We start from the raw sequence: 217595 nt of genomic DNA on the forward strand, positions 1-217595 counted from the left end.
AGCTCTGTGATTAAAGCTGCAGATGAACAGATTCAGGAGAAAACAGATTAAAATAAAGAGGAGTAGAGCTCACTGATTTCAACACTTCTTTGGAGGAACTCACATTTAACGCAGTCACTTCTTTATTTCCATGACTGTCGTCTGTCTGGGCTGTCAATGCAGCCTTCTTTATTTGACTCCCGTCAGCATTAATTAAGAGAGGACGACTTGCTGCTCTGCTGGGGTTTGACAACGCTCCGCACACGGCTGGACACGGATCAATGTTTAAGAAACTCAGCCGATCAAGTTGTGGTTCTTGCTTGATATAAAGTCTGTTCATGAAGGCGCTTGCTAAATGAAATACATTAAAAACTATTCTGCTCCTGCTTGTCTGCGATGGATTGTTGACACTTTCAATCGTAGAGTTATTGCTTTGAACCTTTGCCTTGTAAATCAGCATAAGGCCCAGATTTCAACATTGAGAATTCATGGTTCATTGATCTGCGTGTCCTGATGCTTATTGAGCAGTGTACAGTGAATTAGAGAATATATGTGTTGTGGTCTTTGAGACTATAAAGCTGCAGAGATCTTTGTGTGCTTGTCACTCCCACAAGGTGTTACTTTTTAAAGTTTGTATTGTGGGACTGACTTTACACAGGAGACTGAAGTGATTAGACCCCATCCTGATATTAATTAACATGTTTTGAAGACAGCAGATGACTATTTCCCCCTGGTGGTACAGTAGATGCTGATCGTGCTGTGAGGACCTCAGAGATTTCCTGAAAGTTACCAGAGATCTATCTATCTCAACCTTTTTAAAGCTGTGAATACATAACAAATGAATGTTGGGTTGTATTAAAGAGAAGACATGCACACATATGCAGAAATATGTTTGCATTTAATTGCCCATACCAGCTCTCATACACTGTGGGATTCACACACGCGAATCCAAGCTTCTCCTTATTTCATCTATCCATCCATCCATTAGCACCCCCCACAAAAAACCCAGAGGGACCCGGTCGAAAGCCTTCTCCAGGTCTACAAAGCACATGTAAACTGGTTGGTCAAACTCCCAGGACCCCTCCAGTAATCTTGCGAGGGTAAAGAGCTGGTCCACTGTTCCACGACCGGGACGGAATCCGCACTGTTCGTCCTGAATCTGAGGTTCGACAAGCGGTCGGAGCCTCCTCTCCAGCACCCTGGCATAAGCTTTTCCCGGGAGGCTGAGCAGTGTGATACCACGATAGTTCGAGCACACTCTCCGGTCCCCCTTCTTGAAGATGGGAACCACCACCCATGTCTGCCAGTCCATGGGCACTGTTCCCGACCCCCATGCGACACTGAAAAGGCGTGTCAACCAAGACAGCCCAACAATGTCCAGCGCTTTCAGCATCTCAGGGCGGATCTCATCCACCCCTGGCGCCTTGCCACCAAGGAGCTTTTTGACTACCTTAGCCACCTCTGCCAGGGATATGGGTGAATCCACCCCAAAGTCTTCCGGCGCTGCCCCCTCTCCGGGGGACATGTTGGCCGGGTTTAGGAGTTCCTCAAAGTGCTCTTTCCACCGCCCGACGATGTCCCCAGTCCGGGTCAGCAGTTCCCCCCCCCTGCTGAGAACAGCCTGGGGTAGACCCTGCTTTCCCTTCCTGAGCCGTCGGATGGTTTGCCAGAACTTCCTTGAGGCCAACCGAAAGTCCTTCTCCATGGCCTCCCTGAACTCCTCCCATGCCCGAGTTTTAGCCTCCGCGACCATCGCCGCTGCAGCCCTTCTGGCCCGCCGGTACCCGTCAGCTGCTTCAGGAGACCCCTGGGCCAGCCAGGCCCGAAAGGCCTCCTTCTTCAGTTTGACGGCTTCTCTCACCCCCGGTTTCCACCACCGGGTTCTCGGGTTGCCGCCACGACAGGCACCGATGACCTTCCAGCCACAGCCCCGAGCAGCCGCGTCCACAATAGAGGCTTTGAACAAGGTCCACTCGGATTCCATGTCCCCAGCCTCCCTCGGGATTTGTGAGAAGTTCTTCCGGAGGTGGGAGTTATTTCATCTGACAGATAAATGAAGCGCGGCTTCCACAAGACACTCAATTTCACTTTAAATGGAGTGTGTGAAGTCTGTGTGTGCGTGCGTGTGTGTGTGTGTGTGCGTGTGTGTGTGTGTGTGCGTGCGTGTGTGTGCTTTGGGGAGTTTAAAAAACGCCTCGACTTTCATTCATCTCCTCTTCCCAGTTCATTTATGTAGGACTCTGAGAAGAGCGGGAGATTATAGAGAGATTGACTAGATTAGGAGTAGCAGGGAAGATCAGGAGGAGAAGGAGTCTATGGGATGGGAGGAGATAATGGGGGAGGAGGGGAGAGATGAAAACGGGATGAAACGAGGAGGAGGAGGACAAGAGCCGGCCATTAAGCAACCATAGATGGGGAGTGCTATGGTGTCCTTGGGCCTCAGGTCAATAAAGCCATTACATTATAGTGAAACACATACACACACACACACACACTGTCTCTGGACAGTCTTGACAGTGTGTGTGTGTGTGTGTGTGTGTGTGTGTGTGTGTGTGTGTCTGTGTGAGAGAGAAGTGCATGGGAGACAAATGACTGACATTGCGTGAACAGTCTGCTAGAGAGAAATTTGTCATCATGTGAACGCAAGCTCTACCTCTGAAACGCAACTACACCCACACACACACACACACACACACACACACACACACACACACACTAACCCTCAGGGCTTCAGTTCCCAATACGCTCACATCAAAGCATGTATGCTTTCTTTCTACATTCTGTCATTTCTCTTCTTCTGCTCTGTATGTCTTTGATAAGGATAACATTCGATTAGCTGTCGCTGCGTTTTCATATCGTCCAAGACACCACACCCGAGCTGTGTCTAAAAAACATGTTCTGGACAATGACATGATGGAACAGATGAACTACAGTCTTCTGATGTTAGAAGTTGGACTAGAGTGGAACGCAAATATTTTATAGCATTTTAAGTCAAATATCTGAGCATATCTGGCATAAGCAGCCAGCAGACTAATGGCTGGGATACGCATGTCGAGTCATACAATGGGAAACCGAGATGAGATCTTGTGATGCACACGCCGTGGGTCTGCTTGTATGCAATAGGACTGCACAGTAAAAGGATTTATCTGCCTCAATGATGTCTCAGCCTGTCACCTGAAGCTCTTAATCAAACCAGCTCACTCGCTGTTTTCTTTGAATCCTACTTTAAAACTGCTTTTCTGACCAAAACAACAACAACCACGTCCGTATTAGCTGCATCGACCAGTTTTGATTGATTTCTATTGCTCTGTTTTTTTATAGCATTTACCTATTTTGTGCATTGGCTCCATGGGTTAAGGAAGTAACTTGAGTTATTGAGTGAGGGAAAAAAATATGCGAACCCTCATAGATGAATCCATGTAAAGTCTGAAAAAGAAGATCACCAAAGACAGAAAAAAGGATTGTTTAACAGGGATGTTGGAAAAGATCAGGTCTTCGTGGAAAGTTTATCAAACCCGCAGCTGTGGTAGGAAATGCCCAGATTTCGTTGGCAGTGACTTAAAACGGCAAATACAGCTCTGATAAAGTAGCAATAAAATATATTTGCATATTGTTTTGAAAGTATTTTCTCTTAATTATGCGCAATACATTTAATAGTATTCAGAATTTCATTATTTGCAAAATACATTTGGATAACAGTACATTTCTCTTTGGTGTAGCATTCAGCATTCATATTGTTAGTGTGCAAAACTATTTTTTCAATTGGTTGAATAATAATTACGCATGACAAAATAGGGTTAGAAGTATAGATAAAGTTTAAACAGCAAAAGCAATTTGGCAAAGATCAAATAAAATCTGGAATTTGAGTGCTCTTGTTTGTATTAAATTGCTTATTCTGCTTGAAAGAATAAACTGATTTTAAAACCCTGATCATGCAGCTGTGAGCTGGAACTGAACAGAGCTTCGTGAGTGATGTCACCTCAGGACCATTGCACAAATAGATGGTAAAGACGTTAAGGACGTTTCACGGCACACACACAAACACCTTCCTCTACCTAAAATAATCATACCAGAAAACTTATTTTACTTTGGTTTTGCTGCAGGTTTCCTGTCCTGTACGTGTGTGTATTTGCATAAATCTGTAAAGCCTCAGTGCTGTCTCACTTCTTAGACCTATTTATTTTTCTCTTTTGTCAGTCACTGTGTGTCCTAGTGTGTGAGTGTGTGTGTGTGTGTGTATGTGTGTGTGTGTGTGTATGTGTGTGTGTGTGTGTGTATGTGTGTGTGTGTGTGTGTATGTGTGTGTGTGTGCGCTTGAACGGGGAAGTGGCAGAGGTATGTGTATCGGGTTTTCATGCATTTGATGTGTTTGTATGTGCCTGTCAGTATTCTTGTGCTTTCTTTAATGATCAGTGATCTGCATGAGGGTCTACGCAGTGTGTATCTGTAAGTGTGTGTGTGAGTGAGCCCCCATCGTGCAATAATGAGACTTGGCTAGACACAGCTTTGGGAAGGTTACGCCAAATTTAGGCATTGAGGAAGAAGGGAAGGTGTGACTTGTGTGAACGTGGGCCTCTCTCTAATGAAACCTGCTTTCGATTATTAGGCAAATATCCTCCTGTAGAGGAGGAGAAAAGAGACAATGGTGGAGAGGGCACATAGAAGGAGAGGTGAGGGGGAGAGGCGCTGTTACGTGAATCTGAAGACTCAAAACCTGACACAGATGTCAGACTCATTTGAATGCGTTAATCAAAGGTGCACTGGCAGTTTTCCAGCCCTTCTGGCCTTCCCTGTCTCCTAAAATTATGCTCACAAATATTCAGCTTTAGTTAAATTGACGTTTTGTAAGAAATGTGATGCCACCTGATATTGAACATATATCATGGCGTCTTAAACATGACTAATGTTATACAGGACATGTGTGACTGTCATGTTAGGGAGAGATTGTGGTCTCTTCTTCAACATACAAGGTGGTCCCGTAGAATTCAACACCTGGTTAACGTTACATTTGACGTAAGTTATGTAATTTAGGTTTGGTTAAAACAAATCAACGTTGAGTTTAAGTTTCACACGGGAAAGTGGTGCTGCCTCTGTACGGTCCGAGACTCACGGGGTAACGGAGGAAATATTGACGATATATTGACGTTGACAATATTTCACCACAATCTTTCCCTACCTTCAACCAAATGACACTTGGCAAAAGGTCAATCATTAAGACTATCTTTATAGTGTATTTTTGTGTATTCTTTTCGTATATATGTTTTTGTTAGCCAGCATTTACATGTCTACCCAAAGCAGATTTGTTGTGTGCAAATGTATTTGTAGATAGGGTTATTGCATTTTGGACCGTCACAAACCTGTTTCGAGGCCTTTTATCTCTTCACCCATTGAATGATTTATGAACTAATTCTATGACTCATACACCTCCTCATCCTTGACCTTAGCGCAAACAGGCCGGTCAGGCCGGCCACCATCCCATCTTTTTGTATTTGCCCGATTTAATTCCTCTTGTGGAGGGGGAGCCTTAAAGTACTGTGGTGTTGAACCTCCAGCTCTTACTGACCACAACTAAAAAAAACTGCATGAATCAGGAAGGGGATGTAAATCAGCTGTTGAGTGCAGTTGATCTTCTGTTTAGCTTCCGTTTTTACTTACAGTTAACTCTTTTAGTTATATAGTCATCTTAAAGTCTTCTCAATGTCTCTGCTTAACACGGTTCACCTTCAAAGTTTCTTTGCAGTACAACTGGAATTTGTAAATGATGTAATTATTTGCAACTCAAGGATACATTTAATGATGTTGAGTATTACCACAAAGATTAAGCAACATATTGCCAATGCATGGGCTTAAAAAACACAGAAGCTTTCCTCACAAGACAAAGAGGTATGCTTACCCCTGTGGAAACCTTTTTGATTTACAGGAGAAAAGCCACATTCCTCAGACTGTAAAATATGGACAAACATCTCTGTGATCTCACTCAGAGGTTTCTGAAGAGCTGTTTTGAAGCTCAAATTGTGCAGCTCCGGCCAATAGAAACCAAAACCATTTTTGTACCAGGCTGTAAGCATGTTTATTTCTGTAAAGTTAGGCATTTTGACATGAGGTGCTGTAGTGGCTCTCTTTTACAGCCAGCCTCAAGTGGCCAGTTTTTGGCACTCATCGGCGGAGTTTGGCACTTTCATGGTGTCCATGTTTTACATTATAGCTTATTATTTAGTTGAACTATGTAAAGTAAAAAGTAATGGTAAAAGTAACTACGTAAAAAGTAAATATGTGCCATCATTTGCAATGGCCAGCTGAGTTTTTTTTAAAACTTTTAGTTAAAAAGACCACGGACAATGTTTTATTTTGAAGTTAACAGAATGTTACCCTATTAGTCGCTACATTCACAAATGAATTGTCTCATTTGATTGTTTCAAGATTTGTCTTGGACCAAGTATATTCTATGCTCATTTTGAAATAATGAAACAGATTTTTGACAAATCCTGAGATGCAACAAAGTGTATTGAAATCAAGAGGAAATGATGCAGCACGCTGGACATAAACGTTCTCTAGCTTTAAGGGAAAATAAGCCCGTCAGACTGAATACAAGTCTTGTTATGATTGATATTTTTTACAGTGTGCCCCCTCCTTCCTCTCCTCTAGTTATTATTCAATCCAAGTCCGCCAGGCTCTTACTCTGTGCAGTGGAGTGCCAATTATTATGGTAATGACTGAAACAGATATCAGATGGGTTTCCCTGGAATAAGCTTTTCAGATTTCAGTGTGTGTGTGTGTGTGTGTGTGTGTGTGTGTCTGTGTGTGTGTGTTCATTTCCACAAGTGTATGTCTGTGGGAAAAAAGAGAGCTGGAATCAAAAGGGAGAGTTTCTCCATGTGCAGAATTGAGTTTTCTAACCTTCAGTAGCTGAATTAAACCTTTATGGGGCGAAATCCAGTGCAAACGGCTAGGCTTTGCTCAACAAAAACACTTTCCTCTGAACACTTTTGACATAAATCAGGATCCTAAAAGAAGCTGGTGTCGGTGACAGGAATTGGACACAAGAGAGACATGTGATGACAGTCCTGTTTCCAAGGTCATTGCTCCATCTTCGTCCTATGTGTCATCCCCTCAGCCTCTCGGATGGATTCATGTGTTACCTGTGATCCTCACGGCATCCTATAATGTGTTTCATCAAATGTGTTGGAAATGCTGAGGGATGACATTGAAGTGCAGGTCCACTGAGGGGGCTGACAGAGAGGTTGTGGCGTGGACATCCTGTCCTATATTTAGTCGGGAGGCAGGAAAAAAGATTCAATGAAGGTAGCAACGAGAGTAGCACAATGGCTTAAAGCTTTGAAAACCCAATTGGTGTGAACACACTACACAATACACTACAGCTGTTGCCATCTTTGTTGCGTTTCCATGGTTGCAGGTGTGATTTTGTGTTGATCGTGAAGCTATTGGAAAAGGTACCATTAATGTAATCGTAGTATTCATGTCACTCTGCCCTGCAGGAACACAACAGACTGACTCCTCAGTGAATCTAATTGTCTTTCCAAAACTCTGCGTGTTTCTCCTGCCGCTATCATCCACAACCTGGATTTACTCACTTGTTTACTGTCTGGCCGACCACTGACACATGTTATTATACAGCTAGTGATTTGTAAGATAAATAACAGAACATTAAATGTATGTTGTTATAATTTATTTAAATGTTTTACTTTTTCAGAGAGTATGAAGTAAAAAATCCATTTATATTTAACATGAACAAGAGTAAGGTTAAGGTCTAAAATGTGGACAATTTAATACCTCCTTCATTGTAAAAACCAAAAGCCTGGGGCTGGAATAATTCCTCTATTCCTCCAACATTATACTGACGGAGACACAACATTATTACAGGCAAGATGACTAATTAGGAGCTACAAATGTGTGGTTGCACAGATGCAGGCAAATAAGACTTTGCCTTTGTCCGTCTTTCACAAAATTAGTCTTGTTTTTATAATTTTTTTATATTTTTTGTCACAGTTTTTGTGCCAAATGAACACTGGCCCTTCGTCTCATGTCCACAACAGTTTTGGGAGCTTTAATGTACTGTACGTGTATTGCTTGTTCTGTTTGACTTCATTCTCACGTCATAAATATATGACAGTACACACATCAACTCCTTCCTCCAAGAAAGATGGATGTGATTGTAACAGTGTGACTGACAGTGACAGACACACTGTGGGTGTTGAAAGATGTAGTTTACTCAGAAGATAATGATGACAGGTAGGCGCTGCGCAAACACAGTTCCCACACTCACACAGCCGCAGACATTTTGTTTAATTTTCCTCCAAAATGTCTTGTTATGTCCAAAAAGATAACATTCTTTAATCATCTTGTCCAGTTGAAATCAGACAAATATTATTTGAATCAGATGAAGGGAGATGCTGAGGTTTACTGATTTCAAGGCCCTTTGTTTATTTTCAACTAATCTTAAGGCTTTACCTTAGTTTACCCTCAAATTCACAAACACATTGCACTTCAAGGATGAGAACTCTGCAGGGAGAATGCTGCCAAAATATATTTTTAGTAGAAGAATATAATGCCTGAGTGATGCCATCCAATAATATTCTACTGAGTGAATTCAATAATGTAAGCCGAATATGATTAAGGCTGACAGCTGTTGCAACTCTTACACCGAAAGAAGCAATGCAGTATTTCCATGATGAGTTCATTATGCTTCCTTTCTACACTCAATAGGCCACTTTACATTCATAAGTCATGTGTAATTGTCAGTTGTAATAAGCCAAAGCATTTGTTGTCCTTCTATTAATATCCAACACAGTCGGAGACATGGTTAAAAAGCAGCTTCCCTCAGATAATCACAGCTGTGATGTTCAAAGAATTACTTGACTTATTTTGTGTTTTACTTTAACATGCATCATTTATTTACACAGATGAAGAAGATCCAGTACATTAATATAACACAGGGAACATGAAAGACAATGAATCCTCTATGGACTTCATTCTCCAGAGTTAGTACAGAGACAAAAAAGAGATGTTTTATTGTCAGTATTTACGATGACAACACATTATGGAGGACAATAAAGTCAATATGTTTTATATAGCCCAATATCACAAATACAGAGTACAGAGTATAGATATTGAAAAACAGCTCCCTGAACAAAGCATAAAACCTTTTTAATATGATAAAAAATACTTAATACAAAAGAGAATAAAGCAGCCACACAGAACATAAAAAACATACAATGTGATATTAGCCATTAAAAATGAACATTACTCCCTCATATCCCAAAAAGATCACTCGCAATATGATGAACGCAACAGTAAAAATTAGAACCATAAAAAGAGACAGATTGATCCTTTACTCGACAGAGCTGAAGCTTACCAGCAGGCTTTGTGCAATCATGCAGATTGATAACAAATTCTATTCTTTTTTTTACTTTTCATAAAATACCATGTCATCTAATGTATTTTCGTGTACATTATGTTCACCTGAAAAGAAAGAACAATATAGTTGTACCTGCCGCCCCGCTGCTCCTTCTATCATCCAAACATATTGGGAGCTTTGCTCTTATACAGAACGTATATTTTTAATTGAACTCAACATCTCAAGGCGTCCAAACATCCAAAACACGTCATAGTAATTCACAAGGAGACAAACATAAAAGAGACATTATCTCTTCAAGCATTCAAAAGTCTATTCAGTGTAAACAATTAGCTCGTCCCCTGAGAGATACTGCAGGTTTAAGATATAAGTTCAAAGGTGATTTCTTCTTTTTCATCGTTTGAGATAAAACCTCAAGGCAAACGTTATAACTGCAGATGTAAGTGTACATAAGGAGGAGGACGAGGAGGAGGAGGGTATGCTGCTCCATTGGGTTACCTTGTAGTTTTGTACAAAGAAACATAATTGTGGTGTTGTGAAAGAGGACATAGCCCATACAAAGAGGACTGTGTTCTGTTTAAATCTGTTGAAGGATTTAATCAATAAAAGGTGTGATGGAAAATGTCCACTGGGCTAGTACCACTGTGACTTATGCTTGTGTGCCTTACTCACGAACAAGACCATATATCAGCTTAGATAAGAGGAAGGGGCAAATACTATGTGTTAGTTAGTGGGCTTTATGGGTGCGCAAACATTCACCTACATCACATCGCAAGTCTATTAAAAAGAAAACATCAAGAAAATAATTTCTGTCCTGATAAGGGATCTGACTGCAACATCGTGCATTTTAAATACATTTCTGTCAGTTAGCCAGGCATCACTATTATGATTTTCAACACTAAATATAAAGTAGAAAATTGTCTTGTCTCAGGAAAAAGCCATCGCCAATCCAGCTCCTTGGGCAAGAACATGAGCTTCAATCTTACTCCGGTTTGATTTAAAGTGCCAAATGAAGTATAGAGCGCCATGCTATGATCATCTATGATCATCGTTTGGAGTGCTTTCTGCTTCCCTTTAGTAGATAATGATGTTGTAAGGATCTTGTGTTCGCATGCGGTTTACACACTTATGGACTATTTTGCAGGCGCAGATGGAGGATGGCAGTCTTAAAAATGCATTTGCAACTGCACCTTCTGAAATGTTCTGTTTCGGTGGCTCTCACTAATTAAACGACACATTTGTCACAGTTTATTTGGCCTCTCTGATGATGTACTGAAGCAGCTGATGAGCACAGGAACAAAGGCTTGGAGTGAAGCATTGGCTTCCTGGGACATGCTTGACACATGGGAGAACGTAATCCTGCACTAGATTAAAGCCTTTTTTTCTGTTTTGCTGCTCTTTTTGACCCTTTGGTTATCCCTCTTTCATGAGACACATTTACAAACTTCAAAATAGAGTCAAATGTTGTTGTCCATTCTGTCAGAGTAAAGGTATCTTTTCCGATGTAATTTATAAGGATATTCTGCAAATACAAACCTCTGCGTATGAAAATGTAGCTTTGCTTTGACATTTCGGTCCCATCATTTTACCACAAACATGGTATTAATGCAAGTTGTAATTATCAAACACTTAGTCAACATGTTTTTTATTAGCTGACACCTGTGCTCAGAATAATAGTACAGCAGTAATGTTGCTTCACAGAGGTAATTACCGCAACATTGAGAGGAACCTCTGCACACAAAAATGGGACACCGATGTCACATTTTAATGTCAACAGAACAGCTTCCTGCACTCAATCTCCACATAAACTGCACTGGAATTGCATTAACGTCACCTCAAATCCTCTAACTGTGATTGATTAGGAGGAATACACCGGCAGACAAATAAAAAGACACGGAAAATGCAAAGAAGCAGCGTCCAAAATACCAATTTTTACCTCCTAAAGTGTGTCAAATTGTGTCTCACATTACTCTAACCTAATTCATTATCTTTCCTGACAAACTAAAGCGTGTTCGACAAGTACATGTCGTTTTCACAAAGGCCACTCCATTGCTCTGCATTATGGCAACAGAAAGCTGTTCCTCTCCTCCTCTCACGGTCAACAGCATCAACAGATGCCTTCTCCAGGTTTTCTTGATGCTGCAGTGATGAACCGAAAAGACGGATGTGAATGAAAAATACATTTTTCATAGAAATAAACTCTCTTTCACCTTCACCCTCTCTTGTGTATTCAATCTCTCATTGTCATTGAGTATGGATGTGTGTACGACCTGCTCTCTACAATGTTGGTTTTGCTATGATTGAGACAAGTGTTAAGTGGTGTGTTTTCAAGTGGCTGCATACTGGGAATTTAATCCCCTAAATGTCGGCAGTTAATCAGATCATTAATGCAAGTATTTGTAGAGCAGTTTAAACCTCAATGCACCATGTTGCTGTTTCTGTGTGTGTGTGTGTGTGTGTGTGTGTGTGTGTGTGTGTGTGTGTGTGTGTGTATGTGTATGTGGGTATGCAATATCGAATCTATCCTGTAAAGCTAGGGAGTCTTTTCAGATTTTATATTTGTTAGTTAAATTAATTGGGAGAATAAAAAACACACTTCTTCCACTCTGCACCACAAAATATTGATAAATATATGTAAAATATGTTCAAACCCTTCTGGTTTTGTGTTATGATGTTGATTAACAATCAGAGAAGTGTCACAGTGGAGTGGACCTTTGACTTTTTGGATGTTAAATCATTTTCAGTCCTGTTTTACGAAAGATTACGTTCCCCTACAACGGAATTGTATTGTTAAATTTCAAAGTAAATGTATTTTGTTGTGGTTTACTTTTTCTCTTAATGTTTCACAACTAAGTTTCAAATGAGTCCACAGAACTGTTTATCGGGGGCAAGAGAGATTACGGTTTGTTTCCCGTGAACCAAGTACTTTTGTTGCCTAATCCTAACAGAGTAGTTTTATTTTTGTTTTTTAATCTATAAATGTACAACCAGTTTAATTTACAGTTGCATTTACCTTGAAACATCATAGGGAATGCAGTTTAGTGGTATAGGCAATTGTGTATAAGACAGGGTTGGGAGTTTTGTCATAATGAGAGTATGAATTCTTGAGTAAAAAACTTGTTTTGTGAGGTCACAGTGGCCTTTGACCTTTCTCCGCCAAATTCTAGGTTGGCCTGAAAAAGAACGTTTAGGATGTCTTAAAGAAAAGATCGATGTGAAGAATGGTGCTGGTTAATATGAACACAGGAAATTGTACGTGTTACGTGTGAAAGTTATTTCATGCAGTTATGCAAACCGGACCAGAAATTGTTATAATTTTTAAAAAATCAATTCAAGTGCATGTTTTGGGATTTTCTATATTTAAAATCAAACCTTATAAAAAACTCCTCATCATGAATATATGATATATAATATATAACACACTTGTTTCTTTCCACCTCAACTACTCTTATTCTACATACTCATCTTGATTCCTCTCTGTTGCTTCTTGACATGTTGTCGTCTCCCCCATATTTTTTATTCCTATCAATGTTTGTATTTTGTGTTGAATCAGCTGCAATGACCCAATTTCTCCACAGAGTTCAGTACATTTATATCTAATCTTTGGTATCCTTGATTACATCCTACTACATTCAGTCCTCTGCACGAGTTTGGAGGAATGCAAAATATCTTCCGACAACCCTGAACTGGGTCTTGCACGGGGAGGCAGATTTGCCCCGGTTTCATAACCAAGTAATGACAAGCTCACCAGAGCGCCTGCGATGCATGACTCATAAAGATATAATTTTTGAAATGCTAATGACGATTATACACAGAGCGGAAGAGAAAGATGGAGAAAGAGTGAGATGGAGACAGTAATACAGAAGGAAGAGATTCTCCATATCTCGTTAGGTCTTTTGCCGGAGTTGACAGTCACAGCTTCCCTCTGAACGTAAAAGATAGTTTTTAAATAATCTCTCTTTAACGGCTTTAGTATTTCATGACTTTGGGATGAGTCAGAGATAGAAAGAGAGAAAGAGAAAGTCAGAGTTTAGCCTGCAGCACTGTGGGATCGCTCTTCTTACTTTTTTCTCCATCAGTCTCTCTCCCCTTCGTGCAGTGAAACAAGGCTAAACAAGGTTAAAGAGAAGGTCAAACACACATGGACACAGTTAATCTTCCCTCTGTCATTCCAGTGACATGAGACAGTGCTCTTCCAAGAGAGCCTCAAATATCTTTGTTAGTAGAGTATATTGTATCTTCTGCATCACTGGCTAATATCCACTGGATGTGGACAGATGTTTTACCTGAACATTCTTTATGGGGATGATGCAAAGGCAGATAGCAGATGTGCAGAACCGGGATTTATTTGTGTAAGTGTGCTATCATTCCACTTATCTTTTTTTCTGCCATTTACCCTGCATCTCCTCCTCCCCATACACCTCCATCATCTTTGCCTATTTTTGACCCCCATCATAATTTACCACATCCCCTCCCTCCCCTTATTCTCCTTCTTCTCTCTGTGCCACTCTGCTTCTGTCTTTCCCATCCTCTGCCGTGTTGAGCTAGTGAAGGTCATTTTAGTATTAGAGACGGGGGGGAGGGGATGATGCAGCTATATGCAACTGCTGCTCTGGATAACTGCAGGAAGACAGATAGATGGATGATAAGAGCGGCAGCGTGAAAGCAGAGAAAAGACACAGGGTGAGACAGCATTTCCTGCGACCTTTGTCTGCATCCTGATGAGGACACAACGTGCGCGCACGCCTGCCGCCCACTTAAAACTCTGCCTTTATTTGCACCACAGCCTGCTGCCTTCATCGATTTTCATTAGTGGTCCATCATGATGGTCACCCCTTCGAATTACCTCAGCGCCAATGACTGCGTCGTTATTTGCATTTTGAAGTAAGTATAAAAAACTGTGCCCTTGTAACCCCAAGCTGATTGTTCGCCTCCGCCCAACAGAGATCATGGTTTCAAGTGAAAATTTGTTTTTGAATACAAAATAATAAAGCATAAATCTAACCTATGATGCATGTCCAAGTAGACTATGTTTTCTTGAGTAAGTATCCAAACAGGGATTAAGGTAAAAAAGAAATGACCTACTGTGTTGTATTGGTGGTTTACTAGCTCTAAGAAGTGTATACTACATGGATCACAACTTGTGGGGATGTTCATATATCTAAACACACAATTACAATTCAATTCAGATTATTTTCTATAGCCCAATATCACAAATTTGCCTCAGAGGGCTTTACAATCTGTACACATACGACATCCCTGTCCCTGTGTTATCACTATAAACTGCACATGTGCGATGCTAGAATGGAAAGCCTAATAGAATAACTAAGGATGGCAGTCTTTAGTAAAGGTTTTTTTTCTTCTTCTTGGTGGTGTTGGATTGATTATTGCCTCAATAACAGGTGAGGACTGTGACCATAATGCATTTTTTGATTGATCTTTTTCCATTCATGATCAACTCAGGCATACTGAAAAATCCATACAACCCTAGATTTCTTCTATCTGACCCATGTTATTTGTAAAATATGATGCTGCTGTAGGGGTAAAATATGTGGAAAAGAAATACACATCCAAATGGAAGAAATCTGCTAGCTATCGTGTCGAGGGAGACCAATAGGCTGCTGCAGGAAGCAACATTCAGAGCTTTATTTAGGCTTACATCAGAGCCAGCTCTATGAATACATTTTCAGTATAGCATGTTTGACAGGCGCTTGTGGGATTGCATGCAAAAAAGGTTTTTACCCTCTCAGATGAACAGTAAAAAGCCCACAATGTCAGTCCCCCTGCTGTGTCATTGTCAGACGTACAGTTTGTTGCTATCTCTCCCTAGTCCCTACGCCCACAGACGGTGAAAACTCAGTTGTTACTGGGTTTAAACTGGCTCGGTATTTTGCAACCACCTGAACCGCTCCTTGCCTTCGTGGAAAGTCTATGAAAAGAGATGAAGTTGAAAGAGTTCTGCAGCAAAGCCGAGCCTAACCCCGATCCCTGCTGCTCAAACCGACGCACTGAATCAACATGAGTGGAGGCGGCTAATAATCCATGGCATTAAATGAATGGGAGTCATTTCCCCTTGTGGCTGTTCTAACTTGACAGTATAATACAGATTAGTGACACTAGTGAGATATCGTGTGGAAGAGTATAGGTGCATGTTTTTGCATGCAGGGTTAGGCTTAAGATGTATCTATGCCTTATGAATATTACTTGGTTCCTCCCAAGGCCCCCAGCTAAAAAACAGGCAGTATGCTTTGCCTGTTCTAGGGCGACTCTGGCATTTACTCACTAATGAAAACAATTATGGGAAATATGTTAATCTGCCCGGCTGTGGTTGACTGAAACAAACTGTGCTCTTTCAAAAAGGCCAGATGCTCCTGTGAGTAATCACCTATGGCAACTGAATCCATTTAACCATTATAGCTCAGCATTTGACCCGTGCATGTGATGTACTTCCTACACTGTGCAGCAGCACAGAGAATAATAATTGGATTTTTTTTGCCATTGGGTCACAGAGTTGAGATTATTCATTCGAGTCTCCAAAACAGCGTTACTAATCACACATTTGCAGGTAACAACCAAAGGGGGAAATGTATCATTAGTCCCAAAGCTTGTGAGGACATCATTACCAAGTAGGAATGACTTACCGGTTACAAATGCTGAAAATCATAAGTTATACATGTGAACTCATCCACGGATCCTGTATGGCGGCTGGATCTCGGCTGAAAATGGCTGCGAGGGAAATGGCTGGTATATACAGACCTAGTATGACTAATCATGGAAGGATACATAGCCATTACATGTACTATTTGGCAGGAATGCATGCAACACGGATGTCATGCTCATCTATATGAGAACAATATGTTTTTGCACTTCACAGCATGTAGAAAACGCTGATAACTAATCTCCTCATGAAAGAAGAAGTAAATTAGGTAAAACACACACACAACGCGACCCACTCTCGGTGCTGTCAGTGATTAAAAAGCAGCTCATGAAGAAAGCAATTAATAAAAGGAAAAGCTTCTTCCTTTTTTTGCATGTTAACACAAATTAATTAAACATTTTCAAATAATCTAAATAAAATACAAGAAAATTAAAATACACTAAGAGAAGAAACCAATTGTCAACAAACTTCACATTCCTTCTCCATGCATGGAGGGATGATGATCTTTAGACTGCAATGGAACATTTCCGCGGGGATCTTCCTGGCGTCCACTGACTCCAGTCGGCTAAATTTGCTTTCATTACATCTTTCTATTATATTTGAGGGAGATGTCGCCCTAATAATTTGATGGAGTGGCTTCAGTAAAAAACAGACCAGGTCTTTGTTGTGAAAAGTAGAATTTTGTTTACTTGTTGATTTGCTGTGGAATATGTGTCTGTGCTGTGTAGGTTAACTTGAACTGTCTGTGTTTGTTTGTCATTGTTTTCCTTACTTTGATGGAAATCACCTGCTTCCACTTCAAAGACTCCTTCGAACCATTGCAACCACATACAGCATAGTGGACACAGTTTGAAAATAGACATAAATTACAGCGTATGATTTTTCAACGGCCACCTTCTAAAGAAGGTCCTTATCAACTTTCTTCACTTTCTCCCAGTTTAATCTATGAGTGCAGTATAATTTGAGTATGTTTTCCTGTTGAGAAATCTTTTCAGGGCTCTTTGTAAACAAATTGAAATGCCACCTTCAGTGTCACTGGTTCAAATGCGCCGATGACACGTCTCTGACAAGATAAGCGTCAGTGCGGTGAAAGATCCCTTGATTGGGACGAGCATTGGACTCTGCGTGTGTGTTCTTCAGTTTGGCTCAGAGGATAAAATGAGGTCAAAACCGGGACGCGGATGTATTTCTGTCCCTGGTCCTTCTTCTTGGGAGGGGGCATGTGGGTGGGTGACATGTTGCCAGGAGCAGAAGTGACAACCTTGTGGCTGAAATATGTCTGTGTGTGTGTAGGTGTGTGTCTGTGTGTGTGTGTGTGTGTGTGTGTGTGTATGTGTGTGTGCGTGTGTGTGTGTGTGTGTTTGATAGAGATAGACTGTATTTAGTCATGCTAAGGGGCAGGACAACGATACAAAAAGCAGAAGCAACAGTAAGTGACAGAGGAGGATGGGCAAACATGGAGGGAGAGATTAGTCATAATACAAGTGGAGAAGTAAACACTCACTTATGCAAAGGTCTCCACTAACATGCATTCTCTGTTCCTCTGTCATAGTAGACAGAGGAAAAATCTACGACCATCTCTGCGTTTGTGTGTGCGTTTGTGTGTGCGTGTGTGTGTGTGTGTGTGTGTGTGTGTTGGAATGAAAAAGACAGATCACAACCTCTCCTGTTTCTACTTTAGCACATAGCGACAAAACCAACAGCGGTTTGATTGAGGTCTCCTCGCTGACAGCGAGCGGCATGCCGCTGTTGTTCCTGTGACATTGTCTCCATCCCAAACACATCACAGCCCAGTTTATTCTCCTCTAAACTGCAGCAAACTGCTTTTGTACTTTGTGTATTGTTCTCCTGTTTTCAAACATTTTTGTTCAGTGCATATCTGGGTGTTCAAGATCTTGCTTGTTCAAGACCATACAAGATAAATAGGTCATATCATAAAAGGTAAACTGTCAGTTTTTAAGGGGATGTTTCTTTTTTACAGCTCATCTGAGCCTTATCGGGTTACTATAGCAACACATGTGGATGAAAATCAGAGAACAAAAACCTGATGAAGAAACACATTATGTAAAGATTATATTTCTCCATCATTAATTAATGTATTGACAAAAGTGCTGTGGCAGCAGGGTGTGGTTAGGCTCAGCTGCAGAGTGGGTGGAGCGGGGGTGTGGTTCAGGGAACAGTGCCGTGATATGTAATGAGCCTCAGCTGGGGTCAATTGGGTGTGTTTGTGTCTTCCATAAAAGAGCAGGAGTAGCTGGAGCACGAGGAAGGAGAGCGGGTAGCAGATGCCTGGAGCGTTCGGAAACGGAAACTGAAATTTTAGCGCCCTAAAAGATTGTGTGTGTTGCCCTCTTTTATGCCTGCCCGAGACTCAAATGTGTTACAAGTGCCAAATACAAATTGACATGTTCATCTGAAGGTCAATTGAAAGGTTTTAGCCAATGTTACCTTTAGTCGGGAACATGATAGGTGAAGTTCTTATGCATTGTTTCACAAAGTAAAACATTTATTATTTGGGAAAGTAATTAACTTAACATCAGACCCCTTCATATATGTAATTCATGTTTCCAAAGCCAAACCAATCAACTTTAATAGATCTGTAAGTAAGTATTATTTTGTCACAAAATTACAGCAATCTTCACAACAGCACATTTTATTATAGTTTTATTATAGTTATTTTAATCAATTTCTGGATAATGTAAGAAAAGTTCAATTTAAAAGAACACTTTAAATATGATTTTAAATATACAATGATAAGGAGTTTTCCTTATCATTGCATATTTAAAATCATATTTAAGATAAGATAAGTTAAGATATAGATTTAAAAAGCACAGAAAAAAAGGGAAGATGGCTCTTTTGATTATGTTGAGATTTTCCTGTTTGAAGACGCTGTGAATCTCCACTGCGGCTCCAAACATGAAAACAAGTCTTAACTTTTTCAGTTTCTTGTGAAAACTTTGTAAGGAAAACAGAACTACATCACAATACACACACATCCTCTCTCTTTCTAACACACACAAACACACACACACACACTAACACAGTCTCTGGGCATAAACTGAGTGTGTTGCCTGAAATGCCCTGAAGTTGTTATCTTAAAGTGGCATCCTGGAGCTTGAGGGTGGAAGGCTGTGTGACTTGTGGAACAGATTTAGAGAGTCCCCAAAGTGTGTAGTACTGAGCACACTCACAGCAGTCACAGAGTTGTACACACATGATTTCCTATACGACAATTCACGCACACGTTGGTACAGACATTAGCATCAACAGTCACACATCTTAAAACACACACACTGACACACACACACAGATGGCCGTAAGTCATAATTTTTTGCTTACTGTGACATAATTAAGAGATACTCAGGAGAGTTCTTTTTTAAATGTTTTATCATTGCTAACTTGTCATCTAATTCCTGGAGGGGAATATGCTTCCATAAGAGATAATAAATGTGTGAGGAATCACATCCCACACACAAACACACACACACACACACACACGCACACGCATTATGTGTAATCAATGCGGATTTTGCATTATTATAATGACCTATTTTGCCTTTATTTGATAAGAAGCATGGTTGCTGGCTGGAATCAAACCAGTGGAATTGTGAACACATGACATGAACCTTAAACCACTGGTCAACAGGTTGCCTGGATGTCATCAGCACACCTACCTATCCTTACCTCCATCTCAGTCCCCTATTTCTTATATTTATAGCTCTAACTTTCTGGAACCACCCATAAAACCCAGCGCAGTTGAACCTGAGGCTGCCACAATAATAGCCTCATGAGATGGAGCAGTAAGTGGAAGTGAAAAGCAGAGAGGAGAAATGTATGCACCTTTCTCTGCTGAAGTGGAAAACATTGACCCGACTCTAAATCATTGAAGAAAAGCACTTGGAGAAATACTCTCACAGAATTACAGCAGATTCTCTACAGAAACAATTCTTTTTACTTTAATATTCTGAGCTGATTTCCAGTGGTTCCTTTTACTTAAAAATGCAAAGAAGTCGGACACTTTCATCCAGAGGAAGTTAACTTTTTCATCAAAGACATAGAACAACTTAAAAAAACTAATTCTTATCTAATCTGGTTTTAGTTTGAGGAGAAGATTAGTAACTAGAGGAAAGTTGAATCAGGTTATACAGATTATTGCAGAACTGGATTAATTTAAATTCAACCTACCTTTGCTGAAATTGTGATTTATTCTCAAGAAAAGCCTCATTGCCCAGCACCAAGTGGTACACAGCACTAGTTCACCACCCTGACATTGGTAATACTGCACCTTGTCTCTGGGCACTATCACTCCACACAGGTCAAGCTGTCTTCAGCCTCAGCACTTACTTTCCCTTCATTAGGCCGGCTCTCTGTAAAGCTGTCCACAAGGATTTTACATAAATTCTAATTTGTTGCACTTTGAAGTCTGATTAATTCACAATTACTTGGGATAAAAAGGAGAGACGGGGGTGGAGAGGGCAGTGAGAATGAGTGTGTGTATGGAAAAGAGACGGCGAAATAAACAGTGTTGATTCAGTCCTCTGAATGTAGAGTAGGACATATTGGGGTTTGAAGGCTGATTGTGATGTCAGCTGGGGAGTCAGACAACTGATATTTTATCCAATTATATTTTAGCATTATATTGTACCTATTTTATGCCTAATAAATGACTGAGTTAGTAATACTGCAACTGAATAGTTATTATATCCAGTGTTGGTGGAGCACAATGAATTTAATAAAAGGCTGATATCTGCAGAAGAGGAGACGGGTAAAATAAAAGATGGGCTGGGTCATTGTGAAGAAGATTTACTGATTCACACAGACAGCTTTACTAGGCTGAACAGCAAGAGGCGAGCAGCTCAGACACAGGCCTTAGGATTGAGTGATGAGAACAGATATTTAAAGAGGTTCATCTTTGTAGCGATGAGACTGGAAGCTCACGCTGCACCCCATCAGATAGAGGTCGACCTTTGCAGTATGCGGCCAATCATATACAGGAGAATCGGGATTACTAGATTTGGAAGACACTTGGGTCCAAATTGATGGCGAAAATATGCATGTGTTGGTGTTTTACTGTGAGCAACATGTCAGTGTGCTCATACAGGGTGTTCATTTAAAGAGCAACTGAACACTGCGTCCCACTGGCCAGATCTCCTGTATGGTGCATGTTCTCACGATGTTTGCGTAGGTTTTCTCCTGGGTTATCCGGCTTCTTCCCTCAGTCCAAAGTTATGCATCTTAAGTTAAATCATGTCTCTTAATTGCCCGTTGGTGTAAATGTGAGCGTGCATGGTTTTCTGTCTCTATGTGTCAGCCCTGTGATCGCCTGGCGACCTTTCCAAGGTGTAGCCGCCATTTGCCCAATGTCAAACACGTGGATTTAATGGAAAGTTCAAGTTCAATTTTTTTATTGTTATTTAATATAATGTAGTACACTGCTCCAGTGCTACAGGAATAGTGTTAACTGAATGAATTCCCCTTGGTGCTCATGAGTCATGGAACTAACTCTCCTGCTGCAGTAAATCTTCTCACACTGTGGCCAGGAACACCATTTGTCCGTAAGTACTTTTCTTTAACTACTATTTGGCGCTGTAGCAGAAACATATATATTTTGTATTTTGCTGCAAATTGAGTATTTTGTTAGCAAGCATTCCCCTACATTTGAATCTGAATTTCTCTGTCCGCAGTTATCTTTTCATTGCAGATTTAGAGTGGTACAACTTTACTTAGTTAGCTTTGTTTTTACGGGATGCTAATTTACAGGAAATGTATTTAAAATGATGCACAATAGTCCAGAATACACAGTACCCAGAATTTAGCAGCCGTAAAAATGGGCCTTGTTTTGAATATTTCAGAGATCTAACAGGTTCAGTGAAAAAGCTGGTATTGTCATACAGCGTGAGAAACACACTTTTTTTTTTATTTGAAGAAACTTAAGGTGACATTAAAAAAGAATGCCCAACATAGTACAGTTGTAGTTTTCAGTCCTGGCACACGAGCGGCCTCATCTGACGGCCTCATGTCTCTTTGCGTCCCAGCACAGCATCGTAGATCTTCCCAGTAAGGCGGTGCTGGGTGCCGGTGAAGCCGGCGGCATCCAGCAGGGCAGCGTACTGAGCAGCCGTCCTCTCTCTGCCCTCCGTCTGTACCAGCATGTTCAGGGAGTAGAGCTGCACTGTCACCGGGCCACAGCCGTCCTCGTGGAGCAACGCCTCCACTAGCAACACAGCGCCTCCTGCAGGACGGACCAAAGGAACAGCGTTGTGTGTATGTCTGATCTTTCCTCTTCGTGTTTCTCTTCTCACTGACGGATCTGACAAAGCTAAGCTACGGCATTACTGTTCGGCAGAATTGACAAAGCTGACATCTTGACTTGTTGAGCACAGTTCTAATTAATACCAGTTAATTGCTGCATTGCATTGCAATAATGACTGGAACAGAGACATCATCGATGTTATTAGTAGCACCCACACGATCCTCAAAACTTAACTCTGCAATTGAAAATGTCTACTATCTGACAAACTACCTCATACGGCAGGTTGTACTCTCTTTCCAGTGGTCCCTACTTAATTTATTTCTTTGTTTTTCTTCCCTCCTCTTGTGTACGCACACACAGATGCACATTATTATGAGAACACATGAAAGGGTTTTCTGCCTCCTGATAACGCCCACTGCTTTTGTGTGTGCGTGTGTGTGTGTGTGTGTGTGTGTGTGTGTGCGTCTGTCTTTGATCAAAGTCACAAGGACAGATTTTTCCGGGATCAGCTGCATTGTTGGATACAATCTGCCATCTCATTTCAAGAGGGAAAAAAGTGCTCATCCCTCTCACTCTCAAAGACACACACAGAAAAACACACACACATACAAACAAACACACACACACACACACACACACAGACCTGGTTTGCAGGCTTTGTAGACGCTACTGAGTAGCTCTATGCAGCGCTCGTCTGTCCAGTCGTGGAGGATTCTGGCGAGGATGTAGAGGTCAGCCTCTGGCAGGGGGTCTTTAAAGAAGTCCCCTAAACAGACATACACCCACCCACCCACCCACCCACACACACACACACACACACACACACACACACACACACACACACACACACACACACACACACACACACACACACACACACACACACACACACACACACGTGCGCAATTTAAATGCACTGAATTCCTGAAACCCTGCTAATTGTTTCACATAATTATTCATTCGGTTGACAAGTCTTCCCGTAACATGACAATGATTCAGTTAATGGTTACATACTTAAATATAATGAATACAAATGGGAAATGTCTGTTGTAATCACATTATTTAAAAGTATATAACCATACAACGGACAAACAATAATAACATGAATGTGTATGCTTGTCCCTCATTCAATTACATGTCCTCGCTGCCCATTATAACTGTGTAAATGCAATATTTTAAGCTAATATGAAGGGCAGAAGTATGCGCTCCTAAAATACAACATTGTGACACAAAATCAGTACATTTCAGTTTTGGTGTCGTCCATGTTGCAGCTGTTCGATACCATTGTGGCTGTTCTCACAGTGGATTTTGGCTCTGGGTTTTCAAGATCGCAGGCTTCTGTGAACTTTTTATTTGAAATCAGCTGCTTCGTGAGCCAACACAACAAAACGTGAGGTATAAATTGACACAATACTTTCAGTCCAATAGCAAGAGTTCAGCGGGCGCATGGAAGCACACAGGTGACGGTATCAACATCGTCTTTAACGTCTTTATCTGCTTTTATTTTCCGAACACTTGATTGTATATATTAACTGAATGCTGCACACACATGGAACTGAAATGCTGAAAGTATTTTTCTCACACTGTCGCAGTGTGAAATTTGAAGAAACACCAACTTGACTTCACTTGAAGGAAAATATATCTTCAAAAGATGTCTTCCGTCTTTTCTCTATGCTTTTAGAAGTAAACAAGACTGATGGTGGCAGGCAGACTGTCACCATGCCCAAACCTCAAATCTCAAAGTATACACTGGATTCAGCTGGGATTCAAACGTCACTCCTTAGATCTGCACTTCTTCTTCTCTTCAGCTCTTATTCCTTCTTGATATATCCAATAGCACTTTTATAGAGGCCCTTTACCCATCGCTGAATTATTGCTATTGTGTTGGAATTGCTATTGTCATTTAACATATTAGTAAACTTTGTGTAAATAAGAAATCTGCAATTTCTTAAGTGACGTCATGTGTGTTTGTGTGTGTGTGTGTTTAAAGCATCGCACTTGAACTGTCTGTGTATGACTATGAATGTCAAGGGAGTCCGACCACTTGCATCGGCGTTACCTTCGTGGAAGCTTATCCTCTCGTCGGCCCCAGTGACAAAATGTTCCCTCGACGTATGCACCACCTTGGGGAGGTCAAAGATCGTCACAGTGCATTCTGGGTAGGCTGACGTGCACTGCTTGGCTAATGCTCCACTACAGCCTGGAGAGAGAAAGAGAGAGTTCAATTTAGTTGAATGAATACACACAACCTTCATTAACAAGGTAGTGCATCAATCACTCACACACACCGTGCACACAAGTACACACACGACACACGGAGTCACTCGAGTGGAACAAATGCTTTCAGGTATGTATGAATATCTATTTGCATGATTTGTATTCAGATGTATGTGGCGGCTGAGGGAATATGGTTCATCTTACATTCATGCCAATGAAGCAGAATGAATTGAATTGTGTAGAGTGAATGAGAGCCAGATGCTTTATACAGAAACAGGGAATCTAATCTGGGGAAAAGCAGTCACAGACACATGCCATTTTTTTTGTTCTGCTCTGGCTTAACCTGATTTGGCATGCTTTTGTTTATAAACATTTACATTTTAATGCATTTGAAATTCCTTGATGCTATGCCTCCACATGGCCGTGTCTATTATGTTATCGTCTGTCCATCCCATTCTCGGGAACGCGGTATCTCAGGAACGCCTTGAGGGACTTTCTTTGAATTTGGCACAAACGGCCACTGAAGGATGAACTGATCCACATTTGGTTCTCAAAGGTCAAGGTCGCTGTGACCTCACAAAACATGCCACCATAAGACTTTTCTTTTCTTTTTTTAATGTCTTTAACAAGTCATTGGATGGGGAGACTTAGTGATGGAGCAGGGTCGTTCTTCAATCAGAGGATCGGCGGTTCAATCCCCGGCTCCGCTAGTCCATGTCAATATGCAAGACAGCTTGTGTAAGACACTTAACCCCAAATTGCTATGAACTGGTATGAATGAGTAGATAGTCTTGATGGGTGTATGAATGGCTATGAGTAGGTGAATAATGACATTTGATTGCAGAGGAATTTAGTAAAACATTTATGGTCCAGAGAGGATGAATTGGATTAGTTTGGGGATCTTCCAACCTTTCATTGAGCACCATCATCAGATAACATTTGTATTTTGCATATGATTAATATGTTTATAACCAAATAAATACAAAAACATCCCATCAGCTGTACTTGAAACAGCATTGAAATGAGCATACAAACACACAATTGCAGAGATAAGGATTTAGTATGAAACTACGAATATTTTAACTTTGATGCCTTGGCCGCATTATTATTAACGTCTGTGATTCACATGCAAACTCAATCATCAACAGATGGTGAGGGAGTGTATGAGACAGATAAAGGAAGAGATCGATATATGAAGAATGTATGAATGGGATAGTGATGCAAAGTCTGTGGTGGAATACAGGATCAAAGGATCTCACTTTGCCAAACCTACAAAGCCAACCAAAGTGTCTGTGTGTGTGTGTGTGTGTGTGTGTGTGTGTGTGAGTGTTTGTGTGTTTTTGTGTGTGTGTGTGTGTGTGTGTGTGTGTGTGTGTGATTGTTTGTTCAGGCAGCAAACTGTATATGACCTGCTGCTACTGTAGCAGTCTGTATTTTTACAATACTTTGTCTATTTATTACACACATACACACAGAGAGAGAGAGAGAGAGAGAGAGAGAGAGATAGATGCTCTCACATCAAACAGGGGTTAGCAGAGGAGTGAAATCAAAGAGCACTGAGGAGGAGAAAAAACAAACACAACACGCCGTACAAGACCTTGAGGAAACCTGGCTGCGGTAATATTTGTTGTATGTTATTGTTGGGTTTTTCTTTCTCTACTATTTTATCTGTGCATATGTGTGACCATTTCATTCAAACAAATGTAATCTAGTGCATTGCAATCTGGTGAGTGTAGTTGTACTTACATATCCATATGTTTGGTGTTGGATAGATTTCTTATAATACTGCTTATGTAGACTATCCATCTACAATGTTTCAGAAATTAGACTTCTGTTTATAGAATGCTTCGAAACCATGAATATATAATTTCCTTGGAGTTGCAGTAACCTTTAAGTTGATTATTCATTTTTCGGCTAAACATACTGTTGAAGTGTAGGACAAACCACCTTCATCATATAAATGAGAAAGACGCTAATGGGGACTCTGATTTAGATTAAAGTCAGCAAGTTCGCAGAAACTAGGACATACGGACAGAGAGACAGACAGGCAGAGTACCTGAGCAGCAGGTGAGACTCAAAGTCTTAATGGGACACCTCAGTCACTCCCTTTACACTCCCGCTGTCCACATGCACACACTTCTTTTGGTGCTGCACCTTAATGCATAAACATGAACACACACACCTCATGCTGAGAAAGTCCCAAAGGAGAGGAAAGACAGGAGGACTACCCTGGATATGTGTGTGTGTGTGTGTGTGTGTGTGTGTGTGTGTGTGTGTGTGTGTGTGTGAGTGTGTGAGTGTGTGAGTGTGTGTGTGTGTGTGTGTGTGTGTGTGTGTGTGTGTGTGAGTGTCTGCTCATTTAGCAGCTTCACAGCTCCCCTGTGTGGTCAGCTGAGGTGTCACACACATGAAGGGGGCCAATCGTGGGTGTCAAATGGTGTTTGTAGCGAATCACTTGCCATTTCTTTGTCCAAATGTTGCAGTTTTGTTTTAATTCAAACTGAGAAAATGGAGACTCACTTGTGCATGTAAAAAAATGCTTATACATCTTGGCTTTTTTACATTTTTAAAATGTTTTTGGCCTTTCTTCCAATTTTGTTAAACTAAAATACATTCTGTCTGGTTGTCGGCTTGCATGTCAACCAACCTCTAATCTGATTTAACACCGGGGGGATTCTGGGCTTTCATGGGTAATGTGCTGGATCATTTAAATGTGATGATCACTGAGTAGGCTGTAGACTCGTGGACAGAGCCACAGACTGAACATTTGGTCTTAGAAACCTCATTATTACTATCTGAACCATTGTTATCCATCATACTGTTTTTGACCGATGGAGGAGTGTAAGAGTGGAGACATCGTTTAGCTCTCCGTTTAAAATGTAATATCTCTCAGACAAAAGCTGTTCCCCTATTATTCATATCATGACGTTTTCGGCAGGAGATGAAAAGTCCTGTGACAGAACAGAAGATTCATTTTTACTTTTTTTCTTTTCTTTTTGATCCTTCCCCGTCCTTGTCTAGTTTTCTGGCATTTCTTTGAACTCACATGGAGCTCATGTTCTGTTTGTTCTTCTCATTTTTTATCCTTGTGCACTTTACTCTCCGTGTAAACCATTTCGTCAGAAATCGTCTGTTCAAAGACACTTTATAAATAAATCTTATTTGACAAAAAAGAACACACAGAGGAGATTAGTCAAGGAAGCTACCGCTTTACTATTATAGATGACTGAAGGCTACAACATCTTACGTCACATTCATATATTTTACATTCAGAGCCGTTCAGTCTTATTCTGTTGAACAATGGATGAAATCTACAAAGGTCTGCAGCAAATTGGACTGACATGTTTTCCCTTATTTATTGGCATGTGCATATTTCTTGTACGCTTGAGAAAAATCCTGTGATGGGCATTAACATCAGAATCAGGCTATGCAAAATCACATAAAACCAATTATTTATGCATACTAGGGCCATGTCCACAAAAAATATGTTTTATGATAATCACATTAAATTCAAAATCGAACAGAAATGCTACAAATTATTAATTTGTTATTCTCTTGATTGTTGAACTACAAATATGTTACAGCCATTAATTACCTGGTAAGAAGAAGGGTAAAATAAATAGACTGTTGTGACAAACAAGGCTGAATACTTTACTTGGTCTCGGCCGGTTAAACTGCCTTGTTGCCTCCAACTCTCTGTGAACACTGATTTGTGTTTGCACCGTGGTCTTGTTAAGTTAATCCACTCAGTATGCCTTTTTGAACATTTTATATGAAAAAGAAAACCATAGAAAACCCCACGTTTTTACACTGTATTTGTTGTTCTTGCTTTACAAAAATAAAAAGAGGATTTTAACACACTAATTGTTAAAACAATGCCTCTCTGACAGGATAAGGAAAACTCCAGGTGGAGGTGACTTTGAGTTGTGTGTATGTGGGGAAAGTTGACTGGCTTACAAAGAGTCATTAACTCAAAGAGGCTCGAGGGGGGATTAATAAAGGTCACAGTTGATTGTGTGCGCACACACGTACTGTATTAATATGTGTGCGGCTTAGCCAGCTGTCTTTTAGTTAACACATGACGGCAACTATTTTAAATGTTAATGACTATGAACCCTCAACCTTATGGAAATTAGATATGGGGACTGGATAAATACACACACACACACGCACACACACACACACACACACACACACACACACACACACACACACACACACAGATTTACCTCCAAGGTCGCAGATGATGTTGAAAGGCGAAAGGTCAAAGGCCGTAACTACGTCTTTACCACAGATGTTCCAAATAGAGTTCATCAACTGCATAAACTTCACCATCTCCTCATCAGACCTACACACACACACACACACACAAAGAGCAAGAGAAAGGGACAAAACAGTCTGTCATGTCAGTACAACCTCTTTTTCATTTAAGTCTCTGTGTTTCGAGGCCAAACTTCCTTTATCATTTTCTGTAAGCTGTCACCTAAGGTTCTACTTGCTCTGAGTCCACAATAAACAGTTAAGCACACACACAGTGCCTCTCCTCATCTATAATGTTTCTCCCCATGGCGACAGTGTGTGTGTGTGTGTGCATGTGTGTGTGTGTGTGTGTGTGAGTGAGAGACGGGTTGCAGCAGAATAGAAGAGCCTGTGGTGACTGCTGCTGCTTTGAGGAATCTCCACCTCATCACCCAGTACACACGCACACGCACACACACACGCACACGCACACACACACACACACACACACACACACACACACACACACACGCACACACACACACACACACACACACACACAGACAGACTGATCATCATCTGTTCTGTAACACTAGAATCGTATTCACCCAAACTTCAATGCAGCAAAATTATCATCCATCTAATACATGATGCAACTTCAGATGACACAGTGACCTCCAGAGGAACTTTGAAAGTGACTCATTGTTGCAGCCCCAGACTTTGATTACATCGGATGTGTAAAGATGAAATGACTGTGAGGCCAAACAGCAGACTGTCAGCTTTAATTTGAGAACATTGTGGATGCAAGTTATCGAATGCCCCCCAACGATAACATCTGCAGCTCTTTTTGTCCCTGATTGAGGGCATTTACAATCACGCGATCTCATGCTGTCTCCAATAATATTGAGGAAGATATGCTCAGCCTGGTTATCTCTGTCCTTATCGTCGTTATAACATCGATGTAGTTTATGATCTGTCTGCTCTCTGCACAGACATGCAGTCCTCCTGAACATCCCTGCAGGTCTCTGTCAAATCTGCACCGACTGAGTTATGGCTCATGGCTGCCTGATCTCTGTTGTGTGTTCTCCAGCTGTCTCGATGCTTTAGCCTCCCCATTATCATTAACAATAATAGAAGAAAAGACTGACGGGTATTATTCAAAGACTATTCAAATTGACTTTGCTTTCACCTCTACCAAAAATGTAGATCATTTCAAGATTAATAATTAGTTTAATTATTTAAAGCTGCCGTTGCAGGACAATATTGTCCCATTGTGCTGTGAGACACATCCAGAAAAATATGTATATTGTTATTTATTTGCAGAAAAGAAATGTGACAATGTCTTTGAAAACTGGTGCTGTCCATGTGTCCTTTCTGTCCAGTTAGAGAAACATGTTACAAATGACATGAAAAGCATAAGGATTATGTTCATCTGTGAAGGTTGAAACCATTAGACCCCTTCAGTAGTCTGCCTGGTTTGGATAAAATAACAAATACCCATCTGTAAAACTTCTTCCAATGCAATCGCTTGTATATTTTGAAAATCTCTCAAAATCTACGTTCTCTTCACTCCAAATCCTTTCTGCACTCTCGGAATTGGGAATTCAAGCTGTGGACGGGTTGTAAATGATTCAGGCGCAGTCCACGGCTGGTTAAATGGCGATGAGTAAACAGGAGTCTGAGTCATCCAGCCAGCTTTGAATCTTCTTGCTTCTGCTGCATCGCTCCAAGAACGCAGTGAATGACTTCAGTGGCTGTTTCCCCTCGCTGATGTATCCACAGTATCCACAGGGGAAATCAGTGGGGACAAACAACTGCTACTCCCCATTAAATCAATTGTGCGCAGGTGTTGACATTTTTCTCGCGGGATATTTTCGTTTTCAATCAATTAAACCTGAATTCCAAATTCATCTGCACGAGGTTGTATTGCATTATGTGTGCGTGGTTCATTAGTTGAATATTCTCATTTTGCATGCATCTTTTTTAAATTCTTTTTATGAGGCAGTTTTTATGAGATCATCTGCATTTTTTCTGCTTTTTTAGAAGGGTACGACAAAAAAATGGCAAATTCAGAAGTAATTCAATTTATGCAACCAACAACATACAGAATGTCAATTGAGTGTAAAAATCCAAAGAAAACAATATGCATTCAGTTTTTACTTTCTACTTCTGTTGTAGTGGTGTGTGTGGCTTATTCGTTTATAGATCTGCACATTGGTGTGTTGTTACATTTCATTTTATGGTTCAGATGTAAAATATTAATGGCAATCGGCATTTTAAGATCTGTATTATCTTTCATTTGTGCACAGCAGATCAACCTTCCATCAAAGCTCCATGGTTATGCAAATCATGCCGTGATGATGACGGGAGGATGTCTTAGCGTGTTGTTCTCTGCTTTGTGACCGGCAGTGTTCTGAAGCACTGAGCCTCAGGCAGGCCGATCGAAATCTCTTAGAGAACAAAGTGTGAAACTTTGAGCATGTGACCCCTGAAAACTGCTGACCAGCAGATCAGTGAAGCGTTAAAACTGCACTACATACCATAAACAAGCAAGACCTTTAGGACAATGGCAGATATATTCTCTCTGCTCCAGGCTTCCTCACATCACTGCCACCCCCCTCACCCCCACACACACGCACACACGCTTTCTCCCTCCCCCCCCCCCCCCCCCGTCCTCCCCCCCCCCCGTCCTCTCCCCCCCCCCCCCCCCCCCCCGTCCTCCCCCCGTCCTCTCCCTCACACATCTTGTGCCTCCTAATAAATCCAGAGACTTATTTTTTCAGGGTCGAAGAGAGAAGAGAGTGACAGACAGGCTTACGATAGAGAGACAGAGGCGGAATGTAAATGAGCAAGAATTACCTGTAGAGAGCTTGGAACAGGTCGTTCGAGCTGACTCCAAAAGCCTTTTCATACTGGTTTCTTCCCTCTCTAGTACAAGGCAAAGACAGAAATATTCATATTTGATCATGATCATTTGAGGATTTCTGACACACATATTACGACGTGAGTGTAAGCAATGTGGGATCTAGGTATTGATCGTCTCACTGCTTAAAATCTGCTTCAGCATCATCACAGTTGACGTAGATGAAATGTGTTGAATTCACCGTCATGTTCGGTCTATTTTAGTTAAATTCTCACGTTTCTGTTGCACAGTCCAACGCAAAAGGATACATTTTAATGAAGGTGTCTTTATCCTTTCTATGTAATCTTCACTTGAGTTTCTGACAGATGGACTTGACTCGTCAGCCACAGTAAATCCAGTCACGCTATTAGAGAGCTGCTGGCTTTCCTCCCTCGGACATAACAATGAGACTAAAATCCATCTTGAGAACCTGTTCAAACAAAAAAGTAAGACTGGAATCCAAATCCTTCGGCTACGAATCCAACCTGCCGTTCTCACAGCTCCTCACTGCCCTCCTGTGTGTGATTCTACTGTTCTCTGCTTGCTCATTTAGATATATACCATCCTTTGTGCACTATTTAAAAATAGCATTGTCTTTGGTAATTGCAGGTGGCTCCCATTATGTTTATTGTTGCTTGCTCTTTTGGTTTGGCTCCCCCTGTAGGATTTTGTGTCAATATGCAAGTTATATTTTGGCCATTAACGGATATCCTTCTAGAAAGTAATCATATATTAAAGTATAGGTAATTATAGTACCTTGTACACAACACAGAATCATCTGGCCACTCAATAAGAGGACACAAAGACCATTTGACCCACGAGGGACTAACACAATGTAATGTAATGTAAATGTCACATCAATGTAATCAGTTAGAGTTTAACAAAGGATACACGGAAAAAAACACATCCTTAAAATAAAAAAATATTAATAATTATTTAAAATAAAATAAGAATTTCAAGAAAATAGCTGGTTTCAGCCTCTCACATTTAAGGATTTGCTGTTTTTCAGTGTGATATTACCATTATAACATTAACACTGATCACTTTTGTTCGCTCATCGCTGAGTTCTTATAGGGAAAATGCGATATACATTTTTTAAAATTATTTTCTGACATTTTATAGCCTATTTCTAATGGCAAAAAAACCCAGCTCGAGGCCATGCTCAGTGTACTGACCTGACAGCGTCGGTCAGGTAGTGCCAGCAGAGGTAGATGGTTCTGGAGCTGTACTGGATGGACTGGTAAAGGGACAGAGGACTGGAGCGGGTCAGGTAGACACTGGCCTGCTCTGTGTTACTGTAACACACTGAAACAAGTTGTGGGAGAGGTGGAGGACGAGAGACAGAGGGAGAGAGGAGGAGGTGACTGTGAGTAAATCACTGCAGGTGTTGAGACTAAGTTTGAACTTTAATGTAAACCAGGGAGACAGAGACTGAGAGGGAGGTGTGTGTGCAGGTGGTGCAGCAATTGAGAATGTAATGAATGTCTGATGACAAATGGATAAGTATGAAAAGGACATATAGTTACTAAAAAGACTGATTTTATTGGTTATTTGTCTTAAATTATATTTAGTTCTATCTAGTTTCACGCATTCATGTGCTTTTCAACCCTTAATTATTATGCAACACTCTTCTAAACAAATACGTATTACCATTATCACCACAAGTACCACTACTCAATCTATTGAGAGAGAGAGTAGTTTGTTACTACATTATTTGCAAGTGTGTTTGTGTGTGTGTGTGTGTGTGTGTGTGTGTGTGTGCTGACCTCGTCCATTGTCCTGGTGTGTGTTGAGGAGCTGCAGGCCGGTGCAGGCAGCCAGCAGTCTCTGTGTGCCATCCAGACTGGCTCCGACCGCCTGACTGACCTCCTCTGCAGACAGGGGACGCTCTGAAGCCAGCAACACATCAAACACACCCAGCTCACAGGCGGAGAAAACCGTCTGGGTCCGAGCGAGAGAGGAGGCAGAGGAGAATAGAGTGCAGTTCATTCATGTACCGAAGTAGAATAGACTCCGGTGCTCAATCAACAGAATTAAATAATCTCTTCCAATAAAATTAGAGTCACATTTAGCACTAATCAGGACAGCGCTATTATGATTCTCCCAATAGAAAGACCTGCACACAATCAAACTGTTAAGATGGCTGGACCAATAGAATGTATTTCATTGATGTATTTATGGACATCAGTTATGTCTTCACTAACATTCTGCACAACAATTATCTACACTGTAGATAACAGTTAATCAAAAGTGTAGCAAAGTGACCTGTGGTTGGTGACATGGCCACCAAAAGAATGGAAAAGAAAATTAGCACCTTGTGTATTTTTCAATTGAGATTTAGGGCAGCAATTAATGACTAATTTAATTAGTATACAATCTGTTATTTCTCAATGGTTTGGTTGATCCTATAAGATGCCAATGGCAGTGTTCTAGCCCAAGGTAGCATCTTCCATCTAACAGTCTAAATCTCAAGGATATTACACAGCAAATCCCACAATCGAAAAGGTGGAGCTTGGTATTTCTGCATGAAAAACTTAAGAATGAATAAAGTATCAAACACTTTAACAATTAATTTTCTCTTGATTGACTAATTGTTTCATCATCTTATCAATTTAGCTTTTAAGAAACTATATTCTTAAAGCATAAATATGTTGGACTGCTATCAACCCCCAAGTTAAGGAAGGGAAACTCTACACTATAACTTTAAACTGAGTAAAGGATGTACAGTGTGTCTGCACTTCATGTGTACGTTACCTTGGAGATGAGGAATCCTTCCATATACTCCAGTATCTTTCTGGGGTAAGTGTCAGCAGCAGGTGTCCCTTCCAATGGACCCATCTCTTGACGCTCAGCCATGGCCACAGTTTGGACAGAATTCAATTAAATTCAATTCAGTTTATTTTGTATAGCCCAATATCACAAATTACAAATTACAGAACTCGGCGAAAAGACGGTGAACGTTGAGCTCCTCCAAATGCAAAGTGAGCTTCCCCGATAGTTTGTTCTGCTCATGAAGGCACTTCATGTGTGCGTATGAATGCCAGTGCAGGCATAGCCGGACTACAGCTACAGAAAGTGCGCACCCAGCAGCAGCGGTTAGGGCAGTGGGCTAAGCTGATTACGGCCAGATAACCTAGATTAGAGCAGGGGCTCAGTCTGCATTGGACAAAGAAACAACTCTCTGGTAATACACTGCTGCCTTGTTCATAATCACTCATACACACTTGGATGGAGACTTTCATTCAGTGCATTCTCATATCAGGACTGTTTTCATGAACCCAAAACATGTGATTGATGCTTCTGGATTACACCATTTGAGGGGAAACTGTGTGTTTTGAAAGATGTGCTCTGCTTCTCGTCTCCATGTGGCCTGATTGCACTTATGTTGAGAAACTAATGGGAGCATCAGACCTCATGACACGGACGACCATGTCGCATGCCTTTAGGAGATTACAGACACTAATCAGACTATTAATTATTCGTCTACAGTTTATTAAACCAGCGGTGTATGGCCAGCACACAGATACAACAGCTGGAGCTGGGCAAACTGTAATTACGTAAGGTTTTCAGTTTGTAAAGTTATTTTTTTTAATGATTGCGCAATTAAGACAGAATCAAACTGTGCATCACAAAAAATAGTTTTCAGTATGACTTTTTATTTGAATGTGTATGCAAGACATGTTCTCAGAGATCATGAGCATACGATACAGAGAACAAGTGGGCTTTGCCATGACAAGTAACAATATCAATTTAGTAGTGTCAACAAAACCATTGGGCAGACAAAAGTGTCTGTACAGCTATTAGTAAGGTTATGGTAATATCCTTAATTTTCACTTGGTACTGTGCTGGTTTGACTTGAATCCCAGAAGCTTTTTTCTAAAACAATAATGAAACTTTGACCCAGACTTGGAAAAAAAAGTCTTTAATAAATTGGACAGGTCTCAAAGCCATCACTAACTCAAAACAGAAGAAGGAGAACACTGCTTGATGTCAGGTCCAATATGTTGTTTGTTACTTACAAGTCTTCATGCAAATCACTCAACAAATCACATTTCCTTTTTGAAAAAACTTCTTGTCATTTGTAAATTAAAATAAAATAAAATCAGTCTCCAAAGTTGAAACTTTATCTTTAAAAATGGTGCTGCAATACTAAAGCAGTATTCCAAGAAATATTTGAGACAGTTAACACAGAACTGCTAAATCAGGTTGCAGGTCAGCCGAAATATAGAGGAATGTTTCTTAAGGTCTGTGGAAATTTCACATTTGAAGTGGAACAGCAGCTGTTGTTCCACTTCAAAGTTCAGGTCTGATAGTGTGTGGAACTTCATGCTAATTACATGTCAGTACAGAACACTGTCTGATTTTCTGTCGCCAGGCTTATATTCAGGCACAAAAAACAACTTGCTTGCAGAAAATGTACATCAAAAGGCTGTTGCGCTCACATTCGGGTCAATCTACAAATATAATGAGCTTATGATATTAGTCTTTAATTCAAACAATTATCAGCCAGGTAATGTTCTCAACATCCAATGTAATTTATCAAATTTGAATATTCATGTTAGTTTTCAGTGCAAATGTTGATGCAATGTTTTTCACACATCACAAAGTATAATATATAAAAAAACAAATGGCACATTTTGTGTGTTATGTCATTAAGTTGTTAAATATAAACACATTTAAAATGTGAAAAATGTGTCAGCAGCTTCAATACAAGAGTATGAAATGTGTAAAAAAAAAAAAAAAAGGGAGGTAAAAGCAAGGCCCTATAATCATCTGCAATGATATACACAACATACAGGCTACACTTACACATATTGTTTCAGTAGAGTTGATTCTATTTTTATATGAGATTTAATATTAATATCCAAGATTTCTTGTTTTGTGCTGCCCTATTCTGAGGAAAGCTGAGTTACATTACTTACTTAAAAGGGCCAAAATGTCTATTCTCCATCATTCTCCAACTTTATGTGAAAGCCCAACAAAAAGGGGAATACATAAATCAATACACTGATAATTAGCATCGTCTGAAGTTGCTCCTGTCTCTACTGTTGCTGTGTCTCTTGTACCTGTAATGGCTGTGACTCCTCTCTCTGCTTTTGTTGCTGGCCCTAGAGCTGCCTCTGACATTTCTACGGTGACTTTGCCTGCTGCTCCTCTCACCGCTGTAGCTTCTCCCACTGCTGCTCCGGCTCCTGTCCTGGCTGGAGCTTGTACTCCTGCTGTAATTGCTGTGACTGCACCTCCCACTGCCACGGTGACTGAGGCTCCTCCTATGATGACTGGAGCTCCTCCTCCGTTGGCTGGAGCTCCTTCTCCTCCGGCTGTTGCTGTGAGAGCGCCTCCTTCTCCCTTGGCTGTGGGAGCTCCTCTTTCTGTGGGAGCGGTTACGGTCCTTTGCTTTCTCCCTACTGTGGCCACTCCTCACCCCCTCTTCCCTCCTTCCCTCCCGGTCTTTCTTGGTGTCCTCCCCTACTCTCCTCTCCTCTGGTGTTCGTTTTTTCCCCAGAACTTGTGAATGCACACTGGATTTGGACACAGGCTTCTCTTTGCTCTCAATTGCCTTCACTCCGTACATCCGGCCCAGGACCCCCAACATTACATCATTGCCACCCGGATCAGACGCCTCCTCACTCGTTACAGGGACAGCCTGGTCCTGTGTGCCTGGAGGTCTTGTGGCTTTACCGCTGCTCTTCTTTATTAGGTTGCAAAGCAGTTTTTCTCTAAGCTCCTTCTCACGTCGCTGGAGGTCCAGTGCTCGCTCCTTCTCCACCTCCACCCTCCGGAGCTCATCCTCCTGCTTGCGTCGGCAGGCCTCAAGCTGCTGAAGATGAGCTAGTTCCTCCTTTTGTCGAGCCTGCTCCTGCTCCTCCTGCTCTTCCTGTTCAGCCCTCTGTTTCTCTTGCTGCTGCTGCTTCAGGTCCTGGAGAGAAGGAGGAAAAAAATATAGGTAATGTAAATTAAGGTTGGACGAGACACTGCACTATCTTCTGCTAGACCAATATGAAACTACATTACAGTGTCATTCAAGTAACTTTACAGATGAAAAGGTTCTACGAAACAGCTCGCCTGTATCGGTAAAGCCCACCAAATCCTACGTTTGAACTGTACAAAAACAGAAGTGTATTCTTGGCTGAGAGCAGTAACATCTTGGAGAGCCGTGTTCACATTTAACGGACAAATATATCAAAGTAGTATTTGTTCTTAAACGTTTGTACGTTGCATAATGCGACCACACTCAATCGTAGACAATACAAAATTAAAGCATGACAAAGTTTTTGAGGCCACTACAATGTGCCTCAAGTCAGTCTGTTGTGCCTTCCCTTTTGCAACTTGCTTATTTCTAAAACAGGTCAGAGCCTTATTACTGCTTAGTATCATATTCTTCCACATTAACCTCAGCATTAGTATCAAAATCAAAAGTATAATTACATCCCAGATGGATGGACCTGTACTTTTATAGAGCTTTTCTAGTCATCCGACCACTCAAAGCGCTTTAACACTACATGACATCATTCACCCGTTCACACCCATTCATACACTGATGGGAGGAACTAAGGTTCCACCTGCACATCAGCAGTAACTAACATTCACACACATTCATACACCGTAGACACAGCTACAGGAGCAATTTTGGAGTTAAGTGTCTTGCCCAAGGACACATCGACATGGTCTAGCGGAGCCGGGGATTGAACCGCCGATCCTCTGATTAAAGCACGACCCTGCTCAACACTGAGCCAGTGGCCCCTGTGGATGTGCGTGTCTATCCATTCTGAGATGTATTGTGTATCATTGTGTACATGCCGTACCTTGGCCCTGGCCAGGAGCTCAGCAATGAGACGAATCGACTCCAGATTGCGCTGAGCCAACAGCAGCCTCCTCTCCTCCATGGCAATCTTCATTTGCAGCTTCTTCTGCTCCTCTTCCTGCTGTCGCCGCACCTTCTTCAGGTTCCTCCTCTCCTCTCTCTCCCGCAGCTTCTGCTCTCGCTTTCGTATCCTCTCTTCCTTCCTCCTCTCCTTCTCCTCCTCTTCCTGCTCCTTCTGTTTCCTGAACAAAAGGTACATTTTCCTACATGATCATCCGTTATTGCTGGTAACTTTTTGCTTGGACCTCTAGTCAAATGGTTCTGCGTAGCTTTTCTCAGTAAAGTAAGAGCTAAATTTAATTTTGTTGTCATTCACTCAATATTATACTAAAAATGAACTCTTTACCATAACATATGAATGCAGTAGTACAGCACCATGCATTTGGGGTGACTGTTCTACTTAAAATACCAGCTTTCCATTTCCCTTTCGTTTCCCATCATACCTCTCATCTTCCTTACGTCGCTCCTCCTCTTCCTTCTCCCGTCGTTTCTGCTCCTCTCTCTGCCTCTCCAGCTCCTGTAACTTCAGCCTCTCCAGGCCCCTCCTCTTGAGAGCCAACTCACTCAAGTGCTTGCTGGTGTCAAAGGCCACCTGGGGAAAAAACACATATGTACCGGTATACAGTTTACAAAAAGATACTAATTATCATGGAAGAATATTTTTTTCAAAAATTCTTAGTGTTTGAGCATTCATGATGTTCTATTGGAGTTTTAATGTATCTGTACTATCTTGTCTGCCGTGGTGGTAATTTCAGCCTGTCCAGTAAAACCAGACTCAACAATCTTGTCAAAATAGAGAGTAAAATAATTAGAGTCAGACGGATTCAGCGCTCCACTAATTTCAAACAAATGGGTTTGGGCTTTTCTCGCATGGCAGGTCATTCCTTCCAGTGAGGAACAGATGGTAGAAATCTTGGTTAAAACTGACTCAGTACAATACTGATCATCAGGTGGGGTTATGAAGGTCATTGTGTTTAAAATACTTTATGTCATATGCAAGATAGATGAAGCCCTTCATGTTCAGGCAATAGCTGGTGATATTGTGAAATGCTTTCTCTTTGTTTACTTATGTAATCTAAGGAGATAATCAACTTTAAGTATCATCTTCTTCTTCTTCTTTCCCTTTATATAGACCTTCCTTTGCTTCCTCTAACCTAATTTAGATTTCTGTGAATTACGAGACCTCTGACTCTCCCCTACCCTGATCACCTTGAAAAGAATGATGAAGCAGCTTTAATTCTCATTCCACTAAAAGGTCTTAAAGCTGCGTCTCTGAACAACATAATCTAATTATAAAAATCTGCAATATCACTACAGCAGTTGCACTTTACTTGTTGCCTCAAATGTAAAATAAAAAAAAATGTATGCAAATCTCTTACATGCCCATAGTCACAAGTTTTCCAGAAACTTTTCCTGTTAGTTTGGACTGATCGATTTCTCTAGGGTTGAATTTATTTAGGAATTAAAATAAACTTAAAATCAAGCATAACACCAGGTGGTGAAGCTCAGAAAAGGAATATCAACTCATATTCTGGAAAGACATTTTTAAATGTTTCAGTCCAATAAGTGAGAACATTAATAATCATTCCTTACTGTGTTCTTGCTATAACCATTAACAAGACCAGTGCACGACCATGAGAAGCTGCAGTACCTTGATGTTGCAGGCCACTGCCTTTCCATCGTCTCCTTTCAGCATCAGCTTCATGCTGCGCAGAGTGTCCATTGCCTTGGTGAAGCCACCGTACTCCTGGAACTGGACATAAGCCTCAAAGTTCAGATGACCCCCGAAACTGAATGTGTTGAAGTTCTTGTCTAGCATCTCCTCCCGGTATGGGTCCAGCATGGGGATGTCAACATTTCGCACCTACAATCAAAAAGGTGGCATATTGACAAAATCAAATACAATGGTGTTTATGGCTCAGTCTTTTAATATCTAATATCAATGATGTGGCAATATGATATACATGACTTTTGGTGTCTTCTTTTAATTATATTGTTTAAGTGAAAGAAAGTTAAATATAAAAAAATCCAATACATGCAGGATCAACCAGTTTCATGAGGGACTGCAGATCCACACATCAGTTCCTTTCCAGCCCCACTCATGTCACTATAAGTAAGCATTGGTGCTCTAAAAAAACTAATTACAAAGATTGTATATGGTAATACAAGCTATAATAAATTAACATAAATGTCCTGCATAGTATGTTATATGTGCAGCAAAAGCCACATTGCTTGTGTTGTATGTGTACAGATTGTAAAGCCCTCTGAGGCCAATTTGTAATTTTGGGCTATACAAAATCAATTTAATTGCAATAGTTATGTCTTACAGCCCAGCGAGGCATTACCTTTTTCAAACTAACATGTAATGTAATGTGAATGTCTTAATTTCCTGTTAAAAATAGAAACAGAAACGTGGCTCACCTTGCCAAATGTCTGAAAGACGGCAATTAGGACATCTTCAGAGGGCCGGTCTGGGAACGGGCTGTCCTTCTGGCTGAACCAGCGGCAAGGAAGTCCCTCGAGGTGGATGGTGTCAGGCCTCTCTCCTGGCAGAGTCTCATTCATATCCTTGGCGTCGCGGAAGAAGGAATCCCAGTCGTGACGTGTCGGGAAGTCCACTTTGTTCTCTATCGCACGAACCTAAAAAAAGAGGGGGAGAGAAGGGTTGATATACATATTCAGTTGCCAGTATGTTATGTACACGTTTATAAAACTGCAGTATTCCAATACAACAGCTCTGGAATATATACGGTTTTAAATAAAGTTTCTGACGACACAGTTTCAGAGGTGTTGATTCAAAAATAATGGTTATTTTGAAGGTTGTAGTTTGTGGTACGGTGTAATTGCATAGCACTATACAGAGAGGCGTTTCCCGTATTTACTGTATTGACTGTCATTGGTATAAACGAGCTGAGCAAAATATTAGAAACAACTGTCAGCAAAGTTTCACCATGGGGTTTGTCATCCAATAATGTCAGCCCCACCTTCAGGACATCTGTAAATCCACTAAGCTTGATGCTCTTCCCATCCAGACGAGACAGCAGGGTCTTGACCACCGTCTTGTTTTCCACCTCGCCCTCAAAACGGATGAAGTCCATCGTGCTCTTTGAGATTCGCAGGGCTGAAAACTGCTCTGGAGCGACCATGGCCTTTATCCTCTCCATCACTTCCCAGTTTGAGATGCTCTTGCCGGGCAGCTTGAGCTGCGGCAGAGCCACACTGATGGTCACTTTGGCAATGGGCTTGAGGTACAGGTTGTGCTCGGAGGAGAAGCACACTGCCTCTGTAGTATCATGGACAATGGTGGTCATTGTGGCAGACATGAGGGGAAGCTGCAGGAAGGTCGAAGAGACAATGAAGACGGTTAGCACATGTTAGCCGCTCTTGAAATAACACGGGATGAATTAACTAGCTAACTAATTGGTTCTTTCGCTCTTTCAATGTAGCGTTAATGACAACAACCACAAATGATGGTGTGTTAATAATATATCTGTAGCGCTGTCGCATCAAACTGCTAATCTTCAAACAACTAACGTTAGTTAACTTAACTAAAGATGATTAGCGTTAACGTTGCTACGTTACGTGAGGTAACGTTAGCTTTTACTAACAACGAGATATTCTCTATTTAACGATTCAAGCGAATGAAAACGGGACGCTAACAAACTCCTGTTGGTTACATGCTCACGTGTAAAATATGTTAGCTAACGTTAACTAGTTAGTTAAGCTAACTCACAGTACTCGTGTAACAAATGACTGACGTTAACGTTAGCTGACGATAACAGTCCAAAGAATACGTTGAACATCACTTCAGCTGTTAAGCTAGGCAGCTAACGTTACGAGAAAACTGTTCTGGTTCATACAAAACAACCGACATTTGTGTCGTTATCATTAACATTGATTACTAACGTTAGATGGTGTTAGCTGTAGGCTAGTTAATGTTAGCTTCAAGTGGTTTGTAAGCGGCTCTCTCTCGCTCTCTCTCGCTCTCTCTCTCGCTCTTACACAACGTCCGAGTGCGTTTCACGTTAACCTATATAAACATCCATTGGATATCATATAAGATTTCACCGCCACCTACCTGGCATCGGTTAACCTCCAAGAAAATCAACAAACGTATTCCAACGTAACTGATTTATAGAGAGCTAAACCAAACCATAGAGAAAGACCCAGAGAGCGTCTTCCGCATGCAGTCAACTTTGACCTCAGAAAGAAACCACGGCGGCGTGGTTTCCGAACAGCTACACCGTGTGGAAGATGTGTGAAGCAAGAGAACAGAATCATATGTCTTTCTGCTGCTTCCACTTGGTTTTAGAGTCATACGACGCGAATACGTTATATGGAGATCATCTGTGTGTAGTCAATAGGTAACAATTGGTTGAAATAATACGACACCCTGCCCTGTGTCTCAAGACTGTTATGCAAGTTGTAAAGCCCCTTGAGGCAAATACGTTTTGGGTGTTTATTGGACTAATATTTAAGTAAAAATTTCTTGACTGGAAATTCACATAATATTCGTAAAGTAATTTCTTATATTATAGTTATAATTCATTTAGATCACTTTATCAAGATCTGTTTTCCCTTTGACATTCAAGTTTTTTTCTGAAATTTAGCGTTAAAAATCCTAAATAAATCTGTTGTACAGATATACAGTAAATAGGATGAGTACTTTTTATTGGCACTGTAGGCTATCTCACAAGACAACAAAACATCCGGCAGACAGTGCACATTTTGTTACTAAACTGATGGCCATTTTGCACTGCTAGTCACAAGTTAGGCTTATGAATGTCATCATCACTGTGGTAACTGTTTGTGGAGAGAGTGAGAGATGGGGATATATTGGACATGGATTAGTCCGACAGCAGAGGCCCCAGGCAAAAAAAGTCAACACGGTTTCCCTGAAAATACGGCAGAGGAATTTACATAATAGGCATTCTCCCTTCACTTTGTATGTAGGTCAGTAGCTGCAGTCAGATAGCCTCTCTGCTCTGTCCCGATCGGCAGTCATCTAACAGAGAGGCTGTCTATAGCAGGGATCTACCTTTGACCTTTATTTAACCAGGTAAAACCAATTGAGAACCAATTCTCATTTTCAATGATGACCTGGCCAAGAGACAGTAGCACAGTCCAGACAACACAGATACAATACAGCACAGATACAATACAGCATAAAAAACCAGCCCGGGAAAAAGCTTATCCCTTCCGTGACTTCAGTAAACCTTGTTTAAACCTTCATTTCTAATATGCGTAGAATACTGATGAAACTTAGTAAAACAAAAAACAACAAAATTAGTAGTTTAAATTGTTGTTTGTTTAAATGTGAATTTGCATTTGATAAAAATAAAAAAAACTACACCAGTTTAGACTTAGAGGTCAGATCAGATAACTAAACATGTCATTAATCTTGCGGGGATGTTTGCTTTGTAACAATAGAAGTACACGCACACACACACACACACACACACACCAGGTGCAGAATGAGGACTGTCTGTGAATATATTGGGAGCAACATTACATGGGCAGCTTGTGGACAGGAAGCCGTAGCTGTACTGTATATGATCAGATCATCAATTATTCAGCACCAACAGACAGGGACAATCACTTGGTGTCAGCATGACTGGCACACAAAATAGCCTGCTTAATTAGGAGCTTTTGTCCATTGTAGTTGAATCTGACTCGAGCATTCATGATTGTATACATTATAACAACTCTGACCATCACGTTTAATCCTTGTTACTGATTCTCCGTACCTACTGTACATATTCTGCAGATGTGTTTGCTTTGAACAGCATACTTTAACAGACCACTGACTTTACTTTTATGCAAACCATTTTTGCTTTATTTCATATTCAATGATAAGACATGAAGACAAAGATGGCAGTGGCTTAGTAACAGTGTATTCACATCACATCATAACGTCACATAATTTCAGAAAGAAGACAGAAACAATTACTTTTCGACATAGAAATGAACAGTGGAAAGAATTTACATTTCCCCTATTCGTGCATCTGAAAAAGTGACATGAAAGTAGGTTTGTACAATACATTTCTAGTCAATATGAAGCCCTAAAGGATTTGAGTACAAAGGATACAAAATACTAAGGGAACATTCATGAAATCTAGGATAGTCGTTGATCCGATATTCAGGTTCACACATTTTGGAAAACAGTCAAAAAGTCAATGTGCTCATCAGCTAAACATACAGCACATTCTGCTCTAAACTCTTTACTATCCACAGATGGCACACGTGATTAATGAACAAATGAATGTGTTCATGCAAGGTTAGAGCAATACAGGAGGCTGAAACAGCAATTTATTAAAGATCAAATCTGGTCCAGAGTGATAAGGTTCATATTAATTGATTGCATATTAATTGTAGAAATGTAAGCAGTGCTATGCTGTTTGTCAATAGAAAGACCTTGACCTGAATACCTTTTCACTAGATTAGATCTTGACATGAGCCAATCCAGCGTGAAATACGGAATCTGTGTGATTATTTCAATTGATTCTTTCAGATAAATGTGGTAAAAATAGTCATAGAGATTTGCACAAAAACACTGCAATCTACTATTAGAGGCCCATACTGCTTAAACTCCAACATAAAGAAGGAATATAACAATGAGCATACCAGAGCCAGAGGATTTAAGGTAAATTATGATCCACACCAGTTCCCCATATGCTCACATCCTGTAAAACAGTCCGATTGTGTAACTGATGAGAGTCGTTAAAATACTTGGACATAACTAAAGCCACGGTTTTGGTATAAACTATAAAAAGGGATAATCACATTGTACTTTTAGATATACAGTACAGTGCATTATACATCTCAGTGTGTAACAATCTGATCGCCCCATACAAGTATGACATGGGATCATCAACCACTGGCATGGTTTTAGTTTCGCAGGTTCCTCCCATAATCACAAACTCTTCAAAGTGACAAGTGCACATGGTTGTTTGGACATACAAGAATTCTGTGTTCACGACAGTTTTAATACTGAAATCTGGTAATTAAAATTCACATTACAGAATTGCATTAAAAAAACAGCACCACCCAATCAAAGGAGGTTGAAATATATAAAATTAGTTCTATGAATATATTACTTTACTCTGCAAACAAAAACAAGATTTTTAGATTACTATGTCAGACACCAAAGTGTTATTTTCAAATCCTCCAAAGTGAAAACCTGATACAGTCTTAGTTCTAGTGTAAAGTATTAAATAAATAAAAATAGTGTATTGATTGCTACCAACTCTAAGTGAGCATAACAAAATGATATGCAAATAAAATGCTACATAAACTGTGACCTGCCCTCAGCGATCAACAACAGGATATTAATTGCAATAGGAACAAAAATAAGTTTGATTTTTCAGAAAGAATATACACTTGTGGTCCAATAATAATAAACCTTAAAATCAATTAGGATGTGTTTGGTTACTCTGATCAAAAAACCACCTCACATGTCAGCTTATAAAAAGGTGTCACAGAGTTGTATAACTTCATCCAAACAAGTTGGATAGTGGTCGCGTTCGGAGAGGGCTGCTGGGGAGCTCCTCTCCTCTTCCCACCTCCCCCGTGTCCCTGAAGGAGACGCTGTGGATGATCTGGGCACGGTGTCGTCCTCGCTGCAGCCGGGCGTTCAGTCGACTCAGAGAAGACTTCCTCTGCATCCCCCCTTTGGTCCTCTCAGTCACGACTCTTTCCTCTGCTGCCCTGGGGGGTGGGTTCAGGAGCCGCAGTGGGTTCAGATTGCCCTGGAGAACTCTGGGAAATCGCCACCCGCGCACTCTGCTGCTGTTGGTGTTTTCGTTGTCCGACTCGGCCCCCGGTGATGTGACCACTCCCTCCTTCTGCAGGTCAGCAGCCAGCGGCGGGGACAGGTACTGGATGGCTCTCCTCCCACTGTAGTCTCGAGCCTCAGGGTCTGCCTCCCAGTCGGACAGCAACACACGCACCACCTGTCAAGCACAGCTCATTAAATACACACAGTAGAGACACAGTTCAGACACTGAATCGTGTTGTTACCTCCGCAGAATTTACTGGCACCTTGTTTTCATCAATAATCAAGCATGTCAATAGTAGGACACCAGTTAATGAGTTGATCAGTCCATTATTATATTTATGTCCTTGCATGTTTGTTTTTCCTTATTTGGTATGGATGGTAGCCATCTACAACGTGTGATACTGTAGCATTATTGGTTGGATGATATTAAGCACATTGTCTATATTAATTGTATAACATACTTAGGGAGCCTTTTAATTATCGGGCCAATAGCAACAGATACAGATTAGCTGTTTAGGCTAATTCTGAATCATTTCCAATTTTGTATCGGTTGATCAATGAGCCCTGTCCAATCAAGAAGAAGAAAAAAATGTACATAAGGAAGGCTTCATTGGGTTCTTAGGTCTTTACCCAAATAATCATTTGAAAATTATAGAAAATGGGTTCTTGGATTCAATTATTAGCGAGAGAAAGTCCATTTGACAAGAAAAGGATTTCTATAATGATAAATAAAAAAACACCAACATTTTCCTAAACTAATTTTGTGTAAAAAGAATAGATAAAACAGTTAATACAAAATAGATGCGTTTGTAGTTTTGAAGAGGAATTCAAATTATTCTAGCTGGGGCAAACAGAGCGGATACAACCATCTGCTGCTTCACTGAGCAGACAACACATGACACCACCATCCACGCAACTCACCTGTGTGTGTCCGTGCATAGCTGCCAGGTGTAGCGGTGTGTATCCAGCACTTGATCTCACATTCACGTTCACAGGTATAGCGTTCTCCTTGGAGAAGACCAGCAGCTGGGTGAGCAGCTCTGCTTTGCCCTGCTTGGCCGCCCAGTGGAGGCATGTGAAGCCAGTGACAAAGTCTCTCTTGGCCACGAGGCTGGGTTCCACAGCGAGCAGGGGCTGCAGGCTTTCCCACAGTCCATCTGAGGCGCACAGCATCCATTCATGTTCCAGTGGGTCCAGGGTCACTGACCCACAGTCCTCATCAGTGGCTGAGGAGAGGAGCGATGCCGAATCTCCATCACTCCTCACTGAGTCTCGGAGGCGTGAACCACGGTTAATCAGAGACCTCCGAACCTGTAGAGGGACAAACATTGGAATGAATGAGGTGCATTCTTTACAGGCACTGTACATAATTCCACATTTAAACTACCAAATATTTGTGAGAGGCAAAACAAATATACAAAAGCACCACTGTTTATCACAGTACACTATCAAACTGATTTTAATTGTATAAAGAAACCTTCCACAGTAAACAAATCTGTTTGGAAATAAAAAAAAACGTGTTGGTGATAGTCTTATGATGATAAATAAATGGAGGTAATAGGTCAAACTGCCTTAGATTTCCGGCAATATTACATCACCGTGTCTCCCAGTTATATAAGACAGAACGCTACAGCTGTGGAGTCACACCTCATGAATATTGCATTTCTGGTTACATCCCAAATGGTGTTTTTCATCACGCTGCGCTCTTGGCCATGCTGCAAGTTATACAGCAGCAAAGGCAGGGGGATGTTTTTGTGCACGAACAAACACAAAACACCTGATGTGACATGGCTGCTTTAGCTGTGGCCAAAATGTATAACATGGTCCAAGGTTTAACATTAAGGAAGCAGTGCAGCAGCTTTTTTTTTCATGACAGAGAAACGCAGTGTACTTACCTGAGGGGAACTACTCATCATCAGCTCAATGAAGTTCCTGCGACTTCCCTTGGGTGTGTGGATATCTCCAACAAAGTCCAGCCCTTCCCAGGCGCTGTCTTCGGATAGGCAGCTGGTCAGCAAGGCCCGTTGGGAACCCTTGGACACCCTGCGCGCCCCTCTCACCTGCTGGCTGTGAGACCCTGCAGGGTGAGCCTGGTCCAGATCCGCAATCCCAATCACAGGGGCGGACTCCCGTCTTCTCCTCTCCCTTAGCTTTACCTCCCCACCTCCACCAGATGTAGGAGTAGCTGTGTGGGTCTCATTATTCTGGGAGGGGGCTGCAGGTTGCCCATTGCCATTTGACTGTTTGTCATTGTCCAGGCTGGCAGCCAAGGAGCTGGTTGCTCCTGTGGAACAATTGGGCATGTGTTTTGTCATGGTCGTTTAGCTTTGACACTGTATGAAGTAGTTGTCAATGGCACAATCTTAACTTGAATGGTCTCCAATCCAACCTTCCAATTGACATTCTCACGTGATTTGCACACGGCTAGACTTTTTATGTCTTTGTGTTATCATTATTCTGAGTTATTGTGATTTGTTGGCAAAAGACAAGTCGAAATCAAAAGGTCCAGATCATTTGATTTGGACAACTTCAGTCTAAGTCAGTATAGTAGTAGCTAGTAGTAGTAGTAGTAGTAGTAGTAGTAGTAGTAGTAGTAGTAGTAGTAGTAGTAGTAGTCTTGGCCTTCAAAAACAGTGAAACTTTATAATGTGGCTAATCATAAACAAACCAATGCGGGACAATGCAATCTCAGCAAATATTTAAATATGTGGACATTGCGTTATCATTTTTCATTATTATAGCGAAATTACTAACATATATGATTTGGAATAAACGGAGGATATTTTAAACAAATGAATCATGGACAAAAATATTGACAAACGATAACAAAATGTGCGCGTGACTCACCTGTTTGTTCTCCGGTGTCAGGGTTGCCGTTGACATAGTTGTTGTCCAGTGTCTCCTGGATATTGCCATTGCACTCCGCGTGATCGTGGCCGCCTGTGTCTGTCCGCATCACCGACTCCGCGCTGCCTTCAGTGTTTAAACAAACAAATGTCACGCCGTTTTCCACCTTCACAAAGCCCACGTTGTCCACGATGCATTTCAGCGCCTCACGGTCCACCCCTTCCTTCGAGTGGTCAATTTCCCCCGAAACTGATAGGAAATGATCGGTCAGCTCCATCTGTTGGACCCTCCCTCCCCTCTCCATCAAGAACTCCTGCACGGTTTGTTCCGTGCACGGAGACGCCATCGTCCGACTGGACGGCCCAAACAGGGTGCAAAGATTGCTGAATAAGTTACACAAGAGCGTTTCAAAATGACTCCATGTTTAAGCTACTGTCATTCATTTAGGTCGGTGACGACGCGGAGACAGCATCTTCCTCTTCTTTTCCTCTCCTCCACGGGGAGTGTCGAGCTTTGGCAGATAGGGGTCGCACCTCGGTAACTGAAGCAACCATGCAAACCGCTCACCACTGCAAATAGCATGCTGCGTTCACGTGATCCTCGTAAACGCAGGCTTCAAACGACTAGGGAAGGAAAAACAGTCATTCGTTTCGTTTTCCGTGTCAAATAAGCAGTGATGACTTGAGAGTTAAGTGGAAAAATAAATAAAACCTGTAGTGGATGACTAAGTGTTTTTTTAAATTGACATGACGTGGTAATCATGCAGATCAACAATATTGACTGTAGTTCTAACGTTACATGGTCAACACATACGGGACAAGACAAATGCACCTAAGTCAATGACAACAAAAATGTAGGCTCTACAAATTGAACATGTAAACTTTGGTTACAAATTATTTACCGAACACCAAATGCAAAATACGCAAGCAGTCTCACGATATAGGCTACATCACTTTTACTCTGAAACCCAAGTGAATGACAGCGTGGTCTTTAATACTAACTAATCAAGCTAACTAATGTACTTGACTTTTTTTTGTAAGAGTGTCTGGTAAAAACTCAAATCTGAAACCAGGCATCAACATCAGAATAGAGTAGATGTTGCGTTGGTATTGGCTTTACGATTTTATTTGATAGTCCACAATGAGCCATGGAAGCGACTGGGAAAATTAAGTTGCGCTGTACCATTACAGAACGAAGGGGTGGTTGGTGTATTACTGCAGGACATTAACATCGTTTGGCTACATTCTCACACAGTTGTCGTCTATTTTAATCTTTATTAAACTTAACTTATTGAATTTCCGTCACAGCTTGGCGAGATTTACAGAATATTAGCTTTAAAGATAATTTACGAACTATAGACACCCTTCCTATTTTATTTTTGAGTGGTCTCGCCTGCCCAGTTGTCGACGGTAGACGCATTGAGACAGTGAGGAGTTTCTAAAGAAAGAAGTGGTCTTTAGTTAGTTTTGTGTATTACTTTGTTGTATTATTTCTGAAACTATTTGTGTTGTTAACTTCTGCCCAAAACTATGGCTTCCTCTGATGATGCTCCGCAGCCGGTATGTATTCTTTCTTCTTTTCTGGTTGATAAGTGGCACTGTTTTTGACAGTTGCGTAGGGAGTGTCCATGGTTATCATTAAGTTAGCTACCGCGAGCCCGATTCCTACTTTCTGTTTAAAGTAACACAAACACAGAAAACAAAACACATCTGCCATTCACAGCGACATGTATCGGGAACATCAACAGGGCTTTTTAACTGATACTTTTGCTTTCAAATAGGATTCAGTGTTGCACCAAAATCCACTGCGCAGTGGGCTATCTGGCTAACACGAAGCTAGCGACAACAGTCAACAGTTTATGAAAATAGTTGTGGTGCTGCTTGGTTAAACATTCGTACGGTAGAACCACTAGCACATCAACCTAGGGTCTGTTTTACTGGTAGGTCACGTATGTACCGCTGGCTGTAGAGCTGGATAAGCGCCACCAAATCCGGAATGTAAGCGACATTTTTGGATGAAGCCAGTTGGTCCAACCGAGACATCTCGCTCGACTAGTGTTTCCCACATAGACAACATGGTTAACAAAAAGAAAATGATGAAGCTCAATCATGCGACATTTAAAAATCGTACCACATCCAAACTAGGTCAATGTCAGCTCTCTGCAGGTCAGAGGAGGACGACAGGAGAGCGATTATCCATTTACTGTATTTTAAGTGAGATTTATTTTTGTGTAGCTTTCACATTGAAAGAAATGTACTAATATATGATATATAATTATTTTCATGTGTCAGTCTCAGTGGCTGAGATGCAGATTTATAACGTTTAGAGCAGGGTTTTAGGTATTTTTAAATTGGTGGCCAAGAGTCACTTATACATGTAATATCCACAAGTTGCACAACTGTTTTAATTCCAAACCATTAAGGTGTGTTTGCAAAACAAGAGTAATGTATCTATGCATTTGTAAAAAGATAGGTGCCTGTACCGTTGATATGTAAAATATTCCTGCTAGGACATTTCTCTATTAGCATTACCTATGATATAGAATGGGTTGCCAGCACTGTCATTACTGTGCATTGATACAACCAGGCCCGTAGAGATCACCCCCGCAGCCCCCGCACTGCGGGGGGGCCTCGCAGTGACAGGGGGCCTCGCATGGCAATTTTCTTTTTTAATCCAACACTAGCCAGCGCACTCGGCCGTATTGCGGCTAAGTGTCGGCTGACTCGGCTGTGTTCCGGCTCGATGCGACCAAATGTGAGCCAGCTTTGGCACATTTCACTGTTGCCATGTCTGGCCCAGGTGTAGCTGTTACGGACATGGCCAGATTCTGTCTGAGACATGGCAACCGGTTTATCGGCTGCCGAATCTGGGCCGAATAATGTAATAAATAAATAATATTACATTACGTAATAACATTAAGATATCCCTCAAAGTTGTCTCTCTCATATAAAGCTACACAATAAAAAAAAAAGTATTTTAAACTGGCTTTATAAGTTTTAAATAATAGTTGTAAAGGCAATCGTAACAGGCAACCACTAGGGCCTCCTGCTACGCGGACTGGTGTTATTGTTGGGCCGCGGTGTATTCTGGGAGAACTACGAGGAAATTTCTCTTGAGGAAAAATGAAACGCACATTTAAAAGTGGTGCCCTAAAGCGGCAATCAAAACAGAACATTTCTGAATTAAATGCCAAACTTCCCAAAATTACAAGTCTTTTTCGACCTGCTGGTGAAGGATGCACTCATCTGCCAGAAGATAAAGGTATTGTACTGTTTGCTATAGCTAACATTACCACATAGCTAACGTTATACTTTGACAGCTGTACTGCTCTGTCTATGTGTTGTGCTTGAAAATACATTAACCTTATTAAACTTATGCTCTCACTATACCCCCTGCGCCCATTATCGGACACGTTCCTTAATTATCTCCACAACCACATCGTTGTTTAACTTCATTTCACGTTGTACAACACTGCAACCCTTTTGAGAAGACAACGGCTCTGTACAAAATAATAAAAGTAACCGTTAAGTAAGAAAGGTCATTTTCCAAGCTAAAACTGATCAAAACATATCTCAGAAGCTCCATGTCACAAGAGAGGCTGTCAGGTCTGGCCATCCTTAGCATAGAGAATAAACTTTGCACACAGATTTGCTAAAAGACGCGCACATGTGTATTCAAATGCAAACCTGTAGAAAGTAGCCTACCGGTGTATCGACTATATGTAGGCATATTTGTTATGTTGTTGTAACATATGTTCTGTTTAAGCTGTTTGATAGGCCCTAGCATATGTTTTGTTTCTGTTGGAATACATTTGTTTGAGCTGTGTTTTCTGATTGAATAAATTTCCCTCAAAAGAAAAGCTTGGGTCCTGTTCGTTTATCTTTGGATAATGACCGCCGGACAATACATTATCCCTTACATATGGGGGGGAGGGGGGGGCCCTCTCAGGGTTATTCTGCAGGGGGGCCTCATGTGTTTCCGTTACGGCACTGGATACAACACAATGTAAATGTACAAGGTAGGAAAGTTGAGGCTTCGAAATGCATTAAAGTTCACTTTTACATTTCCATCATATTTCTTATTTCAGGAGAAAATGTCTAGTGCATCATGAGAATGATCTGTCTCTCTGTTCAATTTCTTGCACAGTATAAAGGAGTCCGACCCCTGTCCCTGGCCGGCCATGTGGGCTTTGACAGCCTCCCTGATCAGCTTGTCAACAAGTCCATCTGTCAGGGCTTCTGCTTCAATATTCTCTGCATCGGTATGTTGTCACACACACACAAACAATACACACACCTTTATCAAACCATAGATACACGCTAAATTTGTTTTACGTGACCAACTAAATTTACTGCCATTGTATAAGTCTGTCTATTATAGATTATTTTCTGCTACTCCTTAGCTTGAGCCCCCTTTGATACCAATGGCTGTGCTTGATACTCCCTTTAACTTAGTATTACTCTAAGTATTAGGTTATGTGTTGAACAGTAGGTCAAGGAAGCAATTGTGACGTGAAGGATCCTGCTGGTTCATATTTCTACACAAGCTGGTAAATATTTGGTCGGGTGACTGAGTAATATTTCCTTTTCCTTAACAACTGCCATCGTTGAGTCCTTGAGCAAGGCACTTATTCAACAAATGCTTCAATGCAGCTGGAGCATGGACTTGGAGCTTGATTTTGATCCATGCTTCCCCAAACAAATCATATTTTAGGAATACTTAATCATGTAAGGCATGTTCTTTTGCGTCTGAGTGCCTGTCTCTGATGCTCGCACTACTAAATTGGATCTCAACCATAAAGTTTGTTAACTAATAACTAAGCTTGTTTCCCATTTTTTTCTGCCTTTTAGGTGAAACTGGTATCGGGAAGTCTACTCTGATGGACACTCTTTTCAATACCAACTTTGAGAACTTCGAGTCATCACACTTTGAGCCTCAAGTGAAGCTGCGGGCTCAAACATATGACTTACATGAGAGTAATGTCCGACTACGCCTTACTGTGGTCAACACTGTGGGCTTTGGGGACCAGATGAATAAGCAAGAGAGGTGAGAGGAGAGTGTGTGTGCGAGTGTGACTGACAGTGAAGACGAGTTACAGAAAAGTGTTCAAGACTGTTTGAATTTTGACGAGAGTGAATGTGATTTAAGACTGTAAGAAATGTTCCGCCATTATGAACAAGTCATGAAACCCACATTTCTGATCTCCCCTACATGTCTTCTGTAGTTATCAGCCAGTGGTGGACTACATCGACAGGCAGTTCGAGAGTTTTTTACAAGAAGAGCTCAAAATCAAACGCTCTCTTCACAACTACCATGACTCACGAGTCCACGCCTGCCTTTATTTCATCTCCCCCTCGGGTCATTCACTCAAATCCCTGGACCTCGTCACCATGAAAAAGCTAGACAGCAAGGTAGGAAAAGGATCACAGTGTGCGTGTGTGCTTTGAAGGGTCGGACTGGTGATTTGTCAATATCCCGGAAGGGGATAGACAGGTTATTTTTCTGATATTTTCTGGAGAGATGATGGTGAATTGATCTAAAATGTGCCTGCATTTCTTGGTCTGAATTCTATTGACATCAATATTTTAGAGTGGACCTGTCAATTATTTTGGTTGTCATTAGGAACACAGTGGACACTGAGGAGTGAGATACAAACTGATGTGCATTAGTGACTGTGCTGTGGTTGTTTCTAGACTTTCCTCTAATGTCTGACTGTTGGGAAAGGGTCGCTATCCATCTGACTAAACCCCTCCCTTCCCTCTTGAAGTTGTCAGAAACTTTCCCATGCTCTCTGTGTGTAGTGACTTCGTGTTTTTTGTGCTCTTGTGTGATTTCACTGCTCTGGAGTGTCAGTAACCCTGGATTTGCATGTGAATGGAGCAGAAAAGGCCCTGGAATGTTGTAATCACCTTACGCATACACACTCGAGTTGTCCTTTTGTGTCACTGTACAGATACATGCAGAAAGAGCCATTTGTTGAATCTGCAGCACTGACAGAAAGACAGTCAGTCACTAAGACAGCTGTTGGAACAGCTCTCCTAGCGTTATTTTGTTTTCTCTGTATGTGTGTATGGGTGTGTGGTCTGGCCCAGAAGCTTGTCAACAACTCATTCCGAGTTTCTCTTTAGTACGACGCAGACAGGCAGGCAGACAGGCAGACAGGCAGACAGGCAGACAGGCAGACAGGCAGGCAGGCAGGCAGGCAGGAGTGGAATGTGGAATGACTTGGACAGCAGAGAGGGCTGCTGGGCCAGAAATAACATAAACCTAGTTTGTATAACACTTAACTAAAAGCAATTTTGAAAGTATTTTAGATAAAGTAACACAAACAAATACTAGTGAAATAATGTTGGTTGTACTTTCAGTCAGACTAATGGAGGCCATTTGAATGTATCTACATGTTTTTTCATTTGTTGTTGATCAGTAAGTTAAGCTTGTTTTAGCTCTGCTACTAGACGTGATTGGCATTGGGAGCAGCTCTGCTCAAAGCTCAGGGAAGTCAACGTTACTAATTTTTTTTAAATTTCAAATCTACACTGTTGCTACAGACAAAGTGAATTAGACTTATACCTTTATCTTCTTGGTATAGGTGAAATTAGTGACTGAGTTTTTGTTAATTATTCTGTAAACTATGATCAGGCCTAACCTGTAATACACTGAAATGGTCCTTGTCTTACTTACCTCTTGCTGCTCTGGAACCATCATTAAACAGATAGTAGAATCTGAATATCTTGGTGCCCTATGAGACAACATTAACCATCCTGTCCTGTTTTTATCTCATGCTGCTCATTTTAGTTTCCAAAGTTAGCCTTTTTCTTTTCCTTCCTATTAATTAAAAATATATGTATATATTTTTACAGATCACATTAAAGGTCACATTTTCTCTGAAGTCCTCAGATAACAGTATGCGTATTTGATAATGAAGAATAATCAGTTTTTTTATACATGAACATGTTTCCCATCATGCTGTAGGTGAACATCATCCCAGTGATCGCCAAGGCTGACACCATCAGCAAGAGCGAGCTGCATAAGTTTAAGATCAAAATCATGAGCGAGCTGGTCAGCAACGGTGTCCAAATTTATCAGTTCCCCCTGGATGATGAGACTGTGGCCAAGGTCAACACTGCGATGAATGTAAGGAAACGCACAACCTTTTACTTGCTCTTTTATTAAACTTGATATGTTGTTCAGTTTTAGTAGCGGGATAGTGGATGCAGCCATTCTACATGTTCGCTCGCAGTTTATGTGTAAAAGTATGATCAAATAAACTGTTTTTGTAGGGTCATTTGCCATTTGCTGTGGTAGGCAGCACAGAGGAAGTCTCTGTTGGCAATAAGATGGTGAAGGCTCGTCAATATCCCTGGGGTGTAGTTCAAGGTAAGACAATCCTTGTTTGTTGTGATTGTATTGCCAAAGATCTTGGTGTGTTTTTTGCCAAATCACAATAATTTAATGGACATCTGTTAAAATTTTCAGACCTACATTTCTGTCCCTGAGAATAATTGTCACACATGTAGTGCTTGGGCTGAAAAAGTTTAGTAAACTGTAACTTAATTTTTAAATCACCACATTCCTGCTCAGTGGAATTAGCTGCCAGCGAAACCACAGTAAAGAAGTATCATTACTGTCGCTGTGATTATATATATATATGTATGTGTGTGTATATATATATATATGTGTATGTGTGTGTGTGTATATATATATATATATATATATATATATATATATATATGTGTACTGTATGTGTGTGTTTCAGTGGAGAACGAAAGTCACTGTGACTTTGTAAAGCTCAGGGAAATGCTGATCTGCATTAACATGGAGGACCTCAGAGAGCAGACGCACACTCACCACTACGAGCTGTACAGGCGTTGCAAACTGGAAGAAATGGGATTCCAGGACACAGACCCCGAGTGCAAACCCGTCAGGTGAGCTCATGAACACCTCCGTGGACACAATGACTGGTGCATAAATTGACATGACTGACAACTGGTGTGTGTGTGTGTGTGTAGCTTGCAGCAGACGTATGAGGCCAAGCGTCAGGAGTTCCTGGTGGAGCTGCAGAAGAGAGAGGACGAGATGAGGCAGATGTTTGTGCAGAGGGTCAAGTTGAAGGAGTCGGAGCTGAAGGAGGATGAGAGAGAGGTGTTGGTTCCTGAAGTTACAATTCTTTTGAATAAAACAAATCAACATCTTTTCCCCTTCTGTGTTTCGCTTCTATGACTCACGAGCAAACAAATATCATTAATGTTTCATGATGTTTCTTCTTTTACTAAGTCCTACAGAAAAAGTCAATCTTTTTACAATTTCACATCTTTGGTTTTAGTGCGATAAAGCAAAACCTCAACTTGAGGAAAGTAATTTGATGTCTAATGTTTTTACTTGTTTGACTTGTTACTATCAATAATGTCCCTGTTACTCAACTCTGTTGATTTCTCCTGTTGTTTTCTCTGTGTCATAGCTGCAAAGTCGTTTTGAGCAGCTGAAGCGCCTCCATGCAGATGAGAAATCAGCTCTGGAGGAAAAGAAGAGGCTCCTGGACGAGGACCAGAGTTCCTTCGGCAAGAGGAGAGCTGCCGCCCAGCTGCTGCAGGCCCAGAGCCTCACCGCCAACGGCAAGAAGGACAAAGACCGCAAGAAGTAAGAGCTGCTGTTTCATGGAAATGTTCAAGATCCATCGATTTACACATCTGAAGACATTGAAAGTTTAAATTCAAACTTTTTCACTGATTGGTGACTCGCTGCTGACAATATGTTCAGTATAATACAAGACAAATTGTCATGAAGTGAATTTGGGGCAACAAATCAGATTTCTACTGAGTGCATTTAAGATTTGTCTACATGAGGGCACTGATATGTGGTGCATATTGGATTAGTCTTTTTGCTATACTTTATTCTTAATAAGATATTTAAGTTGAGACCAAATCTAATGTCGACATAAAGACAGAAGAGCAAATTGACTGAAAACTTTCCACTTCTAGTGTAAGTGGGCATTTAGGTTGCTCACAGACACATTATGTCAGAGAGCCAGTATTATGGTGTGAGATATGATGTTCTGTGGAATTGTCTGTAAAATTGATTCTCAACTCCCACTTGTGGTCTCTTCCAGTTCTGGCTTCATGTGAAGATGCTTGGATCTGAAGAACACTCCAGTATGACCAGTATAACCAGTGACATTATGGCCACATCCTTTCCATTCCTTTGTGGCCAGTCTCAAACACTAACCATCCAAAAAAAATCACACAAACCAGCAGTGTGTGAGTGTGTGCCAAAGTTTAATGTCTGTACCCTTTGTGTGTGTCTGTGTGTACACACTTTTCTCCATGATATTTTTAATTGTCTTTGTGGGTTTTATTCCTAGTGTAATATTTTATATTTATCCTTTCATTTTTATACCAAACCTGTATTTTTCCATATACTTCCCTGTTTTTTTTGTTCTCAATTTTCCCAGACTGAGGGACACAGATCAAAGAATTTCAATATGTACAACACTATATTGAAAGGGACATCGTCACTTACATTTAGTCTGCCATATGTCTATAGTGTATAATAACAACACACTTAATGTGCTGTAATGCATCCTCAAGACTTTGCTAATGAGAAAAAGGACATCTGTGATATGCTTGTAATTTATTATAAAGCCCCTTTCAGACATGCACTTCATTAGGAGATTCACATTTTGGTCTCATTAATAAAGCCTCAGAGATAAACAATCGCTTTATTATTTTTTCAACTCTGCTGTTTCCCAGTAGTGAGGAGGAATATAGTGTGACCACTGCCGCTCTTAGTCCTGTCGTGTTTAAATAAGTCATTCCAGAATAGTTATGCCACGGAGACCTTATTTAACAGATGTGTAGAATAATCCAGCAAAGTAGCATAACTCATGTCTGAAAGGGCTTAACTGATTGTTTTTGGAGGCCAATTTAGTGCATCAACAGTTGTCATAGGCATTGTCACAGGGCATTATGATTCCTTATCATTTTCTGTATTATGTCTGATTTCTTTTTGAATACCAACTTGATGCTAAAAACTTTAACTATGCGCACGCCAGCATTACAAAAACCTGCAGGGGGAACACTAATTCTCCTGTTGCTGTTCCAAAGGGACTTCTCTTGTCCAGTTTTCCAGGAGGTTGGGGCTGACGCTTGGTTTTGGATTAGGTACATGTAACAGCATATGTTTATATTTATATATATATATATATATATATATATATATATATATATATATAGTTTATTTGTTCTTTTTTTCCCTGTATCCCTTATGTTAACAATACAGAGTAAACCACAACAGTAAAGTGTGGTTTATAGATTAGCATTTACTTCCACTTTATATTTTACACGAGTGCTTAATGTGTGTTAGTGCCTTATCTGTGTGACGCTTACTTAGATATAAACTATCCACCTAACTAGAAAACCAATGCTTAATGGAGTAAAGCTTGTCAAAGTCACATTTGTAATACACTTGTATTTAAGGAATTAACAGTGTTATTTGGGAGCTTTTTTTCTCTCCTCCTTTCTAAATAAATCTTTGTATTTTTGTCATGATACACTCTGCCTGTCTGTTTTTTTATCTCCAAAGTATGGCGTCTTTTAGAAAAAGAAAAAAGGATTGTTATATTTAAAAATATATATTATTTATGACAAGCATCTGTACTAGGAAATTACTTTTAAGTACAGTTTTTCTCCATAGTCCAGATGCACTTCTTCCTGTTATCAGTGGTGGAAATGGTATTAGCAGCTGGGGACAGCGGGAGCTTCCATCAAACTGCAGTGCATAGATTCAGGATTTGTTTGAAATATCTATGACCTCTTTTAGTATAAATTTAATCTGGCCGTTTTACAAGAGGTAAATATGTGTCCACAATGTTGTACACAAATGTTCATATCCTCTAGAGTAACTTTATGAAATGTACATGTGTAATAAAACACAGGCTCACAGCCTGGATTATTTTGCAAGATGCAAGACACAAGAAAGTTAGATCATTTTTAGATGAGGCAATAGTGAAATACAGGTTAGAGAAGCGTGTGACTGGGAAGGTGGCTATTCAAACCTGAGGTGGATGAATTGAAAGATCAGTACCCACCTTGAGCAAGGCACTGAATCTCCAGTGGCCAGCAGATCTGACTGGTCGTACTAATCAGCATTGCTACAAGTGAAAATGGACAAGTAGAATTTAAAACCGTGCTATCTCCCTACACATTCAGACCTCTGATATTTCATGAAAATAAAGTCACAATTTATACTCCGTAACAAGCAGTCCATTCAGAGAACGTATCATGAAGTCATTGTATTTTTTAAGGTTACAATAGGTTGGAAATATTCTACAATTTCGAGCCATTTTTTGTTATATGTGATATTTCAACAGCTGTAATCTTTTTACACAGATGATAAGTGCTGTCAACCCTTAAAGGGCTGTCGTCCTCGAGGCATCCCACTTGAGGAAGATGATGGGCCTCATTTGGAAGTATATGGTAAGTCAGTGTAATTGCATTTGCCAGCCACATGTACTGTCTTGTATTACAGAAAATGTTTTAATATTCTAATGTCACTAATAGTTACTACAAGTCATTATGACAGCACCAAGAACTCTGTTCACACCTGTTGAATAGGTAAAGAACATGTCTGTGATTTTGAGTGATAAAAACAATGCTGATTTAACCGCATACTCAACATTTCTTCTTTTATTTCTCATATTTTCTTTCAGTATACAGGACATCATGTGACTCACAGCCGGCACACAGACAGGTAGACAGATAGGTAGACAGACAGACAGACAGACAGACAGACAGATAGGTAGGTAGACAGACAGGTCTGGCGTGAAGCAGAGCAATGCTGATCGATTCCCTGCAGCACCTGGCAGGTTGGGAAGAGGGAGCCCCGAGGAGATTTCACCAAGGCAAACTGTGGAAAAGTGTGTGTTAGCTACTCTCTGGGTGAGAAGTGGTTATCTCCCAGTTTTTCTGCCAGAGGGGAAAAAACAATCTCTGTTCTGCAGAAATCTGAAAAATCTAAATGTGCTGCCTGCCGACTGCTCGCCTTAAATATAGCAGTTAGAGTTTCTGCGTTAGTGTCAAGTTTTCCTGTGTGCACTTACACTCCGAGATAGCTGTCATGTCCCTGCACTTGCACACACATACACTCCAGTACACGTACCCTTGTCACCTTTTGCTAGTCACTCTAAATGCAAATGTAGGTGATCATTGAAGACAGGCCCGGCTGCTGGAGAGATGAGGTTGTCATTTAAGGGGAGTGCCGGCGACGCTCTGAAATTACCAATTACACACCTCGTCCATGCCAGTGTTGGTTTGAGAACACAAGAGGGACAGAGGGAGAGAAAGAGGAGAGAAGATGGAGGGAATGATGACAGAAAGCTTGTCAGCTTTATTTCTAAAGATCCCTTACTAGCATGTAATGATAATGACAGAAATACACTCAGCTGTACCTGTGCTGGTCATACGGCTTCATAAGCTCATAATGAGTACATAGTGAGCGCAGATCATTATAATTAGAGCAGGATTTGATTCTCAGGATGAATCCTCCAAAGTGCAATTGTAAAGTACTGATGGGTTGCACAGGTAATGTTTGTTATGCACCAGAGTACACAAATGTATATTACTACCTCTCACTGCCTGTGTTATCTCTATTATAAGGCTGCAGGCAGAGGCAAAAAAGGACATTTAAAAAAACAATCTGTTTTAAAACAAAGGCATTTATTGCGAAAAATGCACTTGACATGAAAAAACAATCAAATCAACCACGGGTCATCGGTACAAGACGATGTAAAATGATCACATGGTAGAGAGCGCTGCATGGCCAGCGCAGAGCATGACTTTGATGGCACAAAAGGCCTATAAATATTCTGCACAATATAGAATAATATATATAATTTTTTTCTGTTTTCCTCGCTGTACCGTTGTTTTGAACCCCACTCAGTGAGGCATGAGGTTCCACGCTGCACCAAACCTTAAAGTTCCTTTTTTATGTAAAGAGCTACATACAGAGGCCCCCTCCCCTCGTACATGCACACACGCACACACACACACACACACACACACCCACGCACACACACTAACAAACACACACACAAGTATCCATAGGAACAAATATGGCCGCCATCTAATTCAAAATGGCAGGGTGAGTGCTCAGGCTTCCTGGAAGGACACAAAAGGAAGTGGACAGTAATTTGCCAATAAAGGAAATTGCATGTGCAATGTTTTGTGTTGAGTTCATGTCCAATGGGAATTACCACTGTTGTTGATGGCATTTTTCAAGCAGTCACCACGAGTTCTCAAGAGGTATTTACAACCAGGAAGCTTGAGGCGAAAAAGACAAGTGTACATCACGCAAATAAAACACAAACGACATGTGTGGAACCAGCGGCTCAAGATATTCAATGTAAAGTGACCACTGTGGTTTGTATTCCTGATGGTTGGACGGTTGTAAACTCTTCTCCTCCTCGCAGCATCGACCTTGTGAAAACAAAATAAGACAATCGAGATGCTCTGATCTCCGACACAAACGAGGACGACTTGTGCTTAAGTTTGACTCGGTAGAAATTAGAGTCCTCTTTTCAGCGGGCGTACAAACAGATGAGGGAAAACCTTGCGAGGGCTTTGTGCAGAGCTGTTATGGGATCTGCTGGCTTTTTTGACAAAACGAAGCACAGCTGCGAGAAGAACAAGCAGCAGGCGATAAGAAGAGGGAAAGTAAGGACAAGACGGATCGGTCTGCCTAATGTTAATACTGTGTGTGTTGGCATTTGGAGGCACTAGGATTTGACTGACAGGTTCTGAATGCACACATTTTTGGATTGAAGCTTCCAATAACAAATACTCCTAATAGTTCTGACCCTTTTCATTGCAAATAAACTGGATTTTTTAAATTTAGCTGAACATTTAGCTGAACTAAAAGCCCTGCGAATATCATAGTCTAGTACACTTGTGTGAAATAGTATTGAATAAACAAAATTGACCAATCAAACAATTTGTTGAGAGGCTGCTTCATTTAGGTGATTCTAACTGAAAAAGCTATATTTATCCTAGTTTGTTGCTGCATGTGTGTGTTTGAGCATGTGACTATGAAACATCTTAATCTAAATTGCAGTAAATCAGCTTTTTTGGTTTCATCTGTTGCTCGTCCTGCACGCCAGCAGCCAGAGGATGATGGCACCCCATGCGGTAACTTTGTTCAGTTCATTTCCATGTTTTTTGTTCACTTTCCTTCACAGTTTAGGCGATCAGGGTCGAGTTATTTTTCCCACAAAGAAAAACAAATGTAAATGACTCCATTTCAAGTTCAAGGTGAACATGAAGATGTTTTACAATGATACAAAAAACGGTTTGCTACTCCTCTTTCTCAGTAAGAAGAATTACACAGAAAATAATTACATGGACGAAAAGAAAAGAAAAGAAAGTAGCTATCAAGTAACTACATTTTGAGAACATAAATCTGGTGAGAGAAAACGGTTCTGCATTGTGTTTGTTTTGACTGCTGAGAGCTTGTAGTAAAGTCTCATGTCTGCAGTCACATCATATGGGAATAGGAGATAACTCAAGTTTCCAAACTGCTTTGGTGCTGCAACATGTTGACTCTGGGAAGCTTTTCATTGATGACATTCAAGAAAAGTTTGTATTTTCTCCCTAGAATTTTGTATTTATTGTCTTTTTTGTGACATGAACAGAGTGTGCTTGGCCAACCAATGACAGACTCTCACCAAGTTATGACCCAATTAGACATGTCTGTGCTCAGCCAATGAGTGAGCCGTGAGGCTGTGTGCACATGGCCAGTAGTTGTTTGTGCTTCATTCTGGCTAAAAACAGCAGGTGAGGTATTTTAATCATCTCGGTTCTGTCACTGATTAATACATGTCCAGTGTTACTTTCTGACACACGCACACGCACACGCACACGCACACGCACACGCACACAGTTAAGATGAGTTTTGCTGTGCTTCTATCTCCAGAAACAGGGAAACAAGGTAGATGGTTGTGGCAGGATGTAAACTAGACAAGCCGTGATCCACAATCAGGACGCGGAAATTCACAAAGCAGACTGACTGTACACTCACTGAGGCCGTACAAAAATACTTGTCAGAGGTTGACAAGATCAGAGGAAAAGTTGTTGTCAAAGGTTGGCAGTTGTGTAATGAGAATTTTGTGTCCCTGCCTTCTGACCTTAGGGGTTTTCCCCTCGAACGTACATTCTTCTGTGAGCATCGAATCCACGAACATTTGGTTTCACAATATTGCTGCAGTCAAACAAAAACTCTTTAACGGTAAGAAAAGGCTGAGGAAGAGGACTCACTGTCTGATCTCTGGATTGGTTAATTTTCAATTTTTTGAGGAACTTTACATCTCAAACTAAAAAACGGTTGGATTGAGATTTCTATCCTAACCAAATGGTTTGTGCATGTTTAAAAAAAAGAAAAAAGGATGTGACATGTAGCGCCGGAAATACCGTTTGTCAAATAAATAATTACTGTAAAATACTGTGTTGTTATATTGGCAAGTTGTATTACATATTTCCAAATGCATTCATTGTCTCTCTAATCCTACATAAAAGATCAAAAGACAATTATATCAGTACAAAATATTTTTTAAAAGAGATTGGCGCAACTTGTGTGTTTCTTCCTCCATTCAGCAAACCAGTTTATTCAGTTTAACCCAAATGCAGAGCTCTATAAAGGTCAAATTTGAAGTTAAAAATGGCTTTATAAATGTATGCAAGTTATATGAATAGAAGAATGATTCACCTCATTCATATTTCACCTTTTGTTTTGTGACAGATCTTCACAGCATGACTAGTTTGGGACAACATCTCTTTCAACATATATATATATATAAACAAAAAACATAATAATGCCACATGCATTGTTATTAACATATATTAAGTTGGTAAGAAACAAATGTGCTTGTTGTCACAAACTGGACATGGCGATGTGCTGACAATGATCCTGGACTGTCGGCTCACACACTTCCCTCATCACCTGGCGGTAAATCTGCTCTTTTCAAACAAAGACAGCACCCAAAATTCAAGTTCTGAGGTCTCAGTGGAAAGCAGAGCTAATGCTTTTTGTGCTAGTGTTTGCTGGTGGATGACGACGAGGAGGAGAACTGGGAGGCGGGGTTTGTCTTTCTGTGCTCTTCAGTCTGTGTGCCTTCAGTAGTCAACATCACGGGTCCAACGAGTCTGCTGGAGCCCCTCTGATACAAAGCTGGGAAAAGCTGCCCTGCTTCCTGTGTGGCTGGTCGAAGCCGGGGCGAGCTTTCCAGTGTGTGTGTGTGTGTGTGTGTGTGTGTTGGATTTGGTTGGACCGATATGGGTTTCCGACGACTTATGACATTCGTGCCAGTATATAATAGCTTTTAAATTGATTAAAGATTCTTGACAGATTGTTCCGGGCAAAACTTCTCAAAAATGCATTCTGACTATCAAAGCAAGTTTCCTGTTGGTCCATCCTTTGTGCGTGCTTGTGTGTGTGTTTGTGTGTGTGGGTGTTTTGGTAACAGGAACAGCTTTTTGTTCTCTTGTCCACTTTTTCCAGTTCAGAAGCTCTCGACGAAGCTGCTGGGAAACAGGCCAGTCTGTCCTGTCCTCTGCAGGGTGCCTTTGTACCAGCCGTCGTCCCTCTTCTTGTGGACAAACACAACGTCCCCTTCCCGCAGCTCGATCTCCGCCTCGCTCTGGGGAGGGTAGGGCACCACCACACGATACCTGCCACACACAGACACAGCTATAACACACACTGGCATGGACAACATCACAGGCTGAATGCTTTTAACCACTGCAGGTATGAGTGGAGACTCTCAGTATGTTCCCAAATATAGACAGCAGTGGGAATTATGGGTAAAAGGAAATATCGACCCCGGGATTCTCTGGAACCTGTCAATATGTTTACACACACACACACACAGGAGGAAAAGTGTGACTGGTTTGGTGCAATAACCAGTGCTCCCAATACGCCAGTAAGGTGCATGCTACCATTAAATTCTTAATTCTTCTTTCATGTCCTGTGACATGAAGGGTCTATAAGTGTGTTTCCACTGAGGTGTGTGTATATGTGTGTGTGTGCGTATGTGTGTGTGTGTGTGTGTGTATGTGAGCAGAGCTTGGGTCTTCAAGGCTACTGGTTTGTGTATTGTTGAACCACCCTGGGTTAAAAAGATGAGAAGTATTGTGAGTAGATATTAAATCCCAGATGAAGCAGAAAGGTGAAGGTTATTTGCATTATTAAGAGAAAGATGATCATCTTTTCTTTCTGTGTGGTTGTGTGTTCGCACCTCTCTCGTGACAGGGGTTTGGGTTCAGGCCGGAGGACCATCAGAGCGTTGACGGCGCGTGTTGCCGGGGGTGACATGGGGAAGTTGGTGTCCAGGGAACCGGACTTCCTGTGCAGGGGCTCCAGCCCAATGGCCCCCGCCATCTCACTCTCGATTGGACAGGAGCCGGCTCGCCCCTGAGACGCCATCGGACAGGAACCTGAGCGGGCGTGGTGGTGATGGCGGTGAGGATGGTGGGCGGGGTCGGTCAATGAGGGGTCGTGGGTGGGCGGGGAGGAGGGAGGTGAGCGAGGTTTCTTCTTGGCTGCCGCCCCCGACAGAAGCTTTAATAAACCACTTGCTTTCCTCTCCTTCTGATGATGGATGAAGTGAATGAAGAGGATGAGTGAGATATAGGAGGAGATGGAGAGAGAGGGAGGAGCAAATGAACATAGATATACAGGAATGTAGGTTTCCTAAAGCCTGTCTTGAAAAGAGACAAGATTGTTATGAACATGGTGGTAGTGTAAACAATACCTCTTTGCCTTTATTGCCTTTATATATATTTGCCTTTTCTTTTCTCTATATATAAAAAAACCCACAGAGCACAAATGCACTCCCGACACATTAATCACAAAAATACATTTATGAAACAAATTGAAAAATATTTTCCTGTTGACTCCATCTGACACATGGAATACCACAGATAATAAAAGCACATTTGTTTCATCAGAGGGAAGGCAGTAAAGCAAAATGAGCTGAGTCCCTTCAATATTCATATCGACTGCCTTTGGAATTCGGAACGAGACATTTAATGTCTTTTTTATGCTGCTGCTTTGGTGCCTTATATTTTGGAGACAGTGAGTTCATTCCGCTTTACAAATGATCAGTTTGGCCTCCTTTTAAAGGAATAGTTCAACAATTTGAGATGCACACATATTTGCTTTTTTTTCAGGAGGTTAGATGATCAATACCACTCTAATGTCTGTACGGTAAATGTTGATAATTAGCTAGCAGATAATTAGCTTAGCATAACGACTTTAGAGGAAGTTACATGCTGTATCTACAGTTTATTCCTGGGGACTTATCACACAATACCCAGGCTGTTTTCTAAGAGCAGAACAAGTAGATCCAGGTCAACTATCACATAAAAATAAAAGAGGCAGCTTGATTCCTCTCTGCTTCTACCTTCTGACCTTCTCAGAGAGAAGAACACAATGGTAATAGAAGTAGTTATTACTCGGATATGCAGAAAAGTTATTGACATAATGTTCACAGCGTGAATGCCGGCTGAGCTGCCGTGCGTATTTTGAACAGACAGGTGGGCAAAGTGGTCGGTTAACAATCCTTCAAGCTGATTGCATATGCGTCTACGGTCTACCGCGGCGGTCTTAAGAGTAATCTCTATTGATTATAGAGGAAGTCAAGGCAGAGTCACATTTTTCCATTCATGCTTCATTCATGCTTGATAATGGAAAGGCGGTACAACACTGCCCAATCAGCCCGACTCTTTGTGATACCAGGAGCACAAAGCAGTTATGTCTCTTGTGCCACTCGGCCTGATTTTACAGTCTCAGTCATGACAACGTGCATCAATACCGAGCATGCCTGAGCATAATTACATTTTCTTTTTTTTTGTAGCCTCCCTGCGCCATCTGTTTCTTTTATACATGGGAGGCTGGATCAAGCATCTTTTTTAAAATTTGTTTTTTCCATCAAGCGCTGTCTTTCTGATGCCGTGATGGACAGTTGTCACGGTAACGGCATAGATTTGCCAAAAAATGTAAATGAAAAGCTCACACTGAATGTGCAGCTGGTATTTGTCTGGAACGACTCACAGCAGGGGTCAGCAAACGTTTTGATACCAAGTGCCATTTTTTTATTTCCTAGTTTCCTGGTGAGCCATATCAACATTAACGCTGACATTAAGTTTAATTATGACACGTTAATCTCCAATGGAGCTGTAATTTTATTCCATCCATAACATCAACATACATAGCAACATTTAAAAGGTTAAAACATGTTTTGCTCCAATAATCAGGACATTGTTCGCTCGGCTGTCTTCACATCTCTTTTCATGTCCATTGCTCCACTTTCTAAACCATCTTTTATTGTAATCTTTAATCGTAATTTTTAATTTAAAAGGTAATTAATACCTTTTTGATCTTTTAATTAATTGATTGAGTAAAATAGTTTGCTTTGTGTTTGAGGTTTAAAGCAACACATATTTGGTATATTTTATTTTATTTTACAAAGTGTTGATGATCATTTTTCCGTCGATCAACTAATCAGTTATTCACATACACACGCAGTGGTTCTCCTATAACATATTTTGGACAATTTAATAAAGTAATATTATAAAAAAAAGAAATGTTGAGTTGATAACATGGGACTTTCTGCAAATTGGAAGAAACATTACTACCCAAAGAATATCATAAATATATTTAATTACTGAACCTCCAACAACTAAACTCACACTAATAAAGTACATTGTTTCCAAATGATTGGAAGAAATACCAAAAAACATTTGAAATATCTTATCAAAATCAAATAATTCAAAAGGCTCTAAATGACCAGTCAACATATAAACATATGTTATATGTTATATAACTGTCAGGACTCAGCCAGCCGGACTCCCTCCTCAGCCCGTTCACACAGTGACACCCGGTACCTCAGAGCACGCTGCCAGGGAGCTACGGGCTTGGAGGCGGGGACAAGCCAGGGGCGCTCCAACTCACACCTGAAGCCACTCAGCTCGTCCCACGGCTGCAGCTCGTCAGCTCGTTGTATTCGGGGGGATAAAGATCAGGACTGTCTGTGTTGACGTTGCGAGTTCGTGCCATGATGTCCGTGGACTTTCCTCCTTGTGTCGTCACTGAACTTTCCCTCGTGTCTTTGCTGACTTTTTTTGTGTGGAGTATTTTCTTGGATTTTTTGGGGTTTGATGTTCGATCACCCGTGGACTAAGGGGACACTGAGTTTTTTGTGTTTCTTTTCTAAGCGACTTGTTGTGCTCAATAAACTACGCCGTGGGTTCGGCTAGAACTAAACCTTGCTGTTGTCGTGCGCTTGGGGTCAGAGACAAACCATAACAGTACGAACTCGCCATGACGACCCCAGCCGACACAGAGAGTGGATTGTCCAGCTCTGTTCAGGTTGCCCTTAGTAGGCAGCTGCATCTGACCAACACCCACTCTCACCAGCTGGAGGCGGCCTCCATTGCCGTGCAGAACCTCCAAGCCCAGGTCCAGCCGCTCCACGCTTCTGTGGAGATCCTGACTCGTCAGCAGGCGGCATCGGCAGACCAACAAGCCGAGATCCTGCTACAGCTGCGGGCGTTGACGATGGCCCTCACCACCCAGCCGCTGAACCAGCCTGTGAACCCGCCCCCTGTGTATCCCTCTCCGGTTAACCCTGCGGTTTCCAACCCAGTACCACGGGAGCCTAGCCTCTCCAGCCCCCGACCGTTCGAGGGTGATTTTGAGACTTGTGCCACCTTCATCATGCAGTGTGAGTTGGTTTTCACTCACCAGCCTAGCAGGTTCACCTCTGACACCGCTCGAGTCGCGTATGTGATTAACCTGCTCGCCGGCCGGGCAGCCCAGTGGGCTACCGCTTCCTGGGCCATGGGTGCCAGCTTCTGTCTCTCCTATAGGGAGTTTGTGGCAGAGCTACGTAAGGTGTTCCATCATCCAGCCAGTGGTCAGGACCCTGGTGCCCGGTTGAGCAGTATCCAACAGGGTGGTGGCAGAGTGGCGGACTACTCGGTGGAGTTCAGGTTGGCCGCTGCGGAGAGTGGGTGGAACGATCCTGCGCTTCGGGTCACCTTCCGGAGGGGGCTCAGTGAGGCGGTGAGAGACCAGCTAGCCACACGGGAGGAGTCCTCTTCCCTTGATGACCTCATCAACCTCGCCATCCGCATCGATGGACGCCTCTGTGAGAGGAGGCGGGAGCGAGTCCTCCGGGGATCCCTTCCCACCCCCCACAGACCCAGCACACAGGAGAGGACCCTCGCCGTAGCTCAACCTACTCCCCCTACTCCCGTCCTGCCCTCATCACAGACGACGACTGGCGAGGAACCCATGCAGCTGGGACGCATGCGCCTTAGCCCAACCGAACGGGAGGCCCGATTCAGGGCAGGCCTGTGTCTCTACTGTGGCCAGAAGGGACATCGCATCAGCGGCTGCCCCACCCGGCCAAAAGATTAGGCTCACCAGGACCTCGGGAGATCCTAGTGAGTCACCTTTCCTGTTCCCGTAGTCCTGCACCACCGAGCCGGCGGATTAGCGTCACCCTGGCCTGGGCGGATCAGCGGATTACAGTGGGGGCCCTCCTCGATTCTGGGGCGGATGAGTGTTTCCTGGACTCGGAGTTCGCTGCCCAGGCTAACATCCCGCTAGAAGCACTGGAGGAGCCCGTAGAGGCCTTTGCACTGGACAACCGCCATCTGGCCCGCATCACCCAGAGCACCCGTCCCATCTCCCTCACTGTGGCGGGAAACCATGTGGAGAACCGCAAGTTCTACCTGATCCAGTCCCCACTGGCCCCTGTGATCCTAGGGCACCCCTGGTTTGTACAGCATGAGCCACACATTGCCTGGTCCTCTGGGATGATACTGGAATGGAGTTCCTCCTGCCACGCCCAGTGTCTACAGGCAGCCCCCAGCCCGTTACCCCGACCAATCCCCAGTGTCCCTCCCCCGGACGTTTCCTCTATTCCTCCGGAGTACCACGATCTGGGAGAGGTTTTCAGCAAGACCCGGGCTCAGTCGCTCCCTCCACATAGGCCGTACGACTGTGCAATTGACCTCCGCCCTGGGGCTTCCCTTCCCAGCAGTCGGCTGTACAGCCTGTCTATTCCGGAGAAGGCTTCGATGGACGAGTACATATCGGAGTCAGTGGCAGCAGGGCTCATTCGGCCGTCGTCCTCCCCGGTGGCAGCGGGCTTCTTCTTCGTGAAGAAGAAGGATGGGGGCCTCCGACCCTGTATTGACTATCGCCAACTGAACGACATAACGGTCAAGAACAAGTACCCCCTCCCCCTCATGAGTTCCACCCTTGAGCCCCTCACCCAGGCTACCATCTTCACCAAGCTGGATCTCCGGAGTGCCTACCACCTGGTTCGAATCAGGAAGGGGGACGAGTGGAAGACCGCCTTCAAGACACCCCGAGGTCACTACGAGTACCGGGTAATGCCGTTCGGCCTTACCAACGCCCCGGCGGTATTCCAGGCGCTCATGAACGACGTGCTCCGCGACATGCTGGACGAGTTTGTGGTCGTTTACCTTGACGACATCCTGGTCTTCTCCAGGACCCTCGAGGATCATGTCCAGCACGTCCGCCGGGTGCTCAAGCGTCTCCTCCTTAACCGGCTCTTCGTCAAGGCTGAGAAGTGCCGATTCCACTCAACCTCTGTCGACTACTTGGGCTTCGTTGTGGAGAAGGGTCAGACTCGGGCCGACCCCCGCAAGATCCAGGCTGTGGTGGACTGGCCGAACCCCACGTCGCGAAAGGAGTTGCAGAGCTTCCTCGGGTTTGCCAACTTCTACCGGAGGTTCATCCGGAACTACAGTGTCGTGGCGGAACCTCTCACCAGGCTGACCTCTCCCTCCCAGCCGTTCATCTGGTCCCCAGCTACCGATGCCGCGTTTCTGGCTCTCAAGAGGAGGTTCACCAGCGCCCCAGTTCTACTCCATCCCGACCCTAAGAGGCAGTTCATTGTGGAGGTGGATGCCTCGGACACCGGCTTGGGGGCGGTTCTTTCCCAACGAGCCGTGGCGGATCAGAAGGTTCATCCCTGTGCGTTCTTCTCTCGCCGGTTCCTTCCTGCTGAGGAGAACTACGACATCGGGAACCGGGAGTTGCTGGCAGTGGTAGCTGCTCTGGGGGAGTGGCGCCATTGGCTGGAGGGGGCTGAGCAGCCGTTCACCATCTGGACGGATCATAAGAACTTGACTTTCATCCGGGCGACCAAGCGTCTCAATGGTCGACAGGCTCGGTGGGCCGGCTTCCTCAGTCGGTTCGATTTTTCTCTGACCTATCGTCCCGGTTCCCGCAACATTAAGGCAGATGCCCTGTCCCGACTACACCAAGGGAGGAGCCTGACTGCTGAGGAGTCAGTTCCCATCATCCCCAAGGGCAAGGTGGTTGGCATGGTGGCCTGGGGCATCGAGACAGTCGTGAGACAGGCGTTGCGCTCCCATCCTGCTCCGAGTGGCGTGCCCCCACGCCGTCTGTTTGTTCCGGAGTCGGTCAGGTCCCGAGTGCTTCAGTGGGGACATGCTAGCCAGTTTGCCTGCCATCCTGGCGTCCACCGCACCTTCACCTTTCTGGCTCGCCGTTTCTGGTGGCCTACTATGAGGAACGAGGTAAAGGACTTTGTACTGGCCTGCCCCGTTTGTGCCCGCAGCAAGGCCTCTCACCGGGCTCCCGCAGGGCTACTGCAGCCCCTTCCAGTTCCTAGCTGTCCCTGGTCCCACGTGGCATTGGACTTTGTGTCTGGACTTCCGCCCTCCCAGGGGAAGACGGTGATACTAACGGTAGTGGACCGTTTCAGTAAAGGGGTGCACCTGGTGGCCCTCCCTAAACTCCCTTCGGCGTTGGAGACGGCGGACCTCCTGACGAGCCACGTGTTCCGGCTTCATGGTCTCCCCCAGGACGTCGTCTCAGACAGAGGACCCCAGTTCATCTCCCAGGTATGGCGAGCATTTTACAAGGGGTTGGGCGCCTCTGTCAGTCTTTCCTCTGGTTATCACCCACAGACAAACGGACAGACTGAGAGGATGAACCAGAGCGTGGAGTCTGCGCTCCGTTGTGTGGCAGCCAGGAGACCATCCTCCTGGAGTCGGTTCCTCCCCTGGGTCGAGTACGCCATCAACTCCCTGGTCAGCTCCGCCACCGGCCTCTCCCCCTTCGAGGCGTCTCTGGGTTACCAGCCGCCGCTCTTTCCTGCTCAGCAGTCGGAAGTGGCAGTTCCCTCCGTGCAGACCCATCTGAACAGGTGTCGTCGTATCTGGGAGGTCACCAGAGCCGCCTTACTCCGAGCAGCTGAACGTGGCAGCCGAGGAGCCAACCGTCGCCGGAACCCAGCGCCCGCATACCAACTGGGGCAGAAGGTTTGGCTGTCCTCCAAGGATCTTCCCCTGCAGTCAACCGCTAAGAAGCTGGATCCCCGGTTCGTTGGACCCTTTGAGATCACAAGGGTGCTCAGTCCTGCAGCGGTGAGGCTGAGACTTCCAACCTCCATGAGGATCCATCCAGTGTTCCATGTGTCGCGAATTAAACCTGTCTCCCACAGTCCCCTGATGCCTCCTGCCCCAGTTCCACCTCCCCCTAAGATCGTAGATGGGCACCCTCAGTGGAAGGTTCGCCGACTGATGGATGTTCGCCGACGAGGACGTGGGTACCAGTTTCTGGTGGACTGGGTGGGCTATGGTCCGGAGGAACGAAGCTGGGTGTCCCGCCAGCTCATCATGGACCCAGGACTGTTGACTGACTTTTATCAGGCCCATCCCGAGAAGCCTGGCAAGTCGCCAGGTGGCTCCCGTGGAGGGGGGGGTATTGTCAGGACTCAGCCAGCCGGACTCCCTCCTCAGCCCGTTCACACAGTGACACCCGGTACCTCAGAGCACGCTGCCAGGGAGCTACGGGCTTGGAGGCGGGGACAAGCCAGGGGCGCTCCAACTCACACCTGAAGCCACTCAGCTCGTCCCACGGCTGCAGCTCGTCAGCTCGTTGTATTCGGGGGGATAAAGATCAGGACTGTCTGTGTTGACGTTGCGAGTTCGTGCCATGATGTCCGTGGACTTTCCTCCTTGTGTCGTCACTGAACTTTCCCTCGTGTCTTTGCTGACTTTTTTTGTGTGGAGTATTTTCTTGGATTTTTTGGGGTTTGATGTTCGATCACCCGTGGACTAAGGGGACACTGAGTTTTTTGTGTTTCTTTTCTAAGCGACTTGTTGTGCTCAATAAACTACGCCGTGGGTTCGGCTAGAACTAAACCTTGCTGTTGTCGTGCGCTTGGGGTCAGAGACAAACCATAACAATAACATGGGACAGCAAAACAACAACAAAGGACAGCACCAGAGAGGCTGGAAAAACACTTTGACTCAGCAGATCAAAAACAAACAGCACTCCGACTACCAGAGCTTCAGCGATATGTATTTCCCTGAATACAAAGACTTAATCATATCTCTCAGGATTCGAAACGTGTAAATCTAACAATGCTCACTGTCTGGAGTGTACACATAAAATGTCCCACCGCTTTGGAAACATATTCCCTTCCTGTCGTGCAAATAAAGCTTGTTTGAATTTTAATTTGGGAGAGGGAGGAGAAGAGTGGAAAATAAAGCCTGTGTGTTTGTGTGTGTACACACAAGTCAAACTGCTGCTCGACCACCAGATGGCAGCATGCGCTCACAATTTAATCCGTGACACAATTTAATTCTATTTTAGCACTGGAGGAGTGCCTTGCTCTGCAGCACACGGGCAGGATACTTGAACTGAACTGAACCTGCAGCGCTGTCCTCCCTCCTCTTCTTTCGTCATACATACTGGCATGTAAATAAACAGTATTTAGCTTAACCTTTCAGAGTAGGAGCATTAAAGCTATGGGTTGAGAGGACTACAGTGTCCGTCCACCCCCTCAAGCTAATTACTCTCTCATTTACTCCAGCGCTTCCAACAATCATTAGGTTCTTTCAGGTAAATACTTTGAAAGAAAAAAATGTATCATGGTAACTCCACATTTTTCTTTATCTTATTGTTATCATCTAAACTCAAAGCTGTTGATACTTTACAGTTAAACATAGTTTCTCAAGACATTCTGAGACCCTTTTCTGGACCTGCTGAAAGTCTACAGGCTCTCCTGACAGCATTTACGTCGGCAGCTGCCCTGCATGGGCAGACTTCTTGGAAGCGCTCGACAAACACATCTGAATGTCCAACATGATTTGTGTCTGTGATGCTGGCTGCATGTGCTCCAGACAGTGTGACAGTGTGTCGAACAGAGATTACCCTCACTGTGTCTGCCAGACAGTTATCATAGCTGCTTCATCGTTTTCCTCTGTAACAAAGACTGACTCTGTGCAGCCTCATCGCCACCCTGACTTCAAACCTGGTGTTTCTGCTCTGCCAAGCCCGAAGCCACAAAGGTAAGTGCTGTGAACGAGGGACAGGCTGAATTTGTACAGGGGATACTACGATCTAATATTTTGGGACAGAGACTGACAACACTTGATCATTTGTGCCGATACTCAGAATCTTGAAATGTGATCTCCTGAGTTAACCTGAGTAAACATTTTTTTTCCTCCAGAATCGTTATCTTGTCAGTCCGTGAAAGCTTCCGAAACATCATTTTTAGATCATAATTGGAAGCATAATTGGTTCTTTTGGGGAGAGTAGCAGCTCATTTAGTCTGAGTGAGGCAGGTCGTCACTTCCAAGCATTCCAAAACAAGCTAGAATGAATTTGGGATAACAAAAAAAGAACAACACATTTTTTCTACTTCTGATAAGACTAGAATATTCTTTAATATCAGAATGACAGTTGGAGTACTTTAACTACCTTGTTCCAACTTGTATGAGATATATTCAGGATATGAGTGATACACGTGAACCCGGTTCAAGCCATCCTTGAGTGTGACGATGTAAACAAGGCCGCCGCCTGCTGTTCCATAGTCAATGAGCTGTTTGTCAGCTAGCAATAGATTAGCTGTCCCAGACAGTGGAGTCAACAGTGAAACAAATGGAGAGACAGATGCAAGCTTTCGGTGCCATCCTTCACTGTCAGTGCAGCCCGGTTTAACATCCACAGCTTTACCACGGCAGGGCTCACAACAGAAGATGGCATTCAGCTTTTGTGCCAGATGCCTGGCTGAATGACACTTGCTGAGGTAGGAGCGGACTACTGGCACATTCAAGTTTGGAAGACAAAGCATTTTTTTTTAAAGCTGATGTGGTGTTAAAGTTAATCAAGTTAATTAAAACAAGTGTGGTGAGTTGTATTTAATGGATGACTAAAACGTCTGGAACCAAAGGAAGTAGTGGCACCGTGTCATTTTTCCTCTCACACTTATTATGTGTGCACGATAGTGAGTAGTCTGAAACATGAGGGATTGTGTTATTTTAACGGAGGTGTTGACTTGCTCGGAAAACAACAGTTGCCTGGCTGGATATTGTCAGGTTTAGAGCTAAACAATTACTTGAATAATCAATTAGTCGACTGCCAGAAAATGTACCTGCACTTTTGTCATTTTTAAGCAGAAATATCAATTGTTCAATAGTTCTAACTTCTCAGTTTGTGAGGAGTAATCAATATTGTTGTCGATATACTATACATAATAAACTAATCGAAGAAACAAAATTGTGATTTTAAATGACAAATCAATTAATCCTAAAAAGAATAGTAGGATTAAACAACAATGAAAATAATCGTTAGTTGCACCCCTCCACAGAAGGCTGTGATCTTATTTAATTGAAATAAAATATTAAATAAAATATAAACCAATCAGTGTTGAAATTCTTATTCTATGATCAAGAGTTTTAAGACACCGTTTAGCCACAATCTGTCTTCTCTTTATTTACTTGCGTGAGTGATATTTTTAACTTGTATTTAATGCATTCAGCTCTTGATTACTCATGTGGTGAAAACAATAGAAGTTGCATTGTAGAAGCAAGACATCTAATTATTATCTATTATCTATTAGTGCTCGTTGCTCTAATTTTTCAAAACACAAAAAATGTTGTATGCAAATCGGGTTAATTGAGTCAACTGCTGGTGGAGATATCAGTATCTATTTGACCCTCTTGCTCATGTATCCGCAGAGGATTGTGGGTCAGAACAGCCAGTAAAGCATGCTGACTTGCATTCTGCAAAAGAAGACTGGATGCAGTGGGACATCCTGGCACTTTTGGCACAATACATTTACATACTATGCATTGGGACATACTACATCTTTTTTTCTGGCCTACTAAATAGTCTGGTAGTATGAGTTTTGGAATGCGCAGTAAGGATATGGCAGAAGCTTCAAACAAGACGTTTCAGGAGTCAATGCTCCAGGCTAGGATAAACGAAGAGAAGCATTAGGAGAACGGACGAAGGGCAGGATGTCACACTGCTCATCTTGGGCATGTTGGGATTTGTAAATATACTGGAGCATTGCCTTTTCCAAACGCCCCCTAACTTGCAGGGGAAGACTTGAAGAGAGCGCTCCTGGGGGTGGGCAATATGTTCACCTGCTGGCATAGGTCACACGCACACATCAACAGTGTTTGTGTAATTACTCTCAGTGACTGAGGCGGGGAGACAAAAGATACGCATTCCAGCTTTAAAACAAGCCTATAATAGTTAACGCTGAGCTAAAATGTGCTTTCTTAGTTGTTTGTGAGGATGAGGCTCACCTTCTCTGGTTTAGGAGCAAGGACGCCCTGGGTTGAGGCGTGGGAGGGGCCCGGCGATGGCGGCTGCAGTGGACTGGCTGGGTCCCCGTTGAGGAGCGCCGCTGACACGTTTGGAGGTGTGAGGCAAGAGAGAGGGGATGAGAGGGGGAGGAGGGGCCTTGAGGCGGGAGAGGAGAGGGGTGAGGGTCCTGGAGACACCATGGAGAGAGGGCGACCCGATTGGCCGGGGCAGCGGGAGGGGGAGGAGCTCTGAGGACGCAGCGGGAAGAGGGCCACTGAGGGGCGCTCGGGGCTTCCAGCAGGAGGACTGTGAACTAAAACAGACAAAAACACATGTTTGCTATTATAATTAAAAGAACACTTATAATAAGTGCAGTCATCAGGGAACATGCCAATGTCTTTGGAGCACTCAATATCTAAGGAGCGATATGGTATTAAAATAATCTATGTCTTTGCTACAGTATGTGGGTCTAGCTATATCATAAAAACAAATGCACTTAAAGACACAGTACATTTGTGGTCTGACTAAAAACCACAAACTATAGAAATAACTGGCTGAAATGTCCTGACATTTAGACCACTTTTCTCAGCCTTTAATTTGTATGAGATCATTTGATTCTCATGAGAATAAAAGTACACAGAAATACACACCCAATAGAAATAAACATAGATGCATGTACGTGCACTCACAATAACACACTCACACACACAGACAAACACACACAGGGTTGCTAGCCACCTGCTCTTCTACACTGCAGTCCTCAGGCAGAAATCCGTAGAGAGGCGCACTGGTCATGTGATAAAACCACTAAACGCCAGAACTATGCACATACTTTATTTTGTAATGGAGACCAGATGTGTGTGTGTGTGTTTGTGTGTATGTGAGAATGAAAGAGGGAGAGAAAAACAGAGGGAGTAAAGAAGTGGACGGAGATGAAGCTCTGTCATTACGCCTCCATAAAACAAAAAGCACAGTGATGTCATTCAGCTGTGTTTGGTAGTCTGTGTGTGTATGCGTGTGGGAGTGCACATGTCTCTGTGTGCATGTGTGCATTATTCTTGGTTGTGTTCTCACAGTGTGTACACTTGAGCCTTCCAAAAGAAAGGGTCACCATTATAATCTCAGAGGGAGAAAGAAAGCATGCAATGAGAAAGAAAAAGGGGTTCTGGAGAAATGAATAGACTCTGAGTGGAGAACAAGGTAGATATGATCTAACTAGACCTTGTACAGACACCGGTGTGCGCGCGTGTGTTTGTGTGCTGGCGAGTGTGTGCATAGCAGGCACAAACAGCACCACTGAGGGATCAGAGCTCTTAGTAATGTCTATGTGTGCAGACTGTACATGCACACTTTGTGCGTTGGAGTGCATGTCGTAATGCAGCAATTGCGCTAAATTGTTAGTCGCAGTATGCTCTTGTCACTATTCTGAAATAATAGCTCATAGTGGTGAGTCAGTGGGCTCATAGAGAGCAGGGAAAGAGAGTGTGAGGATAGGTGCATTATATTTGCTCCCAAAAACTGTACCACATACATGTTTTCATTGCAAAATTGTTCTCAGCATGATGGGTCCGGGTTCCAACTGTCACCTCACGGCGAGCATACACTTGCCTCCGGGTTCTCTGCGTGCTTTTCTTCCAACAGTCAAAAGACATGCGGGTTATGGTCGTCCTTGGGGCCTTTAGAGGTTTAAGACGCTGACAATATAATTGCAATGCCCCCGGTTCAGGTTGCATGTCACCCCTCATCTCTCTTCCCTCGCTTCCTATGACCTCTGTCCTGTCTCTCCTATCTTTGAAAGGCCAAAGTGCCTGACAAAAATGCATCACAAGGTGAGGTCCATTGTAGACTCAAAATGTCCTGTAGATGTGAGTGTGTTTGCCTCTCTTTTTAAGCCATTTAAAGCCCTTTTTAAGTCTTTAAATGTGGAAAATTGATGAATGGAAAAAAGATATATTTTAATTGTAATTCAAAAGAGCCATGATGCATGTCTTGGTCTAATTTTGGTTTTGGAATGAGATGCTCAAAAGTCTTATGATAATATGATTTTTATATTCAAATGTTGACAAACTTTTGTCCATGTGCTGCATTTGAATGCCACTAACTGGATCTCATCCTGCTCATTTAATTGTATATTTACTAATTAATATTATATTATTCAGTAATAAGAGACTATGGTGATAAAATGCTGCACGATGCACAATGCACAATCTGCACTCCTTTAAGCCTGTTGGCTGGTGAGGAGTCTTATCGCACAGCGCGATATTGCAGAACAGGGCATGAAAAATACCAGACACAGACACATTTGTCAGTAAATACTGTCTTTTCACTCGCTTGACATTTCTCTGGAGGGATGCAACAAAATTCACTTCTCCTTTCACATGGTCCCTCACTGGGAGGCTTTAATGTGGCTGCTTCTGTTGCAGAATAGCAGGATGTTTGTTTGTATAGCTCAACTTGTGAGTCACTAAGTTCTCAGTCATTTCTATCTTGAGTGCCACTTTGGGAAGAACATTATGAATTGTTTCTTTACTATGATATGTAGAGGTTGTGCCATTGTGTAAATCAGTGAACATGTGATCCGGATTGATCAATAGACTGGTAAAACAGGAACAAAACTGTTTAAACCCATGATATGTCCTGTTCTGCTTACCCAGCTGCATTGAGGTGCGTGCCTGGTTAGCCGTATGCTGACTGGAGCGCAGGCAGTTCTTCAGCTGGGCGGCGGCAGTTTGCGGCGAGGAGGCGGGACTTGTGGTGTTCACAGAGTTTATTAGTGGGGTGGAGGGACGAGACGAAGAGGGCCCTGGGGGCCCCGGGGACGAAGGGTCGGAGATTTTACCACACACGCTTCCTCCTCCTCCACCTACTGGACTGGACAAAGACGATCCCCGAGAAGCACCAACTCCAAACGGAGCCCTGCAGAGGAGAGAAGAGTGAGGGATATTGTCTTGTCATTGGATGTTTAAACTTGACACTATAAACTCTGTCAAAGTATGTGATTTCACTGTTATTATCTGACTGGTTGATCGGCACGACTTAATGTCCGACTGTAACAATACGGCGCTGCAGGCTGCTCAAGTTTCTGTCTGCAGAGTGCTGAATGGCAGAACAGTGAGCTGAACATTATTGACTCAGCGGTATTCACACTCTTATGGCCGTTCATTGACTTCCCATCACACACATACAGAGTTACGGCTTTCTCTGTGTGTATTGCATGCATGTGTGTCCCACTAGAAACAGCAAAGGCATTGACAGATTCTTTGATTTTTGAGGTTTTCTATGGATTGCTTATTGGGTGTGGTGGGCTTTTAAAGGCCTATAGAGATATTTACCAGCCACTGGTATTGTTTTGGCTAGTGAGTCTCTGTGTTTGGCCCCATCTGGAGTTGCGGCTGGTGTCATCATCCTGTTACTAGATGTCTCTATAGTTTTAGTTGATATCAGTAACTTTTAAGGCTTCAAACTATTACAAGACAATCATCCTTAACACCAACCATCCTCATGAAGCAGCATGTATACCGCTACATGTAAATACAAATAAAAAATGAATCCAGGATAACTATCTATTGAACTATTTAACTAACGGTTTAATACAGAATCTGATTAAATACAATAATGTTTGTATCAATCATTATAATAAATTCCACAACAAATATGTAAATATTAAAATTGCATTTCAAAAAGGCGGCCTGTATTGGTATAACTCAACAATGGATGCATGTGCATGTGTTCGCGTGTGTGTGGGCATCTTTGGCAGCCTCTCATTATCATATTGAAACATTTCTGAGCTGCACTGCAGACAAAGGAGGGGGAGAGGTAAGGAACGGGGAGGGAGGGAGGACGAAGGAGAGAGTGTGCATGCTTAAAAATAACAAATTGCCTCTCATTTGATTACTGGCCTGTCCTGCCTCTCTTTCTCTCTCTCTCAGATTGCATAACTGCAGAATATGAAGCAGCCATTCATATCCAGTGAAGAGGGACACCTGCTGTTTTTGCTGCCGTTTCATCTCTTTGTACCATTTCCTCTTTATATGACTCACTCTGTTGCTTTCTCTTACTATCTTCAATTTCAATTTCTTTCCAACGTTCTCCAACTCGTTCCACCTTTCTCTCATTTTCTTTTTCCGCCCCTCTCAAGTCTTTTACGCTTTTCCTCCACCTTAACCTTCTTGTCTATCCTACAGAACCAGATCTTTCTTTTGATCCTCTCATTATCTCTCTCTCACTTATTTAATGTGTTCTTCCCATTTCTGTTATTCTAATTCTCCTTTGCTTTAAATTTCTTCCTTTCTCCCTTTTTCTTTGACTGCATCACGGAGCAGAATATAGATTAGATGAACAGCCACTGTAAATATTTGTACGCATACAGGAATAACGAGGGCAGTTAAATTGCTCAATATGATTTCAGTACACTAGTTTTATTTGGTTTTGACAGTGATGAGTAACAGTGTTTTGGATGCCAAAAGTAACGATGATGATGACGATGATGATGATCATGATGATGACGATAATGATCAACAGAGCCATAATCAACTATCTGCTGTTATGTGGGTTACATTGTATTTCAATCAAATTGTAAATACCTCAGAATCACAATTATTTGCCTAATTCTAATTAAAAGTTAAATCAATAATTTCATATTCTAATTAATACTGTTCCTACTGAAAAAGTGCAGAGTTCACAGTCGTTTACAGTCCCTTCCAGATAAATACTTCTCAGAATATGCTGTCTCTGGTGTGACAAAATCCTGACAGTGCAGTGTGGAACCGAGGCTGAAGCCTAAGGTGTTTAGGAAGAAAACAGTATTCTGCGATTGTGCCTTTGGCAACTCAAGCCCCAAAACATACATTTTTGGGCGTGCCTTTGTGACGAGTGGCAGCGTAAGTACACAGAAACATGAGTGCAATTACATGCCATGACAGGTAAATGACACTGCTCAGTCTGATTTGTATGTTCAGTTGCAGAAGCCAGGAAATTATCACAAAACCTTACATGCGCTACCACTGCCTGTGTGTGACAAAATGAGGGGCCTTAGTCCGATTGTACTGCACTTCTGTGTTCACATGACACAAACGACACAAACGACACAAACGACAAGTGGAGCAAAGGTTTGAAATACCACCGCCAGATGGAAACGACTGCAGAAGGAAAAGAAGCTCCCTGACCCACCCATCAGCCCTCTCACCTGAATGACTTAGCTAAACTTACACTAACAGTACATTACAATTGCAGCAGGTAGAGGGATTGGACAGGAACACCTGTCAGGAACATGTGGTGCCTGTCCCTTTTCCATCTTGGGTAAAGGAAGTGATATACTGTACTATAACTGCACACCACCAACATGACCTGCTTTTATCTGGATGCTGGGATGTTCCTAGGAATATCTACCCCCACAATACCTCCAATAGCTCCCAAAGGCCAATCCTGAGCTCACTGACCTGGACACAGGGGTGACGTAATTTCCCGGGAAGACACCACAGGCAGCAGTTCTCAGTGAGGTGCCTTTGAACCACCCGTCTTGACACTTCTCTGTCACCCGATACATCTCTCCTTTCCTAAGCTCAAGCTCGTCAGCCTTCTGGGGCTTGTAGGCGTATAAAGCCAGATATCTGTGGAACAAAGGCAACAGTTAAATTACAAAATCATTATAAGTCAGCAGGAAATCTTGAGAAACTGTTCACTAAATACCAATTATCTCCCATGTGGATTATCCCTAATATGTATTATGCAAAGTAAAAGCAAAGCCATTACAAAGGAAAATAACTGAAGAAAGAAACAAATGAATTAGCAAATGAATGAAATTTCTGTCAGTGTGTCGGAGGAGAGAACACCACATTTTAATGCTTTTTAACTTGAATCAGAGAGCAAATAACTCCTCTGGTATCAAGAAAATGACTCAAGAATATTCATGATACTTTCCTCTGTTGTTATCAAAACAAGTTTAAATTCTGTTGTGGTGTGTGCAATAACTTTTCTCAATTTATCTATTTACAAAATAAGACGAAAGAAGTGTAGATTTGACAGATCTTATTTATAGTTCCGCCAACTACTTTATGAAACCACCAAACCATATTTTGATTTACAATAGGATTTGTCAGCCCAAAGACAGGAACTGTGGAGGTTGATCCTCCTACCATAAACCATACATTTCCCCAAGAGTGGGAAAGTAACTGTACATATGAGAGCCTGTTTTAGGATATCAGTGATTGAAAACTGCAACAACTAGATGTTTATTTCAAAGTATTCGTTAGTGAGATATGACTACCAGTTAAGGAAGTTCTGTTGTTTTTACCTTCACAACTAAATTCACTTACACAGTTTGACTGATGATAACAGTAAATAGGGCATTTTGAGACATAGTTGAGATAAAGTTTCTCAGGCAAAAATCCTGAACATATAATTTTCTTTGCCATAATTTAAGTTATCTGAGATTACATTCTCTTTCACAGTAAGGACCTGGTTTTCATTCAATATTATAGTATGGAAATCATTAAATATATTCTATAACTACAATCTTTATTCAAATATCAACAGACCAATTTCCAAAATATTAGCATATTAACCAGACTCAAATGTTGCAATAAACTGTGAACTATATCAAATGAGCTTTGACAAAACAAAGTTTCAGAATCAGAATAGACTGACTCACATGCTTTAATAGTGTCTGGTCGTGTCGCTGGGAGACATTCGTAGTACGTAATGCCAGACTCCGATAGAAGACGATAAGGCCACAGAGTAAACAAGCCCTATATGCGCTGCCTCCCCCTGTTACCATGGTAACAGATGTGGGGACCATCTCCCATCTCCCCATGGCAACAGGAATAGTTGCCAGGTCAAGATGGAAAAGTCCGACCTCATCAGTAGAACAAACCCTACACCGGATGTGTGTGTGTGTGTGTGTGTCTACTTGGCGCTACTTGGAAGGTGATATTACTGAAGCCTGACAATGTTGCATATTTGACTCGCATCCTGCAGGAAGGACACCAGTTAATAGTAAACAGCCTGGCTCTTGCCAAAACCGCAAACCTAATACTAACCTTGGAAGAGGTAATTACTGACCAAATGTCCTTACTTTCCACAAATATCCCAAAATGCCCTCTCAAGGTCTAAAACTCAAATTTGTCTGCACAAAGATGGATGTACAAGAGCACAAACACACACTCACCTTAAAGATACCTGTATCTTTCTGGTAGTTACCTGCTAGATTAATTGCGAGGTAAATTATAGAGCAGTCTTGCTCAGCATTGGTGCCTCACCAACCATCTGGATGTGACTAGTGAGGTTACATTTCCACAATCATTTAATTGTGCTTGTGAGTGTGTGTGAGGTGTTTGTTTCTGCTCTTGATTCATTGAAGAAATGATCAAAGTGTGACGTAATTTAAGTCAATAGCAAAGCTTCCAACAGCAGCTTATGAACACCCACTTTGTTTGTCTTGAGTACTTACACTGGGTCATATTACCCATCTATTGTAATATTTGTCTGTATTGTCTGAATGTTGTGGCAAATTTAGAGAGCAAAGTTCAGTTGATGAAGTCCAGGGGGTTTAGAATGGCAATTATGTAATCACAACATCCGCTTCTCAGTTTTTTGCCTCTGATCCCCATCTCTCTCCCTCTCCCCTCATTTCCTGTCTGTCCACTAACATATAAAGTAAAAATTCCCAAAGTTCCCTAAAAAGCTGAGACAACCAGCATTGTTAGCTGCATGTATTGTGATATATCCAGTACTGCATTTGTTAGTAAGGACTAAGCACCATATTGTTTGTTGTTCATCTGAAAATGTTTTTTTTTAATAACAATACATACATAACAGGCTGTACTATGAAATGCATAATGTAGTGATGGCTGTGCTGTTGGAAGCCTTGTTATGAAACACTGATGTACTGATCACACAGCTGAAGGAATGGTGTGTGACTGTATTTTTTCTTTCTGAGGGGGATTTGATCCTTGACCAGTGGAGGAGTAAATGTGGTTGCAGAGGTGGTGGAACAAGGATAATAACTCTGGGCACAAAAGAGGACATATTTGTAACTATTGCCAGGAGGCGGGCTCTGAAATCATGTTTGGATCTCAGGCAAATATCCACTCTGCTGGAAAACAGAACAGGTGTTTGGAAGTAAGGAGGCACTAGCTGACAGCACCCTGGGGTGTACTCACATGTTGAGTGGCAGCTGAACCTTGGCATGGGCCAGCAGCTCAGAGGTTATGGATGCCACTTTGGGCGGCACCAAGGAGGGAGAGGGCCCCGGGTGAGATGCGTCCTACAGACACACAGAAAAGATACACACATACAGATCGAGTGGTTTCCATTTAACATAAAACATTTTTTGCAATATGTGCCAGCAGCCATTGCAGCTTTTCAGTATGCGTCCTAGGTATTATTCAAAAACACATTTAACCCAGGTGTGAATGCAACCAGAGGCAATACATGTAAAAGAAATGTGTCTCCAGCTTCCAGCTGTCAGAAACAGGAATGCTGTTAGTCACATAGAACTGTTAGAGTAGGTGATTGGGGAATAAGTTAATCCAATCTCGAGTGCAGAGAAGTAGCCAAGGTGAACTCTGGCTTGCAAAACGTACGTACATGTGTACTGCATATACTGTTTATGTATTTAGAGCCCGGACAAATAATATATTGGCTGATAATAGTTTATGGCAGATACAGTTTATCTGTAGCAATGTAGATATGTTGGCATGTAAGAAATGGCATTGACATGTTTGAGGCTGCTTTGAAACCATTCAGATCGTTACCGATCGGATAATAACTATTTTAAGGTCTTTTTGTAAAATAAAAAGAATACAAAGAGAATAACTCGCAAGGTCCATATATATTTCCAGTAATACTTCTGCACTTTGACTTAAATGTGCAATATGTAGGAATTGGTAGTATGACAGCTACGGTGGCCGATACAAAAACGGGAATGGCCCAATCTAGAGCTCTCAATTAGAACAATTAGTTCTCTCATACCATCCATCTAAATGTTATGCTCCTCAGATTGCTTTGGTCCCCTTTAAATGTATCGCCTGGATTTTTCTTACTTTGAACAATCTCCTTCGCTGTTTGTGTTGTCTGCACTTGTTTCGTAATCACTTTATCACGCAGTAAAAATAAATAAATACATAAAGCCAGTGTTTGGTTTGTCAATACTGTAGAAGCATAGCAGCCGGCTCCACGACAAGGTCCCACTACAAATGTAGATATAAACACAATCAAACAATTCTAATTTGTAGATGATTATGCACTAAAGAAAACATTCCATTATCCAAACCGCTTATCCTATTTAGAGTTGCTAGAGACGATCCAAGCTGACATCGGGCATATATATAGAGACAGACAACCATTCACGCAATTTAGAGTCTCCAATTACATTCCTGCCAATAGAGCTGACTACACACGGTTATTTTATGTAAAAGCTTAAAGGCAGAACCTTTTCTTGTAATAAGTGTTTTACATGCATCTCTACATCCTTATTCTAGGATCAAATTACCACCACTGCTACATATTAATCTAATAATAGTGTGTATGTATGTATTTGTGTGTGTACCTGGATGCGTGCTGCAGCTCTGGGGTCAGATGAGCTGATGAGGACCGGGTGGGAGATCTCCATACTGTGCCTGTTGTTAAGCTGGGCGGCCCTCTGGCTGACAGACAGCGCAGAGAACGAATGCCTCTTCTTGGCGTTTTTCTTCCCCTCGCTTCTCCGATGGGCAGATCCATTTCCATTGGACGGGGAAGCGCTGGGGGAGGGGCCAGGAGAGCAGGGGCCCATCGGGGCTGGTTCAGAGCTCGGACCTGGAGCATTAGTTGGCGCGGGCTTGTCCATCTCCATCAACTGCTTGGCAGTTTCATTTAACTGAGAGGGAAGGAAGAGGAGAAGCAGGTGTGTGACAGAACAAAAGAAGGAAGGAAGAGAGGAACGGTTCAGGCGTTAGATTTAAGTCCTTTGTGGTTCACATCCATAACAAGATCTTCCACTTGTTCTTGTTGGCAGCTTTTCAAAAGCCAGCAGCATAACAATCATCGCTTACAACAGCTGGTCCAGGGAGCCTCCCTGTACACAAATACTCCCACACATAACATAACCAAACATGAGTCAGGATTGTTCTTTCTTTCATCATTGTGGTTTCATCTCTTTTTATTCTTGATTAAATCCAAGTTTTTTCAAATTAAATATGATATAATTCCAACTTGATGGTTCTCCAACGTAGGTTTCTCTTCAAGAAATTAAGAACAAAAGTAATTTAAACTCTCAAATACGGTGCAATCTGCCAAATTGAATGACCAAAACTCTAATTTAACAATGAAATTGATCGTAAAAATCCTTGACACACACACACACACACACACACACACACACACACACACACACACACACACACACACACACACACACACACACACACACACTCTACGCTCTGCTACTGCCAATCGGCTCCACAACGGTGGACAAAACTCCCCGTTGACATCAGAAAGTCCATACATCTTAAATTAATTTGGATGAACGCTTCAGCTAAACAAATATTACGTAATGTAATATAGCAAACTAAATGTCTTGCATTTTGTATTCAAGCAACACAGTGAGGATTTGTGCAGGATTTGTTGTTCTGAGTTTGGACTCATGGTTTAATGCACTTATTGTAAGTCGCTTTGGATAAAAGCGTCAGCTAAATGACATGTAATGTAATGTAATGTAATACATCCCACAATAGTAATGTGCTTGTAACCTGTCATCTCACCCTTTTCTAATGAGGACCACAATGAGCTTTTAGCTTTATTGTGTCTTTATCCTCAACACTTCTAATTGCATGTCAGGACTGGGTGATTACAGTCTCATATTTACTTTTAGTATCAGCAAATACATTTAAGAAGTAAACATTCCTTTTAGCACAGAGTAAACAAATAGATATTTGTATCTAATGGTCTGCACACAGCTCTGGATTCTTTATAATGTGGTGGGTGTTTTTTTCTTTATTTTTTCTAATCAGACATTTCTGAGGAATATACACCAGGTTTAAGAGCACTGTGCTTGTTACTGCATATTTCTGGTGTTTTTTCAGGCCCTAAAACAAAGCGTTGCTGATTGGTGTAAGTGTAGCTTATGCCATTTAGAGTTTCAATGTGCAATTTGTTGAAGATTTTAAAAGCGGTGACGGAGCAGACAATCAGTTTGTTGAGATTTTGAGTTATGAAGAAAGACAGTTTCCTTTTGTGTTCCCCAGCATCAGATGAAAATGCAGTATTCTCGCAGTTTCATATCAATGCGTCTTCTAATTTCATGAGCACCATAATCTAAAATGTGTCTAGCGTTTGTCATGTTGCATTTAGGGGACCACTGCTTTCTAAATTTGTGCTGATCAGCTCCTTTCTCACTACCTGCAACAAGAACTGTATTACTAGTGTGGTGTCCGTTCTATCACCACTACTAGCTGCCATTACAGTCTGTAATAAACCATAAACCATATCAGTCAGCTGTTGAGCTGATACTTGTTTGTGTCATGAAAGGATGGATGTTCCATATATGAGCTATCACAACGTTGTGCCAAAGTATGTTCTGCCCTGTGGCTGTAAGCACATCTTGGTTGTAAATGGGAAAACAGTCGGTGTGTTTGAAAATTAAAGAGCTTCGCAGTAGTTTGGGTGAGCACAAAAGCCGGCTGGCGCTCATTAATTCCGCTCACTCCAACACTCACACTGCTTCTCAATGTTCCCGAACTACCTGCTGCTTGCTATTTAACTCTCTCCACCTCCCTTCCCTCATTCAGCAGTGCCATTTGGTGTGGTTTCAAGATGTTTTTTTCCCTTTCTTTTATGCGCTCATGTTCATCCATGTTGTCTCAGGCTCTGCTGAGGGGGTTTGTGAGCTCAGGAATAGTCTGTGTTTAAAGCTTGTTGAGATTTGTTTCACAGCATCAATTGGGCAGAGTGACGCTGCCAAATTGAAACTAATTGTGAAAAGAAATAGTTAAAAGCTCGACGTGACTGTTTAAAGTGAATGGATATCACGGTTGAGGCACACTTTTATGAAAGACGTTATATGTAAATATAAAACATGAAGGGGTAAAATCCTGCAACGTTCTCCATGACGCCATATGCACACTACATGAACACCAGAGGGAAAGATATTTCTCAGAAATGCCTCAGTGAAAGTCTTTATGCAGAGGATGCTATCGATCATTACTTCTGCACACTGTGTGCCGTGTTGTCTCTACAGAGTAAAAGCAAATACTACACGGACAGTACGTGTTAAATGACTGTACCATTCTTGGTGCAATCTCAGTGAGCTCTTATAGGGCAGCTGAGATATTGTGGGTCATTGAACTTGGTCTTCGGACCACAGCCTAACAATGTAAAAACCGGGACACATTAACTAACACAATAACACAACAAAAAAAACATCTTCAGCCCTATAACTCATTTACATCGTAATCATGTCGGCTTAGTGTAGCCTCAAACTCCTAAACAATCCCTGGAGACGTCTTAAGCACGTCTTACTGTGTGTGTGTGTGTGTGTGTGTGTGTGTGTATTGGGTGGGTATCTATGTTTGTGTAGGAGAGTGTGTACAGCACCCACCCGTCTGGGCTCAGTGATGGTGATGGTGCATTTCCATATTAATAGATATGCTAATCAAAGCCAAATCATATGCTAATAAGCATGATGGATTGATGCTGCAGAAACAACTCAGTTTGCTCTCATGGGACAGACAAGAGGACACAGGCACGCACAACATGCACATATACACACACGCACACATGCAGATATACACACACACACACGCACACAGACACGCACACACACACAACGAAGGTCAGCGAGGCAACACACTTGTGTACTCCTTAGCATAATATATTAAAACCAATCAAGTAACTCTTAACCATGAATACCAGTGTGTGTCTCTACATACATACAGCAGTCACATACACAGTCACACCAATGACAGGTCCTCTTTAACTACCACTGATAGTGCCCGGTCATGCCGCAGTAAAGAAGACAAGGTTGTGTGTGTGTGAGAGAGAGAGAGAGAGAGAGAGAGAGAGAGAGAGAGAGAGAGAGAGAGAGAGAGAGAGAGAGCGAGAAAGAGAGATGTTGTTGAAAGAGACAATTCTGCTCTTGGTGCTTTTGGCTGAATGAAATCTCCAAGTTCATCTATTACGTGTTGAGCTATCTCTCTCTGCTCTGTGTCTTTTGGAGGGTGGCTGCTCTCCCCAGGTAATACTAAGACTTGAGCTGATCATCTGCACTGCGAAAAGGGTAAGGCAGCAAGATACATGCACACACACACACACACACATACACACACACACACACACACACACACACACACACACACACACACGCAGTGGCAGGTGAGGGCCAACTCCCACCTGCTGCAGAGACCGCAAGATGCATAAAATGAAACAGGGAGAGAGAAAGAAAACGAAGGAGACACATTCATGCTAAACCCATTCACCTGTTGCATGAATCAACCTTGGATCTGCTCAAACCCATCCACACTCAATTCAAACTCTTCTAAGCTAATATCACATCCACCTGAACCAACAAGTGACAGAATCTAACTAAACTCACAAACAATACCTTATTTTTGCTGTTAGCAAATATAATTAATCAATGGCAGTTTAATGATATGTTTGTATACAGTATGTACAGTAAAGACAGCCACCAGACAACAGAGACATGCTGATGCAAGAGCAACTGCTCCTGCCATCCATTCGGTCTGTACGCGCAGGGGGGAGATCAGGGTAAATGGAATGGTCCAACGATCCACTTTCACTCAAATGAGACCACCTTGGTGGCACAGCAGGGGTCCCGATGCAACTAAATAGAAACGCAGGGTTGTCCGGCAAAAAAGTTGGACTTGGTGCACATTCTATTTACTTTTATTTTACTTTCTGATTAGGGTAAAGTTATGACATTGTATTTAGTTGTCTCCACATAGTATGCTATACAGCTGTGCAGTTTTAGCCTCTGAAAAGACTTATTATTCCAACCAGACTGGGTTTGTTCCTGTGCTACCTTTAACAACATGCACCCAGCATCCCCTTGCATTGTTTAACCCAGCACTATTTTTGTGAAAAACAGCAGCATCCGCTTTAAATCTTGTGATCGAAAATAATTTCACACACTTCTCCAATTTGGACTATTTTGGTGTCATCCCTATCATCTGCAAACCCGTCATCACCAATCTATGTATCCAGATAGTAACCAGAGCAGTCTGCATCCACTAGACAACTAGATAGAAGAGGTACTTTATATCCAGCGAGACAAGCACAGATCAGCAGAAGCCCAGCTGGGACCTCCTCATTAAGCTCCCACTGCATACACTCACCACGCACACACATATACACACATCCGCACACACACACTCAACATGCCCCCGTACTCCCGCTGTGCCAGAGTGATGGAGAGTTCTAAATTATTGATGTATCTCTATCTAATAGCAACCCCTGTGTGTCTGTGTGTGTTTGTCACGGGCCTCTCTCAGTCTACGGCTTAATCATCATCACCTAAGAGAGCCGTTTGGTCAAACAGCTAATTTCAGGGATATGATTGGGTAGCCAAGAGTCCAATCCCGTGCAGGCAGCAAACCCAAAGCGAGAAAGTGCCTCGAGAAGTATGATTATAGGATGGCAAAACACAAAATAAAAGCTCTATAGATGAGCAGAACAGCGATTTATTTGTACAGATGCGGATCTCAAAAGCAATAAAATGTATGCAGCATGAAGGAGGAGTCATGCCATTAGTCACACACTCTCTCTCTCTAATCTCTACGTTAATGATTTTCTCTGAGCAACAGCACATGAATGCAGAATGCACTACACTTGAACACTGGATCTGGACCTGGTGAGAGTCTTAATGTCTTGTAGAACATGCATACGTAGCTGTACTTCCCATTTTTAGTGAGCCTCCTGTTGAAGGTTTCATCATTTGTATTTGACAGGGCCATTAGAGAGTCAGCGTAATTACAAATTTGTGGTGATAAAAAGAGAAGAAAATCATAAACAGCAAGAAAGAAGGAAACACACATCCTTCCAGATTCCCCCAATGGCTTTTTACCACGGCTTAAAAGCCTTCAATGTGATGCAAAGCAAATTGTGCATGCCTTTTTGTCAGTTGCACAAGGATTAAAGTAAACTATATTTCAACCTTGACAGGCGGTAAAATGTTGAGTGTTGAGGGTTTTATCTTTGAACTGTAAGGAAATCCCTGAAAGAAAACTCCCCTTCTGCCGAGTTTCAAACAGCATTTATAATGCAATTTATATTTCTGGGGCAATTTGAATGTTTTGGTTGTGCATTCCTTCAGATAAGTAGTCAAATACAATATCCCGTCCTGACACGGAAACATCATGTGGGACCTCACTGCAGATTAAGCTACACGGCATGTTATACGGAGAATAATGAACACACAATTGCAATGTCTTACGTGTAGCTTTTCATATCAAAGCCAGACAGTGTCCAACCTCTGCTGAACCCAGGTCAGATAGCACATGGTACTCAGTTGGTCTTACATACAGTACTTCTGCTGACACTGAAGGACTTGTACACATTGTTATCTATCTAAATTGATTTGATGGTTGTAACCATTTCCTCTGTTACATCCTGATCTCAGAATGAGGCGCATTACTCTTCTCAGCACAGGTGGCATCAACATTTATCGAGACAAAAGTTATGAATTATAGCAGGAGCAGTACATTTGGTGAAAACATAACATACAAAACTGGCTCAGAATACCCTTAAGTTAAAGCATATACGAAATCAGGGAGCATTAATTGATTATTTGACCATTAGGATATAACTTTTTAATACACTTTTGTGATTCATCTGATCTTCTTAAAATAAAATCTGAATAATAATGAGGAAGCCAAACAGCACTGATATCCCTAGTTGTTTTGTTATATTTTCACAGAGAGAGAGAGAGAGAGAGTGCCACTCTCAAAAGTAGCAGGATGATAAACGACAACCCTTTAATAATGCTGCTTTATTGCAACATCACACTTGCTTTTACAGCTGCAGCATTTCTGTGATTCTGATATGTTAATGTTATGTGTGAATCTGTGTAATGTCTGTGGGTTTACCTCCACATAGAGAATGGGGAAGATGCCAATCTTGTCTCCCAGCATGCCTTCTGCCCAGTTCTCGTCCACTCGCCTGATTACTGTCAGTACCTCATCCTGGAGAGAGGGGAAATGAGTGAGACTCCACACATTGTAGGTACACCACGTGTGTCCGCTTTTGAGTTAATTTAGTAATGGGTGATTTTAAAAACAACAAAATAAAATGAAAGGGTGAACTAACAGATACATGTGTCTTCTGTTTTCCCCTGTTAATAAAACACAAGCTTTTGCAAGTGGATGTTTCCCCCTGTTACTAAAACACAAGCTTTTGTGAGTGGATGTTTGGCACGCAAAACTGTTTTTTTTCTGCTTGCTGGTACCTGGAGCTATAAATCTGGTAAACTGAACCCTTACAATGTGCAGCTAAAACTTTCCTCATCATTTTTATGTGCTTATGTTGGATTGCTCAACTGAGGAATGATGCCAAAGGTAAAAAGACAAGAAAAGAAAAAATGGTCTTCTTGGAAGTTGTAGCTCATTGACTACAAATTGTGTGTGCATACGTTTCCAGTTTGATAGGAAACTACTCGTCTCACTTCATTTCAGTTGCCTTCATTTTTACCATTTAATATGCTCAGTGATATTATACCCGACACACATGGAAACATATTATGTTCCTCACAGGCACACACACACACACACACGCACGCACGCAAACACACACACTCACACACACACACAAATACATACACACGCACACACCATCATGAAAGTGGTTTTCCCTCTGTTGCTCCTCTCCTAACATGAATATGAAGGTCTTGGTTAGACCATTAGGGGCAGCAGTGATAATGCTGTGAGTAATTATTTCTCACATGAGAAAAAATATCACAAATACTGGTTTCTGCATGACAACACGCATACAGCGCACTGCAGGGGCATGCTTCTCAGCATGACTGTATGGCTTTGTGTAATCTTCAAACATTAATCTGTTGATTAGTTTAGCCCAAAACACAAAATAACGTGAATTTTGAACATTATCTGCTAATCCGGATGTAGAGCTCAGTGTGTTTGAGACAAGGTATTCCCTGTAGGACCATGCTTTGCATCGCTGTGATGAGTCCAAAAACACCTACAGTGAAGTGTACACTACACCGTCATTTAATAATCTTTCTCTCTCCACAGACACACAATTACAGTGTAGAGACAGAGTGGATGTGCCGAGCACAAATGAGTCTGTGTAACAGCAGGGGCAAAATGATAAGCTTTGAGGAACAGAAGAACACGAGGAATAGAAATGACTGTTTACACCCGACCGGGATACACACTTCTTCTCTCATCTTGTCCATCACTAATCTTTTACACTTTTACAAATGGGGATGATGTTTTAGATGATTTCTGGACCACCTCAGATAACAAATAAAGAATAGGAGATCCAAGTTCGACTTGTATCAATTATTTTTCAAAAACAAAAGGAGACCCAATCCAGTGGGGATCTGCAGACAGATTCAGATAGAGAGAGACACCAGTACTGGCAGAAGCATTAGGATATACTAATTAACAAGTCTTTCTCCGAAAGAGCAGACACATGCCATCTTCTTGCTATTCCCAGTACATACTTTACATCTTAAATCAAAACTATATTTTTTTCTCCCGCACAATTTGCTAAGAATTGTTTCCAGTATCAGACGTGTTGGCACACAGACCTGGGATCCACGGCCCTACAAGACCCTACAGGATTAGATTGAAGACAATAACATATAACAACTTCTGAGTTTGTGTTGCTCCCTAAGAACCAAGAGGACCCATAGAGATATCTATGGAGGTTGCTCCCTGACGACAGCTGGTGAAAATATATTTATCATTATTACTTTGATATCTGATGTCCCACCAGAGAAATCATCACTTTACTTTCATGATAATGCATTACACAATAAATAATACTCACAATATTCCTCGATGGACAACAAATAGCTGCATGTATGCTTCCGGTGTGAGGAAGCAATATACTGAAATGATTCTCATCTTAATGAGCTACAATACTCTGGAGTTTCATGCTGGTTGAACTACTGTTTTAGGGTTATTTTCTTCCAACTTCTTGGTAAATAAATGGAAGAATCTGATTGCCAAGATACAATATAATTTCCTTGAAAGTTGTTAAAACAAGGCACAATAAAGATATTACCAACTCATTTTGTGTCAGGATATGTGTATTCCTCCGTGACTACACACAAAAAAGAAAGACCCGTTCAGATTTTAGTCCCTTAAAAATATTTTTAAGGGGCTAAAAGTCCATGTTCATGCAACAATATGGAACATCAATAACAACTACATCACTACCTGTGTACTTTCTTATGCAACGCTCATTGCTTTGGATGTGAAAGCTGATCACATTATTTGATCTACAAAATAGTACAAAATGTGGTGAAAGGTGAACACTTTAGTTCCTTTGGGAAGGCACCATGCAGATCATGTACTGTTGACCTGCTTAAATTCTGAGAACCAATATGAAGAGTAGACTCAGTCATCCAGTGAACCCCGCCTGGTTTAACGCAACAGAAAGTGTTTTCTTCTTCTATGATATTTATGTTGTAAATTCAGCCATCCCTCTAATCTCGTTACACAAGGCCCGGCCCAGCCATAAAACACTAAATATATTTGTTCTGTGTCTGATAGAAAAACAGTGTCCTAAGGTGAGTGTGTGTCTGTGTGTGTGTAGCACGTGTCTTCATGTGTGTGTGTGTGTGTGTGTGTTACCTTGCTGAAGGCCAGACAGTCTTTATCCTGGTCTTTATCTTTGACCTCAAAGTCATACAATGCTTTGCCCTGGGGTGGAGTTTGGCTCAAGGGACGTAGCAACTGGATGTAACTCGCAGGCAAGAAACCATGGCAACCGTTGAGCTCGCCGTGGTACCAGTTGTCATCCACCTTGCGTCGCAGGATGATGATGTCGCCCTTTGAGAATTGAAGATCGCCTGGTTCTTTTCCTTCGTAGGAGTAGAGGGCTTTACCACAAGGCAGCGCTGGGATGTTCTGAAAAACACACACATTACACACATACACTTACAAACAAAGGACTTACGTGCATCAAAACAATCCTCATGTTCCTCAAGATGGTTAAGAGCAGCATGATGTTCTATAGAGTGTGAATAGTCAATCTTGTGATGACTTTTATCCTGGTGTCTGTTCAGTGTGAAGAGCTTCTGGTATTGCTGGTTGGCATTGGTTCACAATTTGGGTGCTGGGACCCCTAAAGGAAAGCCAAACTAAATCAGAGTGGTCATAAAATAATTGGAAGGATAAAAAAGAAAAAGATTTAAGTTTCTGTTCCACACAATTTCACATTTATTATCACTTTCTTGTATTTTTATACATTTTCTTTCTCTATTCTTTATGTGATTTAAAAAAAAATAAAAGGCCTGTTTAAATACCTTCAAAGAAATGTTGCACAGAGCAGCATTAAGCATATGCATGTTTTGGCATCTGCAGAGGATTTAAAGCAATGCTGTCAAGATGTAGTGCTGCTGTGTTGAAATGATGCCAGATACCTCACAAACCTTGGGGCTGACAATTTCCTGAATTTACAGTGAACTGAAGTTTCATAATATTCTTCCTAATACAGCGAGGAGCTTGAAAGTGTGCCTTTTGTGCCATGTCTGGAACAAATCCGTTTCAACAATAACAATATGAAATGTGTTGTATGGGTCTATTTGCTTGTTCTCTTTTCTTTTTATTTGTAGTGACTGCTATTTGAATGAAGATACAAATGAGGCAGTGATTAGCAAATTCATTTTGAGAAGAATAAAAATATAGTTTATGTGGGCAAACTTCAATATGTGGCAAACTGTCATGGAGACAAATTTGTAGAGCACGGATAGTTGGGTAAGTGTCATTTTATCACCCCCTGCAGTATGTGAGATATGACTGGTTATTAAAATGTTTGCCAGGTAATTGCTGCTCCCACCTTGGGCCAAACACAGTAATTTTGAAAATGCCAGACCAGTTTGACACATCACTCCCTGGACTTTCATCAAAAGCAGGTCTGTGGTGCCTCGCTTGTCACATGTGAAGGACAGAGGCACAGTGACCCATTTACCCTGAACAAAGTCATGTTTTACGTGATGCTGTACTTGCATAGGAAATGATTGAAATGGTGAACTTCATCACTGTTAAAGTTATATTAACCACAAGTGCAGTATTGATACATGTTCACATGACCGTAGGCAGGTGCAGGAGGACTGTCGAGCTCCACTGTGCTGTATATGTCCACATGTAGAAGCTGTATGCATGGGGCTAAAGTAAAAGATGTACTTACTAACAAGCCTTTATCCTACTTTATTGAAAAGTAGCTCCCAAGACTAAAGAGCAGATCATTAACTAACTAAGTTACATTATTTTGTGTGGTTTCGAGTTACACATAAAAAAAGTCCCGTTTGTACGAAGACATCTTTTGTTTGCCAACAGAGTTCAAACATTAGCAGCTCTCAATCCATTTTTCATTGGATTTGGGGAAGTTTCAGGGGATTTGGGCGTCAGTTAAATTGGGATCAATTGGTGAGATGTCCAACAAAAGGCTCAAATTGACAAGAAAATGCAGTTTTTAACCTGCATATGACACAAAAGCTAAGTTTCTATCCAACCAGTGACACATTGACATTCTCCTCCACACAAACCCAAACAAACACGACAGCGTTCGACACACACTTAATATACTGAACATGTTCTTGAAGGAGACAGGTATTAAAAGGGAGTTTATCTTCCAGATCCAGGTAAACAAACAGCAGCGCATCACAGAAGAATGCATGAAAAGAAAACAACTTATTTCCTTCCGAGAGAAGGTGTTTACCAAAAAACTAATACACTTTTTTTATACACACCACAAAGAGGCTGATTCTCCCCAGACGCTACACTGAGGAGAACAGCCCAAGGCTCCACTGCATGACAGAGATCAGTGATGATGCAATATGAGGAAACACACTTGTCATTTTCAGTGTCTCATATCCAGATACAATCTAGACCCTAACAAACAGATGTGTCTCCATTGGCCACATCACAAATATAATTAAAATCCATCTTTATTTTCCCGGGCTACATGCAAATCATCCTTCCACCAGGCCAGCGGGTGGTGGTAATGCACCTGGAGCTGTTCGCGAGCTGCCACATATGCCAGTGAATAACTTTAGAAGAATAGTGACACCCTTTAACAGTTAGCAATACAAGCTAATAAGTGATCAATTATCTATAAACTAACACAAACACATGAAAGACTCCTTTGTATCGACTATGAGTGAGACACACGTTGCATCGTCTTCATAGGCTCTAACTCACACCGCTCCCTCACCCATACAGATTAATGCTCTCTCCCCAGTGCTCCTTCCATTGACTACTTCCTGACGTAGTCACACTTAAGAGAAGTGTTAAGCTTACATATGTGTCTTGGAGAGACAGATGCTTTCTGATCTCTTCAACATCTGGCTTGAATGAGTCTCAAATCACCTATAAACCACCTCCCTAGGTGGTTTTCATCAATTGGATTTCAATGTTTTGGACGCATTTACACTTCTACGACGTGACTAATTGTACTCTGGGTCACTGTTGAACATCTCATTTTAAAACCATTATTATATTGCTATAATAGTCTTTATTCATCTGCTATCTTTCCACAAGAGTTTGACACCTTGCTGCAGGGATTTGCTCCCACAAGAGTGAGGTCAGGCTCCGATGTTGGGCAATAAGGCTGTGACCATTGTTCCAATTCATCCCAAAGGTGTGGGGTTAAAGGTCAGGGCTTTGTGCAGTCAAGTTCCTCCACACCAAACTAGGACAACCATTTCTCCATTGACCTAACATTGTGCCCCTATGTTCCCAACATTGTCATGTTGGGAACATAGGGGCTTTCCACAAACTGTTGTCACATAATTGGAAGTGCATTACTGTTTAACATTAAGATGTAACTTAATTAAAATGAAGGCGACATAGCCCCAACCATGAGAAGCAGCCATGGGCCAAAATGCCCAAAGACATATGACCAGATGTGTCCATATACTTTTGGCTATATAGAATATAGGGTCTAATTAACAATACGTTGAAGCTGAGTCAGCAGTACAGAGTCTACACTTGTATTTGGACAAAGAAGAAAGACAGACAGACAGAAAAGAAGAAAGAAATACCAGAGGTGAAGGAGTAGAAAAGTACGAGAATAAGCAAATGACAAGGCAGGAGAGAAGTACACTTGTGAGTGTATCATCTGCTGCTTGATTCCCTGGAAACCCTGCATCATAATAATTCAATTCAATTCAGTTTATTTTATATAGCCCAATATCACAAATTACGAATTTGCCTCTGAGGGCTTTACAATCTATCAATCTATCAATCATCAATCTCCTATGAATCGCCACCTTAACGTGGTGGAGGAGTTTGAGTGGCTCAGTGATCCTGGGAGCTATGTTGTCCGGGGCGTCAGCCCCTGGTAGGGTCTCCCAAGGCAAACAGGTCTCGGGGGAGAGCCCAGACTAAGAGCGGTTCAACAAACCCTGATGATAAGCAGCCCACGGATTGTAGCCACCTTGCCCGGACAAGGGAAACCGGGGCACCCTCCCGGAGCCAGACCCAGGAGGGGAGCTCGTCGGCGAGCGTCTGGTGGCCGGGCTTTCGCCCATGGGGCCCGGTCGGGCTCAGCCCGAAAGAACAACATGGAGCAGCTGTCACCCTGTGGACCCACCACCCGCAGGGAGAATTATCGGGGTCGGGTGCTATGTAGACCGGGCGGCGGGCCAGGCGGGAGACCTGGGCGGGCCGATCGCCGGCAGCATAGACTAGCTCTAGGGACGTGGAACGTCACCTCACTAGCGGGGAAAGAGCCGGAGCTGGTGCAGGAGGTGGAGCGGTACCAGCTAGATATAGTTGGGCTCACCTCCACGCACAGCATGGGCTCTGGAACCAAGCTCCTGGAGAAGGGTTGGACTTTGTCCTTTTCTGGAGTTGCCCAGGGTGAGAGGCGCCGGGCGGGAGTGGGGATACTCACGAGCCCCCGGCTGAGCGCCACTGTGTTGGAGTTTTCCCCGGGGAACGAGAGGGTCGCCTCCCTGCGCCTACGGGTTGCGGGGAGTAAGGCTCTGACTGTTGTTTGTGCTTATGCACCGAACAGCATTTCGGAGTATCCGGCCTTCTTGGAGTCGGTGGGAGGGGTCCTGGAAAGGGCGCCGCCTGCCGACTCCATAGTTCTCCTGGGAGACTTCAACGCTCACGTGGGCAATGACAGAGAAACCTGGCGGGGCGTGATTGGGAGGAACGGCTTGCCCGATCTGAACCCGAATGGTGTTTTGTTGTTGGACTTCTGTGCTAGCCACAGTTTGTCCATAACAAACACCATGTTCGAACATAAGGTGGCTCATAAGTGTACCTGGTACCAGAACACCTTAGGCCGGAGATCAATGATCGACTTTGTAATCGTATCATCTGATCTGCGGCCGTATGTCTTGGACACTCGGGTGAAAAGAGGAGCAGAGCTGTCAACTGATCACCACCTGGTGGTGAGTTGGATCAGATGGCGGGGGACTCGGCTAGAGAGACCTGGCAAGCCCAAACGTGTAGTGAGGGTGAACTGGGAACGTCTGGCAGAGGATCCTGTCCGGGAGGTCTTCAACTCCCACCTCCGGAAGAACCACTCACAAATCCCGAGGGAGGCTGGGGACATGGAATCCGAGTGGACCTTGTTCAAAGCCTCTATTGTGGACGCGGCTGCTCGGGGCTGTGGCCGGAAGGTCATCGGTGCCTGTCGTGGCGGCAACCCTAGAACCCGGTGGTGGACACCGGGGGTGAGGGTAGCCGTCAAACTGAAGAAGGAGGCCTTTCGGGCCTGGCTGGCCCAGGGGTCTCCTGAAGCAGCTGACGGGTACCGGCGGGCCAAAAGGGCTGCAGCGACGATGGTCGCGGAGGCTAAAACTCGGGCATGGGAGGAGTTCGGGGAGGCCATGGAGAAGGACTTTCGGTTGGCCTCAAGGAAGTTCTGGCAAACCATCCGACGGCTCAGGAAGGGAAAGCAGGGTCTACCCCAGGCTGTTCTCAGCAGGGGGGGGGAACTGCTGACCCGGACTGGGGACATCGTCGGGCGGTGGAAAGAGCACTTTGAGGAACTCCTAAACCCGGCCAACATGTCCCCCGGAGAGGGGGCAGCGCCGGAAGACTTTGGGGTGGATTCACCCATATCCCTGGCAGAGGTGGCTAAGGTAGTCAAAAAGCTCCTTGGTGGCAAGGCGCCAGGGGTGGATGAGATCCGCCCTGAGATGCTGAAAGCGCTGGACATTGTTGGGCTGTCTTGGTTGACACGCCTTTTCAGTGTCGCATGGGGGTCGGGAACAGTGCCCATGGACTGGCAGACCGGGGTGGTGGTTCCCATCTTCAAGAAGGGGGACCGGAGAGTGTGCTCGAACTATCGTGGTATCACACTGCTCAGCCTCCCGGGAAAAGCTTATGCCAGGGTGCTGGAGAGGAGGCTCCGACCGCTTGTCGAACCTCAGATTCAGGACGAACAGTGCGGATTCCGTCCCGGTCGTGGAACAGTGGACCAGCTCTTTACCCTCGCAAGATTACTGGAGGGGTCCTGGGAGTTTGCCCAACCAGTTTACATGTGCTTTGTAGACCTGGAGAAGGCTTTCGACCGGGTCCCTCGGGGGTTTTTGTGGGGGGTGCTGCGGGAGTATGGGGTGCCGGACCCGTTGGCACGGGCCATCCGGTCTCTGTATGCCTGCAGTAGGAGCTGTGTTCGTCTCCTCGGTAGTAAGTCAGACACGTTCCCGGTGGGTGTTGGCCTCCGCCAGGGCTGCCCTTTATCACCGGTCCTGTTCGTGACCTTCATGGACAGGATATCTAGGCGCAGCCAGGGGGCGGAGAGGATCCGGTTCGGGAGTCTCGGGATCGCCTCTCTGCTGTTTGCGGATGATGTGGTCCTGTTTGCCTCCTCGGACCGTGACCTCCAGCATTCACTGGGGCGTTTTGCAGCCGAGTGCGAAGCGGCAGGGATGAGAGTTAGCACCTCCAAATCTGAGGCCATGGTGCTCTGCCGGAAACCGGCGGATTGCTCCCTCCAGGTGGGGGCAAACTGCCTACCCCAAGCGAAGGAGTTCAAGTATCTCGGGGTCTTGTTCACGAGTGAGGGTAAGGTGGAGCGGGAGATCGATAGGCGGATCGGTGCGGCTGCAGCAGTAAAACAGGCGCTGTACCGGTCCGTCTTAGTGAAGAGGGAGCTGAGCCGGAAGGCAAAGCTCTCCATTTACTGGTCGGTCTACGTTCCAACCCTCACCTATGGTCACGAACTCTGGGTCGTGACCGAAAGAACGAGATCTCGGATACAAGCGGCCGAAATGAGCTTCCTCCGTAGGGTGGCCGGGCTCAGCCTTAGAGATAGGGTAAGGAGCTCGGACATCAGGGGGGAGCTTGGAGTCGAGTCGCTGCTCCTTCGTGTCGAAAGGAGTCAGCTGAGGTGGTTCGGGCATCTAGTTAGGATGCCTCCTGGACGCCTCCCATTAGAGGTTTTCCGGGCACGTCCAACTGGTAGGAGGCCCCGGGGAAGACCGAGGACACGCTGGAGGGATTATATCTCCCGGCTGGCCTTGGAACGCCTCGGGATCCCCCAGAATGAGCTGGAAAGTGCTGCGGGTGAGAGGGAAGCCTGGGTCGGCCTGCTGAACCTGCTGCCACCGCGACCCGACCCCGGATAAGCGGGTGATAATGGATGGATGGATGGATGGCTTTACAATCTGTACTCATACGACATCCCTGTCCCAGGACCTCACATCGGATCAGGAAAAACTCCCAAATAATAGAAAAAACCCTTTCGCGGGGGAAAAAGGGAAGAAACCTTCAGGAGATCAACAGAGGAGCATCCCTCTCCCCGGATGGACAGAAGCAATATATGTCATGTGTACAGAATGAACAGAATTACAGAGTTACATAAACTCATTCAATGAATATGACAGAATAATGACATGTATGCTACGAATGTCGTGGCAAGAAACTAATTGTAATTAATTAATTACATTCACGGGCAATATTCTTTGTGAGTGAAGAAAGAGTTATATTTTTGCACCACACAGAGGTTGATGGGAGGGTGTCAGGGTGGATATCTGTTTGTCTTCCCTCTCCCTTTTAGTCCCTCTGCTCTCTTCCCAGGCCAACAGGCTGGGATGACCTCGTAGAGGCTGCTGGAGGGCCTCATTAGGCACCTGCTGGGTTTGCCACTCGACGTCAGGAGGAAGGAGGTCGCTGAGCTCGCTGCAGAGGGCATCAGCTGAAGCTAGGGGCGGGCTGCTGTCTCTCCCTCCACTGAGCCCCGGGCAGGAGGGTTAAGCTGCATGAACAAGGCATTTATTTTTTAAAGGAAAAGCTCCCACCTGAATCTCAACAATGGTCCAATTCAGTTGTTTGATGTGGTTTTATTCCTGTTAATCCTGGGCATACAAACTCCCTCACGAGCACGCTGTCGTTGGAAGCATATGAATCACACCGTCATGTTGTGTACATCAGTAACAGCAAGAAAGTTCTCCCCTCTAATATAACAACGTTTTAACTGGTTATGAAACAGTGTCAATCTCAGAAGATTGTCTATTTCTATGTCTCGTAATGCCTGTCTCGTCGGTGCCACTGGATCGGATTGTGCGCGACAAAGCCCTTCAGCTCAGACTTCAGCGGGGCCTCCAACCCAGACCCACATCTAGCTTTGTTGCCGTCTGGTGGGAGGTGGAGAGCATTGTGCTCGGCAGCAGCGTCTCCTCCTCCTCCTCCTCCTCCTCCTCAGGCCACGACTAGAGCTCCGTCTTGCTGCTCTGCCAGTCTACGCATGAAGCCAACAACGACACCACGCTACTATAGGCCTGGGTCTGCTGGGTCATACCAGGACCAGAACTGCGTGGGGGCAGACTGTCTGACATTTGCTTCAGTAAAATTAGGGGTTTTCTAAAGGGGACTCTGGTGGTCGGAAGCACCACCACTTATATCAAATCAACACAAAACTAATGTTCCTCATAGTAGCTTTAATGTGCACCTCTACTGGTATCACTCCTCACCAAACTAACAAACTTTACTTAAAAAATGTTTTATTCAGATCTCAAGTTGTAAATGGGAACATTCGTCTTCGAAGATAAAATGTGAATTACGTGTTGCCACCTTAGCAGAGCGTTGGCTCTTCAAATGAAACATGAAACTATTAGACTTTGAATGTCAGGTAAAAAGATATTGTGAAACTTCAAAGATGTGTTTGAATGAAAAATGTAACCTTCCACTTTCCCTTGTCTTCACCCTCCCTTTTTAGTTTTAGCTGCTTAGCTACTTGAGTTGGTTCTTTGCTTAGTGCCTTTATAGCATTGCAAATGCCCGTAACCACATGCACTTTGCTCTATAGATGCTCTGGCAAGTAGACTTTGCATTATGTTTGGAAAGGACCCAGAGTCACTGTAAAATGTAGTGATCATTTGGCAGGAGCTGGTAACATTTCTGTAACTTTTCCTTCACGGCTAAAGACAAAACAGAAAACAGCAACATGAACAGATACTGCAATTGCAAGGTTGTAATGGTCTAAACATGTAAACATCTGCATGCACACAATTCTATATCCATATACTGTATTGATAATGTTGTGTTTCTTGTTCCACCTTCTTAAGGCCACAGTGTAATGTATTTAACATGGAATTGTCATTTATATGCAGAGGGAAATCAAAACCATTAATAAACCATTCTATGAATGAATTACTGAGGATAAACCAATTCCAGCTGCTATTTTGGAGAAGAGGTATTTTCTCAAGCTGTCTTATTCTTGAATATTTTATTTTTGTTGCTTGTTGCAGAGCAGGGTAAAAAATAAATCTCATTTTAAATCCTTTTTCAGTTTTAATCTAACTTTGTACAGCATGACAATCCAGGATAACTGCTTTACCTTCAGAATAAACAGCATGCGAGAATCTTAGGACTGATGCTGCGTTCACACCAAAAGCATTCGCAACGCTTTTGGTGTGAACGCAGCATTAAAATGAAAGCTGTAACTTATCTATGTTGTGTACATTTTATGGTGGTAGTGTCTGTCAGGCTGTGTCAAATAGGCAACATAAATCTATCAAAAATGAATGATGAAATTCAGGAGACAATTAATCGTTGCATTGTGTAGACACAGATTTGATATCTAGTTGCGCTGCAAAGGAAATAATCAGCCATTTGCGTACACATTTTAAATCCATCAATGGAGCAGGCTGGGAGATCATGTCATGTGTGTCACTACTTTCAGATTCACCAATGTCTTCCTGCTGAGCTGCAGAATAGAGATGAATCTACCCAGAAGAGCCATTTAATGTGTGAAATAAGTGGAATTGTGTGAATGGCAAAAAGGAGATTATTAGTGTTGTACCCGTCAGTGGCAGAGTATTATCATCAGCCAAAGTGCGTACGCACACACACACACACACACACACACACACACACACAAACACACACACACACACACACACACACACACACACACAAACACACCCACGCACACACACGCACACACAGTTCTGCATAGTGCTCTCTCACCCCTGTGGTGCGGTAATTAGTGTTTGCGGATTTCTGTAATGGACAGAACGCTTGTGTGTGTGTGTGTGTGTATGTGTGGGGGGGGGTCCTCTGCCCATAGGGATATACACAAAAACACACAAGTCCCTCCATCAACCACGACTGAGATTCCCATTCCCATCTGTTCAAGTCTGTCAGTGTGTTTGTGTGTCCTCTGTAGCCATAAGGTACAGGGAGCTGACTTGTCCAACATGGGACTGACTGACTCCATTCAACAAGGACCCCAATACGCACACACATACACACACACAAGGGATAACCATGCATTACAAGAACCTAAACTAAATTTAATTGAAAAACTGCCTCTCCGTGGCCAGAGACACAGTGGGTGAAAACCATAGACTGTTTGTCAATGGGGAAAACTGTTTTCCCACTTTTAGTTGGCTGTCAGCAAACAGATAAGGGAACACATACACAGCTGACAGCGTGGCTGCCACTCTACGCCCAGAGACACAGGTATTCCGTGCCTTTTTATTGGGCATCATCTTCATGTTAACGTGCATGTTGTCGAAGAAATAATCTGGAATAAACTCGTGAGAGCGTATCTGGTGTGTGAGACATGCGGACAAAAAACATGTCCGATACACTTGCGATCTGGATGGGGTGTTAATCTAGTTGTGGGTTGTGGTCATTCATTGACACAATACAGCTGTGGTCGTTGCAGACACACCTGGTGGAGATCTGCCCTCTACTGTGTGCGCATATCTAGTTTGCTTTTGTTTTCCTTCTCGGTCCTGTATGTTTGTGTCTGGCACTCACTCAATGAGCCTCACGTAAACATTTTAAGTATTAACATTATGTTCTCACCTTTCATTATATAATGAGCTATAATTCATCTGCTTTGTCACATTATTCTTCAGAACACCTACAAAACACCTCTAAATGGTTTCCTAGCTCATGTGTGCCTGTGAGTGTTAAAACTGTCTTTTGGAGGAGAACAAGTAGCGACAACATTCAAATTGACTTTGTTTCCTCCTGCTTACGTGACAGTGAAACACCACACTTACACACCCTTATAATAGGATTAATTAGTCTGTATGCCACACACTCATGCTGGGCTTATTAAATCAATAATTAACAGCCTCCCCGGTGAGAGTCAGCAAGAAGCATTTTCTTCTGCGAGAACAACACATGTAACTTCCACCACTTTTATCCTCATCAATCTTTGAGTATTCATCTAACGTAGTATAGACTATCAGAAGAATCAGGAAAGAGTACATTTTTATTACTGGTGTTTTTGCAACTGATGCTGCTGCTAGTGGTGCACCAAGTTATGTGAGGCCAATATTGATACTATTACAGGCTGAAAGGTTTCTTGTTATATAAAAGCTTCTAAGACAGTTCACACTTTGACCGCTCAAAACTGGAGCACTTTTAAAAATAATCAGGGTTTCTGGTAGCTGATAGCTACATTATGACAAGTATCTATTATATAAATATCCATAAGAATTGGGAGATTTTCCCTCTTAAATGTGTAATATTACATATGAGGAAAACCGATTGATTTAATAACTTCCCCATATATTCACTTTGTGTTTGTCTCACTACAGTCGCTTTAAGATACTGAATAAATAAACTGAATTGAACTCCCCTTGTAACACCATGTAATATAAAAAGCCACTTTGTTCCTAATATAAGGGACCAGTTGAATGAACATTTTCAATGCATTTTAAACAGCCTGTTAAAGTGGACAACGGTCTATCCTCTCATGTTTTAGTGATTTGTTTTTTCTGTTGTTAAATGTCATCATCGGCAGTGTAGAGCAAAACATTTAATATACATATTTAGGTTATCTTGGGGAGTACTTGAGTACTTGTAAGTAACGATAGCATTACATATCAATACCACAACGTTATGTTTAATAGGAACATTAAGTTAACTTGACAACTACCTCCTCAGCTGAGACAAATAATAGCATCTCCTACGAGAGCTTTATGTAGCTACTGCATATCCCCATTGACAAAAGCTTTGATGCATGGATTTCATTTACCTTATATTAGTTAGAAAAGGACAACCAAACAGTATATCACAACCAGTTTTTAAAAAAGTGGTATTGTGCATGAACAGATTTTTTTTTGTTCACTGGAAACAAACGCTAACAAGCGGATATTATTAGCCACAATAGCAGTCTGTCAACCAAACTGAAATATTTCAACAACATGCATTGGCATGAACATTTGGAACAGATATTCACGGTGCCCACAGGATGAATCCTGTTGATTTTGGTGATTGTAAGAGCAGCCTCTATAAGAGCTGCTTGTCGCCTTAGTCTAAAGTATTACCGATACGAATTTGAAAAAAATTGATTGAATGCAATAGCTCCTTTAAGCAGGGTGGTGCTTTAGCTTTTAAATTGATATAAACAGCACACAGTGTGACTGGACATTGAAATTAAATGTCTGTTTGTTACTATAAATGGCTGATATGAGGGGAAATGGAGCTAACATTATAAATGGAAAACAAAAGAATGTCTTGTATCGCATGGTAATGAAAGCTCGTTTCATTAACCAGACGGGTTGAAAAACCAACAAGAATTGTCTGGTCTCCCTTTCTGAAAGCCATTTCCCTCAGAGGTAGGTATGCCTGCCTTAGAATATCAATGGCCATCAATAGCCATAGTGTGGACAAGACTGAGCCTCTCAATTATACATAGCTTAGCTACAGAATATACACTTAGCTGGAGAACATCATGTACCACACTGCATGTGCACTCATCCAAATCAATCTCAATGCCATTTTCTGCTCATTATAATGTAGAGACCAAAGCTCTATGTTAAAAACATGGACCGTTCTGATATGCAGCTGTAACACACTTGGGAGAGCTGGTCCATCCCTCGTGCAGCCAGCAGAAAAGCAGAAACAACTACTTTCTCTTTCATGCCTTTCCGTTGACCTCCACTAAATCAATCAACATTTCCACACAGCACTTAGCATTGCGTTGCCTTCAGGCCATGTCAGCCTAGCTTCTGCAACGGTCAAGAGAGCAAGTGTCTGGACCGGGAGGTTACATTCATAAAAGTGTGCACAGACTCTCACAGGCAGTGTAAGCATTAAAAAGAGAAATCTGCTTTTGCTCAAACTCTTTTATTTACCATCTGCAATTCACACCAACCTATTCCAGAAATACACGGTTAATAAAATGGATGCTGTGAACACAGATATGCGTATAAATCAATTTATTTATGTATTTGTAAGGCAGAATGGAGGACACTCTTAATCAAAAGGAGAAGCGTCATGGAGTGTAAAATGGAGGTAGCTGTAGTTGAGGTTGAGGCTATATTGGGGCAGATTGAGGCTTTATTGCTTGGTGGCCGTAGCACTGCTGTGACCAATAAGATACAAAATGTTGAGTTGCACTTCCCAGCCACAGTAAATAGTTCTGACTCAGAGAGACCAAACCCTTTCTTTTGTCGTTTGTGTATTTCTATGTATTCTGTCTCTCTATTTATCTGAAGTTATTATTTTATGGGCAGTTGTTTTCCTAATTTGAAACAGAAAAATAAAGTTAAAAAAACAACTAATAATAGAGAGCTGGGCTATTGTGGAAATCTAGACAAGGTGTTTTTAAAAATAAAAATTGACACCATGAAGCATGATGCCTGGAATCCGCACACTGTGCTGTGCTGTTCTCCGCTGGGGTCAGAAGTCACTGCAGCTCCCTGCCCTTAACAAGCGCCTGAGTGCTATAACTGGAAGCTGCCTCATCCTTGGTGTTGCTCCTCGGAGGGAAGGAGACGCAGATCCGACGGTGGATGAGGCTGCTGCAGTGAACCACATGAACTTGCTGTTCCTTGAGCATGAAGCGTGCACCGCGTTACAACAATGGTTACTTCCTGCATAGTTCCTGAAACAAGCATTGTTTAGGCCTGTATATCATCCCATGAAGACAATATGCTACTGACCACTGTATTATTTCACTGCTTTGCCAACAGAAACACCTCTGAGTTAATAATCCCATCTGCACCATGAAACGGCTTGCGCTTCACCGAAGCATACTTTTTAGGCTTCAAGCCTAGAGAATGAACCTGGATCTTCCTGCTCATTACAAACGTTACTACCACAGTTGTGCCGTAAATAAAAAATGAAAAGTATGATTAAAGAACGTGGTCTTGTGTTTTGCACTGTGGCACAAGGCAGGTCACCCAAATATCAAACTAGCAGGTGAAGAAACAAATAACCTTAGTGATTCTGAGGAAAATGCCACTTTGCCAAATTCATGTTGCACTTCGCACATAAAAAAAGTCAAAAATGTTCACTGTTACAGACGTGCATTCACATCCCTGAGGGACCGTTATGTGTTGATACAGTGTTCACACATTTAGCCAGAAATGCGATAATATGTAGATATTATTTCAACATTTCGACACACCTTTATAGTAGTGTAAAGTGGAGTATCATTAAATACATGGATATTAAAGTAATGTGTGTGCCGTCTGTTCAGGACTGAGACTCAATTCTTGAAGTCTAGCTTTAAAGTCAACATTTGCGTACTGTGCAGAGGAGACGTGGTGGAGCTTCAGGTTAAGTGAGCTTTGAAGGGAACTAAAGGAATTAAAGGGACTAAATTATCTTGTTGGAGCATTGGAACTCATTCCGTATCCTGGATTCACTCATCTGTCAACTCTATTGCTCGGCAAAACACTAACATTCCCACGGCAAGCCAGTGTGTGTGTGTGTGTGTGTGTGAAGGATGGTAGATGGAACAGGATGTTCCACTCGGCTCATATCGCCATCCATTTTTCCAGTACCAAACCATTTTCTGTCCCCTGTAGTCCATCTATTCACCTCCCTGCAGACGCACACACTCTCTCTCTTTAACTGTGATTACTCTGCTCGCTCTTCTCTTGCTCACCCGTCCTTGGAGGGGCAGTGAGCCATTACAACTTTTTTCCTCAAGGAGTGTGTGTGTGTGTGTAAGAGACAGTTTGTGTATGTGTGTGTGGTAATAGCATAGTAAATCTGCAGAGGTCTTTTTCCACTCTGCTGTGAGAGCGGCATTCTATCTTGCTGCGCTGTTTTATTGGAGCAGACACTCAAATACAACATAACACACACACACACACACACACACACACACACACACACTTATGCAGAGATCGAAAAGGTATTAACTGTATGTTAAGATGATGTTAATGTGCTATGTTTTTATTAAATAATTTAAGTGAACACTGGAGACAAAAGACACACTTCCCAGAGTCGTCGTTGCAGAATCGCTAAATAGTTATATTATGGTGTTTTCTTTTGACCATATAAAATGCTAAATGTTATAAATATGTCGACATGCAGCCATACTAATGCAAACATCAGCGCATTTACAGACACACACACACGCACACACACAAACACAAACACACACACACACACACACACACACACAGTGTAGTGTCTGGCAGTAATTCGGTGCCCTATTGATTCACTTTCCATCTATAATTCATGATACAACACACACCTCAGGTAAAGTGGAAACACACACACACACTCACACATACTGGCTGTTTCTGAGAGTAGGAAGACGCACCAACACACACTTACACAAGTCTAGCCGGCAGCTACCAGGAGTACATTCATCTCAACCTTGTCTTTACCCCTCCATCACTTCCTCGTTCGTCCTCCTCCATGTCTCCTTTCTTTCTTCACTCTCTCGGCACATCGCTCCAATTTAGGGAAGATGCCACCCTTCCCTACTTTCCTCTCACTCATCCTCCTCTTTTATCTACCTCCCTCTTCCTAATCTAAAGGAAAGCTCATGGAGTATCCAAAATGAAAACAATTTAATCCTCTGGGAAGGACGCCGTAAAAAACACGGAAATCAGCCTTTTAGATGTTGATATTTAAAGAAAAAGACTTAATCTCTGAAGATTATACAGTGTTTTGCAATGTGTCCAGTAGTTATCCAGATACCTCTGGAGCCAACAGACAGACAGACTGACAGGCTGGAAGACGTAGACCTAATTTGGCTCTGCCAGTTGCAGGCAAGAAATATCCCAGTCGGAGAGAGACGGATGAAAAGTCAGACAATTCATAAAGAACTGACCACTACACTGTGTATAGTCACATGAAATACACAACTGCACTCCTAGTTGTGAATTGTTCAATTCCCCTGATGAAACCAAATGAAACCTGCAGGGATTACTGCCCAGTCAACAGCAGCATAATAACTGCTATCCATCAAAAGTCCCTCGCAGTTTGACACATCGGCTCACGAACACATGCACACGCTTTCTCTTTAAGTTCCATATGGCAAAAGCCACTTGACAGAGCGAGTTTGTTTTCATTGAAATTACTGGGTCAGTGAGCGTGAACACTGAGCTCAGCAACCAGGTGTGTGTTGTTGCTCTCGCTGACAGACGCACACTTTTAGTGAGGGGCAGCATGATGATGTGTTCTTTTCACATCTGTGTGAGAATGTGTACGTTATATATACCGTGTTAGCGGCAGTGGGATACATGAACAAAACAGCATTATATTGTGATCCTTCCTCTTACCGTAATCCGGGATGTACTTTCTGAATAAAGAACAATAAGAGCACTTCGTATTAAAGTCTGTTGAGAGTGAGTCCTCATTACTCATTCATATAAAGATCGACACATGCACAAAGTCAGATCTGCACTCACAACACCAGTGGTGTGCTTGCGAGGTCCAACATGGGAATTTGTTTATATAAAAGTAGAAGTCTATTAGGATTCTTACTACACAGTAATAATTACAAAACTAATCCTATTAATATCACTTGGTAGGTTTATTTCCCCCTGGACTCCCATAGGGATAATTATATTGAAAAGGGCATTATTCATAATTGAGATATGCAAATAATTATTATATTCCCCTCAAAAAAATATTGAGCTATTCTCAATGAGTTCTCAACTCTCTATGTAAAGTAACAATGTACATTATATATAGTGATGTATGCATCTGATTCTACTTGACAGAAATCCTTTTTGTAGATACACGGATAAAGTATGTGTGCGCATGTGCACGTTACACAATAGGATAGGTTTTAAAATGATACAAATGTGTGTATGATACTACAAAGAACTGTGCAGGAACACAGAATAAAAGCTGCCCACTCCGAGAGCTTACACAAGCTGTCAAGCTGAATTATAATTGTCCGTGCACACACAAAGACACAGCTATCTTTAATCTGCCCGTAGACTTTTGTACAATGTCAAATAAACTTTCATCTTCACATTGAATATTCTTTGTGAATATCTTCCATGATGTACTTGCATGACTTGACGTCAGGCTCCGTGTATTGAGGGTATTTGACTGAGTGAACGACTGAGAAGGAGGCAACGACAGAATGAGAGAAATGGGGCACAAGATGGGAAGGAGGAACGACAGCGAGCTCCACTACAGAAAGCTTGGGGATCGCATGCATATTCATAAGACTCATTTCCATCTGAGCTGTGAGAGAATGCTTGGCTATGTAAAAAAAGCAGCAACAAAAAAACACATACAGCAGAGCTTGTTAAATATTGCAAGCTGTTTAGTGCCAGTGGAGTTGTGAAAAGGATGGATGTCTTACCTGATCGAGTTTTCAAGCAGGAGGTATCAAGGAAGGCAGGATGAAAGAAGGGGAAAGGATCATTAATGCAGTCAGAATCCTTAATAAGTCCTAAAGTGAATGCATGTACCTTAAAATGTATTAACTGTAACAATAGTCAACTGATTCATACGACTAAATAAGAGCACACGTTGCCATGCACAAAATATAGGTAACTGCATACATTATAATAACTGAAGAAAATGTGATAACTGCCTGATAAGAAGTTCCACACTCTTCCAGTGAATTACACAGAGATACCTCACAGATAGAGAGAATAGATACACAATATCATATCACATTAAGCTATACAGATGCTATTACATCATCACACAAATCCTGCAGCTGATTAAATGATGCAACAACCAACATAAAACATGACATGCCACCTGATGGTTATCATGGGGATTATGATTTTTGCTACAATACATGCAGTTAAACATACTGTTAATTCATTTAATAGCCAAGGTATTTTACGTGAAACCCGCAGCTGTTTGAAATTCAGAATTTGTCATTTTTATGAATGTTTGTGCTCTGAGGTCTCTCTTCGTAACACAGACTATACCTGATTCAATAACACAACAGGGGAAGATGACACAATGATGACATAGATGAAATAATGATGTTAGAGTAACACAATTCTTATTGCACCATGTGCTACATACTGATGGAATTGTCAAAGAAATGTAGCATGGCAATGAATTCCACAGCTGTACCAAATTGTGCAATGTATCTGAACTGTATACAGAAAAGGAATATCACAGTATTCTGGAAATGCTGTAAAGTGGTAAATTCAGACCGGTGCATCTCTTTTTATGACTCCAACCTTTCAAGACAACAAAGCGCCTTTGACTCCTGTACTCGGGGTCAAAGGTGTGGCAGGGAGAGCAGGTAAACGCTGTTAGTCTTCTCTGTCATTACCACCCAGGGCTTTCATAATGAAGCAGCTTCTTTAAGAGACTGCCCACATACTGCCAATGCTCAAGAACTGATTCAATTATTCATAGCTAGAATGTTTAAATGCCTACATTTTGCCCTTGTGAGAGAGTAATCGAGGAAAATTAGCTATGAGGAGAGAAAGATGCTGCGGGCAGGTGAGGTTGCTAAGGGTGACAGGTTGTCATGAATGTGCCCTTTCTATTGGTCCCCTCCCTTGTTTAGACCCCTGTTGCTGTGGTGACAGGGGGCCTTGAGTGACAGATGGTTGCTGAGGCGTGTCGGCGGTTGTTAAGAGTACTAAATGTGTCAATCACAGTCACACTTATAAAGAGCTTATACGCATGGCAAAAAGAAACACAAACCGCAGTGAGTTTAAGGGTTGAATACGGACCTGAATGCATTTGATACAGTCTTAAGGTTTTCAGTAAGTATATTTGATTTCACATGTTCTCCAAAAGGGATTAATTAAAAGGTATTTATGTCACTTGCAAGAGTTAGATCAAATAACTTGCTTCATGTGTGACATCTCTCACCAAATGCATGCGTGCAAATTCAGATTTATTCACCACAGGTCCATAAGAGACTGTTACAGTTCATCAAAGCAGCTTAGGAAATTTTTTTTAAATTTTTTTATGAATCAGACTTACAGTAGTTGTATCGTATGAGGTAATTTAAAAACTTGATCTAGTATTGTGCAACCCTGTCCCCTAAAAATATCTTTAAAAATAATTACTAATTAGTATATGCATGGTTAACATGGATAAAGAGTAAACGTACATATTGGACCAAAACAAACTTGGCAAAGCAAACATATATATGTGGATTTTGTATGGCATACTCTGCACTGGCCTGTGGATATTATGAATGATGAACACACACACACACACACACACACACACACACACACACACACACACACACACACACACACACACACACACACACACACACACACTTATTTTTCTACTATTTTTCCCAAGAACTCTGAGCTAGGCCAGAGAGATAGTGAGACATAAGTGATGGTGACACATCGGACCAATCTGATAAGGTTAAAGTGGATTGAACTCTCTGTCTGTAGAACAGTCTGGACATCTGACAGAGAGGGTTTAACATTAAAGTACACAGACAGACATCACAGATGAGCGTGGCCGGATCCTGAATACTAAACTCTACTCTCTAATGTAAACGTCTAGCCTTCGAGAGCCTCCCCACTAGTCTGATCAGCACAGTATTGGAGAGAGAAAGATGTTAACCAAGGGGCTCACACTGCAGTATCACACTCACACACACACACACACACACATACACACACGCACACACTCACTGTGCATGTGCACACATGCATGAGCCCTTAAGTCAATGGGAACACAAACTGAGGTTCTTCCCCGAGGCTCTCCACTGATACTTGTTGAAAAAGGAGATTCCTCCACCATGATGTCAGTTCTTCACACAGTACACGCACACAGACAGAGACACACACACACACACACACACACACACCCACACACACTTGCACTGACAACAAAGACAATTGGAAAGGAAGCTGTTGGCAATGACCAATCGGCTTGCAGAAACATGCCATGATGGCGGTGTCTGTCTCTTCTTTCTTCCTCCCTGTATGTTTCTATCATTACATCCACCACCTCATTCCATCTCCAACAGACATGTTTACATGCCACATCTCTCACTCTTCCAGCCTCGTCTGTCTCCCTCAGCCTATCTTCCTTTCCTTCCTTCCTGCTGTTTCTCATCCTGTTGCTCCAGGGTGTTTTTTTATTATTTAAAATTGTATCTGTCTCTGGTTGTTTCTCAATTTTCAGTTTAGCTTCACTTGAAAGCTGTTTTATTGACACAAACAAAGGCATTTAATAAGAAAAGCTGATGCAAAGACAGCCAGACACAACAACTATGACACTCTAATGTTCTAATGGTCAAATAATTTTATATATCCATCCATCCATCTATACATCCATTTTCAATACCGCTTATCCTCATTAGGGTCGCGGGGGAGCTGGAGCCTATCCCAGCTGACATGAATATGACTATAATGGACATGATGCATTTTACGTTATTCCAGATCAAATCACTGCCACACTGGTGTGAACAAGTACATAGAGTATGAATATCTTTTAGTTTTCTTTATACTGCCAACTTCAAAAATGCTGTCTGCTTCCTCTCAGTTACAGATTAGATATGAAAACAGTTGCACTGCCTTTTTTTTCGTACTTCTCTCCCTAACATGCCTGATTAGTTGTTGTGAAGTGCTTTCAGATTGATAGGTATTATATGGACTGAAAGGCCATGCAGGGGTGTACATTTACCCCAGCAGCACAGAGGTAGACATTTACTGAGGTTTAACTGTAGACATGGGAGTCTTTCATCACCTGGATCACGGCAGAGAGAGAGAGAGAGAGAGAGAGAGAGAGAGAGACTGAAAGTACTCTTGACATTGAGTAACAATTTGTTACATTCCCCACCCGGTGTCATTACTGTACACCCTCTCTTCCGCTGCAGTACTATCACCCTGGTTTCTTCACATTTGTTTTCCAGACCTCTTTAAACCGTAAACCTATAATAACCGTACTAACTTATGGAACTGTCCGAGTTAAATACACTGTGGTTAGGGAAAACCACATTTATGCAGTTATATCCACTCAGTGAGAGCACATTTATGTAAATGTATATTTGTAACCTCACCCAGCGCCACTGCAACACAGTCAAGAGCCTCTGATAAAACCACTCTTGATTGACAGTCTGAAGGTTTGAGCAACATGGATCTGAATAGTCCAATAGTGTATGAAACAAAATGTTCACACGGGTAAATGGAGTTGGCTATCAAATCTAGAAATTAGAGAGAACCGTCAGCAACAAGCAAAGAATAAACTGTGTACTGTGTTTTCATAAACAGGCCGTTCTGTAGCGTAGTTTACACATCAACATGTACATGGGCACCAACCAGCTTAACTTTCCTTAATGAGTTAACAAATAAGACAACAATGCTGTATTTTCAGCCATGCCTTGGTGGACCTGCCATGGTCCTGCGCAAAAGTTCTATTTGTCACTTGACATTTCCTTTTACATTTTTTGTCCGTTCCACTAAATTCAACATGTCAAAAGCGCAATTTTTTATTCACAACCATTAAGGTCCTCACAAATGCTCAAGCCGCTTAGTGAAGATGCAGTTCAGCATCATCAGGTGTTTAAAGTACAGTAGACGGAAAGTCGTCTGGCTTAGACTGTTTAATTTGGAAGACAATTCAGCTAAGTATACTTCTTCATGTGATTAGCTACTATTCTTCTCCCACTATGCCAGGAAGTGGAACTATTCTACCTTCACACCACCAGAGATATATGTTTTAACTAGCAGTACATGAGCTGTGTGTAAACAGTGCTGGATCTATATGTATTCTTCCAATAAATTCCTTGCAAACCAGTTGCCAACACAGATTTATCAAATACTAAAATCTTCCGGATGGAACACTATATACTGAGTAAATGAACCAAGTCTGATTCTGTGAGGTGTGGCATACTGCACAGACAAATGTTCCCCAAAAACCTCCCATTATTAGTGTTCATTATTTAATACCATACACATTCATACAAAGATAGGTGTCAGAACAAAAGCCTGCACTCCATCTCTATATTGACCGTTTTTACTTGTCAAACACATGTTTGACCTTAGTCTCCGTCTTGGAAGGGCTCCTACACTTTGGAAGACATCATGCCTTGTCCCTGTCCCCAAGAAGCCCCACCCAACTGAACTCAACGACTTCCGCCCGGTAGCCCTCACGTCACACATAATGAAAACCATGGAGAGACTGCTACTGCACAGCCTCAGACCTCAGGTACGACACGCACTGGACCCACTACAGTTCGCATACCAGGAGAAGGTAGGAGTGGACGATGTGATCACATACCTGCTGCATAGGACGCATACTCACTTGGACAAGGGGAAAAGTGCTGTGAGAATCATTTTTCTTCGATTTCTGCAGTGCTTTTAACACCATCCACAGACTTGGAGACAAGCTCCTGCAGATGGGCGTGGACGATCACCTTGTATCATGGATTACCAACTACCTGATAGGGCGGCCACAGTTTGTCAGACTGAAGGACTGCCTGTCCGACACTGTGGTCTGCAGCACCGGAGCACCACAGGGAACTGTGCTCTCCCCTGCTCTGTTTACCCTGTACACTTCTGACTTAATACATTTGTTTTATAAGGCGCCTTTCAAGGCACTCAAGGTCGCCGTACAACATATTTAAAAATCTGACACAATTTAAAAAGCAGCACAGTTAAAAGCAGAACAGTTTGCAGCAGAGCAACCCAGAGGGGAACACGTCAGGCATAGGCCTGCCTGAAAAGGTGGGTTTTGAGGTGGGTTTTGAATAAAATGATAGAGTCAATGTTTCTGATGTCAGGGGGGAGGGAGTTCCAGAGGCGAGGGGCAGAGCGGCTGAAGGCTCTTGACCCCATGGTGGACAGACGAGCTGGGGGGACAGTCAGGTTGATGGAGGAGGCAGACCATGCCTCCTCCATGTTACAATACAGAGTCTTGCCACATTCAGAAGTTTTCGGACGACACAGCAATTGTAGGGTGTATCAGGGATGGCCAGGAGGGGGAGTACGAGAGTCTGGTGGAGGACTTTGTTCAATGGTGCAAACACAACCACTTACAACTCAACACTGCTAAGACCAAGGAAATGGTGGTGGATTTCCGCAGGTCTAAACCCACTATGCTACCAGTCTCCATTGAGGGGGTCAATGTGGAGGTGGTAGGTACATACAAGTACCTTGGGGTAATTCTGGACAATAAACTGGACTGGTCTGCCAACACGGACGCAATCTACAAGAAAGGGCAGAGCCGGCTGTAATTTCTGAGGAGGCTGCGGTCATTCAACGTCTGCAGCAAACTCCTCGAGATGTTTTACCAGTCTGTCGTCGCCAGCGTCCTCTTCTACGCGATGGTGTGCTGGGGAGGAAGCACTAAGAAGAAGGATGCAGGGCGACTGGATAGGCTGGTGAAGAAAGCTGGCTCTGTAGTTGGTGCTGAACTGGAGTGCATCACTTCAGTCGCCGACAAAAGGACCCTCACCATCATGGACAATGAAAGCCATCCACTCTACGGTACCATCACTCGACAGAAGAGTCTGATCAGCTGGAGACTGCGCTCGCTGCCATGCAGAACTGATAGACTGTGTAAATCATTCATCCCCAGAGCCATACAACTGTACAATAAATACAACCTGCCAATCAAAGGTACCTCACTAGAAAACCTCAGTTGACAGACAGTTCACTAGGAACAATGTTTACTGGCTATGTTAGCCTTTTGCACAGCCCCCAACTCACTTACTCACTGTTTACACTGACACTTTTTCACTGTACTGGCTATGTTGGCACAACAAGATTTTGGACAATCTTTTTTTAATAGTTTAATAGTGTGTATGTGTATATTATGTTTGTGTGATGTTTGGAGCTACTTGGATCCTGAATTTTCCTTAGGGGATCAATAAAGTACTTATCTATCCCTCTCTATCTGTTTAACTGATAACATTAATAATGACTACATTTGATTTAGTTGCAGGCCTTTTTCACAGGAGAATAACATTGTTAATATTATTAGTAACACCTGTGCGTTTCCGATGGTGGCAAGTTAAAATGCCTGCTGTGAAAAAGGTCTGTTACAGGGTCCTGTTATTGTGCAGGCTGGCATATGGGACACCTACAGGAGTAGAGCCAATATCACTGTAACTGCTCCTTTGTAGTCTAAATGTAGTAGTAAAAGGGGTCTATTTATCTCCATCTCAAATAAAAAAACACACCTACTGTATGCGTGATTAAGTGATAGCTTGTACTGTATAGGTTGCCTACAATTCAATACTTCATTACAGCTTGTTAGAACTACAGTGACAACCTCTCAGAGAATCTGGTAATTAATGCAGCCAATGGGAAATGATTTATCTCCAGATTTATTCTACAGAGATGTCATGTGTTTTACAAAGCACAGCCTTATATGTGGAGATACTCTGATGTTGCTCTCTGGAAGAAAGAAAACAACCATTTGGAGCAGAGGGACTGACTGCTGGCTGAGAAGGTACTTAAGACACACGCTGGTGTCACTCACATTCAATGGCGTTGCCATAATACCCATAATCTCTTTTGTAAAGCAAATCTGTTTAATGCAATCTATTCTCTGAAAGATTGCCCTGCCCTGTCCATCGTGTCCTCTCACATGTCAATGGATATATTTATGTCAGGAGATGCTTTTTTACCCAGCAACTAAAACACATTATTTAAGAGCTTACTGAAATGTAATCATTGGTTGCTTAACATGATCTAATATACAAAGGAATTTATTTATATAGAAAGGCGAGCAAGGGTGTTTTTTCCATTTTGAATTACGATATTAAAAGCCCACAATTGTCATCAAAACAAAAGAACTCAAGAGAAAAAAGCCACACAAACAAATAAACAAACATGCAAACACATTTCTCGGCATCCTTGGCTCGGATCAAAGTAGATCTCTTGTTATGCAACACAGAAGAAAGACATGTACAAGGTTTCTCTATCATGCTCAAAGGATTCATTCAAACTAATGTTTCATTCAAAGCTACCATGATAATCTTCTTCATGATAATAGACATCATTGAAGGTAGCTAAAAAGAACCAGACCAGTTCTTTTTTCAAAGTGAAAATGAGAACATACTGTCATTGAGATTACAATAAACTACTTCCCAAAGAACTTTAGAATAAAAGTTTGTTTCTTCTGGCCCACGTCCTTGAGATGCTTTCCTAATAATCTCACTTCATGAAATGATATGCTATTATAAAACCTGATCACACTTTTTCTGGTTCAGTCAGACTTTGAAAAGCCCTGAAGCAGCTTATTGAACACACGTCTAAAAACTACTGAAAGAAGATAAGTTGGTCTCTCTTTCACTCTGTAAGCAGGAAAACATTCACCAACGCTGAGCAATTCTCCAAATTACACAGCTGCAGCCTCAGCAACTACATATGTTTTATTTATTGTTGATTTATCGGACTTGATTTCTGTCAAAGGAGCATGAGAGTGTGACACTGTTTTGCAGTGTTAGGCCCTTCCAACGACAATGAATGCAGCATGAGTTATGGTTTAAAAAAATAAAATGATCAAACAGCAAACTTGGACCACCACCAGTTCACTTTTATATGACCGAATCACTCTCCTGTGACATTTTCAGTGAGTGAGTACGTGAGCGAGTGAGTGAACTGGTGTGAGTGAGTCCACATTGACGATAGAGTGGAAACGATTGGGATCATTTTAAACCCTCTCTTGTGGGAAAGTTAACAGTATCTTTCCGGTCTTTAAGCAAATCTCCATTTCAAAGTGCACAAAATGCATAATTTTGTGCCTTTGTGCACCTTACTACTTTGAAATGTTAATGATGGCTGTGGTTTGTACTTGCTGGATGTGGATGTGTGTTTGTGTGTGTGTGTATCAGAGAGAAAGAAAGAGAAAGATGTGTGGTAGAGTGGTGGTAGCGGAGCTCTGCTGTTGAGTGATTGACATCTTCAGCTCTCATCTGTCCCATTTGCTCTCATTTGTCACATGCATACACACACACACACACAGACAGTCATGAAATTCTCCATATCTATCTTGATGTACTATAAGGCGAGCGCTCTACTAGTCATTACTCTTCATATATCAAGTCATGTACTCTGCAGCCTCCGTGGCTATTACACCTATACATCTTTCACACACACACACCCACACACACACACACACACTGCTTTTATCACTGCAGTTACTTATTAAAAGGTCATGACCTATGTAGGGTTCATTAATCATGTGGTACAAACTGCTCTGATTGGTGCTTTCACATTTAACAAGGGGTGGGGATTGACCTTTGAAAAGCGACGGGGCAGTGAGGTGGGGGGGACCAGTTGTTAGGGCCTGCAATATGAAAGTGTGTGAGGCGTAATAACTGCATTGAGCTCATTCTTGATGCAAAACTTGATGATTAAAAGGGATGTGGGGGGAAACACCAGGAAATATGGGCCTAAGAATGTAGGAAAGGGTCTAACTTCCCCTCTTGTACGGCCACGTTAATCTTCAGGTTTGTCCTGAAGTAGATGGTCTAGATTTGAGTTTTTCCTCTATACTTGTGACTCCTTCCATCCTTCCCTCAGTGCGTATATAGTGAGATTTCTTTATATTAACATTTTGACTCTTGGTTGCAAGTCTCTTCAGGACTGTCTGTGGGTGTGTGTTTTGGATCTCTCTTGGCAGCCGGATGAATGGAGAGCTCTACAGGAGATGACAGTGAATAGGAAAGAAAGAAGGATAAGAAGAAGAAGGGAAGAAGGATAGCTGTAGCAGTTGGGAAAACATGGTGGTTTATCTACAGAATGTTTGTCTTTGGGGGAGGAAATAGTACGAATGCCAAAAGGAAATTTTATTGCCAAGTGATCCCTAGGAAGTGCAATGCAACTGAAATAATGAGTCTAGACTAAATGTAGGCACACAATGAGAATAGCCACATTTTACATGTGGGAGCTCATTTATAATCACTATATGTGCATGAAGAAGGGCGTGTGAAAAATATAGTCACCATTTCCTATGCAAAAGTTGGGATTTAAACAGATATGCAGGAGCATGTGTGCAACTATGAACAATGAGTTACACCAACAGTGCCTTCTGATATAGTTCTGTCCAAACCAAATAAAATACTTTAGAAATATACCCTGTCATAGGAGACATCTAAGGCTAATACCTTTTGTTTATGTTTCAGAAACTGGATATGAAATGCAAAAGTTGTGAATCAAGTGTGATGAGCTCCTATACAGAGTTGTCTTAACGTGATCTTTGTTTATTTGTGTGAAAAACTCAGATCAGACCTTGAAATTATCGAAACATACAAAGACCTCACACTAAATAATAATTTCTATTAAACATACACTGAGTTTTTTTTCTTCTTTAAGCAGTAGTAAAAATCAAACATGTTTGGTCAGATACAGTAATGATTATACATCTTGCTGCTTGAGAGCACCAATGTATCCAGACTGGAGCACATTTAATCAAACTTGGTGGTCTCATGATCCTGCACAAATTGTACTACAACTACATACTTAACTATTAATTGTTTTACTCATTTATTTTATTATCAACTTCCAGTGTGTCGCCGCTGCTGCAAGGTTAAACAAGTCTACAATAGTTATGAGTTTGGACAATGTTATGGTACTGAAGCTCAGTTACAGTAAACAGGTTTATCATAAACATCAGATCAGGTAGGGTCTTGCCTCCATTGCAATATGCATGTGGAGTCTGAAACCCCTTAAATACAAAACTCTGAGGATTTACAATTAAAAAAAGAGTGCCATATTTTCATTCAAAGCTGCTAAGGTGGCGAGTTTGCTGCTATGGAACATAGATCCCAAATTGCAGAAATACATAATTATTTGATTTGATTTCTTCACTAATACTCTTATATATATTATAGGCACTTGAGCTAATTAAGGCTGTGAGGTGTGTGTGTGTGTGTGCGTGCATGCGTGCGTGTGTGTGTATGTGTGTGTGCGTGAGTGTGTGTGTTGAGACCCCATGGGACTTGGTTGGGAGACCTGGAGGGATTGGGTAGTCGCGTGTAATGACTTTAGGGGCCAAGGGGTGGGCTGGATCTAGTGACACACATTGTGTGCACCTCTGCTGGGATCAAACACACAACACACACATGCACACACATGTGTAATATTCTCATATAGACAATAAACAGCAATGTATACCAACTGACAGAGGCAGGAAGACACACATGCAAGTCATTCAAGCATACACAAACACACACACTGCCTGTTCAGATGATCTTACATAACAAAAATGTCGTTCCCTCCCTGACCTTCTCCTGACTCATCTTGACCTGGCAATAACCCCAACCCATTAGCAGACTGTACATGTGTGTGTGTGTGTGTGTGTGTGTGTGTGTGTGTGTGTGTGTGTATTTGCGTGTGTGTGTGTGTGCGGCGCACTTGTATCCTCAGCTGTTCAGCTCATTCAACCCTCCCCAGTGTTCAGCTGCTTGACTGAGCGGACTTCTCTACGGTGTCTTCACAGCTTTATCTGAGCCTCTGTCACTTCAGATCTCTACAGGGCATTTTATTTAATTGTGAATTAGCCAGTCCCGATGCACTTTTCTTTCACCTGGAGAAAAGCACAAGGCATGATGACAAATGCAAACCCTGTAGAGGCCATGCACCTACAGTAAATAGCAGGATGACATTTAAGTTGTAATTCATGTCGAGCAGATGAGAAATGGCAAAGAAAATAGAAACTTTCTTCTTGGCTTTTGTTCTCAGGACTCTCATCCTCTGGAGCTGGACAACAACCACATTAGAGTTGTTTGTTTTTCCTGATGTTTCATAAGAGAGAAAAAAGACATCCTGATTTAATAGATCAAATAAAATAGCTGGTTTGGATAAACAAAAACTTAATTAGTAGTGTATCTGCTTAATATTTAAACGTATGTAGTCGTAGTGTAAGAGTGTACAAATTGCTGCTCGAGGGATTACCGAGTACTCTGATTACTTTAGAGCACTGAGTTCATGAACTCACATATTCTGTCTGTATCTGAGGTTTCTTTTATCATTCCCCTCCACATACACACTTACAGGACTTCAGTCAGTGGCTTCAGATGGGAGACGGTGCTATCAGTAGCAAAGACAAATATTCATCATATCCCACCAGACGATGCATAATTCATCACATAGGGATTTGAATTATATATATATCGATCATCAAATATTTACATTATTTGCTTTTTTCAAAGAACAGGCTCCAGATGAGTGGCTCGATGTGACAGAGGAGGGGTGGGGGGGGGGGACACTGAAGAAATAACATGGGATTTTGGTTTCACCGGGTTACAGTACAAGAACGAGATCGAGTTTAATATTCAGTTTTGCTCTCTCCCCATGAACTAATTTCTAAATGATATTACTGCACATCATTTTACATTCCTTGTTATTGTACTTTTGTTGAGCTTAATTAGTGTCAGTTGGTTTGTGTAAGCATTGCTTTTTACGGCCAATACATGTGTGTGAATGTGTATATATATGTGTATATATATATATATATATATATATATATACACATACAAAAAAAACACTGAGCAGACTGATGGCAAATTAAATCTGGGGAAAAGAGGATGAGGGAGCTTCTGACGAGGGTTATACCGTTGTAATCTGTCATATACAAGCAGACAGACATATGCACACATTTGTCATCTAACCCCACCTCATGTCAGACAAACGGATCGGCTTGATCTCTTTGGATTTCCAGCCAAGAAATATATGTGGGCGAAGCAATGGGAACCTATTGTGTTATAACTGTAGTTTCAACCCCAATCCACCAGATATTAAAAAATCTAAGTATTCAGTAAGATGTTGATGCTTTTTTGTCCCCCCCCCTGGTGAAATTGCCGCAATGAATAGTGGATTTATTCCTCCCAAAATAGATGGATTTGGTGAAGATGAGAAGCAGATTAACTGTGTATTTGTGTGTGCGTGTGTGTGTTTGTGTGCGCGCACAGGTTATAATTCTTTTTAAAGGAGATTAAACCTTTATTTTGGCGAACATATTACTCAGAAATGATCCTTCTTACACACACACACACACACACACACACATGCACACACAAACACCACTCGGGAAGTGTGATTGGGACGCGGGCCAGATAAGAGGGATGGAGGGAAGTCGCCTACTGAGTAGACAAGAGATAACATGAAACAAGGAGAGAGAAGAGGAGAGAGAAGAGGAGACATGCAACATAGATAGAAAGATAGGGAGGCAAGTAGGACACATGTAACAGGCCAACTGTGGGTCAGATAACGCTTTACTGATGGAGAGAGAGACAGAAAGAAATCTGATCCACTTTCTCTCTCTCTCTCTCTCTCTCTCTCTCTCTCTGTTTGTCTCTATGTGTCAAGCTCTCTCTCTCATGGAGCCACTGACTCTTGCAGTGAAGCCTGCAGCTGTCAGCAGCTCACCCTCAATCTGTATATGCTCAGCAATACACAACCCCTCCTTCAATAAGAAATCATACTGTATATTTGGGGTGTAATGGTACAACAACAACAACAACAAAGAGAAAAAGAAAGAAAAAGTCCTTCATTCATATATTTTGAAAAATCTTAACTGAAAATTAAGATGCTCCAACTTGGATAGTGAATGGGGAGTCAATGGAGAACATGCGGATGATTAGCAAATCTAATTCATCTCATGAGGATTGTTTACGCAAACTTCTTGGCAATTCATCCAATAAATGTCAAGATATTTCATTGGCAGACTCTCCGACTGAGCGAGTGACCAACTGACACTTCCTAATAGAAACACTGCTGTTAGCGGGACTTAACATTGTCATATTACAATTCATTTATATCTGTATAAAATATACTATTTTATGTGTATATCTTTATCCAGTTAATCTGATATTTGGAGGCAGCAGTAAAGTTCAAGCTTTTCATACTCATTCAAGACTTACTTTCCAAAGTGAGGTATTTCTTTGTAGCCCTGGAGGTACAGCGGGCAACTCCTGGTCAACAGCAGCCTGCGCTCCTTTATACAAATCAGTTACACCAGACTGACTGATGCACACAAGGGGGGGGGAGTTATAGCAGGGCTCACACTTCGAGGGCTGGAGGCTGCACATCTGTGATAGTCTGTGTCTTTCAATTTTCTTAGAAGCTCTCCATTAGAATAGCAAATTGATAAGAGTCACGGTTAATGAAAAAAAACTTGATAAGAGTTTGTAATAAAGGAACATGATTAGTTATAAAGAAGAAGAATAATGAATTTAGAGGAGTCACAGTTTAAAAGGAGCTAGATAAGAGGCGTTCGTGAACGATAAAGGAACAAGAGGATTAAAGTGGTGATATTGCGATCCTTGGGGAAACCACAAAGGGCATCTGTCATAAATGAGTGAACTTTAAAGCAGACTAAGACATCTGGTAATGTAAAGTGTCTTTATGTATGTGCAAATGAATGTACATTATGGACAACATTTTTTACAATCCGCTGTCCACTGGAATTGTTTGCATAAAAATGCACCAGATAACACATTTCAACACAAAAACAAGATTTTAGCTTTCATTTTTCATGCGATATCAAACCATAACGTGACTTTGTTTCACTCTTTTCTAGCACTGTATGTGAGGGAAGATTTTTTTATAATATTTGCATATATTTTTCATTATATTAAAGACAGCTACAGAAGTGTATTTTTTGAGCTTATATTCAGCTTTAATGTCGGAAATAAACTTGACAAATCCAAAAGGTTATATTTTATGGAGATACATATACCCGGAGGAGGTATTCCAGTAAATTCAGCGGTTTACGAAAAAGTCTTAATGGACTCTAAAAACATGCGATACTAACATGAAGAGGCTATATTAGAGCAACAGTAACCTTGATGGAGGCTAATGTACGTGGAGTTTATCTGAACCATTTCACACAAGGGAATGCATCGGGGTTCAGGACCTCTTTCATTCTCCATTGTCTCAGTAATGGTCAAACATGTGCTAATGAGAAAATGTTGTTCTTTTCTTCTGTGGGAAACCAAGCATATGCTCATCTGGGATGGAGTGGGAATTACACAACACCCTAATATACTGTATTGCAGGATAATGTGCAGACGTCCTTTCGAGAACACAGCAGGCTCAATAGAGGGAGATAAGATGTTATGATGAGAGTAGGGACTGGGGAGGGCAATAGGAATAAAGTGTGTAAGTAAGAAAAGGGAATAGGCCTGCTGGTGTGTCAGATGGAGCAGGCAGATGGTTGGAGGATGCATTTCTAATCAGCCTGGTGAATCCTCAATCACTAAATCCAGAGAAATCCTTATTATTAAAACACACACACACACACACACACACACACACACACACACACACACACACGTATACTTCTTACAGGCTGGCCTAAAGGTTACAGGACACCCTCCTCTTACCATGAACCGTCATGTAAATTAACTCCCACTCACAGAATGGAGAAATACTCCATTACAAGTAAAAACCCTGTATTCAAGATCATGTTTAATTAAAAGCACAGAAGTATTATCAACCAATTGTTTCAAACGTGAAAGTCATCTGTGAGTGATATATTATATCTGACTTAATTAAGTGTTACTATGCAGCATTTGTCCATTTGTTGTTAGGTAGTTTAGTCCTGTGGTCCCCAAACTGAGGATCAGGGCCCTATAGATGGCCAGAAGATAACTCTTGGGGGGTTGTGAGATGGTAATGTGACAATGAATTTGGGCTGCTGGTAGACGTCTATGACAAGGAGGGCGTTTACATGCAGGACTCTGATGAGGAGGATTCTGACAGCAGTGATTACGCAATCTCCCAATGATGATGATATACAGGTTGGTGATGAGGTGGAGGTTGACATTGAGATCAAACAAAATGCTTCGGACAGATTTGAGTGTGTTGTGTGAGTGAGTTATTTGACACAGAGGACCAGCATGAAGTCGTTGCTGAGGATGAGATGGGAGTCATCCAGGCTGATGCAGATGTTGTTGATGGCCCTCTGCCTACGGTGGGTCGAGGAAGGGGGCACATTTTAATTTTAGGAAACAGAGTGTGACAGAATGGTCACACGTGGGGCTTGACATGAGGCTAAGATGTGGAGAAGGAACCCTGCTTCTCCATCATTCCCGCAAGACACACAGATTCTTAAAGCTAACATTTGCTGTATCATTACTCAACCTTTTTTAAACTCTCAAGTATCAATGTGTGACAAAATCAGCATCAGTCTCTGATGAATCGTCAATGGTTGCAATGTATAGAGCACCACAGAAGCACTGTATCGGGAGTTATCCTGGGCAATCTATCGCATCGTGAGTTACTCTGAGATCCCCCCCCCCCCTAGTAGGTATGTGTGTTTCTGTCGGGTGGGTTGCCAATGTGATCACTGGGCTGCAGCTGCCTGCTGACATCATCACCATAGGACAGCTCAGAGCAGCTGCAAGACCCCACAGAGAGACCCAGAGAGACCCAGAGAGACCCAGAGAGAGAGAGAGGGGAGCTTAGGTCATTGATCCAATTCTTTAAGTCTCTCTCTTCTCTGTTTGTTTCTCTATTTGTCCCGGTGTCTCTCTGTCGCATCCACAAACATTTCCTGAACAAACAGAATGAAACTCAAACTTTGGAGAGTTTATCTTGGCGGCTCAAACACACGCTGCCAAAAATACAGCATGGGGAGTAGGTTGTAGCCATAATTGTGGTTCAGTCAGTCTGAGGTGAACTCAACCAACAAGGATTACTTTTTACTTTCTCACACATTTTCAACATGCTGTGTATTTACTTTACATGCTAACGTGCACACGTATGAGTCTTACTGTGACCAGACACGCTGATATAAGTATTGGTAAGAAAACTGTGTGTGTGTATGTGCGTGTGAGCGTGCATGTGTGCGTGTGTGCGTGTGTGTGCGTGTGTGTGTGTGTGTCAGAGTGGTCTGGACAAAACCACAAAGCCGAGGAGGCTACTGCTGGTACAGACGGACACATGCAGACACACACACCTTCCTCCATCTGTCTACTTAGCGGGTCAATCATAACCTCATTCAGGCAGAGAAAGACAGAGAGACTGAGAGCATCTGTCTTCCCACTGGGACCAAAAACACATTCACATCCTCAGCATGTGAACTGAGCTGGTCTGAACCAGATTATACTGGACTGAAATGGGATTGTATTGAAAGAGACTGGCTCATAAGGGTCTAAAACTGATTATGCTGAATTACTGGATTATACAGAACTGGATTAGAGTAGACACGTCAAGACTATCGTGGAGCGAGTAGGAATAGATGGCAGCGAATTAAAATACACTGAATCAGATTATACTGAATCAAACCCAGTTTTACTGCACTGGCATGACTTTTAGGGGAATTACTGGTAATTGAAATTGAATGGTGGAAACAAATTAGTATAAGAGACAGAGCTCAGCTCAAGTATATGTCGGTCCTTTCCGTTTCAATTTGTTCAATTACACTCATTCACAAGTTTTGTCTCAACTGTGGTGAAGTGGAGTCCTCGTGTTTTCCACAGGATCTTGACTATGTTGGGCTGATGGAAAATGTTGGTTGCAGCCCTGGTGCAACTAGATAAGGTTCATACAGTTCACTTGTTTCAGGCAAAACCAATATATACTTGGTAAATTACTTTACTCTAGCACTTTATTTCTGCGTGTATTTATTGGGCAGCATGGAGGCTTACAGTCTGATGATATTCTTCATCTTTCTTATCATAAGTGAACCCCATGAAAACACCAAAACGAGCAATTCATTTATTGTAACAAGTATTTCCAAAGCCAAAGTGTATTCCTCTGTGCCCTAGAGTGAGTGGGTTAAAACACACACAATGGTTGTCTGGAGCAGGACATTAAATCCCTCCTCAGTCCCTGACCTTCAGAAAACTCTAAAGTTCCCCACAGGAATCAATAGAGGAGCATATCATTATCTGCCATTAAATTAGTGTAGTTCATTATATTTCACTGTGCTTTCTGGGACGGTGCTGTGAAATACCTCATTCAGATGTCAGGTCAAACAGACGTGGTCAAGGAGACACACACACAACACACACACACACACACATACACACACACACACACACACACACACACACACACACACACACACACACACACACACACACACACATACACACACACACACACACATACATACGCACACACATACACACTGGCAGCTCACAAGCCACATACAGGGAAGCCTCAGCCCTGTGAGCACAGACCAGTGTGGCTCCAAATGTCTCTGTCTCTCACACACACGCACACACACACACACACACACACACGCACGCACACACACACACACACACTAGTGGGACTCCAGACTACCCCACCTGTCCACTTATGGACCACCATAGTTATTGGATCACTGTCCATTGGTGGTTGTCAAAAGAAGACACTATTAGAACACCAATCAAAACAAAAACATTATTTATCTGCGTCTGTGTGTGTATGTGTGTGTGTCTGCGTGTGTGTGTGTGTGTGTGTGCATGTCATGAGATAACAATTATGGAAAACAAGAAATCTTTATTCACAATTGACAACAGCAACACTCACAAACATCTGCAGGGTTCAGAGCCATCTGTTGCAGACTGCTCCATCAGTCCGAGCCCGGTGTGTGTGAGTGTATCGTTAATGCACACATATCTTTCTCTTAGACATAAACCATTGTCCTCTGAATGTGTGTGTATGTGTATGAGAGAGAGAGAGAGTGTGTGTGTGGTTTCTGAGAGTATGTGCAGCTTGTGGCTGGGAATGTAGCCTGTCTGCGAATAGGAATGTCAGTCAGCAGAAATTCTTTGCTTTATCATAGTGAGAATACGGCAGAAGTATACTTACACACACAATCGAGCTGATTACTGTCTTCGCCATATGGAGAAAAAATATAAAACTATGTAGAAAAGGGAAACATTAAACCACGAGTCGTCTAAAAAAGAGATGCACTGTGACAGTTATGGGAGGTTTCCTGGTGAGATTTAAACCCTGCAAGGAGCAGCGTGTAACTGGATGGCATTTACTCATAAATCAATGTGTTTTATATTTGGTGACTTCTTATACATTTAACAATGCAGAACTGACAGCATATACAGCTGCAACATGAACGTTAGCACCCCAACATCAAGACCTCTAAATCAGTCAATAGGATGAATAAATAAATGGATGTCTTGATACTCTTCATCAAACAAGGGCATCACCCACAGAAACTTCCTCCACTTGAATATTCTGAGATATTAGGAGATCGAGGCCCCGCAGTCACACTACGTACTACTACAGTTGGCATCATTCACATTTGTAGGGTGTTACATGAGATCATTCAGTCAATATTATTGTCTGTGATGCTGATTGTTTGATTACGCACAAAATAATACTGATAAATCTATTGATAATGGCTGAATTACTGTCTTGTTTAATCACTCAGCCTGTATGTCAGACAGTAGTGAGAAAAAGACGGTGACCTTCAAATTACAGTCCAAAACTAAGGATGTTCAATTCACTGTCATATAAAAAAAATAAAAGGCATCAAATTTAAAGCCAGAACCAGAGGGTTTGTCATGTTTGCTGGATGATGATTTAAATAATGAATCAAACTAATTGTAGTGTTGTAAAGTGATTTTAACTTGATATATAATTATTATATTATAAGTCATGACAATTGTAGTTTATTACTTACTTTATAAGTGTATTATCTGTTTGTATCAAGTGGTTTGAATAAAAAGAATTTTACTTGAATCTGTTAAATTGAATGTGTAATTTACCAACTATATAGGTCTGAGGTGCTGACCACATAATGAAAATGTCCACTGTAGGAATGCAGCTGGCAAATCTCTCTCTCTCTCTCCCTCTCACACTTCATTGTCTGTTTCAACTGTCTAACATTCAATACAATCGTAAAGGCCTGAATGTGAACGTATTTAGGTATTACATAAGTACTTCATAGTGTAGGAGTGTTGGTATTGTCTTGGATTTTGGTTTCCATTTCTCCTGCCCTAAATCTGATTCTGTATTCAGATTTATTTCAACCGTGACAAGAAAATAAATCTGGGAGAAGACTAACTACCTCTAGTTTTTGGCATGGGAACCGACAATCTGGAAGTCATTAAATGTGAGCAGAAACAGCAGCTACAGTATTAGCAATTGTCAACGAAACAATTGTGTTGGCCTTAAAAATCCTGCATCAGCTGGGTACTACTGTGTGTATGTGTGTGCATGAGTGTGTTTCTCTATACATGCACAGAGGGAAATGAGTGACTTATCTGGGACGGGGACATCACAGGGAACAACAGCGGTAGAAATTCAATTTTCTGGTGGCGATAGAAGAGGGAGCGGGAGCGTGACTGAATAGGTGTGACTGCAGAGATTTTCCTTTAATACAGCCAAGATCACACTATGCACAGAAGAACAGGCCGCCAGGAAAAGCCTTCCTGCTGACATTGTTTCATGTCTTGAAAAGTATGTGAGAATGTGTGCGTCTAAAGCCGCAGCAGCTGAATTCAGCAGATATAGAGGAGCACTGTAGTGTCACTCAAAACCAGAGGGAGAGAAAAGAGAGAGAAAGAGAGAGCAGAACAAAGAGGAAATATAACAACGGGGCACAGCAGAGCAGGAGAGTGGACATTAGTCAATTGAAGAGGGGAGCTGCTATTTTCCTTTCTTTTTTTCTCTTTTTTAGCACTTATACACAACGTAGGGTGTATTTTGATTTAGTGTTCTCTTTGCAGTCATCATGAAGTGTAACTCAACTCTTGCATCCCTGCACTGAGTCATAAAAGGCGTCAAAACGGCAATTGGGACTGCCCTCCAATGGGGGAAACTTTGACCACACCCGATCCAGTGATGTCACGTCAGGTGTTGTGTATTAGTCGTCTAAGGCAAAACACCTGTTGTTGCATCACTGTTTGCTACATTGTCGGACGAGGACCGTGGGAGTCTGGAGCTTCCCCCATCATGCCTTGGACAATGGACAGGGAACAACCATTGACATCGAGACACCCATCCTAGGGTCAGTTTACATTTTACAGTCAGGATGGGTCCACAGTATGGACCACTGGCTAATTGCTGGTAAATGTTGCGAGTGGCAGTGAGGCTGTTAAACCTTTTGGCCACTGAGGGCTGTACGAATATGTTCCCTAGATATTTTAAACTTTGCTGCAGTGATGCATCGCAACTTAAATTTAGACTAGCACAGCAAAACATCCTGAACTCAAAATAAAAATATAAAAACAAGCCTCCGAGAGACAAAGCAGTGTCTCTTCCCATGAGTGTGAGACACTTGCCAGCTTCTCAAAGATATGTAAACACACAGTGAGAGTAGTGAGAATCCAAGCCTGCTACTATTGTTTCATCCTAAAATATTGTGATTTTTCTTTGCCCCAGTAATCACTCTTCAAATGTAGACTGAGAATAGGGGTGTTTGGAAGCGCGACAGTTCTCACAAACACTATTTCATGCTTTTTACAGGAGCTTGCAGCATCAGTTGAGTTACAGTTTCAAAGCAAACCAGGGCGCTACAGCCGATGGGTTTATTTCTGTCAAAGTCGTGTACGGTATTGAAGCTGAAACTTCTGCTTTTAGAAGTCATTTTGGTAAGAAGCTATGACGGAAGTTATGATGTCGGACTACATGTTGGTACCACCATTGCTGCAGGTGTGCAGGGTGAAAAAAACAAAAAAAACAGGGTGGCATCTTCACACATTCTCAGTGTGCGTGTTAGAAGCTGGTGTTGGGCATTTGTGGTAACAACCACGTCGGCTCTTCTCATTCTCTGTAAAAGAAGTGCTCTACCACCTGTCCATGTCCTGGTAAAGAAAAAGGAAGTCTCTTTTTTAATCACAATTCTTTGACTTACTAAAAATTTATAAGCAAAGAGTAGCAATTTAATTTGGAATCTATATAACAAGCCCAACTGCAATAACACTGTTGTACAATAAATGTAATCTAACGTAAAAGTGAATACTGGCTGATATGATTTATCTATGTGCATTGTGATGTCAGTGTCGTCAAAATGGGAACGAAACAATCTCTTTATATGTTTTTACGGTTGCGTAAACTGACAATCCCTGTAATGATCATAAATTGGTCCAAAAATAATTAATGGATTTTCATGAAGGAATTATTGTTTCCAGTCTACAGGTACATCTCTATAGCAATTATACATGTACTGCTTCAGGCCTTACTCTTGTCAGACCTGTTGGAAAGAAACAACCCGCACACTGGCAGACGATGTAAAAAAAAAGCTTTATACAAGCAGTTTGATTTGTAAAAGAACACATACTATTGTGTTGACACTCTTTAACAGCCCAGTGTGCCAGGATTTGATCGAAGGAACCACAATGAATCTGGCTTGCTGACAATTTAAACCACTCAAATTAGTGACTTCAGACGAACAAACACCTGCTGCCTTCAGCTAAAAGGGAACGCTTCAAGCTGGTGAACAATTGCTAGACAATTAATAGAAAGAATTAAACAATGCTCTTAACTCCGACTTCCTTGCACCATTGCATAATCAAACTGTGATAAAACTGTAATATTTTTCTGTACAATCACAGTCAGACTCAATAAAAACCTTCTGTTTTCTTCCTATTATGGCAGAGACATGCATTGAATTTTAATTTACTCCAAGGGATCTGTTAATACTACTTGTATATATCAATTATATCAATCAATGACACCAATGCTTCATTCTGTTCATCATCAGAAAGCACAATGTAACTGAACAGAGCTGGAATACTGGGAAGACTGGGGCAACAGAGAGAGCGGACACATGGAGGAGGCGGAGACGCAAAGGCGGAGCACGCTGATGAAGAGAGAAATGGGGTTAATGTATGAAAGAATGTGTTTTCAGAGAGGAAAAGGGAACGCCGTGACTGCAGGGTCTGACACTGTCCCAGTTTTACTACTGTGCCAGTATCTCCTGTGGCTCTCCAGCACTTTTCCTCCCAGTTGATTAATGCTGCCATCACAACCATTGCCAGCCTCTTTGAAGACCGGGTGGAAAAAAAGACTATGATGATCCACATGAAATTTCTGTTCAATGCTACACTCAGATTTAGCCTAGTTTTAGTCTTGGTAGCCTGAGACAAACAGTTCTGGAACATGGTGGTGGAAGTAGGCCATGAAGGCACACGATGCAGTGTATTGTTGGACCAAATGCTTTTATGAAAGCTGAAATCAATGCATTTTGTCACAGTTGAATTGTATTAAAAAGGTATTTGAACATTTTATTCATCACTTCTTATGGCCATTACTACTCTGTACCAGCAGCACTTTAGGAGGAAACAACTTTCTGTTTAACCCCTTAAAGTCACTTTCTGACATCGCCAGATTAAAAGATAAGGATGATGGTATTTTGCAAATGATGCTTTGCCATAGGCGAAGACGGCGAGGTCACAGAAATAGATAATGGTCAGGTCTAAACAAAAGACTGATATTGGCAGCGATAAGCAGCTTGTGCCAGACAACAGCATGATGACCAATGGGGTTTTAACCGAGCTGGCAGGACTGGGCAAAGGAAGCGCGAGATGAGTTTGGACTTCGGCCAGCTGCCTGAGGACTGATGAAGAGAATGAATGGAGAGCTGAGTGGAGAAGTGGCTGCAATCATTCTGCATAGAAGTCTCTGTCCAGGAGGACAAACATCCCTCAAAGACGAGATGGGAGTGATGAAAGAGAGGGAGGAGAGAAGGGAGCCATGAATGAGTTGACAGTGATGCACAGCGGCAGAGCAAGACACCGAGGGCTTTCGTCTTCTGAGAGAATCAACACTTTTAGTGCCAGTTGAATATTGAAAGATGGTACGCTATTGACACACATCGTATTTTGTTAAATGTTCGCCTCTGTTTGATTCATATAATTTATAGATTATAAATTTGACATTGTAGCTGCATGGCTACACTTTAAAGTAATACGTAAGTTTGCATTTTTTGTTAAAGGAGTAGTCCTCCAGTATTCTTTCTGTACACGGGAAGTTCCGTTTACTTAAGTCAACCTTAAGTAATGTCTTCCGTGGCTATGGATCAATAAAGGCTTATCTTGTCTTTCTGCAGTATGAAAAATAATAACTCTGATCATGTCAGCTAGTTTTGCGTCTGCAAGAGACAGCATTATCTCTCAATACTGGACTACTTAAAAAAATGTTTGTAGCCCATTTGTCACTTAGACATAAACATGGGAAAATAGAATACAGTTGGAAAAATACAGAACTTAGTCTTAAACGGGTAATATTTACCCGTTATGAGAATGCATTGATTTTCAAGGTACATGGTTCATTTATTCATTGTTCTACAACACAGGGTTTTATAACAAAATGCTGAAGTTGGAGTCCTTTTACGCTCCTCAACAGCAACAGTTACAATCAACCCAGGACACGTGAGTCCTGAAACCTTCCACAATCAGACTTATTCTCTGCTTGATGCATTGAGCGAGTCTCATGTGTGATTTACATTCATGAATCTCTTTTTCATGTCCAGAGGGAAGGTATGACTTATGATGCAGCTCTGTAACACACAGTAGTAGACAACATAAAATGTTTATCTAAACGCCTAAAATGAATAGCGCGAAAATGACTGCATTCTCAATAGCGGTACATTTTACCCGCTGGCACGCTGCAAAGTATAAATAGCCTTTTTTTCTTTTCTTTTCTTTTTTTCTTTTTTCTTTGGCTTAATCTTGACTTTTTTTTTTTTGTACAAACACACTTTTAGGGAAGGTCACAGACTTTGGGTTTTAAATATTTTATTGAAAGTGGCCTTTTTTCAAATGTATTGTTGGTTGATTGTCACTATGTGGATCCTTCCTTTTCTAAAAATGTAGTTTAACTATGAAAAATTCAGTTTTCTTCTAGCACAATGTTGGTCTGATTTAGGGTACTTAGACCTTTAAATGATACATTTTACAATGCAGTAAATATGAGCGTGCTTTTTCATTGTGCTGCTTTCCTCTCTCGTTACACAGACACCATGATGTATCATCTGTTTTTCAATATTGTGTATAACCGTATCAGTTGCCTGTGTGGCACATGGTAGCACTATCATGGGGTCAGGTCAGGTTAGGTCAGGTATGGGGGCATGCGCCAAGGCAGCGCGTTGCTGCGTCCACCTTCCGACGGTACTCCCGGGGTCTCCGTATGGCCATCCTCAAGGCGGACACTGGTCCCAGCCCCATCCCACCGAAGTAACGATCAACCTGACGAAGCCACGAGGCACATGGGCGACCCCTAGGTCTCCTCCACCCAACAGAGTCTCTCAAAGAGAGATCATGGGGAACATATCTTTTAAATATATATATGACACCCTCTCTATTTATAACATACAGTATATTTAGGATATTGTTTTGGCCAGTATGTTACTCTTGTTGTCAGGCTGTGAGACAAAAGAGGAAAAAGTAGAAAGATAGATAATGTTGAGGAGAAGATTTTGTGAAATTGATTCCAGTTGGGAATTACAACATAATAATAACTGTGATATCTCTATCTGTCTCCCTGGAAAAACAGATAACCCACTCGCACAAACCATATGACTCACACAGGATAACTTACCTGCACTTCCACACATATACCCAACTACCCACACACATACTTTCACACAAACATAGAACAAAACAACAGAGTTGCTCATATACAAGAAAGGAATGTTATTTTTTGTGGTTTGGTCATTTTAGTCAGGGCTGCTCTAAGCTGAACATGACTCAACACTTTGTCTGTGCACAAAAAGGCCCTTAAAACAAACAATAACAGCCTAAATGAGTTGATGAAGTGGTGTGTGTTGTCATTCATTTCCATTAGTACCCTTTTTGCAAAATCTAAATTAGTTACTTCTTTGACATTAATTAGGGCAGTGTGAACAATGTTGCCATTTCCTCAGGTGAAATAACTAAATGGAGCTGCAAAGCAGCCCATTCTGACAAACTGCGAGGCTGTGCATTTTCTTTTCTACACAAGCAAAGAGTGTTGTCAGGTTTGGATCTATTCCCACTCACAGAAAGTCAAAGCGTTAACCTTAAAAGAATAAGTTATTGATATGTGTCATGTGGTAACACAATTATTTCGTCCAAAATGCCAGCAAATGCTGTTTACTATCTGATTTACAGTATAAACAAGAAGATCTTTCTGATATTGTTGTATATTTGATGTCAATCACAATAAAGTAAAATAGAAAAACTGGTGTGGAATGTGTTTAATTTATATGAACTACAAAAGATACGTTTGAGCACACCATTATGATACAATTCCACCAAAAGTTAAGATAGAAAAGCATTTCATTTATGTCATTTTAGACCATTTAGGAAGATATTGCAGTAAACTAGTAGAAGTAGAGGTTCAGCTTGGTGAGTCACCAGCAGCCAACAGTATTTGTGTAACTACTTCCATTTGCCACCATTGGCAATAGTTGTGTATTGCACTGAGATATGTAACGCCTACACATAACGCAGTTGACTATAAAGTGTTATCCGCAGGTGGATGTGCTATGCACCTTCCACTAAGGCTAAGCCATAAAAACAGGCTCATTTTCAGAATTCCCCATCGAGAAGCTCACATGCTGGTACACAGGCACTTACAGGCTCCCTGAGGAGGGGCCACAGTCTCTGAACATGAATGGCACTGAAATTGTTATTCACTGGACTACAAAGAAAAAACAATACAAAAGAGTTGCTTACACAGCAAGAGTGGATTTGTCCATCAAGAGAAACATTTGTACAGTCTACCCAAGTAGCAGATGTTTAGCTTCATTGCTTTTGGCTCCTTCTGTGCATTACATTTTACATGGTTCTTGTGGTTCAAATCTTAAGATTACCACTTAACGCCTGTATTATTGTATTGTGCACCAACACAAATCATTACCAAATTGGGTGTGATATTTAATTGCAAAAACTGTCAACAAACCTGACCATTGTCAAGGACACCGGCAGCCTTTTCCAGCCTTTATAGTATAATAGTGACCCATTTGTACCCTTTTTTTCTCATTTTTATTTTCTGGACTAGTTTGTCAGGAGGCCTTCACGACAACCAGCACAAACACAAACAATCCCATAAACGTCAAAGAGTATAATTAATTCATTGTGATGTACATTTGAGTTCCAGACTGGTATGTACATGTTGCCATGGCAACATGTCTCTGTTGATATGTGTCATATCCTCTTCTCTCTCACTTTCTTTCTCACTAATTCCTCTCTCTGTGTGTCTTAGAGTGACAGTTAATAACAAGAACAAACAGGTCATAGGTCAGAGATCTAGTGACTGTTTAATGTCAAGTACCTGAGAGAATAGAAGTTGTATTAGTGTCTCTGAATAGAGTAAAGCCGTTCACATCGAAGAGCAAAAGGAGTTTGATTGTCCCAGTGTTTCCATTCTTCCCAGTCTAAACAGAACACAGCCGTTGGTATTTGACCTCGCTTCACTATGCTTACAAAACCCCTGTCTTGGAAGGAGAAATTTGCCAGATCCTTCTTATACACACACATAAATACACATACCAGACCCTGAGCCAAAAATGCACGACACAACTGCCTCGAGGTTTTTACATTTTCCTTCCTACTTTCCCTGCACACTCCCTTTCCTTCAAACATATACTACCATGAACAACTAAACAACCTTTACACACACACACACACACACACACACACACACACACACACACACACACACACACACATAGCAAGCTCATTCTAAAACCTCAAGTCAAGCTCTATAAAGGTTTAGAAATTTGAAACATAAAGCAGCCAAAACAACACGCACATGCACATGAGGATTTATTCGCATTCTGTACATAATAAACACATCGGACATTAATTTCTAAGTACACATACATACAAACCACCACCAAACACTGCGCCAACATGCATATGCCAATTTAAATGTGCACACATAGCATTTATGCATAAACAAAGTACACACACACACACATACACATGGACGCGTACACACACAGCCAGGAGTGGATGCTTGGAAACAGACGTCAGAATGGAAAGCTGATCACAGTTGTACTGCAGCCATGAACACTGTGGATCAGAGTGTCCCGAAATAACCTGCAATGTTCTTATACGACCCCCAAAAATTTATACGCATGCAAATCAGAATTTTTTGAATGCGTTAATCCTCAGTGGATGAAAGTAATGTGACAACAAAGATTATAACTACAATACCACAATAATACATCATTAGTGAGTTTATGGTGAACATATGGTAGTCCACGAGTACTGCAATAATAATCCTGTGGTGGTCGTGTTCCTGCTCCTATTATACAAAGTCCAATTAACACATTTTAAAGATAAATTATGACATAAAAAAACCTTGAAGAGGGACTGCACTACCTCAGAAAGTTAATTCAGTCCTATGGGCAAAGTAAAAAAGAGGGGAGAAGAATGATTCCACAAAAGATCCATAAACACTGTTGGTGACGAATGGAAGTTGAGAGCTGTGAGAATGAACAGCAGGTCGATGAAGAGGAAGACTCGCATTTGCTGCCATGTTTCCAAATTCTCTTCAGATGTGTGTGTATTTCTGTATGTGTCTGTGAGTGTGTGTGTGTGTGTGTGCGTGTGTGTATGTGCACTGATCTCTCTTCTCTTCTACAGCCAAGAGTCTGTTTCCTGCCAAGTCTAAAGTGGGTGGTGGGTGCATTTCAACATCTCTATATTACAGAGAAAGATGAGGAGGAGTAGGTGGAGGTGGAGGATTGAGGAGGGATGTGTGCAACAAGACAGGAAAGAACTGTAACGCATTCCCACACAGGCATACACACACACAACACACACACACACACACACACACACTGCCTGACACCTGGAGAAACCACAGTGTGTTTCCATGAATCTTTTCCCCCCAAAAGAGAACCGTTCCACTTCTTCAAGCACATCACCACTGGAACCTCATCCGTTATTATAACAGACACACACATTACGTTGGATGCTGCTGGTAAAAGTAAAACTACCCAGAGTCACAAACTGTGACTCGTAACACTTTTTCCACATTGTAGAAAACTGTTTAAAGCTGCTGGGGGCAATTTTACACATTGACACAGATGGCAGAGTCCCAGATGGCGGCAGGGGGTGACTCTGGTTTGGTCTGAATGCTGCTCGTTTCATTAGCCAGACAACATGTAATGTGATGCAAGGGCAGAAGATGTGACTTTCCCATCAGGAAGTGGCACATGAACAACCACCCACGTCGGAGAGGATTATAGATAACGATTAGGTTGTTGCTTTACACAACGTGGTACATTGCTTTCTCAATTGTCTAAGAAACTGTTTAGCTAAAAACATTAATTTTAGGTGGTAACTCTGGTGACCTACAACGTGAAGCTAATGCTATTGCAGCACCTAATCCAGTCGCTCCGAACAAACAGCTGTTTTTTGGCAAGAATCTGTCGAGACAATACAGGGGCAAAGATTCCATTATATTGGAAAAACTGTTTTAAAATCTAAACTGTGATGGTAAAGAACACACCGGTATATGTATAAAGCCTGAGTGAAAACAAGTTTCCTTTTTTACGCAATCAAAACAGCGGGATCTGCATTCGCATTTATAACTGCATCCCACATCATAGACCGTTTGTGTAATCGGAGCCACTGTCTGTCGTGAATCGTTGCATGTGGCGTGCATATCACGGAAAGTAATATTGCTAATGCTCAGGTGCATTGATATCTTTTGAAACCCCCATTAACGAGGAGTGTAGAATTGTTGTCAAAGCTCATTTACTCGTCAAATGGGAATTTGAATTCTCTTTTTCTGTGGGGAAATATACTCTTAATAATTGAATCTATTTTGCATAATTCTCTTTTGAGTGGGCAGTTCCCATGACAGTGTTTGACAGAGTCGTTAGGAGACACACTGTTTCAGAAACGCTTCATAACCCTGTATAACCTATATGTTGATATTGATGAATTAAGATGTTTTTCAACAAGCCGACGTAGCGTTGGAGATGTACCATTAGAGACATTTGGGAAGACCCATGTTGCTGTTTGTATTCCACTCGTAAAGTGGAAGCTAGTTAGCCTGGCTGCTAATGTTAGCAGATGCTATGTCGCAGTGGCTAACAATGTCGGCCCCCAGCTGGTCAACTACCTGACTAATAATTTAGTGATCAATCATATTACCACTACAAACATTGTCAGTCAGTATAAAAAATCTGGAAAATAATAACGTTAACGTAAGTTAAAATCAAACCCCAAAGATTTATATAATGAATTTTAATGTCAAATTCAACCTTAGAATACGCCATCATTCCTCTGTCGTAAATGTATTTCTTTGACCAATGGCCACTGACATCTCACCCTCATCTCCATAGTAACAATAGGACCAGGAGTGAGGGGGTTAACCCGTAGCCTAATGTCTGTGTGCGTGTGTGTGTGTGTGTGTGTGTGTTTGTGCAACTGGGGGATGGGATTGATGGGAATCCACCCATACACCCGTGGGAATGGCAGTCAAGCTCCAAAGCTTGTTTAGGCTTTAACATCCATTACAGATCAACCCCCCAAACTAAACAACACACTATCTCATTACACCATCACCAGGGCTATAAGCTGCCCTCGACCGCCACCCTGCCTCCATCCATCAATCATTCATCCTTCTCCCATCTCCATATCTGTATGACCAGGATGATGGAAGGGCCAACGATGAGACTAATGCGGGAGGACATTGCCCGGATCTAGGGCAACACAAATAGTTAGAGCAACGGATACATAAAGAAAGTACATAATAGGGACAATGCGAGCTGGTCAGGTGAGGGGATGATCTCCTTCTGCCAAAACAGAGGATGCTCGCTCATTTTGGCATCATCACATTACATTATCAATACATAGCCAAAGCTGTCTTTTGGTTCTGATTCAAGATTAGCATGGCTAGCAGCAAAAGATTTAATGTTTGCTAAGTCCACGACCTGCAATAGACCGATCAAGTTTTACCACAAGCTGCCACCACTAGGTCTTTAAATCAACATGTTCTTTTATTGGTAATCAATCATATTTGGCCCAGCTCTTGTCTTTATCCTCTGTTAATCACATACAATTCACTAATTGCTAGAGAATCCATTGAAAATGTGATTTAATTATTTATATATTGATAATGAATATTTAGTACTACCTTGTATTGCAAGGTAGTACAAATAAATGCAGACAGATAAGAGGAGAAATCTGGAGGCAACATTTACTGGGGAAAAATATAACTGGGAAAGAAAAATACAAGAGATCCCAGAAGGTCCAAAACTAACCCTTACAAGTGTGTGTGTGCGCGCGCGCGTGTGTGTGTGTGCAGGGAAAATTAATTAAGTTCTCTTCACACAAACATAAGAGAAAAAGCTAGAAGAAGATGAGAAAGAATGAGTAAAGAGCGACAGAGGAAACATATGTGTTTGTGCATTTGCATGTTCATTTAACAATCTGGGTTGAAAAAGCTTGAGAAGGCAGAGAGAGAGCGCTCACACACTTTATGTGTGTGTGTGTGTGTGTGTGTGTGCGTGCATGTGTGTGCGTGCGTGCGTGCGTGGTTGTGTGTGCATGTACAGTGTCAGGATTTTGTTCAGTATTTATGAAGTGTGGGGGTAATGTGGAGGTAATGACTGAGAGCTTGTTGTTTACTGTCAGATTGGTGGTTTGAGAAACTAATGAATGTGAATGAATGTGCACGCTCGTCTGGTTGTGAGTGTGCGTGTTTGTGAAACGCAGAAAATGAGTCTTTCTCACTCACACGTATATTATTGTAAAGATGTGGGAGTCATTACGAACACACTGACTATCACTGGAGCTGTAGAGCTTGGGTGAGTGTCTGTGTGTCTGTGTGTATTTCTATGTTCGCGGGGACCCAACTGTATTTTAGGTGAGGATTTTTGAAAAGGGAAGACATGGTAACCTTGGCCGTCACCACAGCAACCCCATGTAGATACAGGTAAGGGAGAAGGTCAAGCTGGAGATCATTATGACACACGGACTTGGTGTGAAGTGAACAAGTGGAGTTTACAGAGAACATTGAAATAGGTTTGATGGATATGTTGCAGTCGGGCTGAATACATATTTTAATATTGATTAGTACCACATTGGGCGTCTGACAAGAATTGAATTTGATGTGACATTTTGATTGTCAGAGCTCTAGAGTCACATCATAGTAGTCTGTATCTGACAAGATCATGGGGGATTTACTGGAGTCTTGTCCCTGTTTGAACATTAAAATGATCAAAATACATGAATGTAATACGTTCAGCACAGAGCTAAATAAATCTATCCCAGACACTTTTAAAAACATATCCTTGACGGATAGACAAGTAGAAAAATAGATCAGCTTCATGAATACCAAGCAGGAACCGTTAGTCACTAAGGTGTAAAAGAGAGGCAACATAATCCATAATTCCCCCACTCTTAAGGAACAACACACTAGTCAAAGACATGTCTGCCAAATCAGCAATAAACATTCTTTCACCACTGAGTGGTTATTAAGTATTTGATTTCAATCTAATTAAAGAAAATCAATGCAAAAGGTTAATGCTGTGGAAAAATGACACCTTAACGATGTAAACTGTTTCTACAAATGTATCGCTCCATATTTGAAATGTGCAGAATGACATATGGCACAAAGACAGAGCCGCAATTAAAACATGAGCAACACTCACTGGAAAGGGGTTTTCTCAAAAGCAGTTCTACAAGGTACATACATACCTCCACCAAGGCTGAACTTTTATGGAGCTTTTATTGGATATTCAGCTAACAAACAAACGGACCAATAGGACTGAAAACACGACCGTCTCGGCAACCATAACGCAAACGGTCACCATAGTTACGGGAGATGTGCGGTATCAGCTGTTGTGATGATGATGTGATACTTGGATGACAATTGCATCACTTACCAGTGCAATGTCAGGAAATATCAGATTATTCTGCATTTGGTTTTATTTTCTTGCTCATATGAATGCCAACTGAACACAAACTGTAATTGATCAGTTCAAGCACCAGCATTCGCTTGACTGGCAGATGGGCTAAACTGAGGCAGGTTTGAATATCTTGTCCTAATCTGGACAAAGGATTTTGGACAAGAATAACAAAACTACAATTGTCACAAATGTATCCCGACCTATGATTCAGTTCACATGCAATTGATACATTGTTGAAACACCTCTTCGGTTTGCATACTACATGTTTGTTCACACTGATGTCTGCAAACAGAGGGACATGAGGAAAGTCATCTCTGCAACAGCTGATGTACAACACTGCAGCTGAGGGAGTAGTTAAGGGTTGCCAAAGACATCAGCTGCTAACAGGTTAACAGGTTCAACATGTCTCCTTTGTGGTGAAAAGAAAAAGCAAAAACCAAGCTATTCACTGTATTTGTTGGAACATAAAAAACATGATAAAGCAGAAAGTCGGCAACAGAGACTCAAAGAGCGCAAACAGCCCAGCAAGAGCCTGACTCAGCACATCCGACTCTTTTTCTATTTCCATAGCAACACATTCATTACAACCCTTAATACATGACGTGGACTTTTTAACCTGTGTGATTCCTTTATTAATGCTGTGTGTCACACCTGTATGTCAAGTTGGGTTCCTGTTTTATTTTGGAAATTAACTCTCCTCTCGTTTCAGGTTCCGTGCCCTTCCTCATGTGTCACCAGTCTGATTGTCTTCCCTGATTCCTGATTGTGTCCACCTGTTTCCCCACTTCCCTCAAGTGTCAAGTCTCCCCTTGTCCTGTGCCAGTGTGTCAGGTCCTTTCGTCCTGCACACACGCCTTATGTCATGGTCAAGTCCAGGTCTCAGTTTTGTCTAGGCCGAACCTAGTTATAGATTATTATTTTCTCCTTCCCTCGCTGAGAGAGGGTTTTTGTAGGCTTTCTGTTTTGTTTAGAATTTTCTCGTTCATCCCTCTTCGGAGGAGTTATTTGTTTCCCTGTGATTTTTTGTTGTAAATAAATGATTGTTAAGAAAACCTCTACTCTGCGTCCGAGTCCTCCTCAACAGTTCCCGCTCCGTGACACTGTGTGTGTGTGTGTGGCGGTACTGCATTAGTGTGTCACTCAATGTCAGATTTAACCCCTTTTGAAAGACCCCTGATCTTTGGGTGCAGGGGGCTGCACTTCTAAATGCACGTGCACACACACACACACAGCACACACACACACACAACTGTTAGAGGACATTAATTCCCACTTTCATCCCAGGGGAGCCAGAGCCAGAGGACACTTGAGTAAAGTGACTGCAGGGGACTGCAGAGGGTATTGGGTTATAAGTGTGTCTGTGTGTGTGTCTGTGTGTGTGTGTGTGTGTGTGTGTGTGTGTGTGTGTGTGTGTGTGTGTCTGTGTGTGTGTGTGTGTGTGTGTGTGTGTGTGTGTATTCACTCTGGCACTAAAGGCTGGGTACAAACTGGAGTGCTTTCCCCACTAGCTCCTAAAACAAACACAAACTGACCACCGCTAAAGACGCAAGTGTGTCTATTTTTGTGTGTGCCTGTGTGACCGTGCATACGGTTATATGCTTGTATTACTTTTCCGTAAGGTTCACACTTCTTCTGCCGCACAACTTCTGAAATATCACATTCTTCATTATGTCACGCAACATTCTAATATCAAACATTTCTGGTCCTCGCTGTTTCCAATGTGTGGACCGGCTGCTCTCCTCTGATTTATGACACTGTAAAGTTTCTCTTGGTCAAATCAAGATGTCCGTTTGGCTCTTTATGAAGTAATAATAAGCATTTGTCTAAAAATGAAGAAAATAAATAGAATCCTATATTGCACCATGTCTTTCTTGTTTTGTATGTGTGCTTTCTTTCTTCATGTAATAGGCATCAAAATTGCCCTGCAGGGACCGGTAAAGTTTATTGAGTGGATTGAAATGGAGTGTTAAGTGTTAGTGGAAATGTCACAGGGGGTTTTCAATTCCTGTTCATCGCCATGAATGAGTGACTGCTCACTGCTGCTGCACTTCATCACACCAAAGCGCTCCACTGCTTTAATCAATGGCTAGCTTGCCTGATAAGTCTTATTGTACTGAGTGGGGTGTGAACGTGGATGGCAACACCTTTGTTAGCCTGATAGTTCATCGCATCCCTCTTAACGGGAACGCCACTAAACTCAGGGAAAAAGTTGCAGAGGGCAACCGAAAACACAGCTGCCCACGACCCCCTCATGCATTCCAACTGAGAGAAATCCCATCGCTTTCATAAGGAAGCAACACAAAACGTAAGCTCACCTGAGAAAAATACTATATATTCGTCTGAACAAGTTACAACATGATGAAAGAAAAGCTGGCGGTGAGGTCACGTCTATTGGTTCTTTTGCAATGCTTTTTAAAAAATTTTATTTGACATGAATCCAGGGTTTCTTTATGATCAACACCTTCTGAAGTGTCAAAAACTGCTTGCATTACTCAGTTTTAATATGATTGCGTTTTGAATATTTTGGGTTTTTTGGCTGCTATCCAACAAAAATGTTGACATTTCATAGAATATGCCAATATATTCAAGAACAAAACACACTTGTCTACCAGGTGTGCATTACCCAAAACTAAGTTTGACATTATATATATATATATTTAAAAATATAATGAATGCACAGAAAAAAAATGTGAAAGGAATCTAGTAATTAATTCAAGATTTAAAGTGTATTGCAAACTTAGTCTTTGCACCTAAATACTTTTTCTAGGAAATGAAACTGCAATACAACTAGGTATATCTCACTCCAACTGCCTGACATTTTTGAAGACTCATGCGTAAGATCTATTTCAATTTGAGTCGAGATGACGACCAGCACTGTATGCAGCACAGGGCTGCTCTGCTCTCTCACATTCTCTGTCTATTTGCCACACTACAGCCACATTCTTCAAAACGTCTCAAATCACAACCAATAAGCCGATGCATGGGATGCAGTGCATAGCAAGTAAACAAGCCTCTCCATTCCTCTCACCCATGAAACCTCACACTTCTGCAGAGTGTGTGTGTGTGGGGGGGGGGGGGGGGGGGGGGGCGAGACAACACCAGTATCAGAGGCAGGTGACCCACTCAGTCTGCCTCTCTTCTTCTCTGGATCTGCCAGTTTAGTTTAATTATGGCTCAGTGCAACACAGGAAAGACACCCTGTGATACCAAGGTTGTCTATCACAGGCAAGACCAGTGAGAACTCAGCAAAACAATCAATAGACAACAGGATGCATCTGTGTCATCAGCTGTGACAGACACAACAGTGCACTTTACTGTTATGACTTATTCTCTCTCTCCATGTCCTATAATTTGGTCTCTGTTTGTTCCTGATCCTGGTTCTCAAACAGTCAATCCTCCAATCAGTCTCACTGCGTGGATATTCAGAGCACAGCCTCAACATGTGCATCTATAACCACACAGCAGCTGGGTATCTGTACAGGCAGCATGCTGAACACACTGTTCCCCTTTACCAGCAAACGTCAAGAGATAAACATCTCCCAGTAAATGCTACTGCTGCAGGCAGCGGCGGACAGGAGAGGCACTCTTAAAGTTGTCATTGTGTTTTGTGTGAAGCCTGCGGGATTGGGAATGGGCTCCTGGCTCCTCGGACGAGGTTTAAGTCGTATTGTAGGAAGTGTTTCTTTCATTAAACGGTGAAACATGCAAACATCGTCTGATCTTCCGAGTGAAAAGTAACCAACCTTGACGGGGGAGCTCCTGATGGCTACGGGCAGCTCTCTGATCGCGCTGCCCGGGGGAGTTGCGGATATCCCGGCTGCGTAGCCCTGCAGCGAGCCCCCGGCCAGGGACTGCCTGCCGCCGGCTCCTACCCCTCCTCCGCTCCCTCGCTGCGGCCGCTGCTTAATGCCGTCCAGGAGGCGAACCAGCAGGATGTTCGCCGGCAGGTCGTCCACCCCGCAGTCCACCAGGATGCGACACTCCGGGCAGCGCAGCTCGTTCCGGGAGCTGACAATGTTTTCCAGGCAGCGGCGGCAGAAGGTGTGCTGGCACGGCAGCACCTTGGCCGTGGTGTCCAGGCGCTCCAGGCACACCGAGCACTCCAGGAGATCCAGCAGAGACGAAGACTCGTCCATGTCCGCGGAGAGGGTGAGCATCTGGGCTTCGGTGTCAGTGGGGGTGCCGCGGCGACTGGCTCGTGTACCGTGGAAAGGAACCGAGGGCACAGCACATTCTGGGAGGCAGCGCGCGTTGCACGAAACGCTGTGTTGTGAATGTTCTCCGCTGTTCCGTGGAGGCTTCCTCGAGCTGATTACCTCAACGTGTCTCTGTTTCTCTGTCTCTCTCTCTCTGTGTCTCCCCCTCTCTCCAGCAGCTGTGCAGAAAGCGGTGAGGTCACGCTCTCATCATCATCATCATCATCATCCGCGCACCGATCAAGAATTGCGGCGCGCGCTCACGCTCTAGAGCCAGATTGATACAGACTGGAAGAAAGAGAGAGAGAGAGAGAGAGAGAGAGAGAGAGAGAGACTATACAAACACAGTATAGAGAGACATGTACACAGCCGCTGAGTTGTTCTCCCCCCCCCCCCAAGACAAACTCTTCTGGTATGTCGTACAGTGTTTTAATGTCAATATGAGGATTACGTGTTTAGAGATGTGACCCAAGTTTGAGCAAAATGGGACACATAATGTTGGTGCTTGCTTGGTGTAGTTTGCTTTCTATGAATAGCTGATAGTGTCAAACGTAAACGGCGTTGCAATCGATGCTTTGGGTTTCTCTCCCAGCGCACAGGCGCGTTTCCTCAGCCACTACATCCAGCTGAAAAACAAGGCTTTTGGAAATAAATGTTCTTTAGCGACGCCTGGTGGACATCCACTGATCTTGTTTTCCAAGGTTTGAACAATTTAAATCTCCAAAAAGTTTTTAACAAAAAATGTTCTGTATAGACCAGACTAGACCATCATGTAGACTACAAAGACTACAAAACACAAGATGCAATGTAAGCAATAACGTATTTATAGATAACGGCCAGGACTGTTTTTAAAATCAAATGGCGGTGTTTTAAAATATTCAAGATATAGGTAAATACTGTCATGTGCTATATGATGGACCCAACTCACTTAAAGGAGAAGTAAATGTGTGCGTGTGTGTGTGTGTGTGTGTGTGTGTGTGTGTGTGCGTGTGTGTGTGTGTGCTTGTAAGTGTGTGTGTGTGTGTGTGCGTGTGTTGTTTCTCAGCCATGACTGCAGACTTGCTTTGCTTGTCCACCTGTTCAGACCTGCTCCACTCTCACATTCAGCCTTAAATGTGTAGGGATGGATTGAGCTATGTGTGTGTATGTTTGTCCCTGTGTGTGTGCGTGTGTGTGTGTGTGTGTCTGTGTGTGTGTGTCTGTGTGTGTGTGAGAAAGAGTGTCTATGTTTGACACAGTGACGCCTTCCTGGGTGAGGGGTGGGCCCACTATTTACCACCCACGATGAAAAGCAGAGGGTGGACTGCTTAGGCATACAATGAGGAAGAGAGTGTGTGTGTGTGTGTGTGTGTGTGTGTGTGTGTGTGTGTGTGTGTGTGTGTGTGTGTGTGTGTGTGTGTGTCAGATCCTGAAAACATTGTATGCTGTATTTCATTTCTCACAGTGTTTAAAATGTTTTTGCTATTTTATTTTGGAATGAAAATATTACACTATGAACACATTCTGTATGTACTTCTAGAGACTAAATGATTGTTCAGCAAATGACAATTGAAACGCATGTAGCATAATGAAATAAGGCCAAGTGAATAAACTAAATTGAGACTGAAGCGCTGACTAATTTACTCCTTCAGTCCCTGTTTATGGTCGTATGCGGTGTACAGCGATACACAAATCAAACCAGCACAAATGGAATATTTAGCGGCTGGAAATGGAACCAGAAGAGGAAAAGAATAAAAAAACTTCAAGTGAAGGTCAATTATTTTGCTGCAGTAATAACTTGAAGATGTTTTGTGCTTTTTCTGAAGCTCCTCTTATATTTCATCTACAAAGAACTGCCATTTCTCACAGGTTTCCTTGTGGCTGCGGAACATCGCAATGCTACAAAAAATCAGCCACTAAAAAACGTGTGTGTGTTGTTGTTGTCAAGCCCGGATGTTGAATGCCTCACTGTCACAGCAGCCCAAAAGTGCTGGCAACAAGCCCTAATTCATGGTGTGTGTGTGTCTCTCTCTCTCTCTCTCTCTCTTTATCATACCCACTCATGTCTCATGCCCAGTGTGTTTCATCTGCTTAATACAATTCTCCACAGCCAATGATTCAGAATTAGAGGGGAACTGCAGGGAGATGCGAACAAAAAATTATTATTGGATGAAAATCCCCTCAATCCTTTTAAGCAGCATACTCGGGGCTCCCTGCAGGACGCAGTGCTGTCAATAATACACAAACGGCGGATGCTGTTAACCAGTAGACGGGTCAATTAGTGATGGTAATGAGCCTTTTGTAGATATAAGGGCTAAACAGCTCTTTGAGACGCCATTAAGATTGACATTTGTCCAATTTTGATACTTGCACACCACTTGCTTGACGTAAATTCAAAGGCTGTCACGCACCAGTGTGGCAATGCTTACTTTGAAGTTATATATTTGTACACGGTGTTATTGTTCATACATACATAGATCTCTAAATAATGCATTAACGTGTTGGAATTCTGTTTTTATATAATATATAACAACATGTCCATGTCCAGAATATGTGGACGTGAACACCGACTGGCACATTATGACACGCTAAGCGGTCCTTGTGAGGGCAATTTCCTCCCTCAGAATTTTAATTTGCATTTATTTATTTCTTGCTAAGGGTTGTGTCAGTGAGTGATGGACAGGTTTCTCAATGCTTGGCAAAGTAAGTTAGTAAGAACTCCTGTGTTTCCAATGGGCGTTCAGTGCTTTATGCTCTGTTTTATTATGCTGAATACTGTACTGCAATATCTGCAATAAAAAACGTAATTATTTTATAATTGAATGTTATCCCTTGGGAAATCGTTGTGATGATTAGATATGAAAATAAACCTCAGTTGACCTGATCCTGCATGCACACTGGCTTTGTTTTTTTACGTCTTTTTTTCTTCTGCATCAACCCAGTTTTACCTACAGGGTTCACCAAAGTTTCATACGCTCCTATATTGTCTTCTTCTCTATCAATAATATCAATAATAATTCTCATTCTTTTCAATGATTCCTCTGCAAACACAAGCGTTCTCCCACTGTCTGCTCAGGAGAAAGATTGTCCGAGACGATCAAATGTAATGAATATGTACTTTGCGTTTGTGTGCATTTGTGTGCGTTTGTGTGCGGGTGGATCTCTATGTACCTATATCATCCACCTCTCTCCCATCGACCAATGTCCTTCGTTCATGCAAAAGTAGGTTAGCTGACACTGCAGTTACCATGGCAACCGGCTCTTTGCTTCCTTGTTGAACAGTAGTTAGAGAATGTGAGTGTGTTCTCACAGACAATGTGCATGGGGGGGTGCTAACAAGGTCAGAGTCTGTGGTGGGTCCATTTGGATAGCATGTGTGTGTTCTTCAGGAAAGATTACTACAGAGTTTAAGATAATTATATTTCAGCTCAGTTTACACAAAAATATTTGCTCAATATGACGTTGGTGTTTTGTTATGTGATTTGATGCATATATGACCTTTAGTTTCTATATACAGTCAGTAATGTAGACATGTGTTTATCCTCACTATTTGAATGGCCTTAGTTTATATGGGCTTAGCTAATAATGTAAATCGGAAGTATAAGGAGAAAAATATCAATATCAATAGCCTCATGTTTCTATAACGCATATTTATTTAATCCTTGAAAAGTTCAAAACAGGGAGAGCACATTTTCAATTTCTTCTTTCAGGGTTTGAGTCTCCTTGGGGCAAATGAAAAGCATGAGGAAGTTTGCTTTTAAAGATGTTGCCGCAAATGTAAGTTAGCCAAACTTCATTACACCGAGCAGAAAATTAGGCCTCCGCTGACTGCGATCTTCTCTGAGCTACAGTACTTTGATGTGGTGCTGAGGGAGGGTTAAAACAGGGCATGCAGGCTGTGACAGCTGCTGTACGACTGGATCTTAAGAACTCTGATCTCCAACATGAATGCATGTTGACCAAAGGGACTTGTGATACTGCTGATGAATACAGTTATGCATGGACCAAATAATCATAACTCCAAATCAAATGTGTCCAGCACATATTAATAAAAGCAGAGCCACACATAAATAGATAAAAATGGAAGGCAGTACATGGAGAAAATATATTGGGAAGAGTCAAAGATACACAGACATGCTTATGTTTAGTGTTGAAAGAAAAGAAAGCCTAATTGAATATGGTCCAAAGGATATAAAACAACACATCATTAAATTCATAAATGCTGTTTTTCATACCTCAAAACATGTTGTTTTCATTATCAGATGTACAGTATTTGTTATATACATATATACATATTTTTTGTTTCTTTGCTGCATCCTTCTAATTAATGCTGCACCAGCCATATTTCCCAAAGAGATCATGCAGTGTGTCAAGGATATGTAAACCTATACTATTATATAGCTTTATCAAATAATCCCTTATCTCATCATATCTGATCTTGTTTAATCTTTTTCCGTCACATTATGCATCAGGTATCTCAGTCTGCCTCATATGGCATGTGTCTTGTGTCCCATTAGCTCAACATATCCTATATTTCTATACCCCATTCCACCTTATGCAGATTCACTTGCATGGGTTCTTCTGTTACAACATCCATCATAGTGTATACAGGTTTTGCTTAATATGTGTTTTTAGCCGGTCTGTGACAGAGCAGTCATCACTCTCTCAGCAGAACTCATCAGTCTTCTTGTTATCCTGTCCTCATCCTCTCTTTATCCTCTCTTCTCATCTAATCTCTTCTCCTCTCATCCTCCTTTTCAGTCAGGAAGCCCCTGGATCGACATCAATGAGCCGCTCAAAGAAAGAGGGAGACAGAGAGGCGGAGAGAGAGAGAGAAGAAAGAAGAGAGAGAAGAGGATGGAGAAAGAGAGAAGGAGACCGACCGAGAGAGGGATAGTGAACGTGAAAGAGCGAAGAGAGGGTAACCAAGAGGGAGAAAGACGTTGGAGATACAGAGAAAAAGAAAAATAGTGACACAGAGGGAGACAGAGACAGGGAGAGGGAGAGAGAGTAATTACAGGACTCCCAGTGTTTTCAAAGCCCCTCTTTTATCTCACCCTTTCTGTGGCTGTGAAAAGGAGAAGCGAAGGGAAGAAGAAGGAGGAGGAGGAGGAGGAGAAGGAAGGAAAACTAAAGTCCAAGCCTTAGCCCAACTCAGACAACAGGCACCAGTCATCAACATCACACAACCAAAGTCACAACACGCACGCACACACACACACACACACACACACACATACACACACACACACACACACACACACACACACACACACACACACACACACTTAAACTAATTTATAGCTTGTGTTTTAGAGAAAATGTGTCATCTGAAACAATGTTTGTGTGTAACTGGCCTTCATGTAAAGCACTAACAGTGATAGTATTAAGTAACTTTTTTCAGCACACCTATGAATATTGTGGTTCATATTTCTATTTGTTATGTGTCTGCTTATATGTTGTGCTGCTGACACTGCATATAGAGGTTATTTACAGTGCTGCACCAAAACAAATGGTGTTAAATCTGAAATTGTAGTGGTAATGGAATTAGAAGTAGCGGTAGTTATAACGGCAATATATTGTGTGAGTAATGATGACAGCTGTAATCGTACAGTATAACTCATCGGTAGCAAATGTATTATATTATTTTGTTATATTACTGTATTATAGTACATTCATACCAAAATTGTGTTTCAACTGTGACATTTTTCTGCTTTTTTTTGTCTTAAATGACAACAAAATTAATATTTGGATTCTAAACTTTTTGACAAAAAGAGTTACCTTATTTTTATTATTATTTAGAAATCAATTTTGGCCCTATAAACTTGTGATGGACATTTTCCTGAGAAACCAAGTGGAAAATTAACTAATAATGAAAACAGTTAGTTATAGATCCTAATATAAAACGCAGTGCACACTGAATAGAAACCCACATTCAGACAGTATGGACCAAGCAAGATACAACTATATATATACTGTATATATATACTTAGGGGTAATCTTGGTAGGCGTTTTCGTTATGTTGATCAGGTTGGAGTTCAGCAGGTCATCGTGCTGCCACTACAGGCCTGTGAACACTAGATGGCGGAGTGGAGTCGTAGCCTGCAGCACGTTAATTGTCCTCGACAAGAGTCTACCTGGGCCCATAGACTGTACACGTTAATCTGTCTCATTCAGGGCGGAGAAAACTTCTCGCTTTTTTTTTCTCACCAAGGAGGAGCCTGCAGACACACCGACATGCAGCTAAGTGGAGGCTGAGACGCAACTTGGACCGAGTGGAGTAAAAACTCGCAGACAGACAGTCCCTCGGCGATGCTTATCCGACACCACGCCAGAGATTGATCACCGATCACCAGGACTGATCGCCCCGCAGTGCAGCGGAGAAACTACACCTGCGTGCCCCCTCTCTGAGCTCCAGGTAAGACGTCTGAGCAGATCCGCTCTCTGGAATGCAAGGACGGATTTCTGCAAGACTTCAGGGAAATTCCTGAGCAATACTTTGGCTATTATGAAGAAGAAAAAAACCCTATGCTTTATTATAGTTGTATCTAAAATAAGTGTGAGATGATTCTTTTTTTTGGTATAGGATATGTAGGCTTTAGGACAGAAACACTGGGGATGCATGTACAAAACAATACATCTACTAAAGGTGCTAAATATTGTTTGCAAAAGTGACGCCAAACACTGCTGTTTAGATGACATCTCGTGTATTTGACTCGCTGATTGATACATGTGTTGTCAAGTGCATGAGACCAAAGAAATATATTTCCAATATTATTGTTCGCAAAAAAAAGTAATTTACATGAAATTCATTTGTGAAACAGGCACATCCCCAAATTCATTGTGAAGCGTGTGACAGCTGCAAAGGTGGGGGACAAACGAGATGGTTCCTCACATCACCAGCTTCAGTTGAGGCCTGGATTGCTCCATGACAAGGCTGGGATTTTTAAATCCCAAATATGCTACCGATGTGGCTGACTTTATTCTCTTCTGATGATTTTGATCATGTTTGAATAGAGTGGAAGAACTTGCAGTGGCAAAGGCGTTTGGGCTCCTATATTATCATGATAATGAATCAGTTTATGCAATAAGCCAAATCAGTCCTGCATGTACGATAGGAGTTTGTGTAAGAGACTCTATCTTTGCTGTGTGTTTGAGCAAGTGTGTGACCTTGCACACCTTTCTCCGCTGTCTGCATAATTGTTTTCTTGGTGCCGCCTCACTGTCCCGGGCCCCGAGGCCCATGGGGGAAGTCCTGCCCGCAGACAGGCAGCTCGGCCCGGCTGGGGACGTGCCGGGTCCTGCCGAGCCTCTGAAGTCTGCTGGCTGGCTTTGAACTGTAGCTGCTGGAGGTGGAAATCAATCCGTCTCTACCCTCCCCCCCCCCACACACACACACACACCTCCCTCCTCCCCCCGCCCGTCTTCTCTCTATTTCCCTCTTCCCCTCTTTCTATCTCTCCATCTGTGTGTCTCTCTCTGTCCCTGCAGCCCCCAGCACAGCGTGTCTCCGCTGCCATCGAATCTTTCATGTTCACAGGTAGGCGAAGGAGACACAGAGCAGAAACAGGGGAGGGAGTGTAACTCATCTTCAAAAGAAGTTAATACGGTTTCTGAGGATTAGAGGGATGAAGGTGGAAGAAAAGTAACAAAGCCAGCGTCTGTAGTCATGATCATCCTGTACGACGCTGAAGTGAAGAGATAATGTGTTGACTTACTCGCCGCTCTGTCGCTTAATGCTGCTCGGCACGAGCATTCTCAGAATTAGCCTCTTTATTCTGGGCTGATGTCATCAAAAGGATTCTTGTGTTTGTTTTGTGAAAGTTATTGTTGCGATTTATGCCACAGCTGAGTCCGATCCACTCAGCATATCCAATTACCCCCATCGAGAAATATATCGAGCTGCGGAGGCCCGTTGGGTTGAATGTTTCATAAAGCTTCACACATCTGAAAAGGAAATTCTGCGAAACACTTCGGAAAGTTTACGTATGGAAGTGAAGTTATTTTAGCTCATTTGGTTAGGACTGTGGTCATGTGCAAGAATCATTTACAGTATGTGTAATGATTGTAATAAGGATCTAAGCAAATTATGTATTGGAACAATCATGCCTAGTTGGAGATGAATCTAAAGATACTCAAATGTCAGTGTCAATTTCATTCCTACAGGGATGATACGTTTTCTTTCATGGCACCTGGAAAAAGCCCCAACACACTTCACTGAAATACTCACTGAAGTTGTAGCATACTAGTAAAACACAAAAATAGTTAATAAAATGTGCATTATTATTTTTAATAGAAAAAGTGACAATTTATGTCTTATTATTTCATTTTATTCGTCTGCGTCAAAAGGTTAAAAGTGTTAATGTGCACAAACATAAGTTTTCAGTCGGGTTGACAGATACTCAAAAATTAAGAAAGACATAATTCTCTGATGAAATACAGGTACATGCAATAATCCCAGCAGAAAAAAAGACTTTTCTAGTCATGGGTTCCCCTCTAACCATTATTATATCCACATGCACAGCACAGACAAACCAACGCTAAATCAACAATTGAAATCTCTGCAGGCTGCAGGGAGCAAGTTTAATCAAATTGAGCTTTGTGGTCTAATTTGTGCCTCCGAAAGAGTCCTCTGTGTGGGCGACCTCCTTCAGTTAGTCATCAATGTATTCTTTACAAAGATGGGGTGGGAGATCTGGCACTTCATGTTTTACATTGTGGAGAAGCAGAAATACTGGGTCTTGAAAATCATACGTTATGATACACATGAGAGTGTGTGCTTTAAGATTAAAATTAATTGTTGTGTGCTGAACACCAAACTGTGTTGGTTCTGGTTGGTGAAAGAATTCATTGGCAGGTTGGACACTGGTGAGGGATTGTGTTGTTGGTCGAGGCTGTGCAGATGGATGGGCTCTGGGGTGTTATCCGCCCTGTTGCTGGTGGCAGGTTAAAAGTACACATTACCACAAGTTGGCGTGAATAAATTCTGTCGGTTTGCAACTTTCCACCCTCTAAGTAAACGCTTAAACTCTTAAGTCTTTACCTTTTCAATGGCTTGATGAGGATTTGTGCTTCAAAGAGCCCTCCATCCATCATGAATAGCTGCTGCTCAGACTAATAGAATTATCCGCCTGCAAGAAAGACTCCAAGAGCCCTCAGATTTGTTTTAAGAACTCTCAGAAAACTTGTTGACAACTGAGAAAAAACAGAAAGGAACAATGCGAATACTACACTGATTTGTTTTTACTGATAATAATAATTTATTAATAACTGATTATTATTACTTTTATGTGAGGTTGTATATTGGAGCTCAGATATTGTGTTTTAATGTCCTGTGTTGTCACATTTATCCTAATATCCAGAACTCTTTACTTGATCTTATGATTTTACTTGTGCTGACAGAAATAAGACATACAGACGGATTCCTGGTTGCAGATTAGGCTTCCCACCTACAGCCACTGCAAAATAAACAGAGACAGAGACAGAGAGAGAGAGAGATGTTCTGCCCCAGCAGAGCTAAAGAGGGGAACAAGGGATCAGGGAGGGGTGACGATGAGAGACAGATCACCGGCAGGCAGAGAATCAAAGAGCCTACTGACTGACTGGGGCTGGGATAGGTGTGTGTGCCACGCGCGCGTGTGTGTGTGCGTGTGTATGTGTGGGTGCACCTTCTTTTCATGTGCCCGTAAGAGTTTGCTTTTCCTGCGCACAGAGTGGGAAGCTGACAGTAAGTCTGTAATTAAAGCAATCAGAAGATGAAGAGGAGATGAAGGAACATCACACGCAGATGCGCACGTACAGAGCTACACATTTCATGTAGCGCTCTGGCCATGTAGGCCTCTCTCCTGGAGGTGGGATCTGCACAGTATTTGAGGAATCAAGTATTTACATGAAGGGAATCACAGCTCTTCTACTAATAGGTAACATTTGAGCCATCAACTCTTCGTGTGCCCCCCAGTAGGAAACTCCTCTGATTTGTTGGTGGAGACTGTGGAAGTTTCTGCAATACAGCTCGCATTGCGGTTGGACGGAGTCGGAGCAAATGTATGTTTAGTCAGCATACGACGGCCAGCTGTTGGCTCGGGAGTTTGTGCCTGTCTCCAAAGTTGGAAATCACTTTAATCATGGGTTTATTTTCACATCAAACTAAGACGGTCATTATGTTGCAAATTAAACTATTTCTGGCTCATTTAGTTCCTGATAGCTGAGCCTGGATGGCTACTTTGTTCACTTTGGTTTCCTTTAGCGCTGACACGGAACATTAACAAACATGTCAGCGGTGCGGTGTGTGAGTCTGATAATAATGACGTGTGTACATTGTAACTGCAGAGCTGTCTCTTGGTTTTTAGAGCCTGTTTTCTAATCAGGGAGTTCTGTTGAGACGTTTTGAGACACACTCCCGGTCGGATTCAGCTCAAAGGTGAAAGCAGTGGGTCTAATTTGAGTGACAGCGCCGCCACCACCCCTCTATTTACTCTCCAGCTGCCTCCGAATCATGGAATGAGACAAAACGCCGGCAGCACATTCCTCCTTCATATTTCACTTCTGAAAAGAAAGACAGTCGGAGCACTTATAATTACTTAAAGGTGGATTGGCCAAATTCTTGAACACACAATTATTATTTGAAGTCAGAGCACGTTCAATGAACCGAGGTGTGTTTTGGCGTTTATCATTATTTGATGGAGATAGATGATTATGGTCGCTGTATACTTAATGGCATGGTATTATCCTGCATAAAATGGTCTCATTTCTTTATCCGATGATTATAGACTATTGTAAGAAGAGCTTCTCTGATTATAATATTCTCATAATTCACAATTCACAAATGGGTTCACTTTGTGGTCTGTGTTTTTTGTAGCCTTTATCTCGACTACTTGAGTGTAAAATCTGATGAGAAACAAATCAAAGTAAATCAGAAGCACAACCATCCTGTGTAAAGATTAGAATACACAGTCAAATGAATGTTGTTCCAGTGAGGTGTTTACCAGAGCTGGTGAATGAAATCCACAATGTTAATGGTTTTCTGCTTCATGTTTTATCTACAGACCCACTTGTTTGAAGTGTTATTACTTGTGCAAATGCAGATCATTAATTTTAGTCATAACAATCCAGCATTCATTGAATTAACATTGTGGCACGTTTTGTTAGTTAGTTTTGTCTTTAGATACAGTAGATAGGGAGCTACATGTATATGTGCTACTGATAAATGTAGTGTTTGTTTGATTTAATGAGCATGAAGTTGTACACTTAGTACTGACATCTGTATAAAGCAGAAAGTTGTTAAAAAAATACACAATGCTTAAGTATACAGAACATGATCTACATACTGTAATAGTCAAAGAATTTTCTTGAGACATACATCTGCATCATGTGAAGTGGAGCTGATGATCTCTTCTTCTGTCTCAAAGCCTAAGCGTGATATAGTCGCTGCTTGTTTGGCTGGAAAACAGCAGGATTTGAGGTGTTGTGCACAAACAGACAAGCGGTGGTGAAGTGAGCAGTAACATGTGTTTGAGATCTTGCTTGGATTTGTCAAGTTGAGCCCTGGTCTGGAAAATAAATTGCTTTTATTTCTGTGATAAAGCAGTGGATTGATTAACTTTGGAACTTCTTTGTGGCCTGGAAGCAGAGGGATTATCTATACATCTGGATATTCATCTTTATATATATATATATATATATATATATATATATATATATATATATATATATATATATATATATATATATATATATATATTTGAGAGTGTGTTTATTGTAGGGTTAGAGCAGTAGCTTGGTTTGCTGTTGTATTAGAGTGAGACATTGAAATTGATGAATTGGCCAAAGAAGTCAAATATGGGCAAAAATCATCAGCTGCGGTAGCTTCAGTCAAACAATATAAGCATTAACAGTCCAATAACATAAAATCGTTAGATTTCAAATGTACCTGACAAAAAGACAGGAGAGGAGGTTGCTTCAACAAAAAAAAAATAGTTTGGGAAGAAAGAGAACGATTTCAATGGAAAACAGATTTTCCTTTTAGAAATACCAAAACCAGGACTGCAGAGACCCCTGGATCCACATGCTGCTGATTTAATTGTCATCAGAAATGAAGTGCCGTGGAAGAGCCCACAAACCACCCTCTAACCTCATCCTTCATCTGTTCATTGGTTTGCTTCTTGGCCGAGTTCCCTCTTCTCTGATTGGCTTCTATTACTTAATCGGGCTGGAAGTCATTATCAACCAGCGTAATAAATAAATGTTACAAGGTTAAACATTGATGGTGAAACGTTGTGGTCTTAAAAAGAGACTCATTTGGCTCTTTATTCCTCAATAAAATTAATGAATGGAATTGAATCAATGAGACGATGAAAGGGAGACAGAAAGAGCAACATTAAACACTCGTTAACTCTTTGGTATCCAGTTAATGGTCTAGTAAAACTTAGCAAAAACAACAAAAGCCACTGGTTTATCCCATTTAGTGCACTGAACTGGTTTTGTGTAGCTCCAGTTTGGGACTATCATGTGTTACTATTACATTTGAGTCCAAAATTCAAACAAAAAGGGGAGCTGGAAGGTTGAGCGTACATGTTCACCTAAGTATGTGCTTCATTCTTACGGTGGACACTATGAGTGAATCAGAGATTGTAGGAACTCAGGTGATAGTATATATATATATATAGATATATATATATATATATATATATATATATATATATCTTCTTATATTTAATATAGTTTAATATGGGTTATGTGATGGATACATTTTCTGAATTCATACTTTGTCATTATATTCACATTACTGATGATTATTTGTCAACCATATCATTGTGTAACTTTATTTATATAGCACCTTTAAAAACAGGGTTTACAAAGTGCTCTACATAGAAGCAAGGCAAAACATAACGTCAATACAAGTAAACATTTCAGAAAATACTGGAGGAAGTGTGAGGCCAATGGTCAACAATATCGTCCCAATATCGCTATCAAGTTATTTGGTCCATATAGTAAAAGGAACTGGATTTTTCACAAGCATTAGCTCACATTCAGAACAACAAATTACACGTTGTTAGACAATAATCTTGAAACCAGCTGGGTTTCCAACTGTGGAATGTTGCTGGATAAGCGGATGCTATCGGTCGGTTCTGGACTCCACATGGAACAGAGGGGGATTTTGGAGACATTGTGAACCTTCCAAACGATACACTGCAGTCCTTGAGGCCAACAGAGACAACAGATTCGTGAATGCCAAACACTGCAGTGCGTCGTGAATGAAGCATTCCACTCACTCCGGGGGGGGAGAATACTGAACTTCCACGGACTAATCATGCAGTAAAAATCTCCTCCTTATAAAAGACCAATGCATGTTTTTCAAGTAATGACCAATGATGAATAGCCTATTTTCCCAAAAGAAACAACGGGTTCACCTCAAATGTTCTCATTCAACCGATCGGATGCTCTATTTACTGAAATGAACACTACACAGTAAGATCTGAAGCTTTACCACAAAGAGACTGACTGGCAGGTATGTGTGGAAGAGTGCAGAGACTGAACAATAACTGTCTACTTAATGTTCCTGTATGAGCTGATCCATGGGAATTTCCATCAGGCAACCTCTCCTTTCACCTACAGGGCCTGCACATCCCCATAATGACTTTTAGGTAAGTCAATCACATTTGGCAGTCCATATCGATACAGACTTAATTCTGCTTTGAAGTTTGCGATATTAAAGCATTATGCTTGTCACTGTAGGCCAGGGAACTTTACTGAAGGGTGTCTTCTTTTCGGTCTCATTAAATCGCATTGTATGGATTTTAAGGTCAATGGTTTTGTTATTGTGCATTCTTTTAATGACGCAGATTAAATCGTATTCACATAGTTGTGTGGAATTTCATATTGGTCTCTTCTGCTGACAAAATAAGCAATCAAATGCAACCAAAGGAGAAAATAAGCTGCTCAGTAGAACTGTGTTCTACAGGTGCCACAAAGAACTGCGTATCCTCGACCAGGTAATGACACCGCTAAAGATAGAAGGGTTATTTATCGGAGATTATGTGGTCGTTAGAAGATTAATACCCTCGGGGGGGCAAAAGACTTGTGCTGACTTTCATCTCAGACCTGCCCCGACAGAGAGACGGTGTACAGGGGGTAGAGCGGAGTGTCAGAAGAGGCTTCAAACACAGCAGTGTGTGTGTGTGTGTGTGTGTGTCTGCACATCACTTTAACCCCATAATGAATAGCCTTGAGGGGGTCCAAAGCCATTTGGCAGTTCTTCATTTCCTGACTGTCTACCCTTTTATCTCTTCGGCAGCGGCACACAACTCTATGCAGACACACACAAACACACACACACGCACACACGCACACACACACACGCACACACACACACACACATCAGTTGTGGTCTTATCACAAGGACACCATATTTGTGCGGCAATGTGTGTGTGTTTTGCGTGTGCGTGTATTTCAAACCTTCCGGGTCGGGGAATTAGCCATCATCCAAGATCAAAAGGGTTTTCACTCAAGTCTGTGAAATGGAAGATGAAATCAGAGTTTAAATCCAGACAGACATATTTTGACCTCAAATACCACCGCCCCCTCTCTCTCTTAATGTGAATTTCAAGCTGATCTGACCATTTGGGAACATCAATCAAAACAGTAACATGTCAGTGGATTTGTTTTTGGGTTGTATTTAAGCAGTTAAAGCGATGGTACAGGTTAGGGAGTGAATGCCGTCATGGTTAATGGAAAGCAGTGCTGCCTGTTGTCATAAAGAGGTCAAATACCGGAACACCAATCTGCCACTCAGACCTCCCACAGCCATACTTTTTGTTGTGCTGTCACACTACTCACACTACAAAAGAATATGAACAATAGATTATTACTCATGCCCTGGCATACTTTACATTTTAATGTGGATTACAGATGGAGTTAAAGTAAAAAATCTGCGGGCTGCTAAATGTCGAAATACAAAATACGTTCATAAAACCGTGGCTCCATGTGAGTTCAAAGTAATCTGACTTTAAGATTGTCTTTGAGCACAATGTGTTTCATTCAGCACTGGTTCTGTGAGTAGATGTGATGCAGGGTCCTCGGGTGTCACCGGGTCCACTATAAAACCGAAGCCTTAGATCCAAGAAAAGTATCTATATACACATTTATACATGCATCTTTTTTTCTCTCATATAATTAACACTTAAAGAGACTCAATGAGAAATTTACTTAATAATAGTAATTAGTTTGAGTGGGTGAGTGCATACTTTAACTTGATAATGTTTGTATTCTTTGCTCATAACTATGGCTTGAAATCTTATTTAGCTGTGAAGATAAATGTTAGATTGGAAGATGGGAAAAATGGATTTGAAATATGGGTTTGTTGTAAGAAGAAATTGTTTCATGCTGTTTTATGGTGTGGTTAGTATCCACCATTCTCCTTGCCATGTCTGGTATTACTCATTACAACACTTCTTTTACATTTTGTTGTTGTTTATCAAGGGATTTTGCATTAGAGTCCCTGAAGGCCTTACTGACAGAGATAGGGTGCAGTTTGTAAGTTTAGAACATTGAATGTAGCCTTGTAATTGCTTGTAGATTAGAATCAAATTATAAAAGAACAAAAAAAAAAGAAAAGATAAGAAGATAATTGTAATTGGAGTAATTTAACAGCCAGCAGCTCAACAGTTTTCAAGCAGCTCTCACTCAAAATGCTCTTTTATGTGCTGCCACACACACACACACACCCACACACACACACAAAGATAAAAAACTAGTGGAACTATTGTGCAGTAAAAAATAACAATCAAGCATGCAAGTTGTGTGTGATGCATTAAGTTGCTTACTATTAAAGGCTGTACATTTGTGACTTTGTTCTGGGCTCATCGTTAGCATTCAACCGCCGCTTTAGGGGTGATTTTATATAAAGGACCCCAGCCAGCACATATCCTTTCAATTACAGGGACAACATTATTTACACACTTGCACAGCAAACACACACACACAAACACACACAGCGGCACACAGGCGCTCCACTCTCAGTGCAGACCCAGGCAGCACAAAGACACAGTAAATCAAATGGCAGGCACGATCTTGCACAAAGGAATAAACAAGCAATTACACATCACCACACGCAGGCGCATGGACTCACACAAACACACACATATACCGTTTGATAATTTACACCTCACTCTGAGAAATACACACAGACTTTATGAAGCGTTGCTCGTGTAGAAAGCACCAAACACCAGCCAAACATTTTAGTACGCAAACAAACACACAATCTCATATTGACTGTTTGCTAAACGCCTACTTCAATGTTACAGCCACTGTGTGTGTGTAGGATCTGAAACAGCATCTTAGCTATTTACTAAATGTTTTTTATTAAATTTTTTTTACTTGAACCTACTACTTAGCTGGTGTGAAACCAGACTTAAAAAGCAGTTTTTAACCAAGTTCAGGGTTTTGACAAAAACAGCCGAGAGAGACATAGCAAAGACATACGCAGATGATTATTAAGTGAATAATAATAATAATAATAATAAGTACATCCTTTATTGAAGCAGAGGTTAGCCAATGGTGATGTGTGCTGGCAGTTATGAGCTAGAATGCCACGGGCTGTTCTGTTGCTAATACATGTTTATGAGCGATGACGTGAATGTAACGGGACAGTGAACTCATCTGGGCCACACACACACACACACGCACACACACGCCATGCCCACTGGCAACACTACTGTTGGCAGGAACGCTTAGATTCATGACCTTGTTGTTTTGCAAGGGATGTTTGGTGCAGAAGACTTATGGCAGAACAATCTTTGCTTTACAATCATTTCTCTTTGCCTTTTCTCTCGTCTCCAGGAAGAAGAAGCAAAAATGTCAGAGAGGAGAGGTCAGAAGAAGTCCATCTTTCTGTCCTCATTATTGGTAAGTGTTCAGTCTTTGCCTTTGTTTCCTCCTAATGTCCGTCATCTTATTTCTGGTGTCCTCAGAAACTCATATTAGTCCCTCGATATGGATCGCATCCACGATCTACTCCGCTCTCGCTCATGGCGTCGTGCAGACACTCATTGTTATGTGCCAGCTGCTTGCACAACTTGTACCAATTAGTCCAACTTAGAGTTTTTCAGGGAGCAGATCTCTTTATAATCTTCTCTAGATTCTCTGCATGTTTTGATGTTGAAACCCATTGGCAGAGCTCCCGACAGGCTCCTCCACCTTCCCCTCCCTCTCTCCGCTGTTCTATTCTCGTCAGTCACTCTGAGCGCATGCAGGCCGACACCGGAGCACTTAGTCGACAAGGTCAACAAGGTGTCGATGTACTACGCCACCGATTAGTGGCATCAGAAATGTCTCACTACACATTCAAAAATCACTTACTATACATAGAGACCACGTCTCTGGGGAATATGTAGAACAATGACAAATGACTGACAGAGAAGTGTGCTGGTGGTGTCATATTGCACAATAGCACATACACAGACGACACTCGAGAGGTATCGATGTGTCAGGATGGTGTGCTTCAGTCAGTGGTGGAGAGTAACTAAGTAGATTTACTTAAGTACTTGGCTTACGTACAAATGTGATGGACTTGAATTGTACTTAGCTTGAGTGTTTCCACTCCATTAGCTTCTAGAGAGAAATCGTGTCCTTTTTTCTGCACTACATTTATCTAACAGCTACAGTTAGTAGTAACTTTAATAAACTAAGATTTAATGTACAAAACAAAGGAGGACTTTTCTAATATGGTGCATAAAATATCTACATACAAATATTTAAACACCCAACAGTATATACAATTTAATCTTCACTGATTGAACAGTCAATTATTATTATATTATATAGAAAATTAATGAACTGCTTTGATAACTTTGAACTCAACATTTCTCTCTATTTTCTTCTTTACAAACCAGACAACTGATGGAGGATCAATACAGAACATATCAGCAGATGAATCCACATTGAAAATAATCGTTGGTGCAGCCAATCCACCCCAACCAACTACAGTCAAATTATGCTTACACATTAATACATTAGCAATAACAGTCCATTTATACATTAGCAATAACAGATATACACTCAGAGAGGCTTTTTCTGTATTGAGTTATTTTACTTTTGATATTTTCAGTACATTTTTCTAATAATACTTTTCATCAGTAACATGTGCAGTGCAGTATAGTTTTACTTATAATGGAGTATTTTCAAAGTGTGGCGTTAGTACTTTGTACTTTGACTCTTTGCCAGAGAAGAAACAATGCACACAACGCTGGCAAGTTACGCACAGTGAGCCATAAATGTGACAAAGAGAGATGACTATTATTTTTGCATTTAGCGTGTCCATTTGCATTAGGTGCATTATCAGGTGTGTGAGGTATAGAGTTCAGCTTGTTTTGAAGCTGGTGCAAATTAAAAACAGATTATTTGTCCAGAGATGATTGTGCTCCACCCTGTGATACACAAACAAACGGGCAGTGTGAATTTGTATATTTACTCAAACGGAGTCTTGCGTTTGCTGTCATGAGATCATCACGAGGAGAAGACACCGGGAGATGTTATTGAAACAACAGAGAAGATGGAGAGAGTTAGTCATGCACACATTTTCTTTGCGATCAATTTCTGGACTGCAGATGATTTTTAAATGTCAGTTAGTTTGTTTGGAAAAGAACAAAGTATGCTGTTAAAGCTATAAATGCCAGCTGCTACTTATTACAGTGAACCTCAATGACACAATGGCACACACACAAAGTACCCACACAGTACATAGACACGCAAATACTGTTATTATGCAAACTCTTGCACACTAACACACAGTTCAGAATACTTTATTATTTATTAGGTGTTTGTTTGCTTTGCTTTTTGACAATACATTTTTAATGTTGATTCATATGCAGTTGGTTTTACATCATCTAATGGAGTTATTTATCAATGCTGCTTTGCAGTGTGAAGTTTTGGTCCAACTTCCCACATGTACAAATCAATTAAAGTTAAATTGTTATTGTTTGTATGCTTAATTACTAAAATGGCAGTACAAACATTTTGGACAGTTTATTTTCCGCTTTTTTAATTGAGAGGATTAATGATGAATTATTGGCATCCGCTGTCTTGATCTCTGTCAGACAAAATAAGCATTATCTAATGCAATACATGCACAATGTCATTGATATGTCATGGCTGTCTCTCTCTGTCTCCCCCCCCCTCTACCCCCCCCCCCCCCCCCCCCCCCCCCCCCCCCCCTCTCCAGCTGTGTTGTATGTTTGCTAGTGCGGAGTATTCTAGCTGTGGAGAGTACGAGTTCTTCAATCAGACAAGTAACAGTTGCCAGGCCTGCCCTCATTGCCAACCAGGACAAGAGGCGCATATGGTGAGACACACGCAAACGCACGCACGCACGCACACACACACACACACACACACACACACACACACTCCCTCTTACTTTCATCCGTCTATTCAAACAAGCCGATGCCTTTTGGCTTTGGGCTACAGCAGACAGATTCTCAGAGAGATCTAATATTCCTTCCCTTATGGTTGACATCTGTAGGTCTCAGTGTGTTTGATATAAAACGTCGCTGCACTATTGGCAGCATCCAACCGCTTTAGGTTCAAACTTGCTTTGGATCTTTTTTTTTACACAGGATTGCCAAGGCCCAGCTTCTGTTTGTTCTCGAAATGCTCCTCTGATTGAAAGGTTCTTTCTTGGTATTATAAATCAAGGAAGAATTGACAACAATCTTTATTTAGTTTGAAGATTGACAGGGATGCTAAAGAAGGGGAATGGGGGTGATGACATGCATGTAAAGCCCTCTGAGGCAAATTTGTAATTTGTGATATTGGGCTATACAAAATAAACTGAATTGAATTGAATTGAATGCAACAAAAGTCCCAGGGAAATGTGAGCCGGTGCGTGTTACGCATCTTAAACCACTGGGCCACCACATGCAAGCTGACTTGAAACTTCAATGACAAATTCTGTGTCCTCACGTCACCATAGCTTTCATAGCTCAATACAAGTTACAACATTTGGAAATATAGATTTCCCCCCAGTGTCTATGGTCATGTAAACTAAGAGGAAAATGTAATCCATCTACATCAAACACAATCTGGATACAAGATGCACTTGTACTTGCACAGCGTACTTGGATGTATTGTGTGTGTGTGTGTGTGTGTGTGTGTGTGTGTGTACTTTCTGAAGTCTCTGTTGTGAGGATGAACCCTGTGGTTATCCATTAATTAAAAGGGTGTCATAACACACATGCACGCACACACACACACCTACACACACACAAACACACAAGCACACAAGCACACAAGCACACAAGTACATAAAGCTGAGGGTAACAAAATAACACATGAATTACAGACTGTGGCACCCAGAGGATCAGACAGGCAGGAGAAAGTGCAAAGGGGGCTCTCATCTGGCCGATTAAACTTCTTTGGCTTCTCCTGTTTCTTTCGCTCACAAAGGGCCAAATGACTCTTTATGACAAAGCTCTGTGCTTATCACACTGAGCTTCTCATTGCCGTCTCTGTCTCGGGCAGTGATTTCACACGCTCCAACACAACACATTGTTGGGGATGCTTACGAGAGGCAGGAAAGGAATGAGAAAACAAACAAACAACAACCTGTATGCATGCAAGCTTACGGAGAGATAAGGACAGAAGAAAGGATGGAGGAAAGAGGAAAGAAGGATGGAATAAAGGCAAGCTTAAGAGTTTTGCCATTATTTCCAATGGAATGATGGAAACAACATATGTGAGAATGGTAATGTTGGTCGAATTGACATTCGGTCCATCTCTTTGGTCAATACTTTCACAGAGGGCCGAGTCCCCCGTAATGAATAATTTTGATGATCCCTTAATTTTTCATTCAGCAGCATCTTCAGGGAACATCTGTAATACATTGCTTTACAAACAAATACCTGCAAAACTAATTGCATTCCCATAAGCCTCACCTGTACTTTGCATGTGCTGATTAACTAATTAGGTTGTAATTAGGTTGTGTATATATATATATATATATATATATATATATATATATATATATATATATATACATATATATATAGTGCATCTGGAAAGTATTCACAGCGCTTCACTTTTTCCACATTTTGTTATGTTACAGCCTTATTCCAAAGTGGATTAAATTCATTATTTTCCTCAACATTCTACACACAACAACCCATATTGACAAAGTGAAAACTGTTTTTTCCAAATGTTTGCAAATCTATTAAAAATAAAGAACGAAAACATAACATGTGCATACAATAAGTATTCACAGCCTTTGCCATGACACTCAAAATGTAGCTCAGGTGCATCCTGTTTCCACTGATCATCCTTGAGATGTTTCTTCAACTTGATTGGAGTCCACTTTAAATTCAGTTGATTGGACATGATTTAGAAAGGCACACACCTGTCTATATAAGGTACCACAGTTCACAGTGCATATCAGAGCACAAACCAAGCCATGAAGTCCAAGGAATTATCTGTAGACCTCCGAGACAGAATTGTATTGAGGCACAGATCTGGTGAAGGGTACAGAAAAATGTCTACAGCATTGAAAGTCCCAATGAGCACAATGGCCTCCATCATCTGAAAATGGAAGAAGTTTGGAACCACCAGGACTCTTCCTAGAGTTGGACGCCCAGCCAGACTGAGCGATCGGGGGAGAAGGGCCTTGGTCACTCTGACAGCTCCAATGTTGTTCTATGAAGAGAGGAGAACCTCCCAGAAGGACAACCATCTCTGGAGCACTCCACAAATCAGGCCTGTTTGGTAGAGTGGCCAGACGGAAGCCACTCCTCAGTAAAAAGCACATGACAGCTCGCCTGGAGTTTGCAAATAGGCACTCTTTGAACTGAATGCCAAGCGTCATGTCTGCAGGAAACCAGGCACTGCTCATCACCTGGCCAATACCATCCCAGTGAAGCATGGTGGTGGCAGCATCATGCTGTGGGGATGTTTTTCAGCAGGAGGAACTGGGAGACTAGTCAGGATTGAGGGAAAGATGAATGCAGCAATGTACAGAGACATCCTGGATGAAAACATGCTCCAGAGCGCTCTGGACCTCAGACTGGGGCGACGGTTCATCTTCCAACAGGACAACGACCCGAAGCACACAGCCAAGATAACAAAGGAGTGGCTTCGGGACAACTCTGTGAATGTCCTGGAGTGGCCCAGCCAGAGCCCTGACTTGAACCCGATTGAACATCTCTGGAGAGATCTGAAAATGGCTGTGCACCGACGCTCCCCATCCAACCTGATGGAACTTGAGAGGTTCTGCAAAGAAAAATGGGAGAAACAAAATTGATAAATGGCTTGAAAGTTGATTTTGTGAACTGTGTCATTTTTGTTTAGACCACCCACACACACACACAGAAGTGCACACATAGCTGCACAGTGAAGAGTGTCTAAATTGAAGTGAACAATTTCTCACGGTTTATTGCTCTCGCTGACTTCGCCAAGCTTGTGGAATCATACCCAAGAAGACTTGAGGCTGTAATTGCTGCCAAAGGTGCTTCAACAAAGTATTGAGCAAAGACTGTGAATACTTATGTACATGTTATGTTTTCGTTCTTTATTTTTAATAAATTTGCAAAACAGTTTTCACTTTGTCATTATGGGTTGTTGTGTGTAGAATGTTGAGGAACATAATGAATTGAATCCATTTTGGAATAAGGCTGTAATATAACAAAATGTGGAAAAAGTGAAGCGCTGTGAATACTTTCCGGATGCACTGTGTGTGTATATATATATATATATATATAGAGAGAGAGAGAGAGACTGTTGTGAATACTGCTGCACCCTAATAACTAAAAAGCATGGTGTGCGGCCATCTCTCTTAAGAGGGTGTGGTACCCCGGAGTGCCAACTGAAGCGTTCACCTTCTGACGGAGGCTGAAGTGTGACTACTGCAAGTCGTTCACTGTAATGCATGCCTTCACCTCGAAGTCAGCGAGAGCAATAAACCGTGAGAAATTGTTCACTTCAATTTTGTATAGTTACAATTTGAATTGGCAGCTTTATCCCACTCACAATTTGTTGCAACGACAAATTCTAATACCATTCCCTAATAATAAAAGTACTCCCACAGGGTTCATCCTCACAACAGAGACACACACACACACACAAGCAAGTTTTAACCTAAAGCGGTTGGATGCTGCCAATAGTGCAGCAACGTTTTATATCAAACACACTGAGACCTACAGATGTCAACCATAAGGGAAGAAATATTAGATATCTCTGAGAATCTGTCTGCTGTAGCCCAAAGCCAAAAGGCATCGGCTTGTTTGAATAGATGGATGAAAGTAAGAGGGAGTGTGTGTGTGTGTGTGTGTGTGTGCTTTCTTTAATGCATGTCGAGCACAGTGGTGAATCATCTTATTGATCCCAAGGGTGTCGAGTTCATTTAAATCTACATTATATCTAATAAACCTTAAACCTAATGATTGTTTGTGTGTTTTTCAGAACTGTGGCTACGGTGTGAAGGATGAGGACTTTGCCTGTGTGCCGTGTGCACAGGGGAAATATTCCAAAGGGAAGTATGAGATCTGCAGACGGCATAAAGACTGTGACGCACTCTACAAAGCCACTGTTCGCGCAGCGGGAACTCCGGACAACGACGCCGAATGTGGACCCTGTCTATCAGGGTAAACGACACAAACACATTTCATCCACCGAATCTCTCTGCTACCGAACATCAGACTGACAGAAGTAGGCTGGGTAGTGGAGTGGCCTCAGATCGTAGCTGAGTTAGCTTAGTAGCTGAGTTTTGGCTCAAACATCAAATTTACACGAAAAAATGTAACGAAATTCACGGGAGCTACCGGACCGAGCCGCCGTTGCCATAGTAAAATTGGTCTCTCTTACAGCATTCAAGATGTTAAATGGCGTTTTCAGATCACCTGCTTTGCAATATGTTTCACAGAAAAATGTTTTCTGAATGAAATGATTATTTCCTATTGATTTGTATTTCTATGAATCATACTACATCCGTTATCTATGATAGAATGTTGGCAGTAAGTCTTGAAGGAATTGGCAGAAATATGCAAGATTCACGATTCTCCTCCTCCTGTCATCACGCTGGATGTTCACTTGTCTTGTGAGTCTGAGTGCGTCTCCTTCCACGGGATGTTTGTGTTGTTGCTCAGGAACACTGAGTTCAGTCATGTCCACGTCTGCACTGTTTTGTATTGCACGTGCGGCTGTTGTACGCTGAGGTTCGCAGAGTCGTTGCCTGTTGGAAGTAGAACAGAAAGTGCCTGAACGGTGGCAATAAAGTTCAGTTATTCTGTATCTGTAAATAAATAGTGCTTGAGCCGTCGTGAAGCAATAACTTCACCTCGACGTAATCAATACATCTTTATCTACATGATTGAATCATTGTCTGAAACATTTAACATTTTTATTTTGGCTATTGCACAATGTCATATTTTTAAGGGCTCATGAAGATGTAGAAATATAATCTAAATATTTGGTTAATGAATTATTAATAGTTTGTGTGCTTTGCTGTGTGTTTTTATTTTAACCAATTGATACAACGTGAGAGGTAATATATTAATAATTCACTGAGTTGTACCTTGTGTACATTTGCTAACCATCCTCTAGTTTGTTCCAATATTTTGTAAGGGTGTAATACAACTAAGGATACAACACATCTACAGATATTAAGCAGACTTTTTGCATATGATTTCATTATATGACACACCAGTAATTTAGAGTACAGGCTGAGTTAATTCTCTGTGGATCATTTACAAATAATGTAATAATGAATCTGATGATGTTTGCTCATCTTCATGAAAATCGGCTTAACACTTGTAGTAGAAATCATAAATAAATCACCAGCAAACAAATCAGATATTTCCTCATCTAATTCTTTCTCATATTCGTGTGATGCTGAAGTGACCAAGAGCACAAGACTGAAGCAGTTTCTCTGACCATATCCAGATATATGAAGGCATCAGTTAATACATTATGTAAATACTGCTCCACCAGTCATTCACAGACTCGACTCGCTCTCCTTTCCTCTTATAGATGCTTCATGATTCAGGGAGATATTATGTACCGAGCCATCTTTAGTGCCTTCGGGGCATCAATTATGTACATTTCTTCACTGAGGCAAACTTTTCACCTCAGCTGCTTCCCCACCCTTATGCTGGGAGGCCACGCATTGAGGCCACACATTGTCTACACACCTGCTGTGCTTGCAAATAGTGCTTAAGGTGTTTATATTTTAATTTTTAAATGTTCTCCTTTCCTTCAGCAGATTTCCCTCCAGTGTGCCTAACCAGGTCTGGTGTAGCCTAATGATATAGTTTGACAATTTGCTCATTGTTCATACCCACTTCCTTTGTGTCTCCCAGGTATTACATGCTGGAAAACAGACCAAGGAACCTCTATGGGATGGTTTGCCATTCTTGCCAGAACGCACCACGCAACACCAAAGAATGTAAGACCAACCTCTTCACAGATTTATTTACACCTCCTCTTCCTTCCGCTCACTTCCAACCTTTCGTCCCAAAAACATTTTATTCTCTTTTCAACTATGAATTCCCCCCTTTTTCTATCTCCGCAGCTTTCTCTGTCCTAACACAGATCTGGTTTCCGTTGGAATCAAAGCTACCAAACATTAAGGTTTTCTGTCTCGATGAAAGAAAATAAAAGGGGACATCTCTGGACAATAACATTTACTATAAGTTTTTTCTGTCTCCTGTTCACTATCAGCCGCCGCAGTTCGGAGACGTTTCCCCGACAGTTGCAAAACAAAAGCATGAATGCTGTCAAATGGCAGTCGAGCAGCAAATACGTTTCTGATATTTCGCAGACTGTATAGAGTGACCGTGGTGGTAACACGTATAGGAATATTGCAACCAGATGATGCAGCATATGATTCTGTGCCCCACAAAGCTGCAGAAAGCAAAAAGGGTTCCAACCTAGCCTTTGTGATTTGTCAGAATTAATGAAATTATTGTGCACCATTATAGTTTATTATTGTCTCCTTTGAGGTTATTTCCCATGTTTTCAAATACAAATAGCCCCAATGCATTATTTCTGCATTGTAAATTGCATTAAAAACTTTAAGGTCATCGGTTTAGTTTAATGTATCTCTCTTAGCGTCCTGCCGTCTTCTTCCCAGGCACTACCTCTATATCTTTGTTATAAAATCAGTTAGTAGGAAACTTACTTGAAATCTTTTTAGGACACTCTGGAACATAGAGAAAGATAAATGTTAAATGTAATTGAAAAAGCATTATATATAGTTAACAACACCATGAAAAGGAGAATAAGTTTAGACCTCAATCCATTAGAACATAATCCAATACAGTAGATGACGGTCTTCACGGACCAACAACATATATGTTTTATCAGGAACATTCAGTTAGAAAATCTTTCTCAAAATGAAATTGTTTTCTAATTGAAAATAATCATTCAGTGCCTATAAGATTTATTGATAAAAATAAGCATTTATTGCAGAGCTGGAGGTGAATATTCTCAACGTGCTGCTGTGTCCTCTGTGGGTTCATCCACATGTGACAAAGAGATCACATTGATCTAAAAGATGGGAACTGTTTTTGTTCCCTCACTGATAATCTTATTGGAATGATATTTATGGGCCCATAACTGCTCAAAACCGCCTGTGAATGTAATTGAAGAGGTCCCGAAATGAATGGTGTTGTTATTGTGTCATATTTAATGAGTGTGTTATGAACATCAAAAAACCCAAAAAGCAGCCTGGGCCTGCAGAGGAGAGGGTGTGAAGTAAGAGCAGGAACATGTGTGTGTGTGTGTGTATGTGTGTGTGTGTGTGTGTGCGTGTGTGTGAATAAACACTTGCTTTTCAACAGCAACCTAATTGTTTCTCCAAGGCATGGATATGAGTGATTGAATGATACTGTGAAACTAGGAAAGATATAATTATATATATAGTAATTTTCATTTCCTCAATTTAACTTTATATTCAGATTCAAACTCATTTGCGGATTTCTCTTATTTCTGTGATGACATAGTTTCAACATTAAGGCTTTTTGTTTTAAAGGAATAGTTGCACATTTGGTGATGCTTATTCCCTACTGAGAGTGAGATGATCTCACTCTCTCATAGTATATCAGTATAAGGATGTTCACTATTTATTGAGATACCTTTGGGGTATTTGTGCTGGCTTACTACATAGTTGTATTTGTTAAAACATATTAGAAAATAAAAAATGCAAAACTTCTTATGGGAAAAGGAAGAACAACCTGACAAAGGTGGACATGGTGTGATTGTATATAGATCAATGATAAGAGATGATAAGGAGATGCAAAACAGACAATAAGAAATATAAAACTTTGAACACGAGTTCTAAATGCAGTAGTCTATGGTTTTCTGAAATAAATTGGATTAGTGCACTCTGCACTTCTGCACACCCTGTGGTACATTTTAATGAAACCCTCTTTAGATGTTCGAGAACGTAAAAGTGATGCACTCCCAACAATAAATACGAGAAGGAGCTGAAGGCTGGGAGTTCTACTTGTTCAGGGTGAAGGCAGGCTGGCACTCGCCATGTAATCTGTAAATTACCCTGGCTCCTGCCTCGCTCTGTGTGTGTGATAATTAAAACTTTAGTGGGTATGTGAAAGAAAGAAAGAAAGATGATTAGCATGTTACTGCTTGCGCTGGAGCTACTCTTTGGCAGGCAGATGTTACGAGTCTGTCGTTCAATTTCCACTGTCACCTTTTTACTTATGCTGCCATTTTCTGAACAGGCACCAACACACATTAATACTTATCTCAGCATCGGGGGAGATCATAAAATGTAATCTTATTTTTACACAGAAGCTAACCTTTGCCGCATTCCAGCTCACAATTTTACCTCAAACAAAAATGCTTTGATTCTTTTTTTCTCCCTATTTCTAGTCCTCTCAGTTTGTTTGTATTGAGTACCCAGATTGCACTACAGAATTATCAATTTGCAGTGTGAATTTAGGCTGACAGACATGATCAAGAGACAAAACCACAAGACGCTAAACAAAATTCCAGTTCGAGCTCATACCCTTTATCCAGAGCCCGGAGTTAATGTCTGCAGCCACAGGCACTGGTGTGTGTGTAGGTGTGTGTGTGTGTGTGTGTGTGTGTGATGACATGAAGCCCTGCGACCTCAGGGAAGCAGTAGGGCCCATGCCAAAGACTTTTACAGTGTAACAACTTGGTGAAATAAAAGACTGATTAAAAGAGCTGATTTATGAGCTGTCAGAAGTTTACTGCTCCATTAGGAAAGAGGAAAAACAGTTGAAAGAGGCAGAAAGAGGCAGAAATTTGGACTGAGAGCTTCCTCTATTACAAATTGATGTCATGGAACACTATTTGGGGGGAGGAATACATTTTAAAAAGTCACTCAAATGCAATGCCAAAGCTAAAATACCATAACCAGTGACAGATGGCATGTTGCTTCTGCCAGTGACGAATGTCCAAGCCTGACCGTATATCTGGTATTTCTGTTTCGACCAGTCTGTTATATTGTGTCATCTCGGGAGGAAAGTGGTGCATCATTTGACCAACTTTAAAGGAACAGTTTAACATTTTCGGAAATAGTTATTTAGAAGATTGATAGAACTCTGCACGGAATATATGTACAGCCAGCTGCTGGTTAGCTTAGCTTAGCACAAAGACTGGAAACAGGGTGAAACAGCTAGTCTAGCTCTGTTTTTAAGTACAACTAAAATTCAGTAATTTACATGTTTAATCCATATTGACCTTGCTAAATGGTAAAATGGACTTTACAATACTTTTGTTGTCTTCCAACACTCAAAGTGCTTCAACGCTACACGTCATCATTCACCCATTCACACCTAATCATACATCGCCGGAACCACCTGGGTTCAGTGTCTTGCCCAAGGACACATCGACATGGATGGGAGGAGCCGGGGATCAAACCGCTAATCCTCTGATTGAGCCACAGTCGCCCCGAGCTGTTTCCCCTTGTTTCCAGTCTTTGTGCTAAGCTAAGCTAACCAGCTGTACATCTATATTAACTGATAAGACACACACGTTGTATTGCTCTCCTCATCTTATTCACAGCAGGGAAGTGAATAAGCATATCTCCCAAAATGTCAAACTATTCCTTTAACCATGATTGTTTTGTGTTAGCCCCTCGAGAGTAGCAACGTTTTTTTTTTTTACTTGAAATAAATATATGAGCAAACAATATGACTTTTTGCTCATCCACAGTTAATGAACTAGGATTGAAACTATGTGTCTGTGTATGTCTCACAGGCATGTCGACCAGCAGGCCAAAAGAGAAGCCTGTTATTGACCCTGGCAGCACGACCGTGTTCCCTCATCTCCATAAAGGTATACAAATACACACACGGATACAAATACATATGCTTCATCTATCTCTAAGCATTAATTTCTTTATATGTTACCATCCACAAATCATTAAAAATATTTTGCATCATTGCCGCCAATGTTTCAGATTCCAACGGACAAGGTCACCTAGCAACGGCTCTCATTATCGCCATGTCAACCATTTTCATCATGGCTATCGCCATTGTACTCATCATTATGTTTTATATCCTGAAGACCAAACCGAGTAGTCAGGGTGAGACTGACACACACACACACACACACACACCTCATGTTAAAGGTTGGCATCTGTGCGTGATGTTCCTTGTGTGTGTAAATCTACAGCATGTTGTTCTGGACAAGTTGTGAAGGCGGTGGAGGCTCAGACCAACAAACAGGAAGACAAGAAAGACATCCCAGGTGAGACATAACACACACACACACACACACACACACATTTAACAATTGATGAGCTCACGCAGCATTTAAGCTTCTTAATGACTTCCTGTTTGGTGTCTCAAACTATTCTCATAATTGTGTCTTGTTTACATGCACACTAGTATCCGGGTCGTGAGCCTTATCTTGGTTTTGATTGTATACCTGATATGATGTTTGCATGAAACACCAGTAATCTTGTTATTCATATCCTTGTATACATGATTCTAACAGTCTCCACATTTTTGGCCATACGCATGGCCACCACGATAAGGGCTTTGATCAGGGTTCATGAAAACAAGTGATGCTATCTAAATGCCAAAAACACATATTCTGTACGTAGGACTCAACAAATGTGTTTAATAAGTAACATACTTATGAGCAGGTGAGGAACTCACTGCTTTAGCTCCAGACTAAGTGAAGCAATAGTACCAATAATTACACTTATATATTTGAGAAAACTACACATGAAGATGGTTAGAAACTATTATTTTTTAAATTCTTAAACGAAGGGTGAGCAGTAAAAGCCAACAGTATTTGGATTAATAAAAGTAGCTGGAAGTTACTGTATAGTTAAATTATTGAGATTATATAGAGTACATACTGTAATATATTTATTTTGTAATTCAAAGAGTAAAAAGATAAAATGCAGCATGAAGTAAAGCATGAACATACAACCATTCAGTGACTGTTTACGTGCAGACCATCTGTTATTTCCTCACTAAAATTCTCAGTGTTTTCATATCTGTGCAAACGGATCATTTCCATGTTTCCATAAACTTCTCTTGCACCGGTCGTTAAAGAGACCCAAAATATATACTCAATAAATAACAGATGCAGTTTAAACTTTAAAACTACTTTGTCAACAATACACTTTGACCAGTACAAAGACACACACAGTTATAATTATAGTAACAAAAACATCTATAATTAGTTTTTTTTTTAACAACTATGAAATGTCACAGTGACACAGGGCACAATTTGCTTGCCAATGAGTTGGGGCATGAACAGATGCCACCCAGCACACTGTAAGTGTGCTCCATCCTGCAGCACAGCCCTCTGTAGCAGTAATTCAGGTAACTGTAGGTCTGTCTTATGCGTTAAGCCCAAACACTACATATCATCTGTGAATGAGCAATAATTTCACACTGAAAAAAGCCTTTCCTTCAGAATTGTACTTTTGCCATATCTCTGGAGCAGCATGTATGTATGAATTATGGAATACTCAAACTCTCACTTCATGTTAGGATCTGCCCGACGACACCCGATGCGGATTAAGTCTACATTGAATATGTAATCGAATCACATTGAAATGTTAACAGTGTTGGCTCTTTATGTCAGCCCAGTATGTATGTGCATATTTAGGATTTGTAATATAATGTATGCAAATGCAAGTGTGTGTGTGTGTGTTTGTGCTTGTGTGTGTGCTGACAGACCTGCAGTATGATGAGTGCATCATGGTGGAATGTGAAGCTTCCAAAGCAAAAGCCATACGTTGCTTTAGGCGCCATTTCTCCTGACAATGATGCTCTGTTCAATTTCACTCCCAGACGGACTGACTAACCACTTACATGTGGTGTGGATGCGCACACACACACACACACACACACACGCACACACACACACACATGCACACACACACACGCACACTGTGGCCGCAGACCCATTATGTGGTACAATTATGAGGTTGTGGACTTAAAAACAGTGTATGACAAAAAAATAAATGCCTGCATACTTACTGTTTTGTGTGTGTGTGCATATGTGTGTGTGTGTGAATGTGGTGTGTATTTTGGAAGATAAGCCCATTGCTCAGAGCTTTACCGGAGCTAGCTGTCACTCATGTAGACACTGAGTTAATAAAGCTGTGAAATGAAAGACACAGACACTTAAACAGACACAAACACTCTCTCTCTCTCTCTCTCTCCTTCCCTTACGCACAAACACACACATACACACACACGCACACACGCACACACGCACACAGCATTAGTTCCACTTAGGTATTCACTCATTATGCTGTCTCTCCCCATCAGTATCCATGATGTAAGTGTAATTTAATAGTCACTGTAATCATTTTATACATCGCTCTGACTGCAGTTCCCTCCAAGGTAAACGTCCTGTAGTGTTATAGCATCAGGAACCTATTTTCTTTAGTGTACTTCAATTCATGCCAGATCTTTAATTGTTGCATTACTGTCCTCTAACCCTCCATGCAGTACTTGTATTTCAATAAATGTATGTATTTGTCACACGTGTGAGATATTTTGGTGCTTGTTATTTCTGTTTGTACCAAAATGAGATGTGCACATTCACAAACAATTAAAGTGAGACTATTTCGCTTTTGAAAGAAGACATAACGTCCTAGAAATGAAGGGAAATTCCATTTGCTGTTCTTCTGTATTTGCCACTTGTGGCCACGTTGGCCGCTGTTCTGCAAAAGAGGTTTTGCATGAAATCAACACTAATCCAAGACCTGTCGAAGTTTGAGTATAATGTGGCATTCTTTCCATATTGAGACAATGACATGTTACACCAATATCCTATGAGATCTTAGTATATTTGCCGTGTTATTACTACTGACTTGTCTGTATTTGTGAGCGTAAAACACACCTATAAACCTCTATATCCTCTGCTTTTCTCTCTCAGACAATGTGGTGATCTACTCGGAGAAAGATGAGTTCGACAAACTAAAAGCTCCTCCTCAGAAGACGGTGAAAAGGTGAGACACATCTGATTTACAAACCACTTCGCCACACAAATGAAGAGAAGACAATCTGGCATCCAGCGTGTTATGAGCTTAGCAAAGCCGAGTGTGCAAAACATAAAGGACACAAAACAAGCTTCCCAATGAAGTCCATGCACCTGTATTGATTACCATGAAGGCACGTTGTTATGATTGAGGCGAGAATCATTATGCTTTAAAAATGATGGAGTTAGACCCAAGGTCAACACATCAGAAGATTTTCCTTTTAATTTTAACAACCATCCATTATCTTTTTTATTATATCTAATGAGGTTTGAAAGGAGTTACACACCAAACAAAGGTAGAACGGCTACTATGTTTAGTACACTTAATTATATTAACGTTAGGGTATGTGTGTCTACAATTACTGTGTGTATATATATATATATATATATATATATATATATATATATATATATATATATACATGCATCATTTTGTGCTGATTTGGCAGTTAAGTGTGTGCGTCTGTTCTGCTTCAAAACTGTGCATGTATTGAATATATGGGAAATATACTGTAGAACGCTTCATATTCACCACTGTGTCCTCATCCTGAGTATTCATTATGAGTGTATCTGTGTGTGTGTGTGTGTGTGTGTGCATTTATTTGTGGTGTCACATAGGCATTACACACAGAAAGGACCTTTTATAATTTGTTCAGCATCTGCCTTTAATTTAGCCACCACAGAACAAGTCACAGCAGTAGTAACACCATAGCTTTTTTTTCTTTGCCTAAGCTGAGTAAATGGATGTGTGTGTGTGTGTGTGTGTGTGTGTGTGTAAAAAGAAAATTCTAATGATTTTTTTTGTAATGAAGCAGAGCGCCATCATGTGGCTTTGGGTGGTGAGTTGTGTGTGTGTGTGTGTGTGGGGGGGGGGGGGGGGGGGGGGTCTTTTGCCTAAAACCACCACCAAAGCACATCATGGCAGACAACAAAAGAACAGTTTTCTCACCTCCGTCCTTCCGCCTACATCTCATTCGTCATGTGCAGACAATGCTGCTTTATGGGCAGCATGAGGGAATACATGCATTTTGCACACAGATCTACAGTGAGCCATTGTGCTCAAATGTTGCAGTGCCTGTAGTGAACATCACTGTAGTGAGCTTATATTGAATATATCGAAGACACACACACACACTCACACACACACACACACACACACACACACACACACACACACACACACAAACACACCTCAGCGTCAATAGCAGTAAACAGTGTGGTATAGCAACGTGCCAGAGGATGTGCTAACTCACTGCTTAAGCTGCCAGAGTGGGTGTTAGATGTCAGGGAAACAATGCCATTTTGTGTGCACGCTTGTAAAAAGAGCGTGTGACTGCGAAACAAAGGCATTCTGTGAGCATCTCTGTCAACAAGGTGCTTTTCGGTAGAAAATCCAGAGCAAGCATAAGGAGAGAGAGAGAGAGAGGCCGGGTAATCAAATGATATTACATGGTATCATGTTGTAAAACGCAGGGCTATTTCAGTCAATCACAGGGACAGCGTAGCTTATCAGCAGCACAGGGGAGATGTGAATCATTCTGTGTCCATTAGATGTCACTCACACCATTTAATTATAGAATGAATAAATTAGTATGACAGGAAAAAAATGCATGTGTGTGTAAAAAGTGTTTAATGGAATACAAATGAGTATGTGCACATGTAAATATATTCAAATATCTGTGTGTTTTTGTGTGCAGTGAAAATGACGCATCATCAGAGAACGAGCAGCTGTTGAGCCGCAGCATCGACAGTGACGAGGAGGCGGCCTCTGACAAGCAAGGATCGGCCGACGCCAACAATCCCAACCTGTGCCTCGTCAACCTGGGAAACAAGCCCGACCTCTGCCTGCTCTCGCTCGGCCTCCTGGAGCGGGACAGATCCTGCAACGGGGCCCCCGCCCTGTCAGTCGGACCGGCCAATAACGTGCAGAGTCCCAACCACATCGCCAATGTCAACCACATCGCCAGCACCAACCACATCAGCAGTGTGAACGCAATCAACAACAACAACAATAAAACCCCGGGGGTAACGAGATGAAGCTTTTTAAGATGCTACATGAGTATAATATATGTTTTTTGAATAGATCCTCAGTTGAGTTTCATCCGGAAATCACATCATAATGTTTTTTTAATAACCACACAGATGCTTCAGAGCCGAAGGAAAAAGATCCTGGATCTGTATGGCAGAGCCTGCAATGTGACAGAGGGTAAGTCTCTCTTCCGCTGATGAAGGTATCCATCTTACCAAGCCTTGTAATTAAGAATTTCTGTCAACACTGTGGGGGAACGTCACTTCAGGTGAACTTCTGAAGACGATGGAAAGTAACATGATAAATTATATATCGCCATTTTCAAAAATATCGCTTTAGGAAGGGGAATTGACTCGAAAAGCCGTCATTACCTCTCTCTGCAGGCATTTTTTTTTACAATTAAATAAAATTCACCATCTCAGTTTTGCATCTTAAAATTTCATAATTAGCACGACACACAAAGTGCAATTGAGTTTTGCAATTTATTTTTGCTATCCTCTGTAGACTCAGAATATGTGTACGATACATTTCTTACTTATTGTGGTACTTCAAGTGGAGAGCCGATCCACCCATATAGCCAAACCACCAGCATGGCTAAAGATGACATTGAATCTCAATCTTGATGAACTGAAACACTAAACACCGCTGTCCCTCTCCAGGCCTGAGCCCCACGGAGCTTCCTTTCGACTGTCTGGAGAAGGCCAGCCGCATGCTGAGCTCCTCCTACAGCAGCGAGGCGGCCGTGGTGAAGACGTGGAGGCATCTGGCCGAGAGCTTCGGCCTGAAGCGCGATGAGATCGGCGGCATGAGCGACGGACTACAGCTCTTCGAGAGAGTGAGCACAGCGGGTTACAGCATCCCCGACCTCCTGACCCGCTTAGTGCAGATCGAGAGGCTCGACGCGGTGGAGTCGCTCTGCTCAGACGTGTTGGGGAGCAGTGAGATGGCGGCCGCTGCTGGGCGGCAGGGCAACAGCAGTTTTCACAGCCAGTTGGTCTGTCCATCCCCGTGCCAATCCCCGTCCCAGCGCTGCGCCAGCGTCTGAACACGTGTGACGGAACATGGACTTGAGAGACTCGGATGCCTTACAGTATACGTGTATGTAAGGACAGATACTGCTCTGACAAAGAGGACAGCACATATACAGTATACACCTTACCCCCATCACATGAAGAATGCCAGTGGGCCTCCTAGTGCACAATCCTTTCTTTCCTAATGTGGGTTTTCTCTGTCATGAAGCCGGTAATCTGAAATACTTTGCATGGCCTTTCACGTTCCTGTCTTTCCAAAGTTGCAAGAATTTGAGAAAGCCAAAAATCAGACCCATGGTTACGATTATTCTCTAGTTTTCTAATTCAGATATTTTCTCTGAATATAAAATGAAAAGACTCTGAATGTCTCAGCGGCTAAAGAATTTGCACAAAAGAATAGATAGATTAAGTGTGCGCTGGACGCTACACAATCACAGTATTGCGGCCAAAAGTTTTTATACAAAATTTAGCATGCAGTTAAAAAGAAATCATGTACCAAGATGCAATGGGGTGCTGATAGTAATGGTCACTTAGCAGCTCCTCTGCAGAAGTGCCAATTAAGTATCTTTCTTGAAGGAATGAAGCCTTATTAGTTGTCCTCTCACTCTTCTGATCAGGGCAACACCCTTCAGGTGAATCCCAGAGCGGATGGAACTGGATGTTTGTGGCAGCGTAAAGAAAGCAGTGAACATCCATTCTGTAACTGGGCCCTTTGGCTGCACAGTCATCGTAGTAGAAAGATAGCCGATATGAGCTCTCTATTTAAAATGCAATCACATATTGATATATATATTAAAATAAATTAATCCTGATCGTTAATCCGATTCAATGCGTGAATACGGAATTACTCTGCTACTCACGTTCTGCCTAAATTCACATGCAAATACCACTTTACCCAACTTTAACCCACACACAGTCCAGCATACTCTAACTACTCCCATTGACCCACTCTGTGACCCCCCTCATAATTCATCCACTCCCCCCTTATTACCCCTTTACCCCAATGCTGCGGTCTAGTGTTGCCGCCAGCCCTAATTATTTGGCGTGTGGCTCCCCGGGCCGCTAATAGTCTGAAGTGTTGTGGTTTACAGAGCGGGTGCAAAGTGCCTGTGATTTCCAGCACCCAATTAAGCATTTAGGGCCACTTAATCACTGAAAGCCCAGTGGAAACGCTGTAAAAACCCAGCATTGAAAAAAAGAGAGATGCCGTGGAAGAGGCATGACTGACTGCCCCCGGGGTTGCTGCACAGTGAACGCTGCAAGAAGCAGCACGTCGTGGTGGAAGCAGCACTACGGTCGACCCACCACGTCTGACCGTACTCAGCTTTTGTGGTCGGCTCAGTCATGCTCAGACAGGATTTAAGCTCCCCTCACCCCCTGTGGGACCAAGATGGCAAATGAGAACAATGTGCAGTTGTGTGGGTCGTCCACCTCCTAAACGCAGCTGAAGGCGGTTAAGTGTTGTACGTGCAGAAGTCGAGGATGGCTCCGACTGTGTGAGGAGCTTCACATTTAAGCCCATCTGAGCCGCGTTAATAGTTATGTTGGTAATAGGTCAGACTCTACAGGTGGCCTGGCCGTCTCTACCAGTTTAACCAGTTTAACATCAAAAACTCAGCAGCAGGCTCCAAAGTCTAACTTTAATAAGCATTGCCAAGACATACTTTGATCCCTTTTCTGAGAAATAGGACTGGTCTTTATCTGAAATCTGATGTTATGTCAGCATAATGCCCCTCAACCACTCTGCACCAAATCAAACACATTGCCCGCTGCCAAGTTCTTTTTCCAATGGTCTTTAGTTCTTATTTTACTCTGGGGCTGGGCTCCAGTACTCTAAATGAATTAGTGTGCAATGAATTGAAATTGTATGGACCCACGCCCTTGTTTCAGACAAAATCTCCTCTGACAGATATTATGCTGATAGCATGACCATGGATTACTTACCTCAGTAGCACATACAGTATAGAACATATAGAACCAGACAAAAACTCATCACAGAACCAAAGTATAACTGTATATATAACTTATTATTGTACATAATGTATACATTAATAAAGATGTATGGCAAAAATGGCTTGGTATTTGAGTTCTATAATGTTGTAACCGACTTTGACTGAGTATACATTTTTATATTTTTATAGTTGCGGGCTGACATCTGATTAAAGTGATTTTGTGTCACTCTGAATTGGACCATCAGGACCCAAAGAGTATGGAACAGTTTAATTATTATGTTGTAAGTGCAATTTTATAGAATTGCACTGATTATTATTAGACATATTTTGTGCTGGTATGTAATGCATTTTACAGGATAAGGGTCTACAGTCATGCGAGTGCCTCTGTGAGGCTGCACAGTGGTTGTTGGAGATAACAATAATGTTGACCACATTCACCATCAGAGTTTAGCTGAAGAGAAAACAACACAAAATAAAGATCGAGGATGAAGCTCATTAGTTTTGCAACTTCAAGGTTCAAGATTCAAGATTTGTATTTGCCATTTGTGCCTGGACCAACAGTCCAGACACATTGGAACTCTTATGCAGGGCTCTCCGAGTCAACGTTTCAGAAATAACATTATAAGAAAGAAAAGAAAAATATAAAAGAGAACACTGTACAGAAGTGGTGATGTATACAGAGGGGTGGTACTATGTACAAGGACAAGAGAGGTGCTAATATGTACAGTTTGGGGTACAGTTTTAAATTAGACAGTTTTACACAATAAATTAAACTTTGTCCTGTTGTCTCTCGAAAAGGTTGATGAGATATTGATATTGAAGTTTGAAATCAAAACAGACTCTTAAAATCAGGGTGAAAATGTGAAATGTACAATGGCACACAATAATTTGAGTTCAAATAAATTATATGTTTATATTTGACTTCTCATTCAACCACCAGTATAACACTGATCAAATACATAAATGTAATGAGCCATATACGTTGTGTCAGAGGTTAATGAAACTGATATATAGTTTAGTCAATTATTCCATTTGTTCATCGCAGCTTGTCAATGATTACAGCCGACTGTCAGGGTCTGTTAATTACTTAGAGACACCAAATGGAAAATTGCTAATCCCAATATTTCCCAGTTCATTCAACACTCATCCAGTTAATTATAGACATAGGCATATTAAATGCGGTTCATCAAAAGAGAGATGACTTCATTGGAAAAATATTTTAGTTTAGTAGACTATAACTTCATTTCGGCATTTGTTCTCTCCCACTGTTCCATTTCATAGCATCATATACGCCATTTTTCCACAAAGTTTTTGGCAAACTACATTTCTTGATAATTGACTTGATAATTGATATATTTTCAGAGGATTAGCAAAATGAGGCAACTTGACCCGCACAAACACAAAACACTTCTCTAAACCCACTCATCTTTTTTGTATGTATGGAATGCCTGTTTGCTATCAGGCCATGTACCACATTCCTTCAAAGTAGCTGTATTTAAACCTCTCCTGAAAAAGCCCACTCTTAATCCAGAGGTGTTGGCTAACTACAGACCCATCTCTAACCTTCCCTTCCTCTCTAAGATCCTTGAGAAAGTAGTCGCAAATCAGTTGTGTGACTTTCTACATCATAATAGTTTATTTGAGGAGTTTCAGTCAGGATTTAGAAAACACCAAAGCACAGAGACAGCACTGGTAAAAATCACTAATGACCTCCTAATTGCATCAGATAAAGGACTCATCTCTGTACTCGTTTTGTTAGACCTTAGTGCTGCATTCGACACCATTGATCATGACATCCTATTACAGAGACTGGATCAGTCGATTGGCATTTCAGGTACCACACTAAGTTGGTTTAACCAACGTTAATCACGGAGTTCCACAAGGTTCTGTGCTTGGACCAATTTTATTTACCTTATATATGCTTCCTTTGGGCAACATTATCAGGAAACTCCATAAACTTTCATTGTTATGCAGATGATACTCAATTATATCCAGCTCGCTAAAATTCAAGCATGTCTTAAAGACATAAAACCATGGATGACCTGCAACGTCCTCATGTTAAACTCAGACAAAACGTTATTTTACTCGGCCCTGAACACCTCAGAGATCAATTATCTGGTGATGTGATTTCTGTAGATGGCATTTCCCTGGCATCCAACACCACTGTAAAGAATCTCGGCGTTATCTTTGATCGGGATTTGACCTTTAACTCCCACGTCAAGCAAATCTCAAGGATTGCATTTTTTTATCTGCGTAACATTTCAAAAATCAGGCACATCTTGTCTCAAAAAGATATAGAAAAGCTGGTTCATGCGTTTGTTACTTCCAGACTAGATTACTGTAACTCCTTATTATCAGGCTGCTCTAATAAGTCTCTTAAGTCCCTCCAGTTGATCCAGAATGCTGCAGCTCATGTACTCACAAAAACTAAGAAAAGAGATCACATTACTCCTGTATTAGCTGCTCTGCACTGACTCCCTGTAAAATCAAGAATCACATTTAAAATTATTCTCCTCACCTACAAAGCCTTGATTGGTGATACACCATCATATCTTAAGGAGCTTGTAGTACCATATTGCCCCACTAGAGAGCTGCGCTCACTAAATGCGGGGCTACTCGTGGTTCCTAGAGTCCTAAAAAGTAGGATGGGAGCAAGAGCCTTCAGTTATCAAGCTCCTCTTTTATGGAACCAGCTTCCAATTTAAGTCCGGGAGGCAGACACAGTCACCTCATTCAAGAATAGACTTAAGACTTTCCTGTTTGATAGTGCTTATAGTTAGGGCTGAATCAGGTTTGTCCTGGTCGAGCCCCTTGATATGCTGCTATAGGCTTATAGGCTGCTGGGGGATGTTTTAGGATACACTGAGCACCTATCTCCTCTTCTCTCTCTCCTTATGGATGAATTTACATCTCTCCATTGCACCTTATTAACTCTGCTTCCTCCCCGGAGTATTTGTGACTTCACGTCTTATAGGGTCCATTGGACCTGGCGCTGTTTCATGGATTGGAGGTCCATTCATACATTGTCAAATTCATGTAATGTGTTTATGTAACTTTGTAATGCTGTTCATTCTGTACACTTGACATCTATTGCATCTGTCCATCCGGGGAGAGGGATCCTCCTCTGTTGCTCTCCTGAAGGTTTCTTCCCTTTTTTCCCTGTGAAAGGTTATTGTTGGGGAGTTTTTCCTGATTCGATGTGAGGTCCTGGGACAGGGATGTCGTATGTGTACAGATTGTAAAGCCCTCTGAGGCAAATTTGTAATTTGTGATATTGGGCTATAAAAAAAAAAACTGAATTGAATTGAATAAGCCACTCCAGTGGCAGCTGCCACACCACTCATCGTATGTGTGGGTGCATATTTGTGCCAACATTCCCAATGCCTCAGCTCAAAGATTAAGTGTTTATGTGCTGGCTGGGGATCTTAAGTCTGGTTCAGAGAAGGTCTGACTGGAAATGCCAGTGATGCTGCTGTGGGGCATCAGGGCAGCATTGAGGTCTTTCTCTCTCAAATAGAACACACACACACACACACACACACACACACACACACACACACACACACACACACACACACACACACACACACACACACACACACACACACACACACACACACACACACACACACACACACACACACACACACACACACACACACACACACACACACACACACACACACACACACACACACACACGTCTTCAGGGTCTGTTTTTGTGTTTTAAGAGCTTGACTTTAAATGAGGATCAGACCATAGAAAGACACTTCTATGGTCTGGGCAAGGACTAATTAAACCTCTACCACCCAGTAACACATTCACCCTAAACACAAAAACTCCATGCACACACTCCACCAGTAAACCACGAACACATCAAACAGCAGGAGTATGCTGTCCAGACCTCAGTCAGGTGTTGGGACGTGTGTCTTTCTGGGAGTGCTGGATGAACTGTGTTTGCACGCTGGCAATTAAACTGCCTTCAAAAGCCAATAGCTGCAGTGCAACTTTTCACCTACTGGTTTTAAGGAAATATCAGGAGTATCTGTCAAAAATGCATCTTGCTACTGCAGCAATATGAAGATTAACAGTCGGTCGGAAAAAAAAACAAGGGTACAAATATCCACAGGGTGGGCACAGAGGCAGAGCATCTATTTGAACCAAAAGTTTTTAGAAGTATACTGTGACATACTGACGGCCAGCCACAAAGCAAATGATCCTGCAGTTCCTATTAATGTTGAAAGTCATCCGGATTCTGTTCTCCCTTAAGCAGCACATTGTTAATTGAGTCTTCGTTGGGTGAGGATTTGAGGAGAATATGTGTTTGAACCCCGACCGGAAAAATGTGACATTTTTGGGAAAAGGCCGAAAGTTAGATGAGGAGATTGATAGCGGCGTGCATCAAGTTCAACGCTGGAGACAGGACGCGATTAGCATAAAGCTTAGCTTAGCATGAAGACCGGAATGAGGGGGATATCATCTAAGCCTTTGCTTAGATGATATCCCCCTCATTCCGGTCATAAGCTAGATGATATCACAGATGGATGAACGAAATAAAATAAAAGTTACACAATTCATATATTATACATTGTATTAATTACTCGGCTTTAGAGGTGCTAAGCTAAGCACTCACTGGATCCAGTGCCACATTTAAGGCACAGACATGAGTGACAAGAAAGAGCACAGAGTTCCTTTAAGTAACAGTAATAATACAGTTATTAGTCATATTGGAGGCTCTGAGTCTTAAAGCAGTTAAAACAAACTGGAAGCGGAAAGCCAGTGTGATCACAGTCTGTCCACCATAAATATCCCCAGACAGCTGCTTCCACTCACAACGCCTTCCTAGACAAGCTAATTTACAGGCAGGTATATTACCAGACCCGCCATGTGCTTATTGCCTTACTCAAGCAGCATATTTATGCATATGCTGGTGGAAATAATATACATTTGGTGGTCTGCAATGTCAAATTACTGATTGACTTTATGGTCGTGCTGAAGTGGAACCGCTAATGTTTCCCCCTGCCAGCTTCCTCCCGCCGACCAAATAACATTTTAATGAGCTTTACCAGCCAGACCAGAGCAGGGCCACTCTTTAGGGTAATTTTCTAAATGTTTGGTCCAGTGAGAAAACCCAAATATAAATCAAGATCAGCGTTTTAAGTCGTGTGGGTGATGCTGTGCAGACTGGCAGAGTGAAGCGTGTTCGGGAACACGGACCAGACACCGCTCTGCTGACTGCAATGCAGGCCAGACGCAGCTGAAGTCACGAAAGTATATAAATCAGCCGTCGACACTTCCTGGAGTCGGCACAGAGGCTATAATTCCCCGTTAAAGTTATACTCCACTCAAAACCGATGCGAGTATCAAACCTTGAGCTTAAAAAAGCAGCTGGAAGAAGTTTTGAAGATTCCTTCTGCATTCATTTGTCAGTTACAGTAAAATTCCAAATGTGAAAAGTAATGTACTGTAATGTCCATATTTTTTCCAAAGTACTGCTTGTGTGTTGTGTTGCCCACAAAATGAATTATGCAGAACCTCAGATTCTGTCCAATGCCATGTTCATTTGTTTATTTATGTTCCATCCAAAAGGCAACATTTGTAAAATGTTCACTTTACACAACATTTGCGCATTACAAATACAGTATAGACAAGGTTAGGGAAATATTGTGGTTATGGCATATAAACTATGGAGGCGGTATGTTAGGGTTCAGCAACTAAAACGGTCACGGTCAATAAAAAGTTAATTGTAATTGCACAAAAGTTGGACGTAAATAGTGAGGTGCAGAATTGTCAACTATGAACAAATGAAGATTTATGGTGGAAAGTCTGGAAAAGATTACGAGTTCATTTAAACTGCAATGAACACAGCCTGATGAATTCTGTATGTACCAAGTGCTCATAACAAGATTGCTTCACTGCTTATCTGAGATTATTACATTTGTTAAGACAGTAAATGGAGCAACTCTGATCCAGTTCTCATGCGTTAAAACTCGGCTCAATAGCTCCAAATTGCAGCTTTGCCAATGAAGCAAAAGATGAGTTGATGGAGAAAAAAAAAAGTAAATTTTTTACTCATTCTCGAGAGCTGGTGTTCTCTGACGCAGAAGAGATGGATGTTGAGGAAAACATTGATGAGAACATGATAATCTTAACGGAAACATTTAATTACCCACACTGCATCTGTCTTAAAATGACATAAAACCAACAGATTTATCCGATTGGTGAGACGGACCTTCACACATAGCCCGGGTGGATCGGTGAAGAATGACTGTTTACGTGGCTGCCAAGTGCAGAATGTCTGTTGCTGTTGATCATTAGGGCTGATGTTTCCATTTAATATCATCCAGATGCAACACAATTCACAACAGCCACAATGGGAAAGCAAAACAAAATGCGTCCTCCTCTTTTATCTACAATGTGATCTCCTCTGCTCGCGGCTGTTGACAGTTGGTGAGGGAGTAAAAATATAAGCAAGAAAATTATTTCAAAAAGGTGGGCTAAGACTCAATTAGGGTGATCTGCTCCCATGCCAGCTATGCCCTGGCATTTTAGTTTTACCATCAGTGGGGATTAGAATGATCCTACTAATTGAACACAGTGCAATCATTTTTAAAAGGGCAGTAAAAATAAATAGTTTTCCAGTCATTTTGGATATAAACAGTTCTGTTGTAACATTGTTCTTGCGTGTGTTCTGGTGCCTGCAACACCATAACAGAAGTGGTTAGAAACCAAAGCACTTCGGGGTAATAACATTCCATATCATTAAGGGGCTAGAAAGCTGCAGCTCACTCCTGAACCGTCATCACAGTTCAACACAGGATGTGCGATCCAGAGGCTTCCAAACAGCAGTTTGAAAAGTAAATATAGTCACTATACTGGAGCAGTTCAGCCCCTTTTAGGGATATTGTATATACGTCCAATTTCCAAAACTGACACATCAATAATTTTATTTTACAACACTCATTTTTACTTGTATATCTTTTGCCAAAAATGGAACTACTTTAACTCAAATGCAAGGTGTGGATGCAGACAGTTTCCAAGTGACTGCAGTCACTCAAGGAATTATTTTTGGCCATACATTTAATATCAAACATATTTGTTCTTGAATGTTCTCTTCAAAAATGTAGTTTAAAGCCCCCACGTTGACGGTCACACCATTCCTCTAAGTAAAAATAAAATAAAAATTAGACGCACCAATTTCAATTCAGACCAGCCAAGCACTTCAGAGTACGTTTTAAATATCAGCTGTAATTGTTCCAGTCCCTCCAATCTCCTCCGTCAACCAACACCACCGGTGTGTCCCATACTGAGACCATTAATCCCAACAACCCACCCATGCTCTGGAATAAACAAATAAGACAACTTTATACAAAACATATGGATGTTAGCATTTCATATGCAGTCCAATCTTAATGTCCTTCAGTTCTTTGTTTATTGTCATTAAAAAGCTCCACAGTCGCAGCCTCTCTTCCTCTGAGCACATCAGACACCCATTAAGGCTACTGGCAAGCATGACAGTCGTTTCCAGTCACAGAAAATCGTGTCACAAAGGGCAACAAATACAGAACACGAAAGAAAGTACCTCTGACAAACACAAGAACTTCAAAAACATATTACAATATAAATAAAGAAATGCATTGGATGTAGAGCAAGATGAAACATTTAAGTAATGCAGCTCCGGAAACATGTTTAAAACAGTTTGAGCACATATGAAAAGAGCGAGCAACGTGCTGGAGTACTGACACACGAGGTAAGTTCTCACTGGGAGAACGGAATTGTGAAGGAGGCATTTTAATCGAGCATGAGGCAGAAAAACACATGCAAGTTTGTACGTGTGTGTGTATGTCTGTGTGTGTGTGTGTTATTTGAGGTTGTGGAGGATGGACCTAAGGTTGAGGCAGAGGAACGTGTGCGTCTGGTTGGCGTTGTGAAGAAGTTCTTGTATTTGGAGGTGCAGGGAGGACCGTTCAAACAGACGGCGGTTCTTCCTGGACACAATCAAGGAAAAACACAACCCATCATTCCAAAGACATTTAATGAAACCTAAACCCATGAGTGAGTCACGCTCCCGTACTAGATCAGTGTACTTCAGCTGTATAACTAGTTATCAGGCCAATAATTAAGTTTAAGAGTTGGCCTTGACCAATTGAATTTGAATGTTTTGATGAAAAAAAAACACTTGATGACCAGTCGACTAAGTTAGTGAACACACACTTGACCTGTTGAGTACTAGGAAATACACACTACTAAACTTTGTCCAGGTGTGGAGGCCCGAGTGGAAAAGTCAGCAATTACCAAAGTTATAACGATTCATCGTCTGGGAACCACGAATGTCTGGACGAAGGTTTGTGTCGATGCATCATGCAGTTGTCGAGATACTTAAATCTGGATGAAAGAGAGCGACCGACCAACCTTTCCATCCCTAGAGCTGCAGTCACAGCTAAAGGTTGTGAGGAACCATAAAGGTCTGGATTTAATATGACTTCTGCACACAACATGATCGCCACAATCTAGAAATAACTTGATTTAGATCTGAAAACTTTTGCAACCCAATTGGGGCTGTAACTAAAACCCTCGAGAAGCTCTTGAGGGGTCACAAGACAAATCTGGGCGTTTTACTTGTCACAAGCCAAAACGCTTGTGAACCCCTGTAATAGTCTAAATGCCATTTATCCTTGGGGAAATTAATATAAATAGATTGAAGTTCATCACTGAGCTCATATCTGGACCCAGGTTGAGTATTTATCAGGTTATGAGCAGAGTGTGCAGATACGTAAAAGAAATAAGTGCGTACGGTTGCATTTCTCTGAGCATGCAGGTATTTACGACCCGTGATCAGAGACAAGTGAATTGTTGTTATCAGTATAGTATAGTGTGTCCACCTGATGTTGGAGAGCTTCTGTAGAAGGATGGAGAGCTTCTCCAGCGTTGGGAACTCCAGTCGAGGGTTTTTCAGAAGCTGGGAGGCCGTTTGGAAAAACTCCCAGCCACATGCCTCGAGGAAGGGACTTAAGTAGCCTACAAGCACACAAACACAAGCAGAGCACAGTTAGAAGAATAGTATCGAAACAATTTCTCGAAAGAACAACACATTTTTTGTTATTGTTAAAACTTCCGAGGAGATGGAAATGATCGACTTCAGATTTGCAAAGGAATGTAAACTACATAGCTACTACTACACAAACAAAGCATGACGACACTTTAGTGATCAGACCCCGGGAGACAGGTACACAGATGCTGGTCCACATTGTCACCGTTAACTGTGACCTTCTCTTCATCAAACCGCAGTCACAAACATGCACGCACGCACGCACAGGCAGATAGACAGAAAGGGCCGTGGCATCAATCTACACAGATGGAGGAGCTGCACATTTGTTATTAACAGCAAATGTGGACCTCGTGATTACCTCAAATTATTAGGTTACAAACATTTGTTTCTGCTAAAGTCACAAAGTAACTCTCCACTGTCTACGGCCACACAAAAGGGTGAAGGAATACAATCTGAGCCACAGAGGCACTTTTCTTGTCTGGTACAGCGATTCTGCTGTAGAGGATTGGACGGGTTCAGATAAGACGGGTATAATATGACAATATGACAATATGACAAGGATAAAGCAGGAAAGGATAGTTTGGTCAGTCTTTATCCAGCAGAAGCATCAGCCCACCTCAAGGTTATACAACTACTAAATATAAACCATGCTGTAGTGACCTTAAACTATAAGCTTCTAAACTAAAATATTTAGTGTCTGCTGATAGTGGCTGGACCATATGCAGCTGAACATAATCATGCAGTCCAACAAAATTGTGAGGAATTAAGAGGTCTACAACTACTAATTGATTTAGTTAGATTAATCTGCCAATTAATTTTTTTAACAATTGATAAATCATTTAAATTATCATTTCAACAAGCTGTGCACGGTGACATCGCCCGGAGTGATGTTTTATTTTGCTTGTAATATATTCACGGTGATATAACAGAGAGAACAGCAGATTGAAGCCGAGACAAGAACATGTCTTTTAAATCATTGAATAATTTATCGATTATCAAATCGATGATTACTTTTCTGTCAATTGACTCATCTTTTCAGCACAACAGCTTTAGTCTTAGTTGCTTCTATTGGATTACGATTATTCCAACATTATTTTCAAATATATGTTTGTTGTAACTTATAAACACTGAAAGACCAGGGGTCTGAAACATGTTGCAGCATTTCTGCCGACAGTGTCCAGTCTTCATCTTTTTAATGTGTGCTACATTCAACACACATGTGGCCACACGGATACAGATGGAGACGGACACATTCCTCATGGGTTTGATGGTTGACAATATAAGAGCTGTGGGACACATCACATGGTACGAATCAAGGGTCATAAGTCAAAAGTAGTTTCACAAGGTCAGGGAGTTTGTTTTGTGAAAACATACAAACACTTCTCGACTGCAGCGAGCTCGAAAAGAACACAAACACATGTACACGCCAAGTAGGTTAATTTGTGACCATGGAAGGTAAATACACTGCATGAAGCAGTTTGGTGGTAAAAGTACCCACTGTGTCAGTAGAAACCAGTAAAACATTGTTACTGGCTGTGTACGTGTGTGCCGAGGTGGCCGACTGCATTGTGTGATCCATGAACGTGCGAGATGTGTTGTGCAACTGAACTTTTTACGGTGTCAAGCTGTCGCAGTATGACCAGAGACGTCCTGTATGTGTTTGTGTGCGTGTGCGAGAGTACAATTTGACCTTTTTGTTTTGTTTTGTTTTATTGGCAACCTTCAGGTGCAAACCTTTCGCCCCCCTTCTCACTCCTTTCCCTTCTCCCCTTATTACTGCTTGTAAAACAATAATTAGCAAGTCTTGCTAGACTTACAGTCCCCTTGAAACACACAACTGTATGTATACACACCTCACCTCCAGCATATGGCTCTGCTGTGTCCTGCTGTAGCACACACACACACACACCTCTGGCCCCAGTCACCTCCAGCATATGGCTCTGCTGTGTCCTTCTGTAGCGCACACACACACACACACACACACACACACACACACACACATGGCTCTGCTGTGTCCTGCTGAAAAGCGCGCGCGCACACATACCCCCCCCCCCCCCACACACTCACTCTGGCCCCAGTCACCTCCAGCATATGGCTCTGATGTGTACTGCTGTAGCACACGGCAATCTTAAATGATACGGCTCTTAACCCAGCCGAACTTGCCCCTCCATGGAAACACACCGCAGCTGTGCTCTCCCCTCTCGCACCTACATCAAGTCTTTTGTCTTTCTATAAAAGAGCCAGGAGGTGGTGGAGGACCACGGTTTTATGACAAGTTCTAAATCTTTCGCATGACCAGTGCTTATGATTGATGTGAGCTCAGACAAACCGTCACTTTTCACATGTGTTTTTTATATCGGGATGATATGGAGTGATACTGCAGGAGGAGCTGGTATGAATCAAAAGGTAATGGTGGTCGTAAAGACGGTTAATAACTTTGGGCTAGAAGAGTGATTACAGCAGCTTTCGAGGCCACGTTGATCCAGGCAATGGGATTAAAATAATCCTCGAGGTCACCAGTGAGGTGTTGGAAATGTAGACGTACATAATTATTAATTAACTTCATATTGTGGACAAGACTGCAGCAGTTGATAACTAAAATGGAGTTCCTAACTCATACCGTGACTTTCTTTGGACTCCCTCAGTGCAGTAATGTGTTACAAAGCTAACTTTCCTGTAACACATCTATGATTTGTGACATCTTACTAAAAGTTACCATGGTATTTCAGCAAGTACTGAAACAGGATAAAACCAAACAAACTAATAGACTAAAGAAACTGCTCCGCACAGGGGTGGTGGCGACAGAAATATACCATTCAGGTTGCTTTGTTTCATTTGACAGCCACAGCTGATCAGGCTTTTGCCTGAACCCTCTTTGGCAATGGAAAAAGAAATACGTGTTTTAATCTTTTCTTTGTTCATAATTCTAAAAGGGTGATGGATTCTGCACTAATGGTCCTCTGACAAGTTCCTACTTACAGGACTGCTCAGACAGCTGCATGAGGATGTCCACAGGTGTGTGCAGACCTCCACGGCCAGCCTGAAGCATGGACAGCAGCTCACACACTCCTCCGTAGCGGATGAACAGGCCTCGGCTCTCCTCAGACATCAGCTCGGTACGGAGACTGTCCAGAGCCTGGGCCAGCACATCAGCTGGAGCCGGACCAGAGAGAGACGTAGATACATAAAGACTCAGTTTTAAATTATTTCTGTCTGACATTGGAGTGATGCAGCCAAGTGATGAAGTTCTAGGATAAGAATGCATGCTACATTATGTAATTTTATATTACATTATATAACAATTCTAGAGGCAAATCTCATCTAGTGCTGCAACTAACAATTCATTTTATTAACGATTAATTCGCTGATTACTCACTCGATGTATCAATTAATTGCTGGGTCTCTAAAACATCAGAAAACAGTAAAACTAAATGCCCACTGCAATATTCTAGGGCATTAAGTGACATCATCAAATGTCTTGTTTACCAAAACCCAAACATATTCAATGAATTATAGTACAAGACCAAAAAAACATGTGGGATTTCCCTTTTATGTTTGTCATTCTTCTGCACTGACATTTCAAGTCCAGAACCCATTTTGCCTGCAAATTAATATAATGTGTGGTCACCTCAAATGGTTTAGATAATTTCTGAAGTTCTAAGAAAAGGCTTTTCAAATGTCCAAATGTTTTGCATTGATACAACCTGATAGAAAGATAAAAGGTTATTTTATTATTCTGGACTGAGTTTGGTTAACTGTGTCTCAGAATGGGATCCATCATGTGAAAGAACCCCCGCAAATATCAGGGGGAAGAAATATCTTTCCATATTACTCAATCTGCTTTCAGGAGAGACAGAGAACCTGGTCAGCAGATTGACAGTAAATATTCTCGATCATTAGCAGATGGAAGGTCAGTAGAGAGTTTCATAAAATATGGTCATGTATGTATGAATGTATGGAATAATCCTCTGGTGACTGTGTCTGTATGTTCAAACTGTCATGGCTATCCATTCAATAGTTGTTGAGTCATTTGGGTCTGGACTTCAGTGAGGCCAAACACCCTTTGTGAGCCCTGATGAGCTGATCTGATACTAAAATGGCCAGCAGTGTTTCATCAACTGCAATATATGGAGTACACAAACAGGACAAAGAAGTACATTTCAGCTTTGGTCATGTTTTCTTTCCCCTCAAAATTAAATGTATACTCGTATTAGCAGTGAAGTGACAACTTGAATGAAAATGTTTAGTAAGAAACACAGCGAGCAAAGTATTTGAACACCAAGCTGTTCCTGTGGATTCACACCGACACAAGTATTGTCACACTGCGACTTATCACAATATTTATCACACTTCTTCTACAGTGAGATACTTCCCTTTCCTTTTTTCCTTTGTAAAGCTTAAGTGACAGCACATACAAATTTCCAAAAACATTTCTTTCCCCTCATTTACTTTTGGATCTATACACATACAACTGCGTGTGAAAGATTATCTACAACACAAATTGATCACAGACACCCTTAAATATTTGTTTGAATTTCTTTCAGAAAAGATGTATTGCTTTTCTCAGAAATTGTCATGGCTATATACGTATATATGTATGTATATATATATATATATATATATATATATATATATATATATATATATATATATATATTTTTTTTTTTATTTTTTTATTTTATTTTATTTTAAACAGCACATCAATTGATAATGAACATAATCACAGGCTTATATCTGATTAATTGCTCTAATCCTGCCTTGTGTCCATAAATTTGCATTTTCCACATATAATGCTTAAGATCCAGTATGAACGTGTGTTTTCAGCATCGTTACCTTGTGTGACAGTGCGGAGGATGATGATGGTGGACAGGATGCGCGTGTGAAGGCAGGGGCTGCGGGAAAGGGGGCAGCTCCTGCAGGGTCCACCTGCAGCCCCACTGTCGGACTTGGGCAGGTCTGGATCTTCAGACTGAAGCCCCGTTACCTGGGCTGGGGGCTTTGATACTTCCTCTCCTATTCGCCGCAGCGTGGCAGATAGCGCTACATGCTGTGCAGATAGCGGAAAACACGCATTGTTCAGAATTTACTGTGTTGCTGTACTCAGTTCCTTTTGTTTTATAAAATAGGAATTCTAAGCCGACAATGATCTTCATCGAACACCAGAGTAGAAAAAAGAGTAGACTGACAGGGAGGCAATAAACCAGTGCAGGAAACTACAGCTGCTATCCAACATATGTGTATAAGCAGTGCAAAGATGATGGTTCAATAACACACCACATCCCTCTCTCTGTCTCTCTACTACACCCTGTCCCCAAAGTCTCCATCCGCTCCAAAGGGAGCCCAAAAGAGTTTGTTTTTTGTCTTAAAGGAGAACACATATCACTGCAATTAGGGAGCGTGTAATTCCAGCTAAACATCAAACACGTCCCTTAGCAGATATGACATGTCCTGTCCTGAACAGGACTGAAGCTTGGAGGATATTGTAGAAGGTTGGGGGAAAGGGTTAAGGGGTGAAGGGGTGAAGAGGTGAATGCTGGAGAATGGCTCATAGTTGGGATTGGGAGGTTGGACAAGGAGCTCAGGGTAAAGAGAGGCTGGTTTTGGGACTTCACAATAAATGAAGGCTACCAAGTGGGATTGGACAATCAAGTAAAATTGTCCTATTACGCATCACCCCACCAGAAACCATTTCCATTTGTCACGCTCTGGAGGGGCTCATGACCCTTAACAAAGACACAAAGAGAGGGCCAGCATGTCTAGAATCTGTTAGACAGGCAGGGGACTTCGGATAACCACGCTTCTCATCTGAACACAAGATGGAACTCGACAGTGCCTCCACACATTAAAGCACACCACGCTGTGAAGGGAGATGAAGCGATAAAGCGGATATCCCCTGCTCGAAGTGGATGTGTACCTCTCTGCTGTGTAGCTATGTCCCGAGGGAAAACTGTGTGTAGTGTTTGGTTTCAGTTGCAAGGGTGTTGTGAAAGTGACCAAGCAGCTTTCTGTAGAATAACATCATCTCTTGCAAGACCAAACACCAATAATTAAGGACGATGCAGTTATAAAATGTAATCTCACTCCTCTGCGGTGTTGCTTTTTGACAATCCAGATAGTCTATTAAAAAAAGGAAGGATATTCAAAATCACTCTTTGGTCAGTGTCTTGTTTATATCTCTTTTTGGCATTGTGGATATGGTGATGTGGCTCGTTCATAGAGGCTACTAGCTTAAGAGTTTTATGATATAGAATAGTTATGGTGTGTGCTGCGATCTTGTCTTGGTGACCACAGACAGAACCACGAGTCACGTGATACCATTCGTTATCATATCGTTTGTTCTTTGATACATCCTGGAACCCACAGAAGTGATCACACCTGTGTACTGCTGTCCATGTGTCTGAAAGCCCAGTGGATGAGGCGAAGAAGGTTGAGGAGGAGGTCCGGTTCTGACAAAGGAGTGTGATGAAGCTGATCTGCTAACAACGGCAGCACCTAAGGAACCACAGACAATTCATGACTTCTTGATCGTTTGCTCTTTTCTGGACAGGACAGCAAAATGTGCATTGAACGGCTGGTTGTAATAAAATTCAGAGATCACAGTGAAGCTACACGTCACCTTGAGGCATCTCTCGTTCAGGACAAACTCTAGGGGCAGGCACTGGCCGACACCTTTCCCTTCGTTTCCTGCTACTGATGAGAACTTCTGTCCATCGAGTACCCAGTCCAGTAGAAGGGCCAGGAGCTTTAGTCGGGTGGGACTGGAGCTGCGCTGAAGGAAAGAGGCTGGAATTCCATTACTAACGCAGTCATCAGCAACTTACTTTAGGTAAAAGGTGTTATTTTAATTAGATCGTTATCATCTGGAATCTACAATATGTCCTGCATGGAGTCACAATGAGCACCTAAGGAAACAAGATTTAAAGAAACCTGACCCAAAGTTATCACTGTATCCAGTTCAGCCAATACAGGCGTATTTGGAAAAGTGTGAACATTACATAAAGACCGTGATTTCAACGGGGAGCCGAAAGGTGTTCATTAAAACTGTGGGAAAAGTGTGGTAATGGAATAAAAGTTTGGCTCGGTCAATGTTCCCTTACTAGGGAAAGAAAGAATCATCTTCAAAATGTAAGCGCAGTTTTATCCACTGAGCTCAGATCTCACCTGTATCCACTGATATTCTTCTTCATCAACAACAGTGACAGCAAAATCACAAATTATAATTCATCATGTCAGTTTGCAGGATGAGTATGGTTTGTGGAAAAGGACCCCTTTCAGCTTGGATATGCGTGTGCAAATCCAACTGATTATAAGTGCATTTACCTGAATCAACAACACCCACATGAGCTGATGAACTACCTTGTTGCTGGGTTTTCCAGAGGCAGCAGTTTTCTCCTTTTTGGATGGTTTAATACATTCTTTGCTCTTAACATTCACTTGTGGACAGCCTCTCTGTGCTATGCTTTGCTCATATTTCCTCTGAAAAAAATAACCAAAAAACACTTAATAACCAAAACTAAACCAAATATATTACAAATAAAAACATTGTTATGGAACAAATTATCATGCAACAAGGAATACATGCTTTTAAATTATTTGCACGGTGGAAATGGTTCAGACCATCAGCGAACACTAAAAACTGAACTGAACTTATAGTGCGTTCCACACTGACCACCTGTGCATGTGTGTTAATATGTGCTTACCTGTAGGTTCTCCAGTCGAGCCTGCACCCTCTTGGATTGGCTCTCCAATGTTTTATTCTGTTTATTGATCTCATTCAACTGTTGATATAATAACACTAAATATCAATCTGCTTTACAAGACCACATCATTCAGCGCATACAGGTCACATTGGCTTACTTTTTGAATCATTTTTGAAGCGAGGAAGGCTTCATTCAAAAGCACTTTTAGTTCCAGAAAGACACTAAAACCCAAAAAACAATGCAAACTCAAGGGTTTTATGTTCCTGATTATTCAATATCCAAGAAGATGATGTCATAGCGCCCTCCTGTGGTCCAAGGTACTAACTGTTTGGTACATGTCTTCTACTCCTCCACTCATAATGAAGTGACTATGTAATCACTTTGTTTAAACATCACATTTCAAACATATGCTGGTTCTTGGCAAATTGAGCGGATATGAGGATTGGCTGCTGGAGACTTCACTTTGGATAATACTCCCGAAGCAAAATATATAGCGTGCAATGTTCAGCCAAACACATTGCTGACATCCATCCATCCATTTTCAATACCGCTTATCCTCATTAGGGTCGCGGGGTCGCTGGAGCCTATCCCAGCTGACATAGGGCGAAGGCAGGGGACACCCTGGACAGGCCGCCAGTCCATCGAGGGCAATTGCTGACATAAGACTTCTAATTAAAATGATCTTTTAATCTGATGAAAGATGTTTAAAAAATCTGTAGACTTGTTGGTCAAAATAAAAGTATTCAGGAGAGGGCAAACTTTCCTTGAAATGCTTGTTTTTTAGCCCTCGAGTTAATATGATTACAGAATGCTGGAGGACTTTGTCAAACCTCGAAGACACCAAGAGAACACAAACAGACCCCCACGGTTTGGATGTGGTCACTTCTAACCTGTTTCTTCATGCCGTCATTCAGCTCCTTGATGGTGTCAAAGCTGGACCTGAGCCTCCTGTTCTCCTTGCTCCTCTCTCGAAGAAGATCCTGCAGCTGACTCACCTCTTGCTGGTGTTTCTGGTGACACAATCACACACATCTAACAATGCAGCCACAACAACCATGCTTGAACACTTCAGAGGTACATTACGCTGACTTGGGTTCAAAATTCTTCATGAGTCATATCACTGCACCCCCCTTCATGTGATGGGAAGTCCTCGCTGTCCATAACAGAAATTATATTGGCTAAGTTTGTTTAATTAGTCCGATTATTTGATTTGGACACCATCACAGGTTAAAAACGAAAAGTTCACAAATCAGGCCAAATTGAATTGGAAACGTCTGGGATTCATTAAAACTACCTGAAATGTCTGAACACTAGAACCCAAGTACACACATAAGTTCACACCAATAATCCTACACATAAAATGTACACTAAGTTTGGAGGGATGTTATGATTCGCTGTACAATTAAACAATTAAGTTTGAAGTTCATGATTGAGGACCAGAGTTACTTCCCTTAAAGGAGACATGTGGTGGGGTGGAAGGAGTGGGAATGAGGTGTGGTGAAGAAACAGGCAACACATTCCTTGTGTTGAATGTGACCAGATGAAATCGTTCGGTGTCTGACCTCCTCTTCAGCTGGAATACGAATGTGCAGCATCTCCTCAAGCCCAGCAAGCCTCCCAACAGCCTCCTCCTGTTGCTTCAGCCTCCTCTCTCGTTCCTGCAGCTCCTTCTCCCACTGCTGTTGGCTTTCTCGCTCCGCCTATATACACATACAAAAATACACACACATTGATATTACTATAAATGATATAACATTCATCATCTGTTACAAACTAATCTTTGAGTCCAAAACTCAAAACTACTCAATCTCAAAAATACATGTATGAAGCAGACAAACAGGCAGCCTTGTATCATGGTATTCTCTGCATTTAAGTTGGTGTATAAATACACACACACACATCTGAAAGTATCCTCTTATCACACACAAGGAAATCTTCCCAGTCATTTACTGATAAACCATCCTTGCAATTATTCTGCTCTCTCACCTTTAGTTGTTCATAGATGGTCATCATCTCCTGGTATACCTTTGCGAGTACTAGGGAAGAGGAACGGCAGGAGTCGGGTAGTTGGCGAGCTCTATGCAATTCCCCGTCAGTCTCAGTTTCCTGGGACCCAGGGCTACCATCTAGACAGGAGGGCAAGGTCACATCTGGACAAATGGAGGCACAATAGAGGTAAGCCATGGCTAGCTTGTTATTGATCTATAGCAGAGGTAGTCAGGAAGAGTCAGACATTTCAGCAAGAACAGGAAAGTAAGATAATTAATTGCAAGAACTCAGATGAAATGCTAGGACTTATCACTGAGGTCTATTTCATGATTTGTTATCTTGTCATGTCATTCCTTCTAAAACGTGACTATACTTTATTAAGAGTTCCCTATAAAGGCGGTCAGTTATTCTACTCAGAAAGCACAAACACTTGCTCTGACATCACAAAACGCACCCGTTTCTGTTAAATGCAGCGGAGAATCCTGAAGTGGGGCAGCTGCCGAGTCCCCACTCAGGTCCTCGTTACTGCTATGCAGACCGTGATCACCGCCAAACCTTAGAACAGACAATGACACATTTAGATCAATGCATAATACTCAAAAATCTTACAAACATGGAAATGGTATTTGTAGGAGTAATGTCATGAGACTCACTGGTCAGGATGGTTGGTAACCGCTTTGACCAGCTCACGCAAAGCTTTGCTGTAGCACTTCAACTCTTTGCTCGGCCGTTTGGATCTGTTGGCCAAAATGAACCTTTGTACCGCCTCTGAAATAAGGAACACAATGCAATGTTTGACATTTTAGGTGAAGGTCTGTCATTATTTCATGGCAAGGATCATCATTTAGATGTGGGGTCACACCAATTAGTGCAATTCGTGGTCAGATTACTTATATTTGCTATGATGACAATGCTATAACCAATACAGTCACCCATCACATCCTTCTATATTAGTGACTATAAATAAGAGGTGCATAATGTTAGAAACTCAATCATGAAGCCGTGGCTATCTGAGCATGCGCAGACCCCGAGTGAAGTGCACTTACCGTCACTGGTTCCGGAGGTAACATCAATGTCTTCTGGAGGTGCCAACTAAAAGAAAATCCGAACAACGACATGTTTTAGAGAGAAATAACTAGCAGCTCGAGGACGTCACAACTGTGTACAGTTATCTGTCAAGTATTGTTGACTTTTCTCCGCCACTGCAGGTGGAGCGCAGATTCAACTTGTCCGTTTGTTGTGGCTCTCAACGTTAAACTGACATTTTATTTGATTTTACACCGTGTTGCTCAGCCCAAAAACAGGCAGAACTGAGCTGTGACTGTTAACGTGTTACTCTGTGTGACGGAGGAAGACGTTTTTTTTAATGTATCGCTTGTAACGTGTAACGTGTACATTGTTAAAACAGCACAGCGCTGTAACCACGAAGCTTCAAAACGAGCTGAATGTCTTAATACTTTGAAAGTTGTCGTTGAACTCAAACCTGTTTCCTCCTCTCCAAATATTTCTGCTTCAGCTTCTCGACTGTTTCAGCCAAGTCGCAATCTTTAAACTGCCGGTTCATGGCTACTGTTGCTGTTGTTACACTATCGAGAGACTGCTCTTTTAATTTGCCGCTAATACAAATCCCAAAGTAAAACAAACATCCGGTTTAAACTTTCAAAATAAAACAATGTTCATGAATATGAATAGTTTTCTTTGCTATTTGACAACGTTCCGATGTTACTGTTTTTAAACCACGACAACTTGATCCAACCGTTGTTGGTTATGGTGGGAACAAAAAGTGGAAACAAAACACATTCCAAGTTTAGCGGATGAATGATCATGTGACGTTTAAGCTCTAGCTTCCCCGCAAGCAGCGCCCTCTAGCGGGGAAGATGGTGCCGAATATTTGATTACGGTTTAGAGTTACTGCAATGGCCTATCTTTATACTTATCTAGATTCTGGAGGAAACATTAGTAGGAAAACTGTTGCCAAACCTGTTTTTAATCGTTTATTTAGCTAGCTTTATTGAATATGATATAGATTGGACCAAATTAAAGACTGTAATATAAGCTTGGCTTAATCTTAACACAAGTTAAGTTTTATCAAGTATGTTTATTAATTGGCATTTGAAGTAAGCCATTCAGTTTTAAAAAACACAGCATATACAACAATATGCCAACACACAAACGATTTAGTTATAATAAACTAAATCTATTCATGAACTTTACCAGCATTCACAAAGAAGAACATAACTAGCCACAGAGAGTCGAAGGAAGCCTTTTCTTCAAGATTCTCTCTCTTTCAGCTTCCTGGATGTTTTCAATAAATGAAGAGTCTAAACATCTCTGACTTAATAATGTTCTCCGTGCCCCTCTGCAATTTGGAATATTGTTGTTACATTTCTCTCTATGCTGCATTGTTTTTATTTGGTGTCTCGTGCAATTGACTGAGTTTAATAAATGAACACACTTCAACCCATTTCAGTTGTTGATGTCCTGAAGCAAACTACTTCTTTTTTCTTCTGAAGCTGATAGTTGTGGTGCCTTTCTCAGCCAGCCACATTGTAGTTACACCAATAAGCCACAGAGCGTCACCAGAGACAACAGGATCAGGCTCTCCTGAGTCTGCTTTGCTGGCTGATTGCACCACCACTCAAACCTGTGTGGAAACGTGCCAACAACTTGAGTCAGTCCATCGGCTCAACGGTTCAATGATATCCACACACATGTATTAATGAAATAATATGTGTTCATTTGATATTTCAGCCACAATACTGATGCACATGTTTTTGTTTTCTACAACTTGTCCTGATTTATTAAATGTTTTTGTTTTCACTGTTGTGCGTACAGTAGTGCATAATTATGTTGTAAATGTAACATAAAGTACAACAAAATAATTGTAAAAACATTGGCCAATAAGAATATTACAGGACCGTCAAACTACTGTTATCAAATCAATAATTTATAATATGTATAAAAATACAGCATATCTTTGATAATAAAATTGGAATTCTAACACTTCAAAATACAGTACCACAAAATCACTGACAGCTCATTTAACACAGACACATTCTGAGGAGCCACAGGGATAAAAGAGGAATATTAATGAGTCTTTTGGGTTATCCACAGATTAACCTTGCTGCTCCCTCAGTTTCCCCCTTGCCCCCAGCGTAGCATTTAGCCCGTATGTTTGGCAAGCAGGGCCAAGTTTGCTCTAGACTTGAATAGTCTACAACTATGCTTAAAGATTAATGCCGTTTCTCTTTTTAGGCTAATTGGCGGCCATGCCATTAATACACATACTCATAATTCAATCACTTTGTCCCTGCAGGCCCTCGCTGACGTTTAGAGAAATTAGCCGGCAAGAACACTCAACAATGATCTTTACTAGAGAGGTATTTGCTTTGTCCACTTTATATGGAAATTACTGTTCGGTTATGTTAATTGGTCATATAAGTTCCTTCTTCCATCACTTTGCTGTCCACTCGTGCCAAAAGGAGATACTGTGGGATCATCTGTGGTGCATTGTTTGTGTTTGTAGGCTTCGGTAGGTTTAAAGCATGATCAGTCAGAGGTTATGTTAAAGGTTAATTTTACATTCAAGGTTAAGGTTAAAGGCCATGTATAAAATATAAAATTCTTACTGTTGATACACCCCTGTTTTTGTGTATCTGCATCTCTGCACAATACTGTATGTGATGTCTATCCTGTTGGTCTGCAGCCACATACTGTAAATGAAACAGCACTCAGGGACAGAGACAGAGAGCATGTAAAGAGGCAGACATGGTATTCTTTGAATCTAAAATGCGGCAGTGTCTCTGTTTTTCCACTTTGTAATTTGACAAAAGCAATCCACAGATAGTATTGAGATAATTGAGGTTGATTGTCACTGAACAGTGGGACATTCATTTCGAGTGCAAACCTCCTCTTTACTGTAGCAGATTTTATTGAACCGGTTTTTGGCATGCAGCTCGAAATAATTATTGTCTGCGCACTGTAAGTGTGTGTGTGTGTGTGTGTGTGTGTGTGTGTGAGTGTAGAAACTGGTACTCATACAGTGCAGACAGTCTAAAGGGATGTGCCCAGCAGTTATCGTCTGTACCCTGTTTTTTTAACAAACATCGTAAACACAGGAGCCTGCCCGGGGGATACATGCAGACAAAAGCAATCAAGTCCTATCATTGAATTAACAACATATTGCTATATTGCAAAAGCAATTATCCCCTGTCTCATGATACAAAGCCATGCACATACACATGCAAGTGCTATCCCGCTCAATTAAAGCAGTGATGGCAGCGCTCTGCTGTGAAAATGATTGCATCTCAATTGGCATGACTCTTTGAGTCCACAGAGCAGCATTATGTATGCTAATGCAAGCTGTAAAGATGGATCTGGGGTTCAGGGGGGGGGGGGGGGGGGGGGGGGGGGGGGCCCGAGCAATTACACTGCCTCAGATTTCGGACAAGACACTGTGTCCCTGGGCATGCAAGGCACTTTTATGGGTTTTTCCATATTAAGAATATATTTTTGGAACATCATAGGGATAGTCCCGAAAAAATGTAGGGTTGGATTGATGCAAAGGGATAATATATACAGAATTCTTTTTAGGAATTAGGAAAAAATCTCTTGTTATCTATGTTTATTTTTCCAACATTTTCCCAAAAGTTAAAGGTCAGTCAAAAGCAGTAAACCTAGAGGCTGGAAGCAGTACTGATGTTTTGATTTCCTGAGGCACTTTGGCAAAAAGGCTAATTATCTTGGAGTTTAGTTAGACTGACATTATTATAATAATAATCAGTGCTACGGTAATTGCAAAAGAAGCTTTTAAAGACACAATTCATGATCCAAATGTTAAAATGTGGAGCTGCCCCACCAACTCAATGAAAGGTCAAACCCCCCAAATCATGAAAAGATATTTTGTCACCCTGCCATGCAGATTGTTTCCGTTGTATGTGTCAATGTTTTGATCCAGTTTTGCCGCCCGGAACAGTCATGGTGAAAATAAGTTTGCTTGTGATGCTCAAAGTAAAATGAAAAAAAAAGCTGAAAACAAACACATTTGGAAAATATTTGAGAAACAATGTCCTGGTTACTCAAGATAATGCAAGGACCTCACAACAGCATAGCAGAAAGTAGTTCCAATAGCTTTAATAACAATCCTGATTTGGGTGCACTGTTCCTTTAAAAAGAGAGGACTGGAACATGTAGTCGTTTCTCAAATAATGTTATAATGGCATCATTACTTTCTTATGCTTCTCATGAATTAAGGTATCATTAGGTTAATTAAAAATAGCACTCATAGATGAACTATGGTCAACAAGAAAACATGTGAATACAATAAGTGCATAAGAGGGTAAATACTTCATGGTACCACTGTAGTACGTGGCACACTTAAACTAACGCAACATAATTAATTTATGGTTAAAGATTTTATGATGTTTCTAACTAAACAAAATAAAATGTACTGAAATTCATGACACTTCATTTTCGGAGTGATCCAGTCCAGCACATGTGTGTCGTCAGAGCTCATGCAATCAGCATTACCACCAAAGCCCTGCAGGATTTATCCTCATAATCACTCCTGGTGTTTAAGAGCCAGTAATAGCTTTGTCCGATTATATTTATTAGATTCATTTCTACAGATTTAATTGATACATTAATATTTTAATGTTTACCCCTTATAGTGTACACGGCCTGATCCCCAGGAAACCAGGAGGAGGAGTAGAGTAAATCCTGTTCCCGGGGAACACCTTGAAACCCACTTTTTTATAATTGAAATATATGACAATTTTTAATTATTCAATGGATTCATAGTTTAATCAGCCTTTTAGATTAGTCTGATTATTATTGTGCTGAAATATAAATGAATTATTGATTGTAGTTAAGTAGGTGAGAATAACAGTAGTGTGGCAGAGCATTTGAAAGTGTTTGAGAGTGATTGCGTGTTATTCTCCTGGTAATACGCTACTAAAAGTTACATGCTGTTGTGTGAATGCGTATTAGATGTCTCTGTTTATTAAAAAGACAGGTGCCTTATTTTCTCTCTCTCTCTCTCTCTCTCTCTCTCTCTCTCGCTCACACACTCACACAAAATACAGTGGACTGTCCAATCTGTCAATCTCTTTTTTCTTCATGTTCCTGCAAATATTAATGAGTTTCCTCTCTGTTTTTGTTAATTTTGCTTAGTTATCAGGAAGTGAAATGCAAAGGTTTGCTTGAGCATCAGCCTACAAACTATTTAAATATTTCTAAAAACATATCTTGTGCACTGTATTAATAAACTGTTCGGATAAATGGACTCGAGAGTCTGTGCCTCCATTTTCATTTGCTTAAATTCCCAATTTTGTTCTTCTTTTCTCCCTCATGTTTCTCTCATTACCATACCTTTTCTTATCATGGTACTTTTAATGAACCCAACCTCCAAGTGATGTATGCACAACCTCTCGAGGAAACGCGGGGCATGACTGGAAGTTGATCAACCCCTTAAACACTTTGAAACGTGCGTCAAAGCCCCCATTTTTTTAATGCTAGTGGCCCCCTTTGCTATGAGGATGAATTGCTCTACTGTTCAATAGACTCGGCCTCTATAGGAGTTGAATACATTAACACAGTCCCCGATACTGATGTTTGACCTCAACTCCCACTCACAGTACACACAACATTCCTTCCAGTGTGTGTGCGTGAGTGTGTGTGTGTGTGTGTGTGTGTGTGTGTGTGTGTGTGTGCGCACGTGAGTGTGCACAATGATTATTGATGGCAGATACAGACACCAATATTTTTATTACATTTGTTGATTACATAACATTTTAGGGAGCATCTACTTATTCATTAGACAGAAAACATTAGAAAATATACACTTATTCAATTGTTTTTCAAATTGAAGTGGAATCTGACAAAGATGTCCTCCTACAGTCTGTTCAGAATGAGTTCCTCCTCCCATGCTTCATGATAGATAGATAGATAGATAGATAGATAGATAGATAGATAGATAGATAGATAGATAGATAGATAGATAGATAGATATATAGATAGATAGATAGATAGATAGATAGATAGATTATAGTGGCCTAAAGGTTAGGCCACTAGAATATATCTGGATTGGGAGCATAACAAGCAACAGTTTCCCCTTCGTCATTACCGCTGTTGAGGTGCCCTTGAGCAAGGCCTTTACACCTTAACTGCATAAGATAAAGACAAAGCCAACGATTTCAGTTAAGAATGACCTAATATGCAAGATGACAGAGAAGGCAGAAGGACTGGAATTGAGAGAGGAGAGGAGTAGAGAGACTATATCTATGAGAGGACCTTCATCAGCGACCCTGGCGGTGCTGTCATTCCTGCAGTGTTGAGTCATATGGGATGTTTCTGGGCAGTCTCGAGGCCCAGCAGGCCTTTTTTGGGAATGTCATGTTTTAACAACTCTGATGCCTTTTAATTCCCGCTTCTGAAAGTCTGCCTGGAAGTATTGGAATGCGTGTGAGGCAGCAGGCCAGACGCTTGTGTTTGGAAATAAACTGTCTGTCCAATCGGATTGGCCTCATTCTCAGGGACGTGGGAGCAGCAAGTCTGCGAATACACAACACACTCACATATGCATATACACAAACATGGGCGAGCACGCGTCCAAATACACCTTAACATTCTTTTTCGCTCTCTATTTCCACTGCATCCTCAATCACTTTCACACAGCCAAACATGCACATGCACCTTACTTAGACTCGCATGGACAGGAGATGAGACATTTTGGAAGTATGATATGGCTACTAAAGCAACACAAGTACAGTAAGCCAATACTTTATACACACTGTCATACACTAAGAGAGAGATCCTGGATGAGTGTGTGTTGAGAGAGAGAGAGAGAGAGAGAGAGAGAGAGAGAGAGAGAGAGAGAGAGAGAGAGAGAGAGAGAAGCCAATGGAAAGGCTAATTCTTTTTTTGATATTATTCCCACAGCAGTGCTGATGAGTCTGATGGAATGGCTGCCATTCAACTGCAGGAGGCTCCTATGAGACTGGTAGAGTTAATGGACCATGTGTGTTCATATTATCATCTGTTTGTGAGAAAGTGTGTGTGTGTGTGTGTGTGTGTGTGTGTGTGTGTGTGTGTGTGTGTGTGTGTGTGAGTGAGTGTGTGTGAGTATTTCAGTCTAAAAAGGGAGGACCATTGGAGGAGTGTGATGAAATAAGCTACAACAACAACATAAAAGGAACCTAATTGTTCCCTAAAGGCACAGTGTTAGGAAAGTGACAGGAATAACTCAAACCTCACACATCCCAGCAGCAACACTGGCAACAACGTAGATGGTAGATTGCAGTTAGTTTGAAAAAAACTATTGTACAGACAAATGGCTTGAGGAAAAGTCTGTGAGACCGTTGAAATCATGGTTTGTGAATGCATGACCACAAACCTTGACTTGCTTCTTGTGATTTAAAAAGGGAGATAAGAAATGGGGGAAATTCCTGATATTTTTATATAGATTCATATAAATGTTGTTATTCTCCCCGAAACCACTCGGTTTCCTATTCACTGTTTTGTTCACATTGATATCCTAATTTAAATCAGCGGTGATAACTTCTCCAAATGTATGACTGTCCATCAACAGACATTGACAGTCATACATTTGAAGTAGCTATTATGGAAAAGATGGATCCTCATTTAGACATAAAGTGCATTATAATTGTTGGTATTAGATCGTGAAAATAAAGCAGAGATGATTGATAACTATGCCAGTGATCTCTAAAACCAATGATGAGATCCTGTGCTAACTTTAGTCCGTCCCCAGATTGATCATCTTGTCGATAGTGCTACAGGCTCACTGAGAATGACACTAGACTCGATAGCCCCACTGAAGAAAAAGACAGTGAGGCAAAGGAGGTTTGCTCCCTGGTATAACCCTCAGACCCGCAACCTAAAGCAAACTTCACGAAAGCTCGAAAGCATATGGCGTTCCACCAATCTGGAAGAATCACGCTTAGTTTGGCGAGATAGTCTTAAAACATATAAGAAGGCCCTGCGTAATGCCAGAGCAGCCTATTACTCATCAGTAATAGAGAAAAATAAGAACAACCCCAGGGTTCTCTTTAGCACTGTAGCCAGGCTGACAGAGAGTCACAGCTCTGTGGAGCCGTGTATTCCTATAGACCTCAGTAGTAATGACTTCATGAACTTCTTCAATGAAAAGATTTTAACTATTAGAGGCAAGATTGATGATCTCTTGCCCTCAACTACTGCCGTTCTGTCCTCAAGTGGAGTGGCCTTGGAAACGTCTGTTTGCCCTGGTGTATATTTGGATGGCTTTTCTCCCATTAACCTTGACCAATAGTCTTCAACGGTTTCTACTTCTAAACCGTCTACCTGTCTCTTAGACCCCATCCCGACGAGGCTGCTTAAAGACGTTTTGCCTTTAATTGGCACCTCTCTGTTAGATATTATCAATGTGTCTTTGCTAACAGGCCACGTACCACATTCCTTCAAAGTAGCTGTAATTAAACCTCTCCTGAAAAAGCCAGAGGTGTTGGCTAACTACAGACCCATCTCTAACCTTCCCTTCCTCTCTAAGATCCGTGAGTAAGTAATCGCAAATCAGTTGTGTGACTTTCTACATCATAATAGTTTATTTGAGGAGTTTCAGTCAGGATTTAGAAAACACCAAAGCACAGAGACAGCAGTGGTGAAAATCACTAATGACCTCCTAATTGCATCAGATAAAGGACTCATCTCTGTACTTGTTGTGTTAGACCTTAGTGCTGCGTTCGACACCATTGACCAGAAACTAGAAGAGACCAACCAGCTCGCTAAACTTCAAGCATGTCTTAAAGACATAAAAACATGGATGACCTGCAACTTCCTGATGTTAAACTCAGACAAAACTTTAGACAAAAAGTTATTTTACTCGGCCCTGAACACCTCAGAGATCAATTATCTGCCGATGTGGTTTCTGTAGATGGCATCACCCTGGCATCCAACACCGTTTTAGGATACACTGAGCTCCTATCTCCTCTTCTCTCTCTCCTTATAGATGAATTTACATCTCTCCATTGCACATTACTAACTCTACTTCCTCCCCGGAGTCTTTGTGACTTCACGTCTCATAGCGTCCATTGGACCTGGCTGTGTCTGAAGCTGGTCCTGGGTCCTTGCCCCTGCTTCCTGCATCCAGCCTCTGGCCTAGACCTGGCCTACTTTCCAATGGCCCTGCCTCCTTCTCTGTGCCTCCTGCCTCAAAGGCCGACCTCATTGGTCTGGCCTCTTTCGCGATGCCTCATGCCTGGTGGGCCGGCCTCCTGCCTCTGTGGCCCTGCCTCCTGCCATGGCCCTTGCTTTAATTTCTGTTCTTCTGCGATCACCACAGACTGTGGCCCCTTTGGCCTCTCTTCTGAAGTGCAGAGTTACCAGAGTTACAACTACTCACAGCGCTTAATTTGTTAAGTTGTGATGAAACAGCTACAAAGTGGCCCAGGGGGCTCTTGTACCGTTTAGCTTTAAGGGCCTCCTTGAGTTTGAACATGATGTTTTTATCGACAGTCTATGGCTGGCACAAAGTGGAATAACCCACCACTGAGGATCAGGGAGGTCCCTCTAATGGGAAACCATAATTCAAGCTAAGATTTCACAAACGTAATATTCATCTAAAGGTGTACAGTATCTGGAATGCATGCCTTTAAATGACAATATTGTACAAACCGATATAATCCTACTTTAAAGTGCCAATGGGTTGTTGGTGCCAAGCCTCTGTAAGGCCCACCAAAGCTAATATAAACACATCAAACAAATAACAACACCCTGGAATTGAAAACACAGAGAAATAGCTGTGTGTAAGTGTGTGTGTCCATGTGTTAATCTGAATTAAATTTCTAATTTGCTCACATGTGGACACCATATAGTCTAAGTTAGGTATCAGG

The 217595-nt window shown here is 41.8% G+C and overlaps 7 protein-coding genes across 11 annotated transcripts; 2 read left to right on the forward strand and 5 right to left on the reverse strand.

Annotated features, from left to right (window-relative positions):
• Positions 1–22024: 22024 nt before the first annotated feature.
• On the reverse strand, positions 22025–34477 carry asmt (acetylserotonin O-methyltransferase). The gene is made up of 8 exons (XM_034562092.1): positions 34376–34477; positions 33388–33562; positions 32797–32926; positions 31579–31647; positions 28710–28828; positions 24323–24463; positions 22907–23029; positions 22025–22242 (listed from the first exon to the last, which is right to left on the reverse strand). Exons 1-8 carry the CDS (start codon positions 34475–34477, stop codon positions 22025–22027), a joined length of 1077 nt encoding a protein of 358 aa, XP_034417983.1.
• Positions 34478–35527: 1050 nt separating this feature from the next.
• Positions 35528–42686, reverse strand: akap17a (A kinase (PRKA) anchor protein 17A). The gene is made up of 7 exons (XM_034562230.1): positions 42565–42686; positions 41471–41818; positions 40908–41126; positions 40138–40350; positions 38930–39078; positions 38428–38668; positions 35528–37541 (listed from the first exon to the last, which is right to left on the reverse strand). Exons 2-7 carry the CDS (start codon positions 41807–41809, stop codon positions 36636–36638), a joined length of 2067 nt encoding a protein of 688 aa, XP_034418121.1. The 5' UTR covers positions 41810–41818; positions 42565–42686; the 3' UTR covers positions 35528–36635.
• Positions 42687–45979: 3293 nt separating this feature from the next.
• sowahca (sosondowah ankyrin repeat domain family Ca) lies at positions 45980–49463 on the reverse strand. Its single transcript, XM_034562292.1, has 4 exons — positions 49111–49463; positions 48159–48547; positions 47185–47574; positions 45980–46438 (listed from the first exon to the last, which is right to left on the reverse strand). The coding sequence occupies exons 1-4, from the start codon at positions 49454–49456 to the stop codon at positions 45980–45982; spliced, it is 1584 nt and encodes a 527-aa protein (XP_034418183.1). The 5' UTR covers positions 49457–49463.
• Positions 49464–50486: 1023 nt separating this feature from the next.
• On the forward strand, positions 50487–58820 carry sept10 (septin 10). Its single transcript, XM_034561559.1, has 10 exons — positions 50487–50669; positions 53257–53371; positions 53961–54156; positions 54335–54521; positions 56083–56244; positions 56391–56487; positions 56867–57035; positions 57120–57252; positions 57569–57747; positions 58217–58820. Exons 1-10 carry the CDS (start codon positions 50640–50642, stop codon positions 58230–58232), a joined length of 1284 nt encoding a protein of 427 aa, XP_034417450.1. The 5' UTR covers positions 50487–50639; the 3' UTR covers positions 58233–58820.
• A 6774-nt stretch (positions 58821–65594) lies between these two features.
• Positions 65595–150463, reverse strand: LOC117750399 (E3 ubiquitin-protein ligase SH3RF3-like). The gene is made up of 10 exons (XM_034561596.1): positions 150050–150463; positions 96576–96851; positions 93843–93938; positions 87314–87622; positions 85926–86029; positions 83205–83375; positions 80417–80682; positions 77766–78079; positions 66389–66741; positions 65595–65822 (listed from the first exon to the last, which is right to left on the reverse strand). The coding sequence occupies exons 1-10, from the start codon at positions 150461–150463 to the stop codon at positions 65654–65656; spliced, it is 2472 nt and encodes an 823-aa protein (XP_034417487.1). The 3' UTR covers positions 65595–65653.
• A 16869-nt stretch (positions 150464–167332) lies between these two features.
• Positions 167333–186111, forward strand: edar (ectodysplasin A receptor). The gene is made up of 11 exons (XM_034561983.1): positions 167333–167383; positions 169698–169817; positions 173921–174102; positions 175816–175901; positions 179705–179782; positions 179907–180032; positions 180122–180196; positions 182858–182930; positions 184657–184984; positions 185102–185165; positions 185648–186111. Exons 1-11 carry the CDS (start codon positions 167333–167335, stop codon positions 186031–186033), a joined length of 1569 nt encoding a protein of 522 aa, XP_034417874.1. The 3' UTR covers positions 186034–186111.
• An 8003-nt stretch (positions 186112–194114) lies between these two features.
• Positions 194115–208494, reverse strand: LOC117750393 (coiled-coil domain-containing protein 138-like). Of its 5 annotated transcripts, none has more exons than XM_034561587.1 (15): positions 208193–208493; positions 207756–207801; positions 207363–207477; positions 207164–207264; positions 206707–206870; positions 206283–206420; positions 205611–205730; positions 204721–204798; positions 204377–204496; positions 203637–203789; positions 203396–203512; positions 201854–202067; positions 200000–200173; positions 196854–196989; positions 194115–195959 (listed from the first exon to the last, which is right to left on the reverse strand). In XM_034561587.1, the coding sequence occupies exons 1-15, from the start codon at positions 208271–208273 to the stop codon at positions 195833–195835; spliced, it is 1884 nt and encodes a 627-aa protein (XP_034417478.1). In that variant the 5' UTR covers positions 208274–208493; the 3' UTR covers positions 194115–195832. The 5 variants fall into 5 exon arrangements, with proteins under 5 accessions (XP_034417478.1, XP_034417476.1, XP_034417480.1 ...); XM_034561585.1 differs by having other exon boundaries at positions 204341–204496; XM_034561589.1 differs by lacking the exon at positions 200000–200173 and having other exon boundaries at positions 204341–204496; positions 208193–208494.
• Between the last annotated feature and the right edge of the window lie 9101 nt (positions 208495–217595).

This window comes from Cyclopterus lumpus, chromosome 21 (assembly GCF_009769545.1).
Source record: "Cyclopterus lumpus isolate fCycLum1 chromosome 21, fCycLum1.pri, whole genome shotgun sequence".
Lineage (NCBI taxonomy): Eukaryota > Metazoa > Chordata > Actinopteri > Perciformes > Cyclopteridae > Cyclopterus > Cyclopterus lumpus.

What these genes read in the sequence shown, in the direction of transcription:
- asmt (XM_034562092.1), bottom strand. Translation starts at nt 34,477, where the DNA reads ATGGCTGAGCGTCAAGAGATGGGTCCATTGGAAGGGACACCTGCTGCT. An exon ending in ACACCAGGACAATGGACGAG is followed by an intron (nt 32,927 to 33,387) that starts GTCAGCACACAC and finishes AACTTGTTTCAG; the next exon opens with TGTGTTACAGTAACACAGAG. An exon ending in CATCATCTGCGACCTTGGAG is followed by an intron (nt 24,464 to 28,709) that starts GTAAATCTGTGT and finishes TTCTCTCTCCAG; the next exon opens with GCTGTAGTGGAGCATTAGCC.
- akap17a (XM_034562230.1), bottom strand. Translation starts at nt 41,809, where the DNA reads ATGTCTGCCACAATGACCACCATTGTCCATGATACTACAGAGGCAGTG. An exon ending in GATTTACAGATGTCCTGAAG is followed by an intron (nt 41,127 to 41,470) that starts GTGGGGCTGACA and finishes CTCTTTTTTTAG; the next exon opens with GTTCGTGCGATAGAGAACAA. An exon ending in TCTTTCAGACATTTGGCAAG is followed by an intron (nt 40,351 to 40,907) that starts GTGAGCCACGTT and finishes TTTTGATTGTAG; the next exon opens with GTGCGAAATGTTGACATCCC.
- sowahca (XM_034562292.1), bottom strand. Translation starts at nt 49,456, where the DNA reads ATGGCGTCTCCGTGCACGGAACAAACCGTGCAGGAGTTCTTGATGGAG. An exon ending in TGACACCGGAGAACAAACAG is followed by an intron (nt 48,548 to 49,110) that starts GTGAGTCACGCG and finishes ATTGTTCCACAG; the next exon opens with GAGCAACCAGCTCCTTGGCT. An exon ending in TGATGAGTAGTTCCCCTCAG is followed by an intron (nt 47,575 to 48,158) that starts GTAAGTACACTG and finishes GTCCCTCTACAG; the next exon opens with GTTCGGAGGTCTCTGATTAA.
- sept10 (XM_034561559.1), top strand. Translation starts at nt 50,640, where the DNA reads ATGGCTTCCTCTGATGATGCTCCGCAGCCG. An exon ending in TGAAAAAGCTAGACAGCAAG is followed by an intron (nt 54,522 to 56,082) that starts GTAGGAAAAGGA and finishes ATCATGCTGTAG; the next exon opens with GTGAACATCATCCCAGTGAT. An exon ending in TCCCTGGGGTGTAGTTCAAG is followed by an intron (nt 56,488 to 56,866) that starts GTAAGACAATCC and finishes TGTGTGTTTCAG; the next exon opens with TGGAGAACGAAAGTCACTGT.
- LOC117750399 (XM_034561596.1), bottom strand. Translation starts at nt 150,463, where the DNA reads ATGCTCACCCTCTCCGCGGACATGGACGAGTCTTCGTCTCTGCTGGAT. An exon ending in ACTGTCTGGCCTTCAGCAAG is followed by an intron (nt 93,939 to 96,575) that starts GTAACACACACA and finishes CCCTCTCTCCAG; the next exon opens with GATGAGGTACTGACAGTAAT. An exon ending in GTTCAGCTGCCACTCAACAT is followed by an intron (nt 83,376 to 85,925) that starts GTGAGTACACCC and finishes TTTGTTCCACAG; the next exon opens with ATATCTGGCTTTATACGCCT.
- edar (XM_034561983.1), top strand. Translation starts at nt 167,333, where the DNA reads ATGTCAGAGAGGAGAGGTCAGAAGAAGTCCATCTTTCTGTCCTCATTA. An exon ending in ACCACGCAACACCAAAGAAT is followed by an intron (nt 175,902 to 179,704) that starts GTAAGACCAACC and finishes TATGTCTCACAG; the next exon opens with GCATGTCGACCAGCAGGCCA. An exon ending in AGCCTGCAATGTGACAGAGG is followed by an intron (nt 185,166 to 185,647) that starts GTAAGTCTCTCT and finishes GTCCCTCTCCAG; the next exon opens with GCCTGAGCCCCACGGAGCTT.
- LOC117750393 (XM_034561585.1), bottom strand. Translation starts at nt 208,273, where the DNA reads ATGAACCGGCAGTTTAAAGATTGCGACTTGGCTGAAACAGTCGAGAAG. An exon ending in CCATCTATGAACAACTAAAG is followed by an intron (nt 206,421 to 206,706) that starts GTGAGAGAGCAG and finishes ATGTGTATATAG; the next exon opens with GCGGAGCGAGAAAGCCAACA. An exon ending in GCAGCTGTCTGAGCAGTCCT is followed by an intron (nt 196,990 to 199,999) that starts GTAAGTAGGAAC and finishes GTGTGCTTGTAG; the next exon opens with GCTACTTAAGTCCCTTCCTC.